Source organism: Pantherophis guttatus, chromosome 2 (genome assembly GCF_059756535.1).
Source record: "Pantherophis guttatus breed Tessera chromosome 2, ASM5975653v1, whole genome shotgun sequence".
Classification (NCBI taxonomy): domain Eukaryota; kingdom Metazoa; phylum Chordata; class Lepidosauria; order Squamata; family Colubridae; genus Pantherophis; species Pantherophis guttatus.
In genome coordinates, this window is record NC_142064.1 from 152,244,806 (window position 1) to 152,488,598 (window position 243,793).

General features: G+C 40.5%; 2 long non-coding RNA genes across 2 annotated transcripts; one reads left to right on the top strand and one right to left on the bottom strand.

Moving 5' to 3' along the window:
• Positions 1–110,045: 110,045 nt before the first annotated feature.
• On the bottom strand, positions 110,046–237,785 carry LOC132711005 (uncharacterized). Its single transcript, XR_009621750.2, has 2 exons — positions 236,716–237,785; positions 110,046–110,723 (listed from the first exon to the last, which is right to left on the bottom strand). It is a non-coding gene; the product is annotated as an uncharacterized LOC132711005 (long non-coding RNA).
• On the top strand, positions 198,578–211,378 carry LOC117662953 (uncharacterized). The gene is made up of 3 exons (XR_004590562.2): positions 198,578–198,741; positions 203,664–203,707; positions 211,082–211,378. It is a non-coding gene; the product is annotated as an uncharacterized LOC117662953 (long non-coding RNA).
• Positions 237,786–243,793: the final 6,008 nt, after the last annotated feature.

Consider the following 243,793-nt stretch of genomic DNA (forward strand, 5'->3'; position numbering starts at 1 on the left):
GCCATTCAACTCGTTCTGCCTCCAGCAGGAGGAGGAGGGGGTGGGGGTGGGGATAAGCAATGTTAAAAGATTTAATTCCTGTCTTCTCTTCATGGTTCCAAGCCAAAAGCACTCCGAGACTGGAATTGTGCTCCACGTCATTTCAATGTGCACATGGACGGTTCTTGCTGATAATGGTATAATATTGTTCTATCAACTTTCACCACACTCTTGATTAAATGGAGAATCGGTGCCAAAAGCACTTGGGCATGGCTATTTGGAATCCTCCGAGACTGAATGAATTCCCATACAAGAGCGATGACAAATAGGAGAACTGGGAAATAAAAAGAGCTACCTGCCCATTTTCAGCCCGTAAAAAGGATTCTTTTTTAACCTAGGAATTTCAGATATTGATAGATGGCATTAGATGTTCCTAAACTGGATAGAGAGACAGGAGACCAAGAGTTCTAGTCCTGCTTTACCCACGAAGCCAGCTGTGTGACCTTGGACTAGTCACTCTTTCTTAGGCCTAGGAAGTAGAAAGCAACGACAAATCACTTTTGAAGATCTTGCCAGGAAAACTGTCAGGGTTTGTCCAAGCAGTTTCCAGGAATCAAGAAGACTGGCTGGAAACAGAAAGAAAAAATCAACAGGGTAGGAGTGAGAGAAATTACATTCTGTACTAACAATTTTTCAGGCATCTCCCAAAAATCTGCTTAATAATCCAGGTGTTTCTAATATTAATATTATTAGACATTTCTAGTAAATCAGTAATTGCTTGGAACTGTTGCTGCTGGTGTATTATTTACCTTTTAAATTATTTTAGTACAATTTTAAAGTAATCTTTTTTTTTCCCTTTGGGATTAAAATAGTACTCAATTTGTGACCATAATTGTACCTGGAATTACGTTTGTACAGTAAGTCATGCCAGTCAGGGGTGGGTTCTATTTACCTTTATTACCGGTTCACAACAGGACCGCGTGCGCGCTCTTCTGCGCATGCGCAGAAGTGTTCTGATGATGTTGGGGGCGGTGGGTGGAGCTTCCCTCCGGTTTTACTACCGGTTCTATAGAACCAGTCCGAACTGGGGGAAACCCACCACTGATGCTGGTCATTAAGCAGGTCACCATGTGGCCATGCCTGATTTTACAATCTTTTTTGTGGTGGTGGTTAAAGTAAATTACCATGGTCATTATATGAATGCATTGTATGTAATTCATGACTTTTCCTGAAAACAGGAAGTAAATGACAATTTCTGGCAAAAAATGTCATACTTTTGTGATATATGGCTGCGGGATGCTTCAAATGACCATAAGTGCAGGCTGGCTGCTGAGCACCCAAAATGACATCATGTGACCCAGAGGGAGCAGCCATCATAATTTCAAATCCATGATCTATCTAGATCCGCTCCAGTCCGGCTTCAGGCCTGGGTACAGCACGGAAACGGCATTGGTCGCATTGGTGGATGATCTCTGGAGGGCTCAGGATAGGGGATGCTCCTCTATCCTGGTCCTCTTAGATCTCTCAGTGGCTTTTGATACCATCGTATCATGTTGCACTGGTTGGAGGGGTTGGGGGTGGGGGACACCATTTTGCGGTGGTTCTCCTCCTACCTCTCTGACCGGTCGCAATCTGTGTTGGCAGGGGGGCAGCAGTCGACCCCGAGGCGCCTTGTTTGTGGGGTGCCACAAGGGTCGGTCTTCTCGCCCCTTCTGTTCAACATTTATGTAAAGCCGCTGGGTGAGATCATCCGTGGCTTTGGGGTGGAGTTCCATCGGTACGCTGATGACACTCAGCTGTACATCTCCACCCCAGGCCACCCCAGGCCACCCCATTGAAGTGATGTCCCGGTGCCTGGAGGCTGTGCGGACCTGGATGGGGAGAAACAGGCTCCGACTCAACCCTTCCAAGACCGAGTGGCTGTGGCTTCCGGTGTCCCGATATAGCCAGCTGGTGCCATCACTGGCTATTGGGGGCGAATCATTGGCCCCCACAGAAAGGGCTCGCAACTTGGGCATCCTCCTGGATACACGGCTGTCTTTAGAAGAGCATATGACAGCCGTGGCCAGGGGGGCTTTTTATCAGGTCCGCCTGATACGCCAGTTGCGTCCCTTTCTAGATCGGGACTCCCTACGCATGGTCACTCAGGCACTCGTCACTTCCCGCCTGGACTACTGCAATGCTCTCTACATGAGGCTCCCCTTGGGGTGCACCCAGAGGCTCCAGTTGGTCCAGAATGCGGCCACACGGGGGATTATGGGAGCGATGGGGCACTCCCATGTGACACCTCTCCTGCGCGAGCTGCACTGGCTTCCTGTGGTCTTCCAGGTGCGCTTCAAGGTGTTGGTGACCACCTTTAAAGCGCTCCATGGCTTAGGGCCGGGGTATCTATGAGACCACCTTCTGCCGCCAATAGCCTCCCACCGGCCAGTTCGCTCGCACAGAGTGGGCCTCCTCAGGGTGCCGTCGGCCAGACAATGTCGGCTGGCGACCCCCAGGGGGAGAGCCTTCTCTGTGGCGGCACCTGCCCTCTGGAACGACCTACCCCCAGAGATACGCACGATACCAAACCTCCGGACTTTTCATCGGGCCCTGAAAACACATCTATTTCATCTAGCCGGGCTGGCTTGACCCAATCCTTGCGGTTTTAAATTTGTAATTGGTTTTAACTGGGTTATTTTAAATTGATGGCCAAAATTATTTAATGTTTTTAAACTGCTTTTAAATTTTATATGTTGTGTTTTTACCATGGCTATTCACCGCCCTGAGTCCTGTTGGAGAAGGGCGGTATACAAATTAAATAAATAAATAAATAAATAAATAAATAAATAAATAAATAAATGTGGTAATTAGCCCTGGGGAGATCTGTCATAACTTCAAAAGGTTGCTAAATGACTAGTCGTAATATGAGGACTACATCAGAGGTGGTTTCAGCAGGTTTCAGCAGGTTCTGATCAGTTCTGGAGAACCGGTAGCGGAAATTTTGAGTAGTTCGGAGAACCGGTAGTAAAAATTCTGACTGGCCCCACCCCCATCTATTCTCTGCCTCCCGAGTCCCAGCTGATCGGGAGGAAATGGGGATTTTGCAGTATCCTTCCCCTACCACGCCCACCAAGCCATGCCACACCCACCAAGCCATGCCATGCCCACCAAGCCACACCCACAGAACCAATAGTAAAAAAAATTTAAACCCACCACTAGACTACATACACACAGTGTCGGACAATTGGGGACATTGTAGTGAATCAGATAATGTCACAAAATGTGGCCAGAGTTGATTATCATGAATTGATATTCAAAATGTACATTTTTTAATGAATTGCCAAATACCAGGGAAGGAACCATTTTACCGAAAACAAAAGAAAATTCTCAGCCTTCTAGTTTACAGATTCACTTAGCCTGAAGAATTAGTGACCTCTCCACAAGATATTATTTTCCAAAAAAAGAAAATAGCAGTAAATAGTTCTATATTGTTTAGGGCAAAAGGCTTTCATTTTTGTTGTATCTATGCCATGTCTTTCTGTTACTAAAAACTATTGTCTAATATTGAATTGTTGTATGGGGTAAAATGGCAAAACTACCTGAAGTACGTCATTTACAGCAAAATCTGACTGCACCTGCCAAAATGATATGAGATTGTTTCATACATTTTTGCTGAACCAGCAGCTTTCATTGGGAAAGCAACGTCGTTCTCATCAATCTGTCCCTGAAAAATAGTTGCCATTATCCATCTGCTGCCCACCCCCAATAGAAATATAATTCAAATCAAAAGACAATGCAGAGTGACCCAGTTTGATTTAGTTGTTAAACTAGGCTAGAAGGTAGGAGGCTATGAGTTCAAGTTCTGCCTTAGGCAAGAAAGCTAGCTGAGTGACTTTGGGCCAGTCACTGTCCTTCAATCCAGCCTATCTTAGAGGGTTATTGTTGTGAGGAAAATAGGAAGAGAAAGAAATATTAGATATATCAGCTGTGGAAGGAAGGAAGGAAGGAAGGAAGGAAGGAAGGAAGGAAGGAAGGAAGGAAGGAAGGAAGGAAGGAAAATTACCTGAAGTAATAACAATAAAGGTAAAGAAAGTAAAGAAAGATATTACAATTGAACCCAACATTTCTGTTGCTAATTTTTTTTTCAAAAGGTCTCCTCCCTGATTTGGCCTTGCAGCTAAAGGTCAGCAAGGGAAACCATCTGTGACTTTGCTAAGAGGTCCTCTCCTTCTTCTCCCCTAACTCAAAAAGATCCTGGAGGCAATCTTTCCATGTCCTGACAAACCTAATTTGACAGCCATGTCCCTCTCTCTCGAGGCTTACCTTAATGAAGTTGTCTGCAAGGTACAGACTTTATTAAAAGAGGACGACCTGCTGAGGCAGCCTGGCTACAGCTGGACAGTCGGCTGAGCCGGCTCTTTCCAAATGTGAAATAAGGCCTCTCTTTTCATGTGCTTTTTTTTTTCCCCCATGAGCAGAGCATGGGAAAAAAATGCCCTGATAAAAACTACCCAAAATAATGTGAGGCTTTTACTGATATAGGCTGCTTTGCCAGTAAAAGTCTGAAAATAAAATGGAGACAGTATCTTGCTGTAGCTCACACAATCATGATTTGTTCTGCTTCCAGACAATATAGTATCTTTTAGAAAAAATAATGTCAACTGGAAAAAAAAAAAACAACTATTGGCCAAAAGTGGATTTTATATGTATTATGAGCTGCTCAGTGGATTTTAATATAATGGAGAGAAAATTACTGTAATTAGATATATGCACATATGGATGAATGATTAGGAAGAATATTTGCATAAGTGTCCACAACTTAATATCTTCTATAAATAATGAATAATTTTCTGCTTGCATTTGTTGACTCAGGGTGCTCCAACTTAATGTGTTGAAGTAACCCACAAGTAGTCCTCAATGTATGACCACAACTGAGCCCCAAATTTCCATTGCTAAACAAGACAATTATTAAGTGGGTTTTGCCCCATTGTATGACCTTTCTTGCCACAATTGTTAAGTGAATCTGGCTTCCCCATTGACTTTGCTTGTTGGAAGATCACAAAAGGTGATCACATGACCCTGGGACACGGTAACCATTATAAATACAGGCCAGTTGCCCAGTGTCTGAAATTTGATCACATAATCATGGGGATGCTGCAATGGTCATAAGTGTGAACAATGATCATAAATCACTTTTTTTTCAATGCCATTCAAACTGTCATGTAAATGAATGGTTTTAAGTCAAGGACTACCTGTAATAAATTCTGCCATTGCTTTAGCACACATTTCAGAGGTATTAGCTTTAATACATTTACAGCAGAGTAAATTAAATGGTATTAGTATCATTCATCTGGAAATGTAGTACTGTATTTTCTTGAAAATAAGACCCACTCATTCGTATGTATGTATATATGTATGTATGTATGTATAAGCACTAGGGCTTATTTTTGGGGAAACATTACTTCAAAGTGATCAAACTGGCTGGGCGACCCACTCCCCTGGCACACACCAAATGGTGGCGAGCGCGTACAGGCCAACATCCGGCAGCAGCGCGTACAGGCCAACATCCGTCAGCATCCTGCTGACCCCTTGGTCAGCGCACTCTGAGGCTACATATAACTATTAAAAATTTATGGAAAACCTGTTTATTATGGCTCTTTCACTAAACTGTGATTGAGCAAATCAAGTTTGGGGTGATATGTGAACCCAACTCTTGTCTAATTGACAGAGAATAATTGTTCCTTTTTCGCTCTAGTATAGAAACAAAATTACCTCATTAATTTCAAATGAGATGTGAAGAAACTACAGATATCTGAAGGGACAAGCTTTGCAACCACTTGTTACTCATTGCTGAGAAATTAATATAAATAATTACTCAAGCTGAAGGCCAATTATCTACTTAAAAAGAAATTAACTAACCTTCCCACAATTTCCACTTTACTGCTACTTAAGCTGCCATGGGTGTTACATACCTGCCTACCTGAGATGCGGTATTATGAAATACAAAAGCTGCAACTGAGGGCAGAGAGGGGAACAAGGGCGGGCAAGTCTAGTTCTTCTTCCTTTCTTTACCACTCAATATATGCATTATAAAAGTCTACATGACTTTGTTTTTGGGATTTTACATAGAAGATTTAACTATTTAATTTGATTTTAAGATACGGTTGAACCATTAAATAAGATTTTTAAATAGGCTTTACAATATCAATAGAATTTAAAAATAGAATTTAAGGGGAAAAAAGTTTCCAATTAGAGTGTTCCTGATTTCCCTGGATCCTACCTGGAACAAAGCAGGAAAATCAATAAATGGTTTCTCCCAAAAACATAATGATGAATTGTCAAGGAACTATATATTAATGTTGGGACATTGCCACAGATTTGCACTCTTAATTACAGTATAACTCAAGTAATTTGAGGCTGATTATGCTACCACATTCACTTTTAGGAATGTTCCTAGTTCATAGATTTCTGATGTATCTCTAATCCCAGTCAAAGTTTTTAATCAATGCAAAAATGCTTGCAGTAAAGGGAAACATGTCTCCTACTTATCATTTATTTATTTGGAAAATGTATACTGCCACCTACTTGCTCACAATGACTCAAGGCGGCTTACAAGAAATAAAAACACACTATAAAATAATAATAATAATAATAATAATAATAATAATAATAATAATAATAATAATATAATAACCCTCCATCCTGTTGATAACACACACTCATGCTAGCCATTTAACAGGCCATTCTTTTAAGCAATAATCCATTGAGAGCAGTATTATTTTTGTTGCTGAAATGATCTCACGCCAGAGGTGGTATTCAGCAGGTTCTGACCAGTTCTGGAGAACCAGTAGCGGAAATTTTGAGTAGTTCGGAGAACCAGTAAATACCACCTCTGACTAGCCCTGCCCCCATCTATTCTCTGCCTCCTGAGTTCCAGCTGATTGGGAGGAAATGGGGATTTTGCAGTAACCTTCCCCTGGAGTGGGGAGAGAATGGAGATATCCCTCCCCTGCCACGCCCACCAAGCCATGCCACGCCCACCAAGCCACACCCACAGAACCGGTAGTAAAAAAATTTGAATCTCACCACTGCCTCACGCAAAGGCAATTTGCCAGCATTTGTCTTCGAATGAGGCTGAACCTTCAATATTTGATGCATTTCCATCAGTGCTGAAAAGTAAAAAAAAGCTCTGGTGAATGACCAGTTGAAAATCAATTACAAAAAGCTAACTCTTTAAACTAGTGCATTTGCACTGAGTTCAGCGGGTCTTATTCCAAGTAAAAGTATGTATTCAGTTGCAGGGATTTTCACAGATGAGCTATCATTATGAATGTCCAATCTGAACACAATTTTAATTTGATTTTTTAAAAAAAAAGAAAAAAAAGAAAACCACTTTCTTTAAAACAGTTGTACATCTGTAGGTTCCAATAGAATCAATATTTTTTAAACATTTACATAAGGCAGTCTCCAAATGTTCTAAGTGAAATGTCCTTAAAAGTTTCAAAACATTTGGCCGCTATCCAGAAAGATATCTCAATGCGTACGCATATGCATTTTCATGCCATATCATACAACCTGCCTTTCCCTAAACTTTAAGAGCTATTCTGTGGCATATAATATAGCAGGTTTGCTCTCTGATAAACATAAGTAAAACACACACGTACACACACCTAGAGACCTACAGATCTAATAGTACTGTTCTCTGCCACAAAAAATATTAGAACCTAGCAGCTGAATTTTATGCAGATTTGCTCAAATGTATCTCTATAGGGTTTACATCCAAAGAGTCATGTTTGGCTTGCAGTCCAGATTGAACTGAGATATCTTTGTGCACCAATCCTAGCAACTTCACTGTCGTTCAATAGACCAGCTTTCTCCAGCTCAGCACTCCCCCACCACCTTTGAAATATAATTCCTGGCCATATGGTGGTTGCTGTCCCAACATATCAGGAAATACCCTATTGGGAAGGCTGCATTTCCTTGCCATCTGCGTGATCCCACAGCTACGTGTACTGGAATCCTGTGACACTTTTGCTCTGTCACTCAAAACATAAATGTGACTCCTGAATTACACCCTGACATCAACGATCAGTTAATAATTGGTTGTGTGCAAGGGAGTACATGACATCTAACAAAGATTATAGGAAATGTTGCAAGGTCTGCACAGGTTCCCAGGGTGCCAACGTAATTTGACCTTTTTTACCTGAGATGGGAAACCAATATATCCGGCCTTTGAGGCATCTCTCAGATAACTCTTTAGGCTGCAGCCCAAGTGAACTAAAGTTGCTATTTGGCTATGGTAATTAACACTGAAGACTTCATGACTAATCTCAAGGCATTAAAGGTGGGGCAGGGTTTCCATTACAGATCCTTGTTTGCCTGAACTTCATGAGAAATCCTCTCTTCCTCAGTGAAACTTGGCAACAGCCTGGGCAGCTGGCTATTTTTTCCCCTCTATAGATTTTAAATGGATATGAAATCTGACTACTGATTGGCGCAGCCTAGCTACACAGAGATTGGGGGTTTTGGTTCTCCTGTTAAGATATCTTTCAAATATGATGAGTATTCAAGGTTGACATGAAAACAATAGAGTGGAAAATGCCCCACAGTGGGAGATGATAGAACCAGGAGAATATTTTCCACCTAAAGAGAATAAATACTTGGAAATGTCAACCTCAACATCTCAAGAATGTTTTAAATAAGGCTGGAAACTTGTAAGGAAAAAGATATCCAATCCACATGGCTAGTTTCATCTTTAAACTAGAACATCCACAACAGAGGCAGCCTTAGTGTATCAGAAGAGCTCTAGGCCAGGGTTTTCCAACCATGGCACACATCTAAAATATGTGGACTTCAACTCCCTTCAGCTGACTGGGGAATTCTGGGAATTGAACTCCATGTATGTTCAAGTTGACCAAGGTTGAGAAACCTTGCTCTACATTAAGACACACATCCCAGGCATGGTGATAACTCCATGAGCATACAAGTTTATCCCAGTTCAGACCAAAAAAACAAGTTTATGGTATTAAAAAGGTTTCTGATTTTCTTTTAATTCCCCAAATTGCATTTGTTTTAAAGAGCTTCTCTGTCTAAGACCAAATAATTCTTGGTGCCTTTTCTTTTTCTCTTACAACTTTACTTGATAAAAGCTAGCTAGCTAGCATATTTGCTCACTTGCTTAAATAAATGAAATAATAAGCAGACCAAGGGCAAAATTGATGTTACAAATGTTTTTATTAATGAGTTTAAAAATGGGTTGGTAGAGTATTATAGTGAGTATCATATGGTACTTATTGGTCCTTCTCACACCACAGTCTATGGTTTGGGAATTCTGACAATCTCTACTTTGCACAAGGATGCAGAGAGACATGCATGTATAATCAATTCCATTCAGATTTGTAATATAAATTTAGTATATAACGTATTGCCACGCTTACAGAAAATTGGCTGCATGTACAAACCAACATCTGTGATTTTCTGCACTTTGAAAAAAATGTGTATAGCATTTTGTGTAATAAATAAAAATAGGCAAAAGGATATATAGATGCTGGAGAAACTTATCCTATTACAGAAAACTACTTGGAATAATAACAGATCAAGAGACATGGACATGAAAAAAGATGCACATCTTGCTGATGCAAGTTAATTCCTAGGGTATTTTTTTTATTTGCTAAATTGAGAAATACAATTAAACATATTTTGACGAAAGACTCATAAACATATTGCAATTAAATGAAAATTGTGGTTAAGATTCTTTGCAGCCGTACTCCAGAGTCCTGTATAACTTTTTTAAATGCTTCAGAAAGTGGGGAATCCCAGCCCTGTTTCTTACCATCACCAGTATCATCAGTTTACAGTATCTTGCAGTAAGCAACCCCCCCCATGTTTTCTTTTAAAACACTGATCCCTTTACCAATCCACAGTATAATCCAACTAATATCCTCATTTGTAATGTTTGCATCCCACATTCACAGACTGCATATGCATTGACTACAAATTCACGATTTGCCCCCCTTGCACAGCATATAAATGCTTGCTGCCTTTTAAGGTCCAAATATACATTTACTCACTGGAGAAATGTATCAGGGGTATTCACTTACCTTTGCTACCGGTTCACAAATGTGAACACACGCACCACCTCCACACATGCGCAGGACCTTCTGCGCATGCACAGTGTCAAAAACGGAATGTAATGATGTCAGGTGAGTGGGCAGAGTCTCCTGCCACCGCCGCTACTGGTTCACCGAAACTGGATATAACCAGCTGAATACCACCACTGTGGGGGGTAAAATTGGTGGGTTTCCTGAATCAGGGAAAGAAAGACTCATAGATATAAATGCATGCATTCATAGATAGTCCAGAGCTGGCACAATTGCATGAATCCTCATCTCCTAATTTTAATTAGTTTAATTAAAGAAGTAAAATTGAAGACCTTTGTCCAGGTTTTGGGCAGACTTGAAATATGTGAACCCTCATTGAAGATAAATTATTCACTTAAATTATTCTTTCTTTCTTTTTTTTTTTTAAAAAGGAAAGACTATTGAGTTGAGCATGGTTTTGTTGACAGTAATATGAATATTTTTTTAAATCCACAGATACGCCTGAACTTTTCTGGTGATTGTGTTTCCCCGAAAATAAGACCCTGTCTTATTTTTTTTGAACCCCGAAATAAACGTTTGGCCTTATTTTTGGGGAGGTCTTATTATTTTGGGCGCGTGGAGGAAACCAGAGGAAATGGCGGGGACTGGCTGCGCATGGGTTTAAATATTTTGGGGGGAGTTTATTTTCAGGGGATGTCTTATTTTCAGGGAAACAGGGTAACAACCAGGTTCAATTCTGCCCAATGTTAAGATCAGCCAAGATCAGTTAGATGCCACCACCAGCTTGGATAAATACACATCATTATTTTTTAAAAAACACTAAAGCATAAGTTACTGTGCAATTTTCTTTGGAAATATCCCCATGCTACTGTGTTTCCCCAAAAATAAGACTGGGTCTTATATTAATTTTTGCTCCCAAAGACGCATTAGGGCTTATTTTCTGGTTAGGTCTTATTTTGGGGGAAATTCGGTGCTAAATGCACCCATCTGGCTGATAATCTTAACTGGGGCTTATTTTGGGGGTAGGGCTTATATTACTAGCATTCTGAAAAATCATGCTAGGACTTATTTTCCAGTTGGGTCTTATTTTCAGGGAAACAGGGTATATACACATAAACACACACAACACAGAGAGGGGGAGGGAGGGAGGGAGGGCGGGAGAGAGAGAGGGAGAGAGAGAGAGAGAGAGAGAGAGAGAGAGAGAGGGAGGAAGAGAGAGAGAGAGAGAGAGAGAGAGAGAGAGAGAGAGAGAGAGAGAGAGAGAGAGAGAGAGAGAGAGAGAGAGAGTGAGTTGTGAAACTTTTATGCCTGGTCTCTTCCCTTAGCAATCTTCCATTATTTAATACAAAAGTACTGCCTCTCATTGTTGATCCAGCATTCTATACTTTCTGGCTTTAGCAAAGAACAATATTATTGTTTCATGATGTTTTGTTGGAGAGCCGTTGCATTATTCTACTCCCTGAAATTCAAAACTTCCACTTTCAAAAAGGACTCTTTCTCACCAGAACTGTTACAACATGCCACGGAAGCCTCTTTTTCTATGCAACATTTCCAAAATAATGGCAGGTCTTTTCCGCAAGAAATCAAAGGCAATTAAGACAAAGAGAAGAAAGATACCGATTTTGCTGCTCTGTCTGTTTTGCAGCCGTTGTTTGCCCTGCAAGTCTTTCAGTTCATACTGTAGCAGAGGACAGGATTAAACAGGTCACTGTGGAGTTGGATTACAGTCTTTTATGCTTTTTCCTTTTTTTAAAAAAAGCAGATAAATAGGATAACTGACATAAAAGCTTAGGTGGAGAAAGAATCACAAAAAAATATCTAGCACAAGTTCCGTCCTTAGTTAAATACACATCAGGAGACATTTATTTAATTTTCATTCTTTAAGCATATGCTTGTTTTGTTTCCTTTTAAAATAAATGGGTCTTAACACCCATTGGGATGTTGCCTGGATGGGATCCTAACATAGCATTTCCCAAATAGTTACGATTTTATTTCCTAAATTAAAGTAGGAGGCATACTTTTTTTCTTATATTCTGAAAGTTTTCTTCCAGATCCATAAAGCGTAATGGGTTACCAGTGTCTGAGAATCCCTCTTTCCCTAGCTAGCTTTTGCTTGGCTTCCCAGTTTGAAAAAATGTTCCACCTAAAATTGACCTCTGTTGCTGATTTGAAGATAATGTTCACTCACAGATGGACTGATTTGATGTTTGAGTTCATGTATTGATCTGATCTGTTTAATGGGGCTGGCTGTGGCAATATAAAAAATTGAATGCCCATCTCTTTTTAAGCATTATTTGAGGGGTCCAATAAATACTCTTCAAACACCTGGGGGATGGAAGCTGCTAAAGCTAGAGCATCCATGTATCTATTTAATTGATACATGTTTTAATTGTATTAATTGCCAAGTAAATATTGTAGGTAAGCCTCAACATGACAACTGTCAAAATCTTAAATATTAGAAAACAATTTATTTGAAGAGTTGTTAATAGAATAGAATAGAATAGAATAGAATAGAATAGAATTCTTTATTGGCCAAGTGTGATTGGACACACAAGAAATTTGTCTTTGATTAATATGCTCTCAGTGTACATAAAAAGACAAGATACATTTATCAAGAATCATAAGGTACAACCATAGTGATAGTCATAGGGTACAAATAAGCAATCAAATCCTACTAGGAAACAATCAATATCAATATAAATCATAAGGATACAAGCTACAAAGTTACAGTCATGCAGTCATAAGTGGGATGAGCCCAAGTATTCAAAAAAAACAACAACACCTTGTCTACTATTTTCAATCTTGGGTTGTGCCACAGCATCAATTTCCCATGCAATTAGGGATGAAAACATAACTGCTTATTTATTAATAAGTGCAACTATTATCTATTAATAACTAATAGATAACCACCGCCCTGAGTCCTGTTGGAGAAGGGCGGTATACAAATTAAATAAATAAATAAATAAATAAATAAATAAATAAATTGAGTTAGAGAATGGATTGCAGTTTATTATATGTAGACTCTAAAACTTATCAGGTTTTCAGAGCTATTACACACTTGCTCTCCAAGTAGATAAAAAGAGGAAATTAATCATTAAAAGTATAATTCCAAAAAATAAAATAATCAAATCAAATTAAATCCCAATGATATACTTAAAAACTGGTAGGTTAAAACTGGCAAAGGATATTTAAGGGCTTTAGCTTGCCAAGAAAATGTTCTCATTAATTCATCTATCTAAATAATATACCTAATAGGAATTAACATTGGCATAATTCTTAGAGTATATATTCATTTTAATACAATATTTATTTTGATAATATTAATTATACACAAGATTTTAATGGGAATTTTAACCATAAAATTGCACATATAACTTTAGACATATTTAATTCAAAATATTATAATATATATCAAGAAAGACTCTGTTACAGAGTCTGTACAAATTGTAAATCCTAATCTCTTATAATAAAATATAGATATAGTCATTGTGGAGAAAATCTGTGGTCCTCAATAGTTGGCACTGATTTGATGGTACATCAGCATAAACAGATATACTGTAGTGGATCCCAAAGGCAGCATATTTCAACAGTTCCAATTAACAGAATGACCAATAAATAATATTGTTATAGAATAAATAATTAAGTCAGCAGTATAGAAGAACAATTTATATCCTGTCTCAGGCGTCACCACCCCTCTAATATCTTGAAGCTGTCCAACTGAAAGACATCACTTGTGTTGGGGGTGCCTGTGGCCCGAGCGCTCTGCCAGCGAAAACGGAGCTCAGGAGGACCATGCACAGCCCTCATGAGCTCCTTTTTCAGCTGCAACGGCCTCCTGCAACCCTCTGCCAGTGAAAATGGAGCTAGGGGTGGGCTGTATTTGCTGACAGAGGGCTGCAGCAGGCCATCGCACCGAAAAATGGGGCCCAGGGGGCACGCGCGGCCTCCCGAACTCCAATTTCACTGGCAGAGGCACTGTTGGCCAGTCCTTTGCTGTTTCCAGGGCAGCCCCATGGGCCAAATATAAGCACCCTGTGGGCTGGATCTGGCCCACGGGCTTTGAGTTTGAAACCCCTGACCTAGACTATATCAAACACCTTTTCATCGTCCAACAGAGAGGGAGAACAGCTGTTTCCAATTTATCTGTGGCAGTATCACATCAATCAACTGTTAGTTATTGTTAGACATTTGTCTATTTTTTTATAAATCTAGATTGAAATGAGTGAATTATAGATGGTATTACTTTCTCTAGCTTCTTGAATAATATTGTATTTAATATTTTAGTATCCACATGAAGCAGAAATATTGGTTTATACATTTTTGGTTTATACATTTATTTCTCAGGTTTTAATATTATTTTACTATACTATGAAGAAAACAATGAAGAAAATATAGAAAGATACAATGATTGATTATAAAATCCTACAATATAGATGTCAATAAGACTGTAAACATTTTATACCATTTAACTGAAAGTTCATGTGGTCTGAATGCATTCTCCTGTTTCAAAGATTGCAATGTTTCTGCAGACTAACTTGTTAGTTAAGTTCTGACAATTGAATTCTAGCCTTGCTTATTTTCCACTCCCACCCCCGAAAAAATCCAAATATATTTAATGGAGAATGTCCCTGACTTATATATTTAAGATCACGGCCTGAAAATATTTGGTAGTGTCTGCCAGTTAATAAATAAGCAGAATAAAAACAAACAAAATAATCCTTCTATTAACAGCAATAAAACCCAGCAGATTCTCAAGATTTCTCAAAATTTATCCTTTAATCGGTCGTTTGACAAGTGAATATATTTGGTGGTTGAAAATGAAATACTCAGTTTTTTATATGGATTTTGAGTAAATCATGATTCCCAAGCAAACATCAAAGAGAATGATTTACAATTTTCATTAATGTAGATCATCTCAAATGTTGGATAGACAGAAAGACATAACAGAAATTTAATTAATTAATTTAATTAATCAATCAACCAATTAAAAGGTCCTGTAAGCATTTCCATAATGAACTACAAGCGTTTTAAATGTGTAATAATCCCAAATAAGGAATATAATTCAACAATAATATAATCTACAGCATTTTAATGTAAGTAATGAAACATGTATAAAGAATGTTGTTCAGTTACATACTTTTAAATATTGTTCCTTTGGCCCAAAGCATGCAAAAAATAAATTTTGAAAAACAAAATGCAATGTCCAAATATCTGCTGTTATGTTCAAAGTTCACTTGTATATGCCCTCATTATCCACCAATGCTTTTCACCTCTAAAACTGACAAGCCTGTGTAATTGCAGCTCCGGCTTTTAGTTGCAAAGAATAATTTCCTCTTACCCTCAAACTTTCCCAAGGGAAGTAAATCTCTTTCTGCTGTGATTTACCAAACAACAGCTCTTAATCCTACCTGCTTTTTGTCACTTCCACAAAAAATAGTCCTTGGTGACCTGGAAGAAGGTTTCAACTTCCTGTTGGCTATTAACCTCAACACCTCTTATTATTTTGGGAACAGCTAATCAGCCCAGCATATCCTGTAATTATAGGAGACAAGTGGAAACTTGAAAAATACATGGAAAGCGTTCTTCTATTGGTCTGTTCTATAGCATGTCTCTGTGTCTGCACACAACCCATCCCTGGCCCCCAAAATATGTATTTGCTATGGAGATTTAATCCTTAAAATTCTCATTCTGCAGGTCCTCACCCATTTATCTCCACACTTAGCTTACTATACCTCACTTTAAATTTCCTGTTTTAAGAAAAAGAATTTATTGGCTCTGTTAAAGAAAGCTGTCCAGTTTCTAGAAATGTCTTGAAAAGAAACTTTAACACTGATACTGAAATACTGCCAATTACTCAGGAAGGGTCTTGTCAGAATCCTTTTATTCGTTTACTAAAGAATTTACAGGATACTGTGTATTTCATGTACTTCTGTAATTAACAGGCAGACTGTTAAAAATTGAGCTGAGATCCTCTGATCTTATAGCCTTCTAAAATATGAAACTATCCTTCTGGTAATAGTGTGACAGCATGGAAATAGGAAGGAATGAAATGTGTTGCTTTTGAATGGACTTTATGAGGAAATCTCTCCTTGGTACATTGAATTAGAACTTTAAACATAGCCAGAATTTGCAGGAGTAGCAGTGAATCCTAGAATCCAGCAGGTCCTTGGCCTCCAATTCACACCCCATACATACCACATTCTAATTTTATGATTTTCTAATGTTGAAAATTCAAAGCTTCGGGAGCAGCAGAAGGAGAAATCCATCATCAGATTACTCTTACATCAGGGAATATGAAATATGTACAGTTGAGGCATTGTCTAAGGGATATAGGATTCTGTCAAAAAGAAGTTAGAAAGCCACACCATTCAGAACTTTTATTTTTGGATGTAAGACTTGCAAACTCCAGGAAATTAAAGTTTGTATCAAGAAGAAAAACTGAAAGAGAGAACTTTTGCTTGTGTACCAAGTTAAAAAAAGATGGAGATTTGTTTTGTCAAATACATTGTAAGTGTTATGCTTCTGAAGAAGCATCTGGCCCATAAAAAATAAAAATAGTGAAATCTTGAAGACAATACCTAATATAGTTTTCTTTTCCCGCCATAGGTAATTAATTTTTGCACTAATAACTAGTTCAGAATAAATACCTGGTTTTACCTGGAGGAATAGTTATTATCTCCCAGATAAAGGGACAACTTCTCAAGTGCTATACATTTACAGTCTTCTAGAAATATTGCCCTTTGCTAATTCTTTGTTTTATGTGTGTCATTTTATTTCAGGGTATTTTACATTTGATATGTTTTAGAAAATGATAATTACAAAATTTTATTCCAAGCCATTTATGTTAATGAAGACAGAAAACAGACATCATTATTAGTGACAGTAAATATAGTATGCATTCTGCAGTCCTTTAGCTAAAGTTTCTATATTTAATTCCATTGGAAACAGATACTCATATTAAGTTTGATTGACAGTTGACCTTGCAGTTCATGTTTTCTTATAGGTGAAGAAAGGCAGTTTTGAGAGATAATGACATCCAAGCCAAACAACTGACTACATGCTGTATGTTATTGCCTTGGGTGCATAAGATCAAAGTCTCTTTCAATCCTCCCATAACTGAAAAGTTCAGGTGCCTGCAAATAAGAAAATCTGTGGCATGTCCACTGTAGAATTAAGTTGCTCAGAATCCTTAGGATTTGTCACATTATGTCCCACTCCAGGGCTGTCTTAACGCATGGGCCTGATGGGCGCTTGCCCATGGGCCCCACAAGCATAGGGTGGGTATGTATAGAGCCCCATATATGTATGTATATACCTCGATAGGTGAGGTATGTATAGAGCCCCATACTAATCTGGGTATGTTAACCCTTCAATGCACCTTGTATCTTATAAATACAGCAACATATTGATTACATTTTACTGCATTTTTAAATTAATACTAACATGCAAATATATGTTTAATTTTATCGACCATTTACATTTTTATTCCTGTGAGTAGTTATCGTAGGTACCCCAGTACACTACTTTGCTTGGGGCCCATAATGCTGTTAGGATGGCCCTGTCCCACTCTCCTCAGCATTGTGATTATGAACACTGGCTATTTAACCAAGGCAAAGAAGCCCCTTTGAGAACCAGGGTGCTGTAGTAATTAAAATTGATTAGAAATGAGGGAGATCCAGTGAATGTCCACAACTGGCTATAGAACCTCTCCAAGTGGCCTTATAAAAGACCAGTATGGACCTATACTACAAGATTGCTGTGCATAGGCAAAATGGATTAATGCAGAAGAAAGATAGGACATAAATCTAACCAAAAGAGAAGATGTAACAGAAAGTAGCCAAAAAAAGGAGATAGTTAACATCGTAGTTGCACAGAAATATTGGAAGAATGAAACTTTCTGAATTTCATCACTTTTTTTTTTCTGGACTCCTCCTTCAATCTTCCACTATGAATAACATTTTATTGAAGGTGGTAATGGTAAGGATCAACTGACTGATTATGTGCCATCAATCAGTGTCAAATCTTAATGATCACATAGGTTTTCTATATAACAATCAATTTTCTCAAATATAATCTGTCCCTAACCTGATCTTTCAGAACTTCCAGTAATGAACCTATCACACTGTATCTGAATCCACCCACCTTATTGCTAATCATAGAACACAAAATCATCCTCTTTTCTTTCCTTCCACCTTTCCCAGCATTATAGTCTTTTCAAGAGAGCTAAATCTTTGCATGATGTTTTCAAAGTAGAAAACAAAGTAGAATCTGAGTTTGGTCATTTGTGCCTCCAGTGAGAACCCTAGGCTGAAATGGCAAGGAGTACTAGTATAATCCAATCAAACAGTTCTGAGTACATTTTGTCCCATAATGTGGTTGTTAAGCACTTAGAGGCAAAGGGCTTAAATCAGCCTTAGACATTTCCCATCTTTCCATTCCTATCGTTTTCTCTTGGCTCAAGGATGGGTAGAAAGTGCTTCAACTCACTTATGGACGACAAACTCCGTAAATCAGCTTCTGAATAAACACCAGGAACATGGACATATTCACCATAACGTTGTATGGTGTCTTCCTACACTACGGGGTTTTTAAAAAGTGAAAGAGTGAATAAATAAAAAATATATGATGAATGCAACTGCACCAAAGGGAGGGACCTGGCTTTCTCCACCCTCAGTGTTTTCCACATTACCTTACATTTATTTCTGAGATCAATAAGCCACCCAAGGTTCTGTATGACAACAAAGGGCAGGGATCATTCATTCTGCTTCCAGAAAGACAGGCATCTCTGGATCTGATATCTCTGGATATTAAGCTGATAACTGTGACAGTAGTTTGCCTTAATAAATACAGAACCCTAAAATTGCACTGGTTTTTGAGCTGTAGATAAATATTTCATATAAATATGCAGATCTGTAGTAGTAACTTACTGAATGTGGCGCTACACAATTAAATCACACAGTGTATAATCATTTGTAATACTTCCCGTACCAACCACATGCCTCCTAGGTTCGTGGGGACAACAGTTCCTATTATTTCCAGACAACTTGTGCTGTGAAATCATACCAAAATAATTAATCACTGTACTCAGAAGACAATTTTCTGGATGTGGCTGATATCCTCTCTGCTTGTGGAAAGTCACTCAGAGAAATGGAAGGCATTTGCTGTTAGACTTTAACTATTCAAGCCTTCCAGCTGCTTACACTGGGGAAATAGCACCTGCTGTTTCCAACACCATTTTATGGACATGATATTACAGAAGGTGGAGGAAGTGGGAGAGGCTGCTGCTTCCTGTGCTGCAGAAGGGGTTGGGGAGATAAAGATCTGCTGATAGATTTCTAGGTGATTTGAAACAGATCAGCATGGACTTATGACTCCAATTGCTTCATTAATAGTAAATGAACAAGGCTTTCTGTCCATCCAAAGACAGTAAAAATTATTTCATACGGAAACCAGTAATTGATTTCCGTATGTAATAATAATAAAATTTTGTTGCTGTGAAAAAAATCTCATAATCTCTCTTTCCTACTTTGGAACTGACTCTGATAGATGGGTCTGGGGAGGGAGGGAGGGAGGGAGGGAGGGAAGGAAGGAAGGAAGGAAGGAAGGAAGGAAGGAAGGAAGGAAGGAAGGAAGGAAGGAAGGTCCCAGCTTTAAAATTTGCCCACAAGTAGAATATTGGAAGGATAACTTTCAGTCTTTGCTGAATTTACAACATGGCAATAAAGTATTTTCATCATGAGATTTGTAATCCAATACATTTGGAGTGCTGCATATTGCTTTAGTATCTCATGTTTGATTCAAACATGTCAGAAACTAAAGCAACATGAGACCCTCCAGATTTGCTAGATTTAAAATCCCCAAACTCCCCTACCTAGTATGCTGAAACACCCGAATAATCAGTAATATGAGGAAGGATCTCTGTCTAAATGTAGGTTTGTGAAATCACAAATCCTTCAACATTATCAATGCTTTTAAGGGAATGTTGATAACTCAATGAATAAATCTCCAGATAAATCTTTGTTGCCATTGTAGTAAAGGCTCCTTGTTAAAAAAAAAAAAAAAACCTGAGCACTGCCAATGAAGTCAGTTCTTTGGTCTCTAAATGGGGATGGAGCTTTGTGGAGGAAGAGCAATAATGTCATAACCGTTATGTCATATATAGCCTTAGGTGAGATTCCAGCTGGAAAAGATTCTCCAATTCTGATGTACAGCCAGGTTATGTAATCAGTATCCCTGATAAGATCTGAGCATTGATTGTGAAACCTAGGCCTCCATGCCTTTGACTTGATAGTAAGTTATGGGTCCCCCCCCAATACTATAGTTACAGACCAGTTAGATTCACTGAGTGGAAAGGAAAATAAATTCAAATTCAAACCTTTATTGTCAGAGTACATGTCTACAATGAGATTGGCTGAGCCTCCCTTTGTGCACGCCCCCAACCCAATACAACGCACAGTGAAAGACAGTAAAAGAAAAAATCCCTAACCCAATGAATCCTACTAACAAACACCCACTCCTATTACACCATTTGAACTTATTGCACATTGCACCGGCCCCGCAAGTCAATCGTACTATGTTGTTATTTTCCATTCAGAAGCCTGATAGCCCACGGATAAAAACTGTTCTTCAGCCTGTTTGTGCAGCTGCCTATTTTTCTATATCTCCTTCCCGATGTCAGGAGAATAAAGAAGTGCTAACCAGAATGTGAGTCGTCCCTGAGGATTTTCCTCACTCTTCTAAGGCAGTGAGCCCTAGCCAGCCCCAGTGAAAACCCAGTTCTGTCTAACATCAGACATAGAAGAAATTGTGTTGCCGAAATAATACAGACCAGTGTGAATCACCATGCTTTTTAAAATGTCATTTTAGTGGCCAAAACCCAGGGGGAGAAATGAGGGCTCTGATGAGTGGGGAAATAATACGTAAGTGCACTAGTGGGCCTGAATTTTGTTGAAATTCTTAAATATGTTAAGATTATTCTTCAGAATACAATCCATGCTAAATTTAGGGACTTTGTTCATTTTTAAAACTTTAAAGCACATCTCTGAGGGTAGGATTTTAATTGTTGAATATACCATTTCTTTTTAACAGATTAAATTTTGGTTTATCTTTTTATCTTTTTATTATGAATTGCCAAGAGATTTTCATAATCTGTAGAATATAAAGCCTTATGAAATAACATTGTAATCATCTTCATTATCAGAGTGGGTAACCTAGATATGCTATTTGTTATGTAAGCACAACTAATGTGTCTGGTTTCAAAATTTCAATAACAGGATGACTAAATTATGACCATTATAGACATGGAAAAAAGAATTTTCTTCCCCTGTAGATGCCATCTTCCAGTTAGTTCTAGATTTTAAAGCGGCATATTTTTTTTTTAATGAAATTTTATTGAATTAAGAACATATTACAATTCAAACTATACGGTTCGGCAACGTGTAGTCATATTGTATATTTACAAGTGCGGTATCTAATCAATTATCTAATTATTTATACAGTTTGTACAAAAATTCTTGTGTGTAAAATTAATTACTGTTTAATTAGAGTACAATAATATATAGGGTTAACTAATCGTTGTGCATTATTCCACATGAGTATTAACTTTTGCATTTAATTTCTAACCTATACCACAGATCCCAGATCGTATAAAATTCTGAATCCTCCTTTCCGTTTAACACATACATTAATCTGCACATTTCTGCGCAGTCAAGTATCTTATTGACTATCTGTTCCTCGGTTTGTCCTTTTTTCTCTTTCCAATATCTGGCATAGGAGAGTCTAGCAGCTGTGACAATATGAATAATCAAATATTTCTTGTCCTTTCCAAATGTTCGTTTTAGCACTCCCAGGAGATAGATTTCCGGGAGAAAGTTAATATCCTCCTTTAATATTTCTTGGATCCATTTTTGTATTTTTTTCCAAAACTTCCTCGCTTCCGGACACGTCCACCACATGTGATAGAAGGTACCTTGGTGGTGACCACATTTCCAACACTTGGGGCTTGCATTTGGGTAAATCTTAGCAATTCTAGATGGTGCTAAGTACCATCTATATAGCATCTTATACTGATTCTCCTTATAGCTTGTTGCTCTTGTCAGTTTAAGATTGCTATTCCATATTTCTTCCCAATCATCAAGATTTATCTTTGATTCAATGTTTTTCCCCCAAGCGATCATTTGATTTTTTAATATTTCTCCTTCTCTGTCGTATTCGAGGAGGTAGGAGTATAATTTAGCTAATAATTTGTTCTCACTACCTAGCCATACCTTATCCAAACTATTTGTCCCCATCTCTATTCCCTTTTCTTGTTTATCTTTACTATAACAGGATTTAATTTGTAAATAGGGCCACCAATCTATATGGATCCCTTGTGGCAATTTGTATTTCCTTGATTCAGATTTCATTAGTTCCAAGGGAAGCTTTTTTCCAGACAAGAACTTGAAATATGTTTTCATTACCACCAGTCCTAGTACAACAATTCTACAGGGAGTCCTCGATTTACAACCATAACTGGGACCAAAAATCCAGTCATAAGTCATTATGGTTATAAGTTGAGGTACCATGTGGCCAATAGTAATTTTCCAGTTTTTTTCACAGCAGTTGTTAAGCAAATGGTGTTAATGTTAAGTAAATTCATTCATCTGAATGTACATTTTTTTACCAAAAACCAGAAAAAAACATCCCAAATCACAGTCACATGATCATGGAACACCACAACAGAGCATAAAACTGATCTGCATGACATGCAGTCATATGATTTCAGGGAAACGGAGCATGACAATTTACAATGGCCAGGGCTTTATGGCAGTGGTGGGTTGCTACTGGTTCTACCTGGATCTGCGAACCGGTAGCAGCGGCGGTGGAAAGCTCCATCCACTGCGCCGGACACTTCTGTGCATGCGCAGAAGCATTGCATGAAAGAGAGAGAGAGCACATCCATGAGCGAACCGGTAGTGACAGGTTTTGCAACCCACTACTACTTTATGGGCCATAAAGCACCCGTTCCATGCCATTGTAATTTTAAACAATCACTAAATAATAGGTCACAAATTGAGGCCTACCTGTAGACCTAATCATTGGTTTTCACAACTGTCATTTAATTGTTAAAAACTGCTCATTTTAATTACAATCTCACAATGAATATTAAGCTTATTTGTTGTAAAGCATATAAGGTAGCCTTTCCTGTCTTGGTGCTATCCAAATATTCCAACTCCCTTAATCCCCAACTATCACAATTAATATGGGGCATCTTTTTCCCTATTTAACCTTTACAATAACTTCATAAAGGCAGGTTAAATTTGGAGACTGTTGCCTGAGGCTGAATGTCTTTTCTTGCGTTTCATAGCCAGGAAACAGAAATAGCACACAGGACTAAAAGATCAAAGCTGGGAGACTTCAGGAAAGTCCCAAGTAAAACCAGAACTAAGCCATAAATTAAGAATGCAAACTGTACTACAGTCTGAATTTCCAGGTGCCAAGGAAACAAGATAATGTGAATGTCAAGAATAAGAATTATGATCATGGATTCCAACTGGGAATCCTTGAGTCCTTGAGATGAATTTATAAATAGTTTATTCGGCCCTTCCTCCCTTCAAACTTGGCCAAATTAATTTCAGGAAGTCCATTTTTTATTCCTCTTGGAGAGTCTTTCCTCACTTGTATCTAACTGTAGCACAAACATGCCCTATAATGACCTGTTTTTCTTGCTTTGTTTTCTTGATGTTGTCTTCATCCGGTCCCTGCATCAGACAGCCCCAAGTCATCGTTGCCTGTACTGGTTTAAAATAGCATTTTCTCCTTTATTCAACATAAGCTTTACTGTTGATATAATCTACTGTGTTTTCCCAGTCATTCTGTCAATAGTCCAGCTAGGTGATTCCTAGGGAGTGGGATCAGCTGGAGACTTTGGGCCATTTTAGGCTGAACCTGAGCATTATATTCGAGGCCCATTCTGCTTTGGGCTGAAGGACGATCCAATTCTTTTACAGCCAACCTCTTCGCTTGTAAACTCCAGGTCTTCAAGGTGATCCCTGGCTCAGAAATCAGGAGCAGTTTGATCAGCAACTGAAACAGCAGAAGAGATATTATTCTCTCCATTCTTGTAATCTATTCAGGTTGCCTTTGAATATAAATGGAACATTATCCTGGGATTGTATTAAACCCATGAACAAAACAAACCTGGTGCTCTCATTTAGTTCAAATGTTTTTGCATGGCATCAGTTGATGATTAGATAGATTTATGGTGGCTGTGGCTATTTAGCTGTCTTCTTCAGCTGAAGCCCCATCTCACATTGAAGAGATTATGTTTGCACACTGGTTGGTGATGTTTGGTGGTGGTGCTGGTAGTGGAAACACAAAGCTGTGGAATCCATCATACACTCTCCTTAATGTGTCCTACACACTATAAATAAGGACAACCCCCATTTGCCAACATTGTCTCCATGGAAGGATAAGGATTGTCAAGAGGGGTAGCAGATTTTATGTTGGTAAAATGATAACACTTAAATTCATCCACTGGAAACTGAATCAACACATGCATTAGACACAAACAACTCTGCTCTCGTGGACTTTGAGTCATTATAAGGTCTTCTGTCTCTAGGCCAGACATAGCAGGTTGGAACCTGCCTCAGCTATTTTTAGAAAGAAATGCTTCTTGAACTTTCTCTGGTAAACCAGACATGAAGAACAAAAAGCAACTGGATGGGAAAATAATGACATGGACTGAGATAACCCAGAAATCTTCATAGTCAATGGATATTTGACTCTATCTCTCCATTCCAAGTTAAACACACCAACCATTAAACTGAACTGCCACTCTTTTTTTTTTACACAATATGTAATTGACTATTCTAATTTGAACTAGAAATATCTACCTCTCTCATACATGAAAAGATGTCATTTCTTTTTTACTTAATAGTCAAACTGTGAGAGATACAATTGATGGAGATACAAAACAGAGACTCCCATCTTCAGTATTTTGTGATGGCATCCTAGTAAGAACAAAGTGTCAGTTCAGGTCTGAGAAGACTACTCTGCAATCTGCCTCTTCTCTCTAATGAAACCTTGTCTGTCTGTCTGTCTACCTAATTGCCTGCCTCTTTCCCTCCCTCCCTCCCTCCCTCCCTCCCTCCCTCCCTCCCCCCTCCCTCCCTCCCTCCATCCATCCCTGTTGGCACAATGATTAAAGTGCAGTATTGCAGGCAACTCTATCCACACCCTGGAGTTCGATCATGACAGGGCTCAAGGTTGACTCAACCCTGAGGTTGATAAAATGAGGACCCAGATTGTTGAGGACAGTATGCAAATAATGCTTCTACATTGTAAACCACCCATAGAGTCCTATGCTATTGCTATATCCATTTGTCCATCTGTCCATCCATCCATCCATCCATCCATCTATCTATCTGGGAAATTTTATACTGTAATGTTATTTTAATCATATCTTCAGTACCAATCACTTCTACTGGAAGGAGCAGAAAATTTTAAAAAACGGCAAAATTATGAGCAAAACAAATATCACAACTGTTTTTGTCTTGCTGTTGCTCATATTTGGCCATTCATGTAGGTCACTGCAGATTTAAAACAATTTAATTACAGAGGAAATATTAGAAGAAATGTTAAGAGTTTTGAATTCTAACTTTGATCTTGCATTTGGATTTATCTGGCCTATCTGGGAAGGTATTTTGGTTAACCTTGTCAAGCAATTTTCATTCCCACAAGGAGAAGTATATGAAACAGCACTTATCCTTCCATTCGGAAACTTGTGGCCTGAACAACAAAAGGAAACATGATTCACATGATTATTATTTTTTTTGCAAAATATACATTGCAAAGCTTCTATCTCTATGCAATTAACTCAGAGTGATGGATTTTTAATTACCTGGTACAAAGCTCGCTAAGAGAGATAGCTTTAGTCTTTCATCTCATGAAGTTTATTAACAAAAGCCACAGGCTTTTGCAAAAAGCCAACTGTCTTGTGTGTTTCTGTATAAGTGCAGATAACCAGCCTAATATCCATGTTTAGTCTGGGTGCTGTAGAACTATTGTACAGTATACCTCATATAACATTAGTGGGAGATACTTCTACCTTTGGGTCTGTCATTGAATTCCACGCCTTCTGGCTAGCCAAAATCTTCAGAAGATAAATGTCTAGGACTTTCAAAAAGTGTTTTTCTGAACATATTTAATAATCCCGAGACATTTATTTGAGCCATATATATATAGTTATTCATATCAACATTGTGCAAGCAATTATTTCAAATCAAATATATCAGAAAATGGTATGTCTCGCATTGCTGAGGGTGAGGGGAAAAAGTAACATCTAGTATCTTAATTCTAGAAGAAATACCATCCATTTTAGGCTAGATACTAAATAGTAAGAGTGTACACTGGAATTGCCAGTCTAAATTCCAAGATGGAAGATGATATTTCAGAATAGATTTTCACTTACTTGGGATAAATTAGATGGACTCATGCAAATGATTGTTCTCCAAAGGTTCAGTGTACCATAGAGCAGGGGTGTCAAATTTGCTATCGTCATGGCATAATCATGTCATGTATCGTGACTTTTTCCCCTTTGCTAAACCAGGCATGGGTGTGGCCAGCATGTGACGTATCTGGCCCGTGAGCTGCAAGTTTGACAGCCCTGCCATAGAGGATTAACAATCACAACCAGAACAATCACAACAACCTTTTATTGGAGTTGCCTCAGAGAAGGCCTGAGAAAAGAAAGAGAAAAGACACCAATTAACAAAATTGCTCATCACAAGCTAGGGCACAGTACATATACCACTGATTACACTGATCCTTGTATCTAGATCACAAGTTTATGAAAAAGAGATCATGATTAGTTGGATAATTCATCCATTATGTAATCTCATTGTTTCCCAAATTAATTAAGACTATCAACATTTTTAAAAAAACAGTACAGGGTAGTTCTCAACTTACAAGTTTGTTCAGTGACCATTTGAAGTTACAATAGAACTGAAAAAAGTGACTTGTGACCATTTTTCACACAACCATTGCAGCATCTCCGTGGTCATGTGATCAAAATTCAGATCTTTGGCAACTGACTCATATTTGCAGATCATGTGATGCGCTTTTGTGACCTTCTGACAAGCAAAGTCAATAGGGAAGCCAGATTTACTTAAGAACCGTGTTGCTAGCTTAACATCTGCAGTGATTCACTTAATAACTGTGGCAAAAAAAGGTCCTAAAATGGAGCAAAACTCACTTAACAAATGTCTCATTTAGCAACAGAAATTTTGGGCTCAGTTCTGGTCATACGTCAAGGACTACCTGTATTCTTTTTCTCACTGTCCAATTCCAGAAACTGATTCAGTCTTGACTGCTCCCAGGCAGGCGTGGTATTCACTAACCTTCGCAAATGTGAGCACGTGTGCCTCCTCCACGCATGCGCAGAGCCTTCTGTGCTTCCACAGAGGGTCAAAAACAGGATGTGACGACGTCTGGGCTGATCCGGATAGAACCGGCTGAATTTCACCACTGCTCCCAGGTTAGCATACGTCAAAGCATTTCTAGATGTCCAGCTCCATCTCTTCTACAAAATAATAAGGTTGTCATGTGACTGACAAAATCAGAATAAACTTGTGCTGTGCAGTTTAGCTCTTTTACAGTACAGCACAATCCTCAATGTTTTCACGTATGAGTTCACCTGAACTCATTAGATCTCTTACTCCAGGAACTACTTTACATACTGTATGGGAATATGTAGTATATTGATCAGATTTTCTTCATGGTAATGTATTTCTGAAGGATATTTTTTTCCTTTCTCATATGCCTTAGTTTTTGAAAGTATGTCTGGATAAACACAAGAAAGAAAATATACTTTTGCTGCCTGGCTGTTTTACTGTCAGAATTAAAACTGGAAATAGCAGTGCTGTACTACAATAGAGAGCTGATTCTATTTGCTGCCACCCAGAGGTCTTCCAGGGATTTGCAGCCTAGATCTGATAGCCTTGGTTAAATTCAAAAAGACCAATAAATGGAGGTATGGAAGAAAGCCAGCAGGCAAGAGATGTTGGAACAGGTACAGGCAGGAATCTGCAAAAGGAGACAAGAAAGTTAAGCATGCAAAGCGAAAAGCTAGCTCTTCTTCAGGGAAAAAAGCTGAGTTTTTACTCTAAAACATTTATGGCCAGGCCAGACCATTGAGGAACAACAGTTGCTGGAGGCAAGACTGGGCAGAAATAATGGCTGTCTTCCCACAAGCTATTTCCTACAGTATGGTATGCCCCGAAGCAGAGGCAAAGGTGTGCACCTCCAATTCTCAGGTAAAAGCCAGTGGTTCCTAAAAATCCATTTTTATTGCATTTGTGCATATCCTATAAGTGGTACCACATAGTCCCACATCAGAGATACATTCACCCATGCGGTACATTAGTATGAAGCTGCTTGATGTGGAAGATTTTCTGGCTCTGACTCTGGCAATATCTAGAAAGATTTTCTAAGAATCTGATTAACACTACTCTCAGTTGTCAAAAAAAAAATGCCTTTTTAAGAGATTGTTTAAGGATAATCTCTTATAAAGAACCATTACTTTCTTGCAAAAAAACCCTTGCTCTTAAGTTTTAACTTTAATTTAAGAGAGATAACTAGTTTCTAGGTCTTTGAGTATTGTCATAAACTAAACTATAAATCATATCCAAATATCTGAGATATACCCTGTTTCCCCCAAAATAAGACATCCCCTGATAATAGGCCCAATTGGGCTTTTGATAAGGTGACCAGATTTTAACATTGGTAAAGAGGGACATTGTGGGCGTGACTTATTTTGTGGGCGTGGCTAGCTGGTCATGTGACTGGGTGGGCGTGGCTAGCTGGTCATGTGACTGGGTGGGCGTGGCTAGCTGGCCATGTGACCGGGTGGCCATGGCTATGTGTATAGGGTAAGGTGAACAGATTTTAACATTGGTAAGAAGGACACCATTGTGGGCGTGGCTTGTGTGGGCGTGGCTTGGAGGCCATGTGACTGGGTGGGCGTGGCTAGCTGGTCATGTGACCGGGTGGCCATGGCTATGTGTATAGGGACTACTCAGAGGGCTGAAAAGTCATTTCTGACAGGTCCTCACACTTTTGACTGGTCCTCACACTTATGACCATCCTCACATTTATGCCCGTGCAGCATTCTTAACAACCATGTCACTCATTTCACAACTGCTTCTCTTCACCATGGTGACAAGATAGGGCAAAAATGTAAAATGTGAGGACAATCATAAGTTCGAGGACTGGTCAAAAGTGTGAGGACCACTCAAAAATAACTTTTTCAGCCCTCTGAGTAGTCCATATGCATTAAAGGATACAGCAATAGAGAGGGATGAAGGAATGGAAATTAGAGTAGGAGTGAGGGTAAGAGAGGGAGGAAGAGAGGAGGAGAAGGAGAAAGGAAGAGGAAGTAGGGAGGAGAAAAAGAGGGTGTGGGGAAGAAAAAGTAAGAAGGAAAGAAAAGAGAGAAGTGGTAGGTTTGAGGAGAAAGATTGCTGTACAATAAAAAAGATGAAAGGGAAGAAAGCCAACCCCAAGCAAATATAAAGATATTAAGATAAAGAATGAATTGTTAAACTTTAAAGAATAAAAGAGAACAAATATGAATAAATAGCAATAATTAGAAACACACATACAAACATACAATGTATTTTCTTTGAACAGAATATTTGGCTGGTTCACAAATTTAAACAGCGTTTAGTCATTTCAATTAAATTTACAATTTCTATATTTCCTTTTTGCCATATTTATTCCTCATCTATTTTTTAAAAAAAACAATATTACCCTTCATCCTCATCTCTAATCTTAATCAAATTCAATTTTTCCCTTCTATTCTATATTATACCTTCCCATTGTCATCTATTTTTATATCCATCCTCACATTGGTTAATTATGTAATTATGTAATACAGTTGTTTAATACAAATTCAACATTTTAATATAAATCAATTAGTTATATAACTATCTTTTTTATATATTAATCAATATGAACATGAATATTCCAATTATTTCCATGCAATCCAATTTCTTACAAATCAATTAATTATATTTACCAATAATAATAAACCAAATAATTTCCCCCATATATTCCTCCAAACCACAACTTAACCATTTCTGCTTTCAACACAATATACAATTATTAATAGTATCTCAATTATTACAATTCCCTAGTTAAATAGAGCTTTTTTTCTTTTGTGTTTTAAAATCTTGAACTCTCCTCTTTTGCCCTAAATTTCCCATTGTTTGCAGTTTTGCACCTACCTTTTTTTGTGAGGAAAAAGAAAAAGAAAAAGAAAGAAATCTCTCTCTGACTCATTTTGTCAGGTTGCAGCTTTACTTTCGCTTTCGCCTTTGTTTTCAGCATAGCTAGGGGGAAAAAAATCTGCTCCAGGAACTTTTTGCAGCTTTTTGCAGCTAATTAACTTAGCGGAAACTGTTAACAGGGGCTGTTTTTTCAATTTTTGCAGGCATGGGTCTACTCTTTTTTTTTTAACACTGATCAGCTGTAGGTCGACCCTTTGAAGCCCCGCGGCAAGAGTTTAAACAGTTTTTTTTCCCTCTAGCCATCAGCGGGGATTCAGGAGGCAGCCGGGACTCAGGAGGCAGAATGAAAAATCGGGACTTTTTTAAAACGCCGCGGGACGCGGGACAAATTGCTCAAAAGCGGGACTGTCCCGCCAAAAGCGGGACGTCTGGTCACCTTAGCTTTTGAGTACATGGCAATAAGGCCAGGCGCTTATTTCAGGGTTGAAAAAAATATAAGACAGGGTCTTATTTTCGGGGGAACACGGTAGCATGTCATATAGTTTATTCTTAAATGTAGAAACCTGGATATTTTTCATTTGTCCATTTCTTTTATCTCATTGCAACCCTAGCTGTAGCCTTTTGGGTTATTTAATGACTGCTTCTCAAGCACTTTGTGGCTAAAGTTTGTCGTTCCACCATCTGCACCCTCAAATCTTGGTACTAAATGAAGAAGCTTCAGCAATCCTTCCTAAATTTTATAGCAATTGATCAGGTTTTCCCAATGCTCTTCATTCTCTCTCTTTCCCTCCCTCCCTCCCTCTCCGTCTCCCTCTCCCTCTCACTAAATGTAGGGAAGGATAGAGTTCCATAGGCTCAGCCTTCAGACAACTTCCCCGAAATGAGCTTCTGTGTTGTCCTCCAAATGTGTGGGATGTCAGCTTTCATAATGCTCCAGCCCAACACATCTGGAAACAGCAGGTGGAGGAAGGCCTGCTGAGAGTTTTGCCTTCCGACCATATCAGTTTGTTGTTTGACTCATAAATTTGGAAACAAAGGTTGATAAAAAATACTTGCATAAAATGACTTTTTCCAAACACGTTCCCAAGAAGTCAATTAATCCAGCTGAGGTGTTTCCCAACTGTTGTATAAAAAAATGATTGGGGGGTGGGTGGGAAATAACATATCAAAATAGCAACTTTTAACATTTCCCAGCAGGACCAAATGCTGTTGCATTTCCCTAAACGTCTCCATGATAATCTACAGGTAGTCCTCTGCTTACAACCATAATCGAGCCCAAAATTTCTGTTGTTAAATGAGCCATTTGTTAAGGGAAGACCTTTTTAGAATGTAACACAAGGATGGATAACTGTGAAGGGTTCATGCAATGGCTTGTGTAGTTGGGGAGACAACTGGGAGCCTGTTCGCTTTCTGCTGTGTCTTTGTTACATTCAGAGGTATCTGCAGGGTAGGATCAAAAAAAGTCAAGATGTGGCTGTGAATCTGTTCAATTTGAATGGGATCAATTTCATAACATGATCATAGCTGCTATCATGATTTTTTTCTGTCTCCAGGGAGAGAAGAAGCCTGGTGGCCATCAATATGGCCTCCACCCCAAAGGACAATAAAGCAGAGCTTCTCCCATTCTCAGCCTGGGTTACAAAATAAAAGGCCACAAAATCCTTGGGTTTTTGAGCCTCAAAGTCCTTCCAAAAATCAAAACCTAATTGTAATTTATGAATGTGTCAGAACCAGAAAATGTTTAAATATGCAGGAGGAGAAACCTATTGTCAATTTTTTATTTAAATTACATCTATTTTTGACTTTTTCTATCTTGGTAAACCTAAATAATTTTGGAGTGTAATCGCAGACTGAGATTCAAAGGCCATTCGCATTACATTCATCCCAGGGGTGGATTCTTATCTTTACTACCGGTTCACAACGGGATTGCGCACGTGCGCACCTTGCTTCTGCACATGCTCAGGTCGCCGATGACGACATCTGGGGCGGTGGGCAGAGCCACCTGCTGGTTTTACTACCGGTTCTTCTGAACCGGTCCGAACCGGGGACAACTCACCACTGATTCATCCTCTATGAAAGAAGGTATTAAAGAGGGGGAAATGCTTTTTTTCATTTTTTTTCTCAAGAAGGACACATTTTTATAACCTATTTTGAAAGTTAAGACCTCTTTCACAGGAAAACAGTAAAGAGATTGAGATTTAATCAGACAGCCCTTGAATTATGACCAGAATTGGGACCAGAATTTTGGTCACTAAGCAATGTGGATGTTAAATGACTCATCATGAGACCAGATGTGATGTTATGACCATTTTTACTGAGGTAATTAAGTACTTCACTATGGTCATTAAGCAAATCATGTGGTTGTTAAGTGAATCATATAGTAGTTAAATTAATCTAGCTTCCCCAATTGACTTTGTTGAAAACTGGCAGTGAAGGTCTCAACTTGTGATCACGTGAGCACAAGCTGCCTCAGCCATCATAAATATGAGCTGGTTGCCAAACATCCAAATTGCAATCATGTGACCACAAGAATGGTGCTTCAGTCATAACTTCAAGGACAGGTGGTAAGTTTCTTTTTCTGAGGCTGTCATAACTTTGAACTGTCATTAAACAAATGTCATAAATAGTGGGTTACCTGTAAAATATCAGTTTGATCAAAATAATTATGGTGTATAGCTACACTTCCTTTAATTCTAATACAGAACAGTATAGGGGTGCACCCATTTATATACTTTTAACTCAATATGAGAGAGCCAGTTTGGTGCAGTACTTAAGGCATCAGGCTAGAAACTGGGAGACCATGTGTTTTAGTTCTGCCTTAAACATAAAGCCAGATGGTTTATCTTGGGCCATTTCCTCTCTCTCTTAGCCCTAAGAAGGAAGCAATGGCAAGTCACTTCTGAAATCTTGGCAAGAAAAATGCAAGGACTTATCTAGGCACCCACCAGGAGTGAACAATGACTGAAAGGCACCAAAATATACATTAAAAAAAAGAAGTTGGAGACCTTTCTCCTTCCCTATTCATAAATCTGAGTTTAGGCATGACCTTAAATATTTCTGATATGGACTGCAATTTGGACTTGGACTTGGGTTGAGAGTAAAACTGAAGGCATAGAAGTGAAGGTTTTCAGCAGGAAATAAGTCCCTCATTGCCTTCCTTCCTTCCTCCCTCCCTCCCTCCCTCCCTCCCTCCCTCCTTCCCTTCCCTTCCCTTCCCTTCCCTCCTTCCTTCCTTTCCCTCCCTCCCTCCCTCCTTCCTTCCTTCCTTCCTCTCACTCCTTTCCTTCCCTTCCTTCCCTCCCTCCCTCCCTCCCTCCTCCCTCCCTCCCTCGCACCTTCCCTCCCTTCCTCCCTCCCTCCCTCCCTCCCTCCCTCCCTCCCTCCCTCCCTTCCTTCCTTCCTTCCTTCCTTCCTTCCTTCCTTCCTTCCTTCTTTTTACCACTTGGGATGAAATTTGTAAAACTGCATATCTGGGAATGCATCCTTAAAGCACTCTCCTCTAACAAGCTTACAGAAATAGGAATTCTGGAGGTTCAATCTCAACATATCTGAATGGGTCATCATTCATATGGGGGAAGTCTGCCATAAGAAATTACCAAATGGACCAGGAGTATGTGTGTAACCCTTTTTAAGCTCAGTTTCACACTTGACCTTTGGGTTCTGTACCAAGAATGACCCTTGTAAAAGTAGGTGGGATTGTGAAAAGAAAGTGAGAGGGATCAGAATACAAATTAGAGTTGATTTCATTGCTGTAAGTTCATTTAAATGTAATTACCTTTGCTGATTTCCTGTGGCTATCTTCTTCTTCAGTTACATTGAGGATTACAGTTAATGATAAGTTTTGTTAGAGCTCTGTGAACAACCCCTAAGCTTTCCAGAGGAAAGGGTGTGGGCACATGGCCCTAAGACCTCAGACTGTGGACTTCTCAAACCACGTAAATCGCATATGGCATAGCTTGGCCCTGAGGCTGAAGTTTTTTTCTTAAATGGGAACCCTGATGGAATACATCAGAAGGACCCAAATTCTGGTGAGATGGATGGATGTTGGCTTTAAAATCTCTTTATCTTTATCTTTATCTCTTTATCTCGTTCTATGAATTTGAGAGATTGCCTTGCCAGAATCCTGTGTGATTAGTGCAAAAATAATCCTTCCTCTTATTATAAATAACAACTTCAGGAAAGATTTGTGTCAAGGCTGCAATGAAGGAAACAGGGAGGTTTCATAATTTGGCATAGTCTTAGTTCTGATCACTCACACCTTCAAAGCTGTTATTTAAATAGAAAAACTAAGCTCCTGATGAGAAACCATGCACATCATGTGCCATTTGGCCAACAGCAGTCATTTCTAGCATGTATCTGTGAGTCAGAGTTTTGTCCCACTGAAACTAAAAGATGTAACAATTCGTAGAATTGTAATGAAGATCAGAACTTGTATTATTTACAACATTCTCTATTACTTTTACTTTACTACTCATCTTTTTCTTCCCTTTGACTTTCAGAAAATAGGCCGAAAATATACTGTTTTTGAAAAACATCCAAAGTAATTGCTACACATTTTCATAATCTGCACCTTTTTCTGAGATGAGTTTTGTTGAAACTGGCAAATTAATTAGCAAAAATGCTAACATATAATTTTGAGAGAAACTTTATCTCAAAGTTAATAAGAACAATATTTTAATTACAGTATTTAGCACCTTTTGACCATATGCTAATGTCCTTCTGTGAAGAATTTGAATTGTTTTTTTTCCAGATTTGCAGACAAGGAGGCAGGGTACATTGTGCACAATACAGTTTTAGAAAAACCATGACTTAGAACTAAGAGCCTCAATCAAGCACATATCACAAAAAGGACTCAGAAATAGTGTGGATGGAAAATGGGGTAAGTCACTGAATTTTAACTAAACTTTTAGAATTCAATGTGAATGATAAATTTATGTAAATGATAAATTTACAGCAAAAGGACTATAAATGTATAGATCTCCTTCTTGAGGTGGAATGGACATTTGTTTTTATCATGATGGGATCTAGTTTCTTTGATAGGGTGTTAGTGAAATTTAAGATACCAAAGTTTGAGAACCACTGTCTATTTCTGAATCCCTGCATTCATTTAAAAAGACTTTTAAAAAATAGGATGCAAAGTAATAAGGAGTTTATTTAAGCCTACTGATAACTTAATTTCAAGATTCTGGCAAAGTGCTAGAAAAGCCATTCTTTTGAAGTACTGACAAATAGCACATGCCAGCAAATTGAGTTAACAGTAAAATTTCCTATGAAAATTAAGGAATTGCCTGGTTTAAGTTTCTGCATTCATAGTCCATCTGTTAATCGGGGTGGGGGGGGGGTGTAGGGATCTCTGTTTCTTTCAACACCAAAGAACAACTTAAGAGCACATCCACACATCCGGCTAATATCAGCTCCAGGAATTCTTGAAGGACAGATCCGCATGACACACCCTTCTTCTCATTTCTACCACATAGCTGAGGTTATCTAGTTTTGTATTTATCTGATTCAGTGTTAAAGTGGTGCTCTTCCATGGAAATTTTGTTCAGGTATTAGGTATCTCTTGCATAATGCCTCCCTGGTGCTTTGCAAAGTGTCAGTCAGACATTAGGTGAGCTTCTTATTTACAAGGCTCTAGTAGAATCTTGTGTGCAAGAAGGGAAATCTGCAGATCCTCTGTGAGATAGATAAAAGCTACCTGATAAAGTTGAACAGCAGAGGTTTCCTGCTCAAAGATAATATCTGTCAGGTTCAGTCTGATTCATTTCAACCAGTTGTTGAATTTTCAGCTCCCCAAACATTCTTCCACAACCATTGCATATAAACTGAGAACTCTTGTCTCCTAAACTGTCCCCACATCTTGTAGAATTAAAGACTATTTCAGGCTGCCTTGACAGTGGGCTAGGGAAGAGATAAGTGTGACCTCATGAAAAGGTAACCCTTATAAAATTAACAAGTTATCTTCATGTCACAGCAAGCAAGGTATGAGGATAAGACCATAACAAATTATGCCATATGCCATATTATTGTGCCGTTTCATAGACTAGAGAAAAGTATGTCAAACTGGGTGGATGTGTAGAAATATCTGGGTTGGCAGTTTAATAAAAACGGGAAGCAGGGAAGATTGTCCAGTAATTTTCATGGACTATATTTTCAAGACTGTACTGACCCAATGAGAGCGTGTTAGCACTTTCAGCCTGAGAGATGTATACTATTTTTTTGTGAAATGGATGGTCATATAAATTTGATAAATAAGTAAAGATGAAGGAGACTAGAGATTTTAACATCACATATAATTTTTACTCCCACTGTTTTAAAATTAACTTTTTATGTGGTCACTTTATACTTTCTAACAGCATTCTGATGATGGATATTACTGCAAAACCACCCAGAATCACTTAGGTGCGATAGCTGGGATGAATAGATAGATAGATAGATAGATAGATAGATAGATAGATAGATAGATAGATAGATAGATATGGACATTCTTCTCTGACCACTGCTGAATCAGTCATTGTAGGCAGACCTTCCCGTAGGCATCTTGACCCACCTCAAATGCATGGCTTTTCAGTGGGGCCACTTCATCTGTTCAGCTACCAGCAATGCACTGAATGTGATCACAGAATGATCACATACATACTTAAGCACTTGGAAGGGGGCACCAGCCTTTTAGCACTGGCTGAGCCCAATTGAAATTCCAGTTTTTCTTGTCCTGAACTTTCACCTATGCTGTAATCTAAACACACAAACCAACAAAATGGTGTCTCATGGCTGCATCTTAAATAGAGAGTATGATAAAAAATACGATAAAAACAGGTTAACTGGTGACCCCCATTTAGAAAAAGTGGGAGGGTTGCAAATGAAGAAATACTTAATTTTCCATTATCTATTTGCTTCAGACTTCTGCTTGAGAAATAGTATCCTCATTTGCACACCCACGAAATTGGGCGTCCAAGTGGGAGTTATATTTTTTTCAGAATCAGAACTTTTCTTTTGATTAAGATGGAAGATTCCTGAGAAATGCAAATATGGGAGCATATTTTTCAAAGGTGGTGCACCTATGCAACGGATATCATGCAGGGTGGCACACACATGCAGAGAAAACTTAAATTTGGTGTAGTAGTTAAGGTGCTGGACTAGAAACAAGAAGACTGTAAGGCCTAGTCTTCTCTTACCTAGAAAAATAGCTGGGCAGGTTGAGACAGTTATTCTCCCTCAGCCCAAGCAACCTCATAGGATTGTTGTTGTGGAGTTAAGTAGGAGGTGGAAGCATTATGAGTTGTACAAAAACAGGGTATACACATAATAATATACACGGTGCATATTATTTCAGAAAGGAAGGGATTGTATAAGATCTGCACTCCTAAAATCCCATCCTGTGCATTATTCTCCTTCTCAACTAAATAGGCAAAAGGGCCAGCCATGTCTGCATCAATACAAGTGGTCATGAACATCCCCATATGATAGGAGGGCTGAGGTTTTGTTTTGTTTAATATCACAAAGAATGAGCTGAATTGATTTGGAAACCTGGTGTGTAGGAAATTTGATTTTGGTTTGTTTTGGTAGCTTAATTAAAACAAAATTCTTGGAATTACAAAATTCAGGATAGGTGTGTGTGTGTGTGTGTGTGTGTGTGTGTGTGTGTGTGTGTGTAGTAAAAAAAGCTACCATATACTATAATGAACACTCCAGTAGCACTAGCTCATACTTTAGATGTTGTGTGTGAAACAGGTTTGCTGCCAATGAACTATGCATAAGACCAAAGTTGAGACTATCAAGTGTGTGCTGAAAAAAATTCAGACAAATCACTCAATAGGAGCAATCAGAGTTTTCTCAATCTATATTTTAGAGGTTACCCTCATTTTCGGACCTTCATCTGGTAGTATATTTGTGTTTGTTTGTGTATGTGCGGGAGAGAGTTGTGTGTCTGTTCATAAATGTGTGTTCGGTTTGAGTGTGTCCCTGTATCCTTCCTCTACCCCATAATTCCAAGCCAGTTCAGCTTCTTTATGCTAGTTAAACAAAAAAAAAAAAATCACTCCATCCACCACCCACCCACGCACACATAGGCGAGCTACATGACAACTGTCACGTTCAGCTTGACCCTGAGGGGAAAATTATGACGGACTAACGATGAAAGGCTAGTTTTCCAATTCTCTCAGCCTCTCTCTTTGGAGGCAGACTCTGTATAGTATTGCAGTTCCTTCTGCCAACACCACTAATTAATCCAGCCAAGGTTGGAAGCAGACAGAGTGAGTCAAGCTGGTTATTTTTCCAAAGGAGTCTCCTCCCTCCCCCATATCCCCCACCCAGCCACCCCAAGAAGCATGCAGAAAATGTTCCATTTTGCATATCCTAACATGCCACATGAAGGGGCAACGTGGGTTGCTAAGCCTGTTGCGCCAAAGCACATCTCCCAGGCATTGCCTCCATGAAATGGCAAACCAAACAGTGTTTCAGGTTTATAACCTGCCCAAGAAAAAAAAATGAAATAAGGAAAGGAAGCAGCCAACCAACCCTGAAAGACAATATCACCTGAGCTGTTTGAAGCTGTTTCTTTTTCCCTTCAGGTTTTTTTTTTAATGAATTACAAGGGTAAAAAAAAATTGGCTCATCTTTCAAAGGCTGTTTTATTGCTCTGTCTGCTTTTATTCAAGACATAGAAGATAATGCTGGATGTGTTTTTCACCTTATGCTTACTTCTTTTTGACACTGCATTTATCACACCTTTGTGATAAATGAATGCACACAAAAATGAAAACACATTGTTCCTTCCACATTAAAATATCTACCTATTCATCTATCACTGGTCAGAAATCATTTTATTTGTTTGTTTAAAAAATTTATATGCCACCCATCTCACTGTCAAACGACACTGTCCAGCACTTTATACTTATATGAGCAGCAACTGAATTAAAGCAGCAGTTCAAAAATTCAAATGGAATATGGAGCAAGTAAATGGTTCAAAATTAAATACAGCAAGGTTATACACTGTTATCTTACTTCATTCTGTTTATGCAGAACACATCATGAAAAATGCTGGATTAGAAAACATGAAATTTGAATTAAAATTGCAAAAAGAAACAGTAACAGTCTCAGACAAATTGACGGCTTGGAATGAAGACTTAAAATATTTATTTATTATATAGATTTATATGGCTACCCAATCAACACAGGACAGAGCCAATACAATAAATGTTATACTTTAAAAAATTACAAATATTTCAGGCATGAGGCAAAGTAAACATTCAACATATCAAAACAGGCTCACCTAGTACCTAGGCCCAATGCTCAGGGCAAGGACCACATCTGTATGCCTTGTTTCATATTGTTGTTTTATAATGTTGTAAGCATCCCAGAGGTGCTGTACAACATTAGGTGCTGTTAGGAATGAGTGACGTATAAATTTAATGAATAGTAATGATTCTAGCCTCTCAAGAGAAATATGCCAAAAGCCAGTTCCAGACCCTGGGACAAAGAAGGCAAACTTCCAGGGTCCCATTAGATGACATTGCTTAATAGAAAGGATGAGCCAAAATAACTGAAGACAAGTGATCACACAAATAATCTGGCCTTATGCTAGGACAGTCTTTATATGTAGGCAATAACCAGCATTTTGAATTGCATCCAAGTCCATTTAAATCCAATGCACCTTGCAGAGTATATATGTTATATGGCCAATCTGAGGCATATGTACCCCACAGAAAGGTAATTAAAACTTTGATTTTAGAAAAATGCAATAAGACTAAGGGTCATGATAAATTTGATACAAGATTTAGGAATTAATTACTTATTAATTACAAAACTGACATGTGGAAAAAGATTTTAAGCTGGAAAAAACCAACTGATGTCTTAATAATTAAAATGGATATTCCAATAACAAACCAAGAACATGACCTGGATGGTTTTCCTATATGGAATTTACAAAAGAGTCTTGTTAAAGATTTGAAGAATTTTGTGAGAAGGGTCAAAAAATCAAGTTCTCTGACATTATTTGAAGGGACTAAAAATCAAGACTGTAGGAAGGCGTATAAAGTTGGTTTATCAGATCAAGGTTAAAAAAGATATGTTTTTGATAACTCTTAATAGATTTTGGCTGACAGCAGAACTGAAATGAAGAGGCTTCATGCATTTGTTTATAGATAAGAGATAGGCTTCAGGAAGGAGGAGTTGTTTGCAGTGGTGAAATCTACTTACCTTCGCTACCAGTTCAGGTGCGCTCCCGTGTGAGAATGCATGCGCACTACGCGCACACACACCTCTTCTGCACATGCACAGAACTTTCTGCGCATGTGCAGATAGTTAAAAATGGGAAATAATGATGTGCTGGTGGGTGGGCGGAGCCTCCCGCTCCTGGCACTACCGGTTTGGTGAACCGGGTAGAACCGGGGGGGGGGGATTTCACCACTGGTTATTTGTTGTATTTGAACAGAAGGTGATAAGTTACTAAAACTGTTTGTACTTGGGATGAACATGTGTTGTGGTAAGTCATTTCTTTATATATCAATTTTATCCGTCTATATTCTTTTTTTGTTTATTTTCTGTTTTTTCTGCAGCTTCTATGTTTTTTTTTTAGTTTGTATTGGTTTATATTGTTGTAATTGTAATTTTTAATAAGAGAGGAAGAATATGTTTCACCATATCTACAAAGAAACTAATACTAAATGAAATAAAACTAGATTGTTTACTGGAAGCAATAATCATGAAAGTATTGGACATGTAATGCATAAGCAGATGTCATTGGAGAAGACGCTGATGTTTGGAAAAACCAAATGCAATTTTTTAAAAAAAGCCAAGAAGTGATGAGTAAATATTGTCACTGATGACATGAAGGATGAGCTTACAGAACTCAAATAAGCAGTTACTATTGACAGTTTTCATGAAATCATGTCCACAGGGTCAAAAGAATTGGAAAGAACTTCACTATTCAACAACGACAACAACAGGAACAATATAGTTCTTCCATTTTATGCTTTGCCCTGTTGCTCATACCATTCCACTCAATCTCAAACAACTAGTTTAACAGAAAATAGGGCAAACATGACCTTGACTTTACTAGGATTCAACATGCCATCTAGCCACAAATATCGCAGAATAAATGCTATCATATGACAGGCCTTAAACTACGCCTTATTCAAGAATCACATGCTGCCCCATAAATTACAGAAGGCTCTTCATGCTTACTGTTATTAGACCTATCCAAAGGAAGAGTAATTATCTGATGCTTATTTCGACTGAATTCAAGAGGACAACGAAACATGTCTCTTCAGAAAAGCACTTTAAAAGTATCCAAGAACAGAGACTCTTTATATTCTCTATAAACCAAGAGCTGATCAACTTTTGTGGTTGGTAGCAGGGGTGGGTTCTACTTACCTTTACTACCGGTTTGCATCGTGTCCGCGCATACGAGCTTGCTTTGCTCTCTCTCGCGCACGCTCTTCTGCGCATGCACAGAAGCTTCTGCACATGCACAGATCTACTTTGATGACATCCAGGTCATCAAAACCTCCTGCTGGTTTTACTACCAGTTCTTGCGAACCGATCCGAACCGTGAGCAATCCACCACTGGTTGGTAGGGAGAAGATGGAAGCTATAATAATTTTGTCTGGCATCCAAAAGCAACAAAAGGAAACTTTCGGGCCTTTTCATGTTAATTCCTTCATAAATCTTAAACAGGTAAAGAATTGTAATCTTGGGTGGTCTTAGGGCTCTGTATTTAAAAGACCACCTCTCCCAAAGCCGCAGATCCTGTGTACGAAGATCAACTGGGGATGGCTTGGTTATCAATGCAGTTAACAGTAGAAGGGCCTTCTCTGCAGCATTGGCCTTACACTGCTTTGGGGAGGGGTGTGGTTTCATTTATACATCATACATATACCATCACCGAACCTTCTGCAAAGTGGCGGCTGATATTGGAGCAAGCCAAATTTTAAATTGCTTTTTAAAATGGACCCCATTATAATTATGCTCTCACTGGTTTTTTTTTTTTTTTATGAGAGCTTGTTTTGTTGTTTTTATCAAATTGTTTTTTCTGTGGTTTTTATGGCCCTGGACTTCTGTGGAAGGAAGAGTATTATAAAGGTCAATGATGATGACTTCAATTTTAAGCTGAAGATACTTCCACCTCTTACAATACTAGACAACACAGTATCAACAGTAGAGACCCTCAAATTTCTAGGTTCTATCATATCTCAAGACCTAAAATGGTCACCCAACATCAAAAACGTCATCAGAAAAGCACAACAAAGAATGTTCTTTCTGCGCTAACTCAGAAAGCTCAAACTGCCCAAGAAGCTGCTGATAAAAGTTCTACAGAGGAATTATTGAGTCTGTCATCTGCACCTCTATAACTGTCTGGTTTGGTTCTGCAACCCAACAAGACAGACACAGACTTCAGAGGATAATTAGAACTGCAGAAAAAACGATAGCTACCAACCTGCCTTCCATTGAGGACCTGTATACTGCACAAATCAAAAAGAGGGTTGTGAAAATATTTACAAACCCCTCGCATCCTAGACATAAATTGTTTCAACTCCTAACCTCAAAACGACACTATAGAGCACTGCACACCAGAACAACTAGATACCAGAACAGTTTTTTCCCAAATGCTATCACTCTGCTAAACAAATAATTCCCTCAACACTGTCAAACTATTCACATTAGGCTGCATTACTATTGCTATTGGCCTTCTCATTGTTCCTGTCGCCCATCTCCTCCCACTTGTGACTGCATGACTGTAACTTTGTTGCTTGTATCCTTGCGATTTATATGATATTGTATGATTTGATTGCTTCTTGTACTGTATGACTGTCACTGGGTGTTGTGCCTTGTGATTCTTGACAAATGTATCTTGTCTTTTTATGTTCACTGAGAGCATATGCACCAAAGACAAATTCCTTGTGTGTCCAATCAAACTTGGCCAATAAAGAATTCTATTCTATTCTATTCTATTCTATTCTATTCTATTCTATTCTATTCTATTCTATTCTATTCTATTCTATTCTATTCTATTCTATTCTATTCTATTCTATTCATTCTAATTCTAATTCTAATTCTAATTCTAATTCTATTCTATTCTATTCTATTCTATTCAGCTCTTTTCAACCTGGAACCCTGAAAATGTGCTAGAACATCACCATTCCATGTCTAAAAGAAATAGCAACGTAAGGCAACAACTAGCCATCATAGAGAAGGGAGCTTCCTAGCTTCCTCCTGCAAGCTGCTGCCGCCATTTGGAGTAAAAGGGTTTTCTGACAAGAACTTGAAACAGGATGCGAACCAGACCACAAATGGAACCAGAACAAGACAGAAACTACTGTTTTACACGTGGAACCAGACAACCTGGGCAGAGGTTGTACTATCTGTTGGCTAGGAATAGGTTGAGAATTACATCATGTATTCCTGCCCTCTATAAATGATGGGTAGGTCATGCCTGCACAGGGAATAGTTGGAAATGCTGATCTGCCATAACGATAGTCCTATAAAAGTAATATTTCTCTCCTTTTAGCTATCATTATTCCATCATGGCTTCAAGATATGAAAATACACATTGTTTCTTAACCAGAATCTGAAAAGCAGTTAGGTAGTTAATCTGTTGTGTGAGCAGAAATCATTTCTCTCCCAGTTTCTGTCCTCTCCATTACTTTATTTTCCAAATTCCTTTCATCTTTCTCTCCTTTCACCAGCTTTTTTCCAGGCTTCCAACAAGGTAGACGAGAACCGGCTTCCAATCTATTATTTCCTAAAGAAAAAGGGAGTATCATTTGTGCTATTTCACTTTAAAGGTCTTCCCAGTTGCACTAAGGGAGCATTTACAGCAGCCCTGTTTTTCATCATTGCTGTGTCCAGAAAATGCCATTTGCCATGTACTTCCCTCTTAAGATTTCCAAATAAAAAAAAATGATTGCTCACCAGTTGAAATGCTACGGGCCTATTTAATTGCACAATCATGTTCTGCCCTCCTCTCTGTATGATTTCTGTCCAGGTTTCTTTTTGTGGGTATTCTTTTTTAGTTGGGAAAATGCCAATGTGGTGTGGGGGAGGGGCAGACAAACTTAACTTAGAGAAGCCCAAGCAATGTAATTTAAAAATCACTTCTTTCCCTTTCCGGTTGCAATCCCCTGATAAATGGATGTTTACCCCTCCTGGCCCACGATCAGCTGAAAGACGGCCTCAATATCAGAGGAAAAAACCCATCACTTTGCCTATAGCAAGGGCCAAATTCACAAATCAGGGCATTATCCTTCGACAGAGAGGTACTAAGTAAATGACTGGCAATGGGAGCGGGGGCAGCAAATTGAGCCTTTCGTTTGACTCAGGGATCATCGGTGAACAGCAATTTAAACCATAGTGTGGAAAGGCTCTATTCTAAAACTCTGCTTTTCTACTAAAAGTACTCCTAACCCTCCCTCCCTTTCCCTCATTGCACTGCCCCTGCTCCAGTGCTTGCGATTTGAATGAAACTGCTGTTCTCAAACGCATATCCATGTCCTTTAGGCCACAAAATGTAAATCAACATATCAATTAATGCACGGGTATTAAAAAGCTATCTTCTAGTTGCCAGGCCCGTCTGCAGGAAGCCGGTCTTGGAACGCCGAAGGGGTTAAGGCAAACTCAGGGCAGAGGGATTTCTCCCTAATCCGTGCACATGTCATGGGATCAGGGCTGTGGGTGGTAGTGCTAGCCTGTGGCGGTTGCTCAGGCCCAGAGCGGATCGCCTGACTGGCTCCCAAGCCTTCTTATATAGGCCGTTTTTCAAATTTAATTAAGAAGGGCCCCTGTCAGCAGCTTATAGCTTGTCGCCGCTCCAAGCCTCGCTCGCACACAAAGGAAAGCGAAGCCGGACCTTTCCTCCGGGCAGCCGCCTCGCGAGGAGTCAATGACGTCAATTCTCCCCCAGCCCCCCACCCCCGGCGATCGCCCACAGCCCCAAAAAATGACGTCAGGGGTCTCTGCACCTCCGCTCTGCGAGAGCGAGGGCAAACCCCAAGCTTGAAAATGGACAGGGGCGATTGTTATTTACATTATGGTTGGTCGTCCGGGCGGCCAGATGTTCAGACTGCAGTTGGCTTTTTTTTTTTTTTATCCAAGCAGATGTTTGATGGTGTTAGTTAGAGGTACTCTCGCAGGTTGTAAAGCCGTTCCGAGCAAAGCTGCCTTTTTGCAATTGACTGAATTGAATTTGTCAACGTCGATGTGGTTCAAGTGGTGCTTCGGTTATTTGGAGATGGTACCCAAAGCGCCTATTACTATTGGGGATGGCAATAGCAATAACCTTTGCTTTCCCAAAGGTGTTTTTTTCAAGGGGCACTTTGTGGTCCAGTTCTGGACCAGAAAGTCCAGTTGCCTCTTGAAAAAGCGCCTTTGGGACAACGGTGACCTGGATGACTGAGAATCTCCATAGATCCCTTTGCTTTCTTTTGCAACGGTATTCCCCTTCCCGCCATTGGCTTCAGCTTTGCCCCCGACTTCGTCCAGCATTTTAGTGAAGTACTCGTCTTTTATTCCGCTAGATCGCTGACGAACAACCCGGGCTTCGTAGGAGTGAGACAAAAGCCACGAGAGCCACCACCTAAGGGGCTTGAGCCCCTTCCCCCTTCCAAGGCAAGCCGCGCAGGAGGCAGACGGCAGACGATAGCCGGCCGGGGAGGGGGAAGGCAAGGGAAGTCCATATAAGTGGCTCCCTTTGGGATCAGGTTTGCCTGACGCTGAGCTCTTAAGAAAGAGGGGGGGGGAAGGCCGGTGGAGCCCAGCGCCTAGGTGGCTTTGCAGGAGGCTGTTTCCAGAGCCTTTGATCTTTAAAGGAAGAGGGGGCTGAACCCCGCGAAAGATCGCCAAAACCCTGTAATAAGAACACCTGGACTGCTATTCTCTGGCAGTCACTCTTTCAAGGGGCCACGTGGGGCTGTGTATGTAAACATCATCCAGCTGCTAACACACACTCCATACACACGCACTAGTTCCTTACACACTGCAGGAAAGCAGGTGGGTTAAGGCTTTGTTCCCCTTATAGGTTGGCAAATCTTTAAAAGGCACTTCCTATTAACGTCTCACTTTTTAATTTAATTTGCCCCCATTTGAGGGTTTTTGGTTGTTTTTATGCTATACTTCCACAAAAACCAGAAGCATGTGTATTAAGCTACTCTTAGGAATACCCTCTAATTCATAAATACCTCCACAGTACTAAAGTGGTTTGTTTAAAATATCCTTTGTCCCATTCTAGACTTCTTGGGAGCGATGCGATCAGAAATCATGTAAAATTTGTACCCTGATTTAATTCTAATAGGATAAACACTTCATATGACTTTGGCTTCCTGTGATAAAACTAAGCAAAACTCCATGAATTGTTGCTCAGTCACTGTAATCAAAGTCTTGCATTTGTTCAGAGGTCCAACGATTACACAGGAATGCAGTGTAGTATTGCTGGTCTAGAAGCCAAGAGACTCTGAGTTCTAGTCCTGTCTTTTAGGAATAAAAGCGGGCCAGTGACTCTCTCTCAGCCCAGTTCATCTTGAGGTTACTTCTAAAATCAAAAGGGCAGGATAAAAATTTTGTTAAATAAAAAAATGAAATGTCATTTGCATTGAACTTCAAATTTTATTCATTAGATAATTGAAAATGGAGCCATTTTCATTCATTATTTACCCATTTTTTTCTCTGGAGAAATGTTTCTGCAGTGAAGTATCTAAACTCCATACATTAAACTAGGCATGGACAGATATTTTTTTTAGGAGATGAAAACCAAGGCATTCATAGTACTGAGGAATCATTAGATTAAGATTACATTATTTGATTAAGCCTGATCATTATTCTGATTCTATACTAACTATATATAGTGATCAATAGTGGTATTCAGATTATTCTGGAAATACCAAAGATTTCTGTCCTGAGCCAGTGTACTACCAGTTGCACCAGTGATGATTCATTCTTCCCCATTTTAGGGTGGCAAGGTTAGCCTTGTCTTCTTGCCTGACAACTAGATGAAAACAGTTATGCCTCAAATCTCTACCAACTGTCCTTTATTTATTCATCCTTAAACAAGTTCATAAGCATTAATAATACGCTGGTTTGTGAAGACTTGCTTTCACTTAGTTTTGATTTTGCCCTGAGGACTTAGCTCATTCAACTGAGAAATTAAGAAAGGAAACAACTTTAATGTTATTGCTTCCTCCAGCTTATTTATCTTGAGCTGTTTGTTCTAGATAATAGCTGCAAAGTGTCTCACCTCCAAGCTGTAGAAGCCAAATGATGTCATGCTAGGGGCATCTTGAGAAAGGGGGAAGAGCGCATCTAATCTAACCCATGAAAAAGCATAACAGAGGCAAAGATGCTACAAATAAAATATTTCACTAAATTCTTGCTAGACATGAACAATAACAGCATTACTAAAAAAAAATCTATGCTGAATTAACCAAAAGTTTCTTTGCTGTTATATTTATATTCTGCCTTTTCTTTAGATTAGCTTTTTTCATCTGGAACACCAACGCTTATCATCCCCGAAGCTCCTGTAAAAATCCATAGATTATGGGATAATAGACTAAAAAATAATTTAGGGTTTTTTTTAACCCTTTTGTAAGACACCAATATGACAGACAGACAGATGTCATTAAATAAGAGGAATTAATCAATTTATTAATTCTGTGCTTAATTTAATTTATCTTATTTCTATTTAATTATTTCTCATTCCCTAAGGAAAGTTATCCAGGAAACTCTCTGGTTGCATGGATACTTGGATGGCCTCTTGTTTTTCCTTTGAATCCTGTGGGCTTTACTTCTGGGATGACCTACGTATTGTTTCCAACTTTCCGGTAAAATTTCCATTTTGTTTCCAATGTCTGCCCAAAGGATCCTGAAAATGTACAAGCAGAGGAACAAGAGCTTCTGGATTTAGAAGTATGCCATCTCTGAAAATTGAAGTACCATCTGGTAATGGAACAACCAAAACAGAAATGGTCATGGTGGCATAGAGCCCAACAGCTGGATGAGACAACACAGCCCTACAATGGGCCAACTGAAGCCTGGCATTTCACCAGCTTTCTTCATGACCCTCCTCACAAGAATCAGATTGATTGCATTGGGAAGCTTATTCGGTTTTCTCATGAAGCGGGGGGGAAAGCATTTTCCTGCTGGGTCACTTTGATCAGGCTAGTTACATTTTACATCTCAGTGAATGATAACTATAGAACTGGATATGAGTTTGGGGCAAAATTGTACAAGACTGTGAATGAATGATACCTGGAGGAAAAAATATTCTGTTAGGTGACATGACTGGATGGAGAGAAACAAGATGAGAGAGTAAGAAAAAGAGATTAGGCCATTTAGAAAAACAAGAAAAATGAGAATGGTATCTTTTTGGTGTGTATCTGGGGAAATAAACCATTTTTTACAGAATTAGATATTATCAACAGTGAACCTTGAGGGGAAAATACGCATGGGAAAAAAAAGAAAAGACAGCGAAAGAACAACTGCAAAGCATGAGATCTGGATTGAAAAGTATTTGAATAATATATCAAGAGAGTGATTGAAAGAGGACGTGAAAGAACAAATAAAAATAATTATGTGACACAAAGTGCCAGAGGAGCATGTGTTGGTGGGAAGAAGCATTAAATTAAATGAGTGATATGTCAGCCCTCAACTTAGAGTTAGCCTTGAAAACAGACTAACAGAGGCTCACTTATAGCATTTGAGGAAAAAGTAGTAAAGAGCTCTTTGGGTTGTGAGAGACTCTTAAGCTATATACCAATGTTGGAGAACCTTTTTGACACCGCGCGTGGGGGAGCACCAGAAACCGGAAGTGCAGTTCTCCGGCACGCATGTGCGCACTGGGAAGCTGAGCTTCCAGTTTCCAGGGTGCACATGCATGCGCGAAGACGGCATGCATGCGTGTGCTGGAAACTGGAAGCTCAGTTTTTCAGTGCGCACATGCGTGCTGGAGAACTGTTCTTCCGGTGCTCCCGTGCATGAAGACCAGTTGGTCGCGCCGGAACCCAGAAGAGCAACAGGCGATGGCTGGCATGCCCGGAGAGATGGCTCTGCATGCCACTTCTGGCATACGTGCCATAAGTTCACAATATACTATCTCTTAACTTAAGTAGGTGTATAATGCTATCCTGTGAGCTGCCTTAGTCAGCTGACCTGATTTAAGGGCTGATTTATTTTACGGAAAATCTCCATGTCATTATGATGGTACACAGGGTATGCTTTCCTGATTCCACTTTGTGACTGCTAAACCAAGGCTACGTACTGCATGGCACTTGAAAGGAAGAGGAAGAAAGGCAGACCATCCAAGACCTTTGCAAAATGTTGACAGGAGACCTGGAAAAGATAGAAAGTACTTAAGAAGTAGAAACTGTTCTAGCTGAATGAAATTGTTGGAGAGCCATTGCTACCTTGGGTGCCATGACAGCATAGGTGGATCTAAAGTCTATGATTCAGATCAATGCCAGCCTTGCTAGTTGTCTTCAACTCTCAGAATTCAAAGCAAAGCAATGTCTAGGCTGGCTGGGGAATTTTGCTCTGAAATCCTCACATATGGAAAACACCCAGGTTGGAGGAGGTTGCTTACTATTTTTGCCTCAACCACATAATTTATTTCTTCACTTTTGGAAAGGGATAGCATCATTCCTTATCAGTGCTCCTTCCCTTTGCACAATAGGCTTCATTCATTCTGCCTATTTGAAAATTGGTACACGTGCCCTCATTTGCTAATGTAATTACATTCTGTCCCCAAATACACTATTTTAAAGAAACAAAGCTTTAAAAAAATCACAGGAGTGATTTCTGTGATTTAGCCTTTTTTTCCACAAATTTAATCCCTAGACCTCACTTTCCTTAATTTTGAACTGGATGGCTTTCTAAATGTCCTGGACGAGATTGGACAACTTTCAGTGCTCAAAATAAGATCCATGAAAAAAAGAGTTGCTTATCTCTGCTAAATCCTAATGAAATAACAAATCCCCTATATTTCTGTTCTGATCAAAATCAGTTGTGATCGTAATTACTACAACCCCATCTATCATTCTATAATTTATCTAGTTTCTTAGCAGAGACCTGTTTTACAGTATCTGCTGTTTTCATATAAATTATCAACCAAGCAACATCGGGAATTAGGGTTTTTTTTTTAATCACCTGAAAACTTTTAATCACCTAAATACTTTCCTTGCACATGAGTCAATGCTCTAATCCCTCTGAAACTTGGCAGGGTTTATGCCTCACAGAAGGAAACAATACTATCTAATTCTGTTAAAAAAATATCCACCAAAACCTTTATAAATACTTTTCCTTTTTTAAAAATTTGAAGAAGTTAAATACCAGTTGCTCTGGGCAGTTTTAAAATTTGACAAATAAAAAAATAAAACCTCCAAAGCTTTTTTTTTTTTTTTTGTAGTTGACAGACAAACATACTAGGAGAATTCATTTAAGGTTAATGATAGTTGGACTATCTTTGCTATATTTGATCATTGTTATTTAGGGTTTTTTTTTACCTTGCTAGTAAAATGGATTTGATTTGATTCTCTCAGCATATAATGCACTCTATCTCAAAAAGTGAAATGTCAAAAAATGTTTTCAAAAGTTGCAGCTATTTGCATCTTCCATTTTAACCAATGTGAGAAATGACCTTTAGTTATTTAATAAGTTTTAGTTTAGATTAGATTTAGGGTTTTTTTCAGATTGAACTGTGTGTTGTCTGAATTGGTACAGTTGAAATAAGTTTGGTTTCCAAATTTAATTTTATGATCAGTATATTTCTTAGTTTTGCATTATTTATGCATTACAAAACATCCCATTCTAGTGATGACTTCTGTTATTCAAAATGTACTACCTTTCTGCATAAATGTGATTTCTGCATAAATGTAATGTCTGTGAATGGTTTCCATAAAGTGCAAAGTTTAAAATAGTATTCCAGAACACCAGCAATCAAAAATAATTTTATATTTCTTTAGATCAATCTTATTTTCTGCACAAGAATGCATAGAAGCTAGCATGGCAGACCTTGTATCCAATAGAGAACTGTAGCATTTCAGTTCTGTACATACATTACACAGAATGATACAGGGGTGTGTCTATTTCTGAAGTACACAGCAAGAGCTTTTATAGATATGTAAATAACAACAATTCCCATAGTAGTTTTCATTACCAGGAAACAAATATGACAGTCTGGCAGTAAACGTATCTATGGCTACATGTGATTTCCTGAACTGCATTGCACCATTTTCATCGTCCTGTGAAATAAATCTTAATATATGAACCAACCCTAAATAATTACGACTTCGTTGACATACAGCATCTGGTCTGAAAGAATGACAAGACTAGGCTTCAGTCCCCCTACATATTTGTCAGCCCTTTTATTCTTGAGAATGTGATGAGGAATGATGAGGAATGCAATCCATGTTAGGATGATTTGCAACTACTGAGAATCATCTGACAAAATACTTGTGTTTGATGTTGATGTTTCTAAACAGCTGCCATTATTATAAATGAAACCCTATTGATGGCGAAGTGGTGGTGGGGGGGGAGATGCATTGAAAGATGAATACCAAACCTAGTAAAACAAGGGATGGGAAAGGGAAAACACAGCTGATTCTTATGCTTATTCTTATTATTAAACCAGTATCTCACATTTCTAATAAGTAGATTGAAGTTTAAATTACAAGCTCTCTGTATCGAGTCAGGATCCAAACTGTTCAGAAGCCTTCAGATAACTATCACCTTCCTCCAGATAAGTTTCAAGTCATTTCTTGACAAAGACAAAGCTCCTATTCAGAGGCCAGAGAAGCCTCCAAGATTTTCATTATCCTAATCATTGCAGCAGTGAAGAAAAGGAGTTTGGGGAGGGGAGGGGGACTTGAGACCTGTGTTGCTTGAGATGACAGCTTAGGACTTAGTGTGCCTGCTCTGTTCCTGCCTGCTTGCTGATAAGACAAGAGTAGAACAGGAAAAAGAAAAAAAAAAACTTAATCCAGGCAGCAGAGCTGCTCCTGGTAAACATGTTACATCACAAGGAGAAACTAAAATACAGTAGGTATAAGCAGAGGTGGGCTGCTGGGGGTCCGCAGGGGTTCAGGGGAACCTCTAGCTAAGATTCTATGCAGTTCGGAGAACCCTCAAATCCCACTCCTGGCTGGCCCGCCAACCCCTCCCCTCCTAGGAGTCTCCACATGGCTTGTTTTGGATGCAGGTAAGTGCAGGGTGTGGGCGGAGGCTTGGGGAGGCTGAAAAACAGGCCTACCGGAAGTTCGGGAAGGCCAGAAACGGGCCTGTTTCCAACCTCCAGAGGGCCTCCGGAACCTGGGGAGGCCGTTTTCACCCTCCCGGAGGTTCAAGGAAAGCCTCCGGAGGCTGGGGAGGGCAAAAATGCCCTCCCACCGTGGTGCAGGAGGCCGACTAGGCTATGCCCACCATGGCCATACCCACCCAGCAAACGGGCAGAGAACCCCTTGCTAAAATTTTTGAAGCCCACCCTGGATATAAATTGGCTCCCCAAAAGGGCAGTGCAATAAATATGCCAACCGTAAGCAAAAAACACAGACCAAAGCAAATGGCTCTTTTCCGCCATTCCTACAGAATCTACCTGGTGTCCACTATTGTCACACATGCTGACACACCCACCATTCACACACATGTTCACATGCCAGCTCACTGAGGAGCTGAGGCTTCCAACGATCAGATCAATCACAATTTCAAAAGTGTACTCCATTTTCTTCTTTTAAATGGTTTTAAAGTTAAAATCAATTTTTTTAAAGGATAAGCACGTGCAGTAAATCCATGTGCACCAATCCTTTTTGGAGACAAGCCAACACCCAAAGAAAACTCAAGGCAGTCTGGTGTTTTTTTCACTGCTACCATCTCTTGCTACCAAAGAAAAGGAGACAATTCTGTACACTGCATGCTATAAGGAACACGAAAGACTCCATATTTCTACAGGAATGGGAGGCATCGGGTATGTTTGAGTTGCAATCCTTAGAGGTTCTCCTTGTTTCCTTGCAGATGTTTTATTATTCAAACTAGGTGACATAATCAGTTCTACTTCAGTCTGGCCCTGATGATGTTACCAAGTTTAGGTAATGAAATGTTTGCCTTGGTAGTACAGGGGTTTAAGGCACCCTGTTATTAAGCTGGTTATTAAGACCAGCTGCCTGCAATTACTGCAGGGTTCGAATCTCGCCAAGGCTCAAGGTTGACTCAGCCTTCCATCCTTTCTAAGGTAGGTGAAATGAGGACCCAGTTTGTGGGGGCAATAAGCTGACTTTGTATAAATATACAAAAGGATGAAGGCTATTGCTGAGCACATTGTAAGCCGCCCTGAGTCTTCGGAGAAGGCGGCATATAAATCAAATTAAAAACAACAACAACAACCAAGCTCATAGAGCACCAAGGACCCCTCATTTCAACCCTGAGCTACAAATATTCTCCTTTATTGGTGTTTCATTCATTATTTCATGCATGCCAACAGTTCATGTTTTCAATATTTGCATTGGCACCAATTGTTGTATAGTACATTAATTTTAGCATTCTGTTTCCCTGGGGTCTCTTGAGAATAAAGTCAGATATTACTATGTATTTTTATTTATCATTTACATTTCTAGTGTTGCCCGCTCTGGTCAGGGAGTAAAAAGAACAGCAACAAAGCATTAAAGCTACTAATTACAGGAAAGGAAACCAATTCTTAATCATTTACACAGCACATACACCTTCCATAACAAATGCAGACTCCATCCTAGCCCAGGCACAGATAACTACACAGAATCACTATTTTCTTCTGTGAAATGTTAGCAGATATTTTACAGTCAGTGATGTGGTGGTGCTAATTGTCAATGTGTAGAATTCAATTTTCAAAGGAAATCCAGAAACAACGAGTCTAAGGAATGCCCAAAACTGCAGTTAGCCATGTTTATCTTGTGTGTGTTTAGATTGATCCCAGACAAAACGCTCATATGGTTATACTCTGCTGATAATCATAATATAGTAAGTCACTAGAAACTGTATTGTTTAACATACAGGTTGTCCTAGACTTACAACAGTTTGCTTAGTGACCGTTCGAAGTTACAACAGCACTGAAAAAAGTTACTGATGACCATTCACACTTATGGTCATTGCAGCATCCCCATGGTCACATGATTTACATTTGGATGCTCGACAACTGATTCACCTTTATGATGGTTGAAGTGTCCCAGGGTCATGTGATCCCCTTTTGGGACCTTCTGACAAGCAAAGTCAATGGGGAAACTAGATTCACTTAACATCCATGTTACTAATTTAACAACTTCAGTGATTCACTTAACAAATGTGGCAAGAAAAGACATAAAATGGGGCAAGGCTCACTTAACAAATTTCTCACTTAAATTTGGGGCTCAATTGGGGTCGTAAGTTGAGGACTACCTCTACTCAAATGTGGCTGAGAAAACCAGGAGTTCTTGTCCATCGCTGCTTAGCAGGAAGATACAAAGATGATATGACAATGCGGATAACATGAAAAATAAAGAAAAGAAAGGAATTAAAAGAGATTGAGAAAATAAATAAAAAAGGAAAGAAGATACAGATAGACTTTAACTTATGACCACAATTGGAATGGAACTTCTGTCAGTAAGTGAGGCAATTGTTAAGTAAGTTGTGCCTGATTTTACAACCTTTTTTTGCCATGGGGGTTAAGCAAATCACCACAATCATTAAGTGAACCTGGCTTCCCCCATTGACTTTGCTTGTCAGAAGCTGGCTTGGAAAGTCACAAATGCTTATGGGATGCTAGGATGTCACAACCCTCATAAATACATGCTAGTTGCCAAACACCCAAATTTTGATCACATGACCACAGGGTTGCTGCAATGGTCATACATAAGTGTGTCGACTGGTCATAAGTGACTTTTTAAAGTGCTGTCACAATTTTAATGAGTCATTAAACAAATGGTCATATGTCAAGGACTACCTGTATGTAAAAGATATCTCCCCCCTCTCTTCAGACAAGTATAAGCAATTTCAATAAGTTAACACCTTTTATAACATTTCAGCAACAATAATGATAAATCTTTTTCCCATATCTCATCTCTTATCAATAATCAAATTATAAAAAGTCATTGTTCAGTCCTAATCAGCAAAAGTCAATTATCCAATTTGCTAAACCTACAATACTGACAAATAATGCATCAGCCAGTATAAATAGTACTGGAGCCAACTTCTCCCAAGTTCCTTTTCTTTATTGCATCATTAGATGTAGAGTTAGAAAGACCCTGTTTCTAATCTTTTCTCAGCTGCGAAACTCATTAGCTGACCTTGGACCATTCAGTACCTCTCAGTCTGACCTACTTTACCCAATTACTGTAATGCTTTGAAGAAAGGGCCAGTGTAGAAATGCAAAAGAATAATTGCATATGTGTAAATATTCATATCGGTTTATAAGAAGACAGAGTAATATGAAGTGAAAGAAAGAAAGTTGCATTTCACAGAATTCAAAACTGTCATGGATATTACCATAATCAGGTCATATAGCAAATAAATTCCTTCTCCTCATCATCATACAATTAGTCTTCCAAGTCTTGTGTATCTGTTTCAGTTCCCAAACCAAGCAGGACCAAAACTTCGGTTTCCTGTTGAATGTACTTGCCGAGTTTATTTTCTGCAAAGCCTGTGTGTGCAGAGTCCAGATTGTATACTACATAGTAATAAAGTTCTGAACTTTTTTGGATCTGAAAATTGTAGCCTTTGAAAGAACATGTTGGGGCAGGGCAAGAAGTGAGTGAGGCCAAACCAGAAACCAGATTAGATTTAAATTATAATTAAATTTTAAACATTTTTTTTCTGAGCATGACTGGAAACTTCATTTAATGTGCATTCTGCATGATTAGAGCTAAAGTCTAGAGGAAAGCACGAAACTGTAATTTTTATCCAAGTTATAACATAGTCAAAGTTTAATTCTTTGGTATAATTAAACTGGTATTTAATTCTAGTATAATTCTTCAGATCAACCTACAGATAGACCTCAACTTACATCCATTCATTTAGTGAGTGTTCAAAGTTACAATGGCATTGAAAAAGTGAATTATGACCATTTTTCACATTTATGCCCTTTGCAGGATCCCCATGGTTACATGATCAAATTCAGATGGTTGGCAACTGAATCATATTTATGACAGTTGCAGTGTCCCAGGGTCATATGATTACCTTTTGTGACCTTCTGACAAAGTCAGTGGGGAAACCAGATTCACTTCACAACTGTGTTACTAATTTAACAACTGAAATGATTCACTTAACAACAGTGGCAAGAAAGATTGTAAAATGGAGCAAAACTCACTGTCTCGCTACACAATAGAAATTTTGGGCTCATTGATGACACATGACCCCTCCCCTTGGGCTCAGCCTGGTCATCTCCTACATAAATGTTTCAAAAGTTTTCATGTTTCATTCCTTTTTCATTTAAGCAGTATGAACAAAGAATACATATATTGTGCAAAGCGATCATCTATGCCAGAATCAAAAGAGGATAGATAAAAACATACTTGTAATATGCTAGTAGACCAGCAAGGATTTCTGACTGTCTTTGATTTAACACACATGCAAAACTCAGCCTTCAATTGTATAGGTGCCATGAAAAAGGCTTGGAGGTTGTAGTTCAATCAGTAGTCTTATTTTTGTGCAGAAGACTTTAAAGTCAGTTCAGTTCTGGTTCTTAACATAAATTCCTCAGAAACAAAATTCCTTGTTCCAAGTACAATCTGCACTAGCCTCTACTTGGTAGATGTTTCAAATCTAGAAGTAAAATGTTGAACCAGACCACTGCCCAGTCCTAATCGGCTTTGCTTTTAATAGGTTGCACATAAGGAAATATAAACATCATTTCATTATTTTCATCCCACCCTCCTCATGAGAAGTGGCTTGCACCTGCAGAAAGCCTCTGATAAGCTTCATGTCCTCTGCAGTTAAGGTAGATTGGCTTTTCACAGCACCCAGTCTCTGGAACCATCAGTCAATAGAAGGATTCATCTTTATGACAAGCTCTTATCTTTCTCTATTGGCAAGCTGTCAATCAAGTAATTCCATCACTCCCTCCACCTTCCTCTGCAATTCAGAGGGCACAGAACTTCCTGGCATAACCTGACCGTCCTTTTTTATTCTGTTAATTACACATTGTATAAGTCACATAAGGGATTGTGACTCAAAGCTGCAATTATCACAGCCCTCTGGGCAAAAGCTTCATTCCATTCAGTAGATACAAGCAGTGCTGAGAAACGGATACACTCTTCCATGGGAAAAGGAATGAAACTAATCATAGCTAGGAGGTCTCCCTGTTGCTTCACATAGCTAATTTATGACACACAGACATGCTCAGATACATGAAGCACTTATTCTGACCTCCAAGTTCTAATTATTTATGCTACCATGCAATGGTTGGCTTGTGGAGTCCTTGGTGTTCTTTGAGCTTGATTGTTTTCTTGGACTTTTCATTTACCAAACTAGGTAACATCATCAGCACTCGTTTTATATACTTGTCCTGTGAATGTTAATGGGAGTGGTTTTGGTGGTTCCTTGATTAGGCTGTTGTTTACTGTTAGCTTATTTGTTGGGAGTTGGTGGTTTCCAAGTTGGTGAAGTATAGTTTACTTCTTGATTGTTGGTCTAGTGTTAATCTTAGTTTTAATATATGCTCATTTAGATGATGGTTGTTGGTGAGGAGGTGTTTTGGTCTTTCTGTTTCTTTTTTGGCTTTTTGATTATCTATTTTGCATGGTATATGGATGTAGTTTATCTCTATGTGCCTGTTGATGGCTGATTTGTCTGAGTGCCAGGCTTCCAGGAATTCTCTCACATTTTTGGACTTGACTTGAACTAGAATGCTCACAGCTTCCCAGTTGAAATTATGGTTAAGTCTGTCCATGAGTTGTGAAATTAAGTGTCTTCTGACTGCTAGTTGGTGTTCATGGATGTGATCTGTCAGTCTTCTTCCTGTTTGTCTTACATAGTGATTGTTGCAATCCTTACACTATATGTTGTAGATAGCTCCTGCTTTTTCTTCTGGGGCTGCTGAGTTTTGGAAGAGCAAGAAGACTTAAGATTCCCAGCAAAGACAAGTCACTGTAAAAGAACAGTCTTTTGCTCCATATTTTACCTGCTATCTTTTTGATAGATCATTAATAAGGAATCTGGCTCTTTAGAAGTAGCAGTTTTGCGCCTCTCTATGCAATCATTTACATTAATATATTGGGTTTGAAGTAATGGGAGAAGTAGGGCCATGAGTTTTTTTTTTTTTAATAGTTAATAACAACAGCAATTTATTACATTTCTATGCCTTCCTAATCCCAGTGACTCTGGGTGGTTGGTTTAAATAAAAAAGGAAGGTCTAAATCATTCCATACAATAAAGTGCTTCAATTATGAAATTAATTATAACAATATTACTATGATGTTGGTAATCATACAAGGCTGAGATTCCTAAGGAACAGAAAACAAAATCATTGCATGATTACTAATAACCTCAACTTCCTTGAACCAACTGAAGTTGACGTTTCATTGCAGAGAACAGGACAGCTTGGCTTGGAAACCAGATGTACTGTAGAAATATCTCAATTTCCTTTTCCAAACTGCTTTGATGCAATAGTACCAGCAAGCCTTTCTCACACACTGGATCTCTGACAAGGTACAGTAGCAGCATGCTGGATATCATTTACCTGCCTTGAGCTTGCATCCCCAAATTTTCTCTGTCTTATTGTAGCCGTCACCCCCTTCCTATATTGCTCAGCCTCATTTTCCTGTTTTGCAAGAGCCAAGCCCTTGTTTTAGGACCTCTATCTGCTTCAGCAAATTGGGGGAGGAGGCTGTCTCTCTGGCCTGTTAGAGTTGCCATTCTACATATGGACAGACCCCCCACCCCCCGCGTTTCTCCTGCAACCCCCAATCATATTGAGGCCATAATTACCACTGAATAGACTTCCAGATTCCCATGCTTGTCAGCCTGCCCTCTCTACCCATTCTCCCCCTCCCAATCTGCTTTGTTCTAAAAATGGGTGGGGAAGAAAGGGAAGAGAGGGGAGGGAGGATTAACAGCTAGTACAAACTTCTGAGCAAAAAGAGGATGGAGGGGAAACTTGCAGCAGCCATTTTGTGGAAGAGTAGTTTAGGAAGCAGGGATAATAAATCCACCGCCTATTTCTATCCCCTCCACACCAATGTTCTTTCTCCAACGCTCAAGCTCAGCCTTCGAAAACCTGTGCTAACTTCTGTTAGGCTTAAACCAGATTGAAAAGGATCAAAAAAATCTGTTTAATCTAAGTACTCCTGGAAGAGCCATGTCTTCTTTAATGTTTTGGCTGAATATGGCACCTTGTTAAAATCAGCTAGATTCAAAGATATTTCCTTAGGAAAGAGCTTTATCTACATTTCTTTTAAGGTGATAGGAAACTCAACCACAAAAGTGAAATATTGGTCTTTAGAAGCCCTTGTAACCTAGATTTGGGAGAGGTCCAATGTATCAATAATGGCACAAAGAGATCCAAAAACTTTATTCACTTCCTCAGAAGAAACCACAATACTGACTCAGACAGAAGTTATAAGATGGCATGATGGACACCTTTGGCATGATTTTTCCCAAAATAACATCAAACCCACCATGAATCCAAGTAATCTTATTTATGAAGAAGCACCCAACTGTGAACAATGAAAGTCAGGTAGAAACTGGACATAGGCCAGAACTACTAAAGACTAGATCATCCACCTAACAATTCAAAATAACTCTCATCAGTGGTTCTCCATGCTACTCTCAGGAATGTGAGTCAGTTATTCAATGGTGAATGTTTCAACATACTGTAGATTGTTTCCAACCTAACATGTCCCTAAGTCTATAATACAGCTGTTCCAGCCTCCTGCCATTACTCTTTAATGTTTGCAATTGCTTTATATACAACCATGTGCTAAATGGCACATCATAGAGCAGGTGCAATTAGGGGCTATCTTATCAAGTATTGGAAGATTCAGTATTCCATATCTATAGAGCAACCATCCAGGTACAAGAAAATATTTCCCAGAAATCCTTGGAGAGTTCCCATTCCCTCTGAGATGAACCGATGTAATCAAGATCTGAGCTCCACTGAGGAGAATACATTACAATAAATTTTCATAATTGCCAAGGATATCATTTTGGAATGGGCATGTATAAGCCATCCTCCTTCAGACTTGGATGGGAAGTTTCTATGGGAATCATGAAATTGTGCACAAAAATTATTAGAGCCCTGGTGGCGCAGTGGTTACAATGCAGTATTCCAGGCAAACTCTGCCCACAGCCTGGAGTTCAATCCTGGTTGAACTCAAGGTTGACTCAGCCTTACAATCTTCTGAGGTTACTAAAATGAGGACCCAGATTGTTGAGGGCAATATGCTGATATTGTAAACTGCACAGAGAGTGCTATAAAGCACTATGGGGTGGTTTGTTTGTTTGCTTGCTTGTTTGTTTGTTTATTTATTTATTAGTCCAATTTATATGCCGCCCTTCTCCGTAGACTCAGGGCGGCTTACAATGCATTATAGCAATAGCCTGCATCGTTTTTTTGTATATACCTGCTTATTAGGGCTTTCGCCCCCCCCCCCAAGCGGTGTTATTCTATACAAAGTTGGTTTATTACCCCCACAATCCGGGTCCTCAAATTACCTATCTTGAAAGGATGGAAGGCTGAGTCAACCTTGAGCCTGGTGAGATTCGAACTTGCACTAATTGCAGGCAGCTAAGTGCTAGCACTTAACAGCACTTTAGTCTGCTGCACCACTGAGGCTCTGTGAATATAAGTGCTATTGCCTTGGGAGTAATCTCAGTATGAATCTTCTCAAGACAAAGGCCTCCAACACTACTTGTAGACAGAACAGAACAGAACAGAACAGAACAGAACAGAACAGAACAGAACAGAATAACAGAGTTGGAAGGGACCTTGGAGGTCTTCTAGTCCAACCCCCTGCTTAGGCAGGAAACCTTACACCACTTGGTTATCCAAATGGTTATCCAATATCTTCTTAAAAACTTCCTGTGTTGGAGCATTCACAACTTCTGGAGGCAAGTCATTCCACTGATTGTTCTAACTGCCAGGAAATTTCTCCTTAGTCCTCGGTTGCTTTTCTCCTTGATTAGTTTCCACCCACTGCTTCTTGTTCTATCCTCAGGTGCTTTGGAGAATAGCTTGACTCTCTCTTCTTTGTGGCAGCCCCTGAGATATTGGAACACTGTTTTCATGTCTGCCCCAATCCTTCTTTTCATTAATCTAGACATACCCAGTTCCTGCAACTGTTCTTTATATGTTTTAGCCTCCAGTCCCCTAATCATCTTTGTTGCTCTTCTCTGCACTCTTTCTAGAGTCTCCACATCTTTTGTTGTGGAGATAGTTGATGTTAGCTCATTCAGGAACTGTGCTAGGTAGTGAGGTACATAGCTGAATCCTTCACTTATCCTTTACTTCCCTTCATTTCAAATCACGGTACAGGAAGTCCTCGACCCACAGCCACATATTCCTGTTGTTAAGCAAGCCAGTTGCTAAGTGAGTTGTGCCCCGTTTTACAGCATTTTTGCCACTGCTGTTAAGTGAATTGCTGTAGTTGTTAAGTGAATCATGTGGTCGTTAAGCAAAGTTGGTTTTCTCCCATTGACTTTGTTTGGAAGCCGGCTGGGAAGATTGCAAATAGTGTTCATATGACTCCCCGGGAAGTACAACTGTCATAAATACATGCCAGTACCTGAATTTGGATCACATGACCATGGGGATGCTGCAACATTGCAAGTGTGAAAACTGATCACAGATCCCTTTTTTCAGTGTCGTTGTAACTTTGAACAGTCATTAAACGAATGTACATTGAGAATTCCCTTACAGGCCTCTCATATTGATAAAGTCCCAGATAAATGAGCGGTGATGGTGCAGTGGTTAGAGTGCAGTACCGCAGGGTACTTCTGCTGACTGCCTGCTGACTGCAATTTGGCAGTTCAAATCTCATCAGCGCAAGTTTGACTCAGCCTTCCATCCTTCCAAGGTGGGTAAAATGAGGGGGGAAATATGCTGACTCTGTAAATTGCTTAGAGAGGGGTGTAAAGCACTGTGAAGTGGTATATGTCTAAGTGCTATTGCTAAATAACCTGGTAAAGGAGATGGAATGACCAGCTCTTAAGGACTAACGCAACACCCCTTCCATGATCAACAGGTCTGCACTATTCCCGTATAGTGTAACCAGCATTAATTGCTTAAGGAAACCACTGGAGCAGTGGTTCTTTAATGAAAAATTTAAAAATTCATATGCAAGTTATAACTACATATGTGGCAGGGGTGGGTTCTACTTACCTTTATTACCGGTTCACAATGGTAGCGCGCGCGCATGTGCAGAAGCTTCTGTGCATGCGTAGATCATCCTTGATGACATCAGGGTGGGTGGGCTGAGCTTCCCACCTGTTTTACTACCAGTTCTATAGAACTGGACAGAACTGGGAGCAACCCACCACTGGTATGTGGTAAGCTTTATAAAGAAAACATTGTAGAGATTTTAGCGAGGCAAGATGGCTGCCATGTGACAGCCTTTTTAGTGAGCTCCTTTTTATCCTCCTATTATAACTACTTTTATATGGATGTAAAATAGTTTATTTTTTATTTAATACTATCTATAAATTAGTTAAGTTAGTTTTATTTTATTAGGTGTAGTAATTTTAGATTTTTAGAATTAGGATTACATAGCATTTAGGTTTTAGATTATGAATTCCGGAACTTAACAGTATTTGCTGATGCTGTGGGAGTAGAGATTTTAGCCATAGGAATTCATAATTATGTAACTTGACTGATTAATAGTTAACTTATATTTGTGTTTAACTCCATAATACAAATATGGGATAGTTTTGAGTTTAACCATAGAAGCATTTCTATTTATAGCTTCCCCCACAGAGCAAAGAATGGAACTATGGGAGATGCAATTAGAAGGTTGTGGAGAAAGCTTTTGTCAGCCCTAGAGGCCATCTTTTTCTTTGGATCTTCAGGGCTGCCACACTTGGTGCTGTGGAAAATTGGGAGGGGGGATTGCATGGAGTTGTAGAGTTATCTAGCCATAAAAACATTCTTTTCTCTGGGAGTCAAGGACGTTCAGCCTGCACCTGTAGGGGTGTGACTGGGAGGCATCTCCAGTTGGAACGATGGATTGACTGGACCATGTGATGGATATGTGGGTGCAGGGGAAGGGACTTTGACTTTCCTTTGGGTGGGGAAAACTCGGAAGCTTTCAGATTTGGGTTTTCCCAGATGTACCAATATGACATCTCTAATAAAGTGGAACTTTGAGGAACTTCTAGCTTCGGAGTCTTCTTTCGTTGGGAGTGTTACTTGGAACCCTGACAGCTTTACTTAAATGTCCAAGGAGATACCTTCAGCAATGCTGGCAACAATGACCAGGTATGAGCCTAATTTCAGGCCTACACTGTGGCAGTAAAAACAGCAAGACCACAATACTTTGCACTTTTTGTTTCCTGCAGAGTGCTGGTCAGAAATTCTGTTATACTTTACTAGTTCCATCCCAAACTTAAAAATTGACCTTAGCTATCAGCCGGTATTCAGGTCTTACCAACTTAACGGTTTGATATGAATGAAGGTGTGTTGTTTTCCATGAAACAATGAAAATGCATTTTTCAAACGCCACTTTAGTAAAAATGTGAACCTGAAGAATCTGTGTTAGCTTGATTTTCCATTAGTGTAATACAACCAGGCTCCCTTGAATGGATCAGGACATTGTAGGTCCAATTGAATTATGAAACCAAAACAATCTCAGTTTCCGCTAACACATACCAAAATGTTGCAGAAGTTTGATATATATTTTTTTTAGCAATTTCAGCCGAAAACTTTATAAACTGTGAACAATGCAGTTGATACTTGCTGTGGCTTGGTTTCACTGGATCTTATTTTATTAAATTTAAAAACCACACTATTTTTAGTTCCTAAAGTAGCTTCCAGCCACTACACAAATACATTGTGCATGAGTTTTTTCTTGGCTAAGTCAGCTCAGCCAGGGTTTGGCAACCAGAGAGACAGGAAATCATTTAGATACATTATCATCCTCTTCAGGCAGCTCAGAGGAGCTTTTATGGAAAGGTTCACACAAACATCCAGACTAATTATTTGTTAGTCATGCTCGCCCATTATATAACAAATAAGAAATTCTTCAGCCCGACTGGGAGTCGAGCCAGAAACTAGAGCTCAAGAGATGAGGACAAACTTCTCTATACACCCTGCACCCCATTAGCGGCTTCAGCTCCTAGAAGAGTCACACCTTTTTCAAAAGGAGATTGCATGTTTGTTCCCATTCAGCTTCTTCTTTGGAGAAACGTTGCTGCTGCCACAGAAGGGAAAATTTAAAGTACTGGGTGGATAGAGGCATGTTATTCCTCCTTGTAACTTTCTAAAGAAGCAGTCGCTTATAAAGTATATCTGATGTGGATTTTTTTCACATTTGTCTTTTTATTTAGCTAGGCTAAATAAGTCCAAAATCTTGTATTCTAAAAGACAAGGGGTTTTGTTTTTTTGTTTTTTTTTTTGGTTTGTACTTTCTAAGCAACAAAAAGCTCTGTCGTGTTGAAAAGAAATCAAGTCAATAATTTGCATTTGGAACATTGGCTCTAAAACAAACCCACTTTTGAAAAAATAACATGACAAAAAGCGTTTGGGAAAATGGTAGTTAAAGAGCCAAAGATAACAATCTTTACCTTCGTATAATTTAATCTCATAAAGATAAAAGGAATTCCACATCTTAGAACTGTCATATATTTCCATGGTGAAATAGTGGTGAAAAAAAACAAAGACTAAAACTATTTTTGGTAAAGCACAAATTCAGCTACTTTGTCCACGATCCAGTGAGAGTACAACTTCCTGGAACAAAAAGGCCAGTTCATGTTCACTTTTAAATGGGAGCACCTCTAATATATTAACAAATGATGTTAAATTTGGCCTTTATGAATTGAGCCTTTCTTTTTACAGCCGATATACTGCAATTTATGTCATCAGAACAAAAGTAGCTAAAGATTTAGGACTATTCTGTGCCTCTTGAAAAAAATGCCAAGGCTAACTTGGGTATTTGCTACAAAAGGAATTAGCAGGAATTCCATGCAATCCTCCCCTCACACCACCACCACCTCAAATACACCCTTCCAGACGCATTTTATTTGACAGGATTCAGAAAACAGAAAGACAATAGGGAGCTTGTTTTTGTTATTGTTGTTAACTGTAAGTTATTCCTCTCACCCTCACATTTCTTCTGTCAAACCTATAATGAACTGCCTTTCCTTTGGATGAGCAAGCTAACAAGACTTTGCCATCCCCCTGGCAACAGCATCCCACAGAGAAGGCAGGAGAGATGGGAAGATGGAAGCCGGGAAAGACAAAGAAGGGGGTGATGTCACCTCTCCCGTGGGAGCTGAGCGTCCAATCGGTTGCAAAGCCTATGAGGTCATTCGCCTCCCTCTCCCCTTTTGTTTCTCATGGGCAATTCCATTCAAAACTATAGAAGTGTGGTGAATTATCAAGGCCACCCTCTCCCAGCCAATGCCAGAGGGGAGGTGGAGGAGGAAGAGGGAGATAGGATGGTGCTAGGAGACAAAACAGGAGGGGGGGGAGCAAGAAGGGAAGCGGGGAGGAGAGGAGGAGGAGGAGGAAAAAAGAAAAATTCCCCTCTAGCAGAATGAATAGATCCTAATAGTCTTGACCGGAGGCAGCCTCATAAAGATGTCATCAACTTTGGCTCTTTGCTTTGGATGACAATAAGGGAGGGGAAAGGGTGAGAATAGGGACAGATAAGTATTGCCAAAGATTTCAATCCATTTCTTTCAGATTTCCTTTCTGTAAAAAGAGGAGGGGTGGAGCTGAGTGGAAGCATCAGAAAGTTATCTCCCAAAGAATCCAACCATGTAAGGGGAAGCCAAAGTAGGAGAAAAATCAGAAGGGGAGAAGGGTTTAACCTTTTCAAATTGGCCCTTGCTTGCTTTCTGAAGCACCAGACAATGCTGGTATCGAAATGCTTTGAACCAGAGCAAGGGGGATGGGGGAATATGGCTTTCTTCTGAAAGGAAAAGAGGCAGGGAGTGTCTCAGAATCAAGCCTGTGTTGTTTCCTTCAGAGGAAAATAGAATGTGACTAAAATCAGGGGCCTGAAAAGCTAAATATTTCTGATGGAAAGGAACTGCAGTACCCAAACAGGGGTGCATGTTTTCATACTAAGGACAGGGTGAAGCCAAATACCTCATGAAATGACAAATGGCCTAAAGTAGGCAAATGAGTGGTCTGTGGGTGGGCCCTGCCCTCCCAAGCCTTTCCCACTAATAATCCTTTCCTCCGGTGCCTATTTTAGGTCACTTTCCTGCATGAAAGCTGCCAGGAGAAACAGAAAAGCAAGTAGAAACAGAGAGATTCATTGAAAGGAACAGGTGCTTAGGAAATTAGCCTGGAAAGTAACCGAATAATAGAAAAAGGGCAAAAATCACTTTTTGTGGGACGAAGGAGGGAACAGTCCTTACAAAAAGAAAACGTTACCAATGAAACTACGGTAGATTTTTCCCCCCCTTGCTGTTGCCTATTTCATATGATTATGGCTGTGTTGATTTTTCTTTTCTTTGTGCATTCTGAAATAAAACATCATCCAAAGGCAATGGTTGTTTAAGATGGAATAAATTCACGACAAGGGACAGGCTCCTGTTCTGTATGGAATGCATTGGTAAAATCTGCCTGAACATTCAAAAAATATGATGATGATGCTTTAAAACTGGTTCTTTAAAGAATTTGTCTGATTTAAAATGCAGCAGATAATGTTCTGAATCCAAAGTCCATGCCTGTTCTGGGTTTCCTGGGACACATTGTGAAAATGTTCGGAGCACTGTAGAGGTTTACCCACGGTAATGACACTGCAAAATGTTATATACGACTGTTCTGATTATTTATTTAACTAGAATATGATTTCAAGCAAATTAGGGATGTGTTTCTCTTGTTTCCACCTTACTTGTTAAGCAGGGTAAGAGCCAGCCTAAATGTCTTAGCCAGAAATGAACAAAGTTCAAATAAAACCAAAAAATGTGATCTTTGAACAATTAACATTCTCACTCCCAATGCAGTTAGGTGTATCTCAGTCACCTTTACCACAAGAGAGAACTCTGGGACTTGTTTTCACTTGACAAACCATTAAACACTGTACAGTGCAGTGCAAATGGGTGTTTTGTTGCATACTTTTCTTTGGGGACCTGGTTGCCAGTTGTCTAAACATTCATCTTTTTTTTTTAAAGTTACAACACTGCAGGAATCATAGAGTTGGAAGGTATTACCAAAGAACATCTAGTCCATCCTTCTTCTAAATACAGAAAATACACTTCTATAGCATTTCTAACAGGTGATTCTCCAGCTTATGCTTAAAATCCTCTTTAGTTCCTAAGCATGTATAATTCTTTTTGTATCAAAGGATCATAAAGTAGGGTAGAACTAGTAAGAACAGCAAGAGGTTTGAAAGTATGCCTGCATACTTTGTTACTTGGGAAGCAATTCTGCAAATTTTGACGTCTTGAATTCATTTAGTCTGGACTAGAGGTTGTAAACTTTCGGTATTTATTTTGCTCTGCCATTCTTCATCATCATTTTGGCATAGTGGTTAAGCTATTGGCCTAGAAAGCAGGAGATTGCTAAGAGTCCTAGTCCCACTTTAGGGATAAAAAGCTGGCTAGGTGACTTCGGGCCAGTCACTCTCTCTTAGCCCAATCCACTTCACAGAGGGGTTGTTTTAAAGGTGGGGGGGAGGAAAAATGTTGGATACATTTGCTGCCTTGAGTGTCTTAAAAAATAATAAATTAAAAAATAAACAGAATAATAATAAAAATTTAACAGGATAAAAAAAATCTAATAAATAACAAACCATCATTTGCCCTATTTTTGCCAAATCAAGCAAGGGAAAGCACCTAAAGCAAAGTTAGAACAAAACAGCTTCCCCTGTTGTCATTCTTCTTTCCCTGTTGTCATCGCTTCATCTCCTCAACACATTGTACCTCCAGTTTCCTAGGTAATTCCATCAGAGAGAAACTTTAATGTCATTACAAAGAGCAAAAGTACTCAATGTATTATCATGCTTGTTATATTTGTAAAGCACATTGCACCCTCTTTGCAAAATAGGTCAATCATTTTTATCCAAATATTTATTTATTCTGGCAACAATCTGATGAAGTACATTGGCTGACAAACTCTGACTGGCTTTACTGGATGGACCGGACCTTTTACGGCCGAGCAAAGATTTGAAGTCTGTCTCTCCAGTCTAAGCCCACCCTTCTAGATATAGAGTACTCCAACCCATACTGACTTAACTTTGCATCTTATGTGAGTAAACTGAGAACTATCCAGTTATGAGCCTGCCCCACTCTATTTCAACATGACAGATTCTGAAGCGGACTCCTCTGCAATTTTGCCTGCAAGTCAGAACTGCTTTCAGCCTGACCACATAAATCCCTAGTGTCAATCAAGAAGGTCACACCCCTTGATTACCACCCCAGAATTCCATTCACAAAACAGGAGATGGTGGAAAACAGCTTCTCGGAGCTATTCCTGTTAAGCAGGTTTACTTTCCTGGCTCCATTTTCTTCCTCTAACAATGCAAGCCCCCCTTCCCAACCACAGGCATCCTGAGGCATGTCCGGAAATGTTTGCAGTTATCTACAATCCCCTGAAAGCTAAGCGATGCCATGGAGGCATGATGTTTTACATATGAGTAAATTCTTTTCCATTCTAAAAATGTCAAAATAAATTATTTTTGTAGTTCCTTCACAGCAAAGGGATTATATCACAATCGAACAACTGCTCCATCATGAAATATATGTGTAAAAAGGACAAATAAAATTTTGAAGGGCAGTCGTTCAAATAATTTTCAGTGAGGTTAGATGTGCATTTGATTATGGGTAATTCGTTGTTTGATACTGTATATTATTACATCCCTGCAGATGACATCAATTGGGATTGATAAAATCACTGTTATATCACATACAGCATCCAGTTGGGAAATTCTGCAGAGGACTGGAGATTCTTCTGAACATATCTCATATGATATGATAATATGAAAAGTCTGCTTAATGCAAATTTACTATAGCAAGGAACAAGCCTCACAAATGGACATAAATCACTTCATGGGGGGATATAATAATATATCAAACAACAATTTAAGACATTAACAATAATCATTACATGACTATACACATACATCTTTGTAATTATTGCAGGTTTCATGATTGCAATTTTTTAAAATTGTGATTTGTAAGCTGCCTGGAAAAAAAAAAATTAAAGAGTCGGATATATGTTTAAAAATAAAATAAAATATGCATGTAGAAATCTGTTTACACAATATGAAAAATGCATATGAGGAAAAAGAGGGGCAACCCATTTTATTTACAGTCTTTATTTACAGTAGCTAAAAAGACTTTCGGAGAAATTAATTAGGTTTACATGGATTTGATCCATTAAGGCAAATACAGTCTACTGAACATGCAGAGTTGTCCTTTAGAATCTTCTTGCCATCTTCCTCTTCTCTGTCTTCCTCCTGTTTTGGAAGTGCCAAAAGAGACACTCTGTTAGAGATTTCAATAGAGATGTCACTAATATCATCATCTTCCTCCTCCTCTTCCTTGTCCTCCTCCTCCTCAATGATGAAGCAAGACTCTTTTATAATACCATATCATGTTACAAACATTGTCTGAGGAAGAGAAGATCTCCTGCATCCTTCCTTTCAGCATCTTCTCTGTACCACATTGGACTTCCATTCCGACTGACGTCAACAAAGGAGCATCATGTACTACCACCACATGCCAAAGCCATGCAATAAGAAGGCAGAGCTTAGACAAATGCCTAGTTCCTTGAAATGCCAGATGGCCTAAATGTGCTCCACTGCACATTATGCAAAGCAAGAGGAGAGTCAAGTTCTGGATCTCATCATTTCAACATGAGTTACCCAAGGTGTGTGATCTTGAGGCTACACCTGCAACATAGCATGTTCAACTGGTTCTTGATAGTTTATTTCCCATGACCCTTCTCTCAACTGTAATATTTTCTGGCGTCTTTGGCTTCCCCTTTCAGGCCCTAACTTGTCAGGCAGGCTTGCTTTGGTACCATAGCTTATCCAAACATCTACATCTCTTTCATAAATCCAATTCTCCCTTATCAGGAGCAACCATCAGGAGGAAATGCAAGATTTTTAGCAACTGAACTGTGGGGGGAAAGTAGAGCTTTGATTAGCCCACTTACTCCTAAAGAGGTCACTCATAGTTCACTTAATGAGGATTCACAGGTTAGAAACTAGGTCAGAGGCATAAAGTTTCTGCAGCTGTGTTTGGGAATAGAACTTTTCTTTTTTCTTTACTGAGAAAAGCCATTAGAAACGTTCGGTTAAATTGCTTTATTGGACTTTCATTTTCTAGTTTAGAACATTCAAAACTCAAAATAAATAGTGGCCTCTTAAAGCCCACAGCCCATTTCTAAGAAAGCTGATGCAATAATAAAAGTGCTAGTCTTTAAGATGCCACAAGTCTCTTTGTTGCTTTTGGCTTCAAAAGACTAACACCCAGAGCTACCCTTCTGGAAAATGACTCCAGTATAAAATGTCATAACAGTCTAATCTTATGAAAGCTTACCTGGAAGTATATCAAATTGGATTCAGTATGGCTTATCAATTATGTGTGTATGGGTTTCAGTCTAACCATAGCCACTGTACAGATGTTCAGAACAGGGCTGGGCAGTGCTCTGAATTTGATAAGAAAAAGGCGTTTCAGACTGCCCAGGAATGCAAATATAGCATTTGGTTAAAAAACTCCTCCCAGGACCTAGATAGCTTGCTTACCATTTGTCAACAATATGTCCTTACAACAAAGCCTCCATCTTTGGGGCCCACCTGCTACTGAGACAGCTTGAAACTGGAGCAAAGTGACCAGAAACAGATCTTTTTCCGTTGTGAACTGCTCCTATGCGAACATCTAATTCGCGTGGTTAGAAGATCCTGATGGATATCAGTGACCAGCAGGGCTGTAATTGTCCCATTGCAGGACTGCCCCCTCACATCTGGCCACTGAGCTCTGTCTCTCTATGGCTATTTCTGCTTTGGCTGCCAAAGAAACATCTGACAATCGCCATTATTTTTCCTTGTTTTAAGGCAGGGATGTTAAACTTGCGGCCCATGGGCCAGATATATCATGCGCTGGCCACGCCCACGCCCAGTTTAGTTGGGCGTGGGCATCACGTGATGATGCAAGTTTGACACCCCTGTTTTAAGGCTTAGATAGAAAATTCCATGAGATTGCTATTTTTACTAGTAAATTCTATTGCCACTTCCCACCAAGTGATTCTTGCCTCCTTGGCCTTCTATTCTAGCCCCTCCATCAACCAAGGCCCAAAAGCCACAGTACTCAGCTTGTGTCTTCTCCAGAAGCAAGGAGACTAGGCTAGGCTTTTAACTCCTCTGTACATCGAAGTACTGATCTTATTCCTTCCGGCTTCTCTCCTTTCACTGCACTGTCATTATCCCTGGGTTTATCCAACTGCCCCAGCAACTGGTGCTCCTGCCCTTGTTTGAGGGTAGCAATTTCCCTTCTCAAGGATGGAAGAAAAGCACATCCTTGGAAGCATGGGGGAAAGGTCCAAAGAGTTGCAGACAAGTGTGAGGTTTAGCGCTTTGCCTGCTTCAGAGCAGTTTTGCGGGGATCTGATTGCTAGCATTTCACAACTCTACTCTAGAGATCTTACTATCAAATAGCCATGATGCAGGCTCATCGTTCAACCATAGCTGATTTTGTGGTTAATTCTGACATTTTAATTCTCTGTGGACAAGATATTTTCCTTCCTGAAGACTGCAGATGCAAAATATATCTATTGACTGTAACGAAGATTTGATTTGTGTGTTTGCGTGTATGTATGTACTGGGAAGCATAAGGTGGCTATCACATGCTCCGTGCTAGATCACATGGCCAGGAGGGAAAGAAAGTAGCAGCATTTTTAGCTTTTTCCACCCCCATTCATTTCCTTTTCTCTGAAATTTCTTGCCTGATCTGGCCCATTTGCGGATCTGATTTTAATTTGGCAGCTTCTGCACCCACATCAAATTGGGTCTCATTTTTCAAAGTTACCCAATTGACAGACAGAGTCCCAAGTCTTTATTTCTTTTCAACATTTCCCCAATGGTTTGGAAAGAGTAAAAAACCTCTTCACTTCAACTCCAGAGAGTAATAAGTAAAATAAAATAAGTTGCTATCGCCCATTCCCAGGCACGTGCTCCCTTCATGTTGTGTGCGTTTGTATAGTTGCAAGAAAACAAATCTAAATGACTGAACTGTTGAAGCAATCAAGGCCTCATTCCTCTCAGGACCTGACGAGACAAGAGTTGCTGTAATGGACTCTTCCAGAAGGTGCACAGGGCATATTGTTTCACCTCCCTGCAAAAAAAAAAAAAAAAAGTACTTTTTCTGCCCTTTCAAAGACATTGCAGCTGAGATAGAAATAAATCACTCCAGCTTTCCAGCTCATTGTGGAATCTGGGCAATCTGGATCTGCTTTGAACCATTAAAGGCAGGACAAGCAATGGAATTTGGGGGATTTCGTGATTCCCTCCTGTTTCTCCATCACCCATTGTGCCCAGTTTGCATCTCCCGTCGAAAGAAACTGCCCCAAGCAAGGCAGATAAAGAAGCCAGTGGAGTTAAAGATGGAAATTTGTCCATTTGCATTCTTGATCATAACAGAAATCTCGATGCTGCCTCTGAACTGAAACCTGCCAGATGATAGCACTCCAAAGCCATAAGCTCAGATTCTTTGCCAAGCCACTCAGTAGGAACTATATGTGCGGGGAAAATGTAGCTGGGTCCCGGGTAGTGTTTCTGAGACAGAAGGCAGGTGCTTGTTTTAACAGGTGAAATTTTCTCAGCATGAAGACCTAATTTAGGGAAAAACTTTCTTAACTGAATCTGCCCATGTTTAAGATTGTGGACTCTAGCTTAGAAAAGTTGACAACTTAAAATCAGATTTCTTCCACCGTAAGGTATTTTATTTGGAGCATTTTATGTTTTTCAGCCTGCAAAGGCTCTTATATACAATCAGCAAATCTGAAACGGTCACAACTAAAATGATGGGAGCAAGTGAAATAGACAAGTTCAAGCAGCATTTCAAAAAGGTAAAAGCTAATTCTTGGGCATCTTTGTAAAACAAGGTAGCTGTTTCCCCAAGGTAACTATTTATTCCCATGGGCCACAAATATGGATTGTTGTGCCAACTACATAGAAAGCAGCTCTCTTAATGAGCCTGCTGACTACCATGATGGGAGTTAGTAGCCCTTCACTTCCAGGTGAGTTTCAGTTGTCCTATTAGAACAAAAACACTAAAACTAACAACCCACAACCAGTGGTGGGATTCAAATAATTTAACAACCGGTTCTCTGCCCTAATGATTTCTTCCAACAACCAGTTCACCAAACTGCTCAGAAAGTTAACAACCGGTTCTCCCGAAGTGGTGCGAACTGGCTGAATTCCACCACTGCCCACAACAGCCTGAGGAGGATTGGTCCCCCTGCAAACAGAATAGATAGTACTTACTCTACCTGCCCCCTTTTTCAGCTCTTCTTCCTCCCTCCATGGCTCCAGAGAAGGGCAGGAAGTTAAATGATGATATTGCCTACAGATTGCCTACAGAAATGTAGGGTGATGGGGTTTTTTTTGGCTGACTCTAGTATTATAACTATCATATTTGTACTACATTATCCAAATAGCCACTCTATGAAAACAAGAAGATACAGAGATGTGTTGCACAGAAATGTGCAAGAAGATACAGAAATGTGTTGGAGATGTAAAGTGGAACTCGGGACATATGTTCATATGTGGTGTAAATGTAATGGGGTTGAACTTTTTTGGTCTAGGATAGAAAATGAAATATTTGAAATAATTAAGAAAAGGGTCAAATTGAAATTGGAAACCATATTATTATTAATATTGAACGAAACAACATTAACAACTGGAGAAAGAGAATTGGTGAGGATTTTGGTTATAATGGGGAGAATTATAATTGCTAGATATTGGAAATTAAATGTTGATTTAAAATTAGAAGAATGGTACAATGAAACATGGAAATTTGCATTAAATGATAAATTGACTTGTGATATTAAAATTAGAAGTGGTATATATAAAGAAAATGTTTTTTGGAACACTTGGCAACCATTTGTGGACTTTGCACTTGGGAGATTGGATGAATCGGCACCAGTACCTTATCAAAGAGATTTCTGGAAGAATTGAAGACTTCAAGTTCCTAAAACTTCCTTTCCATTTGTATAGCACGTTGGGGGAAAAAAAAAATTTTTTTTTTCCTTATTATTGATTTTTTGTATTGATTTTTTTTCTTTTTTGTTATTCCTTAATAATAAAAATATAATTAAAAAAAAAAAAAGAAGATACAGAGAATCCTATTCAAGAAATGTTAATTATTTGTATTACTTTGGGGGTACTATTTAGAATGCTCCCTGGGCTGCTTCTGGGTGCTGTCCATCATGGTGATTTGTTATTAGCACCACGTTCCTTTGCAGCACTGGTTTGATATATGTGCTATAAAGGAGCATATGGAAAATTAACAAGAGTTTAAACCTGATTCCTCTCTTTTGCCCCAGTGACAAATCGCAAACATATTGAGAAGCTTTTTTGTATCAGGTGTCAGTAAATGATAGATACCAGGTAGCCCTTGACTTTTGACCCTAATAAAGCTGGAATTTCCATAGTATGTCATGACAATCATAAGTTGAGGCACCCATGTGAAGAACTCAATTTTACAACATTTTTTGCAGCAGTTGTTGGCAGCTGTCGAGCGAATGCTGCAGTTGTTAAGCAAAGCCATCCATAACGGCCGTATTTTGTTGGAAACCAGAAGTAAATTGTTTCTGGCAAAAAAAAATAAAAAATGACATGCATCACAAGTCATATGACTGTGGGATGCTGCAAACAGCCATAAATGTGGGCTAGTTGCCAAGTGCCCAAAATACAATCATGTGACTGTGAGACGGACCCCAGCCATCAGAACTTCACATCCAGATGTTAAGTACAATGGAGGGAGGATCCATTATAACTTTAAACAGTTGCTAAGCAAATGGTTGCAAGTCAAGATTACCTGTGCATTGAATTTACTCAGATGAAAATGACAGGTGCCCACAGCAGTTGCACATGACATGAGAACAATAGCACAGCACTGGATACAGACAGAAAAACCAGAAACAGTAAGAGAAGTGTAGGAGATGACCAGGCTGAGCCCAAGGGAGGGGTCAAACCAGTGGTGGGTTGCCCCCCTGGTTCGGACTGGTTCGCAAGAACTGGTAGTAAAACTGGCGGGAGGCTCCTCCCACTGCCCCGGATGTCATCATAGGAGATCTGTGCATGCGCAGAAGCTCAGTGCGTGCACAAGCGAAGCATGCACGCACATGCGATCCCATTGCGAGCCGGTAGTAAAGGCAAGTAGAACACACCCCTGGGTCAAACACATCATCAGTCATGAGTCCCTTCGTGCCCGCAAGAGAACTAAGTCCAGCCCACTTTGAATTCCATTGACTCTTACCTACTGCCAATTTGCTTTCACCATTAGTAGTTCAGATTCTTGTAGAGAGCTTAAGCTTGCAATAAATCATTATACTTACTTGAATTGGATGGATTTTCTGATTTTTCCTGGTGCTTGAGGTGTGAGATAATCAGGGCTACACCCTAAAATGGTAATTTTTAAACTGAGTATTTAAGCTTCCTTTACGTGGGAATTTATGACTTCTGGATTGGCCTTAGTGACCAGCTGCCCTGGTTTTTATGTTGTATTCTGTGTAATTTTATCTGATTTGATTAGATATATATTATATGGTTTAGTTTACTGTTTTTACTGTAATTATTGCTTGGATCCCGCTGTTCCTTTAGAGCAGGGGTGTCAAACTGGTGGCCCACGGGCTGGATGCGTCACATGCAGGCCACGCCCACCCCAACTCCACAAATGGGAAAGACATCGCAAAATGTAACCTGACAACAACATGACATCACAAGTTTGGCACCCATGTTTTAGAGTTAGAGCTGGCCTAGGTTTGTAACATCTCTTTGTCAAGTTCTATATTTTAATTCATATTCCTTTATTTACCTTCTGTGGGATTAAGCACATCATGTTTCACAGTTCCCTCTCCATATGTAAATATGTGTATCCCGGTGATTACCAAAGTTACACAAGAAGGTCAAAAGCTAATAAGGTAGACATTTATGTGTGAATCATAATAGAAGATATAAAGCTTCAAAGGGAGAGATGAAGCTTCACATTTCCAGTTCAAATCTCAGCTTTGATTCTGTTCCAGGTTAAACTGAGCAGCTCCCAAATTTGTCCAAGTTAAATATGGCTGTTTTCTATGTTACCAGATTAGAATCTGAAACTAAATCTTGTGATTGGCAAACACTCTGATTCTGAACACAACAGGAGAAGGCATTCCTACCCCAACAGAAACAAAAAAGGATTACACATAAAGAAAACTTCTCCAATAGGAATTTACTATAATGTGAATGTATGGAGGTGGGGTGGAGATCTGACATTGATGTTCCAAACAGAGGAGGCATGATAATTTCACAGGATGGGAATTGCCTATCTCCCTGAGTTAATTGGATGAAGAGCTAATTTGACAGGAGGAGGAGGAAACACAACTGGCATTTGCAACTAAAAAAAATCCTTGTGTTCTTTTTTTAGGTCTGAAGATACAGATAAAATTTTTTTCTTTATGTGGGTTGGATGAGAGTTTTGTCAGCAGGACCTACGTCTACAATCCTAAAGTAGTTCCAAATCCCGCCCTACATTGGTTCAGCTCCACTTTTAGCAAAATGTTGTCTATAGACTTCAAAAGGGATTTAGATGAAGTCTTAACCGCATCAACCTGTGTCAAGCATCTGTTTGAAATACTACCCACACCCGAAACATGACCTCTAGAGGCCCTAATGTTCTGATCCAACATCCATCACCCACACAAAATTCTTATACAATAACCCAGCCCTAAGTTGTAGAAATCCCCAGTGGTCCAGACAAGAGATGCCCACAAACCTGTCAGTAATCTTGAATCATCCTGCCTTTCAAGTAGCCGGTTCTTGCTACATCAGCCCTTTTACTGATTCTCAAAACCTGTTCGCCTGTTGCTGTGATAGGTCTGCATATACAGGTATGATCTAAATGCTGCTTTAGGGAATTATTGTAGGCACTGGGAAATTGAAAAGAAAAATCCTGAAAAGTTGGTGGAGGAATGAAAACGAGGAGTGTTCTGAACACAGTGCTGTATACAAGAGTTTTGAAAGAATTAGGGATTGGTTAGGATGGTGCAAACTTGAAAGTTATTTTCTCAAAATACTACAATCAAGATTTAACTTGAAGAAAGAATAACAATTAAGACCAGTATAGTACTTTGGATTCCATTCCCAAAAGGTGCTATAAAATGACTACCAGTGTGAATGTGTTCCATCAAATTCAGTGGGAACTCAAGTAAAAGAAAAGTGTCATGGAACATTTGTGATTTATTACTCCCCTTCATTGGCTGCCACCCCAGGAATGGGAGGAAAAAGGAGAATAGAAAAATCACTTTGCTTTTATTAAACATGATGGATATAAAATATTCCATGGAATTAGGTAAATGAAAGTAGATGTTTAAAGCAGTTTTATGAAAGTAGCTGTAAGGCAATAATTCTATGGTCTCTTGAAAGACAACTAACAGAATAACAGAGTTGGAAGGGACCTAGGAGGTCCAAGCCCTTGCTCAGGCAGGAAAGCCTATATACCATTTCAGACAAACGGTTGCCCAATCTCTTATTGAAAATCTCCAGTGTTGGAACACTCACAACTGTGGGAGGCAAGTTGTTCCACTGATTAATTGTTCTAACAGTCAGGAGATTTCCCCTTAGTTCTAAGTTGTAACTAGTGGTTATAGGGTTTAGCAGGCCTTCTTCACCCATAAAATGAGGGAGGTTTAAGGGTAGAGAAGGGACTTAAGGTTTACCAATCTCCCTTAGCTTAATTTGTTCATTGAAATATACCACTCTCCTATTTTTGTAGCCACCCCCACTATCCTACCCTAGGATAGTGCCTGTGCATGTGTGTGTGTGTGTGTGAGTGAGTGAGTGAGCACTAAAGCCTACTTTTTCTCTGTGAGTTCAAAAGTGTTTTACAAGGGATCTCCCTGCATTTCATCCCCCAAACAGTGTGCTACAGCAGCAAATATCACTGGCCCAAGGTCATCAGTGAATTTCTTCTCCGGTCCTAGTTCAATACCTGGATTCAAACCCACGTTCTCTTAACTGTAATATAAAAATGGCCTGCTGTTTTTAAAGGACATGTCCACATGACAGGGCCTTCTTCTCATCTCCCAGTTTGGAGGTTAACAACAGGTTAAATTTGCACTTTGTTCATATTTTCCTGCTTCTCCCAACATACAAGTTTTCTTCTGGACCCAGTCTTCAAGGTTTAATTGATGATGTTGGTAATGACAGTTGGGGGGGGGGAGGTTGGAGCCTGCCCAGCTCCTTCTGTCCATTAAAGGCTACTGCAGACATGTCTGACCTGTCTGGTCATTGGGCATTGCCCTCAGTGGCCTTTAGGGTTTGATCTTACAAAAGAGAGCAGACTCCTGATTTCTGCAGAGGCATTTGCCTGCATAATGCCTGTCTGGCAATTCAGAAAGTACAGTCCAGCATTACATGGGTTCCCTTCAAACAAAATTGTAATTTGCAAAGAAAGACGAATGTGTTTTTAATCACAGGGTTAGAACGCTTCTTAAAAAGCACTGGACTCGAGGCTAAAACAAAAAAAGATGGCACTAGCTTTTGGAGGAGCACCAGTTCTGAACTGCCTAAGAGATTGATTGAAATACAGAAAAGGAGCCAGGTTCCATCATCAAGAAGTGTTTTACAGATGTTGCATGGGGATAGGTTTTTATTATGGTGTGTCGCACAGTCAGATGTTCAGACTGGATTTGACATTTTTGCCCGCCTATCAAGTTCTTCCCAAGGACCTAGGATAGGCAGATGTTGATGTTTGATGGCGTTACAGGCATCGTCCCAGAATCTAAGCTGTTCCCATTAAAGCCACCTTTTGCAATTGATGGTGAATTTGTCAATGGTGCTTAAGTGGTGCTCTGATTGTTTTGGGATTGCATCTATGGTGCCTATTATTATTTATACTACCTTTGTTTTTGTTTTTTTGCTTTGCCACAGTCATTCTGCATTTTTATTTACAGATCTTTGTGTCTTGTTAACTTCTCCAGTTCTTTGTTTTCTATTCTGTTGTCTCCAAGTACTGCCACATCCACTATCCAAATTTTTTTTTGTCTTTCTTATCAACAATTGTTAAGTCTGGTGTGTTGAGGAGGAGGAGGAGGAGGAGGAAGAGGAGGAGGGATGGAGCCATTTGGCCTATTCTATGGGTTCTTTGCAGATGTTGCCAGCCACAATCACTCACTGTCAGCCTTGCATATTTCCTTCAGATCCATTCCCCTAACTCACAGGGCACAGACACGTAGAAAAAGAGGCAGCAGGCAGCCACGATGTACAGAGGACACTTCAGTCACTTTCTGTCAGCATGGTGGCTGACTTGAAGCAAACCACAAGTATTGGTTGATTGGTCTGAGGCTATAGGTAAGAGGAGGTTGATAAGAATCATATAAAAGTGATTTAAGAAAAATAAAGGACGTGCAAATGATTGAACTCATTGCCTACATATTGAAAACAGACGTGCATTTTAACTCTGCCTCTGTAAGAAGATAATCTTATCTTCACCCATCTCTAAGGCTGCCTTTCTCAGCTTTAAGGAAATCAATTTTTTTTTCCTTTAGCACAGATGCTTACAGTACTCAGAAGGAAAACTCACAGCCCATCTCCTGCCCCCAGGGCTTATTGTACCACAAGGCCTTTCATTCATAACAGCATAACAGCATAACAGCACATCATTAAATCACCAAGGGAAAAAATGCCCCGGAAAGTCCCTCATATAATTTAAGAAGAAAGAAGGGGGAAAAATGCTCATTCATACTTTTAAAAATCAATTAATTATCTGCCTTGTCCGAGTACAAAATACCTCCAAAGTGCTGCTGGGCGAGATTGAATTAAGAGTTCTCTAAAAGTTGCCCGCTCCCATTCCTTTCCTCAAGGTTACTCAGTGAGTAGGGCAGAATGATTTTTTTAAAAAAATGCATGCTGGGAAAGACACAGATTGCACAAGACAGCTTTTGTCAAAGGGGGCAGGGGTGTCAGAGGTAGAACAGGATGGTTTTTTTAAAAAAAAAGCTACCATAGCCATGTTGGTTCATGGAGGAAGCAAATCCAGAATAGTTGAGCAATATGTTTGGCGATAGACCAACCAAAACTCTAGGAAAAAGACCCACAAACATTTAAGTTCTCCAGAACTTTTCAGTTCACTGTGTTCAACAAAGTTCTAGGACCGTGATGGCAAACCTATGGCACGTATTCCAGAGGCGGCATGCAGCGCCTCCTCTGATGGCACATGAGCCATCACCCCAATTCAGCTCCGCCGCGCATGTGCGTGCACCTCCTGCCAGCCAGCTGATCTTCTTCGGGTCTATGCTGCGCAAGCGCAGGGGCGTATGCACGGAGGTTGGACACATGCAGGGGGGCCACGCACACATGCACGTGGGGTGGGATGCATGTGAGGGTGCACACGTATGCATGAGGGTGGGGCACCTACTCGGGCCGCAAGCGCATTGCATTTTGGGGGTTCTGGCGCACACACGCAATCACGCGCATGCTTTCACTTTGGCCACTCGGTCCAGAAAAGGTTAGCCATCACTGTTCTAGTAGTTATACGTGTTATTCCTCAAATCTTGTCTTAAAAAACAAAGCAAATTTATACCCAAACCTTGTTTTAATAATCAACTTGATCGAAGACGTTTGGCAGTCTTTCCTCAGAACCACAAAAAGCAACAGAGTGGATGCTCACTGGGGCATCCTTTCTTGTGGCTCTTCTCATACGGCAGAGAGCTGTCACACTGATATGTAGGCTGCTAATCTCCCCATGTTAATGAAGCATGCGGGGGCAGCCTGTGCCTGGCTCTTTCCAAAGCCTATCACATTCAAATCCCTGATGGCCAGCAGCTACAGCAGCGGTAACTATCTTGCCACCCTTGGCTCTACAAATCAGATTAAAGCCATATAACCGCCAGGTTTCTGCAGGTCAGAAAGATGGCAATTAAATAGGGCTTTTCTTCAAAGAGTTTAGGGATCCTTCCCTATTCTCTTCTACCCAGAAACATAAATGCTTCCCCCCCCACCCCCACCCCCACCCCCACCCCAAAAAAGTTAGTAAGTATCTTATGGTAGAAACGGGCAGCATTTCCTATTTCTTAATCACTCACCAACTTTTTTAAAAATAATAATAATAATAATACTCAGCTCTGGTTTCTAGTGAGAAAACATTCTCAGCATCCATAGGCAAAAATCCAGAAATTCTGAGGATGCATGGAAACTACAAACTATTCCAGCAAGAGAACTCCAGGCATATACGATGAATGTCCTTCACTTCTGTAGTGGCTCTAAAGCAGAACTGAGTGGCTGCTTTCAGGCTAAGGAGCCACTTGGCTTTTTAAAAGCAGGCTTCAAAAAAAGAAAAGGAAAAAAAAAAAAGACAGCCTCAGAATCAAGAAATGGGGGAGGAGACCAAAGGTAGAAGTTATGTATGCATTAAGCTTTTAATTATGCAAAGTCCAATTAGCTTACATTTATTTTCTTATTCTGTGTTTCATATTTTGCAAGATCACAGGAGGGGACAGTAGTAGCTAGTCAACTTTGACCATTTTTGAAATTTCAAGCAGGGGCAATTCTGGTTAACCCTTGGATTGGTTAACCCTCAAGGAGTCTCCAGGTTGCAAACTGGACATGGGAGCATAAAATCAAAAGGGAATGTCAAACCACTCTCATTGTATTGCTAAGGAAGCTACATACATGCTCATGAGTTAAGCAAGGATTGTCCATGACTCAGGACAGCCTTTGCTTTCATATAAACATAGTTCACCCATACATATACACAAATAAAAATCTCTAAAAAGAGACATTCAAAAATATTAAACTTCCATATCCAATATTTCTATTCAGAGAGTCTTCTGTAGAAATGAAGACGATCTGTTAAGAAAACATTATTAGTCCCGTATTTTATTTATTTTTATCCTGCCTTTTATTATTTTTTGTAAATAACTCAAGGCAGCGAACGTATCTAAAACTCCTTTATTTTCCCCACAACAACAACCCTGTGAGGTGGAATGGGCTGAGGGAGTGTGAGTGGCCCAAAGTCACCTAGCCAGATTTCATGCCTAAAACAGGACTAGAACTCACAGTCTCCCGGTTTCTAGACTAGCAGTTTAACCACTAGACCAGACTGGCTCATGCTGTGGATGGCATTGAGAGAGATCTTATCCCCAAAGGTTCAAACATGGAAGATGTAAAGGAAAACTTCCAATTTGTTCTATCGGTCAAATCTAAGTTATCACTTTTGGTACTGGGCTTACACCTGTGATATATCTAGAGCAGGGGTGTCAAACTCATATGTGATGTATTGGGACTTTTTTTCCCCTTTGCTAAACCGGGTGTGGGCGTGGTCAGCATGTGACCCATGCGGCCTGCAGGCCGGGAGTTTGACAGCCCTGATCTAGAGTAACAAATGCTAAAGAGCCAATTGGAAATTTGAAGGTTCCCTTCACAAATGACATTTAAAAAAGAGAAGGGGCCTTTGCTAGACCCAGTTCTACTTAATTTTTTTTTTTTTAATTGATTTATATGCCGCCCTTCTCCGGAGACTCAGGGCGGCTTACAATGCGTTAAGCAATAGCCTTCATCCTTTTGTATATTTATACAAAGTCAGCTTATTGCCCCCACAAACTGGGTCCTCATTTCACCTACCTTAGAAAGGATGGAAGGCTGAGTCAACCTTGAGCCTTGGAGAGATTCGAACCACCAGAAATTGCAGGCAGCTGTGTTAATAACAGGGTGCATTAAACCACTGTACTATCAAGGCTCTTGTTCTGCTTATATATGAGGCTACTTGTTCTGCTTATATATGAGTTTAATCTTGGTTGAGAAATAGCCCTGAGATAAACCCTAAAGAAATCTTACTTTTTCTTTTCCTCTGTTTGGCATACAATTTCTAATTAGTTTCTCAACCTTGACATACATAATTAAGATTTCAATCCTTATTAAATTTCTGAGTTAAGTTCCAAAGTCCTCTCAAGTCAGCCAGCTTGATAAGCAAATCAATTTAAATCAAAGAGGGAAAAAGAATAATCACCTGTGGTTGAGAGAAAATTTGATGTGATAATTTTAAAAAACTTCATATTAAGTAAATCAACAATCATTTGTTTTTGAAAAGGGAAGAAAAGCAAGCATCTCTTTTCTTTTCTGCATTGCTTGGATTCATAGAAAACTGGCTTTAGGTATTTCTGATTTTCCTTAATCTGCCCTCAATAGACTGTACATATCTCCTGGCAGTTTTTATGATGTGGTAATCATCTTCTCTCTAACATTTTGTATACACTTTCCTCCAACGTCACTAACTCTAAGGAGGAAAACCTTCTCTATCATTGGAATCAGAATCGATGATGATTGATGGGTCATATAAACAAATCCAAAACATATTGCAGTTGTTTACACGCACAGTTCAGTCATGTGTCCGTAATCCATAGGGTGCAATCTGGAAGTGGAAAACCCTCCATCCTATCTATTCTTTTTTATTAATAAAAGGTAAAGGTTCTCCCCCACATGCATGCTAGTCATTCCCGACTCTAGGGGGCAGTGCTCATCTCCGTTTCAAAGCCAAAGAGCCAGTGCTGTCCAAAAACGTCTCCATGGTCATGTGGCTGGCATGACTAAATGCCGAAGGTGCACGGAGCGCTGTTACCTTCCCACCAAAGGTGGTCCCTAATTTTCTACTTGCATTTTTTATGTGCTTTCGAACTGCTAGGTTGGCAGAAGCTGGGACAAGTAATGGAAGCTCACTCCGTTAGGCGGTGCTAGGGATTCAAACCGCTGAACTGCCGACCTTCTGATTGACAAGCTCAGCATCTTAGCCACTGAGCCACCGCATCCCTAATTTTTATTATCCTTTTTATTATGTGCCATCAAATCAATGTCAACTCTTAACAACCACAAGGAGAGATTTTCTCCAAGATGATCTGTTCCAAATCTGGCTCTTCAGGTCTTCCATAAATCACCCCTGTAATCAAATCAGTAAACTTCCTCCTTAGTATTTCCGACTTCGGCATTCCAGCACATCTTGTTTGCGTGTTCTGTCAATTTCTTATTGATCTTATAGTGGGCTATGGGGATGACTTTGGGAGACAGGAGGAAGAACCACAGACAGAACAATTGGCATTATGTTTTCTTGGTCCACAGAAGAAAAGAGCATAGAAAGTATTTCAGAAGGGACCTTCCCTAGTTTTTTACAGAGTAAAAGGAGGGGAGGGGAGAAATAGTCTTACAAGATTCTTTTGGTCTTACAAGATTCTATTAACATAACCTTACAATAAAGGTTGAGGTAGGATTCATTGTTGTGCTTTTGTCTCAAAGGGATCTTGACCATGAAACTCTTTAACCACCTGTTATGTGACGGTGGTTGAGGCATAAACTAGGATAACTTACGTGAAGAGATTGTCTATGAAATTCAATTGGTTTTGTTCACTCATCGACTAAACTGTACCCAAATTCTCTCTTTGCTTCCCGACTGTGAAAATAATGTTATTTCTTCTGTTTGTCATATTCTTAATGAACAATATGATCTTTGGACTCGGAGTGTCCAACTTCAGTCCATTCTAATTTACTGATGCCTAAGCTATCAATGTGTAGTTTATTTGTTTCATCTTCGTCTGTGTTGAATTTCACATGCTCATTCTACTTACAGTAAATTCTATATTCCCACTGTAATTTTGCCTTTGCAGTTTTGGATTTTCTTTTCCTGCAGAACAACGTCAGCAACTAGACAGTCTGAAGCTTTAATCTAGCTGTAGGATAAACACCATTCATACTCTAAAAGATCCTCAGTTCTTCCCCACTAGTGTGTTGACTGCCATCCAACCAAGCCACCTATCACTTCACACTATAACATTTGTCAAGAGATGTTTTCTATCCATTTATTTGACTTGATACAATACTGGAGTGTTTTGCCATTGACTTCTCCGGCCCATATGAAATGCCTTTTCAGTCTGACTAAAGTAATTATTTTACCCGCAGTATCTTTCTACATGCCTGCTTGTCTTACCTGGATAGTTGAGATGACCCATCTGGTATTGTTTGAGTCTCTAGAGAGCCAGGTAGCAACACTTAGACTTATATACCGCTTTATACTGCTTTACAGCCCTCTCTAAGTGATTTACAGAGCCAGCATATTGTCCCCCAAACAATCTGGCTCCTCATTTTACCCACCTCGGAAGGATGGAAGGCTGAGTCAACCTTGGGCCTGGTGAGATTCAAACTGCCAAATTGCAGGCAGCGGGCAGTGAGCAGAAGTAGCCTGCAGTACTAACCACTGCAACAGGTAGAGAAGCAAATGGTCTGGAGAAAAAAAAATAAACATTTCATAGTTTGATAATGGTGAAATTTGGGGGAAGGTTTACTACCGAATCTGTCAGGATCAAAGCTATTTCCTGACAAACGGCATCTAATTTGCAAATGCTCAGTCATTTCGATTCTATACAAATTAAATTGTACACATGGACTAGAGCAGTGGTGGGTAACCTTTTCTGAACCGAGTGCCCAAAGTGCGCACGCACATGCCCAAACCCCTGAAATGCAATGCATGCATGGGCCCCATGCATGCATCCTGACCCCATGCATGCACAGCAGAGACCCGAAGACTAGCTGGCTGGTGGGAGGCACATATGCATGCACAGCAGAGCTGAACTGGGGCAACAGCTCGCATGCCATCAGAGAGGACACTGTGTGCCACCTCTGGCACACGTGGCATAGGTTCACCATCCCAGGGCTAAAGGAAAGGTTTGGAGAATAAACTAGCTCAGCCGGTTTCAAATCATCCTATTAACAATCTTAATACAAAGTCTGAAATGGCAAAGAACTTAGAGAACCCAACCTTTCTAAAGCCTCAAAGAGTTGCAGTATGTAGTACAGCAAAGTAGGATTGTCCTTGAATAAGGAGGATAAAGCCCCAGATTTTAACAGGCAACTACTTGCAGTGACTTTATATAAAAACTTGGCCTGTTTGCTGAGCTACGTCCTTCTCATCTGCTTGTTACTTCTAAGCTCATTTTAAGCAGCACAAACTTCAGAACAGGCTGGAGTTTGCCTTGAGAACTTACCTATAAACAAAGATGATGCAGCAACAACCCATCAGGGTGGAGAACAGGAATTTTGCTAAACTCAGCCAAAACAGTTATCAGCAGGCCACACACATACATCCCTTTCTTAAATCCTGTTGCTCTTCCTCTTCGCTCCAGAATAGTATAATTTTAAAATTCAGATTGCAATTGCCCTTGGTGCTCACTGAGCTTCATAGTTTTCTGCCAATGTTTCATTATCCAAATTTGTGATGTCACGTAATTGAGTAATGAAGCATCTGCAAGAAAGCTACACAGGTAAGGGCCACACAGTTCAACTCTAAACTGCAAATATTCTCTTCTACTGGTATCAGGCAACAATCCTGTTCCTAGTTATCTGAAACGAAATCCTATTTCAATGGTTCTCAACCTGTGGTCTGCAGTCCCCTGAGGGAGCCACAATGTCATCACATGGGGTCCATGAAGGCTTGAAAAAATATTATGATTTAAATCTTGAGTTAAATCTTGGGGTCTGTGCCATGGTCCATAGCCACTACTATGTATTTGAAGTATTTAAAGGGGGTTCATGGTGAAGAAAAGGTTGAGAACCACTGTCCTATTTGAACTCACTGGAGCTATTGTCTGAATGACTTTGCAGTGTCTACCTGTGCCAAGGAAGTGCAACACTCACCTGAAAGGTGCATCAACCTTTAATGGTATGCCAGGAGCCATACTGCTGCTGAAGGACAGAGGCATGTCAAAATGATTAAAAAATAGGAGGAAGGCAAGTATGTAATTAAATGAAGTATTGTTCCATAGGAGTGCTGCTCCAGAGAAAAGAGGATAGGAAGTGATGGCAAGAAGATTTTGCAACTGGAGATAGGGTGAGGAGGAATAGCATCAGGTCTTTGGTATGGGTGAGATAGTGCAGAACAATAGTAGGCGAAAGAGGGAAGATGTGGAGAGGACAATAGAAAAGAATGTAGTGAGGCAGTGCAGGGTGTGTCGATGCCGCCAAAATTTGTAAGCAATTGGAAGAAAGTTGTTAGGAATTAATTTCATTCCTGCCACACCAAATCTATGCTTTGTGACTTGTCTCCTTTGACACCCCACCAACTTTCACTGTTTCAGGAATACCTTCTCAAACATGTAATTCTCCCTTATCAGTGGTCCCAAAAAGCTAGAACTTAACCAAAACCTTCTGAAAAAGTTCTACAGCTAGGAATAGCAGCTTCTGCAACTTCATCATATTATGCCAACACATCTTGCTTTGTTCTTCCTCGCTTGCAGTTCTGACTCCTACCTCAACCCCACACGTGAATGGGTTGAACAGAAGGACAGGAAGACTCAGTGACCTAATGTGCTCATGTTTGTTGGTTGAGTTGTTTATTCAGATTAATGCTACTTACTTACTACAACTCCACAAAATAACAGGATTTATCTGCAATATAGAACGTTGCAGCCACGTCAAGAAGAATGTATGTAAAACTGGATGTTTGTAAAGTTAATGCCAAAAGAGGAAATAAGGCCTCTCACACTTCTACTAAAATGTATGTTTATTTTGTTATAATCTTGTTTCTACTCTGTGTCTTTTAACACTATAAAAGTTTCCAAAAGGAAGTTGCTCAGGTATAGCATTAATGACAAAGCCAGGTGCTGACTATGGAACACATCACAAATTGGTCATTAAAAGTTCCAAGCTAAACTAAAGAAGAAGAAAGCCAACAAGTTCCTACTATATGATCTTTAGCACATACTCACTATTTTCTAGAAGAACATTAGCAATCACTTTAAAGTCCTGGATCTGATTGATGGGAACCAGAGGAACTATGGAATGAACTTAAAGACGTTATTAAGGCTTAATGTGAAAAGAGACTGCCAAAGATGAAGAAACAGAAGAAAATAACTGGAGAATAAACCATGGGAATTGTCAAGAAGAGTAAAAAAGCCAAAGCTGAGACAGACAAAAATCTCAGAAAAGAAATCAATAAATGGTTTCAGAGAACTACTAGAAGAGACAGAAAACATTATTGAAACAATATCTATAAAGATACTGAAGATGGAAACAGACATGGGGGGGAAATGAAAGTCTTCCAAAAGATTTCTAAACTCAGAATGAGGTTCCAACTTTGAATTGGTATACTTAATGTATACCAGGCCTTCAAAGAATATGATGGCTGGACATGGAAATCTGACACCATGTAGAGCATAGAAATTCTAGGCGCCTAGAATCACCAAGAGTTGGATTCAATGAAATGGATAACATCATCCTCATCATTCTCCTCCTCCTCCTCCTCCTCCTCCTCCTCCTCCTCCTCCTCCTCCTCCTCCTCCTTCTCATCATCATCAATGATGTCAAGGGTCAGTGTAATCAATTCAACAAAGATCAAAGAAAGATGGGAGGAATATATTGAAGCACTGCATAGTAAGAGGTGTCAACATCCAAGATACCTTAGCAGACATTCCCTACTTACAAGAACCTCTAGTACAAGATGGCTTTAAGAAAGACTGAAGAGTATGATACATTATTGCTGGATAATTGAGAAAGTCAAAGAATACCAAAAGGAAATCAGCATGTGTTTAACTGATAACAAAAAGGCTATAAATCGTGTCAAACACATCAAGCTGTAGAATGTGCTTAGAAAAATAGGGATCGCAGAACACCTCATTGTTCTCATGGAAAATCTATGTACAAGTCAGGTTGCCACCATTATGGACAGGATATGGCAGAGCAGACTGGCCCTGGGTTGGCAAACAAATGAGACAGAGTACTCTCATTTTATTTATTCAACCTATATGCAAGATATATATATTAAGGTAGGATGGATTGGAAGAAGAAGGTCATAATTTTAACACTGGAGGAAGAAACAGTAATTAGCACTGTGCTGGTGACACTATTTGATAGTTGAAAATATAGATGATCTGCAAGCTCTAGTAATTAAACTCAAGGAGCACCGTGAAAATATGGAACAAAGATTAAATATATAGAAAACTAAACAAATGACGACATGTACAACTGCCAAACATAGAACTGTTATGAAGATGCAGAAGTGGTGAATAGCTTATGCTTTTTAGGATCAACCATCAACAATTAAAGAAATGAGCAGTCAAGAAATGCACCACAAACTAGCATTTGGTGGTGCCGTCATGAACGCCTTAGAAAAGATATTTGGATGTTGTGATATGTCTATACCTACAAAGATCAAAATACAGCAAGCAGTGATGTTAGACTTTGAAGAAGTAGCAGTATTGACGCTTTTGAACTTTGGGGCTGGACAAGATTCCTGAGAATCTTCAAACAAATGGATCATTGAATAAATCAAGCCATAATTCTTACTCAAAGCACAAATGATCCACTTCAAATTTACCCTACATTGGGCTTCATATGTCATATGAAGACCTAGGTCTCCCTAAAAGTCTGTAATGCTGGGAAAGTTGGAAAAGACAAGTAGATAATGACTAACAACTAAGTAGATTCAGTTACAATGACAATGGGTACCCTTAATGGAAGATCCGAAAGACCAGATTAGGGACAAGTCTTCAGGGAGAAATCTATGTATGTGGTTGCTAACAGTCCACACCAACTTGATAGCATATAATCAATCAATTCTTATCTGACTGGATCTTTTCCTGAGAACCAAAAAAGCTTCCTTACAAGCATAGTAAACCATTAGATCTTTCTAATGACAGAAAATATCCAGTACATCCATTAATATAGTTAATGATTTGTAAGGAAATAGAACAAGTCAAGAATTTGTTACACCAGGTAATATTGGAGAAAAATAGTTCTTAGCTTAGGCAGAGAGAAATAGAACTATTGACATTTTTGCATAAGTGCAGAAATGTTTGATTTCATTCTGGGCTGATTTTCCAATGAAATATAATACCCTTATGCATAAAATGCCTTCACTCTTCTTTTAAAAACATACTTGCACTTTGTCATTAACAATCATACTTTATCCTCCCCTTAATTTATTTGCTATCAGATTATACACGCACACACCCATGCACAGTTTTTATGTTCATTTAATTTAAATAGTTTGTTTTAAACTAATTGATAGCAGATTAATAGGAAGAAAATGTGAAGTATAATTTATTTAGAATGTTATATGACATCTTGGAAACAGATATTTACCTAGTTTTATTTCATATTTAATGAACTCCAGACACTAGTGATATTCTCCCCAAAGGGAAAAAAAAAACTATTAGAGTTTAATTTTTTTAATGTATTTTCAAACCTTTTTTTAATTGTACAGCATAAACCTGTCCTAGAATTTTATTGCCTTCAGTAGTCAAGACCTCCTTGCTGGCTTTCATTAGCACAGATTATATCTGGTACGTTAAATTAGAAAAGCTGGGCCTGCAAGAAGGAATTTTTTTAAAAATAAAATAAATGGTTTGCTACCAGAGGAGCTCTTCTCTTTCATGCTAGAACCAAGGGCTTTTCTCCATGACATACTAAACATATATTGAAGATGCTTCAGCAAACACATTTGATGACCTAAATAAATAACATTATGTTCAAGTCACCAAGAGCTTAATCTAGTTATTTCCTATTCCAGTGGTACTTTTCAGCAAAAGTTATCCTGTCCAGCCCATGCTGAAGTGAAGTTAGCAGCTGAATCCTGGTCTACTTCCATTGGGTATCCAAAGCTGTTCTGGGCATATGTTGCTGGTCCTGAAATCCCAAGTGTAGTGATGAAGGTGTTGGCCTAGAAACCAGGAGACTGTGAATTCTAGTACTGCTTCAGGCACGAAAGCCAGGTAGTTGATTTTGAATCAGACACAGCCCAACTTGCCTCACAGGGGTGTTGTTGTGGAGAAAATAAGAAAAGGGAGCAATATGAATCTTTGCCACCTTGACAGTGGTGGGTTTCTACCGGTCCTACTCTATTCAGGAGAACTGGTAGCGGCAGTGGCGGGTGGCTCCGCCCACCTGCCCGGACGTCATCACACACTCGCTCACATTTGCGAACCGGTAGCAAAGGTAAGTGAAACCCACTACTGCACCTTGAGTTATGTATAAAAATAAGAAAGCAAAATAAAAATCTAATTAAAAAATACATTTCCTTTTTGCTGTGGATGAACCAGGACATTCCCCCTCTGCCCAAAAGTTCTCTCTCCCACTGACTTTGCCAATCCGGGGCAACAGCAGAAATAAGAAGAGAAGGAGAGGAAGCAGTTTTGTCACCATCCCAAAACATTACCTTGCTCCAATAGAGAAGTGGCTGAAGAAATGTTTTTCCTACTTCCCTTCCCAGAGGAAAGAGAATTTAATTGGCCTATGGGGCAACCCTTGGTTGCTGTCTGCATTGCAGCCTATCCCGACCCCTCCAATTTAGACACTGCAGCATTTATGCTATGTGGGGTCTTTTACACACATTCTAGAGATTCCTAAGCTGCAGGGGAGAAATATACTACAGGCCGAACCAGTTCTTCAGCTGGCACCCCAACAAGGAGGCTGCCCATGGCTTGTCCTGAAGGGTGCTAACTGAAGAGCCAATTGTTCTTGCTTTCCTTTCTCTGTGACTACACAGAGAAAGGGAAAACAGTTCTTCGGGTCAACTCGAACTTGTATTTAAGCTCCATCACAAATTACATCACTCAGTGATAGGTTTCATTTCACAGATATCTATTAGGTAGAATAAGGGCTGCGGATTTTTAGAACAGCAGCAAAATGTTAGCATCCCACCAATCCCTAGGAAGTACGATGAGAAATTATTTATTATTAAAAGAGGAGGAGGAGGAGGACAAGAAATATTATCTCACATTTATATAGAAAGCAAATGATGGTTTGAATGAGACCATTGGGATTTGGTGGTCAAGAAGAAAGAAGCTAGTTGGTTGCTCTTGTGCTGCTCTTCTTCTATGTCATTACTCAGATCAGATTTATTGTTTACTTCTCTCCCTTTTGAAGAGAGAAAGAGATTTTTTTTCCCCCCAGGAACCTTGATTTTTCTGCAGAGGAATGTAAAATTGGCTAAATGGGTAAATTCAGATGGTTCGCTTGCAACGGCAAGATTGCATTAGTTTCACAATCTTTTCATCATTTTCTTTGCCCTCTGAACACTTCACAGCTCTTTACCATTCTGGGACATGAGATCCCTTTCGTGACAATTGATTTCTCTCTTTATAAATCCCCTATTCCCCCCCCCCCCCCACACACACACACATACCTCTTCTTACCTAGCAATTAAACATTTATATTGTTTAGCAAAGCCACATCAGGATTTGGGTTTGAAGCAGGTGGTGAATGAAGACTGAAAATACTTTCTGGGCCCAAAGATAATGTGTCCCTTACCTCTGGGGTGTTCATGAGTAAGAAAAGTTCTGGCTTCGGTTAGTGTCTTGTTTTACTAAGCCAAAGTAAGCCATAGAGGTTCAAGGAAGGAGGTTGTTCCTGGCTTCCAAATATTTGTATTTAATCAGACTGAAAACTTTGGTGGAGCCATTTCATCTGCTGTACTTCCAGTATCTCAGGAATTCTGAAATATTTTCACACTAATTTCATGAACCTTTGATCTTCATCTGCCCTCTTCCCTCCAGTAGTTTCATCTATCCAGCCCCAGTGATCTGGCTTAACTAGTTAAAGCAGTCTGCCAGCCCCCACTACTACTCCCCACCACCTCAATCATTCATCAGGCAGACTGAATTCACTGACAGCAAGGCTATAAGCAAACTTCTGTTTGAAATACTGTGCTTCACCTCTAATATGCAATTAAGGATTCATGAACTGGCCTTACTATGATGCAATCAGAAGCGCTTCTCTTCAGGCCTCAGGTTTATTGAGTACTTCTCAACACTGAGAAACCAACACCCCTTCATTGAATTGAAGATAGGGTCTAGGTGCCATCCTTTTCCATTTGTCATCTTCCATGTTGCATCCATATTCTGTCTTTTGGACCATCTACTAAAGTCCAAAAGGGAGAAAAGCTGTGCAATGCCTTTGAATTGGGGGCAGGAAAAGATGCCTTTCCAGAAAAGATTCTTCCAGAGAAATGACTGAATCGTCTAAATGTAATTTGGACAGCATATTCTCCCTACAAAACCTATAAAAACAACATACAGTACCATAGAGTGCCATTCAAGGGATCCTGCTGGTTCGACACCTTACTCATCATTGTTGTTTTGCTACGCAAATCTAGAATTTATGTGAGTTTTTATCCAGATAAGTTAAAGACAGAGAGCAGGCCTTCCTAGATCCTAAGTATTTTGTCTCCTTAAGCAGAAATAACTAATTTTGGTTTCCTTGCTTTATCACTGCAAAGATCAACATTCCGGATAGGACTGGTTAAAGGGAGAAGAAAAGGCGGGACTGAACTGAAATGAGGACTATATAAAGCTTCTCCCAGGAAGACCAAAGCATATGTAGAGAATCAGTGGTGGGTTTCAAATTTTTTTACTACTGGTTCTGTGGGTGTGGCTTAGTGGGTGTGGCATGGCTTGATGAGCGTGGCTTAGTGGGTGTGGCAGGGGAAGGATACTGCAAAATCCCCATTCCCTCCCGATCAGCTGGGACTTGGGAGGCAGAGAATAGATGGGGGCGGGGCCAGTCAGAATTTTTACTACCCGTTCTCTGAACTACTCAAAATTTCCGCTACTGGTTCTCCAGAACTGTTCAGAACCTGCTGAAACCCACCTCTGTAAAGAACTCAGAAGAAGCTGAAAGAAAGAAGCGGGGATACAAGAAATTCCAGGGCACGTCCCAGTGACCAGATCAGGGAGATCAACCTAAATAAACTTTGCTGCAGCCCAGACAAAACACTGAATACATCCCCTTCACATTTTTTTTTCTCTGATCATAAACATACATAAAGAAATAGTCTTTCTAATAGGCAGCTAAAAAAAACCCCTTCCTGATAGCTGCATGCACAAAAGAAACAGTCAAGCCTATCCTGGAAAATGTCCATAACAAAAAACAGTATCAGGGAAGTTGTGTTTTAAGAAATGTAATGTATGTAAGAGATTGTGTACATAAAGAGACGTTTGCATGCAGATGTCCTGTATGTTTAGGGGAAAAAATGTAAATAAAAAAGATTGGGGAGTGGGATGATTTTCTTTAAAAAATACTTTTTAAAATCTGTATAAACCAATTAACTACAGTTAAACTACAGTGAACTATAGTTCCCGGTTAATTACAGTGAAAAGGATTGCATCTCCCTAGAGACAGATTCAGAGCAAAAGCCAATCTTTTCTTTGACGGTACTGAAGTTCTGTAGTGCTTATGGCCAGTTTTTTTTTTTTTTCTCCTTCCCTTACTTGGTACTCCACCTTCTAACTTGGAACTTCAATGTGTTGTTTGTAACTTTTCAACCTCTCTCCCACTGGCGCTCTAGCCACTATGTCAGCATCCCAGTCAGAATGGGTCCATGTGAGAGATACTGGAGGAAATGCTGACATGCTGTCCTTGCACAGTTACAATATATCTTGCAAGAGGAATTTTAAGAGTAGCGAGAAAGGCAACTTTGCATTTGGAGAATCTTTTTTTTTTAAGCAACTGCTTAAACATTTTTGCAAAACAAGTACAGAACTGTAGACTCTGTGACCTTAAAATTTGGGGCAGGGGAAGAGAGAGGGAGGTGGAATAATATCTCTATGTATTTTACTTCCTTTACTTTAATTCCTGTTTGGTTTTTTAATATAATTTTTACTGAGAGAAAAAAATATACCGTGTTCAGAGGTGGGTTTCAGCAGGTTCTGACAAGTTCTGGAGAACTGGTAGCGGAAATTTTGAGTAGTTCTGAGAACCAGTAAATACCACCTCTGACTGGCCCCGCCTATTCTCTGCCTCCCGAGTCCCAGCTGATCAGGAGGAAATGGGGATTTTGCAGTATCGTTCCCTTGGAGTGGGGAGGGAATGGAGATTTTACAGTATCCTTCCCCTGCCACGCCCACCAAGCTATGCCATGCCTACCAAGCCATGCCCACAGAACCAGTAGTAAAAAAATTTGAAACCCACCACTGACTGTGTTTCCCTGAAAATAAGACCCTGTCTTATATTTTTTTTGAACCCTGAAATAAGCGCTCGGCCTTATTACCATGCGCTCAAAAGCCCGATTGGGCTTATTATCAGGGGATGTCTTATTTTGGGGAAAACAGGGTATACAGAATTAAAAACTACAGGAATTTAAAGAAAGAATTAGAAAAAAAAGATAAAAGTGATAAATAGTAAAGGTCAAGTTCTTGTTGTTAAGTGAATCGCTGCATTGTTAAGTTAGTAATGAGGTTGTTAAGAGAATCTGGCCTCTCCATTGACTTTGCTTGTCAGAAGATCACAAAAGGTGATCACATGACCCCAGGACATTGCAACAGTCATAAGTGCATGCCTTTTGTCCAGGGCCTGAATTTTGATCACGTGACTGCGGGGCTGCTGCAATGGCCGTAGGTGTAAAAGTCATAAGTCATTTTTTTTTAGTGTCATTGTAACTTTGAACAGTCACTAAACAAATGGTTGTAAGTGGAGGACTGCCCGTATGTAATCTCATTACATTAATGCTATTATTGGAAAGATCTGCAGAGGAAATATAATAGCTTGAAGAGTGAAGTACCTTGCCAGTCAGGATTCATGGTAGCTAAGTACCCCCTTGAAATGTCATTAACTCTTTACCTTAGACTAGCTCACCTGTGGTTTGGGGACTCTGGATGTTCCCTTGGTTTATCTTCAAATGGAGCCCAACCCTGTAGACTCATCCGACCTGACTACGCCTGGCGCCAGCAAGCAAGAGAGTTTGGGGTATGGAGTTTAGCCAACCTGGCTCTTCACAGAAGATAGTTAGTGCTTTCTAAAACCCGGTAGTTATTACAATTAAGAAACATTACTGGGGATCGTCTCCCTTGTTTAAGCATATTGGGATTAGAATAAGTGAGAGCCGAACCAATTGTGACGAAGAAGCCACTCTATATATACTATTATTTTTGAGAAATGATACAGGAATTTGGGTGGTGGGGAGAAAAGACTTGGCAAACATTATCAACTGATGTAGAAAGTTCAGGATGAAAAGTGGGAATCTGAAGCCTGCCCATTTAACTCTTTGTGGGCTGGCAAAGATAGTTAGCGACTGTTTATCCCCTTCCCCCCCAGCCGCGTAGAGGCATCCAGTGGGTGGATCCCACTTGGCTGTTCCCCACTGAGCAACTTTAGCCCACACCCTTCCACAGAGCCTATTTCCTAGTTCCAGAACCAACGTTCCCCCTAGGTCTCTCTGTTATTGTAAAACGATTCCTCATACCAATGCACATCGATGAATTGTAGCCATTTCATTGCCAAGTCTAATATCTGCTTGGAGAGAATGATTTCAAGAATGCGCAAATCACATTCCTTAAGCCAGCCCTTAACACAGAATCATAGGGAAGTTCTTTCGACTTAAATGCTGTTATGGAAGCTAAAAAATGATGTTCAGACCCTGATCTGATCAGAAGTGATTGCAACAACAGAGGCCAAATTCTGATTGCATGTGTGGTTCTCTCTCTCTCTCTCTCTCTCTCTCTCTCTCTCTCTCTCTCTCTCTCTCTCTCTCTCTCTCCCTCCCTCCCTCCCTCCCTCCCTCCCCCCCCCCTCTCTCTCTCTCTCTCTCTTAGATAAATAAATGCCTGGTAATTGCTCTACAGATAAAACAATGCAGTAAATTCACATTCACAACGATATGTATCTATGCATCAAAGTACAACAGGAGCACAAGGTTGCAGCTCTAGTGTTGTGCTGATAGCAGAACAAAGCATCTGTTTCAGGAAGCCAAATAAGTAGAGATTTATTTTAATTTAGTTTTTAATTCATGTAGTGCCTTTCTAGTGCCCAGGCACTGTTGCAAACGGTTCCCAGCAAAAGTACAATACACCAGGTGTATTAATCGAATATCATCACTGCAAAACTCAGCTGACCACGAAAGGCTTTGTTTCTCTGAATAGGTTACCTGCAACCAGGGGTGGGTTCTAAAATTTTTTACTACTGGTTCTGTGGGTGTGGCTTATTTTGTGGGCATGGCTAGGTGGTCATATGACAATTCTTTAGGATTTAGCAGAGGTACTGGTCTACCAGGCTTTTAACTGCTTGCAGAGCTGTACCAGTATACTCATTTATTTTTGTAGGCACCGGTCTACTCATTTGTTTTTGGAGGCACCGGTCTATCACCGCACTGTCTTTTAACACTGATCAGCTGTAGGGCGGCCCTTTGAAGCCCAGCGGCAAGAGTTGAAACAATTTTTTTCCTTCTAGCCGATCAGCTGGGACTCAGGAGGCAGCAATAGATTGGGGCTGGGGCCAAATAAAAGGTAATAATGCGGAGGGGGGCAGGGGGGGCAGAACCAGTTCGGTGACGTCATATTGTCACCACTATCGGCTCGGGGGAACCAGGCCAAACTGGGAAGAACCCACCTCTGCCTGCAACATGTTCATAAGGCTGTTTGATACAGAACAGAATAACTGAGTTGGAAGTGGCCATAGAGGTCTTCTAGTCCAACCCCGCTCCTCAAGCAGAAGACGCTATCGAATTCCAGATAAATGGCTGTCCAATCTCCTCTTAAAAACTTCCAGTAATGGAGCATCCACAGTTTCTAGAGGCAAGCCATTCCACTGATTAATTATTCTCAGTGACAGGAAATTTCTGCTTAGTTGTAGATTGGTTGTCTCCTTGATAAGTTTCTATTCACTGCTTCTTGTCCTGCCTTCAGGTATTTTGAAGAACAGGTTGACCCCCTCTTCTTTGTGGCAGCCCTTCAAATATTGGAAGACTGCCATCATGTCACCCTAATCCTTTTTTTTTTTATTAGACTAGACATACCCAATTCCTCCAACCATTTTTCATGTTTTATTCCCCAGCCCCCTAATCATCTTTGTTGCTCTTCTCTGCAGTTCTAGAGTCTCAACATATTGTAAGATTATACAATGAGTATAATCTTGTAGTTTGATTGTGCTATAATTTCACTGCCAGCAGATAAGGAGGGAGAAAAAGAGAGCATCAAGATTTTCCAGGGTTTCTAAGAACACATTTACTTGAGGTGGGAATGGAAGGTTTCAGGTATATGTATTTAGTTTGTGCAGGATAAACCTGAAAGATATCATCAATGAGAATGACTTTTCAAATAGTGAATGCTAAAAGAAGCCTAAAAAAAACTTTATTGAAACTTTCATAGTTTTAGAATTAAACTTCCATACTCTTTTTAAGCTTTGTAACCAAATCATGAAGACAGTTAATTCCATTTTGAAATGGTTATATTTTTTTAAAAAAAGATTCAACTTTCTGTTGTATCAATTAAAGAAAAAAAGGGGGGGAGTGAAATTTGGAAGAAACAAAAGCACGTCTTACAGAGACCCAGAGATGCATACACACATGCACACATGCACAAGCACACATGCATCACCTTTTTTTGTGATTGAGTCAGTGTTTCCAGGTACTGTTCCCTGGGAAATCCATCAACAAACTGTATACAGCTTACAAGGCACCCTGGAAACCTAGACAGAAAAGAACTTGTATGCAGTGGGGATTAGAAACTAAAACTAAAAACAAAACTGAACATATGGGAGCAGAAAGAACTTTAATATAATGTGAATAAGCTTGCCTTATAATAACCAGAATGGGTCTGTAGTTCCAGGAAAAAGCATAATGTTGCAAATGGAAAATTCCCCCATCAACTGGCCCATCACTGTCATCGTCCTCCTTTTACTCCTCCTCCTCCTTCCCCTTCCCCTCCTCCTTCCCCTTTCCTTCCCCTTCCCCTTCTTCTTCTTTTCTTTCTCCTCCTCCTCCTCCTCCTCCTCCTCCTCCTCCTCTTCTTCCTCCTCCTCCTTCTCCTCCTCCTCCTCTTTCCCCTTCCCCTCCTCCTTCCCCTTCCCCTTCCTCTTCTTCTTCTTTTCTTCCTCCTCCTCCTCTTCCTCCTCCTCCTCCTCCTCCTCCTCCTCCTCCTCCTCCTCTCCTTCTTCTTCTTCTTCTTCTTCTTCTTCTTCTTCTTCTTCTTCTTCTTCTTCTTCCTCCTCCTCCTCCTCCTCCTCCTCGTTCCCCTTCCCCTCCTCCTTCCCCTTCCCCTCCCCCTTCCCCTTCCTCTTCTTCTTCCTCCTCCCCCTCCTCCTCCTCCTCCTTGCTTATACCCACAGGTGCAGGGTCCGCTTTTCAGATCATTGAATGCCACTTTGCACGATCAGCTGCATCTCCAGGGTGCAGGCCCGCAGCTTACATATCTTTGTTGATGGTGTCTTGCTTTCGGTCCCTGTTGTTGCTGCCCAGCATTCAGTACCATACAATACAACAGGGAGGATGGTTGAATTGTAAATCTTAGATTTAAGATGGGTTGGCCTTCGTCTGTCACATAACACACCAGTGAGTTCTCGCCAACGCATCCAGGCTGCATTCACCCTTGCTCGCACCTCACTATTGATGTCGCCATTGCCTTGGAGATGGGATCCCAGATACCAAAAAGTATCCACCTTCTTTAGGTTTTCTCCATTGATTTGAAGCATTCCAGGAGTAGTGACAGTCTCTCAGTTTTCTTGATGTTGAGGTGGAGTCCGAAATGGTTGAGGCGAACATTCCGTGCTTGAACTTGCTGCTGTAGTTTGCCTCTGGGAGTGGAAGCAAGCATAACATCATCAGCATAGAGCATAGTCCAGGGTGTGTTCTGCTACAGTTCATGCATGATGGTATCCATGACCAATATAAACAGAAGTGGTGACAGTGCAGAGCCGTGATGCACCCCAACCGTCACCGGGAATCTGATAGAGAGGCCAGCTGGGCATCACACTTGGCTGCTGATATTCTTATATAGCATTTTGACCCAGTCAATGAGTGTTTCAGGTACTCCGTGATCCCAGAGGGCATACCAGATCAGTTGGTGTGGGACACGATCAAATGCTTTCTCCAATCTAGGAATGCCATGTGTAGTAGTTGTCTCTTCTCACAGTGTTTCTCTATGAACTGACGGGCTGTCCATCCATCACTGTCATCTCCATTAATAAAATATTTCTATTAATAGAAGAACTCTTTATATTATTTAAAGGATCATTTTTGGTCAACTAGATAAACCTGAGCAATAAGGAATCTCAGGAACCAATGATTTGACCATATCAGGCAACTTCCCCTTGTTAGTTTTATATTTTTAAAAGATACAAGAACTGTCATGAAGCTCTCTTGCATTTCTAGAGATTGCAAGGCAGCAGCTAAACAGCAAATAAACATTTCTACATTAGGCCAATAACTGTCTTGATCAGAAGAATCAAACAGTTTACCTATTAAAACAAATTCAAATATTCCAGCTGAGTTGATATGTACTGAATAGTTCAGCTTTTCTCTTCAAGTATTTTTAATTGCATTTTTGTTAATCATGCCAGTGTGGTACGCTAACCATGCTCAAGAATATAATATGATATATAACAATTTCAGGTCACTTATTAATATCCTTCATAATTAGCTTCTTCTTGACTAAGTGAGCTGGTCTCATATTTAATATCAAATAATTGCTTTTAAAAATCCTTGTAAAATTGTGGAATAATTGCTCTTTATGCAGGGGTGAAATCCAGCAGGTTCTGATAGGTTCTGGAGAACCAGTAGTGGAAATTTTGAGCAGTTCAGAGAACTGGCAAATACCACCTCCAACTGGCCCCAGAATGGGGTGGGAATGGAGATTTTGTAATATCCTTCCCTGCCCTGCCCACCAAGCCATGCCCACCAAGCCACACCCACAGAACTAGTAGTAAAAAAAAATGGATTTCACCACTGCCTTTATGGCATGCCAATCAACCACTCCATATTTACCAAGGAGTAGAACATTTCTGTGGAGAGAAAGAGATTAGTGTGCAAGCTGCAGAGTTTATTTGACCTTGGTTGATCTTGAAAAGTTAAATTAGACAGGTTAGTACATAGATGGGTTAAGGCGATCTCAATAAACTAGACTGGGAAGTATAAACATATCACAGATGAATGCTGTAGCTAACCGTTACATACTGTTATCAAGAAAGAATTGTGTACATGTAGTTACAAGGGAAGCTACTTTTTTAATAGCTGCAATTTCACAAAATGGTTTCTAAAGGATGTTGGTTTTTTTATGAGTACTCTGCTTACCTTGTGTTACCAAAGAAATGGTATCACCAATAAATAAGAACTTTCCTCTTTTCCAGAGTATACCTCCACAGTAAACATTGTCAAAAATTGTATTTTGGGAAGGATTGCTGACGATTTATGCTAAGTACTTCCACGAGTATTGGGAATATTGGTTGTGTCTTTTTCAGTTCTTACACTCTCTTCCCTTTGAGGCTGGCAGAAGCATCTTTCTGCACACCTGCAGCTGTTGAACTGGGCATTTTTAAGCTGTCAAAACAAATAGTGTAACAGAACATATGTTCCATTGGCATCTGCAAATCATCAGTGTCAGGGACCACACCAAAGGCTGAGAAATCCCTGGAGCTGGCCTGCAGCTCCTCCAGCAGATGGACTTTATGAGTCCCAGAGGGGAAATAATGAGAAGAATATCTACAAGTCCCTGTAAAATATGCACCAGATGATGCTGGAAGGAATAGAAAATAGCTGGAGGAAGAATACTTTAGGGAGACACTGCTAAATAATCTATGGAACAAAATATGCTTTGTGTGAAAGGTTCAGCAACCTACAATTCAGCTTCATTAACCTCACTCTCCTTGTCCTTTTCTTGTGAGAAGTAAGTCCATAGTATTAATTCTCAGCATTTAAACACCAATTTTATGGTTGCAGTGTATAAGCAACATTGGACATAGGTTAGTTTTAGCTACTATTGAAGTTAATCAGAAGATTGTCAATCTTCTCAGCCACCCACCTCTTGAATGTCTCCTTGTGGTAGTCCTTTAAATTCTAGAAGCATTAATAAGTGAGCTAGTTGTTTGCCTATCACTTTCTGAGAATCAGGGTAGAATGGATGCCTATTTCAATAAGGACTTAATTTATCCTCACATTTAGCTGGATGCACCTTGGATTGCACCTTAATTGCTCACTTGTCTCCATCATCTCTTAGTGTGTTTAGAGTAGGATTAGGTGTAAGGGAATTGTGGATATTTACTGGGCCAAACTACATTGAGGGAAGAAGAAATTTGCCATATCTCCATATTTTCAAAATTGGCACGCAAATACCTCTCATGCATGCTAAAATTTAATTTGTTTATGTGAACGAGAGTTCACTTCAGGGGTGAAATGCTCCCTGTTTGGACTGGATCGGGTGATCCGGTAGCGATTGAGGCAGGTGGTTCAGAGAACCGGTAGTGATGGCGGCACGAGGCTCCGCCCACCTGCCCGGGTGTTGTTACTTCCTGCTTTTAAAAGGTTAAAAAAAGGCTCTGAGGATCACATGCCACAGCTGTGATTGTCAGAGCCTTTTTTTAACCTTTTAAAAGCATTTTTTTACAATCTATTCGTCCAAATAGGTTGTAAAAAAATGCTTTAAAAAAGTAAAAAAAAAATGTTGGCCATGCCCACCCAGATACATTACCCCCACACCACCAAGCCACGCCCACAGAACCGGAAGTAACGAAGTTTACATTTCACCACTGTTTCACTTCCTCAATTTCAGGACATATCATCCAGGAAAGCGAATATGTCTGACAATCCATGATTCTGATAGATTTGACCCATAAAAACATATGCTATAACAACCATCAACTAATTGATGGTACAAGTACATTTTGGATCAATGGCAGTTTCTGAGTAGCAAAGGGGCAGATTTTTATTAAGAAAAAAATATTGATATATAGTACTTCCTAACAACATAGGGAAATGGAAATAGAGGTCCCATATCTGTCTCTTTCCCTTTCCAGCTGTGACAGTGTGATCCATGGCTTGTTTTTCACTACCACCACACCACCACAATCACCCTCATGTTTCTATATTTGATATGCAATGCAAAATTATTTTTCGGTCACCAATAGCATGCAAGAGCTCCCACATTCATCCAATTCTGTAAGTGGGACTTGACTGTGAGGATTCGGGGGGGGGGGGGTGGAGAAAGAGAGAGGAAAAAGCAAACTTTTCAACACCAAAGGGATATTTATCGCTCTCTGTTAAGCAAGTTTTTACAGATACAGCTTGCGAGAACATGTCCATGTGGATGTGTTACTGCTGGCTCATGGCAAGGAAGGGCTTTGCGAAAAGATCATCAATCCAAAAGTTACTGTTATGATTTACGATCTGTTCTCTCCAGGCAGAAATGTATGATATTACTGACTGTAAGAGCTGCATAAAATGTCACAGGATAGTTCAAATGGAACTTCCGTTGACAAGGAATGCAAGAGCAGGCGTCATCAGCAACCTGTACGCAAGATCAAATATCCTTTAAATAATACACTTCCCAAACCCCTGATATTAACATGCTTCCGATCTAAGGAAAGTGAAACCTTTCAATGATGTAATGCTATCAAATACTTACCAGACCGGAAGACCCAGAGCAAGTTCTCCAGCACTTCATAAAAGAACAAATTCATCAATATAATGTGAAACTGGCCAAAGCAGGTAAAACGGTTATAGGTGCCTATTTTTAACAGTAAATCAGAGCATACCACAAATTACAAGCTTCATCTGGTAGAACTATTATTATATTCCATTTTCTTCTGCAGTGAAATTTAAGGCAGTTCCTATTCAGACCTTAAGTGTCTTCAAAGTCACTGCCTCAAGACGCTTCAAACTTAAAAAGCAGAATGATACACAGTCCCAGAAAGAATTCTTAAAACCCTTCAAACAAAGATGCAAACAAATCTATGTATTTTCTAGGCTCTATCTTTTAAAAAAGAATTGAGTGCTTGAAGCTCCACAATAGAATGAAGTAGAAATTTTGAGTAGTTTGGAGAACTGTCAAATACCATCTCTGGCTGGCCCCAGAGTTGGGTGGGAATGGAGATTTTGCAATATCCTTCCCCCAGGAGTGGAGTGGGAATGGAGATTTTGCAATATCCTTCCCCTGGAATGGGGTGGGAATGGAGATTTTGCAGTATCCTACACACCCACCAAGCCACGCCGACCAAGCCACACCATCCCCACCAAGCCATGCCCACAGAACTGGTAGTAAAGAAAATTGAATTTCACCACTGAGCTGGATGACTAAGAATCTCCATAGACAGTTGCTGTGCCAACTATATACTTTGAAATAGAAGTGAGTTTTAGATTTAAGGGAGAAGATCTGATTTGGCCAAACCATTTGTTTACATTTCATTTAAGTTCCATGGAATAAATATACTGATGAAGAACAAGCCAAAATCTAAAACCAAGACTACATCTTTATCTTTTATAAAGATTTCCTTGAGTCACGTTCAACTACTTACCCTGTACTTTTCTTTGCACCAAGAACTTGACTTTATAGTTTGGTGACAATAGGCAGACTGCTTCTAAACATTCTTTGAATTCTTTGAATTCTAAACATTCTTTGAATTGGAAAATTCACCAAATAGGACAATCAGGTCTGACATTTTTTACAATAAACATTCCATTAAAAATATTCATTCAAGAAGTGATATGCTATATGCAATAGTCAGCTGATATATATTCAAACATCCTATCAAGAAATACATGAACACCATACTTTTGTTCACTATTGTTATATAAAATAACATCAAATAAAAGCTTTACTTGCATCCCAAACCATTCTTAAATCAATGTCTTTAACTAATGTTTTAAAAAATTAGTTTTGTTTACATGATCCACTATTGCCTTTTTTTCTGTAACAGCATTTCATTCAGTCTCCATCTAGAAGAATTCAATTTTCTTTTATAACCAACTCACAGGGGTATGATATGAAAAAAATATTTGATAGTATCTTTAGAAACCTTAGTGGCCCCAATTATTTGAAATTCAAATCATGCCTATTCTTGAAAATGAGCTGTCTTTCAGAAAAGTAGGTATCCTCTCTTGAATTGCTATTTTTCTGTCTCCATATAACAACCAGCCCTAAATTGTCCATAAAATCAAAGAAAACTTTTGATAATTTGTTTTAACAGATTTTTAATATTTTTTTCCAGGAGTTCTGTCCAGTTATGGGGAAATAACCAAATTCCAATCCCCTATTAATCTCTCCATAAATGTATTAAATATATATATATTGGCCTCATTTGGGGTATCAATTCCCAGTATCAGAGTTTTAGTCCCATGCAATCTTCCACCACAACAATTCTATTCAGTCCACTACTACCATATTTCTCAGACAGTACCAGTTCGTGTTTTAGTTGGGAATTTATACATAAAACAACTCTGTTTCTTTGTTGTTGTTGCTTCTGTTGTTTCTTCATTCAAATTTGTATAAATCAAATATATTATCCTTTTTTTGTGTAGGGAAATTATATCTTTTTTTTTTTCAAATAACATTTTTTTCTCTTTTGGGGAGCATTTACTCCATTGATATCCATGTTAAGCTTTTTAAATCCACCATCAAGCCCAAAGTTTAGAAAAAATGATACCTGTAGTGCCCCGTTTATGGTAATATCATCCCTTTCTTGTTGCACCTGTTGAAGTTTGTGTATTCTCCATGTGAGGCCTCTATTTGTATCTCTTCCGATTTCTCTTTGAATTACTTTTGAAATTTCCTTGCTTTCTGCATAGAATTCACTCAAAATCTCTACTATTTGAAAGTAAAAACACACCTTCCAATTTCTCTGTTTTAATCGCTCAGTTAAAAAAAAAAACCAAATTATTGCCAGATCAGAAAGCCTCAATAAAAACCAGATTACTTTGATGTTCACGCCCTTTTATTACTCAATTAATGATTTAAATAAAAAGTTGGGGCTCTTGATACAGTTCAGAGATGTGCCAACAGTGCCACATTTTGGCAGTACATCGGTTAAGTATCTCTATGTCGAGTCAATATCATCCAGGAAATATTTGATCTTCAGTTGATGTAACGCAATACATTTCATCCCTTTTTTCTGCTTAAAATGCAGTCACTGATACTTTCTGTAAATTACTGCCAAGGGTATAGTATAGTGCTGTGATGGCGAAGCTATGGCACGCATGTCACAGGTGGCACATGTAGCCATATCAGTGGGCACACGAGCTCAGCTCCGGCGTGCATGCAATCAGCCGGCCAGCTGATTTTCAGGTCTTCTGGGCCACCAGAAGTAGGGAAATAGGCTGTTTCCTGCCTCCAGAGGGCCTGGGGGGGTGGGGAAGGCCCGTTTTTCTTTCTCACCTGGCTCCAGGACCTCTCTAGGAGTCTGGGGAGGGTGAAAATGGCCTTCCCCACTCCTTTGGAGGTCTTCCAAAGGCTGAAAACGGCCCATTTGAAAACTTCCAGTGGGACCAGAAGTTGTAAAACAGGGTGTTTTTGGCCTCCAGAGGACCTCCCGGGGGTGGGGAAGGCTGTTTTCGCCCTCCCCAGACTCTTAGAGAGGCCCTGGAGGCTGAGGACAGCAAAAAAACAGGCCTTCCGGTCCCACCAGAAGTTGTCAAATATATATACTCATGGTGACCCTATAATATATAACATGTCTAAACAGTAAAATTCTGATAACTAGAAAAATAAAAATTGGAAACAATGTGGACAAGGAAGCAACATTCCCATTAGGGAATCTCCCTCTCTCTCTCATCTATCTTTCAATCGTCTATCTCTCCATCATCTATCATTTTCATCTGTCTGTCTGTCTCCACCTACCTACCCTATCTATCTGTCTGTCTATCATCTATCTATCTATCTATCTATCTATCTATCTATCTATCTATCATCTATCTATCTATCTATCTATCTATCTATCTATCTATCTATCTATCATCATCTATCTATATTTTATGCCTTCAAGTCAGTGTTGGCTGACAATATTGGCAATATTGACAAGTCTCTGAAGTTTTCTTTGTAAGATTTCAGAACTGGTTTACCATTGCCTCCTCCTTAGGGCTGAGAGAGAGTGAGTCACCCAGCTGGCTCCAGTTTTTAAAACTCAGTAAAGCTGAGTATGTGATAGCCAATTTAGTGTAGTGATTAAGGCACCAGGCTGGAAACTGGGAGACTGTTTAAAACTCACAGAGTCCCAGTTTCTAGCCTGGTGCCTTATCACTATACCAAACAAGCTGTCACTTACAGCTTTACTCTAGGACAATTAAGAACAGGGGTTAGTAGATCTCACTTGCTACCCAGTGTCAGCTGCTCATAGGAAACTGCAGAGAAATAGGAAACTGTTCTGCTTAAGTATAACATGGCAGGTTGGACAAGTGTGGGTGAGTGCTTAGGATTAAGGATTTAACCATCTTTCAAATCATCTGAATGACAGCTCATGTTGTTTTTCAACACAGGCCTGTTGTTCTTTAGAAAGCTCAAATGGCAGGAAGAACCATAAACCTGTCTACTCTATGAGACTTCAAGTAGACTGGCAGACAGTTTTACTGTTTTTCTTTTGAGCTAGAAGGGGAAATGGATTCTTCCCTTATCAGAGCTCCACTCAATCTCAGCCCAACTCCCAAGTATCCAGAATCAGTGAGCGCTTCCAGGAAATCCCAGGACAGGCAGTGAACAGCACAGAAGGCAGCACCTAGAAGCATCTCACTGAATGTGCAGCACGATGTTCAAGAAAGCAGAACTGCACTTTCATGCAAAAAGAAAAGGTTCAATGTATTCATTCGGGGAGAATCAACAATACATCCCTTTCTCAGTTTAAATCCAATGCCAGCCCTTGTTTTTTTTTTTTTTTTGTTTTTTTTTTGAATAGAGGACTCCTTGGTGCTCTCTAGGCTTGATTGTTTTCTTGCAGACATTTTATTGCCCAAAGTAGGTAACAACATCAGTCTGAATGACATGTCTGCAAGAAAACAACCAAGTTCAGAGAGCACCAAGAACCCCTCTTTTCAACCCTGAGCTACAAATATTCTCCTTTATACTGTAAGTCTCCCAATCTTTTGAAAGACCACTAATAGGTGGACTGGTAGGTACATCATTGTATAGTATATAACCAGCCCATGCAATGCCTGAACAGGTTAGGGTTAGGGTTAGAGTTAGAGTTATATGGTCAGTGATAGATGGGAAAAAAAAGACTTTAAAATTGAGACCGCTATGGATGAGTTAAGCTTGCCATCGTGATGGACTATGAATAAGATCAAACTCCATCATGAGAATACCAGGTCTAAAACACTTTGTGGGACTTCTTTGTGCTTAATGGGACGTGTAAATGTAAAATAGTCATTTGCCAGCTTTTGTACTGTTTTATACACATCTCTTGAATTTATTCCTTTTAATAATGTATCAAGTTCTTATTGAACGTAGAGCAGCTCCAAGCTATGCACAGTATAGACTTCACATTTTCCCATGCTTTTTCAAAAGCATGCTTAAAGTTTCACTTTAAAGAAAAAAAAAATCTTGATGACCTCAAATCCGGAATATGTGCTCAATCCCAACTGTATCAATTCTCTTCAATTAGGTGACTAAGAAAGGGCAATATTCAGTTTGAAGCTACTGCAGAGTGGCAATTTAGATAGAAATATGGGAGTGTGATGCTACAGTTGCTTTTTCTCAGGAATATTGGGGTAAGCACACTTTGGCTCTGATTTGCCAGCATATACAAGTTGAAATGTGGAGAAAAGCTAAGTACCATTTTGAATCTACAACACCTGTAGTCTTCCAACAGGGATTTAGAAATTGGTGACCTTCCAGATTTTGTTGATTTCCATGTCCCAGCATTTCTCATGATTGGCTATACTAAGTGTGGTTGCCTGAATGTAGTCAGATTCACAAATTCCTTCCATCTCTCTCAATTGCATCATTTCTGAATTTCTTGAAAATTCAGTGTGTGTGTGTGTGTGTGTGTGTGTATACATACATACATACATACATACATACATACATACATACATACATATATATTGATAGTGACCCTATAAATTTATTTTTATATTTTAAAATATAAATTTTAAATCTGGTGTCTTTCAGTCCTTAGACTGGAGAGTGTGAATTATTGCCTTTAGTGAGAAGTAACTGCACTTCTAATTAAATGATGCTACATTATGAAGCTCCATAAGGAAAAATTCAAACTACATTCAAATTAATAAAGACCAAAATCTAGTAATGGGAGAAATGAAAATTCACAAAGATTCAACAATGTTTTGAATCATCAAACTGTCATATTCTGTTAAACTCTTCTTCACCCTGGTGCTATCCAGATGAACTATTTACACCTTCCAGAATCTCAGCTGTTAAAGTGAGGAAAGGATACCCTTTTGACTGTCTATATTTCTGGGCCAAAACCCACCATAAGATAGACCTGCAAGTCTTTTTATTTAATAAAATTAATTCATAATAAGAACATGCCTCAAAAAAAAAAAAAAAATCCTGAGAGAGACAAATATGTTCTTTCATTCTCAACTACTGTACAGAAATGCAAAGTTTAGGGTCTCACAAAGAAGAAAAAGATACCAGAATGGCAACAGGAATTTTAGTAATCCACATCACACTAATAGATCATAACTGAAAGCTAATAGTAAGAAAAGTTCTGCATACATAAGGAAGTGTTTAATTCCTTTACTTTTCAGAGACGATAAATTTATTTTGATTTTTTTATTAGTTTATAATATAAAATACAAAAATACCAAAGAAAATAGTAGGAAAGTAAGGGATAGATGAAGGGAAGAGAAAAGTATAAGGGAAAGAGGGAGAAGAAAGAAAAGGCTTATGACTCCCTTTGGTGCAACAGAATAAGATAACAGCATCAAACCTCAACTTTTTACTTTTACGTAATAATATGAACTAGTCATTTCTATAACAACAAACCTATCTAATTGGTAAAACCTCAAATCAAAATTTCATTTTTTTTTTCCATCTCAAGTACGAAGTCCAGAAGTGGTTTCCAAGTAGAAACAAAAGTAATTGTGGTTTTTTTTCCCTTTAATCAAAGCAGTCAATTTAGCCATCTCTGCTAATTCCATCAAGTTTTGCAGCCATTCATCCGTTGTGGGAATCAAAGTGTCCTTCCATTTTTGTGCATAAACATTATGCAGAGAAGGTAAATTTCTAATGTATCTCTACTTAAATTTATTCCAAAGCTAAATTCGAGGTACCATTCACAGTTTTATGGTTTGCTGAAGCTTAGTTCAAAACTTCGGCAAAGTTGAAAAGATATGAAGATATGTTTAGATGATGGATTTATATCTTCTCCAGAGACAGCCTTTCTGTCAGCATCTTTCTGGATCCCTATTATCATTTTCCTTCTGGCACATAATCCTACAGAGAAAAAACAAAAGCAAAGTAAGTTATAGAAAACAGAATTCTATACAAACTTAGATTTTTAAAAAATGCAACTACAAGTTTGTTCTCTCAATGACAAGCCATTCAATATTTGCAAGTGAAAGAAAATATTTATGTATATATTTATTTATTAAATTTTTATGCTGCTTATCTCCACTATAAGGTGACTCTTGGTGACACCTCTCAAGGTGACTCTGACTTTTCAGTGGAAAAGTACCAATCTCATCAATGCAGGTTTCAAACAACACAAAAATTTCCATTTGGCATATTTAGCTGCCATCAGCCCCTGACTATAAATAAACTGCAAATGAAAGTGAAGAAGCTGAGTGCTAAAAGTGACTTGTCTGATACTGAATGCTTATAAAGTAAAATGATTAATGAGCAACGGAATGGTCAGGAAGAGACTACCCCATCCTTTTCCTTAAGTCATGGATTCCTCTTGAAACTTTTTCTCTGAAGCACATTTCCCTCTGATTTAATGCCCGATCTGAAAATAAGCTTTATCGGAGAAAACAAAAAGACTGAGAAAAATCAGCTGCAGAGAGGTGGGCATTACCTATCCTTCACATCCATTCCTTCTGCTGGTGTTATATCATCTTTGTTTTATATATATTTAGCATTTTCTGGCTTCTAATAGATGGTTCCTGCCCTCATAGCATTTGAATATGAATTCAGTTTCATAAACCTCCCAGGACTGTGATAAATGGCACTGTCCATCACAGGGGGGCTTCAGAGAAAAAAAAAATCCACCACCACAGTTGCATGGATATAGGGATTAAATAATAATAATAATAAATTGGTTTCATATGAGGAGTGTGTGTTTTAAGTCACATGTCAGAGAAAATATTAGCCCCCCTCCCCCCCCATACTATTTACAGCATTCTGATCTTGATTATACCACTGTGAGCTTACTCCTGAATAAAACAATATGCAGTGGTATTATCTGACACACGGTTTATAATTTCGGTTTTTACAGTCATCTACTCACATATGATTCTGGGATGTTTACAAGGATTAAGAGTAAGAAATGTCATCAATTGGGACAGCGATTTTAAAAAATGATCCTGCCAGCAGAAATAAAACTGAACAATTCAACAATTCCAGACTTAATGTTGGACTCACATAGCACCCCAGGCCACTGCAGAAAAATGTACCAATGATGTACAATTATCACACTATGAGAAAAACCATATTTCATAATTAATTGTTCGCTGTATGAAAGTTTATAAGCATTATTAATGTGGAATCATGTATGAGGACCCGGTTTGTGGGGGCAATAAGCTGACTTTGTATAAAAAAGAACACCGCTGGGGGGGGGGGGGGCAAAAGCCCTACTAAGCAGGTATATACAAAAGTATGAAGGCTATTGCTTAACGCATTGTAAGCTGCCCTGAGTCTCCAGAAAAGGGCGGCATATAAATCGAACCAATAAATAAATAAAATAAATAAATATATTTCACATGGGAAGCAAAGCCGCAGAAAATCTGTTTTGCCTCAAAACTCCAGATTATATCTTGTAATTTTACATGCTTGCATATGTAACATTTAAAAATTACTGAGTGGCCTCTAATTCAGTGCTCACAGCATTCAAGACTCATGTGGAATTCTTGGTGGTCTCTGAGCTTGGCTATTGTTTGCAGACATTTCATCACCCAACTAGGTAACATCATTCACTCACTGAGTGACTAGGTTTGCTCACTGTTTATGTACAATAGCTTGCCCTGCCAGTGTTAGTGGGCATACTACTATTTTCTCCCTGGTAGTTCCTTTGATTAGGGTATCATTTTCTGCTTGTTTGCCTGATGTTAATCCTTGTTTATCTGAGTATTGGCTGATGGAGGGGATGTATTCTGGTTTTTATGTTTCCTTCTTAACCTTCTTATTTTCTCATTTGAATTGTGTGTATGATTTATTGCTATGTATCTATTGATGGATGGTTTGTCTTGAATGTCAATCTTCTAGGAATTCCCTAGCATTTTTGGATTTGGCTTGGCCTAGGATGCTGTGAATTTTATTCTTCTGAAGATATTGTTGATTGTTGCATGTGTCTTTTCTAATCGTTCCTTTTATTTTATTCTTCCAAAGCTGTCGTCTATATACAAGATCCATACTTTTTTGTTATATGTAAGGGAGTCCTGTAGGGTCTGAGCTATGAGTCCTGATATATATTTTCTTCTATTGAATTCAGGACTCAATTAAAAGAATGTAAAACTCAATGCCACATTCTATCAGCATGGAAAATAACTATGCCAATCATGGAATTCTAAAAGGGGATCAGATGTCATTAGCTGATATTTGTAAATGTTTTCTCACAACTCCTTGCCCTTTTTTAAAAAAAAAAACTTTGTAAAAAAAAATGCTTTAGGGGGGAAAAAAGCATCCTGAATAGATGTGTACTGCTTCTTGTCTGGTAGGTTAAGAATGCCTCCCACCTCAGTTTGGAAGCCCAGTAATAGTTATGTGAAAACCCCATAAATGTACTTCTAAATTCTGGGGTGGAAGTGTGGGAATTGATCCCTTTGCTCCATTTCAAACATCTTGCAGAAACCAAAGGCTATTTGAAGCATGCCGACGTGTGCATAAAACTTGATTCATATCAACTAACGTTTAAAATGTGCTCTAAAGTTTTGATGTGACAATAGGTCATCTATTTATCACTTGAAAGAAAAGAAATTGAGGGTGACGTTAATCTCAGATGAAACTGGATTAAAGCAACACAGACCCAAATTCATGAACTTTCAGCCAAAAATCAAGTAAAGATGAAAACTAGAGCCAAAGAAAGTAGAAAACCAAGAGGGATGATTGTGTCTAAATAGCCTCCAGGGCAACGCTGGCTGTGTCGTTCCCCTAGAAACATTTGATCAAGAAAAAAATGAGGCTTTGGCCCAAGATGCCAACACCAAATGACTGGGCAAAACCACGTGGCTGCGGCTGGCACTTCCGTTCTGTTGCTTGGCAACTGCATGTGCATGACCAAAGATGATCAACAGAAGGCCAGAGGGAAGAGGGGCTACTCAGCCCCTGCACTCAGTCAAACAAAACCTGGGAGAGAAAGCTGCTTTAGGAAAGGGGGTGGTGGAAAAGGAAATTAGATTGGACAAATTACCCTCGCACACACCCATTTGTAGGCTAAACAAGTGGGCCCTGTTGCCTCTTGAGTGGCTCACAAGTAGTACATTCTAGCATCTGGACAATGTTCGTCTAGCATGAGGGCCCTGGTCCAAAAATTAACACTTTGTTCCTTATTATATTGTGTGTAACTATTTGAGCTCCTGCAAAAAAAGGAGATGCCAACTTTTGGCTTATAGTAGGATTCGGGGACTGCTAGAAAAAAAAAAGAATTTTAAAATCCACCATTTTTATTAGTTTAAAAAAGCTACTTGAGAAAGAGTATGATCCTCAGTTGTGTGGAAGAAGTTGCTTCAGCCTTTTTATACTGTAAACAACAAACCTTATGATGCATTAAAGACTACTGTACCTTTTTCTATCTCCTGGCAAAAGATAATTCAAATACCTATCCTAAAGAATAACACAAGGCATATGAGAAGAGTCCACATTATGATTATCATCCAAACTGTCCCAGTATTAATCTTGTTGGCAAATTTTAAAAATGGACACTGATCTATGGTCCAGAATATCACATAATAAGCCACTAATATACTTCTGGTTTTGGTTATCACACAATACAGATAATCCTCAATTTACCATTTATTTAGTGGCCATTCTGTTACGACGGCACTGAAAAATGTGACCTATGACTGGTTTTCACACGACCATTGCAGCATCCCCATGGTCATGTGATCAAAATTCAGACGCTTGGCAACAGGCGTGTATTTATGACAGTTGCACTATTCCAGGGTCATGCGGTCACCATTTGTAACCTTCCAAAGATGGCTTCCGGCAAGCAAAGCCAAGGGGGGAATCCAGATTCACTTAAGAACGGCATGAGTCCCTTATCAACTGCAGTGATTCGCTTAACAACAGTGGCAAAAAGGTCCTAACGTGGGGAGAAACTCACTTAGCAACTGTTTTGATTAGCAATGGAAATTTTGGAACCAAAAATACCTGTAAACTACTAATCTGGTAAGGGCTGATACCGCAATAAATGCAAGATTAAATCCTCACTGACCCCAAAGGTTCTGGTTGACTTGGACCACTCACCATCTGTCAGTCCAATTTACCACAAGAAAGTGTGGTGAAAGAAAAATGGGGACATAAGAGCAATAAACAAACAAACAAACAAACAAAAAACCACCCCTGCATCTCCTACTGATATCCTGCTCTGCTCCTTTCATGCAACACTTCATCATATGCCTCATCAGCACAAGCTGCAGCAAAAGCCATTAACTAGATTGTCTTGATAATGAATGATAAGACAAACTCCTAGAGGAAAACTCCTTAATGAACCATTTACCATTCTGACAATTCAGCTGCAATCAGAGTCCATAAAATCAAGATATCTCAGATTGTGCATGGAAAACGGTTGCTCTGTTATCTGATCACCCAGATGGGTTGCTTCTTTCTTTCATCTGAAGGAGAGTTACCATAAAAGATCAATGCTATTTCTTGAAATGCCTCACCTAGATCTAATCTCGAGAGACCGACAGACTTCCTGAGGGTAAACAGGTATGGCAATCATCTTGCCGAAGAATTGGTATCCCCCGCTTTTAGAAGAAAGCAGATGATGTAATGAGCCATCATCTCAAATTGGGTTCCAACTGATCAGAAGACACGAACCAGATAGGAGTGCTCTCTCAGGCTCTCCTGAGAGCACAAAAATTCAAGAGCACAAAAATACATCATAAGATTTTATATTTGCTACAGATATATTCATGTTTAGTCATGCATTTTTTATCGTTAATCCCGACATTGAACTTGCCTCATTCCAATACAGAGACAAATTTACTGAAAACATCAGAATTTCACGTTTCAGCTTCAGAAGTCAATTTTTATAAACCAAGAGTTTTCTGATTATAGCCATTGTTGTTGTTAATTTTTTATTTCATCTTTTTGATAAAGCAGCGAACATATCTAATACCTGCCTTCTAACTTCCCCACAATAACAACCCTGTGAGGTGAATTGGATTGAGGGAGAGTGACTAGGCCTTAACCACTGTACCAAACTGGCTCTCCATAATCCATGTAGCCATGATCAAACCATGAGAAGATCCTAACGTCCAAAGCAGAAGTGACTGTGTATCTCTACCAATGTTGTAAATTTAATTACACTTTTGATCTGCAGCATATCTTCACCCTCAGGTGTCCACAATTTGTACCTTGTACTATTTGTATACCATAATTTGTACTGATGTGCCATTCTCCATAACAGTTATTTCATCTTCCCCCTTGCCATGTAGGCCTTAGGAAGGGAAAATTGTTTCTTGGCACAGTTGCTAGTCACCAGCTTGAAAGGCACTATTCAAGAACTAAAAGTATGCTTACAAAATATCTTCATTCTTCTTATTGGGTGAGGGGGAGGTGAATAAATACAGAGAGATAATTCCATGTATCACTGAATTAGCCAGTGAAGTACCAAAATCTTGGTACTTGTTGTTAATTGATTCCAGGTAGTATAAGTACCTAAAATGACAAGTACCAAGCAAAATTTTTCCCACAAGGATTAATAAGTGAGGCAACCAACACTGACACCAACATTGACAAGTTCTAGCTTGCTTGTCAAGTACCAAACAAGCGATGAGTACCAGGACAAAATTTTCATGTCAAAATGTGCTAAGTACCAAATTCAGTGAGTTTCAAAGCAGTCGTCTATCAAGGTATGACTGTATATGGATTTCTAATGTTCACCAGAAAATTTTGGTTTTTGTTTTTCCTGCCTTTTTATTTCATGTACAACTCAAGGGGGCGAACATAGCTAATACAGGTAGTCCTCCACTTACGACCACAATTGAGCCCAAAATTTCTATTGTTAAGTGAAACATTTGTTAAGTGAGATTTGCCCCATTTTACGACTTTTCTTGCCACAGTTGTTAAGTGAATCACTGCAGTTGATAAGTTAATAACCCAGTTATTATGTGAATCTGGCTTCCTCATTGACTTTGTTTGTCAGAAGTTCACAAAATGGGATCATGTGACCCCAGGACACTGCAAACGTCATAAATATGAATCAGCTGCCAAGCATCTAAAATTTGATCACATGGGGAGGCGATACCTTGGTGCAAAGGTCGTAGCTGTGAAAAATGATCGTAAGTCACTTTTTTCAGTGCCGTTGTAACTTTGAACAGTCACTAAACGAACTGTTGTAAGTCGAGGACTACCTGTACTCTTTCCTCTTCCTAATTTCCCTTCAACAACCACCATGTGAGATGGTGTGGGCTGAGAGACTGGCCCAAAGTCAGATTGGCCTAAAGTCAGCTAGTTTTCATGCCTAAGGCAGCACTAGAAATCATCATCTCTTGATTTCTAGGCCAGTACCTTCACCACTACACCAAATGGCTCTCTTTTTTTTATTTTTATTTTGATTGGATGCAGTAGAAATTTGCTACATGTATTTACAGAAGAGCTGGCTTTTCCAGGGAATTGAATCAGAAATAGGTGAAGCTACAAAAGATGAATGGTATGTCAGTGTGGAGATGGAATCTGACTTTTGCTGATAGTAGCAAGAAGAAAACGAAACTATGCACGATTTTGTTCTCTTACAGCACTGTGCCCAAATTCAGTTCTTTTAGGCTTAGGGATGCTTCCTAAGGAGATCACAGGTCCACTTGTTGTGTATGACAATGCAGCAGGCAGCAGAACAGTGGTGAAATGTAAAATTTGTTATTACCGGTTCTGTGGGCGTGGCTTAGTGGGGGGGGTAATGTGACTGGGTGGGCGTGGGCAACTTTTTTTTTTTTTTTTTACTTTTAAAAGCATTTTTTCTACCACCTCTTCGGCCGAAGTGGCTCTGATGATCCCAGCTGAGTTGCCTGATCATCAGAGGCTTTTGTTTTCTTTTAAAAGCTTTTTTTTTTTTTTTTTTGCTCTTCGGCCGAAGAGGTTGTAGAAAAAATGCTTTTAAAAGGCTCTGACGATCCCAGCTGAGACGTGCGATCATCAGAAGCTTTTTTTTTTACTTTTAAAAGCATTTTTTGGGCCGATAAAAAATGCTTTTAAAAGTAAAAAAAAAAAAGCATCTGATGATTGCACAACTCAGCTGGGCATGGGGGGGGGGCAGGGATTTTTGCTACCGATTCTCCAAACCACCCGCCGCCATTGCTACCGGATTGGGCGATCCAGTCCGAACTGAGAGCATTTCACCCCTGCAACAGAGATAAAATGACCATTCTTGTTCAACACACATTTCAGAAGTCAGGCAGGAAAAAGCATTTTGTGACTGGCAGAAGAGTACAGTGTGGAACTAAATTCAAGCTGAGGTGAACTACATTTAAAAGTTGATCTTAATATCTTGACAGAGCACAACTTTTATTTGATCTACAGATCTTTCACTACATCAGGGGCTTTTTTCCTAAATGAACGAATACTATTCACCAATATTTTAGGGCTGCACTCATATCCATTCTTTTTGCCTGGTAAGTTAGATGTCCTTGTACCTAATAACATACCCAGACCTCAAAATCCACCAAAAATGAACATTAGGTAAATTGCGGTATCCCCACATCAAGACATTTTAGATTCTCCAAACTTACAGCTTTCTCACATACTGTAGATGAAAGCCTGGTTTGTGAGAGCATACTTAAACCCCCAGATCTGGGAACTCCCAGAACTACAAACTCACATGTAGTGAGGTTGAATGATGAAACCAATGGGCCACCCCTGCAGGAAAGCAGGAGATCTCCGGGGTCAAGAATCCTGGCCCTGCAGCCCACACTCACTTCTGCACCAACCAACAAGTCGCAGAGACTCTCTGAGGCCTTCAGAGGAGGAGTTATAAACTGCTGGCCTCTATACAAGGGCACAAGCTGTAAATGAGCAAAATTCACCTCAATCAGCAGGACAGGAAGAGGACTAAGTCCAGAGAAAACAAGGAAAGAGACAAGGATAAAATAATGATGTGTATCTCGATCTATCTGCTTGCCATTAACTTCTCCTGATCCTCCACCTTCTTCTATTCAGCCAACATATGTTTAGCAGTGCTCGAGATACTCTCTTGGCTAATTCATTTGGGGTGTTTTTCTGATTCAGGGGAAGAAAAAAAAAAAAAGAACTTGTCAGGACATGGAATTTTGTTTATCTCCAAAGCTGTGTGGGCTGCAAAGCAGAGCAGGAAAGGAAATTATTCTGGCAGTTTTAGTCATTCAGCCTTCCCTTGGCAATTACTAAGTCTTAATCCCACCACCCATTCCCTTAATTTTGGCCCTTCAGTTCTGAATGTAACCGCTCCACTATTCCCATCCCTTTTAGTAACGTCCTACTGAAACACTCATGCAAATATGTGCCATAGAAGAGAACTTCGCTTTAGTGCGCAGATAGCATCTGCTTAGCACTCTATTTCTAAGTTTGCTTGAAATGCTTAAATCCATTAATTATGGATATAACAGAAATGAAACTGCAGAGGCATCCAGAACAAAGTTCTTTTTCAAACTTGTCTTCAAGCAGTAAGGGAGGGAGGGAGGGAGGGAGGGAGGGAGGGAGGGAGGGAAGGAAGGAAGGAAGGAAGGAAGGAAGGAAGGAAGGAAGGAAGGAAGGACAGGGTTTGGGAATATGATATAATGAGATATTACTTGATAAGCAATGCTAAGGAAGATACTTAGGGATGATTCACACCCTGGCCAATGTCTCTTTTCACTTTTACCATCAGGCAGAAGACATAGAAGTATAGTCAGCTGGACAAACAGGTTTAAAAACAGCTTCTACCCATGGACTGTCAGATTCCTAAACACAATATAGTACCACAAACAGATTAATATGACTAATTTCACTGGTGCCAGTGTAGTATGTAATATGTATATATGTACCATGTTATAAGATCATACACCAGAGTAATGTACATGTTGCATAGAATATGACGTACATATGGAAACATATGACTAGTTTTTTCCCCCTAACTACTTGTATTCTTGTATGGACTGCACCATTAGAGGCTAAACCAATTTCGTTGTATACATGATGTACAATGACAATAAAGGCTTTGAACTTTGAACTTTGATAGCTGAACTATCTGAAAATTGATGCCATATTTGAACCCCAATAAAATACATTCTTATTCTAAAGGATTGACATTGTAGAATTCTAACAAAATCAAGTATGCAGGCGGTCAAAATAATTCTCCACTTCCAATTGTAATCCTATTTTGAGAATCCTGCTGCTTCACAATGGAAATAACTGAGGTGCACCAAAACACCCTGATACCTGAAATGGAGCTGTCAGACATTATGTAATGTAAAGAAAATCTACAACATTTTTCTCTGTGTGGACAAGAGTCTGGGCCTAAATTGGCTACATCGGGCGTGTCAAATTTTTCAGCTTTCAATTTCCAAACATTAAGGCTGCACAAAAGTTGTGGACATGCCTTGGGGATTGTAAATATATTTTGGTTACTTTAATAGAATTTAGATGTGCTTGGTAAGTAACAACATACAGATCATAACTTTTTAACATTGTGTTTGTTTCATTTGTATCGGGATGATGGAATGGAACATTCCAACAGCACAAGTAGTTCACAAACTCTGGGAAAGTGCCACTGCCAGTTTGGAATTAAAATCTCAGATAAGCCATTATTGCATAAGTGCCTAATAGAATATTTTATCCAGAAGACTTAAAAAGGAGAAAACTCAGGCTGAAGGGAAGGGCGGATCAATTACTGGATTCAAAGATACTTGCTTCGAGAAGTTAATGAATCAGGAGCTCAGTAAATCTAGACCAGCTTCCCCCAATTTCATGGCTACAGCTTTTGTGGCTTACGGGTTGCTGAGAGTTTTCTCCCCAAAACCAGATTAGAAAGGGCTAGCCTAGATATTTGGTGGCTTGTTCCACAATATGAGTTGTGTTGGAAGGAGAACTTGGCCAGCTGTTACTGCTTCAACCACTATATCATTTGCTCTGAAACCAGAACCTGATTTTTAAAAGTCAAGATGGAGACCACAGGATTGTGATCAAAGATCCACCTGGAATTTTTAGTGTCACATGTGCACCACATTTAAAAATGGGGGAACTTTGATCACACTGCCATGACTGCCATTTTGACTTTTTTTTTAACCAAGGACATCCCTGACTCAAAAGATTAAAAGGATAGAAAAGTAATAAGTAAACCACTGAAATGCATGTGTCAATTTGAAGTACTGAGTCCATTCTTGGCTACAGCTTTCCAGTATTTTATATTAAATAGTAAAATGTTTGTAGGGCCTGTGTTTGTTTAGGAAGCTAACCAGATGTTAGTTATTTAAATGTGCTATTTAAATATTTTTGTTGATTATTTTAATACCATAGCCAGTAAACAGGAATGCTTGCAGTACCATGGAATATCAATGCAATGGAGAAAATCATACACTCTAATGTTTTCACCTCCAAGTTGGCCAAATCTAGCTCACAGAAGGGTATGACCAGGGGTGGGTTCTACTTACCTTTACTACCGGTTCACAGTGGGAGCGCGCACACTTCTGCGCATGCGCAGATGACCCATGATGATGTCGTGGCAGGTGGGCGGAGCCTCCTGCCAGTTTTACTACCAGTTCTATAGAACTGGATAGAACCAAGAGCAACTCACCACTGGGTATGACCATGATAGGATAAAACAGATTGAAGACAGGAACAGAAACATGGCCCTCCATAAAAGTGTCAATATTGTTTGATTGATTGGTTTTTTTATCCCACCTTTATTATTTTATAAGTAAGTGGCAAACCTACCAAATACTCCTTCTATTTTTCCACAACAACCACCATGTGAAGTAAATTGGGTGAGAGTGACTGGCTCAAAGTCACCCAGCCGGTTTCCATGCCTAAGGTGGGACTAGAACTCCTGATTTCTAGGTCAGCTATAGTAGACCTACCATCATCAATCATCATCATGTCACCCCACCTGTATAGGCTGTCAAAACTATATCAGCAGAGAAAATGCTGAGAGCGGGGGCGGGATTCAGGCTGATGCTGATAACTAGCGTCAGATTCTTTGATCATCCAGCTTTCTAAACTCTCCCTCTGCAAAAGTTAATTCTGATACAATTCTACTGGTATCAGACAGTTCCTGCCATGAAGCACACCTCCTGAATAAGTGATGTTGAAAACTGGCTTACTGACTTCAGATTTCCTTTGATTTAATTACCACCTGCACCTCCTAGTGTTCAAGAATGATTTGAGAAGCAAGGAGAGGTTAAATTTTGGTGAAAAGGAAAATAAGCAGATATTTTACTTCTGAGATAAAGATATAATATTTCTGTATTTATTACCACTTTTTTTCTGGTAACCAGTTAATAAATAACCATACTCCAGACAGGTGCTGTCTGCTAAGCTTTAGCACTTCTTGTTTTGATGAAAGTTGAGTCATTTCCTTTTATGTTGGCAAATGAAAGATGTGTCACAGAAAGAACAGATCCTTTTACAATGAAAGGAAACAATAACTTTTTCACACATTCATCCAGCATTTATATGTAGAAATTTTATACGGACTGGTTAACAGAAATGCAATGTAATGATGCTTGATGCCATAAAATATAGGAAATCAGGAATTGTTTAACAGAAGCAAAAAAAGTTGATCTGAATCATCTACACTAGATCCAAACATAGGAATCTAATGATTGTGGCTGCTTTTGTGATATTTGCACAGACTTTACCCTTTATCCCATTGCGATTTTATCTACTTGGACATCATAGATTTATATCAGTGACCTATGATAAGTAAATGCTCCCTTGTAACAGGTAGGCATGGAAAATCCATTAAAGGCCTGATCTTAATATTTGACAGGAATTTAAGTCTGAAATAGGCAGCCTATTTTTTTTCTCCCAAACAGCTGCAGTTCTCAATTGTTATTATAAGTAAAATCTCCTCCTTTGTAAAATAATTCTGTCACAAGCCTCTTTGGGACTGGATTAATACTTTACCCCAAAGGAATTTATAGTAAAATGAATGCTAGCCACAAGTGAAGTCCATCTAGCATTAATCCTACATACCAAAGAAATCTGCTGAAGGGAAGGGGAAGTGTTTTCCTTTTTTTTTTCTTTTACAACACACAAGGTCACTGAGCAATCTCTTTCAACTTGTTTCCAATTCTAAAAAGCTAGGGCGCTATCAGCAGCACTGGCCTATTTACAAAGTTTTCTTATTTTTCCCTGGTGCTTCCTGGAATGACTTTGTAACATGCAACTTTGTAATTCCAAGTATTACCAAGGTAAAAGGAATAATACTTTTTTGCAAACAACACAGCGCTGCTATTAACATGTTGGACTTTTAAAAAAAACCAAATATGATAGAAGAGATCCTCCTTTAATCTTGCAGTTTTAAAAAGAAAGTGCAATGCCCATCTGCCCCCATATAGACTTGTGAATATTTGTTTGGATTTAAAACGTTCCTACTAAGAAGTGCCATCCTGAATTTCCCAGGCAAAGAAACCATTAGAACAACCCAGGCAAACCGAACTATTCCTTCCTGCATATCCTTTTCTCTAACCGAAGAGTATGAAAGGATAAAGACAGAATTATTCAATTTAACAGAGATCTCAACAGCAAGGTGATGTTAACAGAGATCTCAACAGCAAGGTAATCAGCTGGAAATCTCCCCTGTCTCCAGCAAAACATTCAGCAGAAATGATTCAACCCTGCATATTCAAGTCAAGGCCTCATCTACCTATTGGTTGCTCCTTGGACTGACAAAAGTAAATGAATTAAGCACCTGTCTACTTGTGTGTGGTGTTGTTTTTTTTGCAAACTTGTTCACTTCCCGCACAAGAGGAAAAGCACTCTTGAGGTTCAAATTGAAGAAGAGGACCTCATTTGGCTACAAGCCTCACAAACTGTATTTTATATTTGCTTTATTTGTTAGAAAGATGCTGTTGGACTGAAAAAGTTAATTGCCTTCAGCACAACAAATAATAGGTTAACTCAAATCAGGATTCCCTTCTCGGCAATAGCCTGGCCTACCCGCTGTGCTTAAGAAGCATATCGTTTCTTCAAACAGCGTTATGTGTCATATCTGAACTGACATGCTGGTGAAAGAATGAAGAAAATCCCCTTCTCTTTGGTTTCTAAAACAAGATAATAAACACCAAGGTGATGTTAACTCTGTCTAAACCACATTGCTTCAGGAGGCAACTGGATTTCTTCTCTGAAGTTTCTTCCCCAATTCGAGGAATGGTGAGGCCTAACTGTTAGGTTGACAGAAGTGTTAGTTTTAAATTACAGGGTGTTTTGCCCATCCACTGTCATTTTTTACCATTTTACAATCCTGTCCAAACATCAAGATTCCTCCTTAGATGATACCAAGGCAGACCCTCACACACATGGCTCCCAGTGTTTTTTTTAAAAAAAAAACTTTAAGAAGGGGTTTTATGCAGTTTCAGACTGTTTCTATTCCATTCATATTTCCTCAGAAAGAACCCACTTCTATGGCTGCAGGACTTTCATCTCTCTGGTCTCAGCATGTGCCCTTTACATGTCTGTCTGTTTATTTGATTTGTCCTTCACCATTGATTTTAGATTTTCTTAATTGGTACTCAAGCAGCCTGCCAGGAGACGTTGCTTTGAAGTCAGGACTAGCAGTTTTCTGTATATACTGTCACTCAGGCCAGGTGAGCTATTAAAACAGAAGCCACATAAGGTAATGCCCATGTCTATTGAGCATGAGCATGCAGGAATCCCATTTCGGATGACATGTGCCAAGTAAATCTACCTAAGGACAGCAACCTTGCCATTTTCTTGCTATTACAACAATATGGATAACACATTACCACTTGGGTTTTTGAGGTTCTTAATCCTAAATCAAGGTTGAATGAACATAATTACTGCTCTCATAACATGCTGCCGTCAAATAACAATATGGCTTAAAATAATGGCCTGATTGACATCACATGTTAAAGCAACTATTTTTTTTAGCCTAGAACAGAGGTGTTAAACTCAAGGCCCGGGAGCCAGATCCAGCCCGCGTGGTGCTTAGATCTGGCCTATGGGGTCACCCTGGAAACAGCAAAAGACTGGCCCACGGTGCCTCTGTCAGGGAAAATGGAGCTTGAGAAGGGCGCGGGCGGTCCTCCTGAGCTCTGTTTTCGCTGGCAGAGGGTTGCAGGAGGCCATCACAGGCTAAAACAGAGCTCGTTTTTGCTGGCAGAGTGTTCGGGCCACCACAGACGCCCCCAACACGAGTGATGTCAAGCTGGCCATGCCCATCCCAGCCACACCCACCCTGGCCCCCCGAGGTCAAATACAACCCTGATGGAGCCCTCAATGAAATCGAGGTTGACACCCCGGCCTAGAACATTATGCAAATCCAATGCACAACTTGATGCCAAACATAGACCCACTTCAGGATTCAGGATATGAAATCCATCCAATAATCTTATTTTATTCTCTCAGCTTTGATTTTGACTAACGTCATAAATTATAAATTTAAGCTGTGAGCTTGCCAACTCCTCAGTTTCACAGGAAACCATGATAAAGCTATATCTATAGTTCATCTATTTGTTTTTGTCTGGAAATATCAAACACTGAATCAAAGGCAATGTAAAGTTTCTCTACTTCAAATGTATCTAGGTGTGTCTCCTGGAATCAGAAGCCCAAAATAAAAGAACATTGTTAATAATAAACACAGACATCAATACCAAATCAGAATTAACCATGATTACTATGTCATCTTGTATCTTGTCTATCTAATACCAAAGGAGCTACCTACAGTAAAGGCTATATAATATTGTTACCAGTCTATATGATTGTTGTCTCTCTATTTGAGGTTACGTTCCTCTGAATACTGGTCTTCCTTTAAGTATTATGAACGCAAACTTCAATCACCTAGGCTAGCTATACATTGGCTAATGGCTGGGGGATCCCTTTTAATGGGAATGAAAGTTACTAATTAGATGATCTTGCAAAACTAGGGAATTAAATCATATAAGAAGTATAACTAATGCAATCAGTTATACTAATGTCTTGATCTCTCAGACATAGGTGTCTGTGCTAGGTCTGGAATTGTTCCTGAAAGCACATCATTAAAACCCATCTGTCCTCCCACTATTAGCTGGAAAATTCCCCCCAAAACAATCATGATCCTGGATAGTTTCACATGATATTCCAATCTCCTCATGCCGATGAGGCAGCCTTTCCTTATCCTGAGGCTCTGCAAAGCGTAGGCGGTTTGTAATGTATCGACACAGCTGAGAAGGCCAGTGTGATTCACCGATTTCATTCTGCCTATACCTATAGGTATCTGGAAGCCATCACAGTGGCAAAGTTTATTGATTTATTATTGATTTTATTTATTGAATCTGTTTGCCGCCCATCTCACCATTTGTTAAGTTTGACTTGAAACAGAAATTTATGAGTTAAAAGTCAGTAGCATTAAAGCTGAGTGGAGTTTTAATTATTCCAGTCTCCTCAATCTCACCAGTGCTTTGATGCTCTCAGATTAATTTAACAATTATTCCAAATCCTAGAAACATATGTCAAAAATGGTGGTGACAGATATAAAGGACCTGCTCAGACTATATATTTCTTAGACAATGTCAGATGCTTTATATACAGTATGAATAACAAATACAATATATTTAATAACTTTGGGAGTCCAGATGTATGATTACCAAAACTGTACTGATGGCATGTCAATCAACGCAAAGGACTGGATATGCAGAACAAGTCATAATAGTGTGTGAGATAATCCAGTTTTGCAAAGGTGATAAAAATAAAATTTCAGATTATTATCTGAAGATAATGTGATTTAATTCATATAACTTGCAACAAAAGATGTCTCATGCCAGAGGATAGGGGGAAAAAATCTTCTTGCATTTGAGTGTATCACACGTCACACTTAATGCTTCAGGGGACATGCCAAGAACTGTATTCTAATAATAATGAGATTAAGATAAAAATGCAATTTCATTAAATGGCATGTAAATGCAATTAATTTACATTTAGATTAATGAGAATAATAGTGCTGGATATATCATTGACATCACTGAATTACAACGTCTGGTCATAAACCATCATAGGTAGATGGCTATTTAGATGTAGTTGAACAAATTAAAAGGAAGAATGCCCACTATCTCTCTGGATAATTAGCTTCATTGTATAAACTGCCCTTACAGTTATCTTCCTATATCTTAAATTTACAGCATCCCTTCTAAACTGAGATAGAACAGGATTTGACTTTCTGTATAACATCTTCTCTGGTATATGATAGCACTCTTTAAAGAGTGCTATCATATGTCCCACGTCAGCCTTTTCTCCTCTATCCAACACAGATCTTCAGAACAAAGAAAATTCACAAAACACCCTACTATAGCAGTTGATCTAATTTCATTTAATATTGGAAGGCATTCCAGAAGCATGGAAAATGAAATTCTAATGTATTTTTGAGAAGCACATTTATTTGTCTGATAAGGTCTTCAAAAACGTAATTTCAGTAGCAGTTGACATGTAATCCAATAGTTTATGCATACAAGTAAAAAGGCATGGGCCCTAAGTATCCTAAAGCCGAGATGGCGAACCTATGGCATACATGGCCGAAATGGCACGTGCATCCATGTTGCTTGGCACGCATGGTGTAGCCCATTTCTCTTCCGGGTTTCCAGGTTTCCGACCATTGGCAAACGGACGTTGACTTACCTGAACGTCCCTTTTAGGAGTGCTGCGACCACTGTCCATGGCTGGGTTCTTCAGTTCAGATCTTGACAGTAACTGAGTGAGAGCTGTTAAACTCTCCCTGTTAGGACACGCCTCCAGTCCCATGATCCTCCAGTCTATCACGAAGACACAGCAAGACTCCAGAAGAAAGGTCCAACATCAAATCCAACACGGGGACTGGAAACACGGCAGACAGTCTGAAAAAAACTGCAACAGCAGAATAACACAACAACAAGGGAGGGGATGGACAGTGGTCGCAGCACTCCTAAAAGGGACGTTCAGGTAAGTCAACGTCCGTTTTCCAGAGTGCTGCTCCCACTGTCCATGGCTGGGACATACCCAAGCTCAAAAACTAGGGTGGGAGACTGGATGCCCCGAACCCGTGTCCAAGGCAACTCTCTGCAGTACTTGTCTCCCAAAGGCAGCGTCCGAAGAAGCATATGAGTCAATCCGATAGTGACGAATAAACTGTGACACCGAGGACCACGTTGCAGCCCGGCAAATATCTTCCACCGAGGCTTGAGTCGCCCACGCAGCGGAGGTAGCTGCGCTGCGGGTGGAGTGTGGTAGGATTCGTCCCGGAACTGGCCTGTCCGACAACTCATACGCCAAAGAGATACACGCCTTGAGCCACCTGCCGACTGTAGCAGCAGATATCTTCTGTCCCATCGAGGCAGGATGGAAGGAGACCAGCAGGGACTCCGTCCTACGGAAAGAGGAGGTCCGTCGAATATATATTCGCAGAGCCCGCTTTACATCTAGTTTATGCCAGCGCTTTTCCGTAGGGTTCCGCGGAGATGGGCAGAAGTCAGGTAAGGATAGTTCTTGCGCCCGGTGAAAGGGAGTATTCACTTTCGGAAGGAACGTAGGGTCAAGCCTGAGAACCACCACACTGTCCCGGAAAAGGCAAAGGTCCTCCCGCACAGAGAGCGCCGAGAGTTCTGATACCCGACGAGCGGAAGTGATAGCCAACAGGAACGTTATCTTAAATGACAGATGTTTCAGCGTAGCCGTCCTAATAGGCTCAAATGGGGGAGCTGTCAGAGCCCGAAGCACCAGAGGGAGATCCCAGGTAGGGTATCTGTGGATTTGTGGCGGACATAGATTGGTCGCGCCGTGAAGAAAGCCTCTGATGAGCGGGTGTCGTGAAAGAGAGTCGTAGGGTGGACACTTGAGAACGGTGGACAAGGACGCAGTTTGTCGTCTCAGGGTCGCCGGGGCCAGGCCCTTCTGAAGGCCGGAATGCAGAAATTCTAAGACCTCCTCCACCGTTGCCGAGGTGGGATCCACATGCCTCGAAGCTCCCCAGGCGCAGAAGGCTCTCCAGGAAGCCTCGTAAATACGGCAAGTTGACGGGCGTCTAGCCGCCTGGATAATCTTGACAACTCCGTCAGAAAGATGTGACTTCTTCAGGAGGACGCGCTCAAACGCCAAACGGCCAAGTGGAGCCATTGGGGCTCCGGATGACAAACGGCCCCTTGGAGTAGAACTACTTGAGTGGGCGGAATCACCCAGGGCGGAGACACGGAAAGAGAGAGAAGGTCTGCGTACCAGGCCCTGCGTGGCCAATCGGGTGCCACCAGAATCAGGTCCGCCTGTTCCCTCAGCAATTTCCTCACGACTCGTGACAGCAGAGGAATGGGGGGAAATGCATAAAGGAGGCCTCTCGGCCACCGACACCTCAGGGCGTCGCGGTCCACCGCCGACGGGTCTGGATAGCGGGATATGAAGCGGGGCAGTTGGGCGTTCTTCCGTGAAGCAAACAAGTCGATCATCGGAGTACCGAACCTCAGGCAGATCTCTTGAAACAAGCGAGGGTGGAGTTGCCACTCTGCTGGGTCTATCTGTTCCCTGCTTAGCCAGTCGGCCCGGACATTGTCCACACCCGAGATGTGGTCTGCCTTTATCGACCGTAGATGATGCTCCGCCCAGTGGAGCAGATGTTCCGCCTCGAACATCAGCGACTTTGACCTTGTGCCGCCTTCCTTGTTTATATGTGCCTTTGCCGCCGTGTTGTCAGTAAGGATCAATATGTGTCGACCCTCCACCGACTTCTGGAAGTGACAAAGCGCCAACCTCACCGCCCTTAGCTCGAGCAGATTTATGCTGCAGCGGCTCTCCGTGGAGGACCACTGACCTTGAGTCACAAGGGTGTCCAGATGTGCTCCCCAGCCTCGGAGACTGGCGTCCGATGTTAGGGTCAGCCTGTCCGGCTCCGTGAAGTCGCAGCCCCGTAGAAGTGCTGGGGACAGCCACCAAGACATCGACAGTCGGGTCTGAGGGGGCAAGAATACTCGGTGACTCGAGCTGGCACTGCCCGAGCGCTGGTAGGGGAGAAGAAACCACTGCAACGCCCGGGAGTGTCTGCGTGCCCACGGAACGACGTTGTAGCAGGACACCATCTTCCCCAGTAGTTGTGATAGGAGCGAGAGCGGTACCTTCTCCAGTGATAGAATTTGTCGAATCAGGTCGGTGATGCTTTGAGCCCGGTCTGGTGAAAGAAAGACCTGTCCTTTGACCGAATCGATCAGGGCTCCGAGGTGAAGCAGTCTTGTAGCCGGAACGAGGTGGCTTTTCTTCAGATTTATCGAGAACCCGTGGTGGCGGAACGTGTCCAAGACTAGGGCGCGGTCGCACGATGCCTGATCTGGGGAGGAAGAAAGAATCAAGACTTCGTCGAGATAGCACATCACTCGCACCGATCAAATCCGGAGTGAGGCAGCCACCACCGCCACGAGTTTGGTGAAGATGCGAGGGGCTGAGGAGAGGCCGAACGGCATCGCCCGGTACTGGAAGTGTCTCCCGTCGTACTGGAACCTCAGGAAGCGTCTGTGGAGAGGGTGAACTGGAACATGCAGGTAAGCTTCTTTCAGGTCCACCGATTGGAGCAAGTCCCCGGGTCGAACCCCCGCTAGTATCGACCGAAGAGAATGCATCTTGAACCTGCGGTATTCCATCAACAGGTTCAAGAGCTTTAAATTCAGGATACCGCGCCAGCCCCCCGAGTTTTTGGGGACAAGAAAGAAGGTCGAATAGAAACCCGATCCGTGTTCCGACTGGGAGACCGGTTCTATTGCTTCGATGCTCAACAAATGGGCAATCTCCTGCAGCATCAGTTGGTGTCGCTCCGTAGATGCCGGGACCGGGCAGATGACGAATCGACTCGGCGGAGTTCCAATAAAGTCGATAGAAAGACCAGAAGAAATGGTGCGCAGCACCCAAGAGTCCTTGGTGGAAAGGGCCCACTGGTGATGGAACAATTGAAGTCTCCCGCCTATGGGCCCTGTGAGGGGTGAGTCATTTGCCTCTACGAGACTGTCTAAAGTTGGAGCCACGAAAGGGGCGTTTAGATTGCAGCTGGAACTTGTTCCGGTCATGAAAGGAGTCCCTCCCCTGTGCCCGGTCAGGGCCGGTGAAGGAGGGCCTGCGGGAGAATGAGCCACTCGAGCCCTGAAAGGGACGAAAGGATGTGCGCTGGCTGTAAGGAGTGTATCTACTCTCTGTGCGTCGGTATGTCGTCGGGAGGATCTTACGCTTGTCACGATCCTCTATCAGAAGCAGGTCCAAGGCAGGTCCAAACAAATTTGGTGTCTTATATGCAGCCGACGCTAGCCTCCATTTGGCCTTGAGGTCCGCCTTCCAATGTCGGAGCCAAAATAAACGTCTGGAAGAGATAGATGATGCCAAAGCCCGGGACGCAAACTTCACCGAGTTAAGCGAGGCATCGGCCGAATACTCGGTGGCTGCCACAATCTTATTTATGTCCTGGTGTAACCTAGTCTCTTCCGGAGGTAGCCTCTGTTGGAGCTGTTTTAACCAAATCAGCGTGGCCCTATTGAAGAAGGAAGTGGCGGTCGCCGTCCTGATCGCCCAGGCGACCGCTTGGTGAGACCTCCGGAAGGCTAGCTCAGCTCTACGGTCTTCTGACTTAAGACCATCTAGAGAGTCGGTAGATACTAAGGAGTTAGAGGCCAAGGACGACACAGGTGGGTCTACCTCAGGAAGGGCCAGGAGACCTTCTAACTCGGGTGCAGAACAGTACAGCTTCCTGTCAAGGGTGCTGGGCGATGTCAGGGATCCGGGTTGCCCCCAAGGCGACTGAAGGACGTCCAAGAACAGGCGGGGACACGGAATCACCTCCTTCTCCGGCTTGGCGGACATAAACAAGGCATCGTGGGGTCCCGTGGACGTGTTATCGCCAGACGGGTCCACGCCAGGGGTATTCAAATTGGTGGTAAGGCGAGCCTTGTGCAAAAGCGATTTGAACATTGATGGACGAACAGCCCCGTGAAAGCCGGGGTATCTGGTGGTAAGTCCTCATCGTCCGAAAATTCGATATCCTCTGGACATTCCTCACCGTGGTCAGAGTCAGCCCGGGAGGAGGAGGCAGACCGTTTCCTATCAGCTCGGGTCGAGGTGACCTGATGACCCAGGTGAGCGGGCTGAGCCGAGGAAGAGGTTGGTGGAGGCATGGGCGCCTGTTGCATTCCGGCAGCCAAGAACGAAGAAAATGCAGAGGCGAAAAAGGCTTGCATGTCAATAGGAGATGGGGCGAGCGCTCCATCGGGCCCCCGAAGTCCCGCCGCAGTAGGGGTGAACGTGGCCTCAGGCGGGTGACAGATAGGCCTCTGGGAGGGAGAGATCCCTGCCCTGGAAACATCTGGCAGTGATTGGGAGACACCCTTGACAAGGTGTGACTGCTGGGCCTGTTGCGTAGCCGGAATGATTTGTCTCTCTGGGGATGAGGCTGGGGAACCCGAAGACAAATAGTCCCGAACAACTGAGCCGTGAGGGGATGCACTTGTGCCCAGGCCTACTTCTGCCAAAGCCGCCAACCTTGCTTTGTCCCACTGCTTCTCGAGCGCATTGTGGCGTCATTGAGCGTCTCTGTCCAAACCCTTGGAAGCCTTCGACTTCCTAGAAGTGTGGCTGGAAGGCATGGAGCGTTTCTTGGATGCCTTTTTGGCCCGCTTGGCTGGACTGTGCGGTGGGCTGTGGTCAGGCTCAGAATCCGAGGATAATGCATGGTCCGCCATGTTGACAATTTGCGCAGGCCGACCAAGAAGGCACGGGACTGGCTGGTAGGTATGAGAGGCCTGGGACCAGGATATTTATTTGTTTAGATGGTTGTTTTTGTTTTTGTTATTTATTTTTTATTTATTTATCTATTTTTTTTTTATTTTTTTTTTTGGAAAGTCAACAAGGGAAGGTATTTCAAACGATGCTAGAAGTAGGTAAGTAACAAAACGATTCCAAGCTGTCCTCCTTTTTTTTTTTTTTTTTTTTGAGGGATATAACTATATACAGAATAAGGAAAGTCCAAGAGAAGGCTAAGATCTACCAGCCAAGATCAAACTGCAGTCCCAGGCTGGTGTTAAGAACTGCCTGCTGCAAGGTCCAACTTTCAAGGCCAAACTCCGGTCCAAACCTCCAAAGGCCAAACTCCGCCCCTTCAACTGCCGAAGAATGGCGGTCTCAGAAACCAGGGGAAAATGGCGGGCGCTTCACAGGGCCTTCAAAGTGGCGCCCGCTGCTGCCACAGGCCCAAGCCAAGTGATCCGCTTACTGTCCAGGGGCCCAATGGAACGTGGCAGACCTGGCCGGTGGGGAGCACAGCCGAGCAGAGGGCGCACCTCAAGATGACGCTCCTCCGAATGTGCGACTCAGCGGCGATGCAGAGGCGGCGGCCAGCCTGCGCGCCGAAGTTTTGCCTCACGCCGCCGCCAGAAACAGAAGGACGGGGAGCGCACTCACAGCGTGACGCTGCCCCGAAGCCGCCGCCGGTGTCCTGAAAACAGCGGGGAGAGCGACAAGCCTGCACGCTCAGCCCTTTACTCGCGGCCACAGAAGTATGCCGGATCCGCCCCGAAGAGTCGGAATCCGGCGGCTGCAACGCTCTAAGCGTGGGCGGCCCGACAGACTCACCTCACGCAACAGCAGCCAGAAGGAGTTCACAGGAGTCACGAACAAAGGAAATAATCAAAATAAAGAAATAAAAGCTTAACGAAGGGGAGTAGGCAGGGAGAGCTAAAAAAAAATTTGGAGATTAAGGTCTAAATAGCCCTAAAATAGCACAGCTCTGAAATTCACTTCAGTTCTTGCCAGTAACTGAGTGATAGACTGGAGGATCATGGGACTGGAGGCGTGTCCTAACAGGGAGAGTTTAACAGCTCTCACTTAGTTACTGGCAAGATCTGAACTGAAGAACCCAGCCATGGACAGTGGGAGCAGCACTCTGGAAAATGGCTCATATTTATGATGGTTGCAGTGTCCCAGGGTCATGTGATCACCTTTTGTGATCTTCTGACAAGCCAAGTCAATGGGGGAGCCAACTTAACAACCATACGACTACCTTAACAATTGCAGTGATTCACTTAACAACTTTTGCAAGAAAGTTCGTAAAATGGGGCAAAACCAATGGTGAAATTCAAATTGTTTTACTACTGGTTCTATGGGTGTGGCTTGGTGGGCATGGCTTGGTGGTGTGGCAGGGGAAGGATACTGCAAAATCCCCATTCCCTCCCCACTCCTGGGGGAAGGATATTGCAAAATCTCCATTCCCACCCCACTCTGGGACCAGCCAGAGGTGGTATTTGCCAGTTCTCCGAACTACTCAAAATTTCCGCTACTGGTTCTCCAAACTACTCAAAATTTCCACTGCCAGTTCTCCAGAACCTGTAAGAACCTGTTGGATTTCACTCCTGGGCAAAACTCACTTAAAAACTGCCTTGGTTAGCAATGGAAATTTTGGGTTTAATAAATGTGTTCATAAGTCATGGTCTACCTGTTCTGTGTCCAATTCAAAAAACAGCAGTGACAAATTAGGACAGGTTTAGAGAAGGGCTACCAAAATAATGAAGCATTTGGAAACCAAATCCTCTGAGAAAGAATTTTATGCTATTTTGAAGCTCTAAACGCACAAACCTCTATATAGTTTAAAAAACATTCCCTCCTCGCCTCAAAAATCAGAAAAAATGGAGCCTTATCACAGCAGATATGAATTGGAGGGCCACACCAATTTTGCCTCAGTGCCTTGCCCACTGCAGCCCTTGCTACTTGCAAAAACAGGTTGCCATAATTCTAGGTTAGAAAGAGTTATTGAGATTTTCAAAGATTTACACAAAGATTTATGTTTAATGGGGTTGCAAGGAGCTGAAGGTCACACCTGAAACCACAAGTAGCAGAAACATTTTAATATATCCTACCCTATGGTTGCTTCATGTTGCTTTCTGTTAAGGGAAGAGACTTAAATTCTGATCATGCAAAGCCAGTACATAATTGATTATACGGTACGTTGATTATTAACAGTGGTGGGTCTCTACCGGTTCGCCCCGGTTCAGGCGAACCGGTAGTGGCGGCAGCAAGAGGCTCCGCTCACCTGCCCGGATGTCATCATGGATGCTCTGCGCATGGGTAAATGTTCTGCACATGTGTAGAAGCACCATGAGTGTGTGAAGTGAGCGCACGCATGCGCACACTCCCAGTTCTGAACTGGTAGCAAAGATAAGAGGAACCTACTACTGTACGGTATATATGAAGAATGGTTGCAGGATTTGGGTTTGGCTAGTCTAGAGAAAAGGACTGGGGGGATATGATAGCAATATTCCAGTATTTGAGGGGCTGCCACAAAGAGGAGGGGGGTCAACTTGTTTTCCAAAGCACCAGAGGGCAGGACAAGAAACAATGGATGGAGACTAATCAAGGAGAGAAGCAACTTGGAATTAAGGAGAAACTTCCTAACTGTGAGGACAATTAACCAGTGCAACAGCTTGCCTTCCGAAGTTGTAGATGCTTCATCGCTGGAGGTTTTTAAGATGAGACTGGACAGTCACTTGTCCGAAATGATATAGGATCTCCTCCTTGAGCAAGGGGCTGGACTAGAAGACCTGCAAAGTCCCTTCCACCTCTTTTCTGATTGATTATCACTATAATCATGTGTTCACACATACATGTCCTTTGCAAAACAGGAACAAAACAGAAATGTTTACATCTAGGCCAGCAGGCAACAGTTGCCCAATCAATGTGCTAAATTAGCACAGCAAAAGACTGTCTAAATTATCACAATGGAGTCCAGGAACAGATCTGGAAGAGAAATTAATTTGTATCCTCTATGAGACAGGCCCGCAGGTGAGGATTAAAGCCAGCTATAGAGACAGGGTGGAGAAAATGTTTCAGAAACAATCCCCACCCTGCATTTGGCCTTTGGAGAGAGGCAAACCTGAACTTTTCCATGCAATGTAAACCACAGTAAAGCTTTTAACTTAGAAAACTATTTTTCCTAAAATACCAATAGCAATGTTCCTTGAAAAATCTCTTTTTGCATCCATTATCATTTCAAAGTATAAAACCATTTATAATCACATGTCTCTGATATGTGTATTCCCTTTTTTTTAGAACTGCTTTATTTTCTACACACATATACTCTCCCCTCCCCCCCCCTAAAATACTGTACTTATTGTCTAAGTTTTGGGAGGAAATTTGAAACTGAATTTTCAACCCATTCTCAAATTCCATGTATAAAATCATGGGGAAAAATGCAAATACCAAGATAGCAAGAGGAGGAAAGGGAATATTTTAAGCTTCAGTAGTATCAGGCAGGTTGAAATTTTGGGACAGCTAACAATGTGGGTTTAAATAGCCATGGAGCCAAATAAGTGAAAATGACTGCAGAACTGGAACTACCAAAGTTAGCCAACCCTTCTTCTCTTACAGATACCAATGATGCAATTCCCCCCTCCCCAGCAGACACACATTTGAAATGGACATCTATGGACATCTATCACAGTCATCCAGGTCATAGTTGTCCCAAAGGTGCTTTTTCAAGAGGCAACTGGACTTTCTGGTTTTTCTTTGAAGACGTTTCGCTTCTCATCCGAGAAGCTTCTTCAGCTTCTTGGATGAGAAGCGAAACGTCTTCAAAGAACAAACAGAAAATCCAGTTGCCTCTTGAAAAAGCACCTTTGGGACCAAGTGAAGTGGACAAGAAAGCTCTCTCCCCACTTACTAGTTTATGTGAAAATAGATCCTCCATATAGGTGGAGTTTACACTGGGTCGCTCATTGTGATACAATGAGAATAATATTTGGAACCCTTAAATCTACACCACTCTCATGGCTTCGTATTCGTTCTAACATTGCCCCTCCTGATTGCAGGCGACAACAATGGACAGTTCAAGATCGGAATAAGATGAATAAAATAGACTCCTGGAGATCTACCATTACATAAAATATTAGGCTCTCTACCTTGCACCAGGCTTAAGTCTAGGCAACCAATTTGAGATAACATACCACAGTCTTATGAGGTGAAGAATGGTGATTAAAATGGACGACCTTTAATAACATAACCAAGCAAATCTAACAAACCACTTCCAGGAATGCAGTTACCTTGAAAAATATGGAGCTACCTGAATAGAATCAGACAGGCCATGCCAGAACTAAGGCAAAGATCTTTCAGGGAATGGTCGAGATCCTGCAATGTGACTATGGTGCATCAAAATAATAGGATAGATGTTGTAGGGCTATAACATCTATAACACATATAGTTCAAGAATGTCTCCTCAGGAAATTTCAAGGCAGTGTGATGATCTCACCCCAGCCACACCAGAAACAGTTAGGTAGTTAACTTCCTTAGATATCAAATTATAACATCTATCCTATTGTGATTTTATAGCACCATTGTCGGGGTAACAAAAGAAGACTCCGAGACTTGAAGTTCCTCAAAGTTCCATTTTATTAGAGATGTCATACTGGCACATCTGGGAAAACCCAAATCTGAAAGCTTCCAGGTTTTCCCCACCCAAAGGAAAGTCCAAGTCCCTGCCCAGCACCTACAAGTTCATCACATGGCCCAATTAAAGCACTATCCCAACTGGAGATGCCTCCCAGTCACACTACTCCAGGTGCAGGGCAGGATGTCACTGAAAAAGGAATGTTATTATGACTATATATCACCCCTGCTCCATAAATCCCCCCTCCCAGTTTCCCACAGCAGTAAATGTGGCAGGCCTGAAGATCCAACGCAAAAGATGGCTTCCAGGCCTGACAGCCATATTATGTTGATTTTATCATGAGTTTACCTTAGTTTACTATTTTATTTTGTATATTGTATTGCCTATGTACTTTTTATATACATACATAAATATATGCATACATATATAGATACATACATACCAGAGGTGGGTTCCACTTATCTTTACTACCGGTTTGCAACAGGAGCGCGCACATGCGCACTTCTGCACATGCGCAGATCACCCATGATGATGTTGTAGTGGGTGGGCAGAGCCTTCCGCCAGTTTTACTACCAGTTCTATAGAACCAGACCAAACCGGGAGCAACCCACCACTGATACATACAATATGTATACACCACTAGTGGGTTCCTCCCGGTTCGGCCCGGTTCCACCGAGCCAGTAGCGGTGACGATATGACGTCACCGAACCAGTTCTGCCCCCCCGCCCCGTCCCCCCCACGTTATTCTTACCTTTTATTTGGCCCCACCCCCAATCTATTGTTGCCTCCTGAGTCCCAGCTGATGGGCTATAAGGAAAAAAACTGTTTAAACTCTTGCTGCGGGGCTTCAAAGGGCTGCCCTACAGCTGATCAGTGGGAAAAGGCAGTTTGGTGGTAGACTGGTGCATCCAAAAACAAATGAATAGACCGGTGCCTGCAAAAATAAATGGGTAGACCAGAACACTCCAAGAACAAATGGGTAGACCAGTGCCTGCAAAAATACATGAGTAGACCAGTACAGCTCTGCAAGCAGTTAAAAGCCTGGTAGACCAGTACCTCTGCTAAATCCTAAAGAATTGTCACATGACCATCAAGCCATGCCCACAAAATAAGCCACGCCCACAGAACCGGTAGTAAAAAATTTTTAGAACCCACCCCTGGTATACAGTATATTTGTTGATGTTTAAATAAACTTATATTTGTGTTTATATATATATATGCTGTTAAGTGAAACATTTGTTAAGTAAGTTTTGCCCCATTTTACGACTTTTCTTGCCACATTTGTTAAGTGAATCACTGCTGTTGTAAAGTGAATCTGGTTTCCCCATTGACTTTGCTTGTCAGAAGGTTGCAAAAAGCGATCACATGAGCCCAGGCACTGCAACCATCACTTTTTTCAGTGCTGTTGTAACCTCAATCACTAAGCGAAATGTGGTATATCAAGGATTACCCATAGTGTGCTTTATTATTATTATTATTTATGCTTTATTATTTATGCTTCATATATCAATGAATACATGACCTCTCCAGATACCATACACTAAGTAAATAAAAATAAACAGTGTGTCACTGTTTGAAAGGAACATTTTTATACATTTCCATTATTTAGAGAGGATATCCTTTCTTGCAACCTTAAGCCATGATCAGGCACCAATGCATAACAGCAATACAATTAGCCAAGAGATCTCTCCCTCTCTTATACATTATGTATATTACATGAATGTTTGCATATTAATTGCTACAGCCCAGACAACTTACGTTTCCACAACATATTCACGAAGCTACTGGAAGAGGTCATCTATCATTTTGAGATAAGATCTTATCAGCCTGCTTATTACATTCATTTGTCTCCTAAGGTAAGTTAGAGATGCTATGCATGTCCTTATTTGGCATCTGGAAACTGTGATGCACTGTACTTTATGGGGCAAAATAAGCTTAAACTTAATTCTAACAAAGTGTGTAGATACACAATCTAGCTCTGACTCTCATGTTCACTCTAGATTGAAGGAGAATCTTGGGGGTTCTCCTGAGACTTGCAGAACCTCTGGTTTCAGCAAACATGGGAGGTCCAGCTGGTGTGTCACTTACAGCTTTTTCAGGCCTAGTAGGAAGCCCTTACAACAGTGACTTGTGCCCTTTTCACTTTACATTTAGAGTACTGCAACATACGGACAGACAGGCCGGAAGGAAGGAAGTTGTACATCTGTGAAGCTACAAGAATGAAGAAGGATCTGAATGAAGATTGACTGATCTCATAGAGAATGACATTGAAGGATGTATGCAGGGATATACTGCAGATTTAATGGTAATGAAAGGGCTAAAAAGTATGAATTGTGTTTCAAGTCATTTTTTTTTTAAGTTAATTTTCCTCAAGACTATAATTAAAAAATTTTTTTAACAAAGAATAAAAAGGAATAAGGAAAAGGATAACAAATTTATATGTTGTTAAGGAAAGAAATTATAATTTGACTTTAGTTCTCATGAAAAATTGACCCTTTGGAATAACTATATTTAAAAATGGTAGGAAACTTTCTTTAGGAAACAATGAGTAGAAAACAGAAGTAGAAAACTATTTTTAAGCAGTTATTAATGGCAACTTTAAAATTGGTGACAGTTTACAAAAGGAACATAATTTGCTAAAGCCAGCAGAATGACGATATATACAAAATAGTATTGGAAGAAAAATTAGTTTTCCAATGTAATGAATGGAAAGTGGACATAATCAAGGAGGATGTGGAACAAAATGAAGAGTCGTGTTACTGAGTGCTACAGAAATTTGTGGAATTATGCTAATAGAAAGTTTGAAAACGGATGCTTGATGCTTGGCAGATGATGAAGTAAAAGAGGCAAGGGAAGGAAGGAAGGAAGCAGGATGGAAAAAATATACGGCATAATGTGATTAGAAAGAAAGAGCTGCAAAGAAAATAGTCAAGGAGATCAAGGAATTGTTGAGATTAAAAGAGGAAGACAAAAATGCAGAATGATTTTGATGAAAATTAAAGCTTGCCTTGGAAATGGGTGCAGAAGATTAAACAAGGAGCCTCCAATAGACTTAATGGAATCGAAAATAAAAAATTGTAACATGCTTTGAGCTGAAATTAAAGTGATGAAATGCTGGAAGGAGTCAGTTTGAAGATTTATATGGAAATGGTAATGGCATGCCAAGGAATGGAAATGAAATGAGTGCTCTGTTAATATCCAGGAACCTGATGATGAGGAATGCTTTGAGAATGTTGAATGAAGGCTGCAGGTGTAAACAGTATAACGGGACAATGTTAATATATGCATAACACATAAATATATTGTTCAACTTAATTAACCTGCATGAAGTCAAGATCTGTTCTTGATAATTGGAAGAATGTTGTTAAATATTAATTGTCTCCCTGAACAAAAGGAAATAATGAACATAAATATTACAGAAAGATCTGTTGGTTTAGACTCCCTTGGAAGCTGTTTGGCAATGCATAAATTTTGAGAAATGAAGTCTGGCTTAATGCTAGGCCAAGGCTGTGCAGATTATTGCTCTTCAGCAGATCACTGAAAAATATATGAAAGTGAGAACAAAAGTTTATTGCACATTTGTTGATCTAGAGAAACACATGATAACACAGATTTGAATTATGGAATTTTTTTTTGCCCAAGTATAGAGTTGAAGCTTGATTGGTGAACCCAGTAAAAGTAGAATCTAGTGGAAATAAAGAATGCATGAAAATGTTTTGACCAAATGATTAAATACAGGGAAGAATGAAATTCCTAGGGATTATTTAACATATACTTGATAAATATATTAGGAATGCTTGTCGTAAGGTTGAAAGTGTGAAAATATGCATACTTCTGTACACATATAATGCCTTATTGCTGGCTGAGAATCTGAGAGATTGCAGTGAATGTCTGACAGTATTATACAAGATGTATGAATCAGAAAATTAATAAAAGCTATTGTTTCATAAGAAAAATGAGTGAACCAAAGAAGTGAACAATTTCAAGTTATACTTAAATGAAAAAAAAAATAACTAGAGCGAGTAAATAAATGTGTGTTGCTTGCTAGAATGTTTATGAAATATTTAAAAAGTTGTTTAAAAAGATGGAAAGTTTTGAAAATGCAAACTTTAGAATAAAATGGATGGATAGTATATAGTCTATTACATTTTATTTATTAACAAATTTGTATAGCAACCAAAAGCTACATTTAAAAGTGCACAATTGGATAAAAATCACAAAAACAACAGAATAAAATAATATAAGTTTACATTAATAAATAAAGAATATAAAAACAAATATACAACCTCTACTGGCAAATATACAACCTAATACTAGCAAATAGTATTAGTATAGCCAGTTTTAAGGCTGGGAACCACATACATTTTACACTCTTTGGAAAGATGGGAGTTTGACACAGGCAGAACATTCTTGTATCAAGAAGCCAAAAGTAAGAACAATTTCAAAAAGAGCATATTGAAACATAACAAGCAACTCCTGCTCCTCTATATGGAAACAAATAACTTTCTTTGGCCTTCAAAACAAGGATACAAAACTTGCATGTGTATTTTTTTTTTAAATAAAGTTAACTTTGAGATCAGGATTGTCAGCTCAATAAAAAGTGAAGGATAGGTTTGTTTGAGATCAGATACTGTTTTGTTGATTGACTTAGTTGCCCATTGTCTGTATGACATCTTAATTCAAAAAGAAAGTCCCTTCTCTAATCCCCTTAAAATAAGTGTGAGGAACCTCTGGTTCTATAGACTTGCTGAACCACAAATCACAGCAACTTCAGCAAGATTGCCAATAGTGAGGGATGTTGAGAATCGTACTTCAGCAACATCTGGAGTGCCGCATGTCCATCAACCCTACTATAAAGCTTATAAAGCATTTTTTTTCAGTGAGATTACCAGTAATAAAATGGGGTAATCAGGAAGTACAACTTCAGTGTTCATTTGGCCTTCCTCTTCAAGCTTGGGTACAATGGAGAAGACTGCAAGTAAAAGAATATACAGTGGCCCTCAGCTTGAGAAAAGCAAAAACCTTGCTGGAATAACACTATTTTTTTTTTTTTTTACCAACCTACTAAAAGCTTGCAATGGTAAACTCTAGCTAACTCAGGTGAAGAAGTAGGGTTAATCCTCCTGGACACCTGATATACCTACAATGATGGAAAGGAAGGTTCTGGGCAGGGTGGATAAAAATCAATGATTTTTTTAAAAAAATCAAAAAAATCAGATTTTTTTTATTTAAATCGGATTTTTTTTATTTAAATCGGATTTTTTTATTTTTTATTGAATTTATTTTAATAAAAAACTTTTGGGGTAAAAATCTATCGTAAGATAGTTTTCTATTTACGATACATAAAAAATTTAGTTTATTCAGCATGAAATGGAGCTTAATTATGTAGCATGAGGCTGTATATTCTGCAACACTGGGACTATCGGTGAGTCAACAGTGGGTCAAAGGAGTAGCAGAGATGACAGTTGCTCTTTAAAAATTATGATTTAAATTGAGTTGATTTAAATCAAGCCTTTTTACTAGTGATTTAAATCATGATTTAAATTGTGATTTAAATCAACTCGATTTAAATCAAATCCACCCTGGCTCTGGGTAAGGAAAGCACTCTGTGTAGAAACTGACATTTCCACGCCATCTTCAAGGACAAAACATACATTGTAGTACCCCAACACATAAATGAATAAATCCTAGATAACTTCTTCAGGAAGAGTCCCCATTGACAAAGCAGATGGGGTTGGTTAAACTCCTGAGAACAGGAGTCTGAAAACGCTTATCTCATTTGAATGTACAATGTATGTATTAAACAGCAGCTGCCAAGCTACAATTTTATGGACATGTTGCTTTTCATATGTATCTTTATCCTGCCTGCCTGCCTCAAGGTTTTCTAGCAAGCCCAAAGGCTCACTGGAAATTTGAACTTGACTTCACGTGGTCTAAATCCAATATAGTATCACAGCCGTATCTCAGCCAAAATGGCTCTAGGACTTTTAGTTATCTTAAGTTATTTGCTTCTGGCAATGGGGCTCAAAGGGAAAAAAAATGTATCTACATTTGTTATGTTTGATCAAACTGACATTCATTGGAACTGAATTTAAAACGTCTTTCTTTCTTTCTTTTCTTTCTTTCTTTAAATTTCTATACCGCTCTACTCCCGAAGGACTCAGGGCGCTGAACAGCCACAGGATAAAACACATAAATACAAAAATTTAAAATAGAATAAAAACGAATTAAATAATTTGGCTGAATTTAAAATACCCCATAATTTAAAAACAAATTAAAATTTAAAATTTAAAATTTACATTTAAAAAGGGGAGAAGATTTAGGCCAGGCCAGCTTGATGAAATAAAAAAGTCTTAAGCGCGCAACGGAAGATCCCGGATCCTCCGTATCTCCGGGGGGAGCTCGTTCCAGATCGTAGGTGCCCCCACAGAGAAGGCTCTCCCCCTAGGGGCCACCAGTCGATATTGTTTGGCTGACGGCACCGGAGGAGTCCCTCTCTATGGGAACGTACTGGCTGGTGGGAGGCTATTGGTGGTAGCAGGCGGTCCCGTAGATAACCAGGTCCTAAGCCGTAGATAACCAGGTCGCCTTATGCCAGGTCATCTAGTCAAACCATTCACACCTTAGTATTTGATTTGAGCGGCAGTATATCAGCAGGGTCTTTGTCAATGATTTTGCATCTCCCTTTAAGGGTAACTCTTCTGCATGCAAAGCTTGACTTCTTCTACTGAATGTGGTGCCTTCATGGACCAGGCGTGGAAAGTCACTCAGGCTCACCGTGGAAGCTTGTCTTGCTTTCCCCAAATCTGAGCAGGTCTCCCCAGAGATGGAGGCCAGAAGCTTTGGGGAGCAAGGTTTGCCTGCCCACCCTTTCAGAGTCTGCAAATGCTGGCCTCTGAATGGCTTCCATTACAGGGGAGCAATGCTTGCCTGTGGGAACCAGCTCTTGGTTGGGGAAGTCACATTCCACCTGTGCCCTCCAGGGGTTCCTAATGATACTGACGGGAGCAAGTAGCTTTGACACTTGCATTCAGACACATACAGAAACTGTTTAGAATGCCGACTGACCTCTTAATCCCTCATGGGTTTCCTCCTCTACAAGTCTGGTGTGGTTTTAACCACAAAACACACACTATGGGAAACAAAGCAAGCAGGACCGGCCCAACAGCCTAATAAGCTGGGACATACTGCAAAACAGCTGCTCCCAGGCATTTCATTCCAGAGAATAGGCAAAGAATAAATCATTCATATTCAAAACACTCCACTCTATTTGGCCTGTATCAAAGACTTGCACGGCAATTTATGATTAGGTAGAACTGCACAGGTAAAAAGAGTAAAATTTTGCACTTCCACAGAACCAAGAGGAACGTCCACTTGAGGTTCTCCTTCGTAGTTTTTGTGTACGCAAATATCCTTTGTAATTATGTAAAAGAGGGAGTTTTAATAAGTTGTGTGTGGGGGGTGGGAAATTCAACCAGGACTTTATCACACTTTAAAATATAAGCGAAAAGTTAATATCAGGGCTGGGCTGCTACGGGTTCGCAGAGGTTTGGGAGAACCTCTAGCTAAGATTCTGTACAGTTCAGAGAACCCCCAAATCCCACTCCTGGCTGGCCCTGTCCCACCCACCCCGCCCCTCCAAGGAGTCCCCACGCAGCCCGTTTTGGATGCAGGTAAGTGCAGGGCGCGTGCGGAGGCTCAGGGAGGGTGTAAAATGGGCCTACTGGAAGTTTGGGGGTTCTCCAGAGGGCCTCCAGAGCCTGGGGAGACCGTTTTCACCCTCCCGGAGGCTCGAGGAAAGCTTCTGGAGCATGGGGAGGGCAAAAATGCCCCCCTGCCATGGTGCAGGAGGCCAATTAGGCCATGCCCACCATGGCCACACCCACCCAGCAACCAGGCAGAGAACCCCTTGCTAAAATTTTTGAAGCCCACCCCTGGTTAATATGGTTTATTAAGCATAAAATGCAGGCGCTACAAAAGTTCAGACAAGAAAGACTACAACCAAGCATTGTGTAGGAGAACAAAGAGCAGCCTCTCCCAATTTGGTACCCTGCAGGTGTATTTGATCCTCAGACAGCAGCCCATTGACTAAATTCAAGTAAAAGTGATAGATGAACAAGGAAAGAGGGGAAAAAGTTTTAATTGATATAATAGCCTGCATTTTGTAATGCCTGACTTCACAGGGTTACAATGAGTAACACAATTAAAATATTATTCAGCTAAAATGTACAACAAAATAATATCAGCAATGAAAGTATCATAAAATGAACTTTAAAAAAAATGAATAAGAAGAGAGAAATGAATCAAGTTTCATTTTAACCAAACTTGGTAGATTACAGCAAGCTCTGAAGAAAAAACAAAAAGAAACATTTGCACATAAGAAAAGCCACAAACGCAACCCTTATAAATCTAGCTCATTGGGTCTGACCTGCCCATCTTACAGAAAAACATGAGATTGTAGAGAGGAGGATAGATGACCTTGACAAAAATATTCAAGAACCGTTATTTAGGGAAAGAGGGCTGAAACATTCTTTAAAGCAAGGGTGACTGACTTTGGAAACTGTAAGACTTATGGACTTCAATGGCTGGCTGGGGAATTCTGGGGGATGAAGTCCACAGGTTTTAAACTTGCCAGGCTTGGACCTCCCAGTTTAAAACCTGGGAAGCAGGATCATATCTGGAAGTGGCTCAGGGAGATGTCTCCTTTACTCACTGGAGTATAAGGAGAAGGTAGAATAACACACAATCAGGCTTGTGACTTTCTATTATTAAGCCAATCTCAATAAAGTAGAATTCCAATCTTTTTGATTTTCTAGTCTGATCGATCTAGTGGGACTGACAGAGGCAAAAAAACTGACACGGGTTATGATTCTTGGCAAACAATTTCCAAATCCCTTTTCTTAAAAACAAGCAAGTTGGGGATTCCCTCCTTAATCCATGATTGGATGCAATATGCTTTGTGTCTGTCTATCCACCCCCACTTCCCAGAATGACTAAAAGGAGTCTGTGCCACTTAGTTTCAGTGGGTTCACTAACTTACTGGCAAAGAGACTATATCTATTCACCTCTATTCAAGTTTCTCTCCACTCTCCTGTGACTTCATTACGTCCAAGTTGCCCAATCTCTCCATCAGCATTGCTGAAGATAACCAGGTATAAAATGGTAACCCTCATCTATCTTGAAAGATTATTGTAACTAATGGTTAATGTGAAGCAGGGGTGAAATGCTCCCGGTTCGGACCGGATCGCCCGATCCAGTAGTGATGAAGGCGGGTGGTTTGGAGAACCGGTAGCAAAAATCCCTGCCCCCACCCCCATGCCCAGCTGAGCCGCAAATCATCAGAGGCTTTTTTTTTATTATTTTTAAAAGCATTTTTTCTACAACCTCTTCCGCTGAAAAAATGCTTTTAAAAGTAAAAAAAAAAGCTTCTGATATTCGTGCGGCTCAGCTGGGATCATCAGAGGCTTTTAAAAGCATTTTTTCTACAACCTAAGAAGTTGTAGAAAAAATGGTTTTAAAAGCCTCTGACGATCCCAGCTGAGTTGCCTGATCGGCAAAGGCTTTTTTTTCTTTTAAAAGCCTCTGATGATCAGGCAACTCAGATCGTCAGAGGCTTTTAAAACCATTTTTTAACAACCTCTTCAGCTGAAGAGATTGTAGAAAAGTACAATCTTTTGCTTTTAAAAGTAAAAAAAAAAAAAGTTGGCCATGCCCACCCAGTCACATTACCGCCGCCGCCACCAAGCCACGCCCACAGAACCAGTAGTAACAAATTTTAGATTTCACCACTGATGTGAAGCCCTTCGAACACTATCCATTCCCTCTTGGAGGATTTCTGAGCGCTTTCTTAGTAGTGATTCTTTACTGAATTGGCTGTCTCATCCATGATGTTAGGAAAAACTGGCTGCTTCAAATGGCTCTTCGCTGAAGTTTAATAATTATCTTGCTGTTTTATTCCATCAGTTACAGAAATTCAGGAAATGCAGTTTGTGTGTGTGTGTTTTCTCTCTCTCTTTCCCCCTCCCTTCTCTCTCTCCTCTCTCTCTCTTTGTATCTGTGTGTTTAATAATTACTGACTTTGTTCAGCGATGTAGCCAACTCAGTGATCTCCTTCCCCAGGCACTCAAATTGTCAACCCAGCTGACCTGTGTCCATGCTGCTTTTGCTGTTGCTTTAATCTCCTGGCCACCACAAAGGAGATTGAGGGGCTACCATCACCTCCCTATGGGTAACGAGTTCAGGGTTGGCATCACTGTGGCAGCAACCGTCATCTGTTTCTCCTTTTTCTCTCTTCTATGAAGCCAACTGAATCCATTAAAAAGATAGAGAAAGACCTCTCAGTTCAGTCGCAGACATTGTAAAAGATAATTAAATAAGATATGATTGGAAAACTCTGTCCAAAGAAATCCTTCACACCCTTCTTCTTTGATTGGCTGCCACAAGGAAGGGTGGGTGGGGGAGTCAACCTATTTTTCAAACCACCAGAAACAATGCATGGAAACTAACTAAGGAGAGAAGCAAACTAGAACTAAGGAGAACTTTCCTGAGTGAGAACAATCAACCAGTGGAACAGCTTGCTGTCAGAATTGTTGGGTGCTCCATCACTGGAGGCTTTTAGGAAGAGATTGGACAGCCACTTGGTTGCAATAGTATATGGTCTCCTGTTGAGCAGAGGGTTGGACTAGAAGACCTCCAAGGTCCCTTCCAACTCTGTTATTCTAATAAGATTAATCAGTTGCGTGTATCAGGGAGTGAGCTGACTGAGGAAGTTACTCAAACCCCAAACCAGGTCAGACCTGCTTGGGGCTAAAATGAGTTTTGGAGCATGCCCAATATGCCAATCACCTCCGTGACATTGCCCAATTTAGGATGGCAAGCAAGAAAATCTAGCATAGGTTTGAAAAATCTTTAACTAAAAACAATAGATTATTGTATTTGAATATTAGTAGTTCATTTGTGACCTTGAATAAACTAATCCAGAATGGATTTATGTAATTTTTTAAAAAAAACATATCTAAAAACCAAATATGATAGCTTTTTATATAGAGGGCCATTCTCACCAGGAACATAATAATTTTTATTGACAATTTGGTGCTAACTAACCAAAGCATAATCCTAGCATCACTTTTGTGTTTGAGAATAAAAGCAACAAGCCAAAAAAATATATCTTCATCAAGAGTCAAGTGCTCAGTGTATACTGTATACACTCATATAACACCATTGCTACCACCTAATGACACAAAGAACACTGTATGTCAATATATTCTTTTTTTTAATTTCGGTTTCACACTTTCAGCAACAGCCTGCAATACAAGAATTAAAAGGGATGGCAAAGAAATCAGAGAAGACTTCCCCTAATATCTTTATACATCAAGTTTTTTTACACATGCAATATACATAATAGTGACAGGAAGATAAAACTGATATGAGCAAAGGACACAAAAAAATACAGCCTGGAAACTAGTTTTTGAATGACTCATATGAAACCGCTGAAATTTAGCTTCTTCTTATCACTCCAAGGTCGGTTTTCTAACTCTCTCAATGCAGCCCACATCCCAAGGTCACATAGCTAATGAGATAAATAGAGGCCTTCAAACTTACTATACTGGGCTCACCTGGATAACATTTCTAAGACTAACATACCAAAGTGCAGCCATTCCTTTTTTCAGTGAGGCTACAGATGCATAAAAAAACATCATTGCCTAGGATGGAGATGGTAATTACTGTGTTTGTAACGGCTGCAAAGATGACTGAAAGTTGCTTCTTTAGATCAGGGGTGTCAAACTGGCGGTGTCACGTTGTAGTCACGTGACGTATCACAACTTTTTTACCCTTCACTAAACCGGGGGTGGGCGTGGCCAGTGCGTGACACATCCGGCCCATGGGCTACGAGGTTGACACCCTTGCTTTAGATACTCGTTCCTTTTCTTTCTCTTTTATATTTCTTTCCTTTTTCTCTTCTTTATATTTTTTTTTCTTTTCCTCCTTTTTCTTTCTGTAGTTTTTTTTAAGCCCATTATGTAAACTTTTCTTACAATAAAAAATTACTTTTAAAAAATCTTCACTGTCTAACAGAACTTGTATTTCTGGCTTTCAATTCTTCACCCTTTTAAAATTGCAAACATGAATTCGGCAAACTGTCACCTAAGCCAGGGGTTTCCAACCTTGGCAACTTTAAACCTGGCGGACTTCAACTTCCAGAATTCCCCAGCCAGCAAAGCTTTGCTAGCTGGGGAATTCTGGGAGTTGAAGTCCGCCAGGCTTAAAGTTGCCAAGGTTGGAGACCCCTGACATAAACTGCAAATGACAATAATGTATGACACAAAAGCAAGTTGGGAATTAACAAACAACAACTACAGCCAGAGCCACAAGTTAAGAGCATCCAAGAATCCAGGATAGATTTTGAATGGTACGGATGGAGAAAACTGGCACACGTTCTCTCTTCTAACTACACTAGGCAACTGCTGGAAAACTGTAGAGACCATAGCAGGGTTCAGTCTTTGTCTGTCTACCTGCCTGCAGAGCTGCACAGAGGGAAGAAGTACAGCTTATACTGAAAAAGCGCTGTCCTAAAGCCAGCAGCCAATGGAATGAGCTCTTTCTGATTTAGGACATGTCCTTCTGCATTGGGGGGAGGGGGGGAGGAAAGTAAATATCTGTACTTCTGTCGGATGAATCCCTGCCAGTAAGTTCACACATTCATGTGCAATGAGTTAATAAACACAGGGTCAGGCTGTCCTCAAAGGCAGTCCCAAAAGAGCATTACAAACCTGTCTTCGTTTTTTTAAAGGAAAGCTTTAAAAGGCAAGGGGCTAGTAAAGGGGCCCTTTCACACCATCGCCAATATATTTGGGTAATGCTGGCTTTTCCATCTCCTCTCCCATGCTTACAACAGCAAAGATTAATATGGAGCAGATTGAACAAGGGCCTCATTTTGATTACAATCTGCATTTTCTAAGCTGTTTACCTTCTTCAACCAAGATAGACAAGATGGCAGGGAGACTAATCTTAAAATTGCGTCAACAAGGCAACATATCTAAAGAGATAATGATGAGTTATGTTCTGACCTAGGCTTCTTTAGAAATTAAACAGCACAAACTTAGTCTCAGCAAACCTCTTTAATTCATACGGCTGCAAATTACTTTCATTTATAGTCCGCAAGGCTTGATAAACAGTCTTTCAGATGAAGGTTATCAACACCCACCTATTTCACGTGGAATGCTGCCAAAGAGCAGATGCAGGGCAAGGCCAAACTCGGCACAGAGTCACAAACAGAATTTTCAAATCTTGAATTGGCCAGATGAACTAATTGCTTCCTGCAAAAGCTCATGTCCTGTTTGCTTCTCTTTTATGTCTTATGGGAGGGGTCAATCATCTCCAAGCCTTACTCCCAAGTCGACCCTGTTTCCTTAAATGTTCCTGTCTTCTGGCAGCTCTGTACATGCACACACTGGGAACAGGCTCATGCTGTTTTTCTGCCTCGCTGATGTCAGACTCCAGAGACTCCGGAGGCAGCAAAGAACTACCAGATGGCCTTAGCCCCCTCTCTGCCTCCGACTCAGAGCCATCGTCTCAGCCTTCCCCAGACTCTAGGACTGGCCCACGTTCCTCCCCAACCTACTCATTGCTGCCAGCTCTGCTGGCCATATATATATAATTTGCCCCCCAGGAGACATTTTTATCAAGAGAACAGATTGAGGAATTTTATAAACATCTCATATGTTGTTCAAGTTGCCACTAACATTGACGTGATTTTTAGTTCCAGAGAGATATTTAAAGCAAAAGATGCAGCCCTACTTTTAAAACCTCAGAAGATCTTTTGGGGGCCTATAAAATCCCTCCAGCACCTTCCCCAGCAACTTAATGAGCTGTTGCTTCCAAGGCACACCGCACACATGAAGTTTTCCACCTTTGCTACCAAAACTTAGCAATGGCCACAGGCGTCAAAGAACCTTCTTCCCACCCACTCTCCTTTAAAAAAAAAAAAGTTTTTCAATATTTGCTGAGACTTTATGAAGAAAAAAAAAAACTTGTGGCTGCTGGCTGGATTTCACCGTACTCCAGAATTTGCTGGTGGCCTTAGGTAAATCTTCTGACAAACATCCTCACACCCTGATGGCTGGCCCCAGGGCAGACCACAAAAACCTTCAACCAACCCTTGTGAACAAGGTGTCCACAGTCCTCCTCCAACTCTGTGGAGTCCACCTGAGAGAGATATTCCACAGGGTACGTTCCATGTTCTTGGCACTTGTCCCAAAATATATGGTACAGTGGATGGTCAACCAAAGCAGAAAAGGAAGAAACTTGAGCTCTCCTATTTAGAGAACAAATTATTCCTTTTAAATCAAAAGGTATTTCCTTTCCCCCCTCATTGCCCAATGTGAGATGCCAGCTCTGGGTGGGAATTCCACATTCATCAAGGACCCACAAAGTGCAGGAGTACAGGGGAGGAACAATCTTGAAAAGGCCATAAAAAATAAAGTGAGGCTGCAATTAAAAAATTAGGAAAACGAAGCGGCTTTGAAAGTATTTGATTGGAGGGTCTGTGCTCAATAAGATTTCCCAAAAGTCCAAGCTACAATTAGCCAACTGAAAGTAGCTAATATAGACATTCCCATTTATTTGTTCAAGCTCAGACTTTGGTATACAGATAGCTTGGACTATCTATATTAGCTACTTTCAGTTGGCTAATTGTAGCTTGGACTTTTGGGAAATCTTATTGAGCACAGACCCTCCAATCAAATACTTTCAAAGCCGCTTCGTTTTTCTAATTTTTTAATTGCAGCCTCACTTTATTTTTTATGGCTTTTTCAAGATTGTTCCTCCCCTGTACTCCTGCACTTTGTGTCCTCAACTTAGAAACCATTAGGGACCATTTGAAGTTACAATGGCAGTGAAAAAAGTGACTTATGACTGTTTTTCACACTTACAACCGTTATAGCATCCCCATGATCAAATAATAATAATAATAATAATAATAATTTTATTTCTATACCGCCCTTCTCCCGAAGGACTCAGGGCGGTGTACAGCCTATTTAAAAACACAAACAAAACAACAATATAAAATTTAAAATAATTAAATAAAGTGGCTCAGATTTAAAACCCCCAATAAATTTAAATATCCCAATTTAAAAACTATTGTGTTGCTAGTCCGGCCTGGCGGAACAATATGTTAGATCCTTTGCAACTGGACTGTATTCATCACGGTTATAATATCCTGGGGTCGTGTGATCCATCTTTTGCAAACTTCCGACAAGCAAAATCAAAGAGGAAGCCAGATTCACTTTACAACTGTGTTACTAACTTAACAATGCAGTGATTCACTTATCAACTGTGGCAAGAAAGGTCGTAAAATGGGGTAAAACTCATTTAATTGTCTTGCTTAGCAATGGAAATTTTGGGCTCAATTGTGGCTGTACGTCCAGGACTACACCTGTATTTTGCATTTCTTCAAGTCACTGGATAAATTCCCCAGCAGAGCAGAAAGCCAAATTATATAGAAGCTTTCAAAGCTTCAGATTCCAAAACCCTGTGTGAGTTCAACATCATTTTAAACAGGGAAAAACGCAGCCTTAAAGTGCTGGTATGCCAAAGCCCAATCATGAAGTCAGTCTGCATTACAGCATAGCATAGGGACTTTCCACTATTGCATCAAGAGATGGAGATCTAACCCATTTGGGAGTTTGGAAGCTGATCAAGCTGATCTTGCTGGATCCCTTCCAAGGGTATTTCCACATGGCACCATTTTGGTTCCCCAATCCCTCTAAAGTGTTTTAAAGTCAGTCCTGTCGTCATTTTCTCGCCTACTGACTTTGGAATAATAACTACAGGCCACAGGAATGCTGTGAATCTCTTTGGGCTCCCTCTAGCGACCAGCAAAAAGAGGATAAAATCCCTCCATTCACCAGCTGCCCAGAATCGTTTGCTGAGATGGGCAGCTATAGAAATCAATCAAAAACAAACAAACAAACAAACGAATTCAGCTGCTGCTCCATTCCCCGAGTTAAGCAGCTCCTGGAGTAAACAGAAATGCCTCATCCCTGTTCCACACCAAAAAGAGGTGGGGGGAAACAAATGAAATAGTTTCCTCTCCTATTCAGTACACACTGTGTGTATTTGTCCTATGTTTGGCTTTTTTACAAACTGCCTTGAGGTGCTGGTATAAGGGGAAAGCTGCTTGTCCCTCAAACACAACAACATCACAAGAACACAACAGTGCTGTGGCAAAGATACAGTAGCTGGGCAAAAAAGGCACAGGGTGGTTTAAGGCTCCAAAAAGAAGAGTTTGCAGTGCAATTATCTCTGGCATTGTCGTTGAAGACTTGGGTTGATAGCTGGCAAAAATCTGATATTTAATGGAAACTAAAATGGCTCAAGAAAGTGATGAGTGAAGATGATTCATCATCCCACTCCCAAATCAAGGGGAGGAGTAAAATGTTTATTTTTCCTGTGATATCAGACAGGCGATTTCTGCCGAAAAGAGAGCATTCTTAGCAATTTTTTTCCCTGCAAGATTCTTTTAGATGTCTTCTCAGGAACAGGAAAGTATTGGAATGTTAATGTGCTGAATTTTCTGATTTATTTATTCTATGTATCAATCGATCAGTCAGAATAAATCTTCATTATACAAAGACTCTTAAGTTTCCAGTATCCTTCTGAAGCAGAACTGGAGAATCTTTCATTCTTCTGATTAGAGTGGAAATTGCTTTGTTCCGAGTAGCATATTGATCCTATCAAAATTCCTTTATTGCTGTTATAAACAATAAGAAAACAGCCGTCAAGTTCCCCATTGATCAGCTAAGGAGTGAACAACCAGGGGGTAAGTAACAAGAGTAGGTCTCCTTATATGCTAACACTCCTTAAACTTTCCATCACTCAGAAGCACGATGCAAGCACCTAACATGGGTAAAGAACCTGAATACTGTACTTCCTAATTTGCCCCTGTAATCCTCATTCAAAAATATTGGCGCCTCTCTCTTTAACTATTGGATCCACTCATTCAGGTCCTTCCTGGGAAAAAAAAAGTCAGTCCCAGATATAGAAATGATCTTCGCTTTCCTAGCATGAATTTTATTTCCAAGCATGCCTCTGAAATGTTTGTAACCCAGTGAACATATAGACAAATACAAGATAGGCTGGAAAGCTAGGAATTGTCTCTACAAAGGTGCACGAGATTGAAGAGAAAAACTTACTAGTTTGCTGACTGTTTTGTGATGTTTACCACACCAGCAATTATTTTGTGAATAGAAATCCCCATGTGGCAACTATTTTGCAAGAGTGTCTCTAAAGCGTGCTCTAGCCACCAATTGAAAAAGAATAAGAATAAGAATTCTGGCATAAGAATTCATACTGAAACGGCATCTTTAATCTGATCAGAGTCACCAGATCTGGACTGAAGCAGTGGCAGCAAAGATATATCCATCTGTAGCAGGGTGGATTTGATTTAAATCGAGTTGATTTAAATCACAATTTAAATCATGATTTAAATCACTAGTAGAAAGGCTTGATTTAAATCAACTCGATTTAAATCATAATTTTTAAAGCGCAACTGTCATCTCTGCTACTCCTTTGACCCACTGTTGACTCACCGATAGTCCCAGTGTTGCAGAATATACAGCCTCATGCTACATAACTAAGCTCCATTTCATGCTGAATAAACTAAATTATTTATGTATCTTAAATAGAAAACTATCTTACGATAGATTTTACCCCAAAAGTTTTTTATTAAAATAAATTTGATAAAAATCAAAAAAATCCGATTTAAATCAAAAAAATCTGATTTTTTTGATTTTTAAAAAAAAATCATTGATTTTTATCCACCCTGATCTATAGTGGGCCTAGGGGATGTCTGTTAGTCCTAAACATGATTGTGGAAAGATTATATAGAAACTGAGTCATCATCCTTGCACATATGGCATCCTTTCACAAGTACTTTGTTACCAACAAGCCAATGCGTCCTTACCAGAATTATATTTATCCCCAAAACTGGTGCGGCAGGAAGAATGATTATATAAACAAATGCATACAAATATTTGCGCAAGGGACTCTGATGTTTGTTTATATTAAGCAAGATATCTGGCTTGCTGATCGGGTTTAACACATTGAGTGGGAATGGACAGAATCCACTTTCAGTGAATGATCTGCACATGCACAGAAGCTTCTGTGCATGCGCAGAAGCACGTGTGCGTGCTCCTGTTGCAAACTGGTAGTAAAGGTAAGTGGAATCCACCCCTATGCATGATGTAGCCAATCACAAAGCGTGCATATCAATGGTGAAATCCAATTATTTTTAGTACCTATTCTGTGGGCAAAGCTTGGTGGGCGTGGCTTGTGGGGAAGGATACTGCAAAATCTCCATTACCCACCCCACTCAGGGGAAGGATACCGCAAAATCCCCATTTCCTCCCCACTCCTGGGGGAAGGATATTGCAAAATCTCCATTCCCACCCCACTCTGGGGCCAGCCAGAGGTGGTATTTGCCAGTTCTCCGAACTACTCAAAATTTCTGCTACCGGTTCTCTAGAACCTGTCAGAACCTGCTGGATTTCACCCTTGGCGCATATATCAGAAAACAAAGAAAGCACTGGGCTACAGCCACCTAATATTTTATTTTCAAAGAACACTTCCGAGATCTATAGAGACATTATTGGAACTCCAGGTTACGCTTAATACTGTTGATTTACACTAAAAATACATCTAGGGCTGACAGCTTTGCAATCACCAAGGAATGTATCAGCCGACATACTATTGCCCAAAGGCACCATGCTGGGGACTAGGCTCTAGAACCAAGGGAGTTTTCCTACTGAGCCTCCACTGTCTTCTTCCTGGCCTTAAGCCGCGTATTTCTCCCTTCCTCCACTGAGGCTGTCTCAGCCTGCACTTTCTGTCCAACCGGTTCTACACTTATTTTTGTTTCACTGAGGATTATTTCCATGGTGATGTCCAAGTGACAGCAAGTGATACGGTGGGGGGAGGGATGCAGAACCCACCTGCATTCAAACCTTAATTCCTTACAGTATGCCAAAAAAGGATTGCAGATATCATCGCATAAATATCATTTAAAAAAAAAAAAAAAAAGCACCCTCAACTACATTTTTTTTCCCCAGGTGGAAAGAAACCCCTCACAGCTGAAGGTCATTTCCAACCTGACATCAAGGATAATAGAGCAAGGTCCAAGAATGATCAGCCCCAAGAATCAGGGCCGGAATCCGTTCTTCTCCATTCTTCTCCTATCTTGCAAAGGCCATATTGTTTCACTGTTGTATTCAGACACACTTGTTTTTGTCACACATTGGGTGACAAAAGCTCAGCAGGCTGGATACGGGTGGAGCAGAGTCTTTTTCACAAAGTAATATATTTGATTGAGGTTGCTTAGTGTTTTGAAGTATGTTGTATACTTAACAAAAAAAATTTTAATGGCAGTTTAGCAGCTACCAAACAAATTCAAAGCTATAAACAATGTTGCTTCACCAAGAAGTGCTCAGTCCCAAGTGTAATATTCCAAAATCATATATTGATCAGGTAGTCTATGATTGACAACATTTAGTGACTTTAGTTATTTACAAGGGCACTGAAAAAAGTGACTTATAACTGTTTTTCACATTTATGACCGTTGTAGCATTCTTATGGTTATATGATAAAAAATCAGACGCTTGGCAACTGGCTTGTATTTATGATGGTTGCAGTGTCCCAGGGTCATGTGGTTATCTTTAGCAAACTTCGAACAAGCAAAGTCAATGGGGAAGCCAAATTCACTTAACAACTGTGATACTAACTTAATAACGGCAGGGATTCACTTAACAAGTGGCAAGAAAGGTTGTAAAATGAGGCACAACTCAGTTAATAAACGTCTCACTTAGCAACAGAAATTTTGGACTCAATTGTGGTCATAAGTCGAGGACCACCTGTGCAAGCATGGGGGGAAATATATTTTTGATGGATACCCAAGCCATTAGGAACCTGAACTATCCAAACAAAAAATGGATTAACAATGAATAACGTATGAAAAGCCCAAGTATAAGACTGGGAATCATACGTATCCATCCTGGTGACTGGTAAGGTGTGCTCCCTATCAGGTTAACATCGATAAAGGAAAGCTAAAGACTAAATAAATGAGATACAAGTCTAGCTTCTTTTTTTCAATTCCTTCTCCTTTCAAGACCAAACATAAATTTCCTGATAAATATCAATTGTGCAGATGTTAGATTTTTGGCAAGGAACATATGTATGCTCCCAAGGTAACAAATTTCTCCTGGGTACACACTAAAGCTAAGTGTACAGTGGGGAGGGAAGTTGCCTCTTAGAAACCGAATGTTTATGTGTATCTTGAGCTATGCTGTACAAGTGTAGAGATCCTTCACTGATTTCACCATAGATAATTTGTTGGGGAATTTCTTCATAATACCATGCGTAGGGAAACACAAGTACCGGTAAGACAGATATTTTTGCACTCGTGTTCAGCTGCAGGCTTCCCATGTGCTTTTGACTAATGTAAAACCATCATGCCTAGTAGTTATTAATGAATTTATCCTCCATGCATTTGTCTACACCTCTGTTAATATCACTACGTTCTATAATAGGTTATGTCAATGTTTTCCAACCTTGGCAACTTGAAGATGTGTGGGCTTCAGCTTCCATAATTTTACAGCCAATCACGCTGGCTTGGAAATTCTGGGACCCGAAGTCCACATATTTTCAAGTTGCCAAGTTGGGAATCACATGCTTATACGACATTATCATTACCTGTTTTATGAAGATATCTATATCTATATCATCTATATCTATATCATCTATATTAGGGGTGTCAAACTCAAGGCCCTGGGGCAGGATCCAGCCCACGGGGTGCTTAGATCTGGCCCGGAGGCCACTCTGGAAACAGCAAAGGACTAGCTTGCAATGCTTCTGCCAGCGAAAACGGAGCTCGGGAGGGCTGCATGCAGCCTTCCCAAGCTCAGTTTTCGCTGGCGGAGGGTTGCAGGAGGCCATTGCAGCTACAGAGACACTGCGCATGCAGAAAAAAAAAAGTGCTAGCTTCAAATAGAGTAGGTAGCAAACGATTATCATGATTTTATTTAATGAATGTGTATAGTCACCCAGCTTAACAACTCTAGGTAGCCAACCAAAAACGTAGATTAAAAACACAATTTTTTTTAAAAAAACAATGAAACCGTATCTAACAATTACTGAAGCACCTCACAACTATTGACAGCATAAAATAAGATATTGATACTGGCCAGTGGTGGGTTGCCCCCGGTTCGCACCGGTTCTATAGAACCGGTAGTAAAACCGGCGGGAGGCTCCACCCACCGACCCCGACGTCATCACTACCAGTTTGCGCATGGCCCCGTTGCGAACCGGTAGTAAAGGTAAATAGAACCCACCCCTGATACTGGCCTCCTCTAACATCCTGACCCCATGACCGGACAGAAAAGCCCCATAGGGCTGCAGATACTCCAATCTCAGGGGGAAGGTTGTTCCATAGGGCAAGTGCACAGCAGAAAAGCCAGGCTGCCTGGGCCCCATGAGATGACTTCGATTCATAGAAGGGCTTGGAAACATGCCTGCCAAATCTAATGGGATGGGCAGAAAACTACTGCAGATACCATAGTTGGTGCCACAAGAAGTAACATGACCCTCAGGCTTCAGGATAGTATTTCAGGGGCTGATGGTCATCTTTAAAGGGCTTTAAAGGTGACCATCAGTCTCTGAAATTCTATCCTGAAGCCTGCTGGGAGCCAGTGCAGCTCTTGAAGCAATAGTAGTACATGACTGTGGGGTGTTGCACACAAAATTACACGCAGCCACATTCTGGACCAGCTGCAGCTTCCTAATGAGTTTTGAGGACAGCCTAGTGGTGAAATCCAAATTTTTTTACTACTGGTTCTGTGGGCGTGGCTTGGTGGGCATGGTGTGGCTTGGTGGGCGTGGCAGGGGAAGGATACTGCAAAATCCCCATTCCCTCCCCACTCCTGGGGGAAGGATATTGCAAAATCTCCATTCCCACCCCACTCTGGGACCAGCCAGACTACTCAACTACTCAAAATTTCTGCTACCGGTTCTCTAAACTGCTCAAAATCTCCGCTACCGGTTCTCCAGAACCTGTCAGAACCTGCTGGATTTCACCCCTGGGACAGCCCCTATAGAACATGGTACAATAAGCCAAACAGGAGATTGGATTAAGGCATGAGTGATGTTGTGATTCCCGATTGCAAGAATGGATGCAACTAGTATGCAAGATTCAGTCCACATGGGAAAAAGGCAGGGGCAATTAAAATCTCATTATTCCATTTCTCCCCAGCTTTTCTACTCAGCAGTTTGGTTTTGTGGTTAAGGCACCAGTCTAGGAAGCCAGAGACCGTGAGTTCGAGTCCCACTTTAGCCAGCTGGGTGACCTTGGGTTAGTCATTCTCTCTTAGCCCAACTGGGATGAGGATTGTTGTTGTGGGGAAAATAGAAAGAGGAAGGTGCATTGGATATGTGCACTGCTTTATTTATAAAAAATAATAAAGGTGAGGTACAAACAAACAAATAAATAAATAAATAATCAGGCCAAAGCACTTATTAAACAATGTGTGGCAGACAGAGAGTGCCAATTGGACTTAGCCAGGTCCCAACCTTTATTGCCAGTGAACCCAGCTGGTACTCTGTCCCTTCTGTGGCACTCTGAACTAATCTTGAAGTACCTATTGGAGGGCCTTTAACTCTGGCCTGATGTCACACTCAGCCTTCAGCCTTTTTTTTTTTGAAAAAGTTTTTTTTTTACTTTATAGACAAACAAACATTTAATACATCAATCATCCCTTCCGTGTGATGTCTCGGCGTTTTCTCCGTGACTTCATCTGTTTTGGGTTTTTTTGTTATTTCTTCTATCTTCATTTTCAACTTTCTCCAAAGGTACAATATTCTAATTATATCATTTTTTACATAGCTATTAATTTCTATTAATTGGTTAAATAGTAAAATTGATCCCATATCTTAAAATATTCTGAATCCTCTCTTTCTTTAATCTTCAATGTTAATCTATTCATTTCTGCACAGTCTAATTTTTTTTTTTAATTATTTCTCCTTCCAGAGGTATTTTCTCTGCTTTCCAATTTTGTGCAAAAACAATCCTTGCAGCTGTTATTACATGTATAATCAAATAAGTATTTTCTTTACTAATTTTCTCTGGAAGGATACCCAGTAGGAACAGTTCTGGTTTTAAATCAATACGTTGTTGTATAATTTCCTCTAACCATGTCTTAATTTTATTCCAATAGTTTTTAGCTTCTGGGCATGTCCACCACATATGATAATAAGACCCTGGTAACTGGTGACATTTCCAACATTTAGCTGATTTATCTTTAAACATTTTTGCCAGTTTCTCAGGGGGCATATGCCATCTATAAAACATTTTATATCGGTTCTCTTTAAAAGCAGGGGACGTTGTTAGTTTGTAATTCCTTTCCCATAACTGTTGCCATTTGTCTAGCTCAATTGAGTATCCAAAATTCTTAGCCCAAGCTATCATTGTTTCCTTTACTTGTTCTTCCTCTAATTACTCAGCCTTCAGCCTTGAAGGCCAATACAGAAAGATCCCCTACCTGGAGAGACAATGCCCCTTTGGCTCTGGACACATAGAAACAACAGAATGTGTGCTTCTCCAGTGTCTGTACAACAGAGGCATTCATCTCACCATTATTGGATAAAATACCCAGGGCACACAGGACAATTTTACCTTTCCCTGCTGTTTTCAGATACTAACTCTGCTGCTACAACACACAATGTGGCCAAGTTCTATGCAACTGTGCCTAAAATCTGTCAAATGATCTGTGCCACGATGCAGTTTCGACGATTGCCTTGTTCGTCATCAGGGATGCTTCCCTATACCCATTTATTGCTTCTGTGCCCCTTGTAGACTTTTAAAAGATCTTTTTTTGAAGTTGGCTTTATACTTTTTAGCTTTTTATATGTAGTTTTATTTTGTTGTAATTTTTATGCTTTGTACTCCACCCTCCTCAGGCTGGTCTTTTACTAATAAAAGTTTGATTTGCTTTGCTTAAACTAACACTGGCAAAAGATCTCACCCAGCAGCTGCACGTAGATGTTAAATAGGAGCAGAGACAGAGTGAAGCGGTAAGATGCCCTGCAAAACAGATGCCTGGAGCTAGACCGCCCGCCCACCCCCTCCGCAACATTAACTGGAGCCAGCTTTAGGAGAATCGTGATAAAGGGGGACCCCAACTTCCAAACCTCTAAAATGGTCCATAAGGCTACCATGATCAAAATTATCAAAAGAAGAGCCAGGATGCATGCATCATCTCCAACCCAATCCCAGCAGAGGTCATCGATGATCAAAGCTCTCTGAAGAGTCTACTTCTCATAAAAGCATTTGGAACCGCAAGTCTTAAAATAATTACCTTTGAAAAAGAAGCATTGCCTTAGAATAAAAGCATGCTGTTTAAAGGAATAGGACAAGAGAAGTCATTTTTATCTTCCTGGCAACAAAAATGTGTATGGGATCCACGCACTACACACATATTATTTTAGCATCCTTAGTCTCAGCAAGACAAAAGCCCCACTGGTCACTTCTTAGCATCCCTGGGCCCCTCTCAAACCTTCATCCCCTACACATGCTTTCTTTTCTTCCCTTACCAGTTATCCGTATTCATCTGAATCCAGAGTTATTCCCTTTTGTCTTCCTATTCCCAATGTAACTACCTCTCCTCCTCCATGGCTTCTGCTAGGAAGAAGGAGAGGAATGTGTGTACTTTTGTGTTTGGGTGTGGTTGGAATGGGTGACAGAAAGGTTTCTAAATGCATATGCGGATTGGGAAATCAATACTTCTAAAATAGGGTGCTTTTATTTCATAGGCAATTAACTTTAATTACTAATTCAATTAATAGTGTATTTTGCCCTGTCCCCTTTTCTTTTTAGGAATATGGGGAGAAGCTCTAGGACTGGTTTCCACTGGACTCAAGGTTGATAAGGTGGAGAAGCTGGGCATTGTGCAGGATCTGTCCTATGTACAATAACATTATATATACTGTATACACACACGCATGTATACACATACTGTGATTGATTTATGAGCCCTGAATTTTGGTACAACTGGTTTATTAAAGGGAACTGGACATTATACAGTTGAGTAATCCTCAACTTATGACAACAATGGAGTGCAAAATTTCTGTTGCTAAGTGAGACAGTTGTTGAGTGAATTTTCCCCTATTTTATAACCTTTCTTGCCACTGCAGTTGTTAAGCTAGTGACATCCTTGTTAAGTGAAGCTGGTTTCCCCTTTGTCTTTGCTTGTCAGAAGGTCGCAAAAGATGTTCGCATAACCCTGGGGCACTGCAACTGTCACAAATACATGCCAGTTGCCAAGCGTCCAAATTCTGATCATGTGACCGTGGGGATGCTGCAACAGTTGTAAGTGTGGAAAACAGTCATAAGCCCCAAAGGTGCTTTTTCAAGAGGCAACTGAATTTCCTTGTTTTTCTTTGAAGACGTTAGGCTTCTCATCCAAGAAACTTCTTTGATGCCTCTTGAAAAAGCACCTTTGGGACAACCATGACCTCTCAACCATGAGAATCTCCATAGACTGACATCAGTCACTTTTTTGAAAGTCATTGTAACTTCAAATGGTCACTAAATGAACTGTTGTAAGTCGAGGACTATGTGTACCGCATAGTTGAACCCAAGGTTCAACTCAATGACACCAAGTAATGAAAATCAATGGAAGAATACTTCATCTGCTACAACCCCCAGAATATAGAACTTGGCTATTGTGACGCTCACTAACTTTAAAAGGAAATTACACAAACCCATGGAGAATTAGGCCATGATGACTGCTTGCCAAGAAGGTTATACAGTATCTCTAATACTGGAGATGGGCTGGGGTTTTTTTTTAGTGCCCGTTGCTGGGGAACACAAGTAAAAAAAAAAAAAGAGGAGCATTTTGCTCTCTTGCTTAGCTATGAACTTCCTATGGGCAGCGTTCCTTGTGTTTTTATGACTGTGTGCGTTATTCCTCCCATTCAGAGGAGAGCTTGAGTAAACCCAGCTCTTAAGCGAGAGAAGTCTAACATGATCTTCTCATTATGTAAAAACTCTTGGCAATGCTCCTCCATACACACACACACACACACACACACACACACACACACACACACATCCTCTTAGCAATTCTGTATCCGGTTTGGGAATTCCAAGAACATCTGCAATTGTCTTTTGCTTAACCACACATCTGCGAGGAGACAAGGAGCGTCATGTCCCTACATGCAGTGCCCTGTCATTAGGAACGAAGGATGCATTCCCTTCTCGCCAAGGCAGTGCATAAACCCCTTGTGCTCAGATGCACCTGGAACACTGGCCTCTCAGCCCTAATCTCCCGCTGAGACGTCTGACAAAGCAAGCAAGCCATGAGCTCCCTAAGGTGGAGAAACAGCAGACGTGGGGAGAGCAATGAAGTATCGTCACCGAAGAATAACTCCCACCGCAGTTCCCAATATAGTTTACAGCCACATCAGGACAAGCTGCTCCTGATCCATTGAGTAAGGGGGCAAAAAAAATAAATTAAAAAAGCCAACAAAAGGCTTTAGAGCTCGTGCCTCTGCATGTTGCTCTTATGCGAAAACACTGTTTGAGATCAGGGGATGATTTCTGATCTCAGCCGAGTGACAGCTGGGAAAACACAAGAGATTTTATTAATAGCTTTGTGATAACTAACCACATCAGACAGGGAGAACCACAGCCCCTTCAGACATATCTGAATTTAGCCCTTCCCAAAGGAAACAAGTGGCAAGGATGGGGGAGAGAGAGAGAGAGAGACGGTTACATTTAACCTGCCATCAGCCGGAAGGCATCAGCGGAAAAGGAGGAAAGAGAAGAAAAGAAAAGAGATAATCCTAAATAAATACCCAAGAGGAATCTATCAATCAGATGAAGGTCCCGACAGGGAGAATGAAAAGTCATGAGGCTAAAAAGGAAGTGGCACAGGGCTTCGTGTAGCAATCTTCCAGGCCTGCAGCCAAAAACATCCTTGGGCCCTTCCAGATGGGGATGCTGAGCTTAAAGGTAAAGGCAAAGTTCCCCTTGCACATATGTGCTAGTCGTTCCTGACTCTAGGGGGCAGTGCTCATCTCCGTTTCAAAGCCGAAGAGCCAGCACTGTCTGAAGATGTCTCCATGGTCATGTGGCCAGCATGGCTAAATGCCAAAGGCGCACGGAACGCTATTACCTTCCTACCAATGGTGGTCCCTATTTTTCTACTTGCATTTTTTATGTGCTTTCAAACTGCTAGGTTGGCAGAAGCTGGGACGAGTAATGGGAGCTCACCCCATTACGCAGCACTAGGGATTCGAACCGCTGAACTGCCAATCTTTCAATTGACAAGCTCAGCATCTTAGTCACTGAGCCACTGCGTCCACTGAGCTTAATACTGCCAAAAATATGTCTTGCAACCAACCCAAGAGGAAGAAAAGGGGGACGCCAGTTTGAAACTCAATTTGGATGTTGAAACTCTAGAAAAGTGCAGAGAAGAGCAACAAAGATGATTAGGGGACTGAAGGCTAAAACATATGAAGAACGGTTACAGGAACTGAGCATGGCTAGTCTAGTGAAGAGAAGGACCAGGGGAGACATGATAGCAGAGTTCCAATATTTGAGAGGCTGCCACAGAGAGGAAAGGGCAACCTGTTTTCCAAAGCACCTGAAGGCCAGACAAGAAATAATGGATGGAAACTGATCAAGGAGAGATTCACCCCAAAAATAAGGAAAAATTTTCTGACAGTGAGAACAAACAACCAATGGAACCGTGTTCAGAAGTTGTGGGTGCTTCATCACTGGAGGTTTTCAAGAAGAGACTGGATTCCCATCTGTCAGAAATGGTGTAAAGTCTCCTGCTTGGGCAGGGGGTTGGACTAGATGACCTACAAGGTCCCTTCCAACTCTGTTAATCTGTTAATCTTACTGAATGAGGGGAAGGAGAGGGAAACACCCTCTTCATTGATGTCCTGAGTTGCTTCTCCTGCTATGGGGCATCATTATTTCCCAAACGAGAAGAATCCATCAGCTACTTTTTGCAAATATCTTTACAAGGTTGCCCGGCAGTGTTAACGTTACCATTACCATTCTGAAGTAACAAATTGCCCTGGGTGATATAAATGGTGGAGGACAATAAGCTAAACACTTCCACTGCAACACAATGGAATATCAACAAAAGATCAAAGACTGGCTGGTTCGTCCTTCTGCCATGAAAAAGACAGTTCATCTAGGCCACCTACCCACCCAATCTCCGCGCAAAGTCTAGACCGCCAGATAATGCAGTGAGAGTGATGATACAATATATTTAAAAGAGGTTCTCACTGAGCAATAGTCATATATTGATTCATATATGCAAGTCAAGCCTGAAGGGAAATAGAAAGCGTAAAGAGATGGGATGATTTTGAGCCTGCCAATAGCAAGAGCAGAGAAATTGCACAAATTGTGTCTATGATATTGAGATGATTTGGTCATGTACAAAGAATGCATGAGGATTGAACTAAGCGTAAATACATGCACTCCTTGTTTAACAACCACAACTGGGACTGGCAAACTCACTCCTGAAGTGAAGCAGATGATAAGTGAAACCATAATCGGGTTTATGATCTTAATCCAGCCTTGCTTTAGAAACCTGTAAAAGTTTCTACAGTTTCTATGACTGGTCATAAAGTGATTTTTTTTTTTACATCACTACCGTAACTATGACTGGTCACTAAATGAGCCAGTCACTAATTGAGAACTACCATAGGGGAAGGAAGGATGAATGAATTGGATGTATGGTTAAGAAGGAGAAGGCTGAAGAAAATTGTCCCAAAGGGGGTTTTTTTTTCAAGAGGCGACTGGACTTTCTGTTTTTTCTTTGAAGATGTTTAACTTCTCATCCAAGAAGCTGAAGAAGCTTCTTGGATGAAAACCAAAACATCTTCAAAGAAAAAATAGAAAGTCCAGCCGCCTCTTGCAAAAGCACCTTTGGGACAACCATGACCTGGATGACTGAGAATCTCTATAGACACTGAGGAAAATTGTGGTTGGGTGGAATTGCTGAGGTCCTCCAAAAGAGAGGAGTGAGGTTTCAAGGATGGTTTGCAAGGATGGGAAGGGGTGGAAAAGTAAAACAAATGGGCTGGTATGAAGCTTTAGCTGTTTCCTTTCCTTATCTTCTTCCTAGCCTTTGTTTTGACTACACATTTTCAACCCCTTTTCTACATTTTGCAGACCCCAAAAGAAAATAGTGGGGAGGTTAGATATCTATAGATGTCTGCATTTGCATCAGATGGAGAATTTGTCTGGAAAGTATTTTTTCAGGCTACCATAGAGCACAGTAGTCTCTGCAACCAAATTATAAAGAAATAAGAGGATGAACAAAATCAGTAACTGTTATCCTAGCAAAAGCGCAGTCCAGAAGCTAAAAATGTAGGGTTATGGTGAATGAGTTGAATTTCCATGAAGAAGCTGTTTCATTTAAGGAATATAGCTGGATTTTTATAGCTTTTAACTTTGTTTTTGTGATTCAAACAGTGTTTGCATGTCCTTTTTATAACATACTAAACAATTTGCACATAATGTAATGATTGGGATATGCTTCAAAAATCAGGAAGGGAATGGACATGGATGATCATGAAGCAGATACAGTTGACTATTACAGATAAAAATGGGAAAAAGTTGTAACAGGAAAACTTAAGATGGGAATATAAAATATCAATTTACAAGGAATTTTAGGCTATCACATAAAGCAAGAGAATCAATGCCATATGTTAAAAATCTGTGAAAAAGCTGAATAAAATGTGTGGATTTTATCCAGAGAACATGAGGATAGTTAGTTTATGAGAGCCAGAGCCTACAGAAAGGAATCATTGCTTAATTCCTGTTCAACAGTAGCCTATAGGCCCTCCCTTACTGCTTTTTCTCCCAAGGAAATGTAGCCCTTGACAGAAAGAAAACAAAAAAGGCCTACCCCGCTATACATTCATTCTCAAGTTGCCTAATTCTTTACTTCTATTTATCTTGATAAAAGGAAAATGGCAAAATATGGAGAGGTGTTGAAATATCAAACTCTGAACTTTTGGCTTAGTCGGGTTTTTTTTTCTAAACATGTTATTTCAAATCTCTTATGCAACACAAAGTAATTGATCCAATTACAGTAGAACCTCTGGTCACGACCATCATACGTTCCATAACTTTGGTCGCAACCCAATTTGGTCGTGGTCAGAAGTGTTCGTGACCAGAGGTTCTACTGTATAGAAGTATGCAATACACACTCTTAATAGTTTTATACAGCCTTTATCCTATTGCATGCACTTTCTACGGTACCAAATGCCCTGGTAACAACTTTTTTCACTCTCTGCTCATCATGGTTGCCTTCATCTAATAAAGAGCCCATGAGTGAGACAGCTTTAAGTAGGGCTACCAGATCTGGGCTGCAACAGATGAAGCATTTTGGGTCCCTTCAATGCTATCTACTGCTTCTCTGGGTTTTTGAAACCCACATTTGGTAGCTGTACTATGGTTCAAATAGCATTTCCTCCCTTAAAATGACAGCAGCATCAGTGGTGGGTTGCCCCCAGTTCACACCGGTTCTATAGAACCGGTAGCAAAACCTGTGGGAGGCTCCGCCCACCAACCCCAACGTCATCAAAACGCTTCTGCGCATGCGCAGAAGAGAGCGCGCACGAGCGAGCGAAACAAGCGTGCGCATGCGGCCCTGCGGTATTACAGGTAAGTAGAACCTACCCAAGCAGCATCTAACAATTATCAGTTTAAGTTATAAAAATGACCACGCTTTGCCACTGATTACATCACAAAGAGGTGATCTCAAGGTGATGGGACCAAAGAAGTCATTAAAGATTGTTTGGGATTCATATGGCCATCCGTCCTCCTTTTTGGTCTTCATGCAGCTTCCTCTGTCCTTTTCATTAAGAGATGAATGTAGAACTACATGAAGCATAAATAAGGCTATTTGCTTAGGCTTGAAATAGTTTGAAATAGCTTGAAATGGTGTAACAGGCTGAAAAAAGGGGAATCAAGGGACCAACCCCTCCTCACAGTATTTGTAAAAGAAATACAAAGGAATTTGAAGGTCAGCTTTCATTGAGAAAAGAAAGGAAGAGGAGAGGAGAGGAGAGGAGAGGAGAGGAGAGGAGAGGAGAGGAGAGGAGAGGAGGGGAGGGGAGAGGAGGGGAGAGGAGAGGGAAGAGGAGAGGAAAGGAGAGGGGAGGGGAGGAGAGGAGAGGAGAGGAGGGGTGAGGAGGGGAAGAGAGACGGGAGAGTAGGGGAGAGGAGAGGAGAGGAGAGGAGAGGAGAGGAGGGGAGAGGAGAGGAAAGAGGAGAGGAAAGGAGAGGGGGGAGGAGAGGAGGGGTGAGGAGGGGAAGGGAGACGGGAGAGTAGGGGAGAGGAGAGGAGAGGAGAGGAGAGGAGAGGAGAGGAGAGGAGAGGAGAGGAGAGGAGAGGAGAAGAGAAGAGAAGAGAAGAGATGATTAGGAAGAAGTTTACAGATGAGGGCAGAATCACTGTGACCAGACCTGTCCCATTCCTGCTGTAGTGCCATGACTTTATTTCTCAAGCTTTGCACAGGCATTATCAGGACAGTATCATCCATGTTGACATTGTTCTGTGCTCATTGAAAGAAGGGTAGATGGCCCTTTTACTCAGCAGCAGTTCACAGTCACTAAGCATATTGGCAAGGGAAACCCAGGAGGTACAGAGAGAAGGCAGAGCTCTTCAATTAAGGCAATGGTGAACCCAGACAGACATACTACTTAGCAAAAGTATGCAGAAATCTTCCAAGAATATTACTCTAAAGCCGATTATATATATAATATTACAAGGAAGAAAGCTAATATGCAATTGATTTCCCCTTTCTTTTGCAAAAAGTGGAAGTAGCAAATCCGACAATAATTACATTAGGGCCAGATGTGACAGGGAATCTGAGTCTCATTCAGTAAGAAACAAATCCAACTTCTATTTCAACAAATACGACTCCAAACTTTACAGCTTGGCAGAGCACCATACAAAGAAGAGCACAATAATCTGAGGCTACATGAGAGAGAAGATGATTGATGCAAGATTAGGCACTGGCTCCAAGATTCCAGATACATTCAATCCAAGCCAGCCTACAGATGCCGAGGCCCATCTAATATATCTCCATTACAAACCATGCCTTTGCATTACAAATTTGAGTTTAGAAGAGTTTGGAAGAGATCTGGGTCATCTAATCCAAACTAAGTCTCCTATTAGGCCTCTGCACCCATGAATATTTCTAAACAAATATATATATATTATATATATATATATTCCATGTTTGACTTCCTGTTTCACTATCAATGTCATCTTAAAATGAATATGGCCCCCCAGGCTCAATTGATATAAAAAAAAGGGGGAGGAAGGGATTTCCACAAATGTTTATAGTGTAAACTTCAACAGTGGGGAGAAAGCAGAATAAAAGGGGAAAAAAAAACATAAGAAAAAATAAGAGTAGAAAAGGTAGAGGTGAGGCAAACACCATAATTCCTGACCCTTGGCCCTGCTGGCTGGGGTTCATGAAAGTCATAGTCAAAACTTGGAAGGCACCTCAATTATGTCCTCCTTACAAATGTACAGCTCAGTTGTACATCTCCACCCCGGACCACCCCAAAGATGCCCTTGATGTGATGTCTCGCTGCCTGGAGGCCGTGCAGGTCTGGATGGGAAGAAATAGGCTCAGACTCAACCCTTCCAAGACCGAGTGGCTGTGGCTTCCGGCGTCCTGATATAGTCAACTGGTGCCATCGCTGACTATTGGGGGTGAATCTCTGCCCCCCACAGAGAGGGCTCGCAATCTGGGCGTCCTCCTGGACGCACGGCTGTCTTTAGAAGAGCATATGATGGCTGTGGCCAGGGGGGCTTTTTATCAGGTTCGCCTGATTCACCAGTTGCAGCCCTTTCTGGACCGGGATGCCTTGCGCACGGTCACTCATGCCCTTGTCACCTCCCGGCTGGACTATTGTAATGCTCTCTACATGGGGCTCCCCTTGAAGAGAACTCGGAGGCTCCAACTGGTCCAGAATGCGGCCGCGCGGGTGGTTATGTGCGCAACCTATTGTGCCCACGTGACACCCCTCCTGCGTGAGCTGCACTGGCTCCCAGTGGTCTTCCGGGTGCAATTCAAGGTGCTGGTTACCACCTTTAAAGTGCTCCATGGCATAGGACCCGGGTACCTTCGAGACCGACTTTTGCCACCAATAGCCTCCCCAGTCCGCTCCCACAGAGAGGGTCTCCTCAGGGTGCCATCGGCCAAGTTATGTCGGCTGGTGACACCCAGGGGGAGGGCTTTCTCTGTGGGAGCCCCTGCCCTGTGGAATGAACTGCCCCCGGAAATGCATAAGATCTCCGACCTCCATGTATTTCGCTGTGCCCTCAAGATCCTGCGGTTCCAACACGCTGAGCTATCAATGTAATGATTTTAAATTAGGTGTTTTAAATTTGGGGGGTTTTAAATTTGAGCTAAAACTATTTAATAATTTTAATTATTTTTAATTGATGTTTGTCTTTGTGCTTTTAATAGTCTGACAAAATCTTAAACAGGAAAAAAACCAGCTGTGATGTCGTGTCAGCATACTGTAGGAAAGATGGGTAGCTGAAAATACAATCAACATGTAGATCCTACTCTTCACTAAAAATTTTCATGAGCAATTAAATTAATTCCACCCTCTCTCCCTTAGATGAGTGGAAGAAGTTCATTTTTCATGCTTTAGGAGCCCTAAGCCAAGAAAAAAGGTGGGTGTAGGAAAGATAAAGAATAAGAGCCTGTAGTACAGTGGACTAAAGCACTGTTATTAACATCTGCTGCTTGCAATTACTGTAAGTTCAAATCTCACCAGGCTCAAGGTTGACTCAGCCTTCCATCCTTTCTAAGGTAGGTAAAATGAGGACCCAGATTGTGGGGGCAATAAATTGACTTTGTATAAATATACAAAAGTATGAAGGCTATTGCTTAACACATTGTAAGCAGCCCTGAGTCTCCAGAGAAGGGCGGCATATAAATTAAAGCAAAAAAAAAAAAAAAAAAGATGGAGCTGAACAGAAATCATTATTTTTATCTATTTCCAATATAATTATAAAGGAAGGACACAGGAAAGGAACAAAGGAACTACTGCCACCAAGTAAGAAATAGTTGGATTTTGCCAGACTGGTCCTACAAAAGAACAAAGGAGACCTTTTCCTCCATAACATTATTTTGTACAGTTTTATTTAAATATTGGTTTCCTCTATTCTCCCTCTCCAGTAATTTGAATAAATTTCACATTGGCAGGCAGTTGATTTCCTTCAGTCCAAGAAATGGCCACTTTTCACTTCAGCTAAGCAAGACAAAAAATCCCTTTAAAGAGAACTTTATTTCTCAGTCAAAAAAGAAAGAGTCAAACTCCTAGCAATTATATTAAATACACATGTTTAGAAAATTTAATGCAAGATAATGGCTGTTGCATTCATTAATTCCAAAAGATTCCACAATCATTTTTCAACTAAATTGTGGCAGTCAGTGTGTCATCAAAATGTAACATAGATCAAGAACTTTGTGAGATTAGAAGCTGTTGTCAGCTTTATCTACCTTAGGGGAAAAGAGATGAAGAGGAGATACTTAATTGAATATCAGCTGTTTATTCTGGCTTACATATCTCCCACAATAATATTATTCTTGAAGCAAACATTATTAGATCGTTGGACTTCTGTACATTGAAGCTTCTGTGCACGTGCAGAAGAGCGTGTGTGCGAGCGAGCAAAGCAAGAGTGCCCGCATGATCCCGCTGTGAACCGGTAGTAAAGATAAGTGGAACCCACCCCTGAGTAAGACCACAACTGGAATACTGCACCCAGTTTTGGTCACTACATTACAATAAAGATATTGAGACTTTGGAAAAAGTGCAGAGAAGAGCAACTAAGGTGATTAAAGGCCTGGAGACTTAACATATGAAGAATGGAACTGGGTATGGCTAGTCTAGATAAAAGAAGGACTAGGGTGACATGATAGCAGTATTCCAGTATTTGAGGGGCTGCCACAAAGAGGAGGGGGGTCAGCTTATTTTCCAAAGCACCAGAGGGCAGGACAAGAAACAATGGATAGAAACTAATCAAGGAGAGAAGCAACCTGGAATTAAGGAAAAACTTCCTAACAGTGAGGACAATTAACCAGTGGAACAGTTTCCCTTCAGAAGTTGTGGGTGCTTCATCAGTGGAGGTTTTTAAGAAGAGACTGGACAGTCACTTGTCTGGAATAGTATAGTGGCTCCTGCTTGAGCAGGGGGTTGGACTAGAAGACCTCCAAGGTCTCTTCCAGCTGTATTCTGATTGATTGATTGACTATTGAATTTTCAAGAGGGTCTGTAAGCAGAAAACTTGTATTTGCTAGTGGCTCCTGCCACTAACTTAACTAATTTAACCCAGACAAGACCGAGTGGCTGTGGGTATTGCCTCCTAAAGACTATGTTGATTGTCCATCCTTGATTCTGGGGGGGAAGAAATTGTCCCCCTCAGAACGGGCTCGCAATTTGGGTGTCCTCCTAGACTCACAGCTAAGATTAGAGCAACATCTGACAGCTGTGGCGAGGGGGACCTTTGCACAGGTTCGCCTGGTGCACCAATTGCGACCCTACTTGGATCGGGAGGCTCTTCTCACAGTCACTCATGCCCTTGTCACCTCACGGTTAGATTATTGCAACGCGCTCTACATGGGGCTACCCTTGAAAAGTGTTTGGAGACCAGAGTTGGTCAAGAACGCAGCCACGCGAGCTGTCGTGGGTGCACCTAGGTATACCCACATTACACCAATTCTCCACGAGCTGCACTGGCTCCCTATTGGTCTCCGGTCACAATTCAAGGTGTTGGTTATTACCTTTAAAGCCCTACATGGCTCAGGGCCAGGGTATCTTCGAGACCGCCTTCTACCGCATAACTCCCAACGACCGGTAAGATCCCACAGAGTTGGTCTCCTCCGGGTCCCAATGCTGGCTGGTGGGCCTGCAGCAGAGGGCCTTCTCTGTGGCTGCCCCAGCTCTCTGGAACCAGTTACCTCCTGAGGTCCGGACCATCCCCACTCTATTGGCCTTCCGAAAAGCAGTGAAGACCTGACTTTTCTGGCAGGCCTGGGGCCGTTGATCTCGCTCTTGCGATCCAGCAAGATCCGGCCATGAATGATGTGAATGAGTTTTAAGGTTTTTAATGTTTTTAATTCTTAAATGTTTTTTATAATGATTTTAAATGCATTGTGAGCCACCCTGAGTCTTCAGAGAGGGGCGGCATACAAATTGAATTAATTAATAAATAATAAATAATAAATCCCTCAGCTACCAGCCCCCGGCTTTTGCATATTTGATTTTGCTTCTGGTTACATTCAGCCACTGCTCCATTCTCCTTGGAATGCTGGCAGGCATCAAATAATCCCAACTCAAGCACACTAGGCTAGAGTCACCATTTATTTACCTGGACAGGTGTTAGTCCAAAAGTGTAGACATCAGAGAAGTTGGGAAAGTGCCAGGAACTCTGATTAAGATGCGGGTGGAAAATAAAACAAGATGAGAGGAATTTTGATTAATCAAGAAACAAGAGGCATGCCCTGTTTGCCCAAGATTACACTGTGGAATGTGGCTCTCCTTTTTAATAAGCTCACTTGTTTGAAATGGGATGATTCATGGCCACGTTTGGCAGACAGAACGGAAGGCGAAAAGGATCCCCGTGACCCAGTTTGGGTCAGAATAATATAGGGCAGAGTTGTGGGAAAGCCATTCAGCTATTGTCTCAGAATTCGCCATCAGAAGCAATTGACATGAAATATTTATTTATTTATTTATTTATTTATTTATTTCATGTATTTATATGCCGCCTTCCTCCCGAAGGACTCAAGGCGACGAACACAAGTTAAAAAGCATGCAACAATAAAATCCCCTTAAAACCAAATAAGTAATAAATAATAAAATATTAAAACCCAGAATCATAGTCAGCCCATTTGTTTGAACAGCCAAATCTTCAGGTCACGACGGAAAGAGCAGAGATCAGGAGGCATACGGAGCTCAGTAGGTAACTCATTCCAGAGTGTGGGAGCACACACAGAGACGGCATTGGCTCGCTGATGGTACCCTAAGGAGAGCAACCAGTGGTGGGTTCTTCCCGGTTCGGTCCGGTTCGGTCGAGCCGGTAGAGGTGACGATATGACATCACTGAACCGGTTCTCCCCGCGCCCTCCCCCCCCCACGTTATTCTTACCTTTTATTTGGTCCCACCCCAATCTATTGCTGCCTCCTGAGTCCCAGCTGTTGACTAGAGGGGAAAAAACTGTTTAAACTCTTGCCGCGGGGCTTCAAAGGGCCGTCCTACAGCTGATCAGTGTTAAAAGCAAACAAATGAGTTGGGTTATAAGTGCGAGGACTGGTTGTAAGTGCGAGGACCTTCCGGAAATGACTCTGACCAGCTAGCCATGCCCACCTAGTCACATGACTTCCAAACCACACCCACAAAATAAGCCACGCCCACAGAACCGGTAGTAAAAAAATTTAGAACCCACCCCTGAGAGCAACCCTATGTGAGCGAACAGGACAGTGTGAGGCAGGTAGGAGAAGGTCCTGCAAATATACCGGACCTAAGTCATGAAGGGTCTTATAGGTGAGGACTAGCACCTTGAAATGGATCCGGAGGACCACTGGTAACCAGTGTAGTTCGCGTAAGAGATGTGTTATATGGGAGTAATATTCCAGCATGTGTGAAACCTCAGCTACAGTAGATGGTCAGCAAGTCTGCCAGGCCAGTCTTACCTGACAAAACAAATATTTTATAGTTTCGGCTGCAGGTGCAGCTCTTTGCCTATAATACATGGAAAGAGAATGGATAGGACTGCTTGGTCACTAAGGAAGACAAAACTATGAATTGATTGGCCTTAGGTGTGATCCAGAAGGCGTGTGTGTGTGTGTGTGTGTGTGTGTGTGTGTGTGTGTGTATAAAAGCATATGACTGCACTCTATCGTATCCTGCACCGTACTGCAGTGGATTTCTATTCTTCCCTTGTTTGCAGAAATGGTAGGGTTTTGGAGCTATCTTTAAAGTTAGACTGGGATGCTGGAATTTTTGCAAACTTTAAATAGGTTTGACCAACCTGTCTCGTAATAGAAGAAAATTCTTATCATTTTCATAGAGTTTCAAAAACGAGGGATGACATCATCTGCGGGTGCTCAGGAGGGGAAGCAGACTGAGTGCTGGAGGGAGTATTACAATGTCCAGTGGACCTTGAGAATATCTGGGAGGAAATGGGACCACTGCAAAAGAAACAGCTCAACCCACCAAAGGGGATGAAGCATGAGAAAGATTCAGATAACTTTTCCTTAAGTACATTAGGTATCAGTTGATTGGAGAATTTCTTTAGTGGGCTTTCACGGTTCTGTTCCTCAGCCTCCTAGCAATAAATAATATTTCCAGAAATCCAAGCAGTTCTTTTTTCCTTTCCTTGCTTTGCATGTTTTGTAGGCTTCTGTCAGAAAATTTCACTGACTTATAGGCTGCAGGTTGGCCATTCTAACCTTAGACAGTGTATACCCGCCCACAGTCACCTTGTAGAGGGGATGGGCAGCATAAAAATTTAATAAATAAACCAACAAACCAACCTCTGGAGGACAGCAGGTTGGGAAATGGTCTTGCTGTGAACAACTTGCATCCTAAGCACAGCATCATTCATTCATAAGGCATTGCTATCAACTAGTCCACATGTGTGTTGCTACAGCTCTGTGACATACATAACTCTGCAGAGAAAAAGCATAACCCCCCCCCCCCCCCAAAATGTAGCAGGGCATTATCTAAAACAGCAATCCTAACCAAGTATTGTTTTCCAAACACCTGAATCAACAGTCCAGAGGCTGAGCTGTGTTTATCTAAAGCAGTTATGACCCTGGCACTGTGCCACAAAGCAGAAAGCCTGGTTCCACCTTCCTCTGGCTTGGGCGTTTTATGTGCCAATTGAACACACCTCCACAAGTTGTTTATAAAATCTTGCAAAGTTCTACTTGTGGTAGGGAAGCTCTACTATTATTATAATCTGATCTCTTCACCCCCTCAGGCCCATTCTGTACTGGAGAGAAGACTTTCAGGAATGGCTCTTCTAAAGAAACCCCAGTTTTTTTATTACAGCCACCTAGTACTAGCCCTTTCAATATTATTATTATTATTATTATTATTATTATTATTATTATTATTACTACTACTACTACTACTACTACTACTACTACTACTACTACCCTTGGAGCAATATCCAAAGGGCTACCCCACTATTTAGAAATTCTAAATTTGCCGGACTTGAACATTTTGACTCTACAAAAAACCACCTTATTCGGAACAGCTTACATCCTCCGACGATACCTTAACAGTTCCTAGGTCCTTGGTTAGGACTCGAGCTGCTGAGCTATTAACCAGCCTCAAAGGCTGTGAATCTCACTAAAGATTAACCAATAATAATAATAACAACTACTACTACTACTACTTTATTGTCATTGTACGTGTATACACAGTATACCCACACAACGAAATTCACTTAACACCCAAAGACCAGGTCCAACACACATAACAATCCCCAAACACTCACCCACCCACCACAAAGTCCCCACTCCTAAACCACCCAAACATCCACACAACAGACCAAGTTATGCTATCCAACAGCTCACTGATGGTGGCACTTTAGTTCATTGTTGAGTGCAATTATAGCTCTGGGATAAAAACTATTCAGAAAACATGTCATTAGACTGGGATGCAGTCATCCTTACCAGTTGTTTGGGGGTAGAACAGCAAATAGTAGTAGTAACAGTAGCAGTAGTATTTGCCAAGAGCATTTTTTCATTCAGGGAGATAAGAGATATTCAATGTTCCATCTGAATGAAGAAAATACCTTAACAACCTTAGATACTAGATTTGTGCAACCAAACCAGAGGAGCCCTTTTCATAGTGTCCAAACGGCCCATCTGAAGCTGCCCCCTCCTCTCAAAGGTGAAACACAGCTACACAGAGGGCTTCTCCCAGTGCACTGGATGCACACAGACAGTATTTCTACTTTCCTGCCAATGCACAGTAGCCTTCGAAACATTCACACAGCCCTATCAGATACTATGGGTGGGAAAGTTGCTCCTCTGATTTATGTACCAAAACATTTTGGCTCAGCACACACCATACAGAAGTTTCTGAAAACAGCTTGAACTAAGCCCATGAATATGGGCACTCTGTCCTTTCTGTCCTTTGGAAGAACAAGTTAGAAAGTCAAAGGATTCTGTATATGCTTTACGAGAATGCCCACGTTTTCGCTTAATCTGTTGTAGATATATTTCGTTTTACTGGAAGGAGATCTTACAACTGTACTAGATAAAATCCATCCTGATATTTCGAAACAACATCAGTACTTTGGGAATATGAGCTTTTGCCATATATATCATAATATCTGCTTTTGGTTTGCAGGGAGGAAGGAGTAACATACTGTTAAAGCTAAGATAGATGCACTATTTATCAAGTCATTCGATTGTGCATTTGTTTGTCTTTCTTTCTGGCATGGCAGCACTGAACACTCTGCTCTGAGTGTTCAGTGCTGCCACAAATGATTCAGCAGCACTAACAGATATAAAACAAGTTTTGTTGCAAAATAAAAACAAACGTTCCCAAGGCTTAGTTTTCCAACGCACATTCATTATGTATGGTAACTAGACTGCGTGTGTGTCCTGCACAAATCAAAATCTGTGTGGGCTGAAAAGTTTGGTAGACATGTTAACTCTTCCCAAAGGGGCCTCCGGCAGCTCCTAAGTAAGTCTTACTGCAGGTAGGAGCTAGTTTGATTGCATCTCCATAGGCTTTTAGGCAGCATTAGTCAGAAGCACCTGCTTCCTAATCATTATCTGACTCTATGAGAAGCCAATAATGAGCCTGATCAGGTAGAGGAGGAAGTGTAAATATTTGCTTTATTAAAATCCTGCATCTTGCAACAATTTGCAGGACCTACAGGCAAGCAACCATTTCCACTTGGGTCTGGGGTGGAGTACTGTGAAAGAAAATAGTTGGGCCTCTGCCAACCCACAGTAGGAACCTAGTGGGGTAGCTGGTATGTTCAAAGCAACTATTAAAAAGAAGAGAGAGAGAACAAGGGCTAGGGACACCACAGCTATGAGAACAAACTGGTAATCATGATGACGATGTTATCCATTCAGTCATGTCCAACTCTTGGCGATTTTATGGGCCAGGTCTCTCCACATCTTCCGAAGAAGAGACCTCTAGAGTGTCCCCATCTCAAGATCCATAAAACCCATAAAACAATATAAACATAGTTAAACATTATACTGTAATGATAGTAGTAATTATTAGGTTTTAAACTGAATTAGAAGCTATTTCATTTAAGTAATAAGTATTGCCTATAGATATGCATGCACACACATGTGCACGATTTCTACGTTCGCCTAACTCATCACCAACTCTACATAAAGTCTGGGAAACATTATACCATATGCCTGCATATGTTTTGCACTGTATTGGAATCTCTCCAATTTTTTAAAAAATGGATGTTTGGGACAGGTGGAATGGGAATACATTTCCATCCTATTTGTCAGACTGCCTTCATCCCTTTCCAGACAAAACAGATGATTCGTTAAGTGAAATAGCATGTCTTCACACACACCTGGAGAGGTGTTCTGAAGGCATCACAATGACATCTATGACAAATTATCCAATAGAAACCACAGCCCACCCAGTCAGGACCTAAGGTTCCAGCCTCTTCACAAAACTCACTAAAGTCTGGAGAAAAATCTTGGAATTCTGGTTTATGTATGTTGCCTGAGATAGTATGTCAGAATCTGGTCACTGAGACTGAAAACTCTGTTAACAAAGTCTTCATTTTTCAAATAAGTGCTCAACTACAGGTTAGGCCAGGAGCCATTTTAGTAGGTTACACCCTTTTAAAGCAAATTAAGAATTTATGAAACTGCCAAAACTCTAGGCTATTCAATCCATTGGCGTTGGCTAGCTAATACATCTAAATAAGCCAATAAATTAGGCCTTTAATGTAGTGCAGAAAATGAAAGCAAATCTTGTTGAAGTGACCAATACTCACCGTTCCCTCTAATTAATTGGGTCCTTCACCCCAAGACAGTAACCTCACTGTATTTCTTTTAAGCACTGTATTTATCAAACATTAAAACATATAACTGACAGAGAATCTGTCCCACATCATAGTCTTTTTGTTTTAGAATTTCAGACACCGGGGTGTTATCTGTAGCCAAAATAGCAATATAAGGCTTTCAACATTCATAAATCCCAGGAGGCTGTGCAGTGTCTAAAGACCATATATCACCCATGTATAGCATACGTGTGTATGTCATTCAACTATATATGGCCATACATTTAAATTAGGCTGATTCAGACACTTATCTGTATTCTGAAGACTGTAAACTAATCAGCTGCTCTCATTCCCACCGTATCTGGGATCTTGGTATCTCAACAGTGGTACTTAATTTTCTTTCCTGTTCCCAATCAATGCCATATCTTATTGGTTCTCCCTGTCTCGGCACAAGAACCATTTAGAATCCACAGACTTGTAGTTCTGAAAGAGATATGACACATAAGATGGCATTGTTCTCTTTGTCTTTCAAATTGCAAGGCATATTTTCTCTAAAAACATTTATACTCTTACTTCATCAGAAATTAGCCACATCAGGCACCAGTGTGATTTTCTAGTACATTCACCAAGATAATTTGCCTCTCTTTGAGGTCATATGTTGGATGAAGGGAAGATGTCATTCGTTGTTCTGGTAGCAAAATGTCTAAAATGAAGTTAACTTGACTTAAACAGTTAATTGGCATTTGGTGCTTAGTCCACATAGGGGAAAAAAAAATCTGCCAAAAATAACCTAATAAAAAATGAAAAGATTAATGTTCTGTCCGCATCAAAAGACACTGTCCAGTCAGCTCTCTTAAGAGTGCTTTATCCTTTTTGCTGTAAGGAAAAAGCAGAAGGGAAGGGAAGGGAAGAAAGTCTATATTCATTGGAGAAATTCTCACTTTTGAAATCACCGTTCTAATTGCCCTTGCTCAATGGGCCTCGAAGCAGCTTAAAACCATGGCACTCTAGTGTGCCTTGAAGTCACAACATATTTCCTACAATACATTTATAGGACAGCAATTGACAATACTGCCTGTATTGATAAATTTCACTTTATCAATACTCTGCTTTTCATCCATCCATCAAGAGTGTGGCTCTTGAGGAAGCAGAGCAAAATCATATTTTAAGAGTATGGCCAGTTGGTCTCAACTCTTTTGTTCCTGAGAGCCTTCCTAGAACTGTGTCACATTGGCTAGCTCAGAACTCCTTAATGCCTCAGGTTCTGAAAAACCAACCTTTACAGATTTGGATTAAAAATAGATGAAATTCCAAGAAAGGCCATCAAAAAAGAAGAAATGAGAAAACAGAACCTAAAAAAACTAGTTCTGCTCAGGTCCAAACCAGAGCTTACTTAATCAGTTGAGTTGGTGTAAGAGGGAAATAAGAAGCTGAACGAAGTTATGCAGTGCTTCTGAGTTCCCAACTGCCTGTAACTTGCTCAAGGTCATAAAAAGTGTCTCTGTGCTAGAGTTTAACTTGGCCAGAATACAACAGCTTTCCTGCTAGAGCAGGCTTCCTCTACCTGTGTGTCAGTATTATATGCCAAATCTATGCACATGCTCCATTCCCAGTACATGACCAGATAATATGTGTGACTGATGAGACTCAACCAAAATGCCTGGTTGTTTTCTCCTCACTGTTTTCCTACTTTGATTCAAATGATGACAATAAGGTGTCAAAACAGTGTACCGTTTCCCCAAAAATGATTCCCTCCTCCTATCTCTACCTATTATCTGTCTGTCCTATTTATCATTTCTCTGCCTGCCTGCCCCCCCCCCTCTCGTCTATCTATCATGTATCTATTTTTTCTCTCTATCTATAAAAACTCTAAAAGTCCCAGGTTAAATAAAAAGACAGGGGGGAGAAATTCCTATTTCAAATTGATATAAGATGAGTTCAGAGACTCGGTTCTTCAACATTCATGTTAGCTTGTTCCACCAGTTCACCAACTGGTAATTTCTGCCCCCCAAAAATGGGGAAAACAGATGTTAGGGGTTGATGACAGACATAAAAGCCAGGGCAAGAATTGTCAAAAATGCAGACTCAGTTCTTTAGATATTATTTTCTCTTTCTTTGAGGCGCTTAGGAAGGAATAAAGAGAATAGAAGAAGAAAAAACAGATATGGCATGAAAACCCACTCAAAATCCAACTGGAATATTTTCCATACACTGCCAAGAGATGTACCCATTTCCCAAGTTTTCTCATGTGCTCTTTCTAACTAGTTCTAACAGAACTGAAGAAGCTTCTCATATGAAAAGCCAATCATCTTTAAGGAAAAACAAAGTTAGTCTAATTGCCTTTGGAAAAAGCACTTTTGGGACAACCATGACTTGGATGAATGAGAATCTCCATAGACACTTTCTAACTTGTGCAAAGAGCTGTGACAAATCCTTCAGACATATCATTATAGATCCCCATGTGGAATGGGGAAGGCAGTGTTGATGCATGACTCCTGCTCCATCGCTGGTGTTCTAGGCACCATGATACCGGAAAATAGTTTAGTTTGAGGACCCCTGATTTAGTGCAATATAAAAAATGCAAATAATTTTTCTGGGGACCATCAAAATTTTCTCACGAACCACCAGTGGTCCACGCACCAGCAGTCAGATGGTGACTGCTGCTTTAGAAAGGGTGTTGCTCTGTGCGTATGCATGCAAATGTATTTGGTTTTTTAACCCGATCTCAATCCCTGAATTTTTCTTGGCAAGGTTTTTCAGAAGTGGCTTGCTATCACCTCCTTCCTGGACTAAGGGAAAATGACTGGCCCAAGGACACCCACCTGACTTTATTCCTAAAGCAGGATTAGAACTGGCAGTCTCCTGCTTTAACCACTACTGCTTTAACTTTGCAGCCTTGTGCTTTAACCACTACCTCAAACCGGCTCTCCAAAAGGATATTTGTATTTAAACATACCTCCTGGTATTTGCATTTAACTTACCTCCTGGCAGTTATTGAACTGCCCTGGATCAGCACTAAGATTTACTCCTGAATGTGTTTTGATAGGAAGAACTGAAGGCCAACAGCAAGAGGCATCCATGCCCCTGTTTAAAGTTGTACTGTAGTGAGCAGAAGGTAGACTAGATCTGCTGTAAATCCCCGAGGGATCAATAATAGATTGGCACAGATTTAGGCCTCTCAAACATTTAAACAACAGCAGCAATAAATCACTCACTTCCCCAGCTCTGAATTAGATCGCTAAAATATTGTAAATGTTTGGGGAAAGTACCAGTAGTCTTCTGCGTCTGGAACTGCATTCAGTTGCGACAGTCAAAACAAATACGTGGTTCCAGAATTATTTAATCTGAGATGTGCTTTGGGTTCAGTTGTTGGGTCTTTGAGCTTTAGTGGGGAATAAAAAAAAAAAAAAGATCTTGCAAAAGTTGGTCCACTGTACTGTGGATAAGAAGCTTCTGAGCAAGGCGATGGATGACTTTTACAAATCCTATTAGAAATAGGCTTCGCAACTGCATCCCCCCCCCCAAAAGAAAACATTTCACAACTTGACATGAAATTTACTGCCTGTTCAAGATTTTACATTATTTGTCTGTTTTGCCCTTCAGTCTAAATTGCAGATGAAACAAGGTGGCTCCATTGCACCAGACCAATAAAGTTTGTTTTCTCACACTTTCCCCTCAAGCTGCTTATTGCAACCAACCAGTGAGCTGAGAAATTTCAATCGAAGGATTTTAAAAAAAAAAGGGCATGCTAAAATGAGACTAACCAACCACCGCAACAAATATCTTGATTACATTTGGGGGAAAAAAATGATAATTCTGCAACATACACAAACGCCAAACATGAATCTAAAAGGGAAACATTGTACACTGGCGTAAAAATAATAGAAACTAACAAACACATTAAATTTCCACCCCAAATCAAAGGAAACTAAAAGGAAGAACTGTCAACATGTTTTCTATTAAGAACTACTACTATTTAACCCCCTCTTTGTAATCCAGTCCTTTCTTTCAGCCACAAGTTCCCCCTCCTTAATAATAATAATAAAAAAAATAAGAATTGTAAAACAAGTTCTATGACTTTAATTAAATGCACTTATTAAAAGAATGAAATATCTGGAGAGGCTGCCTTCGCCTTCAGTGCTAAAGGCACATTTTCCAGCATGCTGCAAAGTGTCTGCATCCGCCTCCCCCAGGCCATTTTTAATGCACAAATAAATCCCCACCTGAAGTGCTGACAGATTATTATGCAGTGTGGCAGCCAACTAAAGTAAATACTGGGGCAAAAGTTTTAACCTCTTGCAGTCCCCCCCTTCCTACCAGTTAGTCCTACCTTCGCTTCAGATTTGACAAGTGAAACAGGTTACTTGGCATACCCACCTCTCAGTATTGCAGGTCTGTGGCTAATTTTTGCTTCCCTGCCTCCCCAGATAATACCTTCAAAAAAAAAAAAAAAAAGCCTGCCAGGAATGTGCATGTGTGAAGGTAGTCTTCGACCAGTGAAAAGTGCAATCCGTTCCTGTTGAAATAAATGTGATTGCTTTCTTGCCCTTACACATCCTGAGACAAGCAAAGCACGCCTTGTGGGGTCCTTGGTGGTCTCTGAACTTGGTGATTTTCTCGCAAACATTTTATTACCAAACCAGGTGAGAGCACCAGTGCAATTTTCATGATCTAACTTAGGTAACATCATCAGTGCGCTGATGATGTAACCTGGTTGGGTAATGAAACTTCTGCAGGAAAACTACCAAGCTCAGAGAGCACCAAGGACTCATCAGTTCAACCCTGAGCTATAAATACAATCTAGTATTGATAAAGCAAGGCCTTCTCTGATTTGGTGCTCTCCTGGTGCATCGCAACAGAAATGGGAATCCTAAAAGTCTTGCTCTCACATATTTGGAGGGCACCAGTCTGGAGAAATAGATTTTATATAACAGCACATCAGGGGTGAAATCCAAAATTTTTCCCTACCGGGCTTGGTGGGCATGGCAGGGGAAGGATATTGCAAAATCTCCATTCCCACCCAATTCCAGGGCAAGGATATTGCAAAATCTCCATTCCCACCCCACTCTGGGACCAGCCAGAGGTGGTATTTGCTGGTTCTCTGTACTACTCAAAATTTCCGCTACCGGTTCTCCAGAACCTGTTAGAACCTGCTAGATTTCACCCCTGTAGCACACAAGATTGCACCTTAGTAGATCTACAACTGATTTTAGCAGGATGCAGTTCAAGCAGATGCACCTCCAAACCAGAGGTGAAATGCTACCGGTTCACACCGGTTCGGTTAAACCGGTAGTAATAAAAGTGAACCGGCATTTCCGATTATCAGCTGTGCTGTGCGATTTATATTCGCTAGAAAGCAGGAAATCCGTGCAGTGTGCATTTGGCGCACACCGTGCACACTGAGTGTGCGTTTGGTGTGCACTGTGCATGCATGCACGCAGCGTACATTTGGCATGCACTGCACATGCGCGGGCAGTGAACCGGTGGCAAACCGCAGAGGATTTTACCACTGACCCAAACCAACACATCCTTTTAAGGCAGGGATGAAATGCTCCCGGTTCGGTTCGGACCGGATAGCCCAATCTGGTAGCTATGGCAGCGGGTGGTTCGGAGAACCGGTAGCAAAAATTCCTGCACGCCCCCTCACCCATGCTTTTACTTTTAAAAGCATTTTTTCTACAACCTCTTCAGCCGAAAAAATGCTTTTAAAAGTAAAAAAAAAAAGCCTCTGATGATCGTGCGGCTCAGCTGGGATCGTCAGAGGCTTCTAAAAGTATTTTTTTCTGCAATCTCTTGGCCGACTTTTCTGCAAGCCACGCCCACAGAACCGGTAGTTACAAATTTTAGATTTCACCCCTGCTTTAAGGTTATACTGTCATTTTCTCCAGAAATATTTCAAGAATCCCACTGAAAACGGGGGGGGGGGGGGGGGCATTAATCATGTTGGACCAGCAAGTCATGCATACTGTACTGAAAGTGGATTTCTGATTTCTGGATGTTTGCCAAAGGCTGGGCTATTGTACTTTATTAGCCCTCTTTTCCACAGAATTGCCAAAATTTCCAATGAGTGATCAAAGGATGAGATCAAAAGATATTCACAGAATACCTAGGCCATAATGTGGTTTGCTCAGTTTTTACTTGGTATGTTAGCTAACTGAATAGAACAGAATAGAATTTTTTATTGGCCAAGTGTGATTGGACACACAAGTAATTTGTCTTGGTGCATATGCTCTCAGTGTACATAAAAAGAAAAGATACATTTAGCTAACTGTGGTTTATGAAACATGTTTAAGCAAACCATGACTTGAGTTGTGAATCCAATCTGCATAAAAATGATGCTTCCACTTAGAGACATTCAATTACATTAATTGGGGACAGAGTTTGACAAAGGGAAGAAATATTTTAGCAGTCAATATGAAAACAATAAAATAATAAAATAAAAACTATTTTTTCTAGCTTAGTTAGCAATCAGCTGATGCAAAGACTGGCAATTATGTGAGGAAAATATGTGGCAATCCCATCTCTCAGCCCAGCCACACTGCCCTAATGAGAATCATCCATATGCGATTCTTAGTCACTGCACAAATGAAAGCCAACAGTTCAAAGTCATGCATCCAAATAGTTGGGATTCCAAAGATCCAGATGACTTCCTTAAGGCAAGCAATAAAAAGGAAATCATTTAAAGAGGGTAGAGACAAGCAGGCTACTTCTGCCCTGTGCTGCTATCTTAACTGAAGAACCTCGCCTACAAATTTGTCCCCTCTGGAAATTAAATATATTAATAGAATATATTAATTAATAGAATATATATAGAATAGAATATATTAAATATATTCTATGCAATAACACTTTCTGCCTTGCAAAAAGATAGATAGCCTTACAAAAAATGTTACATATATGCCAACATGCTGTTGAACATGTGTACCTCAGCCAATCCTAGAATTATCAATGAAGATACTGAAGTGGTAAATAGATCCTGCCTTTTAGCATCAAACATGAATAGTAAATAAACAACAGTCAAGAAATACATTGCAGACTAGCACTTGGTAGAGAAAGCAGGAAAGCCTTAGAAAAGATATTGGATTCCATGGCAAGTCTAGAGCTACAAAGGTCACAATAGTACAAACAATTCATATTATTATATTATATTATATTATATTATATTATATTATATTATATTATTATATTATATTATATTATTATATTATTATTATTATTATTATTATTATTATGATATTATATCAGGGTGGATAAAAATCAATGATTTTTTTTAAAAAATCAGGTTTTTTTATTTAAATCGGATTTTTTTGATTTAAATCGGATTTTTTTGATTTTATCGAATTTATTTTAATAAAAAACTTTTGGGGTAAAAATCTATCGTAAGATAGTTTTCTATTTAAGATACATAAATAATTTAGTTTATTCTGCATGAAATGGAGCTTAGTCATGTAGCATGAGGCTGTATATTCTGCAACACTGGGACTATCGGTGAGTCAACAGTGGGTCAAAGGAGTAGCAGAGATGACAGTTGCTCTTTAACAATTATGATTTAAATCGAGTTGATTTAAATCAAGCCTTTTTACTAGTGATTTAAATCATGATTTAAATTGTGATTTAAATCAACTCGATTTAAATCAAATCCACCCTGTATTATATTATATTATATTATATTATATTATATTATATTATATTATATTATATTATATTATATTATATTATATTATAATATTATATTATTATATCATATCATCATATCATATTATTATTAACCACATTTTGAACCACTCATATCCCTGTGACACTCTGCCGAAGCAGAAGTTAGGTTTTGAAGATGCAGAATAGGAGCCTTGATGTTTTTGAACTTTGGTGTTGGAGAAAAATCCTGAAATTATCATGAATGGCCAAGAAAACAAACAAATGGATCATTGAACAAATCAATCCAGAATTCCTACTGAATGCACAAAAGACCAGGCTCAAATTATCATATTTGAGACACATTTTATGAAGATGATGATGATGATGATGATGATGATGATGATGATGATGTGCCAAGAATATATCATGGCAAAAACATCTCTCACCTCCCAAAATTAAGGCCTAGACTTTGTTTTCACATTTTGACAAGATGCCACATGTTTCAATAATCCTTGCAGGAGATTGTTTTTAGAGCAAGATTCCTTCCTTTTAAAAAGTGGTAATTATGAAGTTATTTTCCTCCAGCTCCTGGCAAAAAAAAAAAAAAAAAAAAATTGGCTGGAGAAGTTGTACTGGAAGCTAGATTGTTCTTCAGGTTTCATAATAATGGAAAGCTACTTTCGTCGCCTAAGAAGATAGTTTTCCAACCAGGTGGCATCTTACCTGACGGGCAGAGCAAAACTGTTTATTCTTATATATGCAATGCGGGGCTGTAGAAGTAAAATAAAAAAGTTATCAATGGAATATATTATTTGAATTTGCTGCATTTTTAGACCCAAATCAGGCCTAACCATGCAAAACATCCCATTCCAATGTTCAAGATGTTTTATTAGATGGAAGTAAATTTGATCCTAAATTTGGAAGGAAAAAAATCTAAGATATAGCCACCCAGCTCAGATGTTGGATCAATATATTTATTCATTGTGGAAAAACATGCCTCTGCAGAACTGGCCATTTCTAACTGGGAAAATTATTCCAACAGTTATTTCCAGGTATAGATGCAAGAACTATCTTACAAACCTGTAAATATTTATGTACAGCCAGAGCAGCGGATTGCTCTGAAAAATCCCAGTGTCCCCCACTCTTTTTCACTCAGACAAAACAGCTGACGGGTCAGTCAGTCCCACAACAGAGTTACAGAAAGACATATTGACACATAAAAGAGGGAAACATGTCAGACGCTTCCGTTCCTCAGTCTTCTTATAAAGTATTAACCAGGATCCTAAACTTCTCAGGAGATCTGCATGATTCTATATCAGAAACAAAATTCTGCTCTTTTCCCAGCAATGTACTCCTGCAGTGACTTGACACCTAGTTCTTCTTTCCATGATTATCTGAGCACAATCCTTAATTTCCAGTGTGGCTTCCAATCTTGTTTACAGCATTTATAGTACAATTGTAATTTTATTGTACCCCTTTCTTTAAAGTTGCATTGTAACTTCCTTCTTTCTGGAATCTATCCTATCTTATTATCAGAAGCATAGATGATAAATTTATTTTTTCTGTTTTATGCAAAAATTTCATAAGGAATTTTCAGTCAGCAATAAACATAGTATTTTTCATTTGACCATCTTAGCAAGTTGTATCATATTCTTCAACCATTCCTCCATTGCAGAGATTGCCAAATCTCTCCATCTTTGTGTGTGCAATAATCTCACTGTGGTTATCATGCATAAAAACAAAGTTCCATTGTTTTGTGGGGAAACAACATAAACAATCTCCTCCTAATGGTTAAATAGGAGATCTGAATCCAAAAGAATCCCAAGCCACACTCCAATTTGTTTGGGGAGAGCAAGGTCCCATCCAGAGTAACTACAGGGAGCCATGTTGCTGGCTGTTTACTCTTAAAAAGCAACTCAAACTTGGACGGATTTCATCTGAACTAATTCTGCCCCATCCAACATGTGTGGAATACAGCACACATACCTTTCTGAATGTCCGACTGGTGACACACAAGGAGTGGTAGGTGCTTACACTGGCTTTTGAGCAAATGCAATGAATTTGTTAATTGGCAAGTATGGGTTCTTTATTATTAACATGGAAACCACATGATATTTCATTTCTCTCTCTCTCTCTCTCTCTCTCTCTCTCTCTCTCTCTCTCTCTCTCTCTTAGTGTTTTAAAGCACTATGGGTGGTATTTAAGCCTAAATGCTATTGCTAAAATTCGACAAGAGTGGAGTGTGCTCTCGCATAGTTTTCAGAGGCTGCAGAGGCTACAGATGAGCATTCGTCAAAGCCGCTTCAAGAATGAAGGCTTTGTGTGACCTGGAACAACCTCAGGTAGACCACAATGGCCTGTCAAAAGCAAGAGAGCATCACCTGAAGGTAAGTGATCCTGGGGATCACACATGATTGGATGGTATTTTTTAAAATAAATGAAGATGTAAACATTCTTTCTCTTGTGTTTGTGGGGAGGGAGGGGAGAGAGAGAGAGAGCGAGAGAGACCGAGAGAGAGAGATGCCAGCAGAATCAAGTTAGGCATTTCCAACTTTTTGACAGAGTGAACCATCACTGCCCTATGCCATAGAAGGCATTATAGGTAACGCTGAGCACCTTGAATCGCAGCTAGAGGCAAACTGGTTATCAGTGCAGAGCAAAAACGTAGAACACATTGCAGTAGCCATTAGGTGACCAGGACAAGTATGATTGTCCAAAAGACCCCCAATTTATGGATAGTAGATGTGTTCATAAATCCTTGGTTCATGTTTCTAGGAACTCTTAGACAGTGCTAGCAGGGAAGAATTAAAAATAAGATTTTCTATCTCAGCCTACAAGAAGTCCAGATGTTTAAGACATTTCAGGTTTTAAGGTAGGAGGTGCTTCCTCAATTCTGTCTAGGTATAAATAGGCAATTGATCTCCTGTGGGGGTATGGGCAATGTGAGATGCTCCAATTCCCATCGTCCCTAGTCAACATGGTAAATTGTGCAGGCTAGAATTGGCTCTCTAACAATATCAATCATTCCTGATTCAGCAGCAGGAGAAAACACAAAGCGGATCAAACCATAATAAAGTCAATTACCTCCCTCTGAAATGAAGTCCAAACCTCAAAAATGGACATGTTTTGAATTCACTTAGAGAAGTGGCTCAGGATCAACTTTCTATTGCTCTTCTCATAATGAAGAAAAGGAGGACTGCTTTACGTTCCAAGCCCTACAACCAACTTTCTTCATCTTCTACAACCCCGAGGGAAGCCGGGGTTTGAAAACATCCTGCCCTTTGGCCCACAACAAATCCAAGAACAGGGGTGTCTGACAGCTCTCAAAAGACCGAGCCTTAGTGCCTGATGCATTGAAGAATGATTGCTGGCATTTAGTAAATGCCAGCAGTCAGCTACCTTGTTGATATTAAATAGGAAAATCCATGTTCAGATTAATAAGCCACAGAGGCATCCCGACATATAACAGCCCCTGGAAGGGGCTGCCAAACACGGGCAAATTTTTGAGAATCAAGAGCTGAGGCAGCTGTTTCCACTCAAGAAAGACAAAAGCAGGAGCACGTGTAACTCCAGCAGTGCGAGATGAGGTTATATGAAACATGAGGACAGGTGACCTGGAATATTACTGGATATTAAAACAAAGAGAAGGGTACCAACTGCCAATAACTGTCAGAAGGCATTTCGGCAGTTGCAGCTTTGGCAAGACAGACATAACTAATTTCACCCTGACGGGCTGAGGTATATTAAGCTGTCAGTCTGGATGATAGGAGTTTAATCACCCACAGTGGATCAAAGGCCTACTCATCCGCTTGCTGGTGGGCTGGACTCCCCCCACCCCACCCAATCCCACAATAACCCAGGGGGAAGAGAGTCCTTGTGGAGAACCTGTGGATGAAATAGAGCCATTCCCAAATACTGCCTTCCTTTTCTTGGGTGTTATATTGCATGGTCCTCCAGATGTGAGAAATTGTAGCTCTTAGTTTTCTGCACTTCCTTCGGGAAGGTGATCCCTACGCATTGCAGGAAAACGCCATAGCAGACAACATGAATGTTAGATCTAGTAAGTTTATCCTGGTGAGATGGCTATTTTGCTGCACTCCGTGGGCCCCGGCACATGAATTTATATCAGCTACTCATGTGAAGTGACTATCTTCACTTCACAGGTTAAGGGACAACTCATCTGCTCTGGAGTAGCACAGCACTAGAACCTGCTCAGGAGAGCTGCGGATGCTGTAAAGGATGCTGTTCCAACCTGACACCTTTTGAGCTCTTTTGGACTTCAGCTCCCATAATTCTCTGCCACCAAACCTCATTCCCCCCGCCCCCATCAGTGACTTTACTGTTGAGTGCAGCTTCCCTATTGAAACGAAGGAAGAAAATGCAGGCCTTTACAACAAGTAAAAAGGGTCCATATGGCAGGGGTGTCAAACTCGCGGCATCACATTGTCGTCACGTGATATATCGCGACTTTTTCCCCTTCGCTAAACTGGGGGTGGGGGTGGCCAGCGTGTGACGCATCTGGTCCATGGGTCGCGAGTTTGACATCCCTGGTCTATGACTTCTGCTCATGATAGGAATCTTCAGACTGTTAATGGTTTCAGAGAATCAACAGTCTGCTGCAGGATCCATATTGTTTGGATTAACCACTGCATAGGAGAGGGGCAAATAACCACTACAGGTACTCCTCAATTTACAACAGTTCATTTAGTGACCGTTCGAAGTTACAACAGCACTGAAAAAAGTGACTTATGACCAGAGGTGGGTTCTACTTACCTTTACTACCGGTTTGTAACATGCACAGAAGCATTTTGATGATGTCGGGGTCAGTGGGCTGAGCCTCCTGCCAGTTTTACTACTGGTTCTATAGAACCGGTGCGAACCGGGGGCAACCCACCACTGTTTATGACCATTTTCCACCCTTACGACCTTTGCAACATCCTCATGATATGATCAAAATGTAGATGCTTGCCAACTGGTTCATACTTACGACCGTTGCAGCAACCCGGGGTCCATGTGATTCCCCTTTTGCAACCTTCTAAAAAGCGAAGGCAGTGGGGAAGCCAGATTCATTTAAAAAGCAGTTTACTATCTTATCAACTGCAGTGATTCACTTAACGACGGGCAAGAAATGGGGCAAAACTCATTTAACAAATGTCTCACTTAACAACAGAAATTTTGAGCTCAATTGTGGTCCTAAGTCGAAGACTACCTATAGCACTTTGGCTCAATAGGGCAACTCAGTCATTTTGTCTTTCACCTCTTCTCCTACCTTTATAGTTCAGCACTGTCACAAGAGGCTGTGGCCCCAAAAAGCCAATGAATGGAGGGTAGCAACAGGAGGACCCAGTTTGTGGGGGCAATAAGCCCATTTTGTATAAATATACAAAAGTATGAAGGCTATTGCTTAACACACTGTAAGCCACCCTGAGTCTCTGGAGAAGGGCGGCATATAAATCAAATTAAAAAAAAAAACCTCTCAGATTATGAGGCACATTCCTTAGGAATCTGTAAACTTTGAAAATTCAGAACAGGTAGTCTTTGACCTATGACCCTAATGGAGCTTGTGCATTACAGTTGTCTTGCTTAGCAACCCTCACCTGCCTGGGCCTATTAAGGCCTCTCTCACCCCTTGAGACTCTCTGTGCTATGCTTCCCACTCCTTGGGATCCCTATAAGCCGTGGACCTGCTCCCTTCCTTGATATTCTCATTTGAAGGTATCAAGGGGCACAGAGGTGGTATTCAGCAGGTTCTGACCAGTTCTGGAGAACCGGTAGCGGAAATTTTGAGTAGTTCGGAGAACCGGTAAATACCACCTCTGACCGGCCCCGCCCTCATCTATTCTCTGCCTCCCGAGTCCCAGCTGATTCAGAGGAAATGGGGATTTTGCAGTAACCTTCCCCTGCCACGCCCACCAAGCCACGCCCACAGAACCAGTAGTAAAAAAAATTGAATCCCACCACTGAAGGGGCAGTCAGTTTAGCAGAGCAGTTCTACCCAGTAATCAGACTCCCTGTTTCTCTGTCTGTCACACACACACACACACATACACACACTAAACTCTCTCCCTGATAAGGAAAAGAATCACAAAGCCTCTGGCAATCCTCCTGCTTTCCTCAGGAGATACAGGAAAGCCTTGGAAAAGCCTTCCATCCTTGCCTGCAATAGAGAGAATGAGAAGGAAACTGAGTTCACCTTCTCTTCCACTACGCACATTTATACAGGTAGTCCTCGACTTACGACCACAATGGAGACTAAAATTTATGTTGTTAAGTGAGACATTTGTTAAGTGGGGTTTGCCCCATTTTATGACCTTTCTTGCCCACAGTTGTTAAGTGAATCACTTCAGTTGTTAAATTAGTAACACGGTTGTTAAGTGAATGGGGCTTCTCCCATTAACTTTGCTTGTCAGAAGGTCGTAAAAGAGGCTCACAAGGTTCCACAAGGTTGACTCAGCCTTCCATCCTTCCGAGGTGGGTAAAATGAGGACCTAAATTGTTGGGGGGCAATAGGTTGACTCTGTAAACCGCTTAGAGAGCGCTGTAAAGCACTATGAAGCAGTATATAAGTCTAAGTGCATTGCTATTGCTATTGCTATCACATAACCTCGGGACAGTGCAACCGTCATAAGTATGAACCAGTTGCCAAGCATCTGAATTTTGATCACATGATCATGGGGAGGCTGCAGAGGCTGCAACTGTGAAAAGCAGTCATAAATCACTTTTTTCAGTGCCGATGCAACTTTGAATGGTCACTAAATGAACCGTTGTAAGTCAAGGACTTCCTGTACTGGTTTCCTTCTCCTGCCTCCCACGGACATGCCAGTGGGGTAGCTAATATTGAAATGCAACGCTGTGAAAAGCTGTGTGCATTTTTTTTATTTTTATTTTTTTTATTTGATTTATATGCTGCCCTTCTCCGGAGACTCAGGGCGGCTTACAATGCATTAAGCAATAGCCTTCATACTTTTGTATATTTATACAAAGTCATCTTATTGCCCCCACAAACTGGGTCCTCATTTTACCTACCTTAGAAAGGATGGAAGGCTGAGTCAACCTTGAGCCTGGTGAGATTCGAACTTACAGTAATTGCAGACAGCTGGTCTTAATCACAATGCTATTATTCTGCTGAGCCACCAGGCCCACCATTTGTACCAGCAAAGACAGAGCAGGCAAATTAGTAGTGGAAAGGAATAAAAAGCACCTGCAGAGGCAAAGAAAGCCTTTTGGAGCCTCTCTCGCTCACTTCCTCCCAAGTGTCTGCCATTTAAACATTCAGAGAAGAGAGCTGAGAGCTGAGTCAAGGAAACAAGATCAAAAGGGGACTATGTAGCCCAACCCAAGAAGTTTTACAATCACAAGCAGCTGAAAAACTTGGCTGCACCATAATATGGTCGTCCCACAGTACACCTCCAGTCAGATTTCTTCACCCTTATTTACACAGTCTTTACACACTTCCTGCTCTCAAACATGATACAGAACAAAGGAATCGATCTCAGGAGTGCCACTACTATAAAGCTTTCTATTGCGGCAAAGCTTTCTCCTGTGGCTGCTTCCTGCATCTCTAAGTGCTATATAGCACTAGCATTTAGACTTATATACGGCTTCACAGTGCTTTTACAGCCCTCTCTAAGAGATTTACAGAGGGACCTTGGTTGGATACCTAGCTCCTCCCTTTTTAGTCAAACCTGTTCTGGCTATATGCATAAAAGAGATAAGGGAAGACTGGCTGTGCAATCACTGATTTATTTCTGAAAAACTGTAACTCAACAAGATACTGTGAAATTTTGATTTACTGAACCCTCATTTATCAGAATTGGAGTACAACAAGGATATCCCTCTGAAAACAGGCCTGTTGTATACAAAGTGCTCAAGACAAAACAGTTAATTCTAAATTAGTATGACATCTTACATAGCAAGTTACCCCAATTGTATAGTGGCATTTTTATGCAAATTATGCAAATTACATAATTCATAGCCACCTGCATCACTGGCATAATAGCGTTATTATGCTAATGACATCATTCACAAGGATGATGTCATTTGCATAATGTAAATGTAATTTGCCACTTAGCGGTCTGTTAAATCATAGTTTTGCCTTAATAATAAAACTCATAATTTCTATACGATTGGTGTTATTTTAAAAATAATCAAAACGATTTGCCAAGGTATAAAAATTAAAATATGTTTCCTATTGCAAGCACTCACAGTGCCTGATTTCTGCATACATTTTCCTGGTTTGCCCAATCATTTTTCTACCTCTTCAACATGGTTTGCAGATACATCAGAAGCTTGAGATTTCATTCCAAAATAGCAGAACACCACATCTCAAAAAACAACAACAACAATAACAATCCTGATTTGATCAAGTTTAGCATCACTGAGAGAAACAGGAGGTTGCAAAAGACACTTTCTAATGCTGTGACTAATAGCAAATGGACATTTAATCTGAAGATGTTTAATCAATTTCCAGTTTCAGTTTCTGGATTGCTCTGAAATTGTAAGGTGAGCAAACTGGAATTAAAATATACAATTACTGGTATAAAAGAATAGATGCCCTGTCACTTCTACAATTCAGGATAATCTGTGTCATTGTACCAAAGAAGATAATTAAAAAATGGGCACCTTCCTTTCCCAGAAAGAAAGTCAAGGATATTTATGTTTCCATGTATTTGCATTAAATCACTTGTGATTGGATTATACTATAAGAGAAGCATGGTATAGTATAAGGTAAAGGTAAAGGTTCCCCCACACATGCGTGCTAGTCATTTCCGGCTCTAGGGATGGTGCTCATCTCCATTTCAAAGCCAAAGAGCCAGCGCTATCCGAAGACGTCTCCGTGGTCATGTGGCCGGCATGATTAAATGCCAAAGGCGCATGGAGCACTGTTATCTTCCCACCAAAATGGTCCCTATTTTTCTACTTCCATTTTTTACCTGCTTTAAAACTGCTAGGACAAGTAACAGGAGCTCACTCCGTTACGCAGCGCTAGGGATTCAAACTGCTGAACTGCCGACTTTCTGATTGACAAGCTCAGTGTCTTAGCCACTGAGCCATCACATCCTATGGTATAGTATAAGAGTCAGCAAATCATTCCTGCCTTTGAAAGTCACCAGATACTAGATGAGAAATCCTATGATTTGGGATAATTCAATGCTAGTTTTTCAGAATGATTCCAAGTAGTAAAGTTTTCTTTCCTCCTCCTTTCTGCACTGCTACAACTGAATCCAATGTCTGAATTTCCACTGTGCAAATATTTAGATATTGCCTAGTTCTTGAATTTTTAGTATTTTGTTCTTGAATTACCCACTATTCTTGGATCCTCCTCAAACTGTTTGGAGATTTAAAAATCAGAGTTACCTGCCCATTTTTCCACATATTTATTTTTTTATTTAGAGAGCAGGGCTTGTTTGGATTTAAGGTAAGCATTTGCATTTATAAAAATAATAATAATAATATCTCAGGTCCTGGGGAAGGGCTTGAGAAGTGGACAAAAATGCTGAATCTGGTCCAAACATCTGGCTGACTGTGCAATCAACCATAACAATAATAGCCAAGGTAGCAGTGGTGGGTTGCTACCGGTTCTACCCGGATTGGCGAACAGGTAGCAGCAGCAGGAGGCTCCGCCCACCCACATGCTCAGAAGCAGCGCATGCACACACGAGCGCACACAAGGGAACCGGTAGCAACGGGTTTTGCAACCCACTACTGCAAGGTAGCACCAATAGAAATAGGTGGCTTGGGTGCAGTCCCAAAACAATTGGAGCACAATTGAACACCGTTGACATTGACAATTTCATCTTCAGTCAATTGCAAAAGGCAGCTTTACTCGGAACAGCTTTCGTCCTGCAACACTACCTCTAACACCACCAAACATCCACATCTGTCTATTTCTGGTCCTTGGGAAGGACTTGATAGACAGACCAAAATGCCAAATCCAGTCTGAACATCTGACTGACTATGTGATGAACCGTAACAATTTTTTAAAAAATTACTCCTGCACATTGTGACAAATCTCCAAACCTGTATTTTCAAGGGTGCAAAGCCTAACTCATCTCATTTCCTTTTCTCTCATCTCTGCATTGTTGATGAAGCTTCTGGAAAATCATCTTTTCAACAGGCTCAGTGGGTAACATGAGTAAGTGGGAGGAGAGTCAAAGGAGATCCAAGGTTTAGCAGCCCTTTCCCTACGTGCCTAGGAAGACTTGCATTATGGTGCCAAGAGGGGAAGGTAAGCAGGTTAGTTCCCCACCCACCCAAAAGGAGGTAACCAAGATCTTTCCAGCGATAACACCACTTCCACTCCTATCCTTTGGCCACAAGCCAGGAGCCACTGATAATAGATATGTAGAAAACAGATGTTAGAAAAAGACCTAGAGGTCCATCAAGTCTGCCCTTTGAAGTATTATTATTATTATTATTATTATTATTTAAGATTTAATCTTCAATTCAATTCACAGTCTTGGACTGGTAAAAACTTAACAGTTCAAGTCCTAAGAGCTGTTAAGGTAACGTCTGAGTATATAGGCAGTTTTGAGTAAGGTGGTTTTTTTGCAAAATCAGAATATTCAGGTCTGATAAGTTCAAAATTTCCATGTATCTAGGCAACCCTTTGGGTATTGCTCCAAGGGCTCCTATTACAATAGGTAATAGGTACAACTATTAATTTCTTCCTCCACAGTCACTAAACTTCAATTTGCAGATTGCGGTATTTCGTTATTTTTCTAGTTCTTTCTCTTCAATTCGTGCATCACCTGGTATTGCAATATCAATGAACCAGACTTTTTTTCTTTCCCACAATAGTGATGTCAGGTGTGTTGTGGGCCAGATGTCTGTCTATTTGGATTCGAAACTCCCACAAGATCTTGACCTGTTTATTTTCAAGAACTTTTGTCAATTTCGTATTCCCAGTTATTTTTGCTGCATTCGAACCCAAACTTCTGGCAAAGCTTCCAATGTATTTTTTTGGCAACTCGATCTTGTTGTTGTTGTTATTTTTTTTGTCAGATGATGAACATGTGTTTATTTCAAGCATGTTTAAACTCAGTTACTAATGATTGACCCACTACCCCCACTGGAAGTTGGTTCCAAGCTTCCACTACTCTTTCTGTGAAGTAATGCTTTCTAACGTTACTTCCTTCCTGCCAGTCTGAGGTTATGCCCTCCATTCTTGATTTTTGCTTAATATTGAAAAAAGCTGCCTTCTAGAACCTTATCCCACCTTTAATATATTTAAAGGTTTCAATCATGTCCATCCCTTTTCACTTCTGTCTTCCAGGCTGTACATATTCAGCTCCTCCACTCTCTCCTGATATGATTTGTCCCTCAGACCTTGCAACAGAAGGCAGAAATATTTTTCTAAATGAGAGTACTGAACAATTCACTAGTTTCAATGCACTGTTTCATTCACTCCTAGCTTTTTGAAGCCTGCCACTCTCATTCTAGAAGTCTCTATTTTGCCAGCAATACAAATGTGCGAAGAAAGCACTCTTCCCTTGCAGTGCATCAAATAATGGAATTATTATCTCTGGAAGCTGAAAACAAAAGCATTTAACGTGAGGGAAGATTTCCATCTTTCAAATTCTTTATTGAAACAGCCGCCGTTTTCAACAGCATTTTCCATTTTCACAGGCTTGTTTCACGCTATGGGAGCAGAGCAGGGAAAGGGAAGAGAGCTTGCTCAAACACGTACTTTGCCCACAAGACCAAACACATCAAGATATTCAGAGCATCAAGAGTCAGTTTGATGCAGTCAAAGCCACAATGAAGATCTGCTTCAGTGGTATCCTGGGACAGGGCTTGATGGTTGTGCCTTGTACTTCATTTACGAATTTGGGGATTTATTTATTTACCCCCTTTATTATTTTTATAAATAACTCAAGGTGGTGAATATACCTAATAACCCTTCCTCCTATTTTTTCCACAAGTTTTTTCCACAAGTGCTTGTGGGTTGGGCTGAGAGAAAGTGAGTAGCTCAAAGTCACTCAGCCAACTTTCATGCCTAAAATGGGACTAGAACTCACAGATTCCTAGTTTCTAGCCTGGTGCCTTAACCACTAGTTAGGCACTGGTTCTCCAAACTGCTCAAGAACATGGTGACATGTGTCAGTGTTATTTCTTCATTCTGTACCTTCCCTCAAAGAATTTGGAACATTCAGCCCAGAAAAGTTTGGAATTTGGGTGATATCTTTGGAAACCAACAGCTTTAAAAAAGGAAGAAGAAAAAGAAGCATCATGTGGGTGGCAGACTCCCGACCAACAGAATTTCGGGTTGAGGGAGATGACTGCCAGCAAAGATTGAGGATAGTGTTTTTGGCATCAGTTGGCCCATTGTTGAACAAATGCAATGTTTGCTTAAAATTGATTCAATAGCGATTATAATTGTAGATGGTCAGCTACAAAGAGAAACAAATCAAATTAAGCAAATATAACCTGTCATAAATTACAACAATGAAATGCCTTGTGTCCAGCATGCTCACTGCCACTTTGCTCAGCTGTTAAGCCCAGGATACTCAAAGAGGTTATGAAAACATTTCATGTGGATGCCACTTCCTCCCCCACATTCTGGAAAAGTGAAGGAATTTAAAGAATCAAAGCTTCCAGTAACTGCAGTTCCAATGCGAGAGTGAGAGGTCTTCAGTCTGTTGAATGTGGAAGATTTCTCGTTGTCCAAGAAGATATCATCAAGATGAAGTTCTATACCCAACAGTTTTGCTTAGGCTCTGAGATCTACCTTCTGGAATCGAGGACAGAGGTTTCCTTGGTATAAGGAGGGAAGGAAGTTAGGAAATTGAGAGACAGTGAGTTCCAATCCCACCTTAGCTGTATGACCAATGATTCTCTCTCAGCTCAACCAGTTCACAGGATTATTGTTGTGAAGAAAAAGAGGAGGAAGGAGTATTATGAATGTTTGCCGTCTTGAATTACTTATAAAATGATAAAGGCAGGATAAAATGTAATAAAGAAATAATAACATTTATATACAATCCTAGTGCAAAGACAGGTCCTCGGTAGTTCCATCTTTGCCTAGTTCTGTGGCAGTTCTGCAACAGAACTCCACTACATGGCAAATCTCAGAGTTACCACATACTGAATTCTCTTTGCAGAAAAAGTTGGTGCCAATTTCTCCAAAGTTAAAGGGTTTTCAGCATTCTGCTGTAGTGTGTTTTAATCATGCAAAATTAACTCTGCCCTCAGAACAATAGAAACTAGCACACTTTAATACCTACACATAAAAGCCAAATACATTGAGTAATTTAGTAATTTTTATACTACATTTTTAGTAATTCAATTCTTTCGTGCTACTTGTCCTTTTAGGAATGGTGTGGTACAATCTGCAGTTTGGGGATTTTGAATATCCTGTTAGGATATCCTATCCTATTTCCAAAAAGGGGTGGCTTCTCAAATCACACAGCTTTGTGAAGATGCTTAACTATGTTTGTGACGGAAGTGTGTTTGCCTTACTGCTGTTCTGAGCCTTATCCAGTTGATCATCAGAACATTTCATTTACTCCATCATCCATTTCTACAAATTAGGAAAGTTTATCAAGAGTAATGAGAACAACTGCCAGCACTTGCAATATCTGCAATGCGGACAAGGTAGTAGACAAAATATCTATAGTTCTATCTATAACTGTAAGCCAAAGACCCTTTTAACCTTTCCTGGTCCAAACAATAAAAAGAAGCTGAGAGGTCCTGCCCCCCTCCCCCACTCCCTGCCTTGATTTCCCCAGGTCAATGGGAAACATTTGAGAAGAGGCCGACTGCAGTTACAATCCTTTATGCAATGGCAAATGATGTGTGCTAAAGCAGACAAGTAAATTAGCTCACTGGGCATAAATAATAGAAAAATAAAATCTATCTCCTGGGGATGTAATTAAGGATTCCTCTTAAGGGTGTGGCTACGGAGATTGTCACGCTGAACTCCCATTTCCAGATTTACCATCGCAACCTCGTGCTTTCCATAGGAAAAATGCATCTTTTTTTTTTTTTTTTTTTAAATTTGATTTATATGCCGCCCTTCTCCGAAGACTCAGGGCGGCTTACAATGTGCTCAGCAATAGCCTTCATCCTTTTGTATATTTATACAAAGTCAGCTTATTGCCCCCACAACTGGGTCCTCATTTCACCTACCTTAGAAAGGATGGAAGGCTGAGTCAACCTTGAGCCTTGGCGAGATTCGAACCCTGCAGTAATTGCAGGCAGCTGGTCTTAATCAGCTTAATAACAGGGTGCCTTAAACCCCTGTACTACCAAGGCTCTTCAGAAAGATGCTCTTCTCCTCCACTCTGCAGCTGCCAGATTCATAAGGGAAATAGAGGGGAAACCCTTCAGGCCCATAATGTTTCATTAATCATTATTTATCTGGCACCAGCACTATGTACAGATAAGTCCTGAGGGACCTCAACCAATCTCATTGTACATACATTGTGCACTGAAAATAAATAAATAAATAAATAATAATAATAATAATAATAATAATAATAATAATAATAATAATAATAAAGTCCTCAACTTATGACCACAATTGAGCCCAAAATTTCTGTTGCTAAGCGAGACATTTGTCAAGTGAGTTTTGCCCCATTTTATGACCTTTTTTGCCACCAGTTGTTAACTGAATTACTGCAGTTGTAAGGTAACAACATGGTTGTTAAGTGAATCTGACTTCCCCATTGACATTGCTTGTCAGAAGGTCACAAAAGGTGATTACTTGACCTTGGAATCACTGCAACCGTCATAAATACGAGTCAATTGCCAAACATCTGAATTTTGATCACTTGACCATGGAAATGTTTGGTTGTTAAGTGTGAAAAATGGTATTAAGTGACTTTTTTCAGTGCCGTTGTAACGCCACTAAATGAAGTATTGTAAATTGAGGACTACCAGTATTTCAATGCAAGAGTGAGTAATGTTAGTAAATTTGGTTGAAGCTTCTTCAACTTTTCCCATCAACATGTTCTGGCTTCCAATAGGTAGGAATAGCTATTTAGCCTCTGTGCAAATGTACCGACTGAGAAGGGAGGAAAGGACCTTCCAAGTAACACATCCCCACTCCTCACGTTCCCTGCCTTTTGCCTAATTTGCCTCTCTTGGGCTTTATGAGTTCTGCTCAGTTGAATTTGGAAAGGCCAGTTTTACTGGAGAGCAGAGGCGGGAAGGAGCCAGTGATTTTTAACTTCACAATAAATTCACCCTCCATCTCTGTTTCCTAGCATTTGCTGGGTTTTATGTTCCTCCTTCCTCAAGCTACTCAACTGAAGGCAGGATTTATAGCTTGTCAGATTTAATCATTTTGAAGCAGGAAAAGAGTCTTTTTTAAAACCCTTTGGGATAAGAGAGGCTTGCCAGGAAATCATCAATAAGAAAAGCAACTTGGCTGTCTGTACAACAAGACTATGAGGAAGCTACAGCCTAAATGCCCACGTACCCACAGAGGGGAGGCCCTTTAAGAAGGTCAGGAGAGTTTTTTTTTTTATTTTAATGTACAAACTCAGTACGCATAAATTGTTTGTCCTTTGTTAGTCAGGCTCATCACTCTGTATAAAGCAAGAGGGACACAAAAGGACACAAAAACACTTTAAAGGACACAAAAACACTTTCCTGCTGCTTCACCACGTGCATAATATAAAAATATAAAAATCACACAGACAGACACACCGAGGTATAAAGGCTGTAAGCTACCCAGAATACAGCAAGGCAGAACAGAAAAGCCTATCATTATAATAATAAATTTCTACTGACACACTAATAGAACTGGAGAACAAATACAAAACGTGATTCAAAATAAAAGCTAACATAATAACTGGGGCCAAAATAAGAGCGGGAGAAGGAATAGGAAATGAAACTGTCTCTTACAACTACAGTATGTTCTGGCAAGACAAAAGAGTAGCTGACAAACTAGAGTACCAACAAACGAAACCCAGTTCCGAAAGCAGGGATTCTTATATTTTGTGGGGCCAGGAGCTCCTAAATCAAGACATGGTTTTATGTCACACTCACACACTCTCCTGACTAAAATTACCAGCTCAGGCTCTCACTCTGCCCGGACAAGCCACTGTTAGCTTGTTGGGACAGAGCAGACAACCATGATGGCGGCAAGCCAGCTGTATGTGGCCACTGGGCAAGCCAACTTCCCACACCTAACACTTGGTGACTGTCAGAACTCACTCCCAATGGCTCAGGTTGAGAAATTTGGAACCTCAGGCTAATAGTCTCAACAAGACACGCACCTACCTCGAAAGAAGCCCAGAAAGAACCACCATCGGAAAAGGGGAAAATGAAAGGCATTGAGAAGTCCTCAGGGACAACCGGAGTTAGTGCAAGACTATGTACAAAGCTGTTGAAAGATGGTACCAGCACATGGGTTCTTCACACAGCCTGATCTGGTACTAGGAGCTCAAGGAGAGTCATACATATCGAGACAGATTTCATGATCCATAATTTGTCAACACCCGTCCTAAACAAGGGACAGAATGTGAAGGAAGAGATTCAAAATGGGATGGGGGTGAGGATATTGAGGTAAAGTCTTGGAAGTTAGCATAAAGATTGGCTGGAAAGACCAGAAAACAGGAAGATACGTTTTATGCCTTATGTGGCTTTGATTCACATTTTGAATATATAATCCATGGCTGTAATCAGGGGTCCCCCAAATCTCATTCGGCCAAAAGTAGGCCACTACTTTTTCTTTAGGGGCTGCTTTTAAAATTTTATCTTTTTCACTTTTTTAGGGCCTTGAGAAACTACAGAGGGCAATGATACCCACAACGAGTAGGTACAAATATCTTCTTTTTTTATAGGGAAGATTAGATTATAGGTTATTGTTTCTCAAATTTGGCCCTGATCCATGGGTGAAATCCAGCAGGTTCTGACAGGTTCTGGAGAACTGGTAGCGGAAATTTTGAGTAGTTTGGAGAATCAGCAAATACCACCTCTGGCTGGCCTCAGAGTGGGGAGGGAATGGGGATTTTGCAGTATCCTTCCCCTGGAGTGGGGTGGGAATGGAGATTTTGCAGTATTCTTCCCCTGCCACGCCCACCAAGCCACACCCATCAAGCCACACCACATCCACCAAGCCACGCCCACAGAACCGTTGGAAAAAAAAATTGGATTTCACCATTGCCCTGATCTCTTGAGGAGTTTTGAGGACTTCAGAAATACGCTAATATCTGGGGCAAGAGGCAGGAGTGTAGAGGCACAACCTGGCCTTAGATTGTCCATCTTTGTTCTATTATCCCTTCACAGCAAGTCCATTCTTTGCCAGGATCACCATTTTCTATGATTAGAAGAGAGAACTGTCAATCACTCAGCTCTTCTTTTTCTCTCTCACTCTCTTCCCCCAGTGCTGGTACTTTCTTTGTAAAGGAAAGCAAATTCTTTCTGTTTTTCCACAGCTCCCTTTCTCCAATCCACACACATAATTCAACCATGCTCAGTTTTGGTTCTGATCACTAACAGGAAAAGCTGCTTCTGTAGTGGCCCACTTGGACTTGGTCACACGGCAACACAATGCACAGCCACAAATTGGTTTTAGCAGCCCTCCCTTTAACCTAGTTAAATTGCTATACTTTATAATGGGGTACCTTTCTTGGAAATCCTGCCAAATGCTTTCCAGACTTCACAAGTTTTCCTTGCCTTCCCTCCTACCCACCAACGCCTACTGTCTGGGATTATATGTTATCACTGGATGATTTCATACAGTAATTTCCAAAACATAATGTAAGAACAGAAACAACAATGTATATACACACACACACACACACACACACACACACACACACACACACACACGTAATCTAAGTCTCAGAAGTGTTGGATGAACCTACTGCCCAAAATAATTTTTTAACAATATATGTGTGGGATGGGAACTGTTCTTTTCGTTCCATAAATATCTCTTAAACTGAATTACACACATGGGGTACAAAATAAATTTGGCAAATGAACGTATTACAATCTATATTTCCAAAAATCCCTCCTGCCCTACAAAATGTGTTTCAAAGTCGATCTCTTCAGTCTACTGCAAAAATTAAAAAGCATTATGAAGTGTTTAATTTCTGCTTGTTCCATGGATTGATGGCCCAGTTGGTAATTGCTGGAGAAGCAAAATTGCCAATTGGTTGGAAGTTGGTGACTGAAATTGCTTGCAGCAAAAAACAAAAAAACAAAAAAAAAAAAGATAAGCCTAAAACTTCAGGTTCGGTGACAGCTGATACCATAGGTACATCTGTAGTTTCAGGCTGGTAAGAGTAAATGCTATCAGGAAGAAGGAAGATTTTATGCATATACTTTTGGAATACTTTTCCTGCCCACTACCCATCCTCTCTGAAGATGAAATTGGAACCTTCTGGTTGTAACTTTTGTTCACTATTACTGAATCAAAAAGATAGGACTTTTGACCCATCACTCCATCTACCCCAAGAAGTGAGCAGAGATTCAACCTCTTTCAACCAGTCTCAGCACCAAAGATTATGCAAGGGTATATTTCATCCAGTAAGCAAGCTGAGTGTAGCTTATAATGTTCTATCCATAACATATCTTACATTACTGATATATGTATTTATAGCGCAACAAGCTTTAACATCTTCTAATGGGCTACAGAAAGCTATCTCTTGAACCACTTAAAATAATCTGCCTACCTTCCCATTTAGAACATATATCCCAAAGTTTGTACATTGAAGTTCAGAGGGTGGAAACGTTTTGTGTGTTTCCTGGGGTCAGTTAGGGACTGAACCACACTGAGAGATTGGTGCAAAAGATGAGTCAACAACACAGGATAGCCTGTCCAGACTCACTGTTCTTCTATGCAAAAATTCATTCCTTCTTTTCTCTCCTAAACTTTCTTATTTACTATCTTTTAGACAAAGAATAAAACCTCAGTTGTTGCCATTGTTAACCAAAAAAAAGGAGTTGAAACCTCTTGTTAATTTCCTTAAAATCATCCCTAATGGGAATTTGTGCTCAAATTGCACATACCCAAAGTTTTGTGAAAGTTTTCAGATCTTTAGTGATTCGTACAGATCTGGAAGCGATTATGAGTAGGGGCAAACAACTCTCATTTCATTCCATATCCAAGAAAACCATAAGAAATCCTCAAGTTCATGATGCTGTTTTGGGACCACCCTGTTCACTACATCATAGAGAAAGCAATATTTGCAGCCCCCAAGCTGCCATTTCCAATGGCAGCCGCCAGAATTTCTAGTCAATGTAGTACTCTTGTTAGATGAGAATAATATTGCCATTGTAAGACCCACACTTGGAATACTGCATCCAGTTTTGATATCTTAGTGGTGGGTTGCCCTCGGTTCAGACCGGTTCGCAAGAACCGGTAGTAAAACTGGCGGGAGGTTCCGCCCACCAACCCAGACATCATCAGGAAGCTTCTGCGCATGTGCAGAAGCGCAAGCACGCGGCCCCGTTCCAAACCGGTAGTAAAGGTAAGTAGAACCCATCCCTGTGATACCCATACTATAAAAAAGATGTTGAGACTCTAGAAAGAGTACAGAAAAGAACAACAAAGATGACTAGGGAACTAGAGACTAAAACATACAATGAACAGTTGAAGGAACTGGGTATGTCTAGTCTAATGAAGAGAAGGATATGAGAAAGATACAACCTAGAAATAAGGAGAAATTTCCTGTCAGAACAATTAATTAGTGGAACAGCTTGCCTCCAGGGGTTGTGAGTACTCCATCACTTGAGGCTTTTAAGAATTGATTGGCTAGCCATTTGTCTAGAATGGTATAGGTTCTCCTGCCAGAGCTTGGAGTTGAACTAGAAACCTCCAAAGTCCTTTCCAACTCTGTTATTCTGTTATTCTAAATCTGGGAATTACAATCATGGAGCACACTTGGCTAAGAAAAAATAATATTAAGAATAAAAACAGCCTAATTCCTTCTTGGGGGAAACATTGACTTTTTTGGGGGGGGGAGGGGGGGGAACAGCACATTTTCTGGGTATCAAGCCAAGCTTTTGAAAATTAGGGCTGAATTTTAAAGAAGCTGGGTTTCAAAAGCACAAAACGAAAATAATGCAAAATTAACATTTTCACTCCTAAAAGGTTATTACATTCCCACAGTTATACCAACCTGCCAAATAGGTTCAACACTTTGCTGATCTTTTGTTTGGCCCTCTGTGAATCTTCCTTCTCTAAATGATCTTTAGCCTGTCAGAATAAAAAAGTTTAGCCTCCAGAAATTAGTTCCCACTATCTCTGAGGCTGAGAGGAACTATAGTTCCTATCTGAACATTAAGAGGTTCCCCAAAACCTCCAGTTTAGACTTTTGTGAAAGAAGAACCACCAGACACTTCCAAATCCGTGGCAGTATGCTTTGGCATGACCTAATTCCCAAAATGGAAGCAAAATCTATCATACTCCAAGGCAGTAATTCTCTAATAAAGGAAGACAAAGGTCTATGATCAAGATTTTTGCCTATCAACTAGTTACTGTAAAACTCAACTACAAGACGTACTTGCACAAAGAGTTAAGATTCAAGTTTAATGGCAAGCAAACAGAGATAAAGGGGGAAGCTGGAGGAGAGCCTCCGCATAAGCTGTGAGAATTACAGCTTGTTCCCGAAACTGGGCTGTCACAGTCCTGGCTGCTTGCAAAATTCTAATCAGAGCCTGAAAGCTCAAACAATCAGAAGGGAAAACCTCTTGGCAAAGATTTCCCCTGGAGAAGCAGAGCTGGTTTTGTTTACAACTTGAGAGGAAGTGGTAACTGCTCCTGTTTGTTCTTCTAGCAAAAGTTGGGGGGGGGAGAGAAAGAAAAGGAAAGAAAGAAAGAAAGAGAGAGAGAGAGAGAGAGAGAGAGAGAGAGAGAGAGAGAGAGAGAGAGAGAGAGAGAAAGAAAGGAGGGAGGGAGGAGAGGAGCAAGGAGGGGAGAGGAAGGAGAAAAAGAAAGAAAGAATGAATAAAAGAAAGAAAAAGAGAAGGAAAAAGAAAAAGAAAGAAAGAAAGGAGGGAGGGAGGGAGGAGAGGAGCAAGGAGAGGAGAGGAAGGAGAGAACGAAAGAGAAAGAAAGAAAGGGAGGGAGGGAGGGAGGAGAGGAGGAAGGAGAGGAGAGGGAGGAGAAAGAAAGAAAGAATGAGAGAAAGAAAGAAAGAAAAAAGAAAGAAGGGAGGGAGGGAGGAGGAGAGTAGCAAGGAGAGGAGAGGAAGGAGAGAAAGAAAGAGAGAGAGAAAGAAAGAAAGAGAGGGAGGGAGGGAGGAGAGAAGGAAGGAGAGGAGAAAGAAAGAAAGAACGAGAGAAAAAGGGGGAGGGGGGAGGAGAGGAGAGGAAGGAAAGAAAGAAAGAAAGAGAGAAAAAGAAAAAAAGAAAGAAAGAAAGAAAGAAAGAAAGAAAGAGAGAAAGAAAGAAAGAAAGAAAGAAAGGTTTTTATAAGAGATTTATTCCCTGGAGTATAATAGATTTTGTTTCCTTTTTGTTTGCAAACTCTTGGGCTGAGGGTGCGTGGGGAGGAAGAGAGCAGATTGAGTTTGCTTCCCCCCAACTGCACCCCTTATGGCTGAAAAGAAATAATAGGGACAGTCCTCATTCTACTGTCAATCCCACCCTAGACTGATGCGCTACATAACTAGGTCAGAAGAATAAAAAAAAGGGAACAATTCTAAGGCAGCTCAGGGGTGAATAATACATTTCTTTTGACTCTCCCTTAGAAAGTAGAAATGTGTTGTTCCCAAAGGAGAGCAAACCATTTACTAGCCAATTGGGAACAGTGAATACATTGAAAGGCTCTCTACAGCTCTGGCCCATGTTTGAAAACTAAGTTCTCCCCCTTTCACCTTTCACTTTTTACTAGACTCCTTTTCTTTTCTTTTCTTTTCTTTTCTTTTCTTTTCTTTTCTTTTCTTTTTTTCTTTTCTTTTCCTTTTTTTCATTTTCTATTATGCATTCAACAATTGCAGAGCCCCCTGTACTGTGGGAAACATCCCCAAGTGAGGAGATTGGAGGCAGACAAGATGATCTCCCAAAACCAAAAATGGTGGTTGGATTCACTCTCTTCCCATCCTAAGAAAATTGGGCAGGATCCTACTACTTGGTGGGGGAAGGGGGGGAAGGAGATTGCTTTGTTGGTGCATGGTTACTGCAGTTTTATTAGCAATTTATTTATATTGTTTGAAAGGCTGATTCCTGAGGATGCGTAGCTTAAAAAGCAGAATATAATTAAGTGCAATTATTATGTTTTCATCTTCCAGAGAGAGAAAAAGTAGTAGAGACAGAAATGGAGGCCCATCTGTATTTAAGTTTTACTTCCTTATGCTTAGGATTCTTGTTTTATGTTTAGATTTAGTATGTCTTCTTTTAACTGCATAGTAAGCTGTGTAGTAAGGCTCAACCCTAGAGAACCGGCATCTATGTTCTTTGCACAGATGCCCTGTTACCTCCACATAGATGGCCACTTTTGGCTTAATAATCGTAGCCTGATGATGTCTAACAATCCACCCACTAAAGAAACAAGGGAAAGAAAGAAGGAAAGAAAGAAAGAAGGAAGGAAAGAAGAAGGAAGGAAGGAAGGAAGGAAGGAAGGAAGGAAGGAAGGAAGGAAGGAAATCTCCATGCATTTTCTTCCCCTGAAGATAAGGCTTTTTCTAGGTTTCTCTATTGGTAAATGTTCAGTTCTTATGTGGATCTGGTGGCAAGCTATAGCAGATCCCTGGAAAATCTATCTACATTTGTCTTGTTTCATGAGGGGAGAAGGAGTGGAATAAAGCAATAAATAAATTAGCTCCCCAAAATTAATTAAGGAGGCTTTTAAAAAAAAAAAAAATGGTTGCACGATTCAAACATGCAACCTGTTTCTCCATTTCCCTCCACATTTTAAATATGTCAGTCCAGAAGCTGGACTGTTGCAATTCCCTATTTAAAAGCCATGTCCTCAAGACATTTGTCTCTCACATTGTTCAGGAAAGCAGGATGTTTGCAAATGGCCCAAACAGGAAACTTCTCTATATAAATTAATCTATTCAACCGAGCCTCCTTTTCTGACAGTCCTCAAGACAAAAAAAAGGATGAATGACTTTTGCATGATCACACAACAAAGCTGAGCTTCCTGGACATCAGCCAGTACAGACGGGGTGGTCACTCCAGCAACATTTGAGCAATGGCCAAATGCAAATGGGCAGAGGGCGTTGCACAGGATTCTCATGCAGTTAGAGAGCTAGAATTTCATACTGCAATAGGAAAGGGAAGGGAATGGGAGAGGAGGGGAGGGAAGGGGAGGGGAGGGGAGAAAGGGGAACGGGAAGGAAAGGAGAAAGGGAAGGGAAGGGAAGGGAGAGAGAAAGGAAGGGAGGGAGGGAGGGAGGGAGGAAGGAGAGAGAGAGAGAGAGAACGAAAGAAAGAAAGAAAGAAAGAAAGAAAGAAAGAAAGAAAGAAAGAAAGAAAGAAAGAAAGAAAGAAAGAAAGAAAGAGCCATGCCAGGAAAGATTACACAAAGTCTGCAAAGGGAGGAGTGGTTTGTTTACTTTTTGTGCCATAGTCTTCTCCAACTTTTAAAACTGCAGTTCATGTTATTTTTTAAAAAAAATTAGATTCCAATTCCAATTACTTCCATACATTTCTACAGTATTCCAAAAAGTTCTGATGGATTCTCTTGCTGAGAACCAGGGCAAAATGTTTCTGCCAGATTCAGGGATATTCCAGACTTAATTCACTAACAGGATTTCTTAACTTCAAAAAGGCATCTGGAGAGACTGTGAATGAATTTACAGAGAGCATATCAATTATTGGGAGGAGGGGGGGGGGAAGCAGAGTTAGAGAAGAATAGATATGATATAGGAAGTACAGTAATATCGCTTTTAGCCACAAATAGGAATGTAAGAATGGGGCAAGGGGGCTATTTTTCTTGAAAGACAAGGGATCCAGGAAAGGTGAAAGGAAGAAATTTCCCTTCGTATGCCCTTCGCCAGATCCAAGATTAGAACAAGTGCCTAGCCCTAAGTGACTCATAATCTCTTTTTCACAATGCACTTAATCTGTTGGAATCCTGGGAATAGGCCAGGCTACATAAAATAGTATTAAGGCTTGAAAGTTCCCAGCTGAGAAGTCATAGAAAGAGAAACGGGTTTTGGGGGCTGGGAGAGAGAGAGAAGCTGCAGAAATGTTTCCAATAGCAAGACTCTCATAAAGTGTGTTTATTTCGATCCAGGAATGTTCTGCCAATTGTGCCCCAGGAACAATGAATGAGTGCCCCAGATACCAGGGTGCTTGAAGGAGTGAATGAATGCCCAAGCAACAGGCTGTCCAAACCTTGTTATTCCATCCATGGAGCCATGCTGCCATCTAGTGGCCAGAGATGATTTCCATTGAAATCATATTTCCAAAACAAGTTTTGAGCGAATGCTTGGAGAAACAGAATTGCACCAAATGAGCCTTGTGGCAACTTGGAAAGATTAATGTATTTATTATGGTACACGCATTTGGAGAAAAAAGTCCCATTCCATCAGATGTGTGAAGTATGGACTGATTTGTAAAAGTATTTACATATACAGAGACTACACATACACACACAGACGGTATTAAGATTTTTTTTTTTTTAAATGGCATTTTTCCAAAACAGAGATGAACATGCTGGGCTCTTGTAGGTTACTGCAAGTTCTGTATTACACACTTCTGTATTTTGGGTATTTTATTTTATGGCAAAATAGAATAGGTGGATATAAATCCGACTTCAAAGCTAGTTATTGACTTTCGGTTTATTGTATCTGCATTATTATTACAGCTGTTAGCCATCTAGGCTGCTCTATGCAGAAAGACAGGATATAAACGAAACAAATGTATATACATATAAGAACCAGCAGGATAATTTTTCAGGCTCCAAGGACGCTCCAGTGCTGAGCTGAAAGCTGTCGTTCTTACAGAAAGAATTTTAAATGAGCGCTCCAACAGGAAATTGATGAGTTAGAAATTCTTAAGGCTCAACTACGGAAAATTATTTTGAGTCATGCTGGAGTGGTTAACATAGCAAATCTATTACCAATTACTGCTGTTATGATCAGGTTGCTCTATTATTATTATTTATTTTATTTTGTACTTTTTGGGAGAGGGTGTAAAGTCAATATTGATTAGCTGGGGGCTGCTTAAATTAGTTCTGTTGTTTTCTTGGCAACCTTTTCAGAAGTGACTTGCTGTTTTCTTCTACTGGGGAACAAGAAATTGCCTTACCCAAGTCGTTCAGCTTACTTTGTCCTTAAGGCAGGATTAGCACTCACTGTTTTCCAGTTTCGAGCCTGTCACTTTTAACCATAACACCAGATTGTCTCTCTGCATTGCACTACATTAAGTTCAGTGTTTAACTGAAATAAAAGTCCTGTCACAGGCTGAAATTTTTAGTTCCCGTGATGGTTTGTATTTGTTCAATGGGGTTAGTTTTTTTTCATATGAAAAATGACACACAGATACATACCAGTGGTGGGTTGCCCCTGGTTCTGACCGGTTTGCAAGAACTGGTAGTAAAATTGGCGGGAGGCTCCGCCCACCGACCCGGATGTCATCATCTGCGCATGCGCAAAAGCAAGGCACGCACACGAGCAAAGCAAACACGTGCACGCGCAATCCCGTTGCGAACCGGTAGTAAAGGTAAGTAGAACCCACCCCTGATACACACTAGAGGTAAACCTTGACTTCTGGCCAAAATTGAATGCAAAATTTCTGTTGCTAAGCAAGGCAGTTGTTAGAGGAATCATGCCACATTTTACGACCTTTGTTGTTGTTAAGCAAATCTGGCTTCTCCCATTGATTGTGGTCGTCAGAAGCTCCCTGGAAAGCTTGCAAATGACAATCCCAGGATGCTGCAGCCATTGTAAATACATTCCAATTGCCAAGCTCCCAAAATTTGATCATATGACTATGGGCATGCTGGAACAGTCGTTAAATATGAGAACTGGTCATAAGTCACTTTTTTCAGTGTCGTAGTAACTTTGACCGGTCATTAATGATTGTAAGTCGAGGACTATCTATACACAAACCTTGTGCCCTCCAGATAGGTACAGTATCTTAGGCTAAAAGTCTCCAAATTGTCAAGCAGCTTTTGCTACCTCTCAAATTTCAAACACAGATTCTACCAAATGCCATCCACAATCATTACTGAAGCTTGAGTAACTTGTTGTTGTTGTTCTATCTGAGATATACAAGCAAATTTCAGCAGCAAATTTATCTACCCAGTCTTGACATCATTCCCAGTTGTTCTGCCCCAGGTACAGATCCCAAAGAATGCCGCACACACAAACTTCGAATAAATTCCGTTTACTTCAAAACGCAGTCTTTTGCAAATGCAGGCTGTTAATAAAACGCTCTTAACAACCTGCCAGAAATTCCACAGATAAGATAAAGTCTTACTAGTGTTGGCAGAAAGCCCAGAAGCAAGGTTTGGAAAGAAAATCCAAACTAAATGATCAGCGAACGAACGACATTGTTTCTTGCAGCTTTTTACAAGCTGCGTGCAAACTTAAATAGGCTAAGGGAGTGGCCAATTAGCTCCAAGGTCTCGAGGAGACCTCCTCCTGAGGAACCACTCCTGCCTTTTGGCAGCTCTGCGTGCCCGTGCATTGAGAAGAGGCTCCTCCACTTCATCCTCTGCACTTAAAGGAGCCTCTGGAGGTTCTGAAGGCCCTGGCTGAATCCCTGCCTCTGGCACCACATCTTCTACAGCCTCCTCACTGTCCGACTCGAGCGCCGGCTGCGCAGGCTGCTGGCGCGACACCACACCAGCCTCCTTGTCGTCGGAATCAACAACAATCCGTGCAGGCCGCTGGCGGGCCACAACACCAGTCTGGGGTTACTAGCTTAGTTCCATCTTAACTTAGCCATTTTACCTATACACCAGCAGAAAGGACTTTGTTATCATTTGTATGGTGATATATAAAACTGCTTCATCTGATATAAAAGTCATCAAGAAGACGACATTGGATTGAACAGAATTAAGAAACTATTATACTTTAACCTGGTGGATACAGCTGAGGCCTAGAGGACTGCTATAACTTGCTAACTTTGTTTATTTAGTAGTGATGATTTGAGATGATGATAAAACATTATTTAGATCATGATTTGAACAAAATTGAATTCATAACCATCACTGACTTTTTCAGCCATATTTAAAAATCTAACTTTTCCAAAAACACCTTTTGTTCCACAATGGCAAATCCTATAGCCTTGGGCTACAAAGACAGATGTTGTGAGGGAAAATATCCAACTAGTAAATCAGAGGTAACCTTGGCAACTTTAAGACCACAAGTCTTAAGGTTTCCAAGGTTGGAGACCTCTGGTGTAAATCATCTTTCCTCAAGTAATAACCTACAGCTTGGCCACAATAGCTGGGCCTTCCCCAAACATATTTGACCCAGTCAGATTTTCTTCCTGGGGTTCTGGCAGGAAAGCCATCAATCACAGTCACCAGGTGAGAAGCCTCCCACCCCCCCGCCCCCCACTCATTTCCCAGAGATATTTGTTATTCCATGAGCCCTACACCAACAGGTACTGATCAGTTTGATGATATCACCAGTCCCTTCCCCCTTGGCTAGCAAGTAGCAATAAGGGATTTGGGGGACTTGACCACTGCTGTCAGGTTGAAGAAGGTGTATTCTGGATGGTTAAGCTTTGGCAATGTGATCTGACACGGAAATACTTCCTTTGACAGCTCCTTTTTCTCTCCAATTCTTGGATGGCCAACAGGGCAAAACAGGGCCATTGAAGAGGGATTGGGGCTGGGGTTCAACAGAGATGATTGGATGAAGTTTAACCTATGCAAGATGTGGTTTAATCTATTTTAGATGGGCTCTGGCTATCGGCTCAGGGTCTTGGGGTCTCTAGAACTTCTGTAAGACCCTGAGCTAACCATGAATAAAGCCAAGAAGTGCTATAAAACAAACTTTAGCCCATACTGAATTGGCTGATCACTCTCTGTATAGATAAGCATCTTGTGATGGCTGGCTGACAAAGACCAAAAGCTTATTTTTTTTAATTTTATTTTTTTTTAGTAAAATTATCAAAACACCATCCCTCCCCTCCATGGCTGTATTTCTTTCCCTGCATGAAGGAGAAAAAAAGAATTAGAAGCAGCCGACAAATTCTAACTCAAGCAGCCCCATATCCCATGTCTCTGTCCAGAGCCTAGAAGGAGAACTTTTTTTTAATTAAGTCCATATATATATGCAGCTCTCAATCACAACTGAGCCCCCGATTTTCTGTTGCTGAGAGAGTTCTTAAGTGAATTTTGCCCCATTTTATGATCTTTCTTGCCAGCGTTATTAAGTGAATCGCCGCAATGGTTAAGTTGGTAACATGGTTGTTAAGTGAATCTGGCTTCCCCATGGACTCTGCTTGTCAGAAGGTCACAAACAGTGATTGCACGACTCCTGGACAGTGCAACCATCATAAATACGACCTCTCTTGCCAGAGTTGTTAAGTGAATCCTTGCACTTGTTCAATTAGTAACATGGTTGTTAAGTCAATCTGCCTTCCCCATTGACTTTTATTTGTCAGAAGGTCACAAAAGGGGGTTACCTGACACTGAGACTCTGCAACCGTCATAAATATGAACCAGTTGTCAAGCGCCTGAATATGGATCATGTAAACACGGTCGTAAGTGGGAAAAACACCCATAAGCCATTTTTCCCCCAATGCTATTGTAATTTCAAGCGGTCACTAAATGAATGATTGTAAGTTGAGGACTACCTGTATATTATTATTTATTAAATTTATATGCTGTCCTTTCACTATCAAGCGATTCTGGGTGCCTTACAATTTATGGCTTCTATAGGCAGGAGATCATAAATATGTCTTGAAACTAAGTCAAAATTGCTAAGTCCTCAGACTTAAGACTGGTCCTCGGACATACGATGCAGCGCTCCCATTGGCTAAGACGCACCAAGAGCCAGCGGGAGAATTCCAGCCACCTTATTGGTTGGGAGGTTTGACAGCTACTGTATAAATAGCTGTCAAACGCCTGAGTTGCTGTTCTAGTTCTGAAGCTGTTCTGTTAGCTGTTAGCAATAAACCTCTGTTCCGTTTACACCTGTCTTGCCTCAGTTATTGCCCACCGTCGCTCTACAGAGCAAAAATGTTGCTGAAAACTGACAGTTTAAAGTCCCCACTACTATGGACAGCAGAGTAGAAACTTAAGTAAAGATAAAGGTTCCCCCGTACATGTGTGCTAGTCATTCCCGACTCTAGGGGGCAGTGCTCATCTCCATTTCAAAGCCGAAGAGCCAGCTGTCCGAAGACGTCTCCGTGGTCATGTGGCCGGCATGACTAAACCTCAAAGGCACAAAGAACACTGTTACCTTCCCACCAAAGGTGGTCTCTATTTATCTATTTGCATTTTTTACGTGCTTTGGAACTGCTAGGTTGGCAGAAGCTGGGACAAGTAACGCGAACTCACCCCATTACGCGGCACTAGGGATTTGAACCGGTGAAGAAGAAACTTACTGGGAAGTAATACTTCCACATTTCTGTAATCCTCCACTCTTGCCTAAAATCAGGCATATCCCAGGAGAGGAAGAGTGTACTCAAAGTCTTTCTTCAGCCATCTTAGCTCTTTTCCACAAGTTCAGCATAGTAACACCAACTCTGCTCATTTTAATGTACTACACATCATATCTAGGGTTAAAAAGGAAGCCTGAAGCCGATCTGCCTGCTAGGGAAGCCCAAGTGATTAGTCATCATCTGGACTGTGTGGAAAGTATCTCTGTCCTAGTAACACTGTGACTCATTTTCCTCTTCGCACCCTTCCTGGTCTTCATCAACTCACCTATAGTTCCCCTGTGCTAATGATCTCCAGCAAGATTGTCCGTATCCTTTGCAATGCTCAGAATGGGTTCAAACATTGATTGACAGGGCACGAAGTGCATCACGGTGAAGGATAATCCTCAGGGACGACTCACACCCTGGTCAGCACTTCTTTATCCTCCTACCATCCGGAAGGAGATATAGAAGCATAGCCAGCAGGCTGAAGAACAGTTTTTAATCCGTGGGCTGTCAAGACTCCTGAATGCGAAATAACATCATAACTACGTAGTATGATGGACTTGCAGGGCCGGTGCAACGTGTAACATGTTCGCACTGGTGTAATAGGACTGTGTGTTTGTTAACATGATTTATTGTATTAGGGATTTTCTGTTTCCACTGTGAGTTGCATTGTGTTGGAGGGGTGCACTGAGGGAGCTCCATCAATATCATTGTACATATGTTGTGCAGTGATAATAAAAAATTTAAAAAGAAAAGAATAAAAGCTGGTGTTTCCACATAGTATATGCCTATCGGCAAGTTTCCACCCATCAACCGGCAGGGCATGTAGCCCTCAGCACTGGAAAGGAGGTTCAGCCCTATGGTTTGGCTCTTCTTTCAAAACAGCTTCCAATCTTGGGACAGGAATTAGTTTGGTTCTTATGTTACAGAAAGGCACAAAAGAAGAGGGATAACATGTAAAACAGACACAGAACTGTGTAGTAAAGGCCATTGAGAATAAGCTGGACCACTGGCTGTGAGTGTGAGTTAAATTTCAGATTTATTCATGAGCTACACTCCAGTCGCTCATTGTATTGTAGGCAGAAACACATTAGGTAAGTTTCAGTGTGCTCACTCTGCTCCACAACTAATCTGAAGTCCACAGACTAAGACATCATTGTAGGCCAAGTCCTGTAACCTGCAAAGAACAGTACCTTCTGCTAGGTACCAATTCAAGGCCAGCATCTACAGAGGTGGGGAAAAAGTCAAAACAAGCACAATTCTGTGAAAAGAGTTTCCCTCTCTTTGGGATTTTCTGAAGTTTTGCATATCTTGGCCATCTAATATTATTAGAGCTTCCTCAGTTCCTACTTCATTTGTTGTGTGAATCATTTTTAACCACAATAGCTGCAATCAAATAGCTTCTGTAATTTAACATCAATTTCTCATATTAATGTTTAGGAATTTTGGTCTAGTCCACGGGTGTCAAACTCGCCGTGTCACGTTGCCGTCACATGACATTTTTGCAATGTTTTTCTTATTCGTGGAGCTGGAGTGGGCGTGGCCTGCCCGGGACACATCCCGCCCACAGGCCACAAGTTCGACACCCCTGGTCTAGTCCTTCATGGTGAATTGCTTCAAGTCAGTAATACATAAGAGTTTTCTAGCAGAAACTTCTTACTTCAGGCCCTGTCTTAATATTTCTGCAACACTGATCTGGACTCCTAAAAATTTAATCTGTTTTTCACCCATTCACTTGTAGGCCAGCTTTGAAACTGTTATCTTTATCTATGACCCACTTGGGATTCAGGTCTAATTGATGGATGGCTAATCTGGGAATATCCTATAGAAGTCTCCCATACAAAGCTCAATTATTTATTCGCTTATCACAGAACATTCTTCCAGAAATCTGGGTGGCTGTCCAAATGTTGTTGTTGTTGTTTTTGAAAAATTGAAAGCACCATCAACATTCTTCTTAATAAGCATTGACTTGGCTTCTGCCTTGCAACTGTCCCATGAATTCCATTTTTATCTAGTGTTTTTCTTGTGATGGAAGACGTTTTCTGTGTGGTGAAGGGAGCCAGGACTCATACAGGGTGAGACTGACCTAAATCAGCCCAAATTATTTAATGAAATACATGTACAAGTAGTCCTAATTATCATATCATATTATAATGAACTAGAAAAATGATTACTTTTTCACACTGGACATGGCATGTTGGATGACTCTGTTTAAAAATTCAATGAAGCAAGTGCCCTTTATATATCCCTTTATATATTAGATGCTCCATGTGAAGCTCAATATTCATGCCAAAAATATACAAGAATTCAGAAAGTTTTAAAGGGGTCAAATTGTTTATATAATTATGTTCTATATATCTACCTATATACTGGAAAATTCTTCTGCCAACCTAGCAGTTCGAAAGCACGTAAAAAATGCAAGTAGAAAAATAGAGACCACCTTTGGTGGGAAGGTAATAGCATTCCATGTGCCTTTGGCGTTTAGTCATGCCGGCCACATGACCACGGAGATGTCTTCGGACAGCGCTGGCTCTTCAGAGATGAGCACTGCCCCCTAGAGTCAGGAACGACTAGCACATATGTGCGAGGGGAACCTTTACCTTTACCTTACTGGAAAATTGCTGTCCTTTTCCACCTTTTTTTGAGCTATTTGAACTTTTTAACAGGGTAGAGATATCCTCAAGATATCTTGTTTTCCCGAAAATAAGACCGTCTTATATTTTTTTGAACCCTGAAATAAGTGCTTGGCCTTATTTTCAGGGAGGTCTTATTATTTTGGGGCGCGTGGAGCAAGATGGGGCTCCTCGTGCCATCTTACCTGATTTCCAGCTCTGTCTCCCTAACCCTAAGCAGAGGAAATGGCGGGGACGGGCTGCGCATGCATTTAAATATTTTTTGGAAGGGCTTATTTTCGGGGAGGGTTTATTTTTGGGGGAGGGCTTATTTTTCGGGAGGTCTTATTTTCGGGGGTCTTATTTTTGGGGAACACAGTAATTAGGGACATACATACATACATATTTATGCTGATTTATCTGGCTGGGATTGCAGTTTACAACGTAGTAAAAAAAATTGGGGCGAAAGTCAGAAAAAGGAGATCACATATTTCTTGACATCTTCAATAAAAGAGCAATCCAAAGAAGATCTGAACACCCAGGTTACCCCAGGGAACACATGCTACATCTTCAGTCTCCTCTGCTAGTCATACCAGCTCCATGTCTGACGAGTTGTCTTTTACTTTATGGCAAACTACATATGATCCATTAGATCAGGGCTGTCAAACTCGCAGCCTGCGGGCCAAGATGCGTCACGTTCTGGCCACATCCATGCTCAGTTTAGCAAAGGGAGGAAAAGTCCCGATATGTGACGCCATCATGACGATGCAAATTTGACACCCCTGTATTAGATCATTTATCCTTCTCCAGCAAAGTTCTCAGCTGAATTTCTGCCTGCAAAGAATTCAGAATATAAGCATGTAATATTGGCACTTTTATGCTGTTTCAACTGGGAAATCTAAGTGGCTTGCAAATATCTTAGTGACTTTCTTTTTGTTAAATAGGGAGAATGAAGTTCTTATTTCTAAAGGTATCTAGTTCCGCAGAGGTCAAAAGCATACCATACCATACGCAACCTTGGAAGGTCTGTTTCCACAAAAATACATCTCCCAGTTCACTAAACTGCCTGCATCCATGTGATGTTCAGGCAAGCACTAGATCATAACACTCATTTACAAATTCCAATATATTGTAGGCTTTAAAGTAGCTGTATAAGGAAGGACACTGGAGTGCAACAGATGCAGAGAACATCAAGTTGCAAAGGCTGGGCTTGTTCCATTTGATCCCCTTTCACCAGGGCCATCTTAATAGCATTATGGGCTCCCGGGCAAAGCAGTGTACTGGGGCTCCCACGACAACTACTCACAGGAATAAACATATATTTGCATGTTAGTATTAATTTTAAAAAATGCAGTAAAATGTTATAAATATGTTGCTGTATTTATATGATACAAGGTGCATTGAAGGGTTAACATGCACAGATTAGTATGGGGCCCCTATGCTCATGGCATCCACGGGCCCATCAGGCCCCTGGGTTAAGACAGCCCTGCCTTTCACAGATGAATATCTTTTGCACTATATTATCTTATTGTCCCCTCCCAAGAGATAGAGAGAGAGAGAAAATCTGATTGGCAAGATATTTCAGCTGGCATGCTGTTTTGTTTTTATTATTTATACTTTTCAAGGAAGAACCTGTCAAGATTTTGTCCCACTTCCGTAGCAAACAGGAGCTAATATTTCAGTGCAGTGTTATGGACCAGTAGGTGGCAGCAGAGACCACATCATGCAAGGAGGATTCTAAGCCATGGACCAGAGGCAAAAGATTCTATCATAATTATTACTATGGCTCTCCAAGGTTACACAATAGTGTAGGACAGAGGGCAGGAATCAAGAAAGGAAACCATGCACCATAACATTAACCCCCGTGGCTAAGTGATTCCTTACTCTGAGGGAAACAAAGGATCTATTTTTTAAAAAAATAAAATAAAATTCCTTCTTTGGGACAGTGAGTAAATCTCCTGCTAAATCTAATAGGTAAGTGTTTTATTTGAATAGGAGAGAATTCAAAGAACCTGATATGTACAGAAACTGAACACGCATTCATGCCACTACCACAAAGTAGAAACTGCCTTCTATACAGGGGTGAATCCAGCAGGTTCTCACAGGTTCTGGAGAACCAGTAGCAGAAATTTTGAGCAGTTCAGAGAACCGGCAAATACCACCTCTGGCTGGCCCCGGAGTGGGGTGGAAATGGAGATTTTGCAGTATCCTTCCCCTGCCATGCCCACCAAACCACGCCCACCAAGCCACACCACGCCCACCAAGCCACGCCCACAGAACCTGTAGTAAAAAAATTTGGATTTCACCACTGCTTCTATACCTTACTTCTTCAAGCTTCAAGAATTTCTTCCTTGCCTTCCTCACTGGAATGGGGAATTCTGGGAGTTGAAGTCCACAAGTCTTAAAAGGTTGTACACCCCTGCTCTAAAGAAATCACATCAGGGAGAACTTTAGGCCACATCACCAGGACTGAACAGGGAGCCTTTCTTAGCTTATTTTTCCTGGAAGCACATGCCTTGTTCAAGAGAGATGAGATAAGAAACAATGATCCCTGTATGATTTAAACTTGAGGTGTGAACCAGGTCACGGCAAAGAAAGGTTCGACTCAGCCCTGAAACTACAAAACAGCAATTGTTCCGTGCGTGTAGCTCCCATCCCATAATAATGGCAGCTGATGTGGCTTATGCATTCAAGGGGTGGAGAAAGCAAATTTCAACACAAAGCAAACATCCATGAATAAAAACAAGAGAAGGCTTGTTTCACAAGCTCTTAGAAACTAACAAGGACAACAGAATTCTAGGGAGAAACACAGTTTCAAACACTCAAAGGGGAGAAAAAATGGCTGGGAAGCAAAAGCTTCCCAATAAGAGACCACAACAGAGAGCTCAAAAAAAGTACATTACTTCTGGTAACATTTACCATTCTTATCCTCGCCACACTAAACTCCTTCTCAAATCCTACCTAGAATCATCATAAACATCACAACCTTCTATGAATGAAGCACTGATCACTGAAGGCATCCTGGTGGCCTGGCCTATAATTCTCTGGTTGTTTTTTTTTCTTCCTATCCATTCAACCAGCAAAATTGCCAGCTGGTTCTTTTCCCATGAAGTTTAGACCTAAGACCTCAGCTGGGTTGGAACACCATTTGTAGGCTGGACATTGTGACCAGAGGAGGCCGCAATCACAAGCAGACTTCCTAGGGAAGAATCAGCCAGTAAAATACCATGGAGTCGATCAGTCATCAGTTCTTCCACACCTTCTCAAACTTCAATGTAGGACAAAGGCATTGATAGGCACAGACCACTAGAGGGCTCCCTAGGACCTCAGATGCAGACAAAATTCACTGGCTTCACTTGTCCTCAAAAACAATTCCCATTTGCTGCCCTTATTATGTGGGATCATCTTCCATCCAACTGGTGCACTTCCAATCAGAGGTCCCAAATTCCCATCATCCCCAACCAACATAATGAAAAATGGGCTAATTGTCTCCTTTTTTTTACAGCAACACTACCCTTTTGCATAAAGGACACTTGTGGTGTATGTACACTCTGACCATATATGTGTGTGTGTGTTTACCCATATATATGTATCAACACTACACATAGCTAATTTTGCCTTTGGCTATTCTGAGCACCCACTGCTAGAATAATTTCAGTTTTGCTTCAAACCAAATGAGGACTTCTTGAATCGCTCTGTCAGTGGACAGCTGAATAACAAAAGATTGTAGAGATTGTAAAAATCTCTACAATCCCCCCCGCACCCCCACTTTCAAGGGCATCTTTAGGTCTAGATTTAGATTTGATACAGATGCATCTGACAATTCCTTTTTTTAAAATTTTTTTTAAAAAGCCCTCCTTCTAGTCAAAGCAGAGCATGCAAATTTCCAAATGTGACTCTGTGGAAATTAACCCCAATATGTTATGTGGGCTTGAAATAAAAAGAATGCATGTGGGGACTGTGTGAAATGCTGATCTTGTTAATAGATGGAATCTGGTTCTCTTAGTTCCTCCACACTCCTTGTTCAAAGCCCCTTTGAAGTTGTTGTAAGATGTTCTACTGATTTGCAATAACATGGCTCTCTCTTGGGCCTCGCTTCCCATTCAGCTCTTTCTGGGATGGGATGCTTTGAGCATGAGTGGGATTTCAGATTTATTCGTGTGTTGTGTTTCATTTGCTCCCTTTGTTGGAAGGAAGGGAGCACTCTGGGTGCAGTAGGAGGAAAGAAGGATTAACCAACACAGAGCTTTGAAAGTAACATCTGTATCCTGGCTTCCTTTCTCTCCTTCCTGATGTAACCTTTCTTGATCGATCTGAAAGTTCATATCTTCAAAGCAAGAGAGTGAGGAAAAATAAGTTGTTGTCTTTACAAGCTAATACACCTCTTACTTTTTTTAAGGAGGAGGATGCCATAAAAATCTGGGAACTGAAATTAGACAGATGATAACTTTTCAGGTAGTGTTGAAAATTCTAACACTGCCAATCAAGCATGGACCATTAAGTTGGAGAAGAAAGGTAGAGCCGGATTTCCTTTTTGCCTAGAATTCTCCACAACTACGCACATACCATGTGTGTAGTCATATAATTTTAGTCTCTCTTCTCCCCCCATATCAGAAATAGTCAAAGTAGGCAGTCAAAGAAGGAACACAGGAGAAATTGAAAATTCCACCCCAAGTGCTGAGATTTTCCAAATTGTTTATGGTCCAAAGGCAGCAGTGCCCTCCATCTGGTATGAAGGCTTGGAATCATATCCATCCTTAAATGTACCCACAGGATGTTGTAATGGGTACAATTCCATAACAATCATAGCCAAGGACATAGAAAAGAGAAGGAATTCAGCCTACATATCTTATTATGAGAACCTGTTGCCAGTTCTTTATCTCTTCCTCCATATTGGATATAAAGCAGAAAGTACATAGAAGAAGCAAATGGTATCTAAATCATGAAATTGACAAGTTTTATGGCCTGAGAAATGCATTGGGCCATTTTAGGGCATCCATTCCCCTGAACAGATGGGGATACCAAATCCAGAGTAGCTTTAATAACCAGATAGTAATAAACTCTTCCATTCCTTCAATCTTTTCACTCTTATTTTTTCCTTAACTAAGTTTCATAGTCCCAATTTCTTATTTCTGAGTGTCATTTGTGATCTTCACACATTGCTGAATACTTTGCTTTAAAATGCTTTGGATTGAATGCTGTTTATATTAGCAAAAGCAGTTTCCCAATCATGAACATTAAAGCCGCTTAGGGAAAGTACTGTGAAGAGGTATATAAGTCTAAGTGCAATTGCTATACTGAGTATCCTAAAATTAATTTTGGGAATCAGGGATGTAAAGCATTTAGGGACCCAGGAATTAATAACTAAATAGAATCAGATACCAAAATTAATGTTACAGTAGCAATGAAATATTATCCATGCTGGAAAGTATAATGAGAAAGTCCAGTGAAGTACTGGATTTACTGTATTTAAATCAACATAGGTAAGACAATGTATAAAGATAGAAAGTATATTTAGATATTAGAAAATATGCACAGATAAGAATATCTGTGGGGACAATTCATTTAGTTGAATTCTATTATGATCTGAATGTGAATGTATTTAAATTCTTATCTTTCAAGCAAATTGTGAATTGCAATTAAGTTATCATCTAAAATCTGCACTTTTCTGAATTTTACAGTACAATTGCCCTTTTAAAAAAAAAAGCTATAATAAGGTCTATACAAATAAGTGCTAAATTAAGGAAATATTCTAAAAGGCAAAATTGTAAAAAGAAAATGTTTGGTGTAATAAAAAATATGTACATTAGTGTAAACCTTTTTTAAAAAGTTTCAAATAAACACTTAACTTGGCCGATTTGCAAAAGTGAGAAATGTCCAGATGGATAAGATGTATACATCCCTACTCAGGACTTCTGTGGGGTTGCCCCCTATGCAAAATGCTAGATTAAAGCTACAACCGGTCAGTTTCTAATTCCTTCTCTGCCAAATGAAATAGATAACCAGCATCTCCAACAGAGCCCCTGGCGAAGGGGGGTGGGCATCTTTGCTCCATTCCCCTGCCTGCCAAATGCCTCACAAAGAAAGAAGCTTTGATTTATAGCTTGTCTGACAAATTTATCCACTGTTATCATACCGAGGAGCGTAACCAACTATTTTATTATGGAGATATTAGTACACACACTGTTCTGTTTTCTTTAACATTGCTACTATCCGGCACAAAGCATGTTTGTTTCCCTGCAGGGGTGAAAATAAAGGGGGGTTTGTATTTTATTTTCCCCCACCCTCTCTCTCTCCTTCTTCCCCCCCCCCCCCTTCATGGTTTTAGGATTCTGAAGGAGTTTATTTGACACTCCAGGGAGTATTGTGAGCAAAAGTGCCGGAGGATAAAAACGCTACCCAAAGAGTTCCTTGGCGTTAGACAGAGGGAGCCTCTTCAGAAGAGAATGGGGGGCTTGTTGAGATGAAGTGGGAGGGGACACCCCGTGAAGAGATCTCGAGCAGCCCTCACAGAAGGGTCTCTGTCCTGGACTTACAATAGAGCAAAGGCCTTCAAAACACCAAGTGCTGAACAAGGGAGGCAACGGGGAGGGACATTTCCCTCCTTTCAGAGAGATTTCTTCCTCGCTTTTGCCTTTTTTTTTTAAAGAGGACAATTGAGAAGGCTATAAAGGAAGGCTTTTTTTTTTTCCCATACATTTTTAGGAAGCCCAGAGGAGTGGGGAGAGAAGAAAGAGTTTCATTCATGTTTCCAAGTGAGGAGATTTCTACCATTTCACCCCTGCTGGTCAGCCGTTCGGAAGGAATGGCCCTTTTGAAAGCCTAGGCAGCAAGGAACAAATGAGAAGTGGGATGAGAGGCCCTGGAAGAAGTTAATGGAGAAGGAAGCCCATTTCCAGCAGGGACCAAATCAAATATTGCTCTCCGATTGAAAACAGACAGGTGGCATCTTTTGTTGGAGAAGCTGCAGAGCTTCCTAGTACCTTAAAGTATTGATACAAGGAAGACGCGAACCCCTGACTAAGACCACTTAAAAGGCCATCTTGAAGTTCAAGGTCCAAAACATATTGCTTGGCCGGTTCACACATTGAGTGTCTGTTATTCCATAAAAAGAGGCTAATTCTCAAAGATGCATTTTTGCAAATTAAAAATGAAGACCTTCTTGGTCTTCCACATATATGTATATTCCCTTTCTTGCAAATGTAGAAAGAGTCACTGAGGTCGCCACTTCTTTAATCATGGATTACTGGAGGTTGCTCGAATGGACACTTAAGGATCAGTGGTTGCTTGAAATACTTGAATTGGTTATTTGAAGTACCAAGTGGCTTACACTAAGCCTGCCTCTTTAACAGTCTTCTCTTTTGAAGTTCAGCTTGCATTATTGTGTTCAATAAATGACAGCCTGGGACATTTTCACATCTACTCAGTATATTTTGTTTTGAACATGAAGATGAACATGATGAAACCTCTTTTAGATCCTCCAGGAAGGAACCCCCTCGTTATAAAGTTTCCCGGACAATTTAACATATTTACTCAGTATTAGGAAGTCTCACATACAACACACAGGTCCCACAGTCAACTATATTTGTTGCAATAAAAACAGGGTCACTTTAAAGATGCACAAATTTATGGTGTAGATTGTTTTGTTTTGTTTTTTTCTGGAAGGAACCCATTAATATTGCTAGTTTGGACTCATCATTATAGTCTTCAAGGACACATGTTTTATTGGCAAAGTTTCCTTTTGAACAAAAATGGTTCAGGCAAAAGTTGGAGGATGTGGTGCCCCATTTCTCAAGGAGTATCTCCATCTCACGCAGATCAAACTCTGTTCTAATATTGATTCCAAGTCAGAAGTCGATAACTGAATACTTTCTGCTCTAATGACTTGAATTACCAAATCCAGAAGAAAGTCATCATACCAAATTGAATTGTTACCTGGACTCCTTTGAACTATCAATAGTCTTCATTCCATGAGCATAAAGTAGAATTAAAATAAGAGAGGACAGTCCCAGATTAGGGTGACAAAACAACACAATAATTGAACAGAATGAAGAAGATTTATTATTTATGGATAAACAGCCTAGAGAAACAACCTGTTTGGCACAATAAAGTTAGAGCTCAGATGTTTTCTACCTGGAAAGCCCAAGTACCGTCATTCAGAAATTTCTTATTCCCAAGAATATTGATAGATACTGTAGGTCTTATCCTGTTTCCAGAATTAATTAATTCTGCTCAAAGTATCACAAGCAAATATTGGCTGAGAAGAAATAAATGACAAACAGCTACTTCAGAACAGGCCCAATAATCAGACTAGAAATGTTGGCTGAAACCATTGTCAAAGTTAGCGGCACTTATATTCATCAAAGTTGACAGACTTAGATAACAGATTCAGCTTTGCAAATGCATTCAGATGGCAGAACTGCTCACCAACCTATCACTGATGCCCCTGCAGATTCTAACACAGCAAGTCTTATATATCCAAGGTATTAAAAGAAGAGAGGTAAATCAAGATTCATATTTTAGACTTCAGCAACTTAAGAGAACAGAAAAAGAGAGAGACGAAACTGAAGTTGGAGACCTTATGATAGGAAGCTCCATTTGGGCTCACTACTACCAGGACATCAATTTGACTCTAATGCTGAATTTCGAGATACTGTGGTGCTCTAAATGTCCTGACAACCCACAGAAGTCCTGAAGGATAAAAGCAGAGATTTCTACTCTTTATTTTTAGTACTGAAAAGAAATCCTTCTCCATTCAGTTCCTTGTCACACCCTCTTTTAAGAGTCCCTAACTTCAGCAATACAAGTTTAAAAGGCCAGAATGAGGAATCTCACACCCTGGTTCTCCTCTATGTTTTTTTCCTATCTCAGAGATTGAATACATTGGAACATGCTGTAAACCCCTTAGCCAAATTAGTAGGTTAGCTACACTAGTTTGATATGCTGGAGAAATGAACAATACACTCCATTTTTACCTAAAAATTGGAGTTCTTATTTGGTAAAGACAGGCTAATCTCAGTATCTCATTTTCACCTTCTTAAATTTGCATCCATATGCAACTTTTTTGTAAAAATGGCACACACACAAACACAAAGAATTCACTTGCATTTTTCTTAGCACTTCTGCATCCTAATTATTCCTTTTAGATACCCATTCTCCTTAATAAACTGCATTTTCATGACACTTTTCATTAATGCAATGCTCTCTACATGGGGCTCCCCTTGAGGGGCACCCGGAGGCTCCAGCTGGTCCAGAACGCAGCAGCGCGGGTAGTGATGGGAGCAGCATGGCGCTCCCATGTAACACTGCTCCTGTGCGAGCTGCACTGGCTCCCGGTGGTCTTCCGGGTGCGCTTCAAGGTGTTGGTTATCACCTTTAAAGCGCTCCATGGCATAGGGCCTAGCTATCTTCGAGACCGCCTGCTGCTACCGACGACCTCCCAGCGACCCGTGCGCTCCCACAGAGAGGGCCTCCTCAGGGTGCCATCAGCCAAACAATGTAGGCTGGTGACCCCCAGGGGGAGAGCCTTCTCTGTGGGGGCACCTACCCTCTGGAATCAGCTGCCCCCAGAGATAAGGAGAATCCAAGATCTCAGTGCCTTCCGCCGTGCCCTTAAAACCCACTTTTTCCAGCAAGCCGGGCTGGCTTAGGAAGAAATTTTTAAAATTTTTTAAATGTTTAATTGGTTTGTGGTTTTTTTAAATTTTGGGCCAAATTTATATAGATTTTAATTGTTTTTAATATTTGTATTTCATGTTTTTAATTCTGGCTGTGCACCGCCCTGAGTCCTCAGGGAGAAGGGCGGTATATAAATTGAAAAATAAAATAAAATAAATAAAAATAAAATACAGTATGCCAATTTTTGAGTCACCAGTTACACTACAGAATTCAGAGAAGTTACTGGACGCCTTCCTAGTCCAGAAAGATTAGCAACCGTTTCACCTCCTGTATGATATAGGTTATGTCAACAGACAGAGGAACATTTCTCATTAATGGCAGGGCATCAGAAAAGGACTAGGGACATATTGAAAGTTGGGCATCAAAGTTCATTTAATTTTAAACCATATGAGCAATAAAAAAATGAAAAATTAATATGGACAATATATGTCTTTACGGTAAAAAAAAATCTTCCAAATGCCAACAATAAACCAAAAAAGAAAAAGAAAGCAGAAATTAGTTATCAATGGCATAAATTAAACCAAGGAGGACAACTATCCTTAGTGCTGAATTAGAAAGTTAGAATACTACACCATGCTGAAGGAAGAACTAAATTTCTTTGTAAAGCAGAATTCAGGCCTGGAAGAGACTGACAAGTTAAGTGTTAATTGCATAAGGCTTCTTGTGTGGATGCAAAATGTATCTACTATCACAGTTCAAATTTTAACAAATAAGTTTAAAAAAAACATTTTTAATTGCAGTAATTTCTGCAGTTTGTGAAAATGAATTCCCTGTGAAATAGTCACAGTGAGCACTCACTGTGAGCAAGTTGTGCAGAATGGGTGTGTGTATCACTTTGTTTTGCTGTTTTTTAAAGACTGCACTGCATTTAAAACAACACATAAGAAAGCCCAGGAACTGACTTTCTTTTATAATCAATAGAACAACATTTTTTTTTAAAAAAAAAATTGGTACAAGAACTCAATCTGCAACTGTCTGTTATTGCCTGTGCTCTTTTCCTCCTAGTTGGATGCCCATTTAGGATGACCATCTGAGTCCAGTGTTACTGCCAGAACATGGAAAGGTCATAATCCATAGGCAGGTAGAAAAGAGGTACACTGGGAGGAAATTATTAGTTGTGTGAGCAGATTAGCAGTTGATTTAGGAAGAAAAACCCAAGGAACTCTCCTCTGTTTCACATCTATTCTAAGCAATCCCATCAGTTAACTGATCAAGAATGCTAATAAGATAGATGTATAAATGGATTAGGGGAAAAACAAGAGCTACCATCTAACTGCACAGTATGTCTAAAACTGCAAAAAAATATTCATTTGAATTATCATCGTTTTAACTGCTCAAATATGGCTAGGAATCCCAATCTGCTACAAAGCTAGTCTGGGAGCTTTCTCCTCCTTAAAAAAAATAAATAAATAAAAAGGAGTCAGCGCAAGGGTAAGGGAAAGAAAGAGACAGAGGAATCCTCTAGTTCAGGGGCTTCCAACCTTGGCAACTTTAAGACTTGTGGACTTCAAGTCCCAGAATTCCTGAGCCAGCAAAGCTAGCTCAGGAATTCTGGGAGTTGAAGTCCACAGGTCTTAAAGTTGCTAAGGTTGAAGACCCCTGCTCGAGTTTCCAGAACAATTTAGAACTGTGGTCAAGGAAGTTTAATACCCACAACTATATAACAAATGCCAGTGTGAACCAATAATGTTCTTTGACAACCAGGTGTGTAAATAACATTCCACCAAGAATCTTATGTTCTCAATAAGCTGGTTGATGATGATCCATGACCAGAAGACAAAGAAAGCTTAAAATCTATCATCCAATTTACCATCAATCTGTAATAGGCAATTAAACTAAACCATTGTACGGGACTGAATCATTTGTTCTCAGAAATAATAATGTGGGGGTTTTTTCTGTATGTAGGGTTAACATTTAGCTGCCAGTTAATGGCTCATTCAGATATATAAGTCATACAATGTCCTGCTGTTGGAGGCAAAACTATCATACACACACACACACACACGTTTGTGAGACATTTTGTATGAGCTCTTTCTTGCAAATATGCAGAAAACAAGATGTTCCCACTTCAACGTTTACTATTCATGAGGGAACAGTGAGAAACATGTAAGAGAGATTGAGCTATGACAGAGATGGAGATAGAGATGACAGATATACATAGAGCTAGAGATGATAGAGATAGGCTTCACAGATGACCACATTTCAAGTCCTATACTCTACTCAGAAAAGAACTCTAGATCAAAGTATTCCAAAATATGGCTCTCTAGCCTCATCTTAAACATGACTGCAGTTGCTTTTTATGTGCCTATTTATTTATGTGGACCAACTTTCTGCATAGCCTTTTACTCTGTGCACATGAAGACAGCCACTACAGTCAGGTCTCCCTACCCAAATAAATCACAACTGGCATACTGGCCATAGCTGGGCAGAGGTTTTCTGGCTGCACTGGCACCTGCTGATGCAGAAGGAGCCATAAATCTAGGAGGACACCCAACTTATAACATTGCATCTGTCTTTGGCAGTCATGTCCTTCCAGTGACCTATATCCAATCTATGACCTTTCCAAGTACTTTTTTTTGAACATCCTATCTATCAGTCCATACCAAGCACCTCTCATCTTATTCCGGTGTATGAGATGTAGCATCAAAGGGCGGGGGGGGGGGGGGACTTGAGACAGGATCTGATGCTCTAAATTAGGGATTCCTAAACTTTTTGTCATGATGACTCCCTTTACCACCCCTAAAAATCTAGGCACCAAAATGAACACCATTAACAATCCACATGAAATTTTGAGAAAGTTGTTTTGGGGTTTTTTTGGTAGCAATGTAATAAAAGGTTCTTCATGTCTTCCATGGACTCTCTCTGTATCTCTTTAAGAAAGGTAAAACCTTGCAGTTTGAGGATTTCCCTACTTGTGGTGCTTTGTCACTTCCTCCATTGTCCATTCTTTCACACCGAGTTGCTTCAAAAACATATATTTGGCAAAGCTTTCAGTCCACCCCATGAAGCATCTCTCCTTTAATTAGCATTAACAAGGTCTTAATTCCTCACCTACAGAACATGCAGCACCATCCATTCTAACAGATGACCCGTCTATTTTGTGTTACTGCAACAATCAGAACAAGTGCTTTGTTTTTGAAGTTTGGGGATTGAAATGGGTGAAGGCCCAAAGTTTTCACACATCAAGTCAAGTGGCCTCTGAGAACTTATTCTTGACCACCTCTGCCTTATCTTGGTATAGTTCTCAATGTGAACCATATGGTTCATGCCACCAGTTATGGTAACTGCCAAGTATATTTACCATCATCTTCGCATCTCATTCTCTATAGCAATAGCAATAGCACTTAGACTTGTATATCGCTTCATAGTGCTTTTACAGCCCTCTCTAAGCAGTTTACAGTTAGCATATTGCTCCCCACAATCTGGCTCCTCATTTTACTCACCTCGGAAGGATGGAAGGCTGAGTCAACCTTGTGCCGGTGAGATTTGAACTGCTGAACTGCAGCTAGCACTCAGCTGAAGTAGCCTGCAGTACTGCACTCTAACCACTGCGCCACCTCGGCTCTATGCTCTTTTCAACAGTATAAATTCTTCTTATGATACATTACAGGTAGAAAAGTATATTTCTACCTAAAAAGTAGCCAAAGCAAAAGAGAACACTTAAAAGTGGATGAATCGCTTTCTATAACCCAGAAGTTTTTTATATCTTTTATATGACAAAAAGGTATCCAAGAATCACTCCTAAATCTGCATTCATAGGTTACATTTTCCTAATTAGAGAGTTTAATAACTGTACAACTTTTACATATATGTATGTGTGTATGAGTGTTTACCTTAGTTTGATAGATTTCCAAATCTTACAATCCCAATGAAGATGAAACCTAGTTCCAATTTTTAAAACTTTAAGCCATCACATACGTACAATAGAACATAGTACTCATCTGTTCCTTTTGTGAAAGGATATCCCAGAAAAAAAATACATTTCTGGTTACCAAGTATAGTAAGACTTTTCACCCAGCTTCTGAAATCACTACATCTGCTTCTAGGAGAATCCAGAATGGTGATTACTTGACATATGTTGAAATTTCTGTTCTAATATGAAATAGGCCCCTGACATTATAATTTACCATCCATGACAGGCAATTAAAGGACTTATACTTTATCAACATGGTTTCTTCCAGATGTGTCCAATTCTCATATCAGGTGGGGGAAGTTGGAGTAGACAAACCATTTCTAAACAACAGCCAAAGCTAAGCCTAAATCTGTCAGTGTACCAAAGTGGAGTAGAGCTAAGGAGTAGAACAAAGTGTATGGTGTGAAAAGAGAAAAGGTAGGAGGAGTAAAATATGTTAATGATCAGATAATATTTTTGTTGCTTCTTTTTTTGTTGCTTCTGATTACCAAATCTAGTACTTAGTTTCCTTCTCCAAAACACTTAGTTAAGCCTCCCTGAAATCACAGCATATAAATAATAAAGTAGAGCTACTAGTAATCAGGTGCCTTACTGAAACCTGCTTACCAATTCTATTGCTAAATAAATATTTCCATCATCATGTGTTGGGCTCTCACTTTAGAAAGACTTTTTTCTTAAAGATAGTTCAGTTGTTTCAAAACTGAAGATTTGTGTCTTATTACTATTTCATACTTAGTCTCCTTTGGTAGAAACCAGTGGTGGGTTTCAAATTTTTTTACTACCAGTTCTGTGGGTGTGGCTTGGTGGGTGTGGCGTGGCTTGGTGGGCATGGCAGGGGAAGGATAGTGTAAAATCTCCATTCCCACCCCACTCCAGGGGAAGGTTACTGCAACATCCCCATTTCCTCCCAATCAGCTAGGAGTTGGGAGGCAGAGAATAGATGGGGACAGGGCCAGTCAGAATTTTTACTACCGGTTCTCCGAACTACTTAAAATTTCCGCTACCGGTTCTCCAGAACTGGTCAGAACCTGCTGAAACCCACCACTGGTAGAAACATGTTGATAAAAATGGATTTGCCTAAGTTTGTTGTTGATATTACGCAAACAGAAGGGGAAAGCTATTTTCATTAGGAGTTAATAGAAGGGTAAGAAAAGGGTGGTTTTCTTCAGAATACATAAGGTTAGGTAATGGATAAGAAATTTTCTCTTACAAAAGTTATAATAGATACTTATGATATATAACTTTATTAGTACAAGAGGACTTACAAAGATATTTGTGTCTTATAAGTAACATTTCCCAATTATATTCCTTAACTTCAGTTCCCAGAATCCCCCAACCATCTTGGCTTAATCCCCCACATACGTCCAATGTCAAAAAATAATTCTTGCACAGACTATAGTATCTCTCATTTGGGCAGAGGACTTGATTGTGATAAGGTCTACAAGCAGATGGTTTTAATTAAGCCTCTCATGACATGGAAATTCTAATATCACTAAATTTGGAATTAATCACACTTCACAGTTCTTAATTTGCCTAAATCCTGAACACCTGGGATTTATGCCTGAGCCTAGTATAGTATCTGTTTTATATGGAAAACTACTTTACTGTACAATTTGTAAATTCCATTGTTTATGTATTCATACCTGGACGTGACTTTGGTTCCTTTTGGTTTGGTGACAACTGAATTGTCAGAAAGTGACTTCTTCAAAAATGTACAAGCAAACCCAAGTATCACAGTACTGTGCTGCCAAGAAGATTGTACTAATAGTGCAAAGTCTTGTGATTTGCTCAGATGCTCCCACCAGAGAAAATTATTGGAGTACATTTTGAAATTTCAGAGCAATGTAACCTGGGAAGCTTGTGTGAATAATAGCCCATCCAAAGAAAAACTGGAGCATCTGCAATGGCTCAGATTGTCTAATCCAAACCTAATCCCAAACACCTACCTAATATTAACATGAACTAACTTCTCTCCATTGCTAAACACAACTGCTGTTTTCAAAAACAGCAATGGAGATATTCGGAAGAGAACAAAAAAGTCACAGCAGGAAACTAAAACAAACTTTTAGTCACTTTTTACATTTTTCTGATGTGCATTCTGTTTTAAATACCTAAATACTGTACGCTGCCTCAAGTCCAGCTGACTTCAGCTGCTCAGATCAATTGCACAAATAAATAAGCGAGCTCTGCCCATATCTAATAGACAAGTTGTTTCTGGGGAACAAAAACAATTTGCTTCCTATAAAATTCTTCCAGAAGAAAAAGTCCAACTGGGATCAGCAGCTAGATGGGGTGTCTGGGAACTGAGAAACAACCACACCTCCCAAACTGAAGTACTGGAGTGCCTCTGAGCTCCAGGAGGTATCTTCTGTGTCAGAACTGAGCCCAGGGCTGTCAAACAAAGATCTGTGTGGACTTCTTACCACACTCACCCTTCCTTTCCACCTCAGCAAGCCTCCTTCGAAAGGAAAGGAATTGCTGGCACTTGGAACCGAGTGTTTTGATTGACTACAAACCATCCAGTAAACTATGAGGAGATCCAGGCCTACATTCCAACTCCCACCCCTCCCCCTTGTTCCCCAAGTAAATACAGTTCATGTTTTGCTTATTCGTCCATAGGAGAGACATCAATCACCAGTAATGCTACATTTCACTACCCTCACAATTGTTTTGGAAGGAAGGGGGGGAGTGAATGAAGCCCCTCTCACCATAAAGCTAAACATAGCCCTGATTGGAATGCCTTTAAATAGACATTTTAAGGTGCCGGGCCTCTCAAGAGTTCCCACCAGGGCACAATAAATCAAGTCCTCCAGCCCAAGGACCACCTACTACCCAAAAGAGAGGGGCAAGGGAATCCCCAGCAACTAGACTCTTGGGCAGGTGACTCACTAACTGCACAGGTGGGCTGAGGAAGAGAAAAGCCTAGCCTGGAACAACTTCATTCACTCGAGGGGGGGGGGGGAGAAGGAACCTAGTACATTGGAGTGGAAAGGAATGATCGAGTTAAGAAAGAGACCAAAAAGGAAAATTGGGGGAGAGGGGGGGAGAGAAGGAGGCGCTGGCCACGCCATGAAAATAAAAGGCCGATTATACGCCAAAGAGAGCAACCCTGAGAGCCATTTAGGCAGAGGAAGGCCACGGGGTTGAGTTACAAAGCAGGGTTAACACCACCTAATGCCCTCAGGGAGAGAGAGAGCGGAAGAGAGAGGGCATCAGAAGACAAGGACAACGACGTCCTCTGTGGAAAAGGGGACAAAACCTCGCTCGGGCTTCCTCAGCACGTGCATTCCTTCCCCCCCCCAGAGGCGCGCTCCCACGAAGCCCCGATCCTAGGATGCATTTATCCATTTCATCGGCAGGTACAGCAAGCTTTGAGATCTCGATTTGTAAAAAAAAATAATATATATTTTTTTTAAAAAAAAATCCGTTAAGTGGCTGGAACAAAACGTCCCTGCCCGCCCACCAACTCACTAAAAAAGGCTTCAATCTTGCAGTGAACTCAGTCCCTTTGTTGCCTAAAGTGATGAGCGCCGTGCAAACTGCGAAGGGGTGTGTGTGCTTATTTTTTTTTTTTTTTAAAGCAATAGATTATTCTCCTCTCCCTTAACATCAACCCCAACACCTGCCTCCCTCTTTCATCCTATCTGTTCTCCAAAGCAGCGCGCTCGGGCCACCGGCTGCATGCCACCGGGCGGACTCTCCCCCCCAGCTCAGCGGGTAGGCGCCGTTCCCTCGCCCAACACCCGCGTTCAAGTAACGGATCCCGAAGGCAGAAGAGCAAACGGCCTGGGGATGTCCCGCTTTTTTTTTGCGTCCTTTCCTCTGGCGGGGGCGGGTGGGGGAGGGGGTCGGTGTCTCCTGATGACAAGCAAAGCGTGCCACGGAGCGGGAAAAGACATCCTTGAAAGGTTCGAAGAAAGCGCACGATCGCCCCCTTCCTTGCTTTGCGAGATCAATACACGACACGCATCTTCGCCGTTTTCATTTTCAAGCGAAAGCTTCCGAAAAGCGGCCTTCCCTTAACCCGGCCTTTTCCCCACACACAAGGTTTCTCATCCCCGGCCAACACCATCCTAGATAATCCAAAGCACCTGAGCCTTCATCCAAGTTACTCACCTTCCGCGCCGCCTTCCACGGAGAACAAAGTGACAGGAGGCAGCCGCCCATTATATTCCACAAACACGGGATGCCAAAGGCGCCTCCAAGCTTATCTATGTATGGCAAAACTCCAGAACTCAGGGAAGAGGGAGAGGGGGCGAGAGAAGGAAAGCATCACTGCGAAGCGTTATATCCAGATCAGAGAAAAAACAGGCAGGCATCCACCGGTGACTTTCCTTGGTCGGTCCGGTAAGAAATAGAGGCGTCTTCGCCCCCAAGACGTCCCTGCTTCCCCCCCCCCCTCCCAAGAGGCAGATGTATACCGTATGTGTGTGTGTGTATATATATATATCCATGGCAGTATCATTTCTAGGCGGAAAGAGCTCTCCAAGCATAGATCCATTTGGCCGAGAGGAAGAAAAGAAGACGGTGGGAAGGGCTAAACTAATCTCGTTAGATCCCTTCCACTCCACACTTTCGGTTCTCGGGACTGGGCAGAAGAGATTAAGATTTACAGGAACAAAGGTAATTTCATCTGAACTCCCACGACTTCTTCTTAACCAGGATCCATCGCAAACTCTCTGCCAGTCCCGAAGAAAGCTTCATCGATCCCTCCGGAAGCGAAGGAAGCTGGAGGTAAAGCTGCCCGCTCACTTGATCCCAGACAATTCCTCGAATAGCGAATAGCCAAAGGCATCCACCGATCCCGCAAGGATCTCAGGACAGCCCTTCCAAAACACGCTTGGTTTTCCCGTAGCGCCCGACTCCCCCGAAATCCACGACGAGGAAATGATTCGAGCGCAGTCGCTCTCCAAGCAGGTACATCGCTTGCCCGCCAACTTACCTCCGATTGCCTCGGCTCGAGCCATTCCTGCCTTTATATACCCTCAGGCTCCTTTGACTTCGGCAAGACATGCCGGAAAGCATCACGGGAATCGTAGTTTGCGGCGCCTACCGCGAGCTGGCCAATCGGCGCTCTGTCGATTTCCTAGGTAATCGATGATGCTCGCTTGACATGACATGGCGGGGCGTCCGATTTTCACAGTCCCCATAAGGGTCGGATTTTGCTTGCAAGGCTTTTAACAACCGCAACGTTAAAAGAAAATCCGCGTGTGGCTCTTTGGCTTCGATTTAATCGTCGCCTGTATTTTTTTTTTAATTTGATTTATATGCCGCCCTTCTCCGGAGACTCAGGGCGGCTTACAATGCGTTAAGCAATAGCCTTCATACTTTTGTATATTTTATACAAAGTCAGCTTATTGCCCCCACAAACCGGGTCCTCAATTTACCTACCTTAGAAAGGATGGAAGGCTGAGTCAACCTTGAGCCTGGTGAGATTCGAACTTACAGTAATTGCAGACAGCTGGTGTTAATCACATTTCTTGTGGCCCCCAAAACAATGCCAGTAGATGTTAAGCGAATATATAAAGGCAAATGAAATGGAACTGCTTTTCCAGAAAAGTAGGGGCGGCAACTATCAAAATTGGGTTTCTCTCCTGGATTGGAGTTTCTACTCTATGATCCAAGTGGCCCTAGACTATAATTATGCAATGGCAGTCTTTGGCTGGGACTGCACAATGCACAATACAAAAATGTACTAGGCTGTTTTGTGGCTCAGCTTGTTGTGCAGACCCAGTTAACTTGTTAAACGAGGGTAAACGGTAAGCTCACTTCTCACTAAACAAGCTGTGAGATTTGCCTTACTTTGTCAGAGCCATGGAATTCCGTTCTAAATACATTTTTAGTTGGAAAATTCTCTAGCAGGAACCGTTAGAGATACCATATATTTATAGGTAGTCCTCGACTTTTGAGCCCAAAATTTCCATTGCTAAGCAAGGCATTTGTTATTCCCCATTTTACAACCTTTTTGCTATGGTTGTTAAGTGATTCACTACAGTTGTTAAGTGAATCATGCAGTTATTAAATGAATCTGGCTTCCCCATTGATTTTGCTCCCTAGGATGATTGCAAATGACAATCCCAGGACCCTGGGATGCTGCAACCATGATAAATGCATGACTGATGCCAAATATCTAAAGTTTAATCTCCACATGACTGTGGAGATACTCCCAACAGTCATAAGAGTGTTGGATAGCAATCCTACACTTGCATATGAAATGATACAGTTCAAAAGTAATTTAAAGGCCATCTATGATAGTCCAGTCCACTGCTGAATGCAGGTCCCTTCAGAACATTTCTGACAAATGACCATTCAGTATTTATTTTACAGTACAGTAAACCTCATTGAACATGGCATTTTCAGTTTCACACTTTTCTAATTTTCAAGTGAATGATACAAATATTATAAAAGATATAGATATTATAAAACAATAATCAAAATCATGTGCTGGATTGCTCAGGCTAATTTTTGTACCAGCATTGTGTGACTGAGTCACTGTAGTATCACCATTTTCCACAATTCAATAGTATATTTGTAACCTACTCCACAGTGGATAGACAAAAACTTAAAATGGAATTGCTAGGTATATTTAGTTCAGGCTAACACCTATTCTTGAATTTATTTCTGAACTTAAGATTCCATATTTAAATACTTATTATACCTATATTAACTTCAAAATAAATTATATTATTTTCAAACTTTATTATAACAAAAATAAAAGACTAGCTTCATGCATTACCAAAGGGGAAAAAAAAATTTTTTTAAAAGGAAATTTTCTTTTAGGGATCATTTTATACCTAAAGGAGTATATTACTCAAATGAGGCATACAATGGATGGCATGGCAATAACAATTGAAAGATAAAATGGTATTAGTCCTGAAAGTGCCAAATAGTTTATATTTATAAGCCTGTTGTAAAGTATTTCTTAATAATTCCATGAAAATTCTTCTCATTCACCTGCTATGTCGTTCAATAACCGTACGGAACTAACTTCTGAAAGCAGAAGATGGAAAATGAAACAGATGTTGACATACTTCTATAAATTACTACTCCATAAAACTCATCTTGGGCTATTTGTATATTTTTAGTGTTATGATCATGAAAAAAGTTTGTCCGCATAAATTTGCAAATCGTTAAGTATTCAATGAATACTGAATCTGGGAAAAACGTAGCTGCTGCCAGAATTTTTAATCTCCCAAGACTATATGGGTTTTTTTTTGTTGAAAAGGGGTAAGTGAAAAATGTGCAGGTTCCTTTCTGTGATCTTAGCTTTCCACCCTTACTTCAAGATTCAAGGCAAAGCCAATTTCTGAAGCACAAATTGACCCGAGGCATTCTAGTGGCTTCCTTCGTTGGTGTTGGTGGGTGTGGTCTTGGTGGTTCTTTGGTTGGGCTGCTTACTGTTAGCTTGGTGGTTTCTTTCTTTCTTTCTTTTTTTTTGAAATTTTTTTTGAAATTTTTTTTAAACATAAAACATAAAACATATCTTTTTAGAGCAAAAGTTTGATCGGGTATAAAATAAGTATAGATTCCAAATTTCATCCATTACTATCTTAAAGAAGAAAAAAAGAAGAAAAACAAGAAAAAGAAAAAAAAGGAAAAAAAGTTCTAAACCCAATTTTTCCATTAAATCTAACATCTTGTTTTAACATTTAACATTCTATTAAATATCACCCTAAATCTTAAATTCCAAATCTAAACATGTGCGTGCCAGCCAGCTGATTTTTAGGCTTTCCAAGCCCACCGGAAGTCAGGAAACAGGCTGTTTCTGGCCTCCAGAGGGCCTCCGGGAGGGGGGAGGCCATTTTTGCCCTCCCCAGGCTCCTAGAAAGACTCTGGAGACTAGGGAGGGTGAAAAATGGGCTTACTGGTCCCACTGTGCCATCACGTGCCAAAAGTGGGGGGAATGCAGGGGGGATCATGTGTGCATGCATGGGGGGCTGGGCGCATTGAATTATGGGTGTGGGCATGCAGGCATATGACCCCCCTGCGCTCCCCCCGCTTTTGGCACGCGACGGCAAAAGGGTTAGCCATCACTGGTCTAGGATGATCACAGTTTCCCAGCTGAAACTATAGTTAAGTCTGTCCATGTGTTGTGAAATTAAGCAGTTTTTATCATGTCTTCTGACTGCCAGTTGGTGTTCATAGATGCATTCTGTTAGTCTTTTGCCTGTTTATCCTACGTAGTGGTTGTTGCAGTCTATATGACTCCTGTTTTGTTTGTTTTTTTCCTTTTGGTTTAATTAAGATGTTTTGGAGGGCTTTTTTGGTTTGTGTGCTACACTGATGCCATGTGGTTGTAATAGTCTGTTGGTGGTTTCTGAGATGTTTTAGATGGATGGCAGTATTATCATTTTCACAGCTTGCGTTGGTTGTGCTGTATTGGGTTGAGAGGTCAGACACTTTTGCTGCCAAAATGTTTAAACAAATCTCTAGGAAGCACCAGAAAAAAAAACCATCCATAATTAATTACAATTCCCATCAATCTGAACCATCCCTACCAATGAGATTTAGGTAGGGATTATAGGAACAGTACAGTATCCAAAGTATCTGAAGGTCTTAGAGTCGAGGTACAGATGGGTTGGATTCCCCAGCTTATCTCTTGATTTTAACCTGTATTCAGGGATCTAGAAATATTTTTGGTTCATACAAAAGTGGCCACAAAGAGGTCTCAACCCCATCAGTCTCCTTTCTGTCACGAGAAGATTGCCAAGTTAAAGAGAAGAAAGGGTGCTTTCAATTGCTGATATGAGCCCATAGGGAAAACCAGCACTCACTCTTTGTATCTTAGAAACATCTGGTTGACATATATTTGAGCCTGCAGGCAGGGCTTAGGGAGGGGGATAATCATCCTTAATTTACCTGCTTCATACATATTTTATCTTGCTTTGTTGGCGGTTCTGTTCGTTTCCTCCCAGCCCTGCCCTCCAAACACTTCAGACACATTTTAATAATTAAAACATGGGCTTGTTTCAGCCCTGGCTCCCTCCCCATCTCAGCAGTGGTGAAGGAATGCAAAGGAGGAATGCTGTCTTCACACAAGGAAGTTGGGAAGGGAAGGAGCCTCTCACTTTAAAACAATGACTTTATGTTTCCAGCCAGAGCTGTAGTCACGCAAGTCTCTCCCCCTCTGCGTTATATATAAACATACTTGTGAAAGCTTTTCAACTCTCTGGATGCATGACTCTCTGGAACTGGCAAGGCAGACACAACATTTAGAGCAGAGTTCGAATTCCAGTACACACAGCTCGTCTTTTTACAGTGTTTTAAACTCCACCTCTCAATTTCTGGTCGCTGATTTGATTAGTCCCTACCCTGACTATTGTAGTTCCCTTTCTGATGGTCTTTAATATTACTTTCTCCTTCCTTCCTTCCTTCCTTCCTTCCTTCCTTCCTTCCTTCCTTCCTTCTCTTTTTTTCTTTCATTCTTTTTCTTCCACATAGTTATTGGATGTGTGTGGCTGGATGCAATTTGGATTATTCAATAGGATCTCATGTGCACTTGGGTGAATATGTCTGTTTAAATGAAGCAACTGTTTCAACTCCTACCCTCAAAACGACGCTATAGAGCACTGCACACCAGAACTACTAGACACAAGAACAGTTTTTTCGCGAACACCATCACTCTGCTAAACAAATAATTCCCTCAACACTGTCAAACTATTTACTAAGTCTGCACTACTATTAATCTTCTCATCGTTCCCACCACCCATCTCCTCCCACTTATGACTGTATGACTGTAATTTTGTTCCTTGTATCCTTACGATTTATATTGATATTGTTTCCTGATTGCTTATTTGTACCCTATGACTATCATTAAGTGTTGTACCTTATGATTCTTGATGAACGTATCTCTTCTTATATGTACACTGAGAGCATATGCACCAAGACAAATTCCTTGTGTGTCCAATCACACTTGGCCAATAAAAAATTCTATTATATTCAACCAGACCAGTGTCTTACCTTGCCACACTTCAGGAGCAGAATGGCCTTTCATTCAATGTTTATTTGCATGCCTTCACTGTACGTAGAGCTGTGTAACTGCTTGCACTTAGCCTGCAAAATTGCAACCTTGCACTTCTGGTTTGATATTCAGAATCCAGCTTGTAAAAATCCACACCACCATTTGGTGGAAGCAATCAGAATTGTCCTTCAAACACAGGATTGCCCTTCAGACAATCATTCGTGCCCTGCTCACCTCATGCTTGGATTATTGCAATGTGCCTGCCCTGGAAGACCACTCAGAAGCTATGGCTGGTTCCAAATGCAGCAGTGCAAGCAGTAATGGTAATGGGCACCTCTCAGTGTGTGCCCATGTATCACTGTTGCTATGTGAGCTGCATTGGCTGCCAGTTGGCTTCCGTGCACACTTCAAGGTGTTCATTATTACCTGTAAAACCCTGTATGGCCCAGGTCTTGGATACCTGAGAAACTGCTTAGCTCCAGCTGTTTCTGCCTGCCCAGTATGTTCCAGCAGACGGGTGAATTCCAGGTCTCCTCCATTAAACATTGCCATCTTGAGGGACCTAGGATACGTGACTTCTCTGTTGTGGGTCCCACCCTCCAGAATAGAATCCTGCAGATATAAGGACAATATCCTCTCTCCTGGTTTTCCAGAAAGCTTTGAAAACATAACTTTGGTCCCAGGTCTTAGGTTGATGTTTATTATATGTTCACGGCCCCTGATTTTGTTGTTGTTGCTACAACACTCTTGCTAATGATTTCCCATTAGATCGTTTTATGCTGCCCAAAGTTTACTGGAGTTGAGCGGCCAATTCGTTTAAAAAAATAAATAATAACTTAGTAGTCTGTGACCTTGGAGGTCTTCTAGTCCAGCCTCCTGCTCAAGCAGGAGACCCTATACCATTTCAGACAACGGTCCCTGTCCGGTCTCTTCTTAAAAACCTCCAGTGATGAAGCGCCCACAACGTCTGAAGGCAAGCTGTTTCATTGGTTAATTGTCCTCACTGTTAGGAAGTTTCTCCTCAATTCCAGGTTGCTTCTTTCCTTGATTAGTTTCCATCCATTGTTTTTTTTTCCTGCCAAGCATGGACTTGGGAAAATATGTTTGCAAAGCATATGTTTTGTAACTGGATTGAACAGCAGTCTTTTCTTTCTTAGTCGTGCCAATTTCATCAGGAACAGAATATTGAGGGGGGAGAGGGGGGAATCTCCTTTATTCTATAAGGCTGTGCTG